Source organism: Tympanuchus pallidicinctus, unplaced genomic scaffold (genome assembly GCF_026119805.1).
Source record: "Tympanuchus pallidicinctus isolate F22 unplaced genomic scaffold, pur_lepc_1.0 scaffold1, whole genome shotgun sequence".
Lineage (NCBI taxonomy): Eukaryota > Metazoa > Chordata > Aves > Galliformes > Phasianidae > Tympanuchus > Tympanuchus pallidicinctus.
The window spans coordinates 82999894-83236645 of NW_026294618.1; the positions used below are offsets into that span (position 1 = coordinate 82999894).

At 40.1% G+C, this 236752-nt stretch overlaps 4 protein-coding genes and 2 long non-coding RNA genes across 13 annotated transcripts; 3 read left to right on the forward strand and 3 right to left on the reverse strand.

Moving 5' to 3' along the window:
• Positions 1 to 8872: 8872 nt before the first annotated feature.
• CRIPT (CXXC repeat containing interactor of PDZ3 domain) lies at positions 8873 to 13680 on the reverse strand. Its single transcript, XM_052685502.1, has 5 exons — positions 13564 to 13680; positions 13405 to 13470; positions 12615 to 12669; positions 11749 to 11852; positions 8873 to 9973 (listed from the first exon to the last, which is right to left on the reverse strand). The coding sequence occupies exons 1-5, from the start codon at positions 13577 to 13579 to the stop codon at positions 9909 to 9911; spliced, it is 306 nt and encodes a 101-aa protein (XP_052541462.1). The 5' UTR covers positions 13580 to 13680; the 3' UTR covers positions 8873 to 9908.
• An 80-nt stretch (positions 13681 to 13760) lies between these two features.
• Positions 13761 to 32232, forward strand: PIGF (phosphatidylinositol glycan anchor biosynthesis class F). The gene is made up of 5 exons (XM_052685464.1): positions 13761 to 14019; positions 15664 to 15755; positions 16573 to 16689; positions 20956 to 21064; positions 31826 to 32232. Exons 1-5 carry the CDS (start codon positions 13792 to 13794, stop codon positions 31937 to 31939), a joined length of 660 nt encoding a protein of 219 aa, XP_052541424.1. The 5' UTR covers positions 13761 to 13791; the 3' UTR covers positions 31940 to 32232.
• RHOQ (ras homolog family member Q) lies at positions 31977 to 47898 on the reverse strand. 2 transcript variants are annotated; one of them, XM_052685488.1, is made up of 5 exons: positions 47685 to 47898; positions 47495 to 47553; positions 33970 to 34134; positions 33273 to 33368; positions 31977 to 32559 (listed from the first exon to the last, which is right to left on the reverse strand). In XM_052685488.1, exons 1-5 carry the CDS (start codon positions 47824 to 47826, stop codon positions 32527 to 32529), a joined length of 495 nt encoding a protein of 164 aa, XP_052541448.1. In that variant the 5' UTR covers positions 47827 to 47898; the 3' UTR covers positions 31977 to 32526. The 2 variants fall into 2 exon arrangements, with proteins under 2 accessions (XP_052541448.1, XP_052541440.1); XM_052685480.1 differs by having other exon boundaries at positions 31977 to 32563; positions 47685 to 47891.
• A 45401-nt stretch (positions 47899 to 93299) lies between these two features.
• Positions 93300 to 135016, forward strand: LOC128081837 (uncharacterized). Of its 2 annotated transcripts, none has more exons than XR_008207423.1 (5): positions 93300 to 93416; positions 95210 to 95443; positions 95970 to 96269; positions 97608 to 101171; positions 132986 to 135016. It is a non-coding gene; the product is annotated as an uncharacterized LOC128081837 (long non-coding RNA). The 2 variants fall into 2 exon arrangements; XR_008207424.1 differs by having other exon boundaries at positions 95973 to 96269.
• EPAS1 (endothelial PAS domain protein 1) lies at positions 133551 to 211914 on the reverse strand. Of its 5 annotated transcripts, none has more exons than XM_052685425.1 (16): positions 211596 to 211914; positions 168324 to 168514; positions 158093 to 158244; positions 157567 to 157651; positions 156960 to 157078; positions 156626 to 156828; positions 147725 to 147831; positions 142193 to 142340; positions 141240 to 141448; positions 140727 to 140926; positions 139658 to 139789; positions 138014 to 138498; positions 137503 to 137626; positions 137295 to 137412; positions 136608 to 136787; positions 133551 to 135893 (listed from the first exon to the last, which is right to left on the reverse strand). In XM_052685425.1, exons 1-16 carry the CDS (start codon positions 211619 to 211621, stop codon positions 135742 to 135744), a joined length of 2631 nt encoding a protein of 876 aa, XP_052541385.1. In that variant the 5' UTR covers positions 211622 to 211914; the 3' UTR covers positions 133551 to 135741. The 5 variants fall into 5 exon arrangements, with proteins under 5 accessions (XP_052541385.1, XP_052541367.1, XP_052541358.1 ...); XM_052685407.1 differs by lacking the exon at positions 211596 to 211914 and adding an exon at positions 208533 to 208627 and having other exon boundaries at positions 139658 to 139768; XM_052685398.1 differs by lacking the exon at positions 211596 to 211914 and adding an exon at positions 208533 to 208627.
• LOC128081842 (uncharacterized) lies at positions 139427 to 167189 on the forward strand. Of its 2 annotated transcripts, XR_008207426.1 has the most exons (3): positions 139427 to 139456; positions 146241 to 146374; positions 159271 to 167189. It is a non-coding gene; the product is annotated as an uncharacterized LOC128081842 (long non-coding RNA). The 2 variants fall into 2 exon arrangements; XR_008207425.1 differs by lacking the exon at positions 139427 to 139456 and having other exon boundaries at positions 145460 to 146374.
• Positions 211915 to 236752: the final 24838 nt, after the last annotated feature.

Below are 236752 nucleotides of genomic sequence, written 5' to 3' on the forward strand. Positions count from 1 at the left end.
AGGTATCCTTGCAGCGACTAATTTCAGCTAATTGTTTGAGTAAAATGAAAGTCAGTAATGCCACACGTAATGCATACAGCAAAATCAGTGAGCAATTGTAGATAATCTGCTGTTGCATACAGAACAGTCACTCCTCTACATAAAGGTAGTATCTCTATCCAAAGTCAGACAAACTTAATCCAAGTTTTATACTCACTGGATTAATCTTGAAATCCTCCTACAACTGAGACTCCCATTACATTCGTTTGTTTTTTTTTTTTCCCTGAGCTGCATACTTTGTGCTGCTTACCCAAACCTTTCCCTTTTTATAGCTCCAACACTTACTCCACGTTAATCTATAGCAGCTTGTATCATTTGCCATGTGCAAAAACACAACTGCCTGCTTTCTGCTTTAACAAAAATCCTGCTGTGTAGGATGTAGATCCTCAATGTAGACCTATATGAACCGTGTCTCAAAGATGACTTATTTAATCATCTGAACCTTTAATTATGATTTAGTTTCAACACATGAAAATTCCTGATTTGAACAATTACTTTTATCTTCTCCTCTATTTCCACATTTTTGTTATTTCACCCAAAAAGTTTTCTTCACATTCATTAGTAATGTAGCGTTCATTTGCAGCAGATCGTAGTCTCTACATTGTCTTCTTTTTGCTAATCAGTAAGACAACTTTTTGATTTAGACAAGCCCTCATTCAACAAAACTGGTATTTCTTGGTGTGTATTTATTTTGTATTCCTGACTAGTGTTATGCTACATTTAGCTGCACACTGGAATTCAACGATAGCACTAAACATGCAGAATTTAAAAGTAATATTTTATTACTTATTAAAATGAGATTAAATTCCTAGCTAAAGAAATAAAGAGCTGATACTACAGTAGTGTTGTTCCTTTGAGAAATGAAAATCTGGCAGGTAGCTCTGCTGTGTCTCCTAAGCTGCAGAAGAGCTCAGCTGCCAAGTGCATAAATGAAGGTCTTCCTCTATCCCAAGTTCTGTGAATGCCTTCTCCTAACCAAAGCAGGCAAGAGTCTTTTACGGACAACAGGAACAGTGCAAATAATCTGCAATTTGCTTACACCCCTAACAAAAACAATCACTGTGATGTCAAAATATAGACACATTTTTGTCGAAAATTAGAGCTTACATAATAGGACGTTGTTATACTTTATGTAGTTATCTGCAGTTGTTTCATAACATAGTTTTTCATACCATGGAAATGTTGTCATTTCTAATCCTATTGTCCCATCACACTGTTTGAAAGAACACTTGCCATCATCTACAGGCTGAGACTGGCAGGAGGGTGTTCAATGTGAAAGGCGCTTAATTGACGAGTTGGCACCTCAGCCTGAACTGAAATAGCCTCATAAGCATGCTGCAAATATTTTCCTATTGCCCAGACTTCTCAGCAGGGAGGGACTTGGCAGAGAGCTAAGGCCTGTGTGAAGGGTAGATTCTGTGATCTATGTAGTTAAGAGCTAACACCAAGCACACTTATTTTACTGGCAGCTGCTGATGGCCCTGCTGGTCACTTGCTACTTTTGCCAGATTAGTTTTGTAAGCAAAGCAAGCAATACCTACATCTGAAAGCAAAACGAAACAAACAGAAAATCAAATCACAGCTCTGCATAGTATAGAGACAAAAATAAAAATAAATTTGTCAGTGATCCTTTTGTATTTCTGCTGTGCTCTGAACTGCAACTCATAGATATTAGAGACTGCTTTATAATTGCTGCTTTTTTTTTTAGAGACTGCTTTATAGGAGCATACCTGCAGTGCAGCAGAACCATCTCAGCATTGCTTCACAAGTAGTGGCAGTACTAATGGGGTTTACAAGATCCTGATTTTCTTCCTAAGAGCAGCTTACCAAGCAGTGCTCTTACAATTACTGAGGCTCTGAAATATACTGGTTTTCCCCCAGGTTGTAAAATCACTATACATACTTCCCAATATCTAATCACAGTGCTTGGTGTTAATATCATGAATAGCTGCACAGACCTGCTGTTTTGCCCTTGTTTCCTTCTGAGAGAGTTCAGGTGACATTCTGAGTCAGCCCTTAAAGCTGATTCTGCTAATGACACTGATACAATGACCTTGGTGAAATCATTTGCAGCTGGCTCTGCAAGAAACTTTGGTGCTCCAGTACTTCCTTGTTAGGTTAAATTGTGTGCAATGGTACTTGAGGTGGGCACTGCAGTTCTCCTGCACAAAAGCCTGTGTGTTGTTGGGTGCTGAGGGATGGAGATCTTCAAAAGCAACAAGCTGTCTGAGAAGCTACCTCAGCAGGATAAAGGTCTTCCCCGTTAAGGGTTGCTAAGTATCTAATTCTTAAGTTAAAAAAGGGGAACTTGTCTTCAGTCAGGCTTTCCCTATGAATTCCATTCTAGAGATAAAAAAATCTACAGATAAGACAAAAACTATTCTTATAGAAAACACAGTGCATGATTTAGGAGTTTCTTGATTAACTGGCACTTAACTACTGATTATGGAAAATAGCAGTTCATTTCAGAGCTGTACTCACAAAAATGCTACTCCAGTGAACTCTGGTTGAAACATAAAAAGATTTTAGAATATTTCCTGAGCAGCCTAATTTGGGTAGCCCGGGCCTGAACAGGAGGTTGGACCAGAAAACCTCCAGAGGTCCCTTCCAACCTCAGTCATTCTGTGATTTTGTGATAGTAAACCAAGGCTGAACATTTAAGAAAGCATTTTGTAGACACATATGCATGGCATTGCTTGGAGCTGATGAACAGCAAGGTGAGCACCAGCGCCATTTTTGCACGAAGATCCAAAATCCAAGGAAGAGTTCCTCACCCTGATCAAGTATTAAATGGAGACAGCTTCTGAATTGTATTTACTGTCAGTATTCTCAAACAATTGCCAGGAAGTGATTGCTATATGTGGTACAGTCAAGTTATGCTTGGAGAATACGTATGAGAGCAACAGCTATTTCACAGCTTTGCTGTCCCTTCTTGTTGACACCTTGCAGTCTTCTAGAACTCTCGCTGACAGATGCAAGTATTTAATTCATAGCTACACAACAAAGAACAGACAAGGTGTTTTCTCACTCTCTGTGCACAGTGCCTTCCTGGAGTATGAATGACCCATTCATTCCCACCTAAGAAATCAGACAAACCAACTTATCTCAAGCAACAACTAACAAAGACTGCATAAGATAAACTTAAATACCTCTCCAAAGGTACTCCAGCATTTAGATGGGATTTTCACTCAAATAACTACATTTGATCTTCTGGACAGCCACAAGACTCAGGACTGATGTAGTGTGTTTTCACTCCATCCTTCCTCCTTTCTGTCTGGCACAACTGGAGAGCAGGATGAAATTCCTAAGTGGTATGGTGAAATACATGCCACACTGCTACCACAAATAGCCCTTTGGTAGTCTGGTGAGCTGCCCTTTGGAAGCCATACAGCACTGGAAAAAGAGTAAGACAATTACTTCCCCATTTCCAAAAGTCACTAGCAGAAATACATACAGTCATAGAATATCCTGAGCTGGAAAAGACCTGGATGGTCACACGTGCCTCAGGAGTGGTCTGGTTAGCTGTGTCAGCTGCTGTGACCAGTGAGGCCAAGGGGACACAGCTTTCTGCTGGGTGGGTGCTGTGACCAAACTGCTGGAAGTGACAAGTGACAGTGCCCTACTTGTGTGTCTTCCCAGGTGATCCATGATGCCAACTGCTGTGCCACACTTGACTACTGCAGCACACCCTGCTTGTTCCACCTATTTGCAGCATTCCCAGTCACTACAGGTCCCTAGGGATGCTTTGTACTTTCAGATATAGCTGTGTGCTCCTCAATGCAGTACAATCCTACTGACTCATTTTTTTTGATAAAATGTCCTACAACAACCTGGATATGCCTTAAACTTTGGTAGAATTGTAAGAATATATCATAACTTGTAAATGTCCAAATGACAGTAAGTTAAATTGACTTTGTTTTATATATGTTTAATAAATATTACATTCCCTGCCTAAATTTAACCAGCACTGAAAATTGAACAGTTATAAAAAAAAAAATATCTTTAAACAAATTAAAGAATTGTATAGCTCAAAGTATTAAGTTAATTAAATAATTAAGTTTAAAAAATAATTAAGTTAATTATTTACTGGTGGTAAAACTTGCATGCACACAAGTGAATATATACATACAGCCTTACGGAAAACTGAACACGCAGGAAAAAAAACTATACAAAAACTATGCTTTATTTGATTTCTGAATTAATCAACTCCTGTATCAAACTCTTATCATATTCTGCCCTGGACACTTGGTAGATTATATAATCATAATACAACAAAGACACAGGCACAAGTTACCTCCTGCTGTAAGGGAAAATTAATGCTTAACAAGTGCTCAAGGAGAGAAGTGTGCATTTGTGCATCACACTCTTACTGTTGCTAGTATTACAATTCCCTCCCTCAATTAAGCATTGACTTTTCATTACCAGTACAAAGGCAGGAATAAAGCAAGAGCACATGGCACTTGATGGTAGAGTAGTTGTTATAAAATTTCATTTCACAGCTCGTACACAACAGTTAAGCTTGAGTAAGCTATAGATTCATCTCCAAACAAGTCTTGTGATTTTGTCATATACAAGTTTATATGGAAAAGGATCTGAAACTTTTATTAAATTGTTTAAATATATCAGCCTTTCAAAACCTTTTCCCTGGCACCCAGCTGCTGTATTTCTGGAAATGAACAAACCAAACAAGAACAAAAAAACAAGAATTGTTGGCTAGATGCCAGATCCCTAGCAGCCATGAAAGCCTTTTATCACACACAGCCCAGTGACACTGATGTATTTGTGAACAGGAGTACACACATCAGTAAGTGTTTGTGACAATCTGGGATGTATAGAAACAAAATTCTCACTTTTACATCAGCAAAAGCAGTAACAGAAAACTAAGGATTGATTTTCTGTAATAAAATGTGTGCCTAATAACCACATTATAGTTACATGTGAATAGACCCATTAACCAATAGAAAATTGCAACTATGAGTTCTACGTTTGCGTATGAACTGAAACAGTTAAGCAATAGCTATATTTAATCGTAACTACAAAGAGGCAGAAAAAAAATGTCTACATTTCTTTTCCCAATACCACCTGGCAGACAGGCATATAGTAAGTGCATTTGCTGGAAGCACTTTTGTTTTGCTCTGAAAAACAGCCTTAATGAATTGCTAACATTGCCAAGTTCAGTCTGCGTCTTTCAGTGCAAAGAGAGAGGCTAAGGAAGGAAGAAGCAGTTTCTTGAGCTTTTCTACTATTTGAAATCTAGTCTGGAAATGCCTGCTTTAATTGGGCAGATTGACTGTCACTTCTGTGATACCTGAAAACTCAACTTGCTATTTACTCAATTTCAGAAATGTCTCGATGAACCATGTCAGAAAATAATCTTCATCAGCAATATCCACACGGAGAAGACTGCCCTCAGCTTTTCCCTTCAGTTTTTTTTTTTACAGGATTTCAAACAAATTCATCAAGGCCCCTCCACCACATCCGCTCTTGTTGCCCTGACGTGGGTGAAATGAGCCCTCCTTATCCACAGAGAATTTAAGTCTTCTGCTGATGTTAGACAGAGTTGATGAACATGTGTATGCCTCATGCAAATTTTGTTAAGTGAACTGCAGCTTCCATCCATAAAAGTTAATGAAAAAATCAGGTTCTGATGAAGTTCAGATGATAACTTCTATAAAAGCAGAAGTCTGGGAAGAAGAAAATTACTTTAAAGCCAACTGCTTTTCACAATGAGGCACATTTATAATCCTCACTAACATAAACATTTGGCTCTTATTTGCAAGGGCTGCCCTCATGCCTAATCAGATTGTCCATCCAGTTCTACCATTGGGGATGGCAAAAATAGTTTTGCTTAGTACCAAACCTCAGCTGCAGTGTGGCAACGGTGTTCATTCTCTAATGATATTCCAGGTCAGTTTTCCTGTTATCAGTATACAGTTTTGCACCTTGCAACCTAAATCTTACCAGTGACCTGGTAAGACAGTGGAAGCAAGAGACACAACCATGATCCCATGCTGAACAACTGCTCACTGAGAAGATAGTTTAGTAACATCTATTGAGCAACCAGTGGGCACAAAGGCACTGGAAACAAAATTTCTTCATGTAAACAATTAACAAATCTCTTTCAATTAACCAAATGCTGCTTGCATATAGCAGTGGCACTAAAAAGCTGTACTGAAAGACATTCAGAAGCATTATCACTTCTTAGTTTCAGTAGCACTATCTGAACAATTAGAGGTACAGAAGTTCTCACTGTACATTTCATGTCCATCATGAAAGCCTTTTTTACTTCCTGACCCTAAGAAATCTTACACTGGCTTTCTTGTCATCTACAGACAGTTTACTGTCCTCTGATGTAGAGTTTTCTCCTTCTCTTGGCTTGCTGTCTTTCAGTGAATAATGAATTTCTCAGACTGTGGTCTGTTGTTTCCATGGCTGGGAAATGTACAGCTCTGTTAGCAAAATATAGTAATGCAGTTCATTGTGTTACTTCATGCAGCTGCTAAATTCAAGCTATTGTTCATTATTTTTTTTGCACGTAACTCTTGTGTTTACAATTACAATTTACTCTTGTGACAATACAAAAGAAGCCCTAAAATACTCTGGATAGAGCAGTGCCCAGCCAGTACAGAACCAGGTAAAAATGAAAATAGTCTTTATGCCTTGGAACCATATTTCCAAATGACTAACCTGGGTGGTGTTTTCTCTAGCCAATGCAGCAGTAAGAATTGGGTAAATCAATCAGAGGAACAAATGGGAAGGATGGGACGAATGCAAGGGCGCAAAAAAAACCTCGTCAGTGGTTTCTGCTCAATTTGTATCCGTTTGGCTGCTGCATGCACAGAAGCATTCTTACAGCTATTCCCTTCATTCCTCTCAGATATCTGCATCCAAATGTTGTTTGTACTCAGTAAGTAATAGCTCTAGCCAACAAACATGCTGAAGGAGCAAGGACAGTAGAAATTCAGCCCTACTGAGGAAAATTCTAATCCAACTCAATTTGGCAGCACAAATCTCTTACATAACTTGTGAACTAGAGGACAGTCTGATCATCTGGGAACATTGATTTGTTCTTCTCAAGACATTAAACAAAAGTGGCAACTTTCCATAACAGATTTTCCTTTGCTTTTCAAGGCATAATGTTGCAAGAAAGGCATCACTGCTAATGAGACATTTCTAATATAATAAAAAAAATGCTTTTATATGACAAATCAATTATACTGGAGTGGTATACAAATTTAAACCATAATGCAGAGAGGCAGAACAGTGCCTGAGACACAAACTTATAGTAGTAGGTCTCCAAAGCAATGATTTCTGAAGGAAAAGGGCATTTCTGATAGCTGACTGCTTACATGAGAACGTCTTACACAGGCCTCACTGAACTTCTCATGAGAGTAAAGAAGTCTGAAAGACCCCAAGCATGTGCAAACCACCAACAGAACAGGCACCATCTGTAACCACTTTAAAAAGTAAAAAAAAAAAAATAATCAAACCAACAAACAACTCTCTCCTTTTTCCACCTGAGATACACAGCAATAGGGCATAAAAGCTCCATTCATAAACCAATTGTCAACAAAGAGTCATATTATTTACATGTTGCAAAATGAAGTACACATTTACTGAATACCAGTATTTACAGCGTGAAATAACCCTGAACTGATACAATGCATTCAAGAATTACAGTCATATTTTTGAAATAAAGATGCTGGAAAACATTAGGAAGGCAAGAAAAACTTACATACAGAATGGGAAAACTAATCTTATAAAACAAATACACAAAGAATGAAGAGTTTGCAGAATGTCAGAGGATCCTTCACTTGAAATCATCTCTAATAAGTCTGATCAAAAAGCTGAAGGTGAAGGCTAAGTTGATGAAAATTGTCTAACTCAATGAAGGGAGAAGAAAAAAAAAAGTAATATGTACACACACACACACACACACACTTATCTTCTAAAAAAACCACAGGAACTCCTACCTGTGACTTACAGAGTATCTTAAAAATCCCCAAACCATTTTACCTGTGATTTTTAGATTTCCTTCTCTAAATGTGGGAGTTTTTGCAATTGTTTTAAAATACCACACCTACCACAAGAAGTGACTTGCCTAGATGTCCAGTTACATCCCCCCAGTTAATCCCTTCACATGATTAGAATTACTTGGTTTACAACCTTCACTTGTAATAGTCTTCATACCTTTAATGCAGTACTGCCAGTGCAGTAAGTCATACCAATTGCACAGAAAATACAGCTGTAGAGGATAAAAAAAAGGCAGTAAACAAGTACTTTCAAGTGAGACCCTTCAGCACAACTGCCTTACGTAAATCCAGCAGGCAGTAACCAAATTTGATCACCTCACCACAAATTATTGTTTCCAGCATGACAGGAAATATATTCTGTAGAACATACACTCAGCACTAACCATGATCTCATCTGAGCCTCTTGATGGTTGCCAGGATCTATGCATTATAGAATTGTTGTTACATAGGACAACAATCCATACATAATGTTAACTACTTGGTTTTCACCTCATAATTTGTTTGTCAAATGGTTGAAATGTTTTTACAATTGTACTGAGAAGCACTTGCTGCAAAGCATGAGGTCCATTATAGACATTTTTTCACAAGGAATGTGCCACAGTGATGTATACTGACATCAGAATTGGTGTTATTGTACAGGAGCTATTCCATGCACTTTCTGTTCAGTTTTTCACATTAACACAGAGAAAGAACAGTGACTGCTTAATCTCTAGTACACATGCAGTTGTAGTAGATAAGAGAACAAAAGGAAATTTAAACTAGAAAAATCCATTCACAAGGAAATTCCTATTGATATTTCCCTCCCTTATGGTTGAAAATAAGTTGCAAAACTGTAAGAATTTGCTAAGAATAGATGGCAAGAGGAATAAACAAAAAGGTCTAGTTAAAATCCTATCATGAATTCAAGTTATTATTCTTTGTAGGAGAAATTACTTTCTTACACAGAATTCACAAAAAGATGAAAGAAATGCAGCCTCACACGTTCACAGGTGCTTGCCTCAGTCTTATCTCCAAACAGTGCTAAAGGGAAGGCAGTCTGTTTTGATCTTTCAATCTGACATTTATATAAACAATCATACATCACAGAATTGAAGAGCCAGTTTCAAAACAAGCGTTTAGAAACCACACCAACTTAGGAAATAAGGAGACTGAGACCTGGCATGAGAAATTGATGCTCATTATTTTATTGCCTTGGGCCACCAGATGCTGTATGCAGAATCTGCTTGGGATTTGACAAGGGAATAGCTAATCAATGTTACTCTGCCAGTTCTTACTTTTGCAGCAATACACTGCATTTCAGTAGTTTAACAGCTTTCGATTCAACAGACACTACCGTTGGGTCAGAACAATGGAATTAAGCTCTGAAAAGCAGCACTTCAAAGTGCAGGACATAATAGTTAGGGATGAGCAAAAATATAAATACCTGTAAGCACAGAACTAATTAATGATGGTATTTTAAAGATGTGATATAAGCTCATATTTTATGCATCCATTAAGTATTACCAGCACACAAGCAGAAGATTCAAGACAGGACAACAGAACAGTAAGTGCTCACCTCAAGGATCTGATATGATAGTAACACAGTTTCAACCTATCACTATGAGCTGTATCAGCTGCTGCAAACCATTACCCCTTAAATATTAACGTTAGTGCCACAACAACAACAATCAAATACTGTGTTCATTTCTACAGAAACAACCAGGCTGTCTTCTCCCCTAAACTCATCCCAAGTAAGTGTATTATCTTCCAGGAAGTAATATTCATCAACAATATTGGACAAAGGTAAATGTACAAAGATGCAGAAGTCAGAAGTTCATGAAAAACTGATCAATGTAATCAGACAGAAGTTTGCTTGTAGTTCTTCGTATCCAACACCTTCTTGCCACACATTGAGCAGATGCCTACAAACACACAAAGGTGTGTAAATTATTAAACAGCCATTATCTTTTCTAGCTAGTATGTTTTTGTAAGGATAATCTTCAAGAAACTGTTGAAGATTTCAAATTGACAATCTACCCATGCACCTTCTCACCAGATACTGCACGTTCAGAAGTAGTAAATACGATTTTTAACACTAATTAATATTTGCAGTATACATGTAATACTTCTGCTTAAAAAATAAACTCTGGGAGCATTATGATTCACAACAGCACCTGAAGCCTCTAATTTGCTGAACTACTGAAGGACAGCCAGGAAAGGATCCCATGGGTAAAAATAGCATGTTACCAAACTTTGTAAAGAAAGTAGCTAGGCTAAGGAAATACAGGCACCAAGAAACTGGTTGCTAAATGAAAGATTAACTGACAATTGAGAAAGCTGATAAGAATACACTTTCAAAGAATTAAGCTAATTACAGAGTGCAAGAGAGAATTATAATGGACACCAAGAATAGCTGAGAGTTGAAGTAGAGACAACTAATGACCCAGAGGACTTTGACCTAAACACAAAGAGAGGTTAGAAGACTGGAGCAGCAAAAAGTACACAAGTTCGGCAGGGAAAGAAGGGACAGTTTCCTCAGTGTTTCCCCCTTTTTCTAAAACAGAAAGGTGCCAAATATTCTGCCCAGTAGGACGCATCTTGCTTTGAGAGATCAGCAGACCAAAATAAATGAATAAATAAATAAAATTAACTGACAGCTATTTCTGTTGCATCTCTACAAATCATGACTTTACATATAGGCTTCATTTGAGTGGACACACATCTAAGAGTCCACTAGAAAAGAGAACAGTGGGGAACATGCTTTGTTATTTACTTCAGAGTTCAAAATCCATCCCATACAGCATTCACTTCACATCTAAAGTGAGGAGCAACAAGCTTTTTAGATGGTATCTAGATTTCAGAGACATGCAACAGTTGAAGCATCAAGACTGCAGCTGCTTCTAGAAATATGCTGCAATCTGAGCATCTTTGATGTTCAGAATCTAATGTATTTGAAGTTTAACTTCTGCTGTTTTTGAGGTTTCTACCTGGAAGGATGCACAAGCAGACAAAGATAAAATCCTGATGCCCACCCAAAATGACAATAAATTTAAGAAATAACAAGGTTCTATCATATGGAATTCAGACAGCCATCTGGTGAGCATATAGCAACTAGAAAAGGCAGCCCTCCTTTAGCAGACTGCTAAACCTCTCAGTGACACAGTGCACAGTTGTAGAACAACTAACATTATTTCATAAACAAAACTCATATTACTGGTTAGCTTTGACTCTACATCTAACAATTTGTCCACCCCACGTCTGTGTGCTAAGTGAATTCTTCAATATTAATAAAGTAACTCAGTTCATGTTGCTCTATTTTCCCCCCCCCAAATGGATTACAAGTTTGAGCCCTTTTGCTTACCCTCTCAAACTCACAAGACTGATAAAGTTTTATATTCTCCAGTAGAGATTTCATAAGGGTTCTGAGTCACTTATTACAATGTTTGACCACCCTTATAGTGAAAATTGATTTATTTATATGGAATTTAGGACTTCTACACTCTTCTCCATCACTGTGCACTGTGATGGAATCAGAGAGTCATGACTCTCTGACTCCATCTTTTCTACACCTTCATATTAGCAGTTGAAGACTGAACTCATCACAGCATTCTCTTTGCAATACAGAACAAACTCAAGAGTTCTACTTGTCTCTAACTTCAAATCAAAGTGGGGTAATATGGTACTCAGTGAAACTCACCTTTTTTATAGGCACATCCTTGACAGTAGTGAGATCCAGGCTGATGGACAGAACTCTTACAAATTCGACATATTGCAAATTTGTTCTTTCCATAAGGATCAAACCTGGAAAAAAGGAGAAGTACTTTATTTATGCACACTAAAATAAAGTACTTCCTTCACCTCATACTAAAAACGTTATGTGAGAGGACACAGACAGAAACTCCAGCAAAAACTGTAACCAAGAAAAGGGACATGAAGAGGTCTACTCTAACAGTCTACAGAATTCCTATAGAAAAACTCCTGCTTTCTCCATTATGAGAGATTTCTTGCATTACAGAGATAAAATTAATAAAAGCTAAACCAAAACCATATATTTTTTATTAAGATACAAGCCTATTTTGAACTCAAAATACATTCCAGCAGTGGCTTGCTCCTGGCATAGGATAACAGAATATGCTTTAGACATAAAAGAGATGCTCAAGAGATTGAACAGGCAATCTTAGCATGGAAGATCACAGAATCATTTGAGTTGGAAGGGACCTTTAAATGTCACATACTCTAACTCTCCTGCAAACAGGGACAGGTGGCCTGAAAAGCTCCTCTCCTAACACAAACACCAATTCCTACCAATTTTAGGGATGACTGCAGCAATACAGCTACCCAGGCTCTGTAATTTCACAGAAAGCCTCCATGAAATACATACAGACACACTTTCACCAAGGAATAACATGTTGTAACTCTCTCCAGAAAAAAAAAAAAAAAAGATTAAGGTGTATTTTGGACAAGTTTTGAGGAGTTACCCTGCTTTGGGAGAAGTGAGATCTCACTTACAGAAAATTGCCTTTTTTTAAAAAAAAAAAGGTGAAATCAGGGTCAAATACTAACCTTGCTTTCTTTGAGGTCAATGCCTTGTTTTCGTTCAGCTTTCGGCCACCGCTTTCTATAAAAAGAATACAAGCACAAGGCAATACATACATTAAATAATAAATACATTTCTACAGTTTGAAGCACACTGGAAAGAGCTCAACTTCCAGCTGCCGCACGTGTGCACGTGTGCTCAGAGTAACGAGAAGCGCACAGCACAAAGAATGGGTAGGCACTGTGTATCATTCTTCAATACGAGGGAAAAGATCGTCACAGAAACACAGAATCATAGAATGGCTTAGGTTGGAAGTGGCCCCAAGGACCGTCAAGTTCCAACTCCCTGCCTCAGGCTGGGCCACCAACCTCTAGATCTGGTACTAAACCAGGCTGCCCAGGGCCCCATCCAACCTGGTGTTGGGAAGGGGCATTCACAGCCTCTCTGGGCAGCCTGTTCCAGCACCTTACTACTGTAAGTAGTAGTAAGTTCTGTGAAGAACTTCCCCCTGACATCCAATCTAAATCTTCCCTCCTTGAGCTTAAAACCATTCCCCCTTGTCCTATCACCATCTACTCAAGTAAAAAGTTGAGTCCTCCTCCCTCCCCCCGTTTATGATTCCCTTTTAAACACTGGAAGGCTGCAGTGAGATGGACAAGTTCAACTCCAGAAAGCTCAAGGCAAACAAACCTTCATTGCGCTCAAAGGAAACTAGAGCAGCGAAGAGCCAACCCAGTAACTACCGCGGAGGCCGGGGCTGCGACAGCCCGCGCACCTCGGTTAGACCCGCGGTGAACACCGTGCGGCCGACGCTACCTGTGGTGTTTCTCGCCCCATCCTTCCACGTATCAGGAGTGATCACCGTGCCCAGCTTCCTCTCACCTGCGGAAAGGATAGCAACCATTAGAATTGCGCTGCCCGCCGCCCTCAGCCCCCGCCCGACGCCGGGAACCCCTCCGATCCCACCACACTCACACTTCTCGCACACCATGGCGGCTCAACATAACAACCGCCTCTTCCGGGCCCGCCCCGGAGCTGACGCCATCCTGTTGCCGGGCGGCCGGCGTCCCGTGTAAGGGCCGGGTTGTGAGAGCTCGGGGGTCGTTATTCTGCCACGAAAAAAAGCCCTTGTGGCCCCCTGAGCGCTCTGAGCGCCTTGCTGGCGCCGCTCGCCCCGCTGCAGGTGGGCGGCGGCGCGGCGCGATGAGGGAGGCAGAGCTGAGGAGGCTGCTGGCCGCCAACCTGCTCTGCGCCGTCTCCATCGTCCTGACGGCACTCGTGCCTGCCTTGTTTCTGGACGGGTTCTCGGTTTTGGGCACGCACCTCACGTGGCTGTGTGTTTGTTCTGTTTGTGTTAGCGTCCTTAACGTAACCTTGTGTTTAATCCTAAAGCCAAATCCGTCTTCTAAGAGAAGCTCGCTGTCTAACAAGGTAAGATTTGGTGGGTTTTGTTTTCCTTAGATTCCTACCGAGTGATGTGGAGAGGATGCAAAGTCTGTCACCGAAATGATGGGGTGGGAAAGAATTTACAACTTTTGGTGGTGAATTCTTGTTTTCCATGAGTGAGCACGTGCTGAAGCTGTTGCACAGTTTAATTCTGTCTGGACCTGCCAGCAGCCCGCTGGGATGAGCCATCCCTGCCACTTGTTGCCCACGGGCTGTGGTTTGTAGCCAGGAGACAACACTGGCCACCAGCAGTTTTCCTGCTGGCAGGATTCGGGGAGCACCAGAATGGGCACAAAAGTCACTTCGCATTCTAGGCCTGACCTTCAGTATTGCTAAGAGATGCTTCAGTCTTGCGTAGTTTCTCACATGTAGGATTTGAAATGGAAAAGAGGGAGCAGCTCATTACTACTTAAAGTTGATGAGGCAGTGACAGCTGCCCAGAGAAGCTGTGATGCCCCGTCCCTGGAGGTGTCAAGGCCAGGTTGCATGGGGCCGTAGACAGCCTGAGCCAGTGGGGAGCAGCCCTGCCTGTGGCAGGGGTTTGGGACAGGGTGGGCTTTGAGGCCCCTTCCAACCTAAGCTATTCTGTGATTCTCTGAAAGTTGGTAAAGTTTCAAAAAGTGAAGTTGAAAGGTGTCAAAATGATTGCATTTCCTTGAATGACTAAATGTGCACACAGAAGAATCTGGGAGATTTTTTTGTAGTTACAGTTTGGGACAGGACCATTAAGGCATGGATCCCAATATAACAGGTTAGAAGAGAGCACATTTGGCATAAAACACAGCTGGATCAGGAGTGGTAGAATACAATGTGAAGTCAGTTAAGCAGTCATCCAAGAAAGTGGTATCTTTGAATGTAGAACTGTTAACTGCTGACAGAGGGGATGTCAAATACATGAAATCATCATGGAAAACAAGTTTTTTAACCATCTTCTATTTGAAAATGAAGTAGGCTTATGTGTTCTAGGTGAGGTTTCATCCCAGCCTAGTATAAATAATAAATATCAAAGAAGCGGACAAGTGAGATATGGATTTCCATTTGTGACCTGATCAGAACAGGCCTAGCCACATGTGTTTATCCAGTGTCCGTCCTTCTGTATGATATAGTGAGTACCCAGAAGCTGTCCTTTAATTTCCTAGACAGTTACACGTAGATCTACAGGTAGCCACAGACACTTTTCAAAAGGATTTAGTATATACGATGCCAAGTTGCAAAACAGAGTGGCTTTAATTCCTTATGGTTTTAAATACCTCTTTTGATTCTGAACGTCTTTTTTTCATACTGTGTACTTTCTTACTTTGAAATGTTTTAAACTTTCATTAAAAGGCAGCTTTCACAGAATGTGAAACCATCTCTGGTTATACTGTCATTTCCAGTTATTTACTTTATGATTGTTTTATTATAATAAGATGGATGAAGAAACGTTGGATGCAGTGAGTGTGGTCTTTTTTAATTAATTGTTTAAAGGATACCTGTTTGAATACATACTGTGCTGTAGGTAGCTAAAATTGAATATCAAAAGAAAGAGTAGTGTGTGATGCTGTTGATTAGATACTATAAGCTAAGTATGTTATTTATATTCTCTTTACTTTTGAAACTTTATTCTGATATTTTATTGCTCTTTTTTAGATATCCAGATTTCTAAAATGCTGTATATACTTTTTCATGTCTTGCATACTATTTCATGCGATTATTGTTCTTTATGGAGCACCTCTCATAGAGTAAGTCAGAAGACCCTATTTTTCTCTAAACGCTTTAAGGGGGAGTTCTCCTAGCACATATTGGTATAAATCCTTACATATTATTTGGTACATTACAAGTTAAAAAAATAAGCTCCTGGCTGGAGGAAGCAGGGTGGCTGTCTTTATAGAAGTTGGCTCTTAAACTTTTATGTGTTTGAAGATCTGTTCTACGAGACAGTTGAAAACAACTTGTTTTACTTTAATATTTGTTCTGTGTAGGGGTACAACTATTTTCCATGTTTCAAGTTTGATTGGGTACAAACACTTGCTAAGTTTTGTTTAATTATTTTTCTCCTAAGATTATAAAATACACATCTTGCATATCTTTCATCCTTTTATATAAGTAAATTTTTAGGCATAATTAAATAAGGAAAATAGGAGAACCAGAAAGCAATCTGATTTCTGAGAGAGTTGACAAGTTACAGACTAACAATGGTGTTTGGTTTGATGGCTGCTTCCACAATGTCAAACTAGAAAAATGAGCTGAATAACGAAGTAAATATCCAAGCATTCAAAACTGACGTTCTGTATGAGATAAAACTGTATTTAAAATGATACAGATATCAGGGGCTAATAAACTACATTTCAGTCTTTGCTGAGGCAACAGATGACAGCGATTTTCTTCTACCTTTCTGAACTGTTCTAGAGTAATAAGAAAAAGCTTTATGCTTATACGGGAGGCTTAAGAAAGCACGTGTGCTTTCACAAGTTGATTGAGAATTTTTTTTTCCTAAATCTTGAAACTCTTAGAAAATTAGTATTTATAACATGATCTTGTTATATTGCTTCTTTGTAGGTCAGTGACTGAGACATTTTTGTTTGCAGTTCTCTTGTCTACCTTTACTACTTTACAATGTTTATGTTTGCTGGGACCAAATGTACAAGCTTGGATACGAGTATTTAGTAGAAATGGGTAAGTTCTGTTCTATTCTAATTTTCAACCAGGATAAAAATTGACTGAATTGATGTGAATATCATAGAGTTATTTTTATTATTTTACTTTGGGGAAGGAAACTCTCTGAATTGTTGTGTCACTTTTGTAATTACAAGCCTTTGAGAGCTTTTCTGACAAAAATAGTGTTATTTATTTTGAAGACACGGGTTCAGAAAACTGGCCTTTTACTTCTGGTATCCAGAGACCAAGCCTTACTTTGTATGTGCTTAGAGGAGGTAAAAGTTTCAAATGAGTATTTTACTGGTCTGAAAGCATCCTGCAGTCCAGTATAATGATTATAATAAAGAGGAGACTTGTGAGTGAGCTGTAGCGGAAAAATCTCATGCTTGATCCAATGTTAGCTCTATAAAAACAATTGTTAGAGTAGGAGTAGCAGCTAAAATCAGTATTATTTTAACAGTATCTTTAACTTGGATGTAATTGTGAAAATAATATATGATCTCCTGTCATCTTAATTATGTAATCTTTGCCCTTGTTCTTTTTCAAATTTAAAGAAAGCTTTCCTCAGTGTCAGGTTTCTTTTTTTTTTTTTTTTTTCCAAGAGCACATTTAAATGAATGTAATTTTTTTTTCCTAGTAAAAGCCATTACATTAGCATGGGTAATATGTTCTCCAGAAGTATTCTATCTCTTTTGCCTTTCTTCACATGCTAAATAACAGGACTGTTGAAAGACTGGACTCTGAAACATAAAGAAGCTCCACATACACTTGAAGTTTAGTAAGATGTTAGCGTTCATTCCCTTATAACAGCTCATAAGGGTAACTTCTCATCTCAGAAGAAAACAAAAAGTTCTATCCTCCTGCTGACTGAAGGGAGTTACATTTAGTTACTCTGCATAGAGATGATCTGAAATAAGAAATTGAAAACTGTTTATAGTAGTTTGTATATTGGCTTTTGTTTGTATGAGTTCTCAGCTTACGGAGAAATATCTAAATCCTTGTGCACGTTGGTTATGCTTGCTTTTTATTTTCAGTGGAACGAGTGAATAGGGTAATAAAAATGATACCTCACAAGCATTTAATGAAATCATAGTGTTATTTAGCCAAAACAAATCATTGCTGATTCACTTGTTAGTCTGTGGAAGTTTTGCAACTGGAGAGAATAGGTGAAATCAAGTAAGAAACATTTGATAACTGCTAGCCTTTATGCCAGGTTAGATTTTAAATGCATGTCTTTCTCTTTCCTAGCCCAGTTCTTCCTGTTATTTCAGCATAATTATTGCATAGGAAACAGGATTGTCTTGCTATGATGTTTTTGTACATACTTGTTAGTAGGGAGCCATATGACTTTATCTGATTAGATGTGCATTTAGTAATGATGTTTGGTTATGCAACCCTTTCAATGGAAATAGATTATGGAGAAATATTGTAGCAAGTTTTTTATGGGTCACAGTAAGGTGCCCTTTTGAAAACAAGTCTGTGTTTTTTCATTTAACTTCATGAATGAGTTGCAAGTAACTTAGATGTTAACTGAGTGTAGGAATGATTTATTCAAAGGTTATATCCTGGCTTAACCACATGGAATGAGGTGGGACTGGTTGAAAAGGGCATTTAGGTAAGATCAGCATGGCTGTGTGCCTTGAAGGAAATGTTTAGAGAATTGAATTGCAGTGGCACAACAAGCTGGAAAGTCTGAGTAGGAGTGTAGCGTAGAATGAAAGAGGAATTGTTTAAAAAGTATGTGTACAACTTAGACTGAAGTAATCATTGACATTTATGTTTGTTGCTCTTGTTTGCAGTATTTGTAAGATTGAGATCAGCTGTGCCTTTGTCTTTGCAGAAATGTAGGAGGGGGCATCTATAAAAAGAAAGTTTATCTTAATAAATCAAATGTAAACAAGTAATAGATTTGAATATTAATTAGCCAACAGTTGTTCTAGATAGCTGTAAAATCTTTATGCTATGCTAAGGTGGTGGTCATCCAGTGTGAAAACACTGTTAGACCTAATATTTTCTTGGAGGCCTATTCATAAGATTACATCCAAGTAACTCATGCTATGTAATCTATTGCATTGTAATAGCTATGGTACAGTTGAGTCATTCAGCATAAATATCTTGGAGGTAATCTTGCCAAGTGCTTATTTTTTTCTGCAGAGGTACTTAGCTTTCTCCATCTGCAATTGCAGCACTTCTAGCAAAGCAGTCACCTTGAGTAAAATCACTTTCAGTTAGAATTCAAAAAAGATCAGTCTTTAAGTCTGCTTGCCTGTAAGGGTCAGATTCTGTGTGGCATTGCATGGTACTGTGTGATCTGTGGTTTGTTTGTTACATAAGGGTTGGGAGATATTGGTGGGTCAGGGACACGTTGGAATGCAGAAAACAGTTACATGCAACACAATTGTAGCTCAGATAGCTTAAAAATATGAAGTGTGTGGAAATTTTCCAAGTAGACTTCTGAGCAATTAAATAAAGCAGGTGAAGTATAGAAGTGCTTTGTCCAGTTTTCATTTCTCCCATTTAATCATGTCAGCATACTGCATACTCACAGGTTTGGAAATGTCCTTTGTGAAGGTGGGGCAGCAAAGGTGTGTGCTGCTTTGCATTTCAGTCCTGCTCTGGTGCAGAGTTCTTCATCTTGTCTATCTAGGATCTATCTCAATACATTATTTTATGTTAACTAACCTCTTAATTCAAATATTATTTAAAACAGTTCTCGACTTGTATTATAAGGTTTGAAATGATCTGAAGTTTTAAAATGTTATTATGCCACTAATCATCATTTGCCATCTTCAATATCACTAGTTTTGCCTGTAGAATATTTCAGTTATAGTTTTCTCAGTTTAAAAATAAAGAAATAAGACAGTTTTCATATGAATACATACAGGTGTATATAAAGCTTGTATATGTTGCTGCTCATACTAATGAAGGACTTGTGTGGTGTGTTAATGACCACCTACAAAAATCCTGATAGCTGACACTCCATGCAGAGCAGTGAACGATCAATGCATTGGTACTGCAGTATGCTGTTGGAGAACAAGTCATGCCAGGTTTGAGAGGTTTATGTCCATGCTTTGTCTGTGTGGATGAATTAGAAGTTCAAATTGTTGCCAAACTACCGAGAACTGCTCTTTACTTGGGCACTGTGCCTTGCTCATTCTGTTATTTTGCTTTTGGACTCAATCTAGCATCCCCATATGGCACAGCAGTATGTGCTTACGTTTACCAGATAGGATGCCTTGTGTGATACAAACGTACCTCAGTCAGTCCTTAGTATATTCTGCTGCCTCTTTCACTGCTTTAGGGCTGTAGCAAATGGTTTCCTCTCCACACTGGCTCACAGCTCAGTTACTCAGCTTCTGGAAATAATTTACAACTTTTGGTGTACAGACTAGTTTTTTGTTTTGTTTTCACATTACAAGAGGATAGAATTGTGTGCTCAAATCTGGTGTTCTAAGTTACAGCAATGGGATTAGCATAGAATAAATAGTGTTGTTTTATGCCCAAAATGTCAGCATTACATTATAAATATTACAATCAGTAGGACTTCTATTATGCAAGCAGTAGGAACTGTTTGTTCTACACTTCCTACACATGGTTCCCTCAAAATTGAATGCAGCAGTGAGTTACATGTTTTAGATTCTGAGTACTTCAGACTCTTCAAAACAAGGGTTAAAGGTTTCAAGCTTTCACGTCATACAATCTAAACATCACTTGCGAAGCTTGGGGTTTGCAGTTCATCCAGACTTTTAGCTGTAAAAATGCCCATCCTTTTTCCTTCTAGCTAAAGCTAAATTTGTGTTTATAATCTGAGATGAAGCAAATTTAAGGTTCAGGTCTTGTACCTTACTGATTTGGAGTCACAACCCTCTGTATGATGCCCTGCAGTGTTATGAAATGCACAAAGAACTCAAATCCATGGCTTGAGGAAAGCAAAATAATCACTCAGTAAACTACTGATGGACAGTAAGCACTTACCTAATAAGCAGGAACCCAAATTTTACAAAACTTTTGAAGTCACTGCTTCAAAAGGTAGGAGGCTATAAACTGAGAACCAAAGTCACTAAGATCCGTTGTCATACACTGTATGCTTTGATGGGCTGTGCAAAAAGAATTTGCCAGCATGCAAGAAATTCTTCTTGACTCCTGTGCAGTTGAATTTAAATGCATTGTGGCTTAAGAGGTGTAACATGCAGTCTGTATTTACTTTGCAGTGTTTAGTTTCATGTCATTTTAAACTGGTAACATTTGCTCCTGCTGAAATCCTGTAACACACTGTTTTTACAGAGCTATGTCCATCTGGGAAAACAGCCTACAGATTACTACAACGTGCAGTATACTAGGAGGTTGGTTTGGAGCATTTCCTATTCCTCTTGATTGGGATCGGCCCTGGCAGGTTAGTGTCTGCATCTTTACTATAATTTAAAAAAAATTGTTTTCCAGATATACAAGCTACTCAAAATTGCTCTGAATCTAAACAGATATATTAGATTTACTTGTAATTTGTTTCTACAGGGTAGTGCCAAACATTTAAAATACCATTGGGAGCACCTTTGCTTACAGTATAAGCATGTAAAATGCATGTAAAACCTCCCTTTTTAAGATTCTTTGTTGTAGTTTTGTGAGCATGTGCTGCATGCAGATTTTAATCACAAAGTAGAGCTGCAAGAATTTTGATATGAATGACCTAAACAAGGAGCAAGAGAAATGTGAAGTGATAAAGATTCCTCCGGGTTTGTCTACCTTCAGTCTGGTATCTTTTCTTTCTTATAAGCAGAGAAGAAACGATGCTCTCTCCCAGTGTCTTCGTTCTGTACAAGCACTTAGCGGAATGCATTTAAAATAGATTTGAATTGACTTGTGGAAATGGTGTGGCCAAAGAACTGTACTATAGTCTTGACTTCCAATTTCAAAGGGAGGCAAGGATTATCTTTGTATTCGCACAGTAAAAAAGTGCTGGCACTTCAGATTTTGTCTATAGATGAATTCAGATGAGTGTGTTATTTTCTTTGTATTTTGTTTGTCATGGAGAAATGGTTATATAACAGTGAAAAACTGCATTTGCTATAAAATGATGATACTGGTATCAATTTGCTCTAAAGATCCTCAGTAGGTATCTTCTTTCCTCCAGTTACCAAACTCAAAAACTCTCAGCTGCACAGTATCTATCAGGCCTGTTTGTAAGCAGACAGTTTCAAAGGTTTATTTCAGAAATCATGTGACAGACAACATGCTTTTCTTTCTGATACTGTGGAGACATTGTGGCTTAGAGCTGCCATAGAAATTTGTCCTCCTGAAGTAGCTAGCAGCCTTATGCCATCAGCCTTCCTTTACACCAAGGTAATGAGATATTAAAATTTCTATTTCAAAAATAGTAGTAGAGGAATAGGGTAATACCTTGCATACAAAATTGAGTTTTCCTCTCTAAAATGGCTTGGATTTACTTTTTTGCAAGATACCTATGTGAGACTGGTGGTAAATATGTGTCAGCAACTAGTTAATTGTTGGCTGACCTTCCCTGATACTGCCTAAAACAGACAAGCAATTCTTCTCTTGCTTAGCTATGTTTAAATGGCACGTTGCATCTGGCACACCATTTTACTTTACTCTCACACTTGCACCCAAGATTTGTCATAGTGCCTTCATTCACTGGCATTTGTGCACTGAATCAATCTATGTAAGTTTTTATCAAAACTTGCATTTATGTAAGCATATAATGGCATGTTGTCTGTTTCCCTGCTCTGTTGACATTTGTCAGAAAGAAGCTCTGAATGCCCTCTGTCTTTTCTTCCTTTGGTGTAATTCACAGAAGTTACTCTAAGAGTTGCATTTCCTAATACGCAACTTGATTTCGGGTGAAAATTGCGTGCATGAGTGTAGCAGTTGGACAGATCCACATGATGGGAGGATCAGCATGATAGGAAGGTGCTGTAAGGGAAGATTGCTTACCTGTATGAGAAGATTGCAGGTTCACAGGAGAAAGCTCCACCAAGAAGGGATCTCCAGGAAGAGATCCTTCCCCAGTGGCAGTCAGCCCTTAAATGAAGCCTAAGAGGGTGCAGGCTCCACCCCTTCCAGAAACACAGATGAATTGTCTTCACCTGTGCTCCTAGGTGAAGCACAGGTCTTCAAGAAGCTCCGTCCTTTCCCCAGCTGCTCAGTCAGTGGTTCAGGCTGTAACTCAACAGTTCTCTTACAGTGAGTTATCATTCTGACCAATGCTTTTGGAAATTTAGAACTGGAGTTAAACCCACATGCATGAGTTTTGGGTGATACTTGGTAGCCTAATCATAATATTGAGTGCCATCCAATGCATCAGAAACTCACATAGGACTGATGGCAGAGGACCTAGAGGAAACACGTCACCTTTCAGAGCAGTAGCTGGAGAGGAGAGAGCATAGTTAGAATGGCACTGGACACCTCATGTTTAGACAATCCATTACCATCCACACGTGTGACTACTCATCTCTTTTATGCTGGTGCAGATACATTGCATGCATGTATACATGCACAAAATCTCAGAAAACACTAAACTGCATGTATAAAAACTTTCTTTTATGCACCAGTGATATAAGAAAAACTTAATAAAAGTCAATAGGCTCTGATTAAGACTGATAACTTCAAGTCCATTTCATTTTTGATCTGTCCTTCCCACTGTCTCCCCACTCTAAGAGACACAAGTTTGCTAACAGTCAGCTTTTTCTGTTTGAAAAGTCTTCAAAGTCATACAAGCTGAACATAACAGACTTACTGAAGTTAAGATCTGGAATCTGTAAATCTAAAAATATATTATCTGATTCCTCAGAGCAGCAAAGAATTGGCGGAAGCTTCAAATATCATAACTTGTCACCAGCTGTTTCTGGGGGCATGAATGCTCCCCGCTCCTCCACCTTTTACCTTGTAGAATTTAAAATAATGGGGTGGGGGAAGAAATCTTAATTTCCATTTTGAGTCTGAACTGCTTGATCATTAGTTGAATCATCATCTGAGTAATTCAAGAGGTCAGATGAATAGAGAAGTTTGCTTATCAGTTCTGCAGGCTGCCATTTCAACAGTCTTTGAAAACTGTAATTTTAGGTGGTTTTGTTTTGTTTTGTTTTTTAAGGATCTGCTTTGTACGAAAAAATGAAATAAGTTATTTTTAAAAGCCTTTATATTTTATAGTTGTATTGCAGTGAAGCATGAAAATGGTAACAAGTCTTGAAGGTAGGAGTGGAACTTCTTTAAGGTAGCTTTTTAGAGGTCCTGTTCACAACTCTGAGAAGTTTGCAATTATCTATTTATTTATTTTAATCGTTTTGGTTTTATTGTTTGTTTGTTTTGTTTTTCCTGAACATGATCTCTTAAGTGTTGCTAACTAAAGAGGACAATAAAAGTTTAAGTATCCTAGGCAGGTATTCTCAAAGGCTGCCCAGGAATCACATCTTTCCAGTTCAGCCAAGCTGGCTGATACATATTTATGAACCAGCTTCTCTAGAAACACTGTATTTCATACAAGAGTTTACACGACTTTTTTGTCTTTCTGTCTCCACTTAGTATGGATTCAACATCACAGGTATTGACTTGCATGTAGCAGCTGTGTCTTGCTGTATTCAGAGCCAAGAGACATTTCTGTCATTCTTCAGAAATTATGTGTACTAGAAAGTCTCTTTTTGGAACAATGTTCCTTTTGGTACCTGATGGCAGGTAATTATGGAAGCTCATAGTAGATCCTCCCACAGTAGCAATGAAAGAGGAAAGGTGCTGTAAGTGTTACCTTTAGCTTAAGGCAGAGAATGGTGAATAGGCATGATGAAATATTATGTAGTTGTAAATCTACTTGCTTTATGAAGAAAATATTTTGTGCAGGTAGGCTTCCTGATCATAAAAATATCTGTACATAACATAGTTACTGAACAAGGTTCACGGGAGGAAAAAGAAAAGACCGAGCTGGGAATGTTCTGGGTAGAATTTAATCCAGCTGGCATGCTTACAGGAACACCTACAGATTAAGTCCTTGACAAGGTGTGGAAAAAATCATGTAGATATTAACATAGGCTCAAAAGTACTTACAGCCCAGTCAAAACTCTCCTGGTGAGGCCTCACCTGGAGTACTCTATCTGGATGTGGCATCCTCAGTGAGATGATATGAAACTGTTGGAGTGTGATCCAAGGGGTGGGACACCCTCCCTACCAGGACAGACTGAGAGAGCTGGGGCTGTTCAGCCTGGAGAAGAGAATGCTCTGGGGAGACCTGATGGGGACTTTTCAGTATCTAAAGGGGAGCTTTGTGAAGAAAGGGGACAGGATTGTTCAGTAGATTCTGTTGTGACAGGACAAGGGAAAATGGTTTAAAACTAAAAGAGGGCAAATTTAGACTGGACATAAGGAAGTTGTTTTTTTACAACTTAAGGCTGGTGAGGCACTGGAACAGGCTGCCCAGTGAGGTGGTGGAAGTTCCATCGTTGGAGACATAGAAGAACTGGAGTAGTTTATAGTACCATTACCTATTTCTTGCCTTATTAGAAAATCAGATTTCAGTATGTCTGGTATATCTTTCACTGGAATTCATTTTCACTTCAAAAAGATTAAAATTTCAGTGGAGCAAACTTCATAAAAAAATTAATTAAATTTAATCATCAGGAGTTGCAATCCATGTCCTAATGGCTAACACCAAAATGCTGCTTCATACTTTGTTACCCATAAATCAACTAAAAACATACTGGTTCTTTATGCATACCTCTTGTGGCACATAAGAAAAATAAGATAAATACAGATATCTCAGAAAATCTTCACTTTATTTTCCACTTTCATACTGTGAAAAATATTGCATACAGGGGATATTCAGATTAGTGGCCCTACATTTAAATATAATTATGTAAAATGTGTCTTTTGGCATATAACTGACAACTTTTATTCTAAGTAAATGAAACTCAGCAGGAATGGAATACTATACTGGAAATAAAATGACCATTGTCTGAATAATGTTTCAGAATGGAAATCAAAAATATGTAAAGCATTTCTGTTAGAAGTATGTAACATATTGCTGAAAGTCATTTGCTATCCTGATTCAGTGTTCTTCATTATTCTGTTGATATTCATAAAGTAACTTTTTAACATAGAGTTTGGCCATGCCTGTTGTCTCTCTGCTACTTTTCAGTAAACTTGTATCTGTGCAAAACAGTTGATCAGGGTAACCTACCAGGTGGTTCTTTCTGGTTATAAAAGAATTGAGAATACTGCAGAATTAATCCAATCTCAGACAAAACTGAAGATACAAGGACAGCTGTACAGGAAAGCAAGTCCCTACATTTACAATTCTGTATCAAAAAAGAAATATACTTTTCACAACATAAAAAAGACAGGTAAAACTCCTGGAGAAAAAAACGTCATATTGGTAGAATGAGTATTTTTCAGTGTCTTGAGCCTGCTGTCAAATTCCTAAGAAATTCTACAAATAATTTGTGGGGTTTAATTGTGACCACTTGACTATTCTAGATGATGATCAGAAGTTTTCAAGAGTTATGCATCCATAGCTAGTTGCCTCTGATGCACGGTTGTGTAAGGATTGAGGTTAGTTAGAATAGTTTCAGCAAAGAAAAAGGAAATAACTCCTGCTGCAGTTGCTTAGTTGTGGTTTTCTTTCCAGATTGACTCTTTCAGGTTGATGCTGCAATTACGTGTGATTAGGATCCGAGCTTTGTGTGTCATCTGAGAAGTGGCACCTCAAAGCACAACGCTGCTGAAACTGAGTGGGATAGTTTAGGTGGTACTAGACACAGAGTGACACATCCTTTCTTTGCACAGTCTGAGGTAACTGAGTTGCAGAACAAGATGGTATAATTAATGATGAAAACCTGATCAGTATACTCTGTATGCTGTAGAACTAGTTTTCCAGACATCCTATACATCACTCACAAACTTTATTTAGCAAAGAGTAAAGTTCCTGGCTTTCTTGCATATTTTGACACCAGATTTTTAAAACATCTTAAGCTCACTGTTTTCATGCCTACCCATTTTTCTCATAGCATAATTTTGATCTGTAGTTATTGATGATAAAATGTGACTTTGAAACCGTATCTTGTCTACAGTGTTTTTGTATCATATGTGAAAATGACATTGAAATATGAGTTCCTACTTCATACTGAATGTCTGTAACATAACATGTAGTGCTGATATAACTTGAGTTGCCTAACTGCCATGTAGTTTAGCCAGTATGGCTGAAGGTTGGCCTAGATACCTTTTGGATAGTTGCAACCTGAAAAAGAGTTGGTGGAGAATCATGAGCACAATTTTTGGTGGTTACTTAAGTAAGCTGAACCAGAACCATAAACTTTCATGCTACACTGTTATTCTTAAGTAAGCTGAGAGAATATCATTCTAGTATTTGCTTTAGCTTCTATTAACTACAGCAGATATTTTGATGTAAAAGAAGTTGCTTCAGAAGAGTAGCAGTGATAATATCCACTGGGATGGGGGAAGTGTTTGATTTTGGGTGTTTTTTTTAATTTGTTTTAAAGAGAGGTAGAAGCCCGTTCCACTTCAGTGGGGTTATCATTGTTTATTTAAAGGTATGTTTTCTTAGTGTAAACCTTAATGGTGAAATCAGAGGCAGCCATGCTTGCTAAGTCTTTAGAACACAAATCCACAAAACCAACTTCTGGTTACAAATGCCAGCCTGGAAAAGTCTTCACACTTTCCTCTCCACAGCACGTGCTTGTCAACATACACATTCTGTACAATGTGGTAAGACACTTTTACTTAACATTCACACAACCAAAATGGGTTAAAAATATGTTTTGAAAATTTTAAGACAGTGCAGACTAAACAATCTGTAATTTAAGGCATGTTAGAAACAGAGGGAAAATCATTGTGCTCATTTATTCAGTTCTTAAGTGAAATAAAAATCTTACATAGCTTTCTAATTGACAGCCAGAAACAGATCTTTGGAAATAATAACAATACAAAAAAATCCTAGTGTAGGCATATGAAAAAAGCACTTATCTGCAGGATGGGACCAGTCTGTTTATTTTTTAAATGAAAAATGCAGTAGATTACCCCACTCTGTACCAGCAGTCACCTGCTTACTTTGTGATACCCTTAAAACCTTTATTAGGGTTTTACTGCTCTGCATTGTAAGAATCTGGCTTTATGTTATTATCAGTGTTAAGATGCTTCCTATTGCATGGGATGCATGTTGTGGACTCACAGTAGAGAAGAAAACTGTCATGCAGCCAGAAATCTGCTTTAACTAGCTATGTGCATAGTATAGCAGAGCAAGGATCACCTTGCTGTGATCCTGCAACATGCTCCTCTTCCCATGCAATATGTTAAATATTCTCAAGTCGGCTCACAGGTGTTCTATAGAGCACTTAGGAAACTAGCTCATTTATTTCCTGAAAGGTTGGCAACTCCTCATTCTTAGAATAAGTTCTTAAATATACTAGAAACCTTGCAGTTCTGCAGTATCTATTTAGCTAGCCTAAAGAAATTCCTGTTAAGTCCTATCAGCACTGTCAAATGAAAAAAAACAAGGCTAGAAGAAAATTGAAATAGCAGAAGTCAGGATTGCTTTCTGTTAACTACTGGCTTCTGCTCTATCCCTTAAAATTCAATTTCTGTGCTTGTTAAGCATGCAGGTGGGATTTGTTGTTGCCAAGCCGCTGTTCAGATTCTCAGCAATCACATACGCACTGTTAGAACTGGCCTGGTTCCACATGCATTCGGTACATAAACTGACTGTTTTTGTAGTGGGCTGTGAGGATGGTAGCTGATGCTTCCCAGTTGCTGGGATACACAAGGTATTTCACAACAGTTCCCTGAAGAATGTTCTGTCCTGCCTCCTACATTCCCCATATTAATCTCTGCAGATCAATTTCCTCTCTTCTCCCTCAAAAAAACTGCAGTTAGGTAATGTTGCCTAATATCTTATTTTCCTGCTGCTGACCCACCTACTCCACCCTAAGCATGATGTCAGTGATGGAGTAGGTTATGTCAGCTTCCTCATAGCAGAAAGGAACACAGAGTAGGAGAAACTGAGCTGAGCAGTTTTCAGAAAGTGAAAAGAATATATTACGAGTTGGGTACAAGTGAGATGGAGGGAATCTCTTACAATTGGTAGGTGTCTATCAGCTACTTAGATTTTTATCACTTGGAACTGAGTCAGGAATACCAAACCAAGTTTAAGAGAAAATATGCAAGACAAGGCAAAAGTAGACTGATCAAAGAAGTCAATTTCACTTAAAAAGGTTCAGCAGAAAGCGACTGAACCTCAGAAAAACAAGGCCAGCACCTGATGAAAAAGAAAGCAGTTCACTTTTTTTGGTGGACGCGATGCAGTACATTTGCTACAGACTGTAAAGCATACAAACGGGCTGTTATTTCAGTGCAGCTGATGAGCTTAAGAACCACATATTAATATTTCTCTGATTTCTTTAAATACATCAAGTGGCATTGGTCATGAATAAAAGGTGCAGAGCTTGTACCATTACTTGTTTATTGTTTTGCCCTGCCTTGAGAGGTGACATCCAGACAGCTACTCTCTTATGTCCAGGCTTGTAGCTCCTGTGCTTAGGGAGTTTTCAGAAGGCCAAAATGCCTTTACAACTGTTTGGGCCATTTCTCCAGCATAAAACACATGAGCCTTTAACAGTAATAAGGCACCTGGTAACATTCTTTTTTTCTACAGTACCCTTCTTTTCTATGCCACTAGAAGGATGATGTTTCTTTTTCGATCCTATTCACAGTCAGTGAGATGAAGTGTTGTACGGTTTCTCCCTTTTACCCCTTACCTTTGATATCTGCCATGGTGAGGGATGGATTTCAGAGGTCAGGTGTTAAGTAAGACAGCCTGAAGGCCTGTGAGGTAACACTGATTTTTTAAGAAATCAAAGCAAAAACTGAACGTTTTGGAGGGCAAACAGAGGCATCATCAATATTAAGTTACATAATTCAGGAAAACTATTGAGAAACTGTGCTCCAAGTTGTGATTCAATCAGGAAAAAGAAGCTACAGCATCAACAGAGATAATTTTAATCATTTCAACAATTGCTCACTATACATACGATACCAAAAAATACAGAGCGAATGGGTCATCAGAGATATTGACCTTACTGGCTAAGGGAACATGAAAAATCAGTCTGACATCTACTCATACTTCTGAAAAGCAATTTGGCTACAATAGATTCACCTAATGTAGGTAAAATTTAATGAAGGATCATTGATCACTCACAGAGAATTTGATGCAAAAGAAGACCACTGAGTTATGAAGCTTCTGTTGTTAGTTTTGTTAGAATGGTATTTCACTTCACCAGTGGATAAGAAAGTTTGACTGCTGTTTCCATTGAACGTTTCTGAGTAACTGGGGTCTCAGGGACTTTTTTGCTTTTGTCCTTTAGACACTTAAAATAGCCTGCAAAGTGTTAGAAATAACTTGATTACATTTCTTTTAAAAGTTGAAAAGATCTACCTGAAGCATAAGTTTAGCCAAGGCCACAAAGTCGTGAGTTTTAAATATACATAATATCCTACTGTGCCAAAGCATCTCAAGGCTTTTTATAGAAGATCTACAATGCCACTGTTAGCTGAATTGAAACAAGCAAGTCTTTGGTTTGAGAGGCAACAGCCAAAACATTCTAGCATTGAAACCAAATAGCAGAGATAGAATGTTTGGAAATGGAAGAATGAAACAAGGTCAATAAAGAGTACCTAAGGCACCTTGTTTATAGTCATCTTTGCTACACTCCTTAAGACCTCCAAATAATATATAAAACTGCAAATGCTAAGGAATGTGAAGATGAAACAGCGGAGGACAAAAATAAGTTACTCTTATTCCTAGTTAAAATTCCCATGATTGAAGGACATGAATAAATCTATTTCTTCCTGTGATACTGGAGTAAAGAAAATAATCAGATCTAGGAAAATGAGAAACCAGTACCATTAAGAGCAAGTTCATTTGATTCTCATGAATTGCCTGTCAAAATGAAGTAGAAAAAAAGGCTGGACACTGAGATGTGGATATTTTCTTTAATGTCTAGTGCATTTCTCAGTCTCAAGTACTATAGAAGGGGAATATTCCCCTTAATTTAAAAAACAAAGAATAGGACAGTGCAGTCTGTACTAGATTAAGGATTGTACAGCAGGATGTGCAAAATTGTCCCTGCAATACACAATGGAGAATTTTGAAGAGAGGTGGGAATTCAGTTTACTCTACAATATTTTCAATTACCAACTTAGTTGGGACCTTCATCAAATGCAACACGCAGTTGACATTAAAATATGCTACATCTGAGTACAGAATGTTTACAGTTTTGTTTTGGCCCATCCTCCCTGAAAATCAATTTGACAGTGGTGGTGGGAAGGATTCCATTACTTCTTTGCCTCAATACTAGATGCTTTGTGTGAGTCAGCTGTATTGAGTCAGTTCCCTGTTTTTATGTTAGGAAATAGAGCCTATAATGAAAGCTCTCTTGCAGTCTTCAACATACTGGCTTATTATATTTTTCCTGAACTGGGTGCAAGATGTTCAGTCAGTTTCCAGACTTAAGTTTGCTTCCTTCTTCTAGCCAGAGGGGAATTCATCCCTCTGCCTACTTTTCAAGCCTAAAAAAAAAACAACAACCCTCTATTCATCTCAGTTTCTGGCCTTATTGTATTATTAGGTTATTTAGACACACCTCTGAAAGTTTCAGAATACCATGAAAGATTGGAAGGAAAAATGGAAAAAGGCAGACTTAGAATAGAATAGTTTCAGTTGGAAGGGACCTACAAAGATCTTCAAGTCTAACTGTCACAAAAAATAAAATCTGTAGGTTTCAAGGTGTGTTCAGCAGGACGCTAAGTTAGCTGAACACTTTGGGGGATATAAATGCTAGTAAGTTTTTCACGTAGTTTTGGGAACATCAAACTAAGATCTGCAACAGCCAGAAGCCTGGTTACATTTTAATACATATTAATATAAAAAATAACAAAACTTTACCACGGCATTTAGTGTTCATGAAGATGCACGTATGATTGTTATACTTGTGGCATTTTTAGGAAAGCACATCAAGCTTTAGAGTAGAATAAGACTCCACTGTCTTTCAGTACCTAGATTACACTGAGAATTTGTGCTCACAAAGTACAAAAAACACAAACAATTTTTCTCATTGTCTGCTTTTCCCTTGCATTCTCCCCTCAGGTATGGCCCATTTCATGTTCCCTCGGAGCTACCTTTGGCTATATGGCTGGTCTGATTATTGCACCTCTGTGGATACACTGGAACCGCAAGCAGCTTACATACAAAAGCAGATAACTGGCGCAAAGAGAGACAAGGTATTTCTTTGTGCAGATTCCATACAGACTGTGCAAAAGTTTCTTTTTTGTTGTTGTTTTTTTTGTTTTTTTTTTTCCCCTCTAGATATATCTGTATATGTGTAGTCAAAACAGACGACTATCCAAATTCATTTAGAGTATTACAGGCCAAGCACCTCCACTCAATAGCATCATACAGATGCTGTTTCAACATGGTGCAGCTTTTTGCTTCCTCTAGACTATGTAACCCTGAGAGATTGTACCTTCCAGTCTGAATAAAATATTTGTAACAGATGTGGTGGCTTCCTATTACAAAGTTCATTGATTTTGATTGTATTCCTCTGGATTTCACTGGTTGTAGAAGGCAGAATCATTATTTTAGCTTTCAAACAAGTTTGCTGTGTACTTAACGCATTGTACTTAAATTCAGTAGAATTTCACAGTAAGCCTGGCCATTGTCAAATGTATCTCACGTGATCAAACAGCAGTTTATGCATCTCGAACCTATTCTCTTCTTCACCGTGTGTTTCTTTGGAGTTAGAATGGCTATAATAGCTTCATCAAAAACAGTCTTCAGTCCTTTCTGTGTTAAAGCTGAACACTCCACATAGCAGTAGGCTCCTATCTGTCAAGAAAATAAGTTAATTCAATAGCAACATATTGCAGCTGTTCAGAACTGTGCACCTCAGCGATTTGTTTCTATAGTGAAAACCACAAAGTTTGTCTGCGATCTTGAAAATTTTTCTGAATGTGCTTCCCCCTGTAGAAGAACAGAAGATTTGTATTCTGGCCAAAGATAGGGCATTTCTTTAATTTGGTTTGTCTTCTAAAGGAAGCATATTAAATACACTCTTTGGACAGGCAGTGAGGTCCTCCAGGCATTTTCAGTAACTAAACAGCAAAAAATAACATAACCAATTTATGTTTCAAAAGGAAGTCACAATAGAAATGGTCACAGTATCCACACAGGGTGTTAAAATGGTAATACAGCATTCAGAAATAATTTCCTACACATGGTTCCAGCACCTTGCTTCAGCATGGGGATTTGACAAGATGACATCCAGGGTTCCTTTCTAACCTCAACCATTCTGTGATTTCAACTATCTCTGATTAATGCTTACATAATTTTTACCGAGTTTCTATTCAGAAAGTTAGAACAATTACTAATAAGGAAGTACTATTCCATAGGTCTGCTCCTTAGCTGCCAGTTATGAGGTTTCCTATATCAACTGGTAAAAGAAATGGGCAAAGCTGTAGAGGAAGAAAAAGCCAATTGAAAATTGATGTTTGTTGCTTCTTTGGTATGTCATTTCATTTAGGAGTTTCTAGTTTACCTCTTTTGCTAATTTCTGTCCTTGTTCCACAGATAAAGGCTTCTCTTTCATATCATTCAATCTTGCCAGAGTTTTGGGGTCATCACGAAGATCAATCTAGCAAGAAAGATTGCAGACATGTTGGAATAGCTTTTTTCTAAACAAAAGTCAACTGGTTGTTATATAAATAACCTCTTTTTAAAGCATTAAAAAAATGGAATCATGTCACTGTTCAGATCTTCAATCCTAACTGATCCAAAAGCCCTGGAAATTTAAGCTGTGAACTGCATTCAGTCCAGAAGTTCAAAACATTTACTGCCTAACTCAGCTCTTCAATTAAAATACTAGAATGTATATCTAGCAGTGGCAGCCCAACAAACTCAAACATAATAGCGACAGATGGATCACTTCACAGCTGGAGTCCAATCCACTGGCTACAAGATGCAGGAGGAAATTTTGTCTCACTTCTCCGCTTGTTCCTTAGCTTCCGTAAGTAATAGATATGACTGATAGTTGCAGACCAATGCATTTATTTCAACAAAGCAGAAGTTGCTTATTAGAGAACAACACAAGATTTAAAGTTTCCTGCCAATTGTTGGGGTAGTTCTGCAAATCCAGAAGGAGGTGCTGCTCAGATCCTGCTGGACTTGAACTCTGAGCCCCAAGAAAGGGCATAAACAGTCAAGTGATTTATATAAACTAAAACAGAAACAGATACCTGTGTTCCTACTAGTAAAAAAGGAACATTAGGTGCATATTCCTTCAACTCCGGTACCCATTCTTCCTTCACGTTTTGAAATGAAGCAGGGTTTACCACTGAGAAGCAGATAAGGAAGACATCGGTCATAGGATAAGATAAAGGTCTCAGACGATCATAGTCTTCCTGAGAAAGAAAAATTCTGTTATCTTCAATGCTAAGTTGTTGCTTGTATTTCATTAATTTCATATTCAGGAACTATATTTGTATTTCAGGAAGTACGCTGAGACAAACTTTCTCAATGTTTACAACTGTTCCTGGTTAGTTAGTATGGAACAAAACCTCGATATAAGAGTAATTATATATGAATATAAACAGAAATACAATCTCTATGTTAGTACTGACAGAAACTTACCTCTGTAATAGAATATACTGAAGAGTATCTTTATAAAATGTTTCGATTTAAAGGAAAAAAAATTCTGTTCCAAACGTGCTTTCAGATCAAAAGTTAATATTTGTTTGACCAAAGAGCACAAGACGTGACTGCTATAAAGTCATCTAGGCTATACAAAGCTAGGCTAGATTGAGGCTATTTAATACACTTAACTTAAATGTTCCCTTTAGATCATATGTAGAAGTGATGTTCTTTTGGCCAAAGAAATCTTACTGTCCTGTTGCTAATGATCAGGACAGGGTAAGAATCAGTAGGGAGCTCCTTTGTCCGTACTCTGCTTTCTGTAAACAAGCTCAGCAAATAGCAGCAAGAAACAGAAATTAAAGATTAAGAACCCTCTCAAAGAAACATCAGTGTCCTTTTGGGGACATGTCGGAAAAGATTACTGTTTGGGTCATTTAGAGCCATAGCATTTAAAGTCACCAGTCCTATTGCCAATGCACACAGGAACAGAGGTACTTAAAGCATTATCCCTACTGTAAAACAGACATAATCCCTCTAGCAAGAGGAAGAAAGAAGATTTTGCCACATATTTTAATTAAAACCATGAGGGAAGATGCCCCAGCTTATTTCTGCCAGGATTCTTTTGGTCTGTAGCAGGAACCAGTGTCCTACTATTCCTGCCTTACATAGTTTTTTTGTTTTTTAGCATAGATAACTAAGACTGATCCCAATCATTGCCAAGACAAGTGAAAAATGACTGTTTTGTACCTTCTCCTCCACAATAAACACCAGTGCGTGGTTAATCTGTAGGCTGTAGCAGCCTCCCTCTTCCGCACATAAGCTCCCCATCTTAATTAAATCTCACAGATATTGGAATAATTTGTTCATTAAATATAAACAGAAATGTAATTCAACTCCATGGTTGAAACAGACCAGAAAATTCAATTTTCGTTTCCTTGGCAGCTGTCACATTACCAGATTACTGACCTATAGTTGCACCCTCAAAAAAGTGCTTCACTGATTAACTGTTAAGTTTTTAAGATTGCATCACTAGAATTTCAGAAATCGCGTGAGAATTTCCTCAGAACAGTTTCTGCTAGACCTCTCCTCATCTGAAAGTCAACAGCTGTGGGAAGAAGACTGCTATCTTCATCATGAAACGGAGAAAAGATGTGGCAGCAAGCAAGCACTGGAGGAGATTTTGCACTAGTGAGGGGGCAACCATTGGCCAGGCTCTTCTGCGCTCATGTGCCATTTTGGTTACACAGACTTTAATGCCAGCCCTATTTACTCTACAGTTTTGTCAATAAGCCAGAGTAAGCTGAGCTGCAAACATGCGCACACTATTTCACAACCTATAGCTGAAACCACTGTGAAACATTTGACAGGCCATTTGAAGGTCTGCTCTTTCTCTGCTACCATCAGGGTCCTATCTTGTTGCACAAGAAAGACGTAGTAAGCAAGTCTTCTCAGCCACTGTGGCTATTCATCATAGAAGGCAGAAATAACTTTTTTAAAACAAACAAGCAAACAAAAAAATCACAACAGCAACATGATTTTGGTGTTGTTGTTTTTAAGTGTACGCTTTATGCTTCCCTTCTATTACTGAATGTAGTTAGAGCCTGCTCAGAGATACCACACTGTTCTTTAGGGTGGAGATCAAAATCCTAAAAGAAGGTTCCTAACTGCAAATTAAACTGGTCCCTGGAGTTCAGAAATCTGCATGCAAGAACACTCGTGTGGATCCATCAGTGACTCTCCAAATCAGCTCTACTAAATCGTAAAATTACAAAAATAAATCTACTTTATAGTCATAATTTCTACCACTGAAGAACTGCCTTTACTAAACTCTTCAGTTTTATGAAAGTCTCACACCTGAGTTACAATAATTAAGAGTACTACGTGCATTAAATATTGGAATGGAGAGAACTGTCACCAGAAATTACTGCGAGTCCACTGACACTAAAATACGTACGAGTTAATTCATTTCAAATTACAGACAGACCTTTTATTCATGGCAAATACTCATTTGCTCATCCTAAAGACAAGTTATATTTGTCTGATTTACTTCCAAACTATTTAGTTTTTCTATTTTAAATCCCATGGGATACAAATCTTTGTATGTTCAGCCACATTTTGGTACAGCATCTTTCTTCCTCAGCATCTATCAGCAGTCATCCAGGAGCGAGCGATTTCACTGCTCTTTAAGGAGTGTGCAGTGCTGATCTTCCCTCTGCCTTCATCTTTTTATATGCCTTTTGATTTATACCCTGCTCCATCTGGGCAAGCTGTGGGTCCATCCCATTTAAGATGTTAAACTAGTACAGAGTCATTAGGTACCACAGCCAAAGATGTACGTGGTATTCACTATAGAGATTTCACTGCATTGATGCTGATGTAAATTGACAGAAAATTTGGCTATACCCACCAATCCTATTGCTTGAAGCAAGGTCAGTGCTACCAGGCTGTTCTTTAAATCTCACCTGTGCTATGAAAATGATGTTCATATTGATACTAATAATGGCCCACCACCACTTATTTTAGTAAGACACATAGTTAAACTGGTCCTGGGTCCTCCTCAGAGAGAGCCTGGCTTAAACACTATGAGCACTGTGTAAGCTGCCTGTGTATAAAGGCTCCTTCTGCTCCCCAACAACCCCCTCTGAAATAATAAAAAAACAAATCTGAAAACTTTCTCTGATGTATCAGGTCTAAATAACTGCTTGCACTCAGTTAAAGAACCTGAAATACCATACGAATTTAGACTATTATTCAGAATATCAGAGAAGCCTGGAAAAAAATCTGATTGCTTCAATTATAGTTTATTTCCTGAATCTAGTGTAAGGGAAATAAATGTGCTTTATTCTAAAATTAAATGCAATGGCAAAATCTAATTATACAAGTCAGTCAACATAAATTCCAACTTGAGTGCATGTACACACCATGCTGTACAGCAATTAAACTTCCAGACTAAATGGGGGAGGCAGTTTTTTGTATGTTTAGGCATTGCAATATTTAAAGAATTTAAGTGGAATATTTATGAATATAAATAAGATGGATAAGAAAGCCACTAAGAATTGGAATATACAGTGAAGTCTTAATTCCAAGACATACAGTCTAGTCCAGTCCATAGTACATAGACTAGTACAGTCTAGTGAAGTCCACTCTGGACTTCAAAGTTTTTCACTGTTTCCCGAAAGAGATACATATAAATAAGAAAAAACATGCTGAAAATGTAGGAACTGTAATAAATTGAATGTGTGTTGGCTAAATTAACATGGTACGGTGCTGTGGTATTATATGGACACCATCTGGAAGATACTACACTGCAACGGGAGCATTCATCTTTTACCTAGCATCTCTGCAGCAAGCAAGGACAGCTGCCAATAAAGAAGAGACAAAGGAAAGAAGATGAGATGGAGGAACCAGTGATTCATCTTGGCTTCTCAACTACAAACTGGGAAGGACTGTTTTTTGGTTTTTGTTTTGCTTTTGGGGGGAGTTGTTTTTAAGAAGGGAGAAAGGAAATTCATACTTACAAATTTTCATTTCCCTCTAGTTTTGGTATTTTACAGGCAAATCCAGCATTATCTATGTCCTTAAAATCTTTCCTTTAGGTCTCTTTTTCCATCTGCTACAGTACCTAACAATATCCCTCTCTCAGGTTCTCTGCTGCCTTGGCTGGCATACCGAATCACTGATTTTCACTGTATTTTGGATGACTAGGCGGATGTGTTTTAATCTACAATCCAAAACTTGGCTACTCCTTTTCCTCACCTTTAGATACTTAAAAACAGAGGTCTCAAAGAACTCCTTGCATGAAGAATGGTCTTGATATTCTGCAACAGCATATTGTTCTTCATTTCAGGGTTTTTGTCAGACTAAAAAAACCCTGTGTTGTATTTCAAGTTGCCTAATTCCATGGATATCAGCTGGAAGACATAGTTAAAAACACACAAACTGCATTCCTAACTTTGCTGCTGACATAATTTGTTGCCCTGAGCAAGTTATTATCCTCTCTCTGCTTGCATCTTCCCATCTGTTAGGGTGCCCCATAGGGGTTTGCTAGCTTAATAATGCATTAGTCTTTGCAAAGCTTTCCAAAAGCTTTTGGTGCACACAGCTTACAGTGCGATGGGTTATTTAAAAAACAAAAAACCACAAAAAACAAAAACAAAACAGCTAAGACAAACCGCATACTCAATTTCTAGACAACCTTCTTGACTCACAGAAGCATAATTTCCATTTATTTATAAGAAAATTGAAGTCAGAGGAGTGGACATAGCTGAGATCCCACAGTATTCTTTGTAGCTTCCCTGTTTTATGGTAACAATGGCCAAGTAAGAGCAGTGGGGACAGAGGTCCTTACCCTCCTCAGCACAATGTGAGGCCACTGGCTTCCCTCTCCTCCGGCATGGAATTAGGTTCTCTCTGTTCAACTTGGAGACATGAAGGATAATTAGAGGAGCCTACTTTGCAGCAAGTACCTCCCCACACCTTGACCAAAATGTCTAGAGAAATTCACACCTCTAAGATCTGCCGTACTGAAGAAGACACAAACCTAGATCTGTTTGTTTTCCTTGCAGATATCTCCATGCTTACAGACAAAAAGATTAGCTATTTTATATTCTGAGGAGATAGGATCTGGATAGAGGGGAACAAAACATGGCTCACACCACGCTGGAATTAAAACTGGAACTTGACAACTCTAGGTTTGTGCTCTCTGCATTGGCAACCATCTGTTGCTTTCACAGCTTACAACAGCAATCATAAGAGGAGGTTCTCACTCCCAACCATCTGTTTTTAGACAAGAAGCCAAAAATAGATCTCAGGCGGAGTTGCTAGAGGAATCCAGCTTTCATGTAGTGCAGGGTAATGACAACTGCTGCTCACAGTGAGCCACACACAGATCATTGGAGGTGGAAAGTCAACCCCAGCTGTACGTCCAAGTTGTAACCTATTATGTAGTAGGACAGATGAAAGTTTGCTTTCCGAAAAAAATCACCATACTTCAAGTTCACCATTTTTGGGGCGAATTTAATTGCTATCCTTCAGCACTGCATCATTCATAGTTTTCCTCCCTGAAATTCCCAATTCAGAAGGCCCCCTGCAATATTTTGAAAAATGTAACAAGAACCATGATAACTCCTGCAACAAGTACACACCTCAGAGACTCCTTGTTACAGCAGTGGGCAAGTCCTGCTGTCTCCCCCCAGACTATTCTGAGTTAAAAGTCCATCTGCAGTTTTGCCATACGCGCCAGGCAGAGCCTCAGCAAACAACAGCCTCCCCAGAAGCACACCAGGAAGCAGATTTGTGCTGAGGGGCTGAATCACGCTGTGGTTTCTGATTCTGCTAGAAGCCTGGGTGGGGGAGGAGAGAGTGAAGCGTGCTGTACTGCCCCATACAAAGCACTTCTCTGGCTTAAAAACTGAGCTGTTTTCAGTGTGGGCTGCATGTACTCTGTAACACTGTGCAGGGGCGCAGGGCGAAGTGTCCCCGGCACAGTGCCCACGATGCAGCATCACCGCAAAGCAAACTGCCTGCCCAGCTCTGCAATCAAAGCCTGTCACGTGCATCGCTGTGTTCGATTTCTCTGGTGCCTACATCTGTAGCCCCTGGCTTCTGATCATGCACAACAAAGTCAGCTGATGTTCCCTGGCTACAGGGAAAAAGTACATGACGGCCCCTCTATCTCTTTGCTGGATGCTGGGGTTCCAAGTGAGTGCTGATGAAAAAGCTGGAGTTGTCCTGCTGTGGCTTCTAACACAGGTTTCCCAGAGAATGCAGAAAGTGGCTGATTTGAGTCCAGCATCTACTTTTTATTTATAGAAAAGGCTGCAAGAATACAGGCTAAGTGCTCTCCCATTGTATTCTAAAAATGAAGTAAGCTAATCTAAATCCATCTCTGAATTCCTGTGAGGAGGACTGTTCAAAAGAGGTATGAATTATACATTGAAAAAGACTAGGGTTTGTGAATCGTGATTTTTCTTCTGACAGAACTTCCCTTCTGGCATATCTGAGAACTGAGCTGCTGCTTACATGTCTGAAAAGCTTTTCCGCATATAAAGCAATAAGCAGCTAAAAGATGAAGCCTATTAAGATGGGTTTTAGAGCATAAAGACAAGAAGGACAGAATATGCCCTTTGTTATACATAAAATTGCTTTTAAGTGATCAAAATTGATCCCAGTCTTAAAATGAGATTAAATACTGTCCAAATCCTACATCTTGGCATGAGGTGATGCTCACTATTTCCCTAGACAGTCTCAACAGAGCACTTCCCTCCATTACCACAGTAACTTCAACTTCCCAATTTCTCTTAGGTTTTCTAAAAGAAGTCATCCCCAGATTTTGTCTCTAAGACGTATTATTTAGCATCTTTCGCGATGGAACATGGATTCCACTGACTGCATGCACATTTTTACTTGAACACACCTTTACCAGTTGGTCACCCCTTATGGATCTCCAAGAAAGCAGTGCAGTGACTGCCTGGGAAGCCCTTTCACTCATTATCCATGAGAAATCACCAGGCTGTGGTGAGCTGCTGTGCTGGTTTCCTCCTCACTTTCCATGACCTTACAAACAGATTTTCAGATTTTCACTTTTTCCGCAAAAGGAAGTCATCCCATTTTGGTGATTGCAGCCATGAACAATTCACCGCAATTGACTCCAACACTGCATCCCAACTGCAAATCAGACCAACCAGGGCAATAAAGCAGGGAGCCCTACAGATGATCTTTCAGCATTCAAGGCTACAACTAATTTAGAGTGCAAGCTGCTTGAGGCACATTCAGTCTGTTTTATTCACCTAATGCAATCAGTTCACCTGAGATGCTGTCACATGTTCCTTTGCTCTGAAGAATCATTCTGCAACCTGCATCTCGATACACACACCAGCAAGTGCCAACCATTGCAAAGAATTACTGAGCACATGCCACCAAATGGATGCAGCAGTGATTAAAAAAGATGAGGATGGCAGCACCTAATGCTTGGAGGTTAAAATAAGAACTGAAGCTCTGTCCCAAAGCATCCATTTCTGTAATACTGTTTTGTATAATTCATAGTAAAACTGCAGGATTTGGAATCAGTGTGTTTTATATTATCTCTTAAAGCCCAGGCTCCCATAGACTGCTGATTACATAAATGAAAAATCTCATCCTTCTCACTTTTAAATGAAAGGTAAATTTCTACTCATCCATAAATGCAGAGAAAACTTGAACTCACAAAACCCAAAGGCTTCAAGAAAAACCACTTCCAAAGGGCAAAGGAAGTCTCAAGCCATTTTCATTTCCTAAGTTTTTAGGTGCTCCGTACCACCAGCACGTGAGGATAGGATTGGCTGACTCAGCATTTTGAATGCAACTATTTTTTTATGTCCCTTTAGTCTACGTGTTCTCAATAAAGGAATTGGAACAAAGCACACTGAAATCAGCAGTGACTGCCTGCTGACACAAAGCTGTGGCTCAGACCCTAACTTATACTATATGTGCCTTTGCACCGAGGATTCTGACCAGACAAAGGAGGCCTTTGCTATGGAAGCTGTTCTCTTGTCTAAACTACACTTAAAATTGTTTGAAGGCGTAGTTTAGAGGCTGACTCAGGAGTCAGACTGCAAGAGAAAAACAGGGCGTTTCTGAGATTCTTCATGTTTGCCAAAATACGAAAAACTCTGCAAATAAAACGTTTCACTCAGGAAATGTGACTGCAGAACTTCCAAAAAATTCCCATGGTCTTGTACAGCAAAGCTTGTTGTCAGAAAGCCCCGCTAGCTCAGGCTGCTTGCCCAGCTGTCCCCTTCCATCACTCCTGCTGCCTGCAGGACAGTTGCAGATTATATGACAATTTGCTGAGCACAAGTGCACACCGTCTTAAAGTGAAGTCAGGAAGCAAGAGGATAGGCCATAATATTATGCTGGAACAGTGATAATTATTGCACTCAGGGTTTCTTTTGTAGATGGTGGTGTTTGGATAGCATGGAAACATGCCACTGTACCTCAAAGAAAGCGAGCAAGATTCAGAGAGAACCTCCTCACAAACTAAAGCGTATCTATGTCTCCTAACCCAGAAAAAGAGATGTTTTTATTTGACAACACAATCCGTGTTTAGCAATAGTTTCTCTTTGCCGGTAGACTCCATAAAAACATGCCTTTAACATACCATAAACTGATGTTTTGGAGAACCTCTCATGCTTGGTTTGCTTTGGGTTCCTTACTTTGGCCTGCTGTTAACTCACTGTTCATATGACCATGACATTACTGGTCTTCATTCTCAAAGACAACCTTTAATTTAATTTTAAGTTAACTCAGCCCCAATTTTCAGAAATGCAGCAGGCCTTTGGACATTCTGAAAATTAAACATTGGGTTTGCCACAGTGGATGCTTTTGGAAACTCTGAGCAACATTCCTCGTCCTGTGACTCTTCGCCTGCTGATACCAGTACTTCCCTGCCTTTCTAGGGAAGACTTGAGGCTTGCAAAGCGTGACTCACAGTTAACAATGAGGTATTTGGATGTAAAGTTTGCACTGGAATTATTATTGTTGGAAGACCATTTGGCCATTCTAAAGGTAACGGGCTATTACCTTTCAAAGGAAAGTCTGTCACTGCTGAAGTATCTGCTGCTGACCTCCCATCACAGCAACATATCAGCCCACACATACTACCTCCTTAAAATCTTAAACTTCAGAGAAAGGATCTGGGCATATTTCTATTTTAAATTACACACATCCAGTTGTTGCTGCAGAGCCATTAAACCTGTGTGGCTCTCTGCATCCTCACGCACAGCAGCTTCAGCTGAGCTATTCATAGGGCTGCAGCCACCCGGGCTGCAGTGAGCTCACAGCCTGCCGGCAGCAGCTGCAGCCTGCCTGCGACAGCGCAAAGCGAGCGAGGGAAAATGCACGTGGGAGGAGGGAGGTGCAGGGACAGAATGGGGATGGCTCACTTTTAATTTTTAGATTTGCCAACATCATGTCGGAGTTTTCAGCATTTGTAACTCAGCAATGAAGGCTCACAGGGTTTGCTTTGTGGAAGCGTGCTTGTGTGCTCCGGGTTTGCATTTGGCACTCTGGCTTTGTGGAATGCGCAGATCAGAAGGAATAATGCAGTCTAAGGAAGGAAATTCCTATTCCACAACAGACTACCCCAACAGTTAGCAGCTGCCTCTCCTCTCAGGATGCTGAAGCAGTACCTGTGAAACTGCGGCTACCTTCCAGAGCCAAGGCAAACAGTTGGCCAGGATTACACAGATGACTGCTATTTCTTGTTTTATTTATAGCAGCCATTGCAAATTGTGTGTCCATCCACTTTAAAAGCCCTGCCTCCATCCCTCTCTTTCCCACAGGCTCATTCACAGTTAGAATTATTTGTTTTTACATCTGGCCTTCAGGGAAGCACTGATCTTACTAGTATTTAAGTTTGCTTTATACACTCCAGCTTGATCAATTCTAACATAAAATTGCTTTTGACTTCAGTTTTAACTCAGTTACAACACAAAAAAATATATATCACTGTGTCTGAATTAAGGTGGCTGCAGCTGCAACAAGAGCAGCCATCAGAATACACAAGTTGAAAGAAGCCAGGCAGAGGCTGTTCTCATACTGTGCTTTGCATTTTTGCAGCTTCTGTTTTGGTCACAGCTGAGAAGCCACTGAGAATTTCACTCTGGCCTGCTCCTGCAACCTTCCTGCCCGCCCTCTTGTTCCTGACAGCCCTTCACAGCAAAGCACACGAGAAGAGCAACGCTTCCACGTGTTCATGCTCAGGACATGCTGGATGAGACAGACCACACCATGAATGGAAACCCCACATCAACGGAGAAGGAAAGGAGAATTAACCCTGGCTGCCATGTTAAGTAGCAGCCTTCAGTGCGGAGCACAATCTCCAAAAGGTAAATGCTGCATATCCTCCCACTTCTTCTCATCATTTGAGATGCAGCAAAGGGGCACACAGCCCACCTTTCTGTTAATACTCCCAGAAATTTTTCTGAAAGTTTCAATATTGTGAGAGTTAGCAGTATTATGAAAGACCAAAACGATCATCACTGTTCTTAGTTCCAAAGCACTCTGCCAGGGTGAAGTCAGCAGGCTCCTGCTGGAGCCCCAGTTTCCTTCCCAGGCTTGTTTTGCCACATACCCCTGCTCCATAAAGAACGTTACTGACACGCAGTTGCTCTCACAGCAAGAGAAACAGACGTAAAGCCAAAGGCACCCAAGCATCACCATCAGGTGCACTTCATGTTCATAAGCTTTGTCATGTTTCTGCTCCCAGCTCTGGGTTATGCAAGTAGGCTCCACCATTCATCTGAGGGACAACAAGGAAGAGTAAGGGGACAAAGAAACTCAAAGTGGAGGGCTGTGCAGAGCAGTGAGGCCCAAAGGAGCTGCAGCTCCACCTCCGAAAGGAATTGCCTGTGGAATGCACTCCCCAGGGTGGCATGGCCACACCGGGACCAGGAGTCAGCCTCTACAGCTGCAAAACCCAGTGGGCTCCAGGAACATCCCCTCCTAGCTGCTGTACTGGCTGTTTTCTGCTGAACTGGGGTATTTTCAGATGAAGTCTGCCTGGACATGCACATGGTGGGGAAAGTTTGTCTGTATATAGACTGTAACTTGTGAACTGTGTCATTTTTCCCTGCTATATATAACCTGGAAAAAAATAGGACCTTAATAGATTTATTCTCAACCTACTTTAAACTCAAAAAGATGCAAGGCATTATGTGATTGGTGCAGTTACTGTGCGCGATTCTCCCTACATTGTGAAGCAGCTCACTAGAAAAGCAAGCTAGATGTCATGAACTCAGCTCACAGCCCCCCACCAAACAGAAGTCTGTCACACATTGCTAAATACATAACCATACAAGCTAACAACACCCACAGATTGGTAAGTCAGTACTTCAGGCTGATGGGCCTGCTGCACACTGGCAGCTTTTGGCTCCTTGCTCTGCCATGGGCTTCCTGTGGGAATATGGAGCAGGTCACAGCCCAAACTTCTGCACTCTCACTCCTCTTCCCACAGAAAATGAGATCTGGACTCTGCCCAGGGCTGGGGCTGTATGCACTCAGAAGGCTGCAAGTAGCTCAGATGCCACTATAATCACATGCTGCCAAGCTTTGATAAAATGATACTATCAGGCTACTGTTTTGCAGTAAAACTATTTGGGGGTGACAGGATTAGAAATAACAACACTGATGTTTGCTGGCACAGAAATCCCAACTTCAAGCTGCAATGAATCTGAGCTGAACAGAAATCTGTACAATCAGCAGGCATGTACCAGACGCAGCATGCTGCTTCCTCAACACAGAGAAGAAACTACCAACTCCTGTCTTTTCTGCTCTTAAACACATACAATTGTTAAACTTCACAGAAAGCTTTCTTTTACCCCATGGCTCTCTCAGAATGGCTCATCAGCAAACTCCGATGAAGGAATAAAAAGAACAAAATTGTCAGGCTGGAGGCTCTACATGGGTTCCTGTAAGAACCTCCACAGTTGTTCTGGGTGCTGGAATGGGGCTTCCATGGGCAGCCCCAGATGTTCACTGCTCCACTGTCCCCTCCAATAACCTGAACTAGGGTGAGGAAAATGGTAAAGACTTTATGATTGCTGCAGGTCTGAGTTTCGCCAAGAGCATATCGCTTTGTGACAGCAGTCTCCCTGAAACAATCTATAAGTCTAGACTTACAGTACCTTTGCTTGCTGTTTGCTGCAAATTGGCCAGCTTACTACTAGTGTTAGAGGAAGCCAAAGGTTTCTCCGTGCAGCTACCCAGATGGACACCACAAAGCCACTTGAGGTAAGATTGCACAGAGCTTACAACACACGCTCTCGTAATTAGCAACAAGCCAGCATGGGCTGTTTGAGACAGCATCCACGAATAAGCTCTGCATACATACACGAGTGCAAGGTGCTTTTTTTTTTTTTTTTTGTATTTTCCAGTGCTCATTATAGAAACTGGATGCATGTTAGCAGATGCTTTATTTGCCTCAGCACACTTGAACAGTATTTTAAAGCCAGCTGGGTTGTGAAGCATTTACTACTAAAAAGCAAAGCTATGGTGGAAATAGCAAGTGAACTCATTTTGCATCACTGGGACCAGTTTGTGTTTGTATCAGTGAGTTCTCAACGATGAAGTCAGTCTGTTGGTAGAAAACTCACCCTCCAGCTACTGGCTTTCTGGAAGCAAAGCTGTTCCCTGGAATTCTCCCTGAATGGATTGTGTTGCTGCTTTCAGGCCTTAAACACTCAAGAATAGCTGAGTACTGCTTCCCTTACAGCTACATGCACACTTAGAGAGGCACACTAATTGGAACAATTGTTCAGATAAGAGCAGGAATTACTGAGTTACAAAGTATGGCTTCACTGTGTGCCAGTGCAGAGAGATTATCTTCCTCGTTGTTCCTTACCACAGGGAAGCACGTCTGAGGTCATGTGAGACCCAAACACAAGCTCATGCTGCAAGAAGTTTTAGTATAGGGAATATACAACTTTGCAAAAGACCACACAGCATTTCTGTAGAGGCTCCACACTTTTTTAGCACCTCCTGCCCACAAAGCCAGGCCCTTTACATGCTGTTTTGGTTCAGATATGCCACCCCCAAAGTATTTTAACTCATAAGACTGTGCTCAGCCGGCAGCTGCTGGCTGCAAGTTGTGATAACTGAGCAGAGATGTCGATAATGGAGCCCTGTGCTGCTCGCTACAATAGAGATCTCTCTGAATATCCAACATTAAAACTGCCTCAGTCACATGCTGACATAGCGTCTTCCACTGTGGGCTGTAATAACCTTCTCAAGAGAATCACTTGGACTGTCTAGTATAGCTTAAAAAAAAAAGAAGAAGAAGAAGAAGAAGAAGAAGAAAGGAAAGAAAAAAAGGCAGCAAAGCCAAAAACCTAAAGCTGAACAACAACTCCATGAGCCCCAAGTGCAGACAAGGGTCCTGCAGCAGCCCACCACCGGCCGTGCCGCGCCTCCCCGCTGCCGAGCCGGTTCCCGGCCGCCCAGCCAGCCCCGCTCGGTCTGTCCCCGCTGCGGCAGCGGGCGACGCGAGGAGCCCCGCTGAGTAATGCCGCCGGGGCGCGCAGCCGCCAGAGCAACTTCGGCGCCGGACAGCGCCGGCTGCCAGGCGGCCGGGGTCTGGGGTCGCTCACTCACCTGCCCGGCGGTGTCGTAGAGCCCCAGCAGGTACTGCTTGCCCTCCACGGTGACGCTGACTGCGAGGAGGGAGAGACAAACCGGGTGAGGCCGCGGCGGGGAGAGCCGCGGCGGGGCAAGGTCGGGCGAGGGGGGAGCGGAGCCGAGCCGAACCGAGCGGCTCCGCGCCGCCGCCCCCCGTCCCGCTCACCTGCGTAGTGGTCGAAGACGGTGGGCACGTACTCCTCGGGGAAGGCGTCGTTGGCGTAGCTCATCAGCAGGCACGTCTTGCCCACGGCGCCGTCCCCCACCACCACGCACTTCAGCATGACCGCGGCGCTGCCATGGGCCATGGCCGGAGCCCGCCCTCATGGCCCCGCGGGTGCGCCCCGCCGCGCCGGGCCCCCCGGCATCGCTCCGCCGCCGCCGCTCAACGGGCGCCCCCGCCGGCCCCCGCCGGGCGCGGCCCCCCCGCCATCCGCCGCCGCGCTGGGCCCGGCGGGAGCCGCCTTCCCCTGGCCGCGGCCGTGCAGGGGAAGTGCCCGCGGGAGGCGGGGAGGCGGCCCGCGCGTGGGCGAGGCGGCGGGCGGCCCGCGGGGCCGGGGTGCGGCCGCCCTCGCTCCTGCTCGCAGCCACCGGCGGCACCCGGCAGCGCTGCTCCGCTTAGCCAGCCGGGCCCCCCTCGCCGCCGGGAGCCGCTCCGGCAGCGCTACGGAGCGGGGGCGATCGGCAGGGTGAGGGGCGGTCGTCTGAGCGCCGTGAATTTCGGTTGTTGGGGAACCTGAACGTGTGCGCTTGGAGCGGGTTCGAGCACGCACCTGAAAGGCTGAGAAGCGGGGGCAGGTCTAACGACGGGGTGCCGCGCGGAAAGGAATGAAGTCACGCTTCCACGCGTGGTCGCGGCAAGCAGCGCCACGTCTAGCGGCACCTGGGTGTCATTCCAGCCATCGGCTTTCAGCTGTAGTGCTATGACATGCGCCTGGAGTCAAAGGGAGAACAATCGCCTTTTCTGGTTCGTGATTTTTTGGAGACTTGCAATTAAGCCCCATCTGATAAAAGGTACCACAAAGACTCTCTGTCGTGATCTGTGGCACATGTGAAAGTGAATGCAAATCTCACGGTGCACAAGGCTCATCCGAATATCTGATAGGATGTGTTTTTGGATCAGGACAAAGTCTAACAGTTTCTACTTGGCAAGTCTTTCCCTCAGTTGGTGCACTCATGTGCCTTGAGAGCCCTGAGAGGAAAAGCACAGGGTCACAGAACCACAGGGGTTGAAAGGGACCCCTGGGATCACCAAGACCAACGCCACTGCTAAGGCAGCTCCCTACAGCAGGCTACCAATGTGGGTGCCCAGGCAGCTCTTGAATACACCCAGAGAAGGAGACTCCACCACCTCTCAGCAGCCTGTTCCAGTGCTCTGTCACCCTCACAGTGAAGACCTCCCTCATGTTCTCACGGACCTTCCCATGTTTTGCGTTGTGCTCCTTTGCCTGTCACTGCACCACTGAAAAGAGCCTGGCCCCATCCACAACAATTCCCACCCTTTGGGTATATTTATAAGCATTGATAAAATCCCTTCGCAGCCTTCTCCAAGGCTGAACAGCCCCAGGGCTCTCAGCCTTTCCTCATAAAGGAGATGCTTCGGGTCTCATCATCATTGTGGCTTCCACTGAACTCTTTAGAAGTTCCCCGTCTTGAACTGGGAAGCCCAGAAATGGACACAGCACTCTGGATGTGGCCTCACCAGGGCAGAGTAGAGGGAAACAATCACCTCCCTCCATCTGCTGGCCATGCTCTTTTTAATGCACCCTGATCTCCAGATGCACTCAGCATAAACCCAACCCCTTGAGCAGACAGAAAATGGTGGTATGTCCTCAGCCTTCCAGAGCATGTCAGCTGTATATGGAAGCCACTGTCTGGAGAACCCAGCAGGCTGCCAGCACAGAGCTTGGGGCACAGGTGCAGTGGCCTCCTAGAGAGTAGCTCTGCTCAGCAGGCAGATGTATCCTGCACCCATCTCAACAAGAAACAGGCCCAGAAGAACTGCTTCATAGCAATCTGGTGCATGCTACTCAGTACCTGTTAAAGGTTCTCAAGGTACCCACAAAGGAGCTGATGGCATGCACACCCACAGTAGCCTAGGTGACACCATTTCCTTTTTACTATGCTTGCTGAGGTACAGACTCAGGAGCCAGCTGCCACTGCACAGGCAATGGGAAGTGTGCTTCCTCCCTTCTGGCACTTGCATAATTGCCAGCATTGCTTCACAAATCCCATAATCATCATTTTGCACTTGCACAATCTCAGCCAAATTAGTCTCCTCCATTCCTCCATCTCTCGCAGACAATGGGCTGCCAATCAGCTTGCACTAAATATTTAAAGCAAATGAAGACTCAGAGCTGGTAAACTAAAATGCTTGCTTGGATCTGCTCACCACATGGCTACAGGGAGTAGGAGTGGGATCTCATAGAACTTCCTTGGAGCCCCCTGGCCAACACGTTTCTAGGAAACCACCCATAATGGGCTAGGACTGCAATGCTCAGGCTGTGTCACTCACCAAGTATTCTGAGAGGAAGAAATATAGCTAGGCTACCTTTTTACATTTTACAATACTATTCTACAGTACTTACAGACTTGAAACAAACAAAGTCTTGGTGAAAGTCAGTAAAAAGGGCAATGCCATCTGAATGCCCTGTTTGCAGCATATTGTCTTTCAGACCACTCAGTTTCTCATTTTCAAACAGAGCTCCCCCTCACTGCTGTAAGCAGCAGAAGGTAAAACCAGAACAGATGTAATGCAAGCCGGTATTTCAGTCTGAATGATTCATTGTCATCATCAATGGTGAGAACACTACTTCTGCAGTTTATGAATCAGATCATTACATATTGCTTGTCTTTCCAAGATTAGGTAATGCAGAGAATGTTTGTGTATATATAGATAGAGCTAATACAGAGGAAGCAAATTACATATATCTAATGTGCCAAAAATGGATAGGGAATTCAATAGCTGCAGGTACAATTCTTTCTGAATGTCAGCATCTACTTCATTTCAGACATTTTTTTTCATCATTTACAAGAGCAGAGATACTCATTTTCCCTCAGTTTAAAATTTCCTAACTGCATTCTTGCTTCCTCCATAATGCTTTTCATAAATGCAGTGATGGTCTCCACACGAAAGGCACACGGTCTGTAAAATTAGAATAAAGCAGGGTAACACATTTTAGATCATCAGCTGTGATTATCCAGTTGTCCAAGCACACTTACCACTTACAGTACCCATGGCAGTCACTTTACTGAAATAGGACTATCACAAACTAACAAAAAAAAATGTATTCCACTTACTTCCTCCAAAAAACAAACAACCAACCAAAAAACCCCACCCAAATTAGTATGCTCCATTATAGGGAAATCTCATGCACAGGTCTCTTCAGTTATCCAATTTTATCCTATTATGCTATTACAGCTTGTGATAGCATAGTTTTATAATATCATATAACATAAAAGATGGCATCATTAAATATTTAAATCATTTCTCCCCTCTTTTTTTTTCTTATAAGTTTTTTTTCAGGAATTTTCAAATTTTCTGGTTGCCTCCTAATTATTGCCCAAACCATTCTGCTGCAATCACAGGAGGTCCCTAATAGGGAGAAAGATACTGCAAAAATCTAGTGCATAGATTGATAGAGTTGATTTCCCTTCAGTTTGGGAATCACTAGTGGTGCTTTTCTCTCACTTTCTTCCATGAAAAGGTATTTATGAGATGCTCTACTCCACAGATTTATTTGTAGCTTCCAACTGTGACATTAAAGTGACTCTGAAATGCACTGTCCATCTAGCAGAAGCAGTGAAGATAATAGGTCTCCTGTCAAGGGGAGTGCCTGCCTCTTGACTAAAATCAAGGACAACTCCACAGCAACACTAATGAATCAGTTCCTTTGAAGAAAGAGAGATAAAAGTGACTTTAAGGGGAATATTATGTCACTCTAAGTAACTTTCCTAGGCAAGAGTTTTAGACAACATGGATGCTTTGGACACAGTGTGAAAAGCAATGAGCAAGAGGTTGAGGTGCCTCTTCAGACTCTCTTTTCATCCTCTGAAAGGAAGAACTTCACTGGTTTCCAGTGACATTAGTGATACCTTTTTAAGTGCCTCCTATACCATTCCATGGTGTCACAGAGGTCACTTGTCTCTCTACACTCCTACCTCAACAGCATGTAGGGACCATGCTTCACTGAGCTCTGCAACTGTGATACTGCCAAGACTTAGGCAGAGCAGTGAGTGCTTTATCTTCCCTGACGCGTCCAACTGCGTCTCCTCTTCCTCTCATTGCATCCCTAGCACATGAGCTGGGGCAGCCACTCAGTCTCCATATTATTGCACCCAATCTCATTTCCAGGTGAGCACTCCAGGTGTTGTGTTTGCATTCAGTCAGTTGTTAGGATGGTTTTCATTGCCTTAGGTATCTCAAAATACCTGGTTTCTACTGTTTAGGGTTGAGTTCTTTTGGTACTATATTCAGGGAAGGAGCCTGAACAGAATAAATCACTATGGAGTTACTTAGAGTTGAGCTGAGTGTCTAAAGGAAGTAGTTCTCTTCCTCACACCAACTTGGTGACAATTACCTGCAGTTCACCAAACATTTTGTTGGAAATAAAATCTGTTTCACAGTGGAGATTATTGTACAGCTACAGTTACCAGCATTGCCAGGCATAGAACAGAGGATTAAGCAAGCAAGGCCTTCCTCTAAACATTTAACATCTTCTTTTCAGGTTACCTATATGACTTCATACACCACTATAGTACTAGAACATCCCTTTCATCATTGCAAAGAGATGTATACATCTGTCTCATTCTATTACTTGAGACTGTGTAGTCCAGCATGGCTCCTACATACCACGGTGTACCAAACAGGAGAGTGAATGGAGATTCTGAACTTTGGCTGCATGCTTGAGACCCAAAAAGACGTTCTTGTTCCACGAGTGGGACATGATTTACAAAGGGAATACTGACTCCTTCATAACACCACATGTTTTGAAATTAAACTAATCTCCTTAAATTCAAGTGCTGGAAGGTCAAAAATGAGCGACTTTTATACACTAGAGATAACCTTCCATTTCTATTGGCCTTACTGGAAACTGAGGGAATCACATAATGAATCCACAGGATAACATTTTCCTCTGTGTACTTTACTGTACAGTAGATTTCAGAGGGCACCAGGATTGCTGCTGCACTGTGTGTGCTGCTCACACCTGTGATTATTACAGATGTGCCTCTTGGAGGGTAAAATGCAAGCTTTAGCATCATTTTAGCTAAATTAAAACAACCTTTGGGGAGTCAGAAATGCCACAGGCTATAACCCTTCAAGCAAACTAAATTGGGCCTGGACCTATAATGTGGCTCTGGGACTGGCAGGCATAATCTGGCTGTGTCCACAACACTGGCGTCTCAGACCCTGCAGATAGAGGTCCTTTCTCAAAGCTGATTTCTGAGCATGCTGAAGAATTCCCTGGGACATTCCTGGTGTTATTCCTCCAAAAACTGCTCTCAGGAATGTTTCTGGGGGTCCCAGTGATGACAGCTGAGTCTTAGCACTCAGGAATACTTCCAGTTTCCTAGGATAGATGTCTTCACTGTGATTGCAAGGCCTCTGTGTTCTCAGTTTTTACTGGGATGCATTAATTCCAATGCAAATTCTATTTCTTGGATCTTGTCAGCATTTGTGATGGATTAATTCTGATATTTCCTTTACTACAAAAAAACACTGACCAACCAACAAATAAACCTTCCAACTGTAAACACGCAGACTTGGAAAATATCTTTTAAATTCCGTTATTACAAAGGGCTCTGTGCCTAATGTGTATCTCTGGGTTTCTCCTAGCCTCTGATGATTGAGATTTGGGTCTGAACTTCCAATAAGGTCTGAACTTCTTTCATCAGCTTCTTTGAAAAGAAAATGTACATAAAAAAATAAATATGTATATAAGCATATTTTATCCCATGCCACTTACCAGGTTCCCAGTGAAATGGCTTGTAAAGTCAGGCGTCATGTGAAAGTAAAGAACAGTGGTGGATGAGATATTGAGAAATGAGATGAATGGCAAAGAAGGGGAAAATTGAATGGAAAGGGAGGGAACATTGAGGTCCCCCTGCTCAGTCCTGCCCTGGGACTGCAGTTCTCTTCCACAACTTGTCATGTAAATTGGCACATGTAGAGTGTTAAAGGGAATTCAAAAACAGACCCAAGGACAGAAAACCAGAACTGGGGGAATCTAACATATGCAATATATAAGCTCCTTGCTTTGAAGCATGCCTGCAACTCCAGAGGATCAGAGAGAAATTTTTTAAAGCATTGATAGCTTCTAAGACGCTAATGGTTTAATAAAATTGAAGAGAAGAGCCTGCTGGAAGCTTTCTCAGGAAGGGTTATGTTTATCCTGATAGGAGATGGAGGGGAGGTAGGAGACACGCGTTATGTAGTTCTTTGGTATTTATTCAATGGTTCTTTGGTGTAATAAACAGGAAACCATAATTTCTGATCCTACTGTCAGTAATTTCACCTTCCAAATTTTTCAGTAAGTGGTAATAACACCTATTCCAGTATCACAACAGAGAGAGTAGGGGTTGACAATCACAGTGTTCATTCCCTTTATTTCATCTCAGTAGTGCCATGGTTGCACCCAATGAACTTCTGAGGTCTACAAGAAATATGCCTCTGTTAGAAACATTACTTTGCAGCAAATATTTAATATTTTATGGTTAAGATTGCTCACTTGCTTTCATAAAGTCAAGTTCAGCATAATTCAAGCCTCCGAGAAACCATGAAATGCAGAACAAATCGCCAATCTTTATAGCAGTGCCTCAATGTACCTGTAATGGAAATAATTCACCACTGCTGTGAGTGCCTTTCAGAGAACACTGTATATGACTACTACTGCACAGGCAGACCTTCTGCTTGGAAAAGTGTGCTGTATTTACAGTGACACTTCCTCTACATGCATACACTGACCCAATTTCCTAAAACCAATTCCATGGTAATTATATTTTCTCTTTCCTGCTAGGCACCCTGTGACAACAGTTGGTCACATACATATTATTAAACCCGTGTTTATTTTCTCTACTTTACTTTGTCCAAGTGCTAGTGGCTGAAACATCCCCGTGTCCCAGCGCTGACTCAGTGTATGCAGCTCATCAGTGGGAAGAGGCATATGGTTATCACGAGGTGCATATAGACATTGTTCTTCTGTTCCCATCCACAGAAGTGATGAGCAGTGTGGGACTGAGGATCCATCTGTGAGGCATGGCCTAACATATTTCCTGCTATCACAGTTTAACTAGTCTGCTACTGTTTGATACAGTAGTACTCAACTGAGTAAATATTGCCGCTTCCCGTCTGAAGAAGGAAAAGTAAAATAAAGGTTGCCTGAATGTTGACCTAAGCTCTGCATTACCTGGTTTTCAATAGTCTGAATTTTGCTGAAGGTTATATTTTGTAAGGGCTCTAGCTACTGCCAGTATGTCCTCATTGTGCATTAATTACAGATTTGCAGCAATCACTAAGAAGGGAAGATGCTTTAAGGACCAGAATTTAATTTTTTCCTTGATCCTCAAAATGTGGCTTGCATGGGTGTCTTTGCAATTTCTTGGTCCATAATTCAGGATGAGAAAGGAAAGCAGAAACTGCTGGAGTCCTGAGGCTTCTAGTGAAAACCAATGCATGAGGTATGATGGGTGTGGGGTTTTTTGGTGTGTAAGTCTGGCTGGTCGGTTTTTAACGTTTTCTTGCTATCTCTTTTATATCAGGAGAAGTTCACTGCTGTTTTATTATTTTCTTTATCACTGTTATGGGTTCCATTTCCATTGGCGGTTAGAAAACTCTGAGGTAAGGATAAGCAGGCTTCTTTAGCAGGTATACAGAAAGACAGTAGCTTGCTTTTAAAAAAGGCTAAAACTCAGTGCCAGTTTTTAACAGAGTCCCACTCCTATTTACCCCACTAGAAAAAAAATAAAGGGTAATTCTCCCAAAATGTGAGGGCTGCGCCAAAAGTAATGCCTCCTATTTTATTATGTTGCCTCACAGTATCAGAGGAGGATGTTGGTAGTATGGCAATAGAGGTTGAATATTAGGTTACACTTTGTTGCTGTGTGACAGATGGCAGCAGAGAGGCAATGTGACAGAACGGTGTCTGACATGAAGTGCATAGGGAGCAAAGGCATGGAACTAACTGAGTTCCTTCATGCAGAAAAAATGGCCCCCACTGATGTTCATCTACACTTGCTGGATGTTTATGGAGACCAAACAGTGGGTGTGAGCACAGTGAGGCAGTGGGTGGTGCGTTTCAGCAGTGGCCTCGATGACGGTGGGTCACCTCCACTGGCGCAGACTGTTATGAGTGCAGCATACAGGCTCGTATTCATTGCTGATGAAAATGCGTATCTAATGGTGGTGACTGAATTGAAAAATTATGTTCTGTAGCTGAGAATTTGCTCTATCAAATAGAGCTATTTTGTTCTTTGTACCTGTGGTAGTTTGCATGGAAATAAATATGTGGCATTACTTTTGGAGCAACCCACATACATACCACAGCTGTCACTCAGGGTGGTTGTAGCCTTCTTAACCTTCCATTTCTATCATCTGATAATCTCTCCCAGGATGTCTGAAAAATGAGGGCAATGAACGGTAATGAGGGCAAAGAAAAAAATGTCCTCAAGATCAATTCAAGCATTTCAAGTGAAATTTTTAAAAAACATTACAAGTAAATGTTGTCCATTGGAAAACCAGTATTATCATGCCAAGTTAGGAGTGACAAAATTCCTCAGCAGTTCATGTATTCATGAATATACAGGAGTGATTTGCTACCGGGTTCACTGCTCCTTCCACCCATTAAATCATCACCAGAAGGTGACAGTTGATGCTGGGCATTTAGAAGAGAGATAAAACGGATGTAGATTTAACCTTACAGTAATAGTTTGAGAAAAAAAAACAGTGGTGGCGTGAGTCAACCCAGCTGCATCAACTTCAGTGGTGTCTGAGTTTGGACAGTGAAGGAATCCAAACAAAGCAGGTATTGCCTCAGAAATAAACCTTGCATGGCCTTTGTACTATTGAGCAGTGCAAGAGAGGGATAAAAGGATTTCAGGCACCACTCCAACACCCCCCAAGGAAGCTGTCTGTGGCAACCTGTGATTAAGTGTGATTGGAACCAGGCAAAAATAGGTTTCTTTTAAAATCAGCAGATTCTTAAATGAAACCACGTGTCTTTACGAATGTTCCGATTTGTGCTCCATTCCTCTCCCAAAAATAAGTAACACAATCATTCATTTGCAATAATAACTGCCCCCCCCCCCCCAAATAAATAAATAAATAAATAAATAAATAAATAAATAAATAAAAAGCTGGGATTAATGGTTATAAGTCTTTTGAATTTCAAGCTTGATGAGTTGTTTTAGATTTGTCTGCTGGCTCCAGGCAAATCTCAGTTCCCTTACCGATTGTCCTGCTTCATGCAATCTGAAAAAAACAGTAGAAAAATCTATTTAATGTTTTCAGACCGAGGAACTGTACTGTGTGTGCTGTCCTTTAGCTGGAAAAGATACAGAAGTTGCTGCTTCCTTCTGTGTGGATCTACTGACCATGAGAAACCCAGAGAGACAGACAGGAACTTCAGGAAGTAAGAATTTGCAGAAATAACAGTCAATACAGTAAAGACATTAGAGAAGAGGAAAATAGGCCACCCAACACCTAAAATAGTAACACTGCCAAATTATGAATGACCTTAGAGAGTACTCCAAAATCATGGATAACTTAATTTCTTTCGTATCAATAGAACTGCTTATGGCATAGTTATGTGGAAGTCAGTTTTGTGAGCTTATGAGCAATGATGTTACATTAACTGAAGGACATGAAAATTATTGGTACTGTCAATAATGTGCTTCTTTTGTAGCCACAGTGAATCCGTTGTGTTTGCCACATTGCATTCTTTAGTTGGTGATCTATAGTAGCAAAAATCCCTTCGATCTCATGTACAAATATGTACTTGCCTCCCAGATAAATCCCAGGCTAGAGTATGATCCACACATACTTTCAAAAGAGGTCAGAAAAGAGTTAAGTGCAAGAGGCACTAAAGAAACCAGAAAAGGCAGTGCTAGTGCTAATGACAGCTTTTATGTAAGTGCCCTGCCACCTGTCTGACTGCCTGCAGGATGCCATCCTTTGTGCTCTGCTAGGGTATGCTTAGAACATTTTAATGGGATGTGGTCTTGTTTTTAAAGAGCCACCATTACTGAGAAAACTTTGTTCAAAAAATTGAAACTGTGCTAGAGAATATCAGTGCAAATTGAACAAAGCATTTCCAAACCTGACTCAGTCTGTATGTCCCATTTTACTTTGATTCCTTTTTTTTTTTTTCCCCCTCCTGATTGTGAAGAAAAGGTAGAAAGAGGAACTGTAAAGCTTCAATCACTAGTAGAATTCTAAGCAGATCTGAGGATGGAATCTGAGGGTTCAAATTTCAGTTTGGGGTTTGCAGCAAGGACAGCCTGAAGACAGGAAGGCTTGAAAAAAACTGGCTTAATGCACACATGAAGGTCTGAGCAGGATATTTCCTATAAGTCTTCCTTCCCCGCCCCTAGGCTAGTACCAAATTACATATATTGCTTCAGATTTTCAACATTTCCCAATCTGGATTAATTTACATTTGGAGAGAGGGTGTGAATTAAACTGTTATGAAAGGCTTAGACGCAGTGCCAGCTTGTTACTATGCTTTTTCAAACATTAAATGCTTTTTCTGTTAAGGAAGCCCTCAGAATTTCTTGCATCTGGAAATCTCTCTTGTTGCACAGCTGATTTATGAATGTAAAAGGAGATATACACAAACAAATGCATTTGTAATAATACAACAACTCCTTTTAACTTCGCTGTAGTTGGAGGCCCTATTGTCTATAGTATGTATAGTATGTATAGTATAGTATATTATGGTCTATAGTAACGTGTTCCCTTCTTCATGGAGATTTTAATCTGAATGCAAGATAGCTGCTGCAGGGATGCAGGAATCAAGAGAAAAGTTAGAAGCAACATAGAAGAACAGAGCACAGAAGGGCACACACCAAACTGTACAACCAATGCAGTGAGTACTTGCAGCTTGCAGCCTGAATTGCACTCAGAGTCCAGAGCGAGAAGATGGGCTTGACACCATTTCTTAATTCATTAGATACTGACTTCAGCTTGCATGCTTCATTTCTCATGCCACAGACAGTATACATAGCTATGAATATGAAACTCCTCCTGGTTTTCTGCTGTCATTTTCTCCTGAATTCTCTTGTGTACTAAATGCCTGCATACACACAATTCCATTTTCTGCCAAGGGGTGTGATTTAATTCCTGTGCTCTGTTTCTTGCAAACACACATTTATACTATGTGTTCTAATTAAAATAGTAAAGCATTGGATGAGGCTTTATTAGAGTCAAATTGGCTATGTAAAGGATGGTCTCATTCTTGCTGTAGTTGATATCTGTATGAGAACTGTTAGTCACTAAGGATTTTGCTAGCAAATTGTATTCAAGGCCTGTTCAACTCCTCCCTTGGTAGCATTCACAGAAACCTCTCCTTTATATATTAATTTAATCAATTAGCCCCTTCAATTTCTATAGGTTCTGTAACAATTACTCTGGTGTCCCAAATTTCTCAGCGATTAGTTTCCATCCTGAACTATTACCACCCAAAATATCCTCCAGGCACTTTAGTATGTTCACCTACTTGTGATTTATCGTCTGCCCTAACACTCAGCTCACTACCACCTGTGTAAGCATCTTCCTTCCAAGTAGAGAACATGGGAAGGAGCTTAGAGCTGAGCTCCTTTAATTTGTCTTCACTGGGGCCGCAGAAGCAGAAGGGAGTCAGAGCTTTCAGAAGAGATTGTGGTGACTTTCTTTCCTTCTTTGTTCACCATTTGAATTTAGAAGAGCCTTAGAGATTCCATATTCCCTTTTACAGGCCTTCTTCGATTCACTGGCAGTAAGTCATTGATATTGTGGTATGGTTACAGACCACAGCTCATCTCTCACATCACCAATACTAACGTCAGAGACAGTCTAAATGCTGGCAGCAAAAATTGTCATCAGTTCAACAGCTCGGTTACTTTTCTCCCTAACTCCTTGCTGAGTAAGGAGACAGTAAATGTGTGCATTAGCATATCATTCTTCAAATGTGACTGCTAGTTGTATGGTGCCTAATATATGAGATAAATGTGAACTCAAATGTAAAGAAATGATCAGGCAGCATGTATTAAATAAACAGAAAACAACTGCTTAAACACAGTGCATCCTACTGTTGTGAAGCTCATAGCCATCAGCAAAAGTTGTGTAAGAAAAAAATGCATAAACAGGCTTAATAAGATTGGAAAGATTTGCCTAGGGTGGTTCCATCCATGGCTATTAAATATGCTGGTCCAAATTCATTTTCCAGCTCAGGAAACCACTAAACTTTGCCATGAAGTTCTAGCAGAAGAAACACTCTGCAGAGCAGTGTCTGCAAAGTGGTAGAAAATAGTGATGTCCTTCTGTATCTTGACATCACCTGCAGCAGATCTGGCTGTTCTTGTCATTGTAAAATAACTGGAAAGAAAAAAATAAAAGAAAAACAGAAACTACTCTATAGTGATATTTGCCTTGGAAGCCACGTTACAGCCGAGGTGAAAATCATGCAGCCACAGATTGGAGTAAGAGTCTCAGATTGCAGTGTTCAGTCCTGCTCAGATCAGCAAGCTCTCCAGAAGCAGTGTGGTTAAATCCACCACTCCAAGCATTTCTACCAGAGAGGCTGCTCTGAAGCTTTCTACAGAGAAAGGATTTAATTAACCAAAATCTCCAAATGTGATTTTCGTGGTATAGTATAATTTTCAATATAATAAACTGCCAGAATATATGTTTTGTGATTCATGATGCTCGTTTGTGTAGACAGCTTCCAAGACAATCTCTAAGTACCAAAAAAGCTCAGGCACCAGAGGCGGAGATGCTATACTGAGCAGGTTTGAATGTCATAAATATACTGTTGTGGGTTAGTAATTGTATCACAGTTGACAGATGCTGCAGCAATCATGTGACTAGAACATGACCTCATATTTCTGCTTTCTCTTCTCCTCCCCCAGTAGTGAGGGCAGTGCTATCAGCCCTTAAATAAGCAAAAAGCCTGCACGGAAGGCTAGTCAGTGAGTTACTTAAAGGAGAAACCTGAATTTGGACACACAGATATACTTTGTATGAACTATTAAGTAACTTCTCAACAGTGGCAGTTATGCAAAACTTTTTTTTTCTTTTTTCTTTTTCCACTTGGGAAGTGCACTACATTTGCTATTAGGGTAAAAATATTGAATCACAAATCACATGGGCTTAGATCATCCCTTCCCAATGAAAAAGCTGCAGGAGGGGCCTTACAGGGAAGAAAATGCCTGAATGATCTGTTCACAGGATTACTATGCAGACAATCGGGCTGCTGCAAGCTCTGATGTCCTCCAGGGATACGTGGGAGGATACTGCAGCACGGAGGGGGCTGTCTCTGCCATGCCTCTTCCCCAGCAGCCACTCTGGATGCTCTGTCAGGGTGATTTTGCAGGAGGCATGGCAGAGCTGCTTCTTTCACCGGAGTCCCAGGAACTGGGGATTCCCAAGAAAGATGGAACAGCTTCGAATGGCACCTCATTTTCTGGGGATTTTACAGGGGTACTGAGTGTCCTCATAAGCCTGCTTGCTCTCTCCTCTCCTCTCTCCCTCTTTTCTTTTCTTTTTTCTTTTCTTTTCTTTTCTTTTCTTTTCTTTTCTTTTCTTTTCTTTTCTTTTCTTTTCTTTTCTTTTCTTTTCTTTTCTTTTCTTTTCTTTTCTTTTCTTTTCTTTTCTTTTCTTTTCTTTTCTTTTCTTTTCTTTTCTTTTCTTTTCTTTTCTTTCTTTTCTTTTCTTCCTAGATTTTGGATCATACAAGTCCCTAAAGGGTTCTGTGAGAAGAAACAAGATGATGTTTTCTTGAGAGATGAACACCACCTCAGCATGACGGGGATCCCACCTTGGAAATTTCCAAAGATGCAATCTGCCCTGTGGGGACGATTTTCTATCAAACTGTTACACAGGGATCAAAGCTGAGGCTAGGTGAGGGTTAGAGGTTCTGAATTAAAATCCCAGCTTTGCACTGACCTCCTGGCCTCTTATGCCATGCATGAAATGACAATAGCAATTACTTGCTCAGTGATCCTAACAGAAAGCGTTCTAAAAGTGCCAAGATTTTTGTATTTTTTTGACTTTTCTCACTAATATACCTTCAATTTACAACCATTCCTAGAACACAGACCAGAAATTTTTCATAACAGCCTCAGTGCTATTAAACAGATGAAAAAAAAAATTATTCCATACAGTTACTCTTACCTAATCCATCTTTCCTTTTCACTCTACTGCTTATTTCCTCTTGGGATCCAAACATGTCACAGGTATTCTAATGTAACAGTTGCTGTGGCAGTGCTTTGGATCAGGAGGATCCTAGTTAGTCTTCTTTATGTTGATAGCACATTGGGAAGGGATGGGATTTATCTCTTTAGATAAACAGGGTTTCAGTCATGTTTTGGTTTCAGATCCAGGATAGCTTTTCCTGGGGAACCTGCACTCCATGGCCATGGCGCTGCCTCCTCGCCCATGCTTTCATGAGATGCTTTCAGTCAGCATTTTCCCTCAGAAAGCCTTTCCATGGCAGAGAGAAACTCTACCGGTGTTAAAAACGAGCACACTCATCAATGCCGTAGGAAGGAAGCATCCCAGGCTTCTTCGCCCGCGATCCCCCCCTGGCGCAGCCGCCATCTCAGGTGCTGCGTCCCGGGCACGGCGCCATCTTGTGGTGCCTGCGGGCTGGTGCAGGCAGGCTGTCCGTTGCGCTGGGCAGTGCGGGGGGGGGGGCGGTTGTTGGGGACATTGCCCTTGCTGCTATGGAGAGAAGAGAAAGCACTGAGAAGGAACAAACTCTTCAGAACCCCGTGAAGCCTCTCTGGGATGTGCCTGTGTGAGAGCTGCAGCTGTGGGGACGGTTACCACCTCTATATTGGCATCACCCGAGCCCCAGCTCCTCCTCAGCACGTTGGGAAGTGCTTTCCCAGTGCAAACCACCCAGCAACACAGGACTGCCTTACACTCATTGCTGAACAGGTAAAATAGTGCAGTGTTGAATAAGCATTTGCCCTGTTTAGGATGAGCCTACATCTAACCCCATCTACGTGTAGACGACTGATAATATATTTTCCACATTTCACCAAGAATTAAAATCCTCGGTCACCTGTTTTCACTTGTAGCCCGGCTTGTGATAATGTGTTTTCTTGTGAACACTGAGCTGCAAGTGAGTAACTGTGAAAAGAATCTGTTGACCCTCTCCATCATTCCTAAAATGCTGGTGATGGTGGTGTGAGTCTGAGGGCGGTGGGGAAAACTGACTCACCCCTAGTTCTGAACTGGCCTCCCCTGCTGCTGGGCAGCACCAGCAGGCACCAGGCACAGAGCAGCTCAGGTAAGCACTGTGAGGAAAGCTTCTGAAAGCTTACATGCCTCCCAAAGCTGGAACCCAGTGACATTTATAACAATGTGGCAAGAGTCAGTTTCAGCTTTGTCATGCATCTTCCATTAGGGAGTCTCTCTTGAGATGTCTTCTCACTGAAGCCTTACAAAAAGTGTTATTTAGGCCTCAAGTATCTCATATAATTGGATGAAAAGTTTTCGGAGGTGCACTCTGTATTCACAGCGTTATGAATATGGATCGAAATATCTACACTTCAGCAGATATATAATGTATACTTTGATGCCTATAATCATTTGAAGATCTACTTGGTGTTTAGCTTGTTTTTCCTTACTTCTATTAGTGCTGATAAATTAAGTAGTTATCAAATAATTACTGTTATTTATTAGAAAGTGCTAGGGTGAAAGCATCAAACAATCTAATGCATATTCTGCTGTGTTGACTTATTTGATGAGACAAAGAAGTACAAGACCTCTATGTGAGCCCCACTTAAGCCGTGGACCTTCAGGAGTGACAAAAGCTCACTTTTACAAGTTTGCAATAAAGCCACATGCCTTGAGTATATAGGCCAATCATATTTTTATGTCTTACACACTAGACCCTCCCTGGCCAGAGTAGGAGGGGAAATTTATTACAGAAGGGCCTCAGGATATGCCCCCTTGTATGTGGTAAGCATTGCTGTAAATGAAGTTTTATTTGTGGTGTAGATTAGATGACAGTACCTCTGGCAATTTGTCTAGGGCTTTAAAATTTTCTCTTTTGACTTGCACTGGGAATTAAATTAAGCAGTTGAACTTTGCTTTTCTACTCACAATCTGTCTAATCAAAGCAGGAGTTCCTCCTGAATACCTAAATGACCAACTTGCTGGAAGGAGTCCCTGATAGATTTCTCTTTTAAATTTAGCACAGCCCAGAATAGTAACTCTTACATAATATATACACAGCAAATATGGGAGTTGCTATAATTTCAGTGATAGACTGCAGATTTTCTGCCTTGCAGAGTAACCAAAGCAGACAGTGTTGCAGTCATTCCTCATTTAAAAATCTTGAGCAAATAAGATTGTTCTTATGAAGCAAAGGATAGTGTTTCCTGTAGGTATCAGAATATTGACAACCAAGCGGACAGTAACACATCCCTTGTTGTGTGTCCATGAGTGTTATTGTGGGCTCTGTTTACTTCAAAACCTACAGGTTCACTGGTCCACCAGTTTCTGAGGAAAAAGGGCAGGAAGCAGGAATTTGCACTCTGTTGGTGACAGTACTAAAGGAAGTGTAGTGCTTAGATAAATATGATCCCTGCTTATTCACAGCTAATTATGTCTGGAGTATATACTCTTCCATGCAGTCTGTGCCTCAGGTAGGATATCCTAAATGAGAAAAGAACAGGAATTGGACCCTTCTGGCATAGTGTGTTTGACAGAGATCTGGCAAGAAGGAATGAAATAGACATTCAACCTATTTTCACCCTCTCCTGCTTTCTATTTTCCAGTTTGATACTTCTCATAACAGTGAACCCCAGAGCAACTGCAGTCTGTACTTCATATGGATTCATCTCAGCCTGATACCTGTTGTGTTTCAAGGAGTGAATCCATGAAATACTGCATTCTCTGAGTGATCTGTCTCTGTTAAGCTGACAACTCTTGGGGACCATAGCTTACCAAGCTGGATAGGATTTAGGTGCTTCAGTAGGCAGGACACCAGGATACACTGGCCTCCCAGAGTTGCTCAAGTGAGGAAGCAGCAACGACCTTCACGGTGCTTAGTCAGATGGCAGTCGTCATGAAGATTCTTGGACATAATTTCTATTTCACTGGAACCCACAGACAAAATGTCCTAGAACTGCTGGCACCTTGCATATAGAGTGCAGGCTGGATGAATATTTGGCCCCGTGTCACATGATGAGATTAATTTACACAGTGGAATTTGCTTATCTAGGAAACCTGGATAGAAACAGGAACGTGTCAACTAAGCAGTTACCTCCATACTCAGAAGCTGAGATGAATCATACTGACCTATGGTCCTTGCCATTTCCCAAATCCTTAAAAAAAGAATAAATCTACCAGAGAAAGCACTAAGGAGTTAGGCAGGTTAACCTCAATTTTGCAGTCATCTTTGTAATTTTTTATCTGATGAGAAGTATCCCCTCTGCTGATTTGATAGGGTGCCCTTTCTTAGATAGGTGTAAATGAGGATACAGACAAAGCAACGTAACCAAAAGCAGCTCATTATATAGAAGAAATGTGTCAGTTTCATTAGAATGTTGTTGATGGACTTACTCAACTTCATGTTCTCTTAAACTTTGCTTATGCTTGTGGTCCCCTCCAGAAACACAGAGTATGCACATATATGTATATCTGCACTGGTTGATCTGATTGATGTGATGCTGTATTTTTAGCTAAATCATTTAACTCTTTAATGAATATTTAGGTGTGGCATTTTACTATCCCTCAGACCTGCAGCAGTGCTCTGATCCTGCTATCTTGCCTCTGTTAGTCCATGACTGTTTTCTCTCATACAAAAAGTTGGGGACTGAACATGTGCAGAGCCTTCTTTCCTTTCTGGTTTCCTACAGACTCTGGGTGTTCTTGATCCAGAGGGCAGTGCTAAGTGAAAAGGTAGCTTGAATGCCAGGCATTGCTATTCATAGCCACGAATGCACTCTTTCTGCTCCGACAGTACGAGGAGTCATAGACCATCTAGGTCTATCAGATTCTGTGTCTGTATTCAGTCTCATGATAGCTGATCAGAATAAAATTTGCCAAAGGGGTATAAATAAATAAAATAAATAGAGGAACCTGCCATTGTGTTGTCAATAGACTGGCAGTAAACTTTATGGTGAGGTGGGGAAGAAGACTTCAAAAACTTGAACTTGAAGGCTGCAGCCTTTCTTGGGGGTCTGAAAGTCTTGTTAGATTTCAGGCTATAGCTGCACGGTTTTGACAGTGAAGAGCAGCAAGCTACTGGGTGTACTGGATTCTCTGTTGTTTGTACCCTATGTCAAGAGCAGATGCCTTCCTTGAAGTTGAACTACATTTCAAAGGAAAACTCTGGGCTTTAAATAGGAATTCCTTTGTTGTTTTATTTGGTCAGTCCCATGGAATTAGTTGTACTAGAGTATCATAACCAATACAGTTGAAACTAAACAGTTTGAGGCAATTTGCTAATAAAAATGAATAATTTTGACCTTAGTGGGGTTTAGCCTGCATTGTAGGTATAAGCAGCCACTGTGAAGCAGTGGGTGTGCAGTAGTTTGCTGTACATCTGATGGTGTGCAGGCTTCAGCAACAATTCCAGCCTTCCTGCAGTCTGGGTCGTATTTGGGAAGACTGTGGAAAGACAGTGATTTTGGATATAAAATCAGCATTGAAGTATATAATCCCAATGTAAAGGTTTAAAAATCCCAAAACTTGATTAAAAGGGTTAGGTGAGAGGAAAGATTTATTAATAGCCCTGTAGAAGGCATTTTAAATAATGCAAATACCTTTTACAAAGCACAGTACTGGAGTTTATAAAATTAAGCTTATATTGTGAATATAAAATAGTGAAATCAAGCATTAAGTATTTATCTGATCCAGTTGCCTAGAAAAAAAGAAATCAACATCCAATATTCCACATGTAAACAATCTTTGTGTTATAGTATTTTTAAGTGGTCACAGAAAATTCTGAAAGCAGATGGTGCACTGATTCTTCCAGGCTTTATTCTCTTTTCACTGCCGTATTTGACCATCTGTCTCCTTAGCATCTGCTGAAGTTCTCCCAAACTAACGAATTCTCTAATCCAGCACTGTCACTGTTTAAGTCCTTCTGATCGGTTATTACTAAGAAAAGACTTTCTCCAGTTTCATCTTTGCTTAAAAAGACAGCCTGCTGAGCACTCCTGTGAGAGTCAGGAGGTGTCCCTGAAGTTTGAAGCAAGTTGAGGTAAAGAACAGAAATTTTGGAAGTTGTGCTCTCAGAATGCAGTTTGTGAGTGTACCCACAAAAAGGAAATGGGATATTTTTGGTCAGCTATGACTCAAGACTCACTGAACCACCTTATTTCATATGGAAGTGATCTCCTCTCTGATGTCCTGAGGCTGTGCAGTACTTCAGAGGTAGTAGGACAGAAGAAGGGAGCAAAGCAAAAATTGAATTGTAAAGAATATACATTAAAATGAAAGAAAAGAATAGACACATACAAAGATGGTGCTTGAGAGATAATGTCTCCCTGAGACTGTCACAACTTCTGCAGTGAGAACTGCTTTTGTTCTAACATGTATCACAAAATACAGTTTAGCAAAAGGGCAGCTGCCATTGGACTGTTTGCTTCTTTTTCCTCTCCCTTATGCAGGATACTTCCCAAAGAACAGCGTGTGCACTAAAATTATTCTACAAAAACAATAGTTTCCCTTGCTAAATTCAAATATTCAAAAACCACAACTTTTTCAAAATTTCAAAATGATGGTTGGCTGAAAACTCATAATGATTTTCTTTTTATGCAACTACAGGCCCTAAAGGTCTTCAAATCGCCATCTGGTTTCTGGGCTTTAAGTCTTATTCTGGGGTTTCCATAATTAGGAGAGCTCAAAGCTTGAAAAGAATGTGTTACTATGTAATTGTGTTATCATGACTAGCAGCTGTCATATGCAACAGGATACCAAATAACACGGTGAAAATAAAGAAATAAATGGGACATTCATAGCCTAGTGCTGAAGAAGGATATAATGGGTATGATGCCCAATTACTCAGTTCCCACTCCTTCAGGCAGCGAGGAAATGACTGCATTCCTGGAAACAAAAATATCTGAAGTTACCTTTGGATGCACACTCTGGGGCCGCAATAACTCTTTACTGTGAGCCAGAGCATCCCCAGGGCTAATGTAGTTTGTGTTCTGCTTCTCAAGGTCCTGTGAATCACAGATTATACAGGGCTTAGTGTATACCAGCTGTGTTCCTGATCTTCCCTGTGTGCTGGAGCAGAAAGAAAGGCCAATGTGGATTTACTACACCAGTTCTTCATCGCCTGAAGGGGCTCTTGGTACAGGTGGTACTCTCAGCAAATTACTCCTCTGTTGTGTAAAGCTGCTTGATGTTGCCAGAATAGATTTCAAGATAGGAATTGCCCAAGTGAGATAAACAATGCTACTAAATGAGCTGCTTTATATATCTATATCTATCTATACTCTAATGCAAGTTTCTTTTTGAAATGGGGGTAGAGAACAAGTCTCCTGAAATGCAGAAAGTCATGCTAAAAAGTGAGGGAAAAAGTGCTGAAAGAACATATCATTTTAAATCTTGCATACAACAGCTCAAATGTTTTGGGACACATAGACATCTCACAAACACGTGAATAATATTTAGTTTAAAGTGACATTATCCTTTATTTATACTGTTTAGTGAATCCAAAACATACTGATATTTTACTGTTCTAAAGATAAACGAGCTTTGAATCCAAATATGTTATACATTAATTAACATATTTGGACACAATATAAATTATTTGATGAAGGTTTGTAGAAGAAGCCTGTGGCATTTCAAGAGGTGGAACTTCAGAGCCCTTTCTGCTAGTTTTCTTATGCTGTAGCATCTTCACCATTGTTTGCTGCTTTAGTGCAACTGCTACCTGCTCACCTCTGGGCTCCACACAATGAGTTTGCAGTTCATAAGCAAACGGAGGTGCACGTCCAAGCAGCCTACTGAGCAGTCAGGCACTGCCCCATGAGTGCAAGCACTGTAGGAGTCTGTCCAGTGCATGGACATTCCTTGAAATGTCACAGAGAGCATCAGCTGCTGAGTCCTCCTCTCATCTGAGCTCTTTACACAGTGGTAATCATGAGCTGGGTTTTCTCTCTTTGTACTCACTTGATGCTGATGCTGACCAATCTCTTCACTCTGTCCACCTCAGTGAGTAAGCAGGATTTGCTGCCCTTTGTTCTCTCAACATGGTTGTCCTGAGAAATTGCACATACATGTGCAACTTGCTAATCTAAATACCAACAACACTTGCTGTTCCTATAGTTCTATCCTACCTTGTGCCCCTCTGGTAGTTCCACAGCCAGACAATTCCTAGTCATACCACTCTTAGCATTTCTATTACAGCTCTCCACAGCAGCAAAAAACTTCTCTCAGTCAAAGTATGCTTCTTTGAATCTCCTGAACACTTATCCGTGTTTTCAAAAGCCACTTCCTGCTCTTTGTTCCTTCTCTTTTACTGGGCTTTTTCCACCACTCACCCCCAGCTCTTACAGACCACTGGGTGCAGCCATACATATCTTTTATGCCAGACCTATTTAAAAGGAAGACTGTTAATGTCTATGACTCATTTAGATTTTTTTTCCCATTCTGAGGAAGTTATGTGACCAGCTGTGGTAGCAAATTGCAGATTCTCTGTATCCTGAACATTTCCATGATGCAGCCATTTTATAACCTCATCCAGCATTCATAAATTCCAAACAAAGAGATTTTTGCATCTGTCATTTTTAGGTAATTAAGACAAGCTTTGACCCCACATGAGCTTACTGAATTATTTGATACAGACCTAAATGATTACTGCCTAAAAACATGAGGAAATTCTGTTCCAAAATGCCTAAATGGGCCTAATATATGTGCTTATCATAGAATCATAGAATATCCTGAGTTGAAAGGGACTGACAAGTATCATCAAGTCTTAACTGCCAATGTGCCTACAATATGTGAAGAAGTACAAAGTGCGTGATGCTCCATTGCTGTGCATTTGACATCATTTACAAGGGTTCCAGGTAGAGGTTTATGCAACCATCTCACTTGGTGGTTGCTGGCAGTAGTGTAAGTGATTAAGCATCAACAGTATGGAGTCTGCCCAGTTTTTTTTTTCTGTCACATATCCTTTGTTAACATGAAGAATGCCTTATAGAATGGAAAAATGATAGCAAAGAAAAAACATGTCAGTATTTGCAGTGGGAACAACTTCACATTCATTACTCAGGGGGAGGATTGAACTGTGGAGATTTGTTCATAGAAACATACATAAATAACACCAAAAATTATGAGGTGAAACTCACCTGTAGGAAAACTGCAGGTAAACAGGTGCCACTCTGCGGGAGTTCTTTCCTCTCCCATATAGTGATGGCCTCCTGTGACTCGAGGCATTAATACACCATGAGCCAAAACTATTTCTGTAGTGGGGAAAACTGACACAGGGGTACTTACTTGTACAAACCCTATTCAATTCAATGAAAGAACTGGAGCAAAGCCCCAGAAATTACTCAGCATCATAGAAAAGGTTATGGTTCAGCTCATCACTAAGCAGAGCGCTTAGTGCCATTTTTGGAAGTACAAGGAAGTTAAGGTGTTGGAGCTCTGATTTCTCTTCTAATACTTAAAGAAAGAAGCTGTCTATGTAAGGAATGGAAAAAAATCTGCATAGGAAAAGTGAAGACAACAGGGAGTATATTATGGGAGATGCATTATTTACTGTATGCTCAGATATTTACTCCCATTTATAATGGGAGAGTGATGGTTTCTAGGTAAGAAAGTTCATGTATGTCTTAGCTTTGCTTGAGGCTATAGTGTTGGGATATGGAACATTAAGGAAAGTCTGAGAACAGAAGCAGATGTCATCTTTTTCCATACTGCAGATGAGCAATGTGTCAAGAAACATTTGCATATATTAAGGGACATGGTTTAAGTGGGAAAATACCCACCAAAGTAGGTAGGTAGATGGTTGGACTGGATCATCTTGGAGGTCTGCTCCAACCTTGGTGATTCTATGGTTCCATGATTCTGTTGTTTGTTAGATTAATACTTTATTCCTGATACATTTTTTAAATCTGCCACAGAGTTTTGTCAGCCTTTTTTTTTTTTCCCCTGGGAAAAGTTTAGCAAGGAGAAGCATCTGCTTTGTCTTTGGACCGCCTCTGTTTACAGGCTTGTACTGAGGGCATGGACAAATAGATAGGCCAGTATGTGAGGGCTGATACAAAGCAGCATTTTTCATTCTTTTTGCTGGTGGCTGAATGTAAATGAAAACTTGCATTCACTGTGGTTTGAAGAGAATTTAGGGTTACTATGGTTTCTTTCTGTTCTGCCACTTATTCATATATCCTATTTTTCAGTCACACTATTCTTTCAGTCTTCCACTGCTCTGATGTCCTTGGGTGAAATATAGAGCTGTTTCAAAGCTGTTCCAATTGGTATAGCTACTTCTGATCATCTTTTATCTGCAGGGTATATAGAAAACCTGTATTACAGTGCCATATAGAACACTCCCCAAAACCTCCATCTGGGTCCTCTAGTCTTAAGAAATGGAGTAAGAAGCAGGTACCACAGCTCTTGCTTGCTGCTCTAGGAAAGATGTCTACATGGTCATCTGCACTCCAGAGCTTCAGTTTGCCACTAGTTCACCCCAATGGAGCTTGGAGCTTTGCCATCACTGAAAATAAAACCCTTGGCATGAAGCTATGACAGACACACCGCTTCTCCACACTTCAGTGTCCCCAACTCTACATGAAGCTAATAGTGCTTGCCCATATTTTTGCCTGAGTGATAGATGTGCACCTGGCATTAACGTTTGTATAGCCATTGGAGATCCCTGGATAAGCACATTAGAAACGTTACTATTTATGTACTTATTCACTTGCTTGCTTTATCAGCACGGTATCTAGATGCTGCCGGCCCACATAAGAAAGCAGGATTGGAAGGACATCCTGCTTCAGTTCAGTTCCACTGCCACTGCACATATACATATAATTTCTGTCACAAAATGACAAACCCGTAGCTAGGTAGGTAATCAGGATCGTTTCCCCTCCTAGTTCCACAAAAAGGCTATTAGAGGCTCTCACTCTCTAAGGGAAAGAAAAAAAAAAACTCAAAAATTTCAGCCCAAATATATTGGTCACCTATTTACACCTTCATTGTTTTTGTTGTGCAAACACGTCGCCTTTAGCTTGCATAGCTCTTGTTCTTTCCCAAACTAAAGCCACCCGAGGTGTTTCTGCAAAGCGATCCTATCTGCTCCCAGCCTTTTTTTTTTCTCTGTTCTTTCTCATTGCAGGTAGCCCATTCTCCTTATCTTCCTTTTAAGCCTTCTCCACAGTTGTGCAATTCGCAATTCACCTGCATGCGAGGGACCAGAAACCGCAGAGTTAAAGCAGAACCTCAGCTGCGGTCTCACGGGTGGGATACTGCCGTGGCTGCCGTAGCTCTCTGCATCACGTAGATTGGATCCGTCCTTCTCAGCCTCTTCCAGACTGACGACGCCCCAGCTGAGAGCGCAAATCGCGCTTACTCATCCCTAGGCGAGCGGTTTCGGACCCAAACCGCTGCCATTATCACCCTCAGCAGGCTTCCCTTTCCTCCTGCGCGACGCCCGGCTCCTCATGGATGCCGGCCGTACATCATACGCGTTCTCTACCGCCCCCCTCCCGCCCCCAGACCCCTCCGATAGAGAGCGACCGAAACTGGGCGGCTGCCGGCGCTCACGTAGGCAGGGGGGCGGGGCGGCGGCCCCAGGAAGCGGCGGTCAGGGCCGCACGTAGCGGGGCTCCCCGCGGCGCCGCGCTGCCCCGCCGGTCACGTCGGCAGAGCAGCCTCAGGGCGTCCGGCTGCGCCTCCGGCACTCCCGGCTGCGTGACTGAGTCGGGCCGCGGGGCCCGCCGGCTGCCCCGCCTCCTCCTGCCTGCCTGCAGCCCCCCTCTCCGCTTTCAGGGCACGTGCGGCATGCCTCGGCTTTGCCCTCGGCTTTGCCCTCGGCTTTGCCCTCGGCTTTGCCCTCGGCTTTGCCCTCGGCTTTGCCCTCGGCTTTGCCCTCGGCTTTGCCCTCGGCTTTGCCCTCGGCTCTCCCTGCGCTCGGCTCTTTCTTTCCTGTCCTCATGGCGCTGCTGCTTCTTCTAGTTCCTTCTCTCCTTTATCCTCCTTCATCCACTCCTCCTCTTACTACTCATGCTTCCACTGTACATGCCAGCAGCTGCCATCTATTTCATGTCAGTGTCCAGGAAAGTAAAACCGAAGAAGCAGCAAGCTGGTTTCCTGTCCTGAAAGGAATCCTTACTGCAAAGTGTAGAGCCTGACATTCGGGTCTGCTTCTGCTACCATCGCTCTGCAGCTACAACAAATGTGATCGCAGAGTCAGGGAGCAGGACAGGAGACAGTTTCACAAAAGCTACTGACTCAGTGAAGCGGGCTCTAATATTGAGCAACTAGATGAGTGCTCTGAGTCATGCCAGAGACGAGACAGAATCCTTCCTGCTCTCAAGATTTGAATATAAGAAAGTGCAGAATGACCCGTGTCTAACCCTCATCCTGCTTCTGTTCTTTATTGCAGCATCTAAGATTGGCCTTGAATGAATGGATATTGGCAGCAAGCTGTCTCTGAGCTCTAAACCTCTGTACAGTGATCTGTGTTTGGGAGAGAATCCTGTAACTGGCACAGTTCAGCAGAACTTCAAGATTGTGACTGTGAAGGGTCTCTGGGAAGACCTGTTTGGAGGGACTAAATTGATTTGTTCCAGTGTTGTTTTTTTTTTTCCCCCACAGTAGTGGTAGTATCAACGCGTTCTGAGTTTCACTTTCAATCAATTAATATCTCTCAGTTTTCAAGGTGGTTATAAAAATCTATGTGAGTCTGGTTGGATCCCCTCAATCATGTACCCTGCAAAGAGAAGTGTATCAGACTGTACCACTCTGTATGGTTCCTCACCATATAGAAGCTAAGGCATTTGTTAACAGGCAGATCTTACAAGAAACCCATCTTTCTATTATGGCAAAATTTATAGACTTTTTTCAATGTCTTTACTGTGTCTTCAAATGTTTGCAGTCTTAAAAGAAAGAATCTTTGCTCCTACATGCTACCCAGTGCAATCTATCTGTCCTTTATCCCGGCGTAGGTGGTATAATCAGCTGCAATTTACAGAGAAGTCACAGGATCGGAGTGAAAAAATTGATATTGGTGTCTATAATTGTAGCCAACAATGCAATTGTCATCTACAGTGAAAAACATACGCTTTTATGAAACTTTTCATGAAGTAACACTAATCACTGTTTCTGTCTTACAGTGTTTATTTATTTTTTTCCAATGTGGTAACAAGAGAAAAACCCTCATGTTCCATGAGTAGGATGGGACACCTCCCTACAAGGACAGGCTGAGAGATCTGGAGCTTTTCAGCCTGGAGACAAGAAGGCTCCAGGGAGATCTGAGAGTGGCCTTTTAGTATCTAAAATGGAGCCGCAAAAAAGAAGGGGACAGATTCTTTGGCAGGATCTTTTGTAATAGGACACAGGGAAATGGTTTCAAACCAAAAGACAAGTGATTAAAGTTCAGTATAAGGAAGATGTTTTTTAATGTAAGGATGGTGAGGCACTGACACAGGCTGCCCAGAGAGGTGATGGATGACCCATCCCTGGAGACGATCAAGGTCAGGCTGGACAGGGCTCTGAGCAACGTGATCCAGCTGTAGGGTCCCTGTTCAGTGCAAAGGAGTTGGATTAGATAACCTGTAAGGGTCCCTTCCAACTCAAATGATTCTACAATTTATGAAAAAGGATTAAGATGGAGCTAAGGCTTTAGCCCATACCAGCAGCTGGCAGTGCTTTTCTGCCATGCATGGTCTTCTCAATCATCTAGAGTTTCTTCTCATGCCTAGGAAAAAAAATAATCCCTTCAGGAACCAGGTCTCCAGAATAATTGGGAATCTACTATCTGGTCTTCTGTTGAAATCATTGTTTTTCTCTCCGTACAGCAAACAGTCATGTTGTAGGTTTATGTTTTTCCTGAAAAAAAAAAAAAAGAAAAAAAAAAAAAAAAAAAGCCCTAATTAAACTGTTTAGGGAGACCAGGGATTGTCAAGAAAACCATGCCTAACATTCTTCTTTCCTCTAGGATTTTAAGAGATCCAAGAGAGTCCAAGATGGATTGTAATATATTCATCTTTATCCTCACTTATCTGTCCCCAGGACAGACACTTCAGTAAACAACAACTGAATGAACCACAAGGTCAAAGGCAAGCTGCAAACAGAGATTGTAGAGATGTTAGAAGGCACAAAAAACTCCCAGAAGAAGGGTGACAGAGGCAGCTGAAGGTGCAAAGGGATGATAAGCTTCAGGAGTGGTTGTCTTGCTTTTGCTTTGCAGTAGCAAATTAGTTGACTGGAACTGCAGCATGGCAGAAACTTTCTTACTTCTTCCTGAAGTGAAGAATGCCAACTTAGCTGCAAAGCAAAAGCACCCAGCCAGTAACGCAGATGTAAAATCCATTTTGTCTGCATCAAACTCTAAATCAAGCATAACGCTCCTAATTCACAGTCTAACTGCTGTAGAAGTTCCTTATTAGTTCGAGCCTAGCTGATAACCCAGACTTGCACATGCAATAAAGCATAATAAAAAAGCAAGCTTGGAGAAGAGAAGGATGCAGGGTGACCTCATTGCAGCCTTTCAGTACATAAAGGTAGCCTATAAACAGGAGGGGAGTCAAGTCTTTGAAAGGGTAGATAACCACAGGACAAGGGGAAATGGTTTTAAGTTGAGGGAGAGAAGACTTAGGTTGGATACCGGGGGAAATTCTTTACAGAGAGAGTGGTGAGGTGCTGGAACAGGCTGCCCAGAGAGGTGGATGCCCCATCCCTGGAGCTGTGCAAGGCCAGGTTGGATGGGGCCCTGGGCAGCCTGGTCTAGTATTGAACATGGAGGTTGGTGGCCCTGCCTGTGGCAGGGGGGTTGGAGATTCATGATCCTTGAGGTCCCTTCCAACCCTGGCCATTCTGTGATTCTGTGACCTCCTATCTGAATTGCAGCCATGAATGTGGTAAGGACAAGCATTCAACACCAATAGTTGCTATGGTATACTGAGAACCAATAGAAGTGTGTGGGAGAGTGCCAATGAATTACCAACTAATGGTACTGCTCTGTTAGGAAACCATTCAGCTAGAATTTGATGGTATACATTACAATTTCCCTGAATATCTGAATATTCTAACACCACATTCTATCTTTCTTGTACTTAAAGCTATTTTTCTTTTCTAGCATGGATTGGAATGGCAATATTCTAGGCATTTCTAAATCAGCTGCAGAATATTTCTTTAAATTCAAGATGATAAGTAAGATACAATTTCGAACAATTTATATGTAAAATCTCTTGAGATCATTGCTGCTACTTTTTTTTATGTCTTCAGAAACTTGTTCTTAGCTCATAATCCAGCCACCCAGAAGAGACTTCACAGAATCACAGAATTGTAGGGATTGGAAGGGACCTCGAGAGATCATGGAGTCCAACCCCCCTGCTAAAGCAGGTAACCTACAACAGGTCACACAGGCAGGCATCCAGACACGTCTTGAAAATTTTCATGGAGGGAAATTCCACAGCCTCTCTGGGCAACCTGTTCCAGTGCTCCATCACCCTGACTGTAAATATGTTCTTCCAAGTGTTTGTATGGAACTTCCTATGTTCAAGTTTTAGGCGATTGCTTCTTGTCCTATCACTACGCACCACTAAGAAGAACCTTGCCTCCCATCTCCCTTTGGATATTTATAAACATTAATCAGTTCCCCCTTCAGACTTCTTTTCCCCAGGCTGAACAGACTCAGGTTACTCAGACTTTCTTCAAACTGGAGCTGTTCCAGGCCCTTTATCATCTTTGTGGCCCTCTCTGCTGCACTCCTTCCAGGAGACCCTTGTCTTTTTTGAAGTGGGGAGCCCAGACCTGGATGCAGTATCCTAAATGTCAGTGTCCTAAGTGTGGTCTCATCAGGGCAGAGTGAAGAAGGAGGATCACCTCCCTTGACCTGCTGTCCATGCTCTTTTTAATGCACCTTCTATTCAGCACGCTGCTCCAAAACTGAAATGCTGCTCTAACTATTCCAGGAACACTATCATGTTGTATATTTGGCAGCTGATAGCTGTTTTAAAATCTGACATGTGAGCTGGTATCCCTGAAGAGGTATTCTGTATCAAATGAGAGCTGAATTAAGCTAGGATTAGGTTTTTCCTTGTAACCTTTGCCACTGGTGAATTACAAGCATTTATGAAATATGTGGTATCAGAAGAATTCTTTACTGCTACATCTTTAAACTTTTTCAGAGGAGTACTTTATAGATTAGTTTTCCTATTTTCATACTGAGTAATCCAAGAAGGTATTTCATGACTTCAAAAGAATTCTTGGAACAGATCTCAAGTGGAGAACCCTGTACAGAATAAAGCTGTTGTTACCTAATGCTTAAGTAACAACTCTACTTTCTAAAGTATCTGCTAAGTCTGTGCTACTGAAAGAACAAGATACAGTGGACATTCTTGTATGGCTCCTCATCAGGTGTGTCATAATCAGACATGTCATAATAGATTTCTTAACATCACCGGCTTCATTTTGCTTTCAATTGGATAATTGTTACAAAACTGCCACATTCCTGAGACAACTAGAGCTTTTTTTTTTTTTTTTGCAGCTAGGATCCACAGCCAGCAGTCTGAATAACAGAAGACTCATTTCAGAGCTAGCTGAGTTTCCCCACAGCTGTATTGCCATCTGGCCTGTTTCTTTTACATCATGCTCCATGTCTCATTATTCTTTTCCTATGAGCTGTCCTTGTGTCTATTAACCATCAGAACTGCTTGTTTTCCCTTGCACAGGATTTGGTTCTCTAATCTCTTCTTCAGTTTCTTCTAATTTGTCTGGTAACAGGGCATCTTTGATGTGGCTAAGTGGGTATTGCCTTGCCTTAGAAAATAATAAATGTGGCCTTTGTAGTAAAGATTCCAACCTTAGCTCTGCCCTGCTCATGTTGCCCCCCAGGGAAATAAATTTGGAGCTATACACTCCAGGGATGCAGTTATAAGATATAGCAAAGTATTCTGGAAAGATGACTGGCTGTGTGTAAGCAACCCAGAGAGACTGTAGGAGTAAGTGAGCTGTGGGCCTTTCCTGCTCCCGGCAGAGGGTTTGGCAATGTCTTTGAAGTAGCACACAGTAAGCAGCTGGAAAGGGAAACACAGAAAAGGAAGGAAGATTTTTGCGTGGTGAGGCTGCCTGTTGGAGGACACTAATGAGCCAGAAAGTATCTGGGAAGAATTTTGGGCAAGGAAGGCAGAACTGCCTCCTGTAAGCAAATCTTGAAGCTGTAGATTGAGAGGTGGTAAAAAGAAGCTTCCTCCAGCTCTTTTGGGCTACGGGGAGAAGGATGTCCAGCTGAATACATTGAATGAACTTTTATTGAGACATGAAGATGCTTCAGGATTACATTTGGAACCGGTGGGTAGTGAGCACACATCTGGAACTCCCTACCCTTCCTCACTGCTTTTCAAATAGACCTACATGTACTGGTGATGACTGCAGCCAGAGAAAACACATTTTCTGTTCATGTTGCTGTTGCCTTTGCTTCTCATCATACTGGCGTTGCAACATGGTAAGCTCCATATCCAGCCTCAGGTTTTCAGACTGAGATGTTTGATTCAGCCTGAGGTTTTTCTATTTTGCCTTTGGCTGGTTGTTTGTCTCACCCTCACTGTTGGATAATTTGGTTCAAAGATTTTCATTTTCTCCCTTCATCAGCCTGTACATTTCATGATTTCCAGCTTCTGGTGACTGGAGACTTCTAGTGTTCAAGACATCTTGAACTTTACATCAAGACATCAAGGAGAATTTCCCACAGTTTCCCCCTAATGCATTTTGTAGGAAAAAGGAAAACAAAACAAAACTGCCCTTATTCATTGACTATAACCAAGAGAAACTATCATGTTTGTGTGTTTTGTTTTTTTTTCTTCCCAATCTAATTAACTGCAGCAGATTACTCGCAATAAATCTCCATGAAAACACATGGGGCTTACAAAGACTCTCTTCTGAACTATGGAGTCAAAGGGATACGGCCTTGTCAAGTTACTATACCACATCGCCATGAAGAGAGCAAGGTCTTTGACCCAGATTCTTGATATCAAGATGGAAAAGACAGAGGAAAATTCACTGTCAGTGAAACTGAGGATGAGATTAAAGTCAGATTTGTCATTGGTACAGATCTAATGAATGATGCTATACAGTGTGCAGATTTAATCAGAGGCTGCCCATTTATAGTCCTGGTATAGCAGGAATCCATCATACAAAAGCCAGCTACACTTTCTCCTTCAGAATATACAACAACTTTAGCTCCTTAAAACTATAATAATTTTTTAAACTGAGATAGGCATCTATTTTGCAATTTCTTATATTGTTTTTAACATTTTTCCAAATGTTTTAGCATCTCTAGACTGCATGGAGTGGAGCCTATCAGTGTTAACCAGTTGGTCTACCTTAATGATCATAAATTTAATTATTGATTTAAGAGTCATTCTTGCCTTTTCCTTACTCCTTGATTGAAATGTTTTTCCCTGCCATCTGCTTCAAATGCTAAACCATTAATGCGATATTGAGTTCTAAATGATAGCATGGACATCTGTCTGGGTAACTGACAAGTTTACCTTATTTTTCTCAAATAGAAAGTCAATAATACTTATAAGCAGAAAAAAAAGCTAGAGCAAGCTAGTCTGTTTTCTCTCCCACTCAGTTATTTAAAGCTTATTTCACTTTTGGGTCGTGCTGTATCCCATGGACTTCTGTCTCCCAAATTCTTCATGCCCATGACTAACCCTTTGTAGGCTTTTCTCCTTGTTTTTGGTAGAAAACAACTTTGTACTGAGATATCTAGTTATAGCTGCATTTGAAGCTTTCAAGAAAGACCTGGTAGGTACTTTCATTAGCATGTGTGTAAACCTGCGCAGTTCTTTGCCCTTTCAAAGCAATGTCAGTTGAGGTAAGTTGATGGATGTAGTCTGAAGATCTGTTTATTTAGCAAGTAACTGCAGGGAGCCCAAACAAGAGTTTTCATTAAAAGAAGAGTCAGACAGAAAAGGCAAACACCCAAGCTGTTAAATTCTGTCGTAGTTCAAAGTCTATGTTAAAACAGGAGAATAAACATGGGAAGGGACAGCATTACTCTTACCACTGAGAAGTTAGGCACAAAGAGAAACTAACTCTGGACTCATAAATAGCAGCCTCTGTTTGTCAAGCCTCTCCTTCACCCTTGTAGAAGACTCAGCAGAGCCTGCTCAGTGCAGTGCTGTGACCTGGGCCAGCAGAAGCCTGGTGGTGTTGATCTCACTGATGCCACTGTGCTGCCTCTGCCACCCACCCAGCTGCACCAGGGCTGGGTATGGCAGGCTAACAGGGCTTTTGTCAGAGAATCCCAGAATCATGGAATAATTAAGGCTGGAAAAATTTGCCTCTCCGATCTGGAAAGTTTGATGAAGTATTATCCATATATATTATTATAACTATTATTTATAATTGTAATTGTTTATAATAAATAATATATAATAATAATTATTATATTGGATATTACATGTACTGGAGCCAGGTCAGAATGCAGTTCACCTGGGAGCTGGTTTAAAGCTGCTATCACTCAGCTGTCTTTACTGTTTTCTTTCCTGCCTGCCTCCTGTTTACTGGCTTCTATAGTGGAAGAGATACAGTTTCTTCCACATCATTCTACATGCTACGAAGTAGTCTTAGTTCACCCTCCAAAATATTCATTATTACCCAGAAGGCCTAGAGAAGAAAAGACTTAAGGAATCTGAAGAATGCTCTGATGAAGTTTTCCTGGGTTTTAATAAGGATTTTCATATCATGTCACATATTGATCATAACAGATCAGGTGTTATTTGCAGGTATGTTTGTTTGCAGAACAAGTCATGGAGTTTTTTTTTGTTCTAAAGGAGATCTGATTATCATTATAATGTTACATTTTGGCAGTCTTTAAAGCACGAAGGAATAAGCTTACATTTGAAATAGTAAGATGATGAAAGAAAGCGAGGTGGAGCTGGAGACATGAGCAAAAAGCAAAGTAGAAAATGGCAATAATGTTTGGCATACAAAAGGAGAGAAAAAAGGGCTGGAGGCAAAAGAGCTGGAAAAGTGGAGATGACAGTAGTCAAGCAAAGGATTACCAACCCATCCACAAATACTTTGGTAGTCTCTCAGGTAAAACAAGTCTTTGCAAAGTTGTGGAAGAAGAAGTGATATGATTTAAACACAGCCAAGATATAAGGTAGTATAGGAGAAGGGACAAGGAAATATGGTCTACTGCTTATGCCTGGTGCTGCCATCCGTGATGAGAGGAGAAGGAGAAGGGAAAATGGGAAGAAATTTGAATGTTAGTGAGCTTGAAATAACAGATCTGCATCAAACTGAAGTGTTACAGTTAGCCATATAGCAAAAGTTTTTTAAGAAAGCCTCACAAGGCTTTCTAAGGTACTTCTTTCTTCATGCCATTTCTCTACTCCCTGTGAGCTCAACAGCTGTGTGCAAGTGTATTGAAAATATCTGATTATTTTGCCCCATCCTTAATGAGTCTTCATTTCTTAAAAGAAACTGTTCTAATCAAGGGAATATCAAAATAATGTCCCTTTAGCAGAAGGTGAAGCAAATCAGACTTTGAGAACTGAACAGAGATGAAGCAATTATTAGAATTGATCTTCACAGTAACTGGGGTGGGAAAATATCTAAGGACAGGCAAGCAATTTCCTCTTGCAATATACACAGAAGCAGATAGGAGGAACTAATCAGGGTGTTTGGAGTACTTAAAGCCTATTGTTTTCCAGACGGAAAGAAAAAGCCTACGATGTAGAAAAAGTGGACAGGTTGTTTTTGGCTACAGTTTATAAAAGCTTGGACTTGGACAGTTGCAGTTTTTGGACAAAAAACTATTGATAGTACAGAAGAATCTACCAACCTTGGTGATTCTGTGATTCTGTGAATCTCATCAGAGATGAAACTGTTGCCTTTCTATCCCAATTTGCAATAAGGAAAACAACAGTGACAAAATATATGGAATTCATTTTACAATTGCAGAAGAGTTACCAAGTGAAGTAAGATAACAAATAATCAGGCCAATTCTGAACCATGAACATTACTGGTATGAGCAAAACTGACAGGATACAGAACATATCTATTCCATAGAGCTGAGATATGCAAGGATGAAAACATCAAAACTAAGTTTTCTATCTAGTGTGCCAAGAAAAGGCATGCCACAGGAACACCTCTGGTCTTTAAAGCTAACTAGTTAGAGCCTGTTTTTGGAAGACATTTTTAGAACATTTACCTGATTTTTCTTGAACTGTGTATCCTGCAAAATGGCATCACTGAAATCTCAGCAAACATAGAGCCTGCCTTGAATGCTTTGAGGCAAGAACTGTTGAACAAAAAACTTAAGCAAGTATAAACTAGAAGCTGGCATGTTTGAAAGAAAAGCTGAAGGAACCATTATAACAGTTTACAGGAGAAAAGAGGCCAACTCTTTTGTCTACAGATGGACGTTATATGCCAAACATAATAGAATCAAATGAAATGAGAAGGAAGACATCATTTATGCTGTTGATTTATAATAAGAAGCAGGTATTAAAGAAGCCTGTGCACTGTGAGGTGTCCAGAATAGCAGAAACAACCATGTGGATTTGCTGCAACCCACTTAGTCTGCATAACATTGTTTTGCACAGGTGCTGGGTGCTCAGTGTAGATGATTGCTGTCCCAAATCAAACAAAGGGGAAGTCACCTGCTCTATGGAGAAAGAAGAATGTAGCTTTTTTGGGGTGAGGTGGGTGGAGAATGATCTAATGTAACTTAGTCATTCTCAGAAGATTTAAAAATAGATCTGATTTGCCTCTCCACCATTTGTTATCATTTTTGACTGACAATAAGTTACATAGGATACTAATGCTAAACACAGCAGCAGTATTGTTTGGATTTTTTTTTTTTTTAATAACGATCTGAATGTCAGCTCAGTTGTGGATCTCATTTAGAAGATCATGCAGCTAAAACAACAGAATGGACTCATTTGTTTTGGATTCACTGTCCAAACCACCTGACATTTTGTTCAGCTTGGACAAGTTAAGGTGAAACCTGAAAATACACAAAAATCAAGTGATTCTGAGAGATTTGTGTCAAATCTTCTTCATCTATTAAACAGTGAGTTAACTGTATTTCTTCTTAATTTTGCCTATTTGTTCTGTAAGATCTATGTATGTATGCTCTTCACCTGAACTGGTGCGAATACCCAATTAATCATTTGGGCACCTTTGTTTTTCGTAGATAATAAGAGCCAAAATTCCAACCTAGTAAGTTGTTGTTGAAAAAAATGTATTGGACAAATCTTCACATTATAATGGAGATGTCATTAGGTGCCCTGTTACATCTAGAAATCTGACCCCCTAATTTTTGGCTCAGATACATGAAGGATAAATTCTGAGAGCGATATAAGAATTACAGTGTTCAATAGAATTTACATGTTCATGGTCAGTGTTCTGGTACTTAGGAAACACCATGGGGAAAAATGGAATTTGTCTTCTTTTTCTTCAGAGGTAACTTTTCTCTGATTTCCATGATCAAGGTATTAAATTTAAGCATTTGAACTGGTTCTTATATATTAAAACAACTTACACATTAAATCCAAAATTACCCCTTGCAATGATAACACTGTTTAATCTGGGGTTTAAAATACTATTTTAATGAAAAAATTCGGTATCTTTATTAATTTTATGCCACCGTCTGGTTCATATATTCTCTGTTTGAAACTTTGCATACACTTATCCACACAAAATACAACACCGTAAACAGGACAGAAGAGAATTGCTCAAGAATCAGGACCAAATTTCAGATCTATGCTCTAGGCTCAGTAATAATATAGACATTGAATAGAACCAGTATTAAATAATATTACCATGGAAAAAACTTTTTTTTTTTCCTAAACATTCCCTCTATGACTTCAGCAGTGGTGGAATTCTCAGCATAAAAAATTTCAGCTCTGAAGGCTCTTATACTCACAGGGACTGCATTGGTTGATAGGGATGGCTGCAGGTATTCGGGGGCAAGCCAGAAAGTAAAACTATTTGTCAGAGTTACAGAAAACCAGGGGTGTGAAAGTAAGATGGCTCACCTGCAAATATGTCACTTAGAACCATGAAAAGTAAAATACTGCAGTGTCAGTGTGTTGACAGCTGGACTACTGATATAAAGGAGACAATACTTCTATTCCAGCTGGGGCCTACAGTCACATCCCAATCTGTTTTTTAAGCAAGGCCAACAGGCATAAAGTCTGTGGCTGGAGGTGGGTGATCAGATGGGTGATCAAACTTTCTTTCAGTCATAGGTAAGCAATGAAGTCCTCTGTCAAATGAATTATTCTCAGCAGTCCGATTGTCATCATTCAGTTTTTATATCTTTTTTCTTCTGAACTTTTAACCTTCCTTCTTCAGGGCAGAACTCATCACACTTTAATAACCTAACTCACCTACTTGAGCTGCCCAAGGGAGTGTATTTTGGCATTGTCTATGAATATGTTTGTGCTGTTGGTACAGTGCCCAGTCAAATTTCACATGGGCTGAAAGGATTTCTGAAGACTATGTCCTGGTAGAAAGAGATATTTGCAAAGTGCAGAAGCATTTAGCAATGGAGCCAGGTATGCTACTTCCTTATCCTGCTTACTTATGCATTCTGCCCAACCTTCTGTTTCCTGCTCTCACTGATTTGTGGGCTGACTATTCATGTGCCTCATAGATTTCCTCCTCCAACGCCTTTCATGTTTTGTTATCTTTTAAAATTTGTTTTTGTATCCCACCACATTCTTGCCAGCTATATATCATCTTCTGTGATCTTCAGGAGTCAGAGTTGTTCCAGGTCCCCCAGACTGTTTGGCAGAGAAAGCTCCCTAATCAGCTTTGGCAGATATACATACAGCATGTACTTTTCCACATGTTATCCTAATTGACTACACACAGGTAAATCCTATGGCCTAGTTGTACCGTGACCTAGTCACATTGTGAGGCTTTCCCTCTTTTTGGAAAACATCAGACTACACGGATAAAAGCTGTTAGGTCTCTGGCACTGTTCATAGCAACAAGCTTATCTGAGCTGAGGGAGAATCTATCATCCATTCTTAAGAGCTGGCAAAAGTTATTTCCTCGTTGATAAGAGCTTTCTTCTGATTATGGCTTCTTTTCCATTTCAGGTTCCTTCAGATACTGTGTAAAACATCTGAGGCTCTGCTACAAGATCTATTCCTTTCAATTTTCTTTTTTTATCTCTAACTAAAAGTGCCAGCATAGAGCCTGCTGATCATATACTTACAGCTATTGAGTCTCCTTGTTCTGATATGTATTGAAAACTCAGACTTCATCTTTACTTTCTGAAAACGTAAACATAATGCTAAACATATCGTATGTCTATGATTTGATCTGGCATTTATCACCAAACTGGCACCAATGCCAAGGGCTGTTGTTTGTGGAAAAGATTTATTCTCATTCCTAGTTGGCTGATTTGAGGGAAATATCAGGATTTGCATAAAAAGAAGCACTATCTTAGATGGCCAGGATACAATTGATAAAGACATTTTTTCCTGATACTTACCAAATACTCTCCAGATTCTGTGATCTTCACAGTAACATAAATATACTTTCTTCTTCCCCTTTCACCACCACAGCTGGTTGAAAAACGAGATTTTCAGATCTTATTTGTGAGACACTAAGTTGCTGGACACTAAGTTGCTGGATGTGTTTGACTCCTTCTAGGAGAAAAAAGCGCATACACACAGTAATAGACAGCCTTCTTTTATAGCCTTCTAGAGCATTTCTTCACTCCTACAGACTGGCTTCTCAGTTCTGTATGTGAACCTGCTGCACCCACAAATCTCATACCTCTCCTCTGTTCAGTCACACATCAGCAGCCCACATGCTCCCACATCCTGACCCAGAAGTGCAGCTCCCAACAGAGTTCCTGCAGGAAGCACTGCAACAAAAGCACCCAGCCAACATGGTGCTGCTGGCACACACAGAGCAATGAGCTTTTTTTAAACTAGTGGATTGAAGGTAACTCCCTTCATAGAGAAGTGGTGCCTGAAACTCAGCTATGATGCTTCCCCACACAAGGAACTGAAACTGCTATTGTCACCTGCAAGTTGCTGTGAGCCTGTGTTCACAAGAGATAATGGCTTGTCTGGCACCAGCTCCAGAACCATTCTCACTATGAAGAAGCTTTGCTAGTTTCTGACAGAATTTCCCTGGCTACAACTTGTACCCATAGCCTCTTGACCTTTTCTTACATGCCTCTCAGAAGAGGAACTGTGGAGTTCAAGCTGAATACAGTGCTCCAGATGTGATCTCACAAGTGCTGAGTAGAGGTAATAAGCAATTCCTTCGACCCGCTGGAAATGCTTTTGTTAATGCAGTCAGAATGCCACTGACTCTCATCCCCACAGACACATTGCTGACTCCTGTTCATCTTGATTACAAACACCAAATATCCTGTTCACCTAGTGAGTTGGAGGCCATGTGGCCCAGTGCTGCAGTAGATGCTTTCTGCTCTCTTACCAAGACCAGTTTTTTGTGGGTTTCCATTTCCTTTTCATGCTTTAGATAAGATGATTCACCTTTAGTCTCTGTAGGAGGAGAGGGGGAGGGAACCCCACCTAATTCTCTTGTTAAATTATGTGTAGGAGAAATTTTATCAACTTTCTTCATCTAGTGAATGAAGCTATATTGCTGAATATTGAGAATGTATTATCATAGAATCACAGAAACATTAAGGTTGGAAAACACCTCTAAGAAAATCTAGTTCAATTGTCAGACTATCATCACAATGCCTACTCTCCCATGCCCATCACTGCCACATAAACACTTTTCTGTGGCAATGCAGACAATATAAAAATAATTTGTCATATAGTTTACACACATACAGCCCCATTACCCTTCTGAATGTAGAATGCTTTTTTGCGGAGACCTCAGTAATGGAGAAAAGTCTCAATTAATTTGTTTCTGTCCCATTACACATCCACTCCAGACTGTATAGTTGCCATTTGATTGAAGACAAAAAAAAAAAAACAAAACAAACCAACCTATGAGATAATTTAGTGTTGTCTGTGCCCCATCTCCCAGTTTTATGTATTTTTGAAACTGGATCAGTGACAGGCACTTCCCTGGAGTTTTTTGTCTGTGCAGCTCAATCTCTTCATGCTGTTACATCTCTGACTGTTCAAGCCCATTCACCATTCCCGGATTTCCTCCAGAATGGTTTGCCATGCCTTATGTCAGAGTGATACATTTTCTTTGCTGTTATTATGTTGCCTTGGTAGTTTGGGATCAAGAAGGACAACTTCAGCAAGCCACTTTGTGATGATACAACACTCCATTTATTTATTCAGTAAATCTGCTTTTCCTTGTACAGGGAAAATTTAAAATTTCAGGGTGAAGGAAGCTTGACTGCATGCGATGATCAGCATCATTCTTGAGTTCTACTATCTGGGCTGCACCTTTCTCTCATCTCCTTGCCTCTACTGTATGATGTTGCTACTTAAAGAGATGGATGATTGCTTGGAGGAGCGGCAGCCAGGCTGAAGACTGGGATCAAGTACTTTTCAGCTAGAGACCTCCCCCCAATGAAGAATAGAGGCAGCTGTTAGGTGCCTCGGAGAAGTTTTGAAACGGAAACTCTGGAAGATGCTTCTTGAAGAAAGCGTGTGCATAAACAGTTTCCTTAGAGATTTTAGCTGACAGACAATCTGTAGGTATTTGCCTGCAGGGAAAAAGAGGCTTATAGTCAGGATGATAATGGTAAATTGTGCTGGTGGAAAAATCTCAGCAGGCTTTACATTAAGGACTAATTATGAAGATCTTGAGCCATCTCGGAGGCTGGCTGGATGTTTCCATGTTGATCAGTAAGTGTTTCAGTAAGCATAAGTTCCCAAAACACTTATGTTCTCTAGGACGTGTCTAACTTGCTAGGAGAACGTGAAGGGAGCTGAGAAATGTGGCATTAGGATCATCATGCTTGCCAAGAGGATGCGTGCCTTGGGATAGAGCTACATTGCCTTTTCACCCATGCAGTGTGCACAAATGCAGATTGAAGACAGAGACTGCCTTTGATATCAAGAGTGTCTATATTCAGTTAATATTTCTTTACTCTTTCGCTTCTCTCTGAGTCACCTATTGTTCTTTGTTCCTCCCTCAGTCCATGAGGGAGTTCAGTCTTAGTAATACTAATCAGTTTTGTTTTTCATGAGTAATTGCTCCCTTTCTTTATTCAGTTCATGTATTTCATTTTCTTCCTCTTGTGTATCTTTGTCCTATAAGGATTTCCATGCCTTCTTTTTGCCTTGCTTTTCTAATACAAGAATCATCTCCCAGACTGCTCTTTATACGCATCCTCTAAATTATCAATTTTCACTGGACTAAGAATCATTGTTCAGCTTCCAATGCTCTCACTGTAATTCTATTTCCTTTTTGAGAAAAAAAGTCATGTAATGTAAATAAATAACATGCACTATTTACAGAAGAAGAGCTGTGCCAGGTACCATTTGGTCTTTTAACTGAATCATCTGACTTAGGCTTATATTCTAATTATGGGGGGAGAGACTCTTCAGCATGTTTACATCAATACAGACATATCATGGGTGAACAACCTCAGTGAGGTTCTTCTAAAAAATAAAAAAATAAAAAAACACAAACAACAAAACACTGTTCTAAAAAGTTTTTTTAAATAGTAAGTTTTTTAAAAAAAAAACACACAAAAAAATCTATTGTCTTCTAGACTTGATAACTTTATCTAATCATTTACTTATTTTTCTCTTTGAAGTAATAATTATTTTGAAGGAGGATTGCTGATAACTGAGAATCATATTTCAAATTGCTAATATCAAGAGTGTTCAGACCATATGGAATGAGATAGAGCAGACTAAGTAACTAGGCTGACATTTAGTCTGAGTGGTATTAGTTTGGAGCCACTTCTACGTACAGCTGTAACTGTGAGCCACTTCCTAGGGTAGGAGGAGAACAAGAGCAGCTATCCAAATCACGGCAAATCACACTCTATGATGGTATCTCACAGGTTTGATTGCTACCTGCATGTCTGGTACCTGCCGAATTTCAAACCACTGGAGAAGGCTTGCCAAGCAACTACATTTCCATCTCTTCCCTTCCTCAGTGCATAACCCAAGTTTTCTGAGCAGAAATACTGTACACTAATTTTAGTGAGTGATCTCGTCTGAACATCGATATCCCGAATATTCAAAAACCTGAGATTTGCCAACTATTGAAAGTGCTTCTATCCTTGCAATCAAGGCACTAAACTAATTATAAAGATCTTGAGGGAAGTGCACAAGGAAAAGAAAATATATTAAATCAGTCCGTGGGAAGGAAGTACCCTAATACTGATACAGAAACAAGACCTGAATTTATTAGGAAAACTATAGAAAAAGAATGAGTGAGTTTGGCAGAAAAACAAGACCACTTTCTCTCAGTGCATCGTATGTTCTTCTCTTTGTCACACATTTTATACAGCCCATGTGTTCTGTGCTTGTCTTCAGGGAATTCAAACATATATATATTGTGCAGTCATAAAAATTCGCTAGAAAGAACAATGAAGTTAGCTAGGATAATTGAAAAAACATTCATTGAAATTGATAAAAAAATACATAAAGGAAGCAGTTTAACTTTTGAAATGCTTGGGAACACCATTATCTTTTCAACAAGTGGTACATATATTTTTATTTCATTAAACACAAAGTCTTCTCTTGTGTTTTATCACACCAAAAGACAAACTTGATCATTTGTCTGTAATTTCTAAATCTTTGGCCACTGATATATTTGCCAGTACACTCAGATTAACTGCCTAGTGCCTGCACGAGGCATCCAGTGTGATCACAATGAGAGAATGACAGTCCTTGTGTTAACTGTTGTGTCTGCTCATGGCTTTCCTATGCATTCCTGGTACAAATGCCTTTGCACATGTAGTGTTATAACTACATTTGTTCTCAAAAGACATTATATATAGGAGAATTGTTCTTGTCTGTTTTAGAGAAGTTTTGTTTTGTTTACTGCTACTCTATTCAGAAGGAGGATGTATGAGTAAAGAAGGATGGTAGAGCAGATAAGGTATAATTCCAAAAATAATTCTAAAACTCAGGCATATGCCAGTTGCCTTAGCCAACCATTTAATTCCCCATATAGCAAGAGGGGCTACTTCCCATGCTATTAATTCATAAGTGAATTAATTCAGCACCACATATGCCCTGCAAAACAGTTACCCATTAATTTCCCAGAGTAATTAAAGAAGAATACATGACTACTTTAACACCCTGAGAGCTGCAGTCTAAAAAAAAATGTTTTGTTAGCCCTTTCTCACTTTCCCAAACAACTCATTTTTCCAAGAGCAGAACTGTGATCCAATGCATTGGAACATCATCTAACCTGAGCAGAGTGAAACCTCTGGTGTGTGTTTGCATTCAGCTCCATTTTTTAAAAAAAGCTATTATGTAGTTAATTGTAGCTAATGTAGTTAGCTAGCAATGTCTGAGTACCAAAAAATAAAAACACATGGAGGGAGGAAAATTCTCTAACAATTCAGCATGACTCATATCAAAGAGATTTAGACATAGAGCCAAGAAAAGAGACCAGATTCCTTTTGTGCTACTCTAAATGGTAAAATCAGAGTCTTATAAATTTTTTTTTCCCCCCCAATGTCTACTAACTAGGATCTTTTATGGTCCACTTGCTATTTCCATCTAACCATGCTTTTTATACGTCTTGGAACCACATAGAGCTCTGGTAATACATAGATACATTACTGTAAACACTGGGTTAGTAACAATTGAGAACTATCTTAAAACCTACTGTTTTTATTTTCCAGTTTTTGCTTCCCAGGTAACGTAGTAAATAAAAGCATTTCCCTGCTATTAGAAATTTAGATAGTATTTCTCTGTATTTACTAACACTTGCTATTTCTCTGGGACACACATTGTCAGAATGATAAAGCATGATATTTGTAAAAAGCTACAATTTCATTCACTCAATTTGAATGTTCCAAATCCATTTCCTTTACAATAAAGGTGCTTTCAGTTGTTCCCAATGAAAATTGAACGGTACTGTCATCCATTTATTTTATAAAGTCCTCCACCAGCATAGCTGTCAGCATAGCTGGGAACTGTGATCTGTCACTAGATTTACATTAATCTTCTCAGTTTTTCTTTTCCTTAGGAGAAAAGTATCTTACACTACCAATATTGTCAGATCTCACTACTGATAGAGCCTGAACTCAATTGTCAGAGCTGCAAAGCCTAATGCTCTTCCTCTTGCACAGAATTTTCAGTAATGATTGTATCCAGGGAGGTCCTGTTTGCATTTACATGCTGTACTTTGTGCACTTCTTACCAAATCACAAAATATTCAGGCTCTCCAAGTGTTGCCTTCAGGATCTGGAATAATTTTTCTGAAAACTACTGTCCAGATAAAGATCTGTTAAGTTTCTTAGGCTTTGGGTTAAAGTTCAAGGTCAGGGATGCTTTTGTACATTCCTACCTGGATTTTTCATCCTCACAGTGATATTTCACATTACTCAGCATTCACAGGAAAGTTATCTGATTTTTCTTTCAAATGGAGTATTTAGACTTCCTTTTTCATCTCCAAGATGTGTTTCATAGGCTGTTGCAGTCAGAGCTAGATTATTACTCATAGATCTGCACTATTGCCTCTCCTATGTGCATCCACGATCTGTAGCTTCTCTGAACTCTGTTTCTTTCATGACTAGAATTACACCTGCATCGACAAAGTTTAGAAGAGACAATTACTAGAGGAAAACAAAAAATAAAAACAGAACCTCCAACAAATCCTGTTCAGGCCACTTTGGGAATTGCTAGTGTGTGGGAATTGATGTTAGTGGCTCTTCTACTTTCCCCAGCTTTCTCAAGTTCAAATCCAGAAAAATCGGTTTCATGTGATGAAAGCCTGGCTGCTGGCAATTAGAGGTCTTCCACTCCATCCCCACTTGCCAAATCCCCCCGCATCAGCTGACGTTCTTTTATATATTTCCAAACTGCGTCTCAGGAGATGCTTCTGCTTTGCTGCTTGGCACATTTTGTGTTGTCCCTCTTAGTAATCATCATTGATCCACATCTTCCATCTTCTTTTCATGTTTTCACTGCTGATTTTGACTTCTCTGTTCTCTCTTCCACTCTCTTCCATTCGCTTCATAAATGTATTTTAGCTTAGATAAAGTCAGTGCACAACTTTTCTAGATCACTTTAAATATTGGATCTGATTTGCTGGTAGGATACTCTATATTCCTCCAATTTTTTTGCTCTGGATGATACCAGATACTGCATCTCATCCATTTATCTTCATGTTACCATTACCTCTCATCTTCAAATGTCAGTATCTCAGACTAGTGAATTCTAAATAAGTCTCTACACTGTTTCCAGTTCATTATTACACAATTATGACATTTATCCATTCCTGTTTTTCAGGACAGCTGTTATCCATCTAAACAGCACGATCTAAAGTGCTTTGAAGGCTGATCTTTGTAAAGTTTTTTGCTGTCTTTCATAATTCGAGCAGAAATATTTTTCATGGTATCACAGCTCCAGTTAATTTCCATACCTGAATATTCAGTCACCCTCTCGGTATTTATTTAACCCAGCCTGAAGTTCATAACATGTATGTTGCTTATGCCCAGACCTTTAAAATTACAGGGGAACAGTTGCTAGATGCTTTGTACCTTTAAGGATCTGGGACCCAAATAATCTTTGGTAAATTTCTTATCTAGTTTTTAACACAGTTCTACAAATTCCTAGTGAGTAACTCTTCCCTGAAATAGATGAAAGTGACAAGTGGGAAAAAGACTCCCTTTTGTAACAACAGCACATAAACCCAGATTACATCAGCCATAGGACCTGCTTAGCCTTGGGATGTAGAAACTTGTATTATATAAAGGGGAACTACCTCATCATTCAAGGAATTTTACATTTTCCTTAGACCCAAAAGAGAGCTGTATTTTGTTCCCAGTTTCAGCACCCTCCTCATCAGCAAGAACCAGAATTCAGTTGTTCCTCTCCATACTCCCAGCTGCAGTGAGACTCCATATCCTCATTCTGTAAGCTCATGTTCAGAGGAAACAGGTGCTGTAAGTGCATAACCTTGCAGAGTGGTGCTGATGAGCTGATTAAAATAATGTGTGCGTTCTCTGCCTAACAAAGAGACACCTGTGTTTGGTTGTATTTTTTTTCCTTGCTTTATTTGTTGTTGAGTTTTAAAACAGTCTGAAATTTAAAAAGAGTGAATAATAAAATTATTTGGCAAGCTGTACTTGTTGTTTTTTTTTTTATTAATTTATTATTATTTTATTTCTATATATGGGTTAGTGATTTTTTGTTTCAGTTTCTACCTGTCTGCTGTGATTCAGCTTTATTGGTACTTTCCAAGGAATTTCATCTTTAATGGTACTCTCCAAGGAATTTTTGCTGATATTTCAACAAAACTGAATTTTTTTCTTTTTTTCTAGCATACTATTTGTTCCTTCTAAAATATGTAGACAACAGCTGGTGCTACCCAGAAAAAATACTTGAAGACACCCATTAAGGACAAGAATGGCTATTCTAGAGTTGTCTCTTAATTCCTTAAAGAGTAATCCATCCTGTCTGCGTGGACTATAGCAGACTCTCTCATTGACATCCACTTTCTTTCCATGTTCCTTAATCCTTACCCACAGCCTCTCAACCATGTCACAGCCAGCTGCAAGCTCCACGCAGCTCAGCCCCAACCTCATGCATGGCTGCTCTTGCAACCAGGTTTTGCTTCCTGCAGTGATGTTGTAGCTGTGGGATTGAGACAAGGCTTTTAGTTCCTCTTGTATGTTCATCTTGCTGCATACATTGGTGCAGAAACATTTCAAATATTCCATGTTGTACCCAGCACCTCATGGAGCAGACTGAGGATCTCACCAGCACACAGCCCCTTGAATTTTGCAGTGCCATCCAGCCTGTTCCAATAAACCTGCTTCCCAGAAGGAACTAGTCAGAACGGGCATAGAAACATTCTGGGAGTCCACAAATTCTGGCAGAAAGCTTCACTGTGACACAGAGATGTATTTATAATGAAGAAAACATAGTGACATAGAATGGACTGTGACAAAGAAGGAGTTATGCCCAGTCCCCTTTAAGAGTCTGGATGCTGCCTTGACATTAGAACAAGGATTGTGACAGTGTGTGAGCTTGCCAACAGAACCCCTGAGTTTGTTATGGCAACAGGGCTGTCATGAAGTTAGCCAAGAACAGGATCTCCTGCAATCGTAGTGTCCTTTAAACTGGGACAGCTAGATTCAAGTTTTCTATACAGAAATCCTGTGAAGAGAAGGTAGTTGTCTTGTGTTAACCTGTTGCTTGTCTTTGGAAATCAATTTCCCATGATACTCAGCTCATCTACTTTCTTCCACTTTGGCTCCTCTTCCTCAAATTCAGTAACAAATTAATTGCCTTACTTGGCTTAGTCTTTTATCAAATATGAAATTTATGCTTTGTATCCATTTTATAAAGTGCAGCAAATACCATGAGACTGGAAACAAGAAGCTGAATTCTTAGTTTGCATGCTAGTCTGCCTAGCTCCAGTTAATTAAAAGGACAGTATTGTCTTCCAGCTAACAACTTGCTGTAACCCTACAAGTTGTGATTTTGCCTATGCAGAAAACTGTAAGAATCCCTCTACATTAGGGTAGATTTCTCAGCCACGTTTCATTTTGAAGAAAATGAATCATCTATGAAGAAAGGTTGAGTGAACTGGGTCTGTTTAGTCTTAAGAAAAGAAGACTGAGAGGGGACCTGATCCAGGTCTACAAATATCTAAGGTGTGGGGGACAGAGTGGCGAGGCCAGACTGTTTTCAGCAGTGTGTGGAGACAGGACAAGGGGAAACGGCTGGAAACTGCAGCATAGGAAGTTCTGCACAAATGTGTGCAAGAACTTCTTTACAGTGAGGGTGACAGAGCACTGGAACAGGCTGCCCAGGGAGGTGGTGGAGTCTCCTTCTCTGGAGATGTTCAAGACCTGCCTGGACACCTACTTATGCGACCTGCTGTAGGGAACCTGCTTTGGCAGGGGGGTTGGACTCAATGATGTCTGGAGGTCCCTTCCTACCCCTATGATTCTGTGATTCTATGATTTTCCATAAGTTGAGTAGTACTTTGAAGGGAATTACTGACAAATGTTAAAAAGACTAGTGAGATTCCCAGAAGATGTATTTGCATCACTACATACAGTGATTTTTCATGCACTTCTAGACAAAAAAAAAATCAAGTTAGGCTTCTTGACACTTTTATATATCATCCCTAAACATATGCCCTAAGTGTATGTTCCTAAATTCAACTCGGAGTCACTTTGTTAGATACATGTGATCTGCTTCATACGTATTCCCATTCTGTTCCAGAACATCCCTGGAGACACTCTGATGTCAGTAGAAGTCTCTCACATTCAGAAAGGATCTCTGTTTGCTGAAGACCAGCAAATGTGAGGTGATTTGAAAGAACTCAGCGATCTAGAGGAATTGAGACATTCATTCCAAACAGCTATGGACAAACTAGTGAAAGATATTGAACTTACATTACAGGAAACCCAGAATAATGTTAACAAGAGGCACAAGAAGCAGCAACAAGTGAAGATGGTATGTGGAAAATAGAGTTCTTCCAGATGTAAAAGTACAACAAATCGTGGAGGGTGTAGATCAGCCTGCAAAGGAGTGTGTGGATCATGAGAAATTTGAGTTTCTTCTGAGAGAAAAAGAACTCCAGTAACTCAGATTTTTGTGCATTATATCAAATTCACAAGTTGTGAGATCTTTCTACTTGGTTAAAAAGGTTGTAGTGTTTGATTTAGGCCAGAAAGACCCTAATTAAATATTTTTTGAAAATTCTGTAAATGTTCAAATCAGAAAATTTTGACGGGGGGATTTTTCATGTTTTGTCAGACAACATTTGTAAGATGTAACAGTGTAAGATTTCTTTTCAAAATCTAATGATTAAATTTAGAAATGATGGAAATTAGAGAAATGATGGTTATTAGAGAACTAGTGAATCATTACATGAATAATCGCTTGAACAAATACTCAGATAGACTTAGATGAATCTAAGATGAATCCTTTTGCATTTCTATCAGCTTGAAAATGAATTTAACAACTCTCCAATTTCTAGCAGGGTGCCATGAGAGACATACCAACATCATATTTCATCTCAGACAATACAACTGAGAACATGGATGCTAGGAGTCATATGGCACACTTGGATGTGATGGGAAGAGCAAGTACTTTGCAGTCTGAAGTATCCACCAGTGTGGAAGAACAGAAAGAGCTTTGCTACATGCAGGTCACTGCTGCTGACATTGAACTTCAGAGGACGTGGTGCAATTTTATGCTGGCTGAACAGAAATATGAACATGAGGATAGTGACAAACAAAGGCTTCATGAAGAGAGAATGGCCCGGATTCATCAACAGGTAGAGAAAAGAGCAGTGAGTAGGAAAAAGAGAGGGTTGAACCCAGTACAGATCGAAACATTCAATTCCTGTGTGAAGTACTTTGTAAAATTTTATTCTTTTGTGTATTGAGTAGTGCTGTGACTTCTTTTAAAGTTAGACTTCAGAAGATGATCCTTAAAGCTTGTACATGTACCAAGGAGATGGATTCTTCTCCCTAGAACATTCACTGCAATAAAATGTAAGAACAGATAACTCACAAATTAAGTTATGAGGTAGGGATCCACAAACATGTTTTTTTCTTACTCTTTCCCCTTGAATGACAGAGGACTTGATCTGAATGCCATACTAATCAGTGCAGAAGTTTCCTGCCTCTACAGTAGGAGCAATTTCCTGAGTTACATTTGGCTGATTCAGATAGGAAATGCATGAGTAAATGCATGGATGAAATAATCTATCAAAACAATACAACTAATCAGTTTTGCAAGACTGCTTTTTATAGAAGTAGCTGAGGTTATCATATGTTCAATATTTAGCGTGTTGTCAACAGCAGCCCAGTTCCAAAGAGGCCACTCGGCAGTTTAGCCAACAGGACAACTAGAAAACCTGGTTTTTAGAACTTTCCCTGATCAGCCTCCAATTGTCATTGGATTGAGTTAGGGAATAAACAGAGTATCTGAATTTAAATCACACATATTTTAGAGGTACTTGTATATTTGACTTCACTTGCATGTTCTGTGCTTTAAATCAGGACAAAATAAAAGGATGTTTTATGCAGCATTCATAGCACTGTGTTGTACATATCTCAGATCATGTGCAAGAATGGCATTCTGGTAAGCTCCATAGAATCCTTGAAGTTTTCAAGTGTCAATTCAGAAAAAAACACTTGGTTAGATTACATGCATCTGACTAAACATCTCAGGTATCGGATTCTTTTTAGTAAAGGCCTGAAATTTTGCCCATGAGCCTGCGTAAATGTTTGGAAATGACCATGCAGCAAAGAAGCACTGGCTATAGTTATTCCACAAATATAGAGATGGATGCAAAAAGTCTTACCATGAGTGTGCACTTACCTCTCATGAATTACTCTATGTACTTGCACACTCTTTCTGTAAGTGAGGTCACTTAACATTTATTTCAGAGAGAAAACTTAGTCTGTGTTATGGATATAGGAGGGAATGGGACTTCTGTTATTTAACAAAATAACTGATTTGGTCTCAGTTCACATGCTGCCTAACCTCACAATTATTCCTTATGAACTAAATATGCCAGTGGATGAGGTGTGCTCAGGGAAGCACGTGGATTGGGTGTGAGTGGAACACAGTCATGTAACATGATGTCTATCTTCTCTTTTCACAGTTTAGACAAGGACTCCAAGACCGGCTCCTGCCTCCAAACCAAAGTGTTTTGTTTTTCTTATACTGCTTCACCTTTATATTTATTATTTACTTAGTAAAAGACCTGGTCTTTTACTTTTTCCAAAACCATCACCAGTTCTCTTTTGCTATTGTGCTCTTTCTCATTCTCAAAGGGATTTTCCAGGATTAAAAATCTAGGACAAATGTGCTCTTAAAAGAGATAGAATATTGTTCATTTCTCTGCCCCTGATCTTACTGTTTTTTGTTATCCACACCAACAAATAGTTACACAAAACTAACTGACTTCCTGAAGAAAACTGGAAATGGATGACATGATTTGACATCGCATTGTCTTTACAAATAAAATAAGAAGTCTCCTTTGGACATGTTTTATTTTTTTTCCTCTCCTCCTTGGATTAACAGAGTGGCTTGGGTTTATCCGTCTACCTGTATATGTATTTTTGTGCAGAAGTTTCAGAGCTAATTCATTAGTTGTGGAAAAGTACTCAGGATAACTGAATATTGCTATAAGTTCATTGCTATCTCTGCTTCTGGGATAGACACATTCACCTCTGTGCCGTGGCACTCTCTATACTTACACACAGCTTCAATCAGCAATAAACCAGCAAGTACTGGCAAACACATACCTTATTTGTAACTCAGGTGTCATGATTTCTGAAGTCTCCACAGTGATAAGAAAAGGTATCAAATATAGCCCCAATAAAAAGGCATTCTGTCTAGTGAGATGATTTTTCAGTGCTACTTCAATTGTACAATTGTAAATTGATATTTCTAACAAAAAGTAGTCACCTACCATATGGTATGTCAGGTTCAAGTAACTACAGTGTCATGATCTTCCACTGATGTTAGAACATAATTCATCCACAAATCCTCATACACATGCCTGACTGTTTCATTGAAATAGTTTTTGTCTCAGTCTCCCTTCTCTTTGCACTGTGCTGTAAACAGGACAATAACCTGAAGGGTACTCGATAATCAGGTAGGTTACAAAAAATAAACCAAACACTCAGGTCAGGGTTTAAAATGATGAAAGGGCTGTAGGCTTCCTTACTGAGGTCTCTATCTGTGATGAGTTTGACATCAGTCAATGTTGTATTTCTTGGGTGTTGCTGTCGCAATGTTTTCACAAAGCCACTGCTGCATATTATATGACTTATACTGCCTTAGGCTGTCTGCATCAAGGCAGTAGAGAAAAGCATATTTCACATCCACATTTAGTGACTGAGTATTTTCCTGACAGTGCAGGAAAAGCGTAGAGCACAGGGTCTTCTTGCACTTCCACAGCTTCTATATTTCTTAAGCTGTGAAGGGTTACAAGGAATGTCCAATTGACATTTAGGCAAAAATCCAGAGAAGTCTGCGATGAGCACAGTCACATGTGCTATGACACAATCTCCCTAAAAGGAAATTTGACCAAGTAAAGTGAGGTTGCTTGCTATAGGTATCACCAGCATACACAGATTTAGACAACTAGAGCAATCAAAAATAAATGAATGAAGGCTTTAGTAAGCTACAGTTCCTCTACTTCTAGTAGAAGTGGTCCCTTCATCTGCTTTAGGATTTCGGTGGAAGTCAGCAATTAGACTTTATATTCCAAATGACCTGGGAGTGAGAACAGTAAATAAGCTGCTTTTTCTGTATTTTTCAGTGAGGAAAATTTGTATTTTCCTCACTGAAATCTTAAGAACGTCACCCTGATGGCTGAGAGAAACCCATCCTTTGCTTACTGCTGGATCTGAAAATGCTTCCTGTAGATAATCTTTAATATAAATATGGTTTGCAATGAGACAAGTTACTTGGAATATCTCTTTTCATTGTTGGAGACTTTTGGGTTCTAACAGACAGGAGAGATGATATCAGACTGCATTTGGAATTAACTCAAAAGACAATCAGAAGTTGTCACAAATGTGAATCCATTGGAAGATCCGGAACATAGAGTCTGTGTAGAAGTAGTATTTTTAATACTTGCTTGATGCTAGGTTTTGGAGATGCTGACTTATTTCATGGGGGGCAGAAAGAATAGCCTTTTGCATTTTATTTACTGCACATGTGAGATAATACTGAGCAGCCTTGAGAGACAGCTGCCAAACCACGTGTGTAAACTCCAAACACACACATAGCCTAAGATCATAAAATTAAGGAAAAAAATAGGTAGACCTCTTTCTGATACGTCATCCTTGTGAGCACCCATTCTATACTTTTAAACATATTCCCTTATGGATGAGAGACAGACAGAGATTGCCACTGAAAAAAATTATATCGGCTGAGCTTCTGGGAGGTGCCTGGCTATGCCCCTGCCCATGTTTTACAACAGTAGGCACTCATCACAAAGTGTATGGTTTTATGTGAAACCACAGGAAACTTGGTGGTTTCAGCTATTTTAAGCCTAGAAGTAGGCAGAATTTTACAGCTGATGTGGTTTCAAGAACACCACAGTAGGCAAAGAAAGCTTTTTTAACCTTAAGGGTCGTAGAAAAATACTAGTCTATGGTTTCGGAGGTCCCCGTGAAGAGCTCCAAATTAATGAATAAAAGGTTAAAAATAATGGCGTGATATTATACATATTTACGTGCTTGGCATCTAACAGGTGTTTTATAGATACCTGAGCTGGGTGTTGCTAACTCAACAAAACAAAACATTTGCTGATTCTCATATTAATCAAGACTACACTTCACAGCATTTAATTTTCTTATTCTCCTCTAATGAAGTTGGCTGAATCAAATGAAAATGCAAACCTAGAAGAGAAGGCATCACCCTGCTGGATAAGCAAATCCAATTCATATTTAGCAAACTCATTTGGGGGCTTTCTAGCCAGTTTTTTTTAAAGATCACAGCTGAGGTGTTTTAGAAGGCTGCAAGGTCAGCTGTGCTGCAAAAATTTTGCATGGTCTCTCTCAGTTAATTTGTGCTTTCAGACCTCAGATTTATGTTTTAAGCTTAAACAAAGCTCTTACATACACATAAGCTTAATAAACGTGGTTCAAACTTTTTCATTCATTGCAACAGAAAGCAAAGAAGAGAGGAAAAGGAGACTTGGAGTGCAGCAGAGAAGATCATGCCTGCAAACAATCCACCGCTTTGAATGCCAACGAGGCAAAGTTCAGCAGGTCAGATAACCCTCAGCAGAAAGAAGGGAAACACAGCGGTAAGACTACACGCTTTCATTGCCTCCGCTGAGCAAAATTAAAACCACATTACACCGAACGTTACCGGCGACACTGAGCAGAGGAACTGTGAGAGCCCTGCATTTGCTCACGTTGCCTCAGCAGGCAGGGAGGAAGGGGTTTACGGAGCAGCTCCCCAGCGGGCATTCGAACTCTGGCTGGTCTGGGACAGCCCTAGAACAGGGATGGCAACACCAGGACAGGCACGGCGCTGGGAAAGACGCCAGGAGCCTCGCCCGAGCCCGGCCCCTCCGGGGTGCGTTAAGGCTGCTCTTAGGGGCAGGATGCGAGCAATGGGAGTGCTGGGCGAGGAGGAGTTACCCGCCGTCCCCAACAACGCGGGACAAAGAAACCTTGGAGATCCTCAGTAGAACATAAGGGTGAGAGGTCTGATGCTCTTTGTAACGAGGGGAGGGGTGCTGTAGGTGGTTTGGCGTGCTCTTAATTTTACTTGTTTCTAGCTACGGAATTCTGGAAGATGTGTTGCTCAGGTAAGAGACCTGTAATTTTGGAAGAGCGATTTGCAAATCGGTTATGAAGGGAGTGAGACGTGACAGCAGAAAAATGAATTATTTTCAGTGAGCTGCGGTGGTGGGCGGACAGCACCTGTGTGCTCCCTGCCCAGGCACTCAGCGTCAGCAAAGGGCTCCTGCACACCTGATTTCAATGAGCGGGGGATTGTCTGTGGCAGGGCTGGGTGCCTTTCTGCTGGTGGTGTTATGAGTTGCTGTTGCTCTGGACTGGGCACTACTGCTTTGAATCTTCTGAGATAAGTTTAAAGGTTACCACTACTCTTGCTAGCAGTGATGAGCAGCCTGCTTCCAGGTATGTTGCACGTGCTTCTTTTCGGTGGTATTTTTTTATGTTGTTTTCTTTTGAGAGGCGGGATGGAGAGGCTTTAGGACTTCTGATGCCATTTGCAGTTAAACTTTTGTCTAGCACAGATAAAGCTTCTGCCTGTTGCCTTCAGCTTATAAACTGCTCTGTAGATTGTGTGGTGTGAGATGGGCTCCCTGTTGTGTTACAGTTATGGTAATGACTCCTATATGTACAAAATTAGAGAGTAAAAAGGAGTTGATTGAGCATGCGTGTGGCTTGTTCTTACCCTTAGCAGTAGTAGGTAAGCGCTGATTGTGAGTGCTTGCAACTGAGATGTAGTTAATCACACCCAGGTGTGGGTTTGGGCTCTTTAAAGGAGCCTCATCCCTAAAATCCCAGACCATTTAAATATCTTTATTTGTATTTTCCAGGACCTATTTGGTCTAAGCTACTGTAATGTTCTTGAATTTCCCTTTTGTCTGTGCTGTAGTTGTTCAAGGGCTTGTTTTGTTTTGTGCTGTATGTTTAAATTTTAACTTATCTCCAGGGATGCAGTGTTTGTAGAAGTGTTGCATTCTTGGCTTCTCTTTAAAAAACTAACAAAACAAACAAACAAAACACCCAGTGATTGCAATACTACAGTGAGGCTAACAAGCTTCACGCTTTGTGAATTCCTTCTCATTTGCAGCTCAGAAACTTGTAGTTGCTTAGAACTTTATGGATTGCCCTCCTTTTAAACAAATTGAAATGCACAATTTGGGTAGGCCTTACTGAAATGATTATTTGGTTTCTTAAAAACTGATTTATTGAGACTTGTAGCTCCTTGTTGTGAAGAAAACTGAGAAACCGCACTGGTGCATTCTTCCAGGGACCTGACCAGGAAGACAGACCAGGCTGTAGCAAAGAGGATAATTTTCACTGAGAGCGGAGAAAACCATTTTTTAACCTCAGTGGTAGATGGGTTAGCTGTCCTGGCTTGCTTATTTGGATGTTACTACTACAGTAGCTGTTGTGATACTATGGGTGTCAAGTCTCATTACAGACACAAAAAATCTCAGATATTCACCCTGAGTAGCAACTTTAATTTGAGTTGAGTGTCCCCATTTTTTTCTGTTTGCCAGCAGTAGAAGCTGGAAGGGTGGTTTTTTTTTATTATTTGAATGGGCTTTCCTTTCTGAGTACTTCAGCAAGTAAAATGTGAAGGTAGGCCCCTTGTTTGCTCTCTTTTACAGCCTTAAAATCTTAGTTAAGAATTTCTCATTCTGGCTAAGAAATCTTTACCTTTGTATTATTACTGTTGTGTTCCAAAAGCTTCAGTGCTGCTTTTATTCTCAGTCTTAAACCTAACTTCACATTGCAGAAATATCTGAAAATCCTGAAGCCCGTGTGGGTTAGTGTTATCTCTCCCAAGCATTCACATGAAGTTGCCTTTGATGCTGATGAGCAGAGATGAGGTGCATCTCTGAGATGCTGAGGGTCATTCTGGTTGAAGGAACAGAACTCTTTCAGTTCCAGTGGTCGGAGTAAACATGTGTTCTGCTACCTGAAATGCAACAGCAGCTATGACTTGTGGGGGCAAAGTGTGGTTGTGGGCAGCTGGACAGAAAAGTGCTATCAAGACAATTGTGTATAAATCAGGATGCTGTTAAGTGGTGTAAAGTAGATTCACACTCACAGTAATTCTGTCATTCTTCATTTCTTCAGCTGTTCCTCCAGTGCTCCTAAAGGTCTGACTGGGCCTCTGCCCAGATGACTGCTGTTATGTTTTACCACTGCCCTTGTTCCCCAGAGCTCTGGGTGCTATTTTGTGCACTTTTACTTAGCATTGGTCTAAGTAGAGATAAATATTTCATAGGAGTTATTTCCAACCAGACTGCCTTATGGATGCTGAGGGTAACCATATGAAATATGAGGTTTCTCCAGGACCTTGTAACTACCATCAATCAGCTGGAGCATAGGCTGCTGGTATCGCTATTGAAATGATGACTTAAAAGTATGAAGGGGCTGGAAGCAATGGGATTCAGTGCAAAGCTTTGCTTCTTTCTGGAAGCCTCTGCTCACTGGTGAGAAGGGAAGTATCAAACTGTATTTCAGGTTGGCTTTTCCAGATGGTCTGAAGAAAGGCAATGAAGACTCTGTTCTGCTATGGTTTCGTGTCTCCCATTTATTTAAGTAGTAAAGCCTTTACTCAAAAGTGAAAACAGGCAGCAGGGCTTGGATAGAAAAGCTGTTTGATAGCGACTTTAAAATAATCTGGCAGGATTTTTGTCTTTACAGGGAAATGCTGTATCAATTGCATTTTTCTTCCTGCACTGGTATTTGGTCTTGCAATTGCTCAGATTCTGCCTCTCACCAATCTTCCTGCTGGTGAACTCAGAAGCAAGGGGAAGTGCTGTTGACTAGAATTAATTATTTACTTAAGATAGGGTACGTGCCTAAATATACACTTTCTCTTTAACTGAAATCCTTATGCAGAATGCTGTCCCTTTCTGTAAACGAGAAATATTTCCCTCCCCTTTCAAGCTTGCAAGAGGCAAGTAATGTTGACCTCGACTCGGTTTTTGTTTTTTTGTTTGTTTGTTGGATGACGTTACTTAAAAGCCACCCTCCTTAGGTACATACGGTGAGATGAGGCAGGACACAGGTGTAACAACAAATCCCTCTGTGAATCATTACCAGTCAAAGACTGCCCTCTCTTGGAGCCTACCGACTGCTGCACTGTGCTTAGATGTCTTTCTCATTCAGTTTTTCTTTCAAACATTTGTACTTTGTAGTGGATCTTTGCTTATACATCGTTTCTAAAGCAGTGGTTATCTTTTTAGAAGAAACACTAGAAAGTTTCAAAATAGTTTTAAGCTTCTACTGCCGTTTTCACCCAAAGGCAGGCTTTTGTCTTCTGGGTGACATTTTCTTCCACTCTCTCTTTTGGATAAAAGGAAAGCTGATGGAGAGTTAGAGAAGAGACAAAATCTTTCAGGAAATGTACTTTAACTTAGCAAAAGCAATTGCAAGAAGGCAAAAGACCAGATTGGAATGATTTCTTCTCCTCTTCAGGAGTCTTAACATTCAACAACCTTAATACCATGAGAAATCTTGCTGTTTTGGTATGTAGCATCCTATATCTCCTAACTGATCACATACGATTTAAGATTGTATCTACTTCAAAGTTTCAAGTAGTATCTTAATTATCTGACAGGAACAAGAAGACATTTGGACAAAAAGTTATCTTTGGCTAAATTGATGCTCTGATGTTTGTTAAGATTTGACTGCGTTGATGAGTTACATTGGTAGACCTGTTATCCAGCCTAACTCTGGACAGAAAGTGTTAATTCAACTGTCAAGGATTTTGTTTTGTGTTTTGCTACCATTAACAAAACATGAAGCCCTGGTGGTGAAAATTCAGTATGGCTGATTTACAAAACATTATCCTGCTGTTAAGTCTGTTTTGATATATTCCAGTGATTAGCTTATTGGTTTGTTGTTCTTTCTTCTTTTTAGGAGAAAACTCATCTGAATATTTCTGTGGGGTTAAGTGCTTCTCTGTTTTAACTCTTATTGGAATGTTCCCAGGGAGCCTTTTTTTTTTTTTTTTTTTTTTTTTTTTTGTTTTTTTTTTTGTTTTCTCTCACCTCCCCTCCATCCCTTAATTCTGTAACTTATCCTGAGATCAGAGGAGTGATTCTTGCATCTGTGTTTGTGGGCAAGCCAAATATACCTTTGGCGGTAGGAGTAAACCAACGCATGGAAGATACAAAGGCAATGCAGAATAGTGTTGTAAACATCTCAATAAGATCAGAAGGACATAACTTCTATTCAGAGACATCTTCATAGAGTGAGCCTACTTACCTTCAAACTGAGAACTGTGGGGGATTAGATTACTTTTTGTCTTGTGTAGGGTCATGTTATTTGTTGCTTCTTAATGAACTATTGGAAACTAGGGATCAGCTCTGCTTGATTGTGCTTTGGTGTCTGAGATGAAGAAGGATTTTAAATCCATGCCTTTGAGTGTCACCTATTTCTGACAGTGTTCTTCAGCTTGCTTTCTGTGGTTAGTTCTGCTACAGTAATTCCAATGGAGAAAATGCTGCTTCTTGCTCCCATCCAGGAGAACAAGGATACTAACTGATTAATTCTTGTTGGCTTACCAATTCTGTGGTGCCTTTCAAAGATTCAACCAAAAAAGGGTATTCTGAACTTCTGTCTTCAACAAGACTAGCTTTGAAAGAATGAAACAAGTTATCTTGCGTTGTTGCTGTGGAGTGAACAACCCTCCCTCCCCCAGATCTCTTAATAAATACTACAAATGTTTGAGGAAGTTTTCCTGTGGTGGTAGGAGCATATTCAGGAACCCGTAGTGGGTAGAAAAATGATTATGGCCTCAATCCTTAATTCAGAGGCATTGAGTTTGTAGACACTCCAATAGCAAGAAGTTTATGAGTGTCCTTTACTAAGACACTTCAAGCTAACCTGAAATAAATATCTTAAGATTGGTTGTTACAATTCTGGTGCTAAAAAAGCATCAGGAGGGTCTGATATAAGAAAGTGTATTTGCAATGACTATGACCAAACTGGCTGCCTGGTTGCTACCAGGAAGATGTGTAACACTTTCCTCCTCTGCTCGCCCCGAGGCATGGTCTTTAAGGTGGCTTGTCTTCTCAGAAATAAAACTGGAATTTTATCTGAGATATTTTTCCCTTTGTCAAGTTTGGTTGAAAGTGGCTAAGAGATTAAAAACTAATTGCAACAGCAGAAGTGAATGGACTACAGTGTAAAAGTACACCTTTTTTGAGAGTTTTGCTAGTACAACAAACTAGCAGCTTTCAGGGTCCTTCTTATAAAAGATCATTTTTCCTCTGCGGGAAGTTAGCTGAGATTGAGTTCATCAGACTCTGATGTTCAGGCAAATGCAGAACAAAGACTGGAAATTTACAAGAAAGTTGAAGCACTCTTTTATGCTCAGCCTCTCAAGCTGTTCCCCAAAAGGTGGCGGTATCTGCTAGCAGGAGTGTCTTGTTCTGGCAGACGGATGCTTTTCCTTAAGGTTCATTCAGTTTTGTGTTCTGTCCTGGCTGGCTGCTTTTTTCCTCCCCTCCTCCTCCATAACCTTTATCTTTCAAATGAGACCAGCAGCCTGTATATTTGACAAATATTTGTCTAGCACAGTAAATGAACACAGACTTAAAAATGACCTTTGAGTCAAACCAGAGCAGATTCCCACACAAAAAGGAATTAGTTTTAGTTACTTTTTGTCTAAGCTGTGTAAACAGAAATTATTAGAATGCATGCTATGAATGCTTTATCTCTACATCTGTGGCTGGATGTCTACAGATTTTTAAAATGTCATCACAGCTACAACTGTTCCCTAAAGACTCTGCTGAATGTTTGGACCCTCACTCTCTACTTACAAGCAAGCTTTCCAACTTTTTCAATGTTTTCTGTTGGGGTTGGATTTAAAGAACTTGAGACCGTCCCAGTATCATAACCCTGACTCTGTGGAGCTGACACTCTTTTCTTATCAGGGTTCTTCTGTTGGAGCTATATTTTATTTCACTGCCCGGACTTGACTGTTCCGCAAGGTTATTCCTAAGCTACTGCTTGGTCTGACTGCAGCTCTGAACCTGTTGATTCTCCCATAAGATTTGGCCAGTGGTCATCATGGAATGAGGGGAGTACAGCTTATACCCTGATATTTCCATCTCCCTTCCCCCATCACATCCTTACACACATGATTTCCTCATCTAGTTCTGTAGTCTTCTCCCTGGAGAGCTCACAATGAATCTAAGGAAAGGAGTGGAAAATGCCTGCAGAAGCGGCTAAATCTGTCCTTCCATCTGGGGACAAGAAACCCAAGTTTATCTCTTGGGACACGCTCAAAGACATACTGGCTGTTACTTAAAAACAAATGAAAAACAAGCTTCCCAGAGTGGATTTTTGCATTTAGGAACCTGTTAACTATGTGAGACCATTTGTGAGGGAGGGGTAAATTAATATGGATACTCTAGAAATAAATTCACTGTGCCTGAACTGTTTCTATAGCCCAAGAACTCTAAACTAGCTTTGTCTTTACAGCAGGACAATTTCCATTTCAGTCTGGCTAGAATAAAAGGATTGTCATGTGAGTAATAATTCAAAATAGCATTGTATTTTAAAAAAACTCATTTAATAAGGCAGAAGTATTTATATCAGTGATTCTGCTTCAGGACTGTATTTTTATTTTCTTTCAAATATTCATTGGCTAACAAACCTGACTTGCCTTCAATCAAAAACTAGATGATTTATAGGGATAAATTTCTTAATTTCTTTTTATTTTAAAAGAATGCTAGACCTGGCAGAACTGATGACTACAAAATCCAGTTCTCTCCTCACTACTAGTTTTCTTGAAGAGCCATTTGTTCCACTGTTACAATTGCACTGAGGCTTCAAATAACTGAAAAAATAGTCAAGAGCCAACAACAAAGGAAGCAGCTAAGAGTTGCTCTGTATCAGAGAAGGTAGATTAGAACTGGAGGAAATTAAGAGCAGAGTAGTGGTGATTCTCAAAGATGCTGAAAATCTTCTGTCTAACAGCAGATAGGCCTTGGACTTCTTGGGAAAGATGCCACTGAAAAAGGATGGATGAAAGTATTTTAATGCCACAGGCAGGGAGAAGATGAACTTGTTTAGCTTCATCTTCACTTCATATAATAAGCAGCAGCAAACATTTTAGGGAATTTGAGGTTTAAGCAAGGATGCTGATTTATAACATTATCTGGGACATTGAGAAGAGCTTAGAGGTGCTGGAACTTCACAAGGGTTCGAGTCGTGCATTTCAGGATTCTCAGAGCTGTAAGTTGTGCTGTCCCTGGAAGAGTAATCTTAGGAAGGGTTGTTGTACATGCTTGTGCTAGCCTTAGCACTTGGTGTCAGAAGCAGGCTGCCTGAGCTACCAAGACTAATGAGGCAGAGAGAATCCCATTCACTATGGATGCTGTGAATGTGCTGTGATAACTGAAACGCTGAAATAACTGATCTTTTTTTTCACATGATAAAAACTAGTTTGAAAGTCAAACTGCTGTTTTTTTTTTTCTTTTTAAATGTAATCATGACTTCTAAGTAACTTTCCTCTATCTAAAACAAATATTTTAAATGAGTAATAGGAAATAAGATGATCCGAGCTATTTCACAATCACAGTGTAGAATTTGCTTTGTTTTTTTTTTCCTTGCCCCTTGTCTTGCCTTGGCATGGATAATTCCTCACCAGGGGCCAGGTTCTGGAAGATGAATGTCCCACAGAAATTTTCCTGGAGGCATTTGGTATGTGAGTGGAGAAGAAAAAAATTTCTATTACAGAATGTTGCTGTTTGATTACTTGTCTATTGTTGCTCAGCTGATCACCTTCAGAAGTGTTTGTTTTGCTTATGCCTTGATTAAACCAAAAAAAGGAAATAAAGAAAGCAGATGAGTCCTGCCCCCTGCTGCCTTCACCCAACAATACAGAACAATAATAAAACCAGATATGCTGGTTCTTCCCTTATGACAAGGAGTGCAAGATCTGTGTTGCCCATGCTCATGCTGCAGAGAGCTATTTGAATGCAGACAAACTGTCACTGAAATCTGTCACAACAGTATTTCCATTATGCTTTTAAAACTTTTCCTCATAGAATTCTTTTTTGTTAGCTGGCATTTGGGACTGGGACGGAGTGAAGCATGGGAGGAGTACATTGTTTGGTGCTATCTAAGCTTTCTAGGATGGTGGTGTTGACCATAATCTTTGTCAGATTTTGGTTTGATTTATTTGACAATTTCTCTTCTTAAAACCAAGAACAACAAAACAAACAGAACTGGCCCAACTGTAATTTGAGGCATTAATAGGGTTATGTAAGCATAACAGTTTTTTTTCCCTTTCTTATATTTCTATAATCTCTTAGGGAATAAATTTCCTAATAAGATAAGGAATGAATGTTAAATGCACAATGCTTTTAAAATAGGCCTGGAGTTCTAGTTTCTTGGATCTCTGTTGGGATGTTTGGATCAAAGCTTATTTCTTTAATGACAAATAAATTACATTAAATGCAATTATATGCCTTTCATGAAGAATCAAAGACAGAGCTTGTCAGCCATGCAAATATTTTGGTACATGCATTACAGATTTCTTCTGGGCTTAGCAACTTCTAATTTAATTTAAGAAATGAGTGGGGGAGAATATTTATAATCACTATTTCAGAGGAAAAGAGTAGGAGCCTGTTTGCTGACTTCAGTGGGCTTTAGATCAGAAGCAAAATTATCGCTGTTATCTCTAATGCCCTTCAAATGATTGTGATAAACTTCCTTTTCTTCTCTTCAGTATCCACGTGCAAAATCTTGTAATCTCTGCTAATTCTGAGGCAACAGTTTCCCTGACTTTATTAGAGGCTTTCCAGAACTGTGCTAATGAAACAATGAGACATGACAGGTTGGGTGTTATGGTTTAATCATTATTTGCCTTGGAGGTTAATGGCACTTGGCTGACAGCCTTGTACTAATAGCCAGCATGTGCAGCTAACTGCCCAGGTGTAACATCATTAATTTACTTTGGTTTTCTCCAGGCTGCATGTACATAATTGAAACATGCAGTCCTTCATTCTTCAGCCCTCGTGTAGCCTGATTTTATTTATTTATTCTTGTTGGAGGATCACAAGATATAGCCAAGTGGAAGTAGTGCATCTTAAAGTAGTGACTCACTTTGATGAGTTTCTGTGTAGTGTGTGGGGAGATGCAGAGAGGACAGGAACAGGGATGGGGTGACGGAAGCCTTCTCCCTTTCCTGGAGACAGCCAGCCCAAGGCACTGTGAGTCCACAGATGTTATGCTTTATGTTACCTGTTGTTACTGCCAAGAGAGATAATGTGAGCACTGAATAACACACATATAATAATCTCAAACCTGGAAGAGAAACAATAATTTTGTTGAGCTTGGGTGTACTAGTTCTAGAAGAGGAAGAAACCCAGAGGCTTAAGAGCAAACTGCCTTTAGAAGTTCTTCAGGCTTTGATTCAACCCCTTCAATAAATTCTTCTGAGGTAGACATAAGAAAACTGAAACCAAGCCATCTACTTTGTATTATGTTAACACCACCAGATATGCAGTACATGTAAGAGAGCAGCAAGTACATATACTGCTGGGTGTAACGCAGATGCTGACCTTGAATGAGACTCCATTGCCTACAGTTCTGATCTGGGAGTAACTTACCAAAACAAACTGCTGCCCTGCATCTCATAGGAAAAGAGCCCAGAAGAGCTTATTTGGATCTGGATTCTGGATTCCTGATGATTTTTACTTGTAGATAAATAGACTTTGGATCTCTTTGTTAATTTTGGCGGCTGCAAGTATAATCAGTCTAAATATGTAGAGAATGATTCCTTCTGCTTATCTAAGACACACTTCAGGATGAAGTAACTACAAGGGGATATGATAATGTCATTTGGTTTGATGTTTGTCTAATAGAGTGATTTCTTGTACTATGTTTTTTGTTGATGTTGAATGACTTCTAAGAAAAACTTTTTTTTTTTTTTAAACTAAATTCTGTGGTATTATTGTTCAGTGATTAGAAATAGCTACATACATGGAAGAAGAAACTATGAATTTCATGAGGAAAAGAAAATCCCTTAAATGCTATCCAGAAAAGTATAGACAACTAATTGGGAGCAAAGACTATTGAAATACAGTTATTACTATGTAATACCTCTTGGCCTAACTCTTTCTGCTGGAACCACTGTTCCTGAAAAGAGTACAGATGCAGCTCCTGTGAGCTGGCTGCTGATTTGTTCTCTGTTGACGTGTGAAGCAGTGCTGCTGCATGAGCTTGCTGTCTGTGCCCTAACCACAGGGGAGGCCAGGTGGGCCGGGATGGAGAGGGGCTCAGGAAGCCAGAGCTCTATTTCTGGCTTTGTCAAGGACCTGGAGCATGACCTAGGGAAAGGCACTCTGCCTCTCTTTGCCTGCATTTCCTTTCCTGTTTACATAGGCTGCACACTCCTCAGGCAGAGTCTTCACTGTTTAGTGTCTAGTTCTCCTCAGCTCTTAAGGGTTGTGGCTCCTGGCTCTGATGGTGAATAACTGAAGGGATAGGGAGGTTTGTCGTGATTCCTGGTGAGGCAATTGCTCATGAACAGCAAATACATCTGCTCTTTCCTTTGGAAAATAGATGATTCTCTTTGTTTGTGACTGAAGTTACTTTGTCCCCAGTTAAATAGTCTTGATCTAAGTTTCAGAGGCTCTTTAATATAGTAGCCACTGCACTTCCTTGTTTTGAAAGGTAAGAATGTATTTAAGAAGACAGGAGTGCTGAAACAGTGACTTGTGTATGGAGCTTTCTTTTGGAAATATAGTATGTTATAGAACACACCTGTGGTATGGAGTAGTGCCAACAATTTCTATGCAAGTAGTAATAATTCAGAAAAATACACCTTGCTTGGGGAAAATACACTGTAATAGTTGCAATGGCCTGAGATAAGTGAAGCTACTGCATCTGCATGTGCCTGGGTCCAACCGGCAGCAGGGCATTCTACATATACCTAGCAAGCACACACTTGAAGCACACGTGCATCCCACATACATGTATCACACATTGCACAGATCCCAGAGGCACACAGAGCACTCTAGAAACACAGTACCATGGGCTGCATCCTGAGGCTGCAGCCCCAGTCCAACATCTGGTACTCACTGCCTCACTGCTGCATGCGTGTATACACATACACAGAGCTGACCACAGGACTCCCTTGGTTCCTGTATTCTTGATCCTCAAGGCATCTCTGGCTCCCAGAGCAGTTAGTTACTAGCTAGTCCAGCTTGCTCTCTGCTGGACCTTGCACACCCTCTGCACACACTGCAGATGTTGGCATTGTGGACATATATTCCTCCCAACCATGATCTTACTTCTGTTGCTGGCACTCAGATTCCCATGCAGGCACGTGAATCAAAAACAGAGATCCTTACCCCTGAAAAGTTATTAAATTCTTTCATAAGGTGGCACAGACAGTGCTGATCAGGTGCTGGATGTGGTCGGACAAGTGTACCAAGCAGATAACTGTTTGCATGGTATACATAGCCCTTTGCCCCTCTATTTTTATCATATTTATTTACTTCCAAGTTACATAAATCCATCTTTTTCCACCTCTGATGCCTTCCTTCATCATCTCATAATGTCTTGTGTGATCCTGAAATGCTCTTCCCCCACTTTTCATTCTGTCCTCAACCTCTGACCAAGTAACCCTTCTCCATTCAAATGATGATGTACTCCTGGCTCATCAGATATTGTTCGTGGTTTTAGCACCTGCCCATTGGATCTCAGCACTGGGAGGGTCATGGGCAGGGAGTCTTTTCTTTAGAGTCCTTGTTTTGTGTTTCTGCCTGCACTTGTGACTCTGTGCTTAACCAGGCTGGAAGAGATCAGTTCTGATGGGCCTGGGAGGAGCTAGGGCAAGGTGTCATTTGTCTCCCCCTTCCTTTATTAGTTCTGTGCTCATCTCTGCATGTGCAGACAAGCTTCTCTCATGCAACCTAACACACCTGAGGCTTTCATTTTAACTTCATAAATCGCTAGGGAAAATGTGAGTAAGCAGGAAAACCCAAATTTGTAGCTGGTTAATCCCAGGCCACCCAATATGCGTAACATCTGAGAAATGCATGTATTGTTCTTGTCAAAATGGTGTAGTGAAACCTAAGGCAAAACAATATAGCTACCTTTCCATATTAGCAATTCAATTCTCACTCTATTTTTTTTTGTTTAAATATCATTCTTTGAACTGTAAGTACAAAACTATAATTAGTAGGCAGAGCAGATACACCAACTTCAAAAACAGAAATCAAGAAATATTGCCCAAGGCAACACAACCACATCTTGGTTGTCACTAGTGTGTTACAGAGCCAGTAATCATATACGGAAGTGGATGACTTCATGGGAAGATGAGATAGACATTTATGAAGGTTAACACAATTTCAGCACAGAAATTGAAGAGCTTTATCTGCTGCTGATGTTGGTAGCTAACTACCAGTTTTGTTTTTGTGGTTTATCCTGCCAGTTATGTCAGACAAGGCAAACTCTAACAGATTCCTCTTCAACTCCTATATCGTCTATTTATCAAACTGTCTGCAAGCCACCAGCTTTCTTGTCAATCTGGGCAAGCATCAGCCCTGGAAACAAATGCTTTCTCCACCCTCACTGTTTGCAGAAATGGATTCTTATCCAAATAATCGAGCAAGCTGATAGAAATGCAGTTGGTGATTTTTGGTGCTGGGTGATGGTTTCGTGTTTGGTGCAGAACTTCCCTTTGAGCAGGCTGGGTGCAGGGCTGAGTCTGGCTAGAGCTCATGCGAGAGCTCTGTGGAAATACGTATGGATTAGTCTTCTGTAAACTAGAATCTGATAGTCCAATTCCATCTCAGATCTTGTCCATGCTGAACAGTTGTATTGCCCTAACTATTCCAGAGACTTTTTTTTTTTGTGTAACCCACAAGTACAGTTGAACTTGTACTGCCAGTGCTGTGGTATTGCATATTAGAATATCTTTGCTGTTGACTGCTGCATGTGAACCACAGACTATACTGGTACAAGGCACTTAAAGCTCCCTGTCTTGTACAAATGGCCAGAAACAAAAGAGCCTTCTCATTGTCATACTGGCTGCCTGCAAGCTGGGAAGATGTTTTTTGATCACACTTTGCACGTATGCGTGCGTGTGTGTGAGACAGTACACACAGAGATCTACTGAAGTCAATAGACCTTTACATAACTGACAACAGAAGGAGTCTTTTAAGTGAAAACTGAGTCAGATGCAGTTGTCTCTGTGCACTGTGTTCCAGAAGTCCCAAAAGCTCTGCATCCCTTCATGCAGCCTCCCAGCAGCAGCTGCACTACCAGGGTGACCTGGGACGTTCATCTTGGCCTCTTCAAGAGGCCTTTTACCATGCTGGTGCCCTGGAAAAGGAAGGACCAGAAATGAAGATCGGGTCAAGCATATTATTTGAAGTAATGTTAAGGTCATGAAAGCTGGAATTGAAACATAATCTGGAAAAAGAAAGCAACATTAATGGTAGTGCTTTATGAGGCACAAAGGAAAGGAGAAATAGGGTAAACCACTCTGTTATTGCTTAAAAAAAAAAAAAATTCCTTTTATCCCACATTGAGATTATTTTCCAGCAAGAGTGCAACACAACAGTTGTAGTGCACTGACAGCTGCTCCAGCAGTGTGCTGTCTTCTCCCCAGGTCAGGAACAAATTGCGTTGTTCTAAATGCTGTCAGACTAATACTGCAGGGTTTACCTGTGGAGATATCTGTGATAGTGTTGCTGAAGAAAGAACACTTGAAAGCAAAGATAAAATGGAGATGAAGATATTTTTTTCCACAGATGACCTGATTATCTCCCTCTGTATTTACTATTCTGTATTTTGATCAGGTAGTTTCTCATTTCTTCTCCCTTCCTCTGATAAATAATTCGCAGATTCTATTGAGGTTTTCTGAACTGAAAACTGATGCCTGGCACTTTTTTTTTTTCTTTTTTTTTCTCTTTTTTTTTTTTTTTTTCCCATGAGAACCTCTCACTTTGTGGTTGCTTGAGGAAGTTGACTTTAGCGATTTAAAAAGTAGTCGTGGCTTATTTAGAAAGACACTGGCCGTTAACACAAAAATACATGCCTAAATATGCTAACAGGTGCAAGAGATGTCTAATCACATGATGGCTACAGGAAGTCTATTAGCCATAGTGTAGGGTTAAAGACAGGTCATTCTGATAATTACATCCAGAAAGTAAATTTTTTGCTGTATCTTTTTTTTTTTTTTTCTTTTTCTTCCTGAGTTTTTCCTCCATTTACAACTGGAAGCTGAAATTTTCTATGTTCTAGATTCAGTATGAAAGGTTGTGACACTGACTAAAATCAGCAACAGTCATAGCTGTAGCTGAAACAGAAATAGAGGTGTGAGGTTAAGCAGATATCAGCATTCTTTGTGAACTTCTGTGCTCTTTCAGTTTTCAGGTCACAGCCTCCAACTTCTTTCTGCATGCTACCTAGTGTCTATTAAAGAAAAAAATGTGTAGAAAAGACAAGGCTACTGTCCCACTGCCTAGGTTGTCTTTACCTCTCGACTTCTCAAGGAAAGTAATATTGTTGTTTTTAAAATTATTATTAAAAATAGAGAGATAAACAATGCAACAACAGCAAATGTTTGCTTTTACAGAGCAAATCTATTGGCTTTCTGTATTTCAGATTTCTGTAGGCAGTAGATGCATGGTGATTTTTTTCTTAGATGTGATCCAATGCATTTCAAAGGTTTCAAGTGCATTCAAAGGATCCAATGCATTCAAAAGGTTTCAAAGGAAATTTCAAATTTCCTTGTTATTAAGATGCTTACTGTTCAAAGATTTAGTGTGCAGAACAACATACTTATTTATTTCTGGTTGTAACTTCTAGTTTATATAAACTATCTTATGGCTGGTGTCGTGTTTCTACCGTACCTAATTTTGAATAATCAAAATATATTCATGAAGCATGTACCAATAACTGAGCACAGTACCATTTCTTTTTGAAATGTTTCCTAAGGGTCAAATCCCTTCTACATTAGGAAGTACTGTGTACAGCAAAGCCAGTGTTTCTCAGAATTTAAATCCTCTGCATTTTTGTCTGTGTAGCGGGTCCAGTCTTTCGGTAAGAAGTGAGATGTATCTCTCTCTATCTCTCTTGCCATTGGAAGATGAATGATTCATCTGGTTAGAATATTTTTGCTCATCTTGTCTTATCCCCCGCAGGACAAGACCACGCAGAGAGCAAAAGTGGTTTCATGCCCCTTCTTGCCCATGACTAAACTGACCTGCATCGTAGCCATGGACATCAGTGTGTAAAATTCTCTCAGTGGTTCAGATGTTTGTGCTGCTAGTCAGCTTGTATCCAGTCTGTGTCTTTGAAATTGTAGTGCAGATAGAGGTTGCTATTTTTTCTCTCTAGGGTTGCAATTCCTCTTCTCCTTTCAGTATTATGGTAGAAAGGTGTTAGTGAAGTAAAACCAGTTGGGAAATATGAATACTAAAATTCAGTGTGAAATCCTGTAGATGATGATGCTTCTGTATGATGCTTTCGTGTGATGTGTACCACTTGCAAGATGGAAATATCTGAACAGCAGTTTGTAGCATTCTGGAGATGCTCAAAAAAGCTCTTGTGAATTTTGCATTACAATCCGTTTGTCTTGGTGTAAAAACCCCAGCACAGTGGCACTGCAGTAGATGCTTAACTTCTGCTCGTACTGTTATTTATATTTTTTGCTTTAAACTGTTGTATAAGAATTTTAAAATCACAAGTGTCTAACTTTAGTGCTGGCAAAAAGTGATGATCCAGTGATGAAGTGATTGAATTCAATTTCATTCTGCAACAGAATTCTTTTTAGTCTCTGATGTTACTTTATACTTCGGCTTTAGAGAACGTAGTCCTTGGCTGGCAAATTATCTTGAATGATAAAGAAACAGGCATAGTGGAGCAGTCTGTTATTCTTCCCATCTGACTTGCTGCTCACTAGCATTCCAGGAACTTACGTACATGTAGGATAACCCATTATTGCAATGCTGTCTCAACTATTAGGTTTTTTAATTATTTTTTTTTTTTAAGTTAGCAATCATTTTTACTTTTTATTCTTACCCTTTACTCTTTATTTTACTGTCATTCTCCCTCCATAATGTTGTTTAAACATTGAATTGTATAAATTTGGTCTGCCTACCCCTTATTTTTAATGTTGCAGCATGTTTAAGCACTTTTTTTAATCTGATATTTTCCACCTAAATATAGGTGTTATTCCATAAATAACATAAATATGCTAAAAGAATCTTCTGAATAATCTCTGGAGGCTATAGTAACACATTTGCTTTTCTGGAGTCTCCATACCCTGTGTGCTGTTTCTGCTTAAAGTTGCTAAACCCCCATCCAGATTTTCCACTCCTGTGCAATAAAAAAATCTACATATAACCTGCAGGAGAAACCATAGAGAAGGGGACACAGGGGTGACTTGATAATACGACTACAACTTCAGTCTCTTCTTTCATCTCTCATCACAAATCTACTACCACATTGAATTGCATAAGTATTCCGGAAGTTGTGGACTCAGTGTTTCAGTAAAGGCAAAAAGAAATATTGTTTTAAGCCAGACTTCTATCAGTGGCAGATTTTTGTAGGTAGTGATTTTTGTTACTGGAAAACCAAGGTGGAAACAGTTATCAGAATTGTCATGTCCTGAGCTGGAAATAGGGCAGATCCAGGCAAATGTGATGTGGAAAAAAACCTGGCATTTGCATTGCAAAAGGACTTCTCTGCTGCTGAGCGCAGTATTGAAAAAAGCCACAACAGATGCAGCAACGTGAAATCTTTTTCCCAGAGAAGAGGAAGCTGCCTTCTATGGTTTGTGACAATGCTTGGAGGTTGTAAAAAATATCATTTGTCTGCAATTCAACATTATCTTTTATTTTTATGACTGTTTAAAAATGTTTTTCTTCAGGGGGGGAATTCAGAGATGAGGTAGATATTGTTGCTTGCTTTGTTGTAACTTTATTCTGTTCCTCGTGTAAGTTAAGAAACAAACAGCCTGCTCAATAGTTGTACTGATGGCACTTTGCTACCTGAGCCCTGCACTCTGTTCTAAATGCTGTGGTTGTCTCCACTGCTTGTATTCCTGCTCAAATGTGGATTGAGTTTGGTGACTTTTATACCAGAGCATTAGCTTTAGAGGGGGGAAGCCAGACATGGTATTAAACTTTGCCAAAAAGAAGCGTTCTGCTTTGCTACAGAAATAGGTACATAGGAAGGTATTTGAATGTTGAGACCCTTTTCAGGAACAATTTTGTGAGTATAGGTAGCTGGGCCCTTACATCCTCAAGATACAGAGTTCTTGTTGACATCTTGATGGAAGTTTTGAAGTTGGCCGTAACAGAAGATCTGATCTGTGGCAATTACTCTGCAGCTATCTCAAGGCTGTTGTATCAAAAGGCCTGTTGATATAAAGAAATTGAAGAGATTGTGCTTCAGCTGCAGAGGCCTTTCATTTCTAAGTATGTGTCCATCCTCTGCGGATTCAAGGGAAGTTTGTGCAGAGATGTTCTTGCTGAGCTAATTGATCTGTGCTGAATTCTCTTGGAATCACTTGTACAGCCTGTTGGTGTCTTTGATCATCTCACCCTTCATGTACCAGGTCTCTGCCAAATGCCACACTTCTGGAATTCATATGTAGTTTTCCAGTAAGCATAATAGAAATCTAGCACTTGGCTTTTATTACAGGTCTAGAATATACCCTAGTGATATAGCAGAACCCCAGAGTCCTTTTTACTTGCCATATTCTCTCTTACACTCTCTCCTCCTATAGTATGCCTCAGTCTGCCAATCCTGCCCTGCTCACCTGGTAACTTCTACAAAAGATAATTGGAGCACTGGGCAATGTTTTCTGATATATCGCTTCTGTACCTCTGCTATTGCTCCTGGTTTACGTCGTCCCAACAGTGGGATATCTTTTCTTGAGAAAAGGCAGTCCTTGGAGGACAAAAAAGGGACAAGTGCAGCTGTGGTTCTGTCTTCTGCTTTCTAAATAAAGAGTGTTTGAAGATTTGTACACAACTCTGTCTGCAATGACTGCAGCATTCAGGAGGTAGAAAGGAGACTGAAAGCCAGTACACATTTCATGCTCTTGCGTACCTGAATGCAGTGCTGGAAGCTTGACCTACCCTGAGCTTTGATCCTACCACTCTTACTAATAGAGGCATGGTGCTGATGTGGAAAAGTCAATATGAACAGTGAAAGACTGCCAGTGCATTTGGCCTCCTGGAAGAGGGAAGGTATTTTGTTACAGGGTGCAGCACAATACAATTTGGTTAAGCAATGTATGTGAGATAAGAGGCTTGAGGTAGGTGACCTCAAAGGTGTGTGGGATAACCGGTAAGCCTGAATGTGGACATCTGCATAGGAATGAGTCAAGTTCACCTGGTTCACTGAAAGTGAATCAGGATTGAGACATGACTACTAAAAGCAAGAGATATATCATAAGATGCCAAGGTACAAAAAATATTTGAACATTGCCATGGCATGATTGACAAAAGAAAATATTTTGTGCTCTACTGAATCCATGCTATTCCACAATTACAGGCAGAACTGAAAACCATAGGGTTAAGAGATCATTATCTTGTGTCCTTGATCCAGTTGAGCTGCAATTTTTTGTCATTGTCTGATAAACCATTTAACTTCTGGAGACTCTTGTTTTCCAGTTTCATCTCTTGTCTAAAATACTGAGCATCCATGATACGGATTATACATTTGGAAGTAATCAGAAAAAAACTAAATAGATAAACTGGAGGATGTCCTAAGAGATACAACTCTGTGAAAAACTACCTGGAAAGAAGTTGCAGGAATTCTTTTTTAGACTGGTATCTAGGTGTAATTCTCACATCTTCTTCTGTTTGTTTTTTGTGTTTGGAGTAGTTTGGGTAGTATGCTTAGTATCTATGTCCCATAGATATGGACAATAAAAATAGCTTGAAGTGTTTTTCTTATTTTGTCCTGATGGCTGTATTTAGTAGCACAGCCGGTCTTCAGATTTCTTGCTTTTAAGCTCATGGTGAATACAGAAGAATGTTTGTACAGGTTATAATGAAGAATAACACATTTTAAGCTCTAAATACTCAAGCACAGTTCTCTATTGTGTACGACTGTTTTCACTGTGCTCCCAGAGGAATCGAGGCAAAAAGTTGAGTTGTTATTATTATTATTATTATTATTATTATTACTATTATTTTAATCCTCCTGATCTACCTGAGAACTTCATATCAGTCTGAGGGACAAGTTTAACTTGTATTACAAGCTTAACTCTACATTGCTATCTTTTATAATTAAACTTGGATAATTCTTTGTTCAATTTCTATTTTGTTTCCCATCATAACCCTGCTAAATGTGATTACTACCAAAGTCTACACAATGTTTTGGCACCGTTTATGCGAGTAAAAAGATACTGCATATGCAATCTTCTAGCATCAGTTAAGCTAAGGGAAAATCCCTGGACTAGTTCAAGTGGTTTATATAAGTGAAATATCTTGCAGTGTGTGAGAAGACACAGAAGCAAAAAATATCACTCTCGCAGATGCTCTCCACTTATTTCTAGCAAGCCATGGTTACAATTCATGAATTCAAGCCTCGAAGCTTTGAAGAGAACCAAAAAAGCTGGAAATTGAATACTTCACTCTTTCAAGAACACCAAAACGAACAAAAAATAAGATCATATTTGATAGGACAGAGTTAATTTTAAAATTGGGCCAGTAGTTCTCACCTCTGCATTAGAAATAACCTATTTTCCACAGCACACATGGAAGGGAGTTGATTGGGGGAGATTGGACCAACAGAACTTTTAAAATTTAAATTTGAATGCAGTAACAAGACTACATAGCCTAATGAACAAAAGCATAAATGCTTTATGGAGACAAATGGCCTGTGATTTCCATATGAAACAATTGTATATTTGGCTGTGTTCAGTAACTGTTGGTTGAGACTGGGTTACACGATTACTTCTGACAAAGAAAAACTCAAGGTCAGGAAAGATGTGAAAATCTTGGATGGAAGCCTGCTTACCGGGCAGCAAACTGTGAAAAAAGAGCTTGCTTATGTGTCAGTAAACTATATAACACAGGGTTGTTGCCCATCCAGCAGTTCCTTAGCAGTACTAGGAGTAGACTTGCCCGCTTTCTTTTGAGGTTCTTTCTCTGCTATAAACTTATTTCTAGTTGTGGGGGTGATTTACACTATATCAAATATTACATAGATTCTGTTTTCAGAAGGAATACCAGCCCTAGTATGATATTGAAAAACAGGAATCAATCCTGTGTAGGATGCACAAAATTTGAGGTGTCGGGTTTGGATGTTGTCTGGCATGCGAAGAATGAGAGTGTAAAATCTAATAGACAAAATTAGCAATGCATTAGCTAGTACAATGACTTCTTTCCTCTGTCTTTATTGTGCATGTTTTTACAGGTCTTTGTATGTACCACCACAGTCACACGTAGCTCCTTTCTCTGGGCAGCTCAGCAGTGGCTCTGAGTTGCCTTCTGTAATATTCTGCTTCTCACTGCCAACAGAGTGAGCCAACAGAGAGTCTGGCTCTCAAAAACTGTGGTTCTGTCTTTGTGAGAGCTATGCCCAAAGTGCACATGAGGTCATATCTTTGGAAGACAGCTCTAACCAGCTGGCCCTAGAAGGAAGGGAATTTTCTGGTCTCTAGTTTCCCCAGGATTTGATGTCCATTGCATAGATAAAAAGAGTATACAGAACAAAAAATGGCTCTTTCTAGATGCTCAGGCAGTTGGATATTAAAGTGATAACTATCCTCCTGGTAACAGGTTAAGCCAGACGTCAGGAGCAGCAGCTGCTGTAGCTGTTTCATAGTATGATGGAGTGGTTTTTGGCATCCTTCTGGGGAAAAATGGCATGACAGTGGGGGAAAGTCGCATTAACTATCAGGTGCAATAATATACCATGATAAGAGAAACATAAGTAGGTAGTGAAGAATGGGGAAATTTGAAAATGGTGGTAGTTCTGCAGAGGATAGAAAAATACTTCCTATGCATCTTTAGTCATTGATTTGTGTTTATCAAGAAGAGCCATTAGGAGTGGCAGCTGAACATATTTCAAACAGTCTAGCTCTGGATTGTGGGAATGTGATCTAGAGGCTTTTCTTCCATCACAAGTATGAAAAAATCAAGTGTATGGATTTCTTTACAAGCAACTTTTGTGAGGAAAAGAAACAAATGTTACAGTGCAAGGTCACAGATTCCTAACCACTGGGGCAGTGGAGGGGAAATGCATGATGATCTTGGGTCTAAGATTTCTTGTGCCCTCATGTACTTGTCATTCTTCTGACTGTCCTTTGTAAGCAGCACAAAAAGCATCTCAGCAATTGTGGAAGTAGTCACGAGGAGTGCTACTCACTATCATAGTGAAGATTCTATAAGTTTCCCATAGATGGAAGGTATCATGCAGAGAAAATTTTTGGAAAAGCTTTGATCTTGATTTCTCTCTAATGGATTCAGAAGCAAGTTTTTAACGTGCCTTTATGGACAAGAAAATGTGATCAGTTCTTGGTTTATACCATGCTTGAAGATGTCCTGAACTGAATGGTTTTGCATGAATAAGTAAGACTAGACAGACCATAATGTCTCCATTTTTTATTTGAAAGGTAATTAAGTCTCCAGACAAGAAATCATTTTGTGTCTTGTCATTCCTGAGAAGGGTAAACATTTAATTCTCTCAGTGAAATGTGTATTTTTTGCATCTATCAGGAAACTGAGCAGCATAGAGAAGAATGATTTGTATTTATGATATTTCAAATGATAAAAACTTCAAATTGGATAAAGTTTGCATGAATTGTGGTGTATCTGTAACTAAACGTGATATAACTCAACTTTATTTAAAATTCAGTCCTGAGATTTAGGATTCATTTACGTAACTAAATAGTCAGCATGGGGATATGTAATCATGCCCAGTTTCCATGACGAGAAACTTTAAATTGCAGCACCCACCCAGAGCCTCTCATTTTTAAGATCTCACTTGCACTGAAGTATTACATTTTCACTCAAAATACCTTCAGATGAGATCTGAAGCCTCAGCTTTTGGTATCGAAGTACAGGTTTGTATATTAACTAGCCTACATAATCTTCATTACTCCACTTTTCTTATGTAAATGCTTGTGGGAAAATACACACACACCCAAGAAAAGACCATTAAAAACTTAATTTTCAGTGCTAAGCTGTTTCAGAGAGATGGTAGTGTTCATTTGCACATGGTTGATTGTTTTTTAGAAGGCTAATGCTTTGGGATTGAGAACACTTCTTCAGGTCTGAAATTCTGCCTGAAATATAAGTGTTGGAAACAGCCTCCCACCGTTTAACTGGTTTCTGTTGAATTCAGAAGTTCTCTGTGCTGAGATTGGACTGTGCTATCTGGAGACATGAAGTGAGGAGTGAATAAGATGGGAGTGGTGAAGGATGAGAATTAACAATAATGTGCCCTCTCTTACTGGTGTTCTGTGGACTATCATTTGTTCTGTAAACGGTTTTGTTTGTCCAAGCAATGAGTTTGTTAGTTTTGAAATGGAATTGAGGTACATTACTTACTTTTGTTTGTCTTTGCTCACTTCGTGCAGCTGAAGTTCCTTCAGAAGGATGGTGGTTACTTGAGAATATTTAAACTACAGGGATAGCAGCTGGGCTATTTCCAGTGAATATGGTGAAGGAACATTTGCAAGAGTTCTAAATAAAATTTGCATTTTTAAATTCATAAAGGCAGCTCTGTTAGTTTACTGTGAGCAGGTTCCACTAACTGCCCTGGATCTTGCTGCATCTCATTTGAGTTGTGTAAGTGTATGTGTTACATGATGCTTGTGCACTCACTCTTGCTGCTGTTTAGTATCAGAATTCAGGAGTTTAGCTATTAGTGATTGCTTAGTGACATAAATGCTGAAGACAGAGTGTGTCTCCATCAAATAGGGCACACTATTCTCTTGGAAACATGGGAGAAAAGAGTTGTTATGGTACCGTGATACTTTTGTCTCTAGTGAGGATGTGCTCCAGCTAGCAGGCATGTTGATTTCTTTTGTATAAAATACTGCTTTTGTTGATATGAGCAAGGCAGGATGAGCAGGAAGAGATGACCGCAAAGTAGCTAGAGGTTTCACATGAAAGCATGTTGTTAAGCCAAAAAGAAGTACACAGCAGTGGTGTTAGAGCATTACTGGTCAACAGTGAATGTCTAGAGGTAGAGGCTGATTTAAACACCTGCTCAACTTTGTCATTCTGTGTATAAAATTCCTCTAACATGCTTCGCATTGTTTATATCTGTAGAGCCACAAATGGCATCAAGATCCCTTGAAAACCAACAGAGGCAGAAAAATACTGCTCTAGAGATCTTCAAATCACCAGTGAGACCAATGGGGATAGGAGAAAGGGGTCTTGTCCCCTTTCTGTGTCAGTGGCCACTTCCACACCCATAGTTCCTGCCCGTATGGCTGTATAGCCACCTTCCTTCATGTGTTCAGTGCTTGGGAATGTGCTGCTCACCATGCAACATACACTCTCACTTATGAATTGTAGCACCAAGACTGATGTTCAGGACCTGTCTAAGCACCCTTAGGAGGTCTGCAGATCTCTGCTCCTAAAATAAAGGAAGAGCTGCTGTTTGGGTGCTGTCTGGTGTGGTCTCCATTTCCCAGTCTTCCTGTTGAAACTGTTGTGCTGGCTCTTCCCCTGGAGCCCTTTGATGTGGAAATGGGTTGATGATACTGCACCCAGCAGACTCTTGCTGCCATAGAGTGCAAAGACAAGAACCTGAGGTTCCTTGGCACGTGTGCTGTCCAAGTAGTGTAGTGTGGCAGCAGAGGGTCTGTGTTGTATTTCTCTGCTCTCTCCACATTGTTTTTTGGCTCTCCCTGCTGTGCCAGTTTGTGCCAGTCCCCAGCGCCCAGCTGGGTTGCACAGCTGGGGTGGCACGAGCAGGAGGTGAAGGCAGCCCTGTACCAGCTGTAGCCATGCTCTGCAGGGCCTCTGCACGCCACTTCCACATTTGCCAGTGAAAAGATGTATCTGTGGATTCACCAGTCATGTGTGGTTTGCTCTGATAGCTCTGTGAAAAAGCCATGGGGCTCCTGAGTCCCTCAATTGCCCCACAGAAACATGAGTGTCACAGAGTTTTTGTGAGGTGCTCATCCCTTCACCCTGGTGTGGGGCTACAGAAGCAGCATAAGAGGAAGCGTTCTGTAGGTCAGGCTGCTTCTCCAGAGGGACCCAAACCAGACTACACCCAAAATAAGAGAGAAATCAGGAAGTGTAGTAATAAGGAAAAGGCTGCACTCTCTCACCTTTAGAAACGCAGGCAGTCCTGTTCTGAGACTCCTCCCGAATCTCTGGCATCTCTAGACCGTGTTTCATCTTCTACCTTTGAACTCACTTGAGTTCACCTGCTCTTCACCCATATGCTGTAGTTTATGATCTTCCTGCAGCAGTCCCTCCAGCAATCTGCCCTACCTACCTCTTGTTCGTCAGGAGATAGTTTGACTTGGGGCAGTATTTGTTAAATGAGATGCAGTCTTCAATTAACATCTTACATAAGCACTGCTCAAAGAAAATGGATCCCACCTATTGTGCAGCAGGTATAATGGAGCTTCTTACACAGCACGGCTTGGGATTAACCCAGTTCTTTAATTAACTCTCTCTTTCTATGCCAAAGCCAAGCTACTTGGGCAGTTTTATTCTTTTCCCATGTCTGGGAGGCAGTGCAGCGTTTGAAGACTTCAGGAAAGCTGCATGTTCATTTTAACGTCAGCTGTCTCTTACAGCTGACTGTGAGGGATAGCTGTCTGTCATTAGACAGTCACCCTGCTTAAACTTACTAATCAGTTTGGGTGGCTTCAGCATTTTTTGCCAAAAGTGTCTGTTTTGGAAGATGCCTTTTGCTTTATTTATCAGATTACTTGGTTTTTCTTCAGCTCTTGAGTAGAGGGATTCTGCCACTCTGGAAAGAAGCTCCTCTTTAACAAACTAGTGTATGCCTGTTGAAATACTTATGAAAGGATCCAACTTTTTGTTTGTTCTGTATTTATTCCTAATTAAATATTAGAGGATCACTTGAGATAGTTGAAAGCTGAAATGCTTTTTCTCTATGCAATTCTTCAGATACTCCCAGCTCCCAACAACTTGCCTTCCACGGTCCTGCTGAAGGCTGGCTCAGGTTTGTGAGGGAGAGCAAAGCAAAAAGACTTTCAAAGGTCTGTTTTCTGTGAGTGGATGCAGGCACTGGCCAAAAGCCACCTGCATATGCCACACTGATGTTTTTGAGACCAATCTTGTGACCCAGTGTGTGCTCTGGGTGAAGCTTAACCAGGCTGATGGACTGATGTAGAGAAAACGTTGGCCACAACAAACCTGTACCTCATCTCCATGAACTGATCGGGCTGAAGGTTTAGGCATGTGGTACCTCTAAAGCTCGTACAGCCTTGCCGACTCTTCTCTTAGTAACTTACGGTGATGTATGAAGCTTCTGTTGCAGCGTAGGATGTATTAAAAAAGCATTTCTCATGTTTGACTTATGGCTTTAGGAGGAAATGTTTTACCTGGATTCTCTCTTTAGAGAAAAGTATGCTTTGAATGGGAGCCATCCTTTTCCTGGATTTCAGCCATGGCACCACTTGAGAGATGGTGCTGCGGGCAGAAAGTTAACCTCCCCTCCCCCCTATCTCTGTGCCCTTGTAGGAGTGCATCTAAGCATAATTCAGCAACTCTGAACCACGTTTGAACCTCATATATGCACACCAAGCAGCTCCAGTGATACCGCAGTAATTTGGACAGTACAGATGGAGTTCTCTGTGCCCAAAATTCTGCAGTATTCTTGTATCAAATTTTTTAATTTGTATCAATTTGTACCAAAATTCATCAGTATTCTCAACAGATGTTCTTAGCTACTATTTAAGGTGTTCAGTGGACCAGAATCAAAACTTTGATTGCAATATACTGTGTATATTGCATGCAGTCATATACTGACTACTACTGAGCTTTCCAAAGCAAAGGTGGGGTGGAGATTTGTATGTGATACTTAAATAAAGAAAGAAAGAAAGAAATCTCAAGAATAAGCAAATTCAAGTCAAGAATATTTTGTAATTACGATTTCATGTTCAACAGAATTGTGTGGCAGTTGACAGTGCTGCCTTTTGTGGCACAGGCTCATAATGGTTTCTATTCCTTTGTAAGTCTCTTTGTAGTCCTATCAAGTCGTGACAAAAAACCCTGAGAAGCGCTGGCATATTTGTATTACAGCTTGTGACAGCTCTGTAATGAATCCCAGAGTGGGAATTTCCATCTCTACTTCTAACTTGTCTCCTCTAGCAGATTATCCATATACGTGTGGCTCACACTTCAGATGGGTTAATGAACCAGGAAGGCTCCAGACTGTGTTCAGGTCCTAGAAACATGGTACACGGGCACGGGAGGAATCAACTCCTTTGTGTGGGAGATGGGTCAGCATGGCACAAACTCCCCACTGCCTGCAGACAGGCCTTTGCTCGCTGGACAAACTTATACCACTGATTTGGAACATATGGGACTTATTTATTGCCCTATTAAAGCAGTTAGTAAGATTGTGTTCCCATTTAAACATGTTTGCAGGGTGGAAGACGCTTCGACTCTTACATCAATGTGTAACCCTATCTCCTGTAAGTTGCAGGAGATGTTGTAATAGAATGGCTTTCTTCCTTTGGAGTTTAGTAGAAAAATTCTATGATGCCATTATTATTATTATTATTATTATTATTTATATTGCTTGATAACGGGAATTCAATAAGCAGAGACAGACCGTTATAAATGTGATTTCAGAGCCTGTTCAGCTTGAAACAAAGGGATTTCCTCACATTCAACCTCATTACTCTGATTAGTGGGCTTGTAAAGTGGAGCATGAAAATGAAACATGACATAGACATGAAGTGATTGTACTAAAATCCACGCAGACTGCTTCTTGGAAATGAAAGTATGACATCCATCTTCTCTGAACTGTTTACAAAGTTAAGTTTTCTAAGTAGTTCATTTTTAAAGTCTGTAAAGTAAGTTACTGTAGCTGTTAAGGGGAGACACCAAAAACAAAAAAATCCAAATAAATGAGCAGGGTGGGTTTTATTTTTTGTTTGTTTTTCTTTAATGACACTGAAAAAATAAGTAGAAGTGATAAATTTTCAGTAGAAATAAATGTTGAGCAGGAACATGTTTTGACTGGGTGGAAATAGATGAAAGTCTACTTGTTTTCATGGCAAAAATGGAGAGAACAGTCTGCATTATTTAAAAAAAGACCTCTTTGTATGCTGCTTACTTCTGCCTCTGAACGTACTCTGTCCTTTTGCCTTAGCTGTTACAAAGATACCTGTTTAGTTGGGTCTTCAGAGGTCATACAAGACGATGATTTCAGTGTTATAATGCTTGTTTGATACTGTGCAGTGCAGGAGCAACACAATCTCTCATATTTTAGCTTTAACAGTAGAGTTACATCATATTGTCTTAAAGATTTGTCTTCAAATACTGAGTTTTCTTTACGGAGCTTAATCCTGCAAGACCATACCTCTTTGATTTAGAAGCTGATTCAGTGCCACAGACATCTTATGTTGTCAAACTGCATTGTGTGCTGTGCAGAATGCAAATCTTTTTGTTCTGCAGCACACTTTTTTAGAGGAAAAAATAAAGAACAAAGATTTGAATGCAGGTTTTGGTGCTGCTGCACTGTTTCTAGAGATGACTCACACTGATACAATTAAGATCCCAGAACTCCGTATGCAATTGCACCATCTCCATTTCCAATAAGAGCATCTGGAAGAGGATATCTAAATGCTGTTGGATATTGTGAAAAAGCAAGCTGGTGATACTCAGGAGAATTCAGCATCCTGGTGTTTAGGAAATGAAGGGCAAGGCTGTGGGTTGCAGTAAAGCAGGTCAGTGTCTGACTGCTGTGAAATTAGCTAATGTGAGAGAGTGCTGCCTTTCCATATGAGGGCTGGCTGGTGGGACTTTATAATGCTGCTGTAGGTCCTTGCAAGCTGCTGCCATTGTGGCTTGGCTCACCAGGAGAAGCAGGGTAGGATGCAATCCAAAGCACACTGGGTGCACAGTGCGTGCACAATACAGTTTAAAAGTGAAGTTTGGCATCTAGTGTGAAAGTGGAAAGTATGATTTTTTTTTATTTTATTTTATTTTTTTTTTTGAGAGAGAGCTTTTGGGGAAAGTTTCCCATTCAGCAGCTTTTGCCACACACAGTATTTCTCTGTAGTGCACATCTACTAGGTAAGCTCCATGAACCTTAGGAGGAACGCATTTCCAGGCTCATTTGTGCTCTTATTCCCACTACAAAGGGGAATCATCTATACTGAACTTGAGGAGATGGGTTTTGTACAGGTGACCTGTGCTGGGTACAGCTTGTGGAAGAGCACAACCCTGGAATGATGGAGGACAGCAGGGCTCCCACCAGCCTCTGAGGCATCTGCTTTTGGGGCACCCCTCAGCCATCAGACTGTTACGTGGGCTGAGTAAGCACGTGAGATTTATTTCCTCGGCTTTAGTGAGGACAGTTTTGCCTTTAGGACTCAAACATTGAGAGATTTCCCTGGAAAGGAGACATAATGTGGGGAGAAGGGAGGAGGAAGGTGTAGGATCACATCTTTCTCCATGTTCTTGGAAATATCCTTGGGAATGGCTCAGCAGCAGGCAGACAGAAGCACTTCTTGTGCTCTGAGGTGGCTCACTTGGGACCCACACAACCCATACCCGCCAGGGAAAGCATTCTCCTGGCAGGTTTTGAAGAGAACCTGCTGTAAGAATGATTTGAGACACGCATTTTGGGTCAGCACAGCAGGCTGCTGCTGAACCTCTTCTGGTGCTTGAAACACTGAGCATGGACACTTTTCACTCTGTTTATTATTTCCAGTATATGTTAGTGGAATTAATGCACTGAGCAGAAGAAATCCCGGATGAATAAAACTCTCTTTAGCAGCATGTGTGTTCATGTTTCTGATACAAAACCCCAGTACAAACAAACTGCTCAGTGGGGCCTACGTTCCAAAGGGAACAATAAGAGCTCTGTTGAGTCCCATCTTTCAAAGGAACTTGAGTTCCAGGTATTCATTGGTTCTTGGTTCCTCTGCTGGTTACCCAGATGAGTATTTTAGTGACTTTGTTTTTCTAAAGATGCTTTCTTCTTGGTTTTGCATGGGGGGAGGGAGAGCTTGTACGGGCTGAGGCTGGGAAAGTCACTCTAAAAATGAAAGCACAAGTGTTTGTTCAGTATATTAAGATTTAATTGATGGTTGCAGAAGCCACATTTTTGTCTGCTTTTCAAAATGTTTGGGTGGCTTTGTGCAGACTTGAGGTATGGGTCACTGTGGATCTGGGGAAGGCAGTGTTGTGTTAGATAAGAGCAAAACAAGTGTCTAATTGTTCCAAGAGTTCAAAGCATTGGCTATCATTGAACAGACTCTTTTCTGCAGAGGGGAGTTTTTGGACAGGGAGAGGGAGGTTGCCTGAAAATTAAAATATTTGGTGTTGCTGTTTCCTTCATCTTTGAGATGCCTGCAGTGATCAGACCCACCCTGAAAGTTCTGATACCAAAATATTACTGAAGTTTAAAGAAATGGAAGCTGTGAACAGCAAGCTATGCTAAAGGTGAAAACAGGCTGATAAATACAAGCATTTATGTAGTTGAGCAAAGCACAGGAAAGCTCATCTTTATGACCCCTGTAGGGTGTCTTCCAACATAAATGATTCTATGATTAACTATGATTATTTTAATTGCAGTTGCAGTTAAAATAATGGAGAGCAACCTGTTTTTCTAGCACACCTCTGCTGTTTCGCTTTCTGTTAACTCCATGGAGTTTTGGGGATTGTAGTTAAGCTTCAGTACAGTCCATGTTTGCTAGGGGATAGACACAATTAGTATTGTGTGCCCTGCCAGGAAGAAAGCCAGTAGCTGGCCTGTGACTTACCTAAAATGAGTGGCAGCGACACCCATTTTATGCTTCATTTGATCCTGAGTACTAATGTGGAGCTGTTGTGTGGAGGAGGGGTGAATTAAAAAAGCATGTATTTCTATTGATCTTAAGGCTTGTTGCAGGATGCAACTTTTGTGGTTTGCCACTTAGAAGTCATGCAAATTCTGCTTCAAAATAGAGTCAGGGAACTGTGGGCTTTGGTCTGGGTTTTTGTCAGCTGTGATTGTTTAGGATTTGTGCTTTCTCCTTCCGCTTTAGATTTGGCCTCTAGGCACATCTTGGGAGAAAGAAAACAAGGCTTTCAAGCTGATGGGTTTCTTTTTTTTAGATTTTTTAAAATTTATTTTTACTGAGACTTTAAGTGAAATTCAATTGTATAAATATGCTCATAACTGGGAAAATGCATCCCCGTCAATGTCTTTTAGAAAGAATTATTCAGGAAAGCTACTGAATTGACATTGTGATCATTTGTTTTACTGTCACTGTCTGGCTGCTCTATGAGTCAGTTTAAGTTTAGCTGTGGGAATTTCAGCCTTCTATTTTTCTGACTTATGGGTTATACAGCACAGAGGGATCCTTGTGAGTCACCTTCCTCCAGTACAGCCTGCAGTTCTCCAACTTCAGTCTGCCTGGACAAAATCAGGAAGGAGTGCGTAACGATTGCCTAGGTCTGAAAATATAAGGGGATACATTGGGATTCAGAAATTGCACATCAAGCAAGGATGTTAGTGTCCATCAAGGTTGTAATAGGCTCTCAAGGTGCTCTAGTGCATGTGTGTGTAACTCTCTGAGGCTTGATTTTTGACCTAAAACCCAAATCGCTTGTTTAGGGAAATGCAAACCCAGGTTTTCTTTCTGCTGGTTGTAGCTCCATGGTGCTTAATAGAACCAAAAGAAAAAACACACCACATCTCATGACTAAGAAATTGTTCAGGCCTCATAAACAGAGTTCAGGCACTTGGGGAAATAGTTCAATATTGCTCTCAATTTCAAAAGTTGTGGAAAAAACTTTGTGCTTCTGATGTTTATTGTCAGGATTTTGCTTGAAGCAAAGCATCGAGGTGAAGGTGAAAGAGGTGTGAAGGTGATGATGAAGAAGTAGGTCATGCTTCAAAACTGAGTAGCAGATGTTTTTTTTTCTCATTTTATTTATTTGAAGCCATTTTTAATGCGGACACTCCAAAAATGGGGTACATACAAATTGCTACATCTTCCAGTGGTGCTTTTGCTGCTTCTGTTGACAGGCAAACGACACTGAATACAGTCTGGGAAAGGCACGGGTGATGGCGCTGGGCAAATGTGTGGCCTCAGAAGAGTGGAGCTGTGGCAGTGGCAGATGGCTTTGTCCTAGCAAAACACTGTTAAGGATTTTCTTTTTCCTAGAATTTTTTTTTGGTCTCTTGGGAAGTCTATAATGGGAGAGCTGGGGTGAGGAAGAAAACAATGCTGTTTACTTAAATGTAGGTGAAAATTTCTACTTCTCTGCAGATGGGGGGGAAAAAAAAATCTGGCATGTATGTGAGTAGCTTTATAAAGCTCCCTGAGGAAAAGTAATAGTCACCACCTTGAACAAGAGCTGCTGTGTGATGGGCTGAGTGTTGTCAGCCAGTGCTCTGTGCACCACTGCAAGAGAATGCAATGAACTACCTCGTGCCCAGGGATCTCAGTACTGCTTAGGGACTGGTGTCCTGACTGAAAGGGTAGTTGGAACTTGCTCTGAATTTTCTGGGCATTTTTTTCAATTCTATTAGAATCACAAGAGACATGAGGATGTTGAGGACTTGCTATAGAATTCTGTTGATACCATTTGCTTGTCTGAAAATGACTGTTTTAATGTCTGTTTTCTTACAGTGTGATTAGTGTTACTGCACTGTCAGAAATAGCAATTCCTACATAGAAAAGCATGGAAGTGTTGAGCAGCAGCACTGCAAAACAGGACTAGCCGAAGCAGCAGCTTAGATCTGCTGGGGCCAGCCGTGCTCAGGGCCTCAGGACCGCCAGCACAGGATGATGCCACTGCTACAGAAACTGAAGTGGGATCCTGCAGCAATTCAGCTTCAAAAGTCACAGGCCACCTCTCTAGGCAAGTACTTGTCATTAAATTATTATCAGTATTTTGTATAGCAGCATCTGTTACACAAATTCGAAATCGAAGCAGAAGTCCATATAACAAGCAGGAAAAGTGTGGTCTGCAAGTTATTAATGTCCCATATGAGGAAAGCTGGAAGGTAAACTTAAAGTGGAAGAATGAAGTTACTCATAAATGAGAGCTGGAAGTAAGCTGACAAAGGCCTGTACTGTCCACCTTTTTTAAAGATCAATGCAAACCTTTATTTTCTATAAATAATTTAATAAATACTTTTGTTTTACAATGATACAATAAATGACAAATTCATAGCAAATGAGTCACAAAGAATTTAGAATCAGTATACTTTAATAAGGTATCAGTGTCAAAATACATTTCCTTATCAAATTAAAGTTCCCATATAGTTATAATATTGTCAATAAGAATTCAGCAATATAGATTATGAAATAATTATGATAAAAAGTATGATTAATATTAAGATGGAATATTTTTCCAGAGTGTTTTAGTAAACTGTTAGGCTATATAACATTTTTAATGCTGAAAATACACAAATAAGAAACAGAAAAGAAGCAGTATTCAAGTGTCTTTAGTCTTTGATGCCTTTAAGTCCTTGCCACTGAAAAATGTCAAATCTGGCTTGCCAACTTTCATTCATTACATGTTGACTCTTACACTATCCTTTTCCCATAGGAATAAATTCACTTTATGAGTAGCTTATTTTTGGTAAAAAGAAAAAAAGAGCACAAAACAAAACAACTCTTGAAAGATCTGCCTGCAATAAGGACTACTGGAATTTTTATTTGACACTATATACCACTACTAACATAAGATCTTCCACTTTCAAAAGAGTGCACAGTATGTATGGTTAAGACTCACTTAACACAGCAATTTCTGAAGTGCTCTATGAACCCAAGGCTCCCTCTCTGCAAGTGTCAGTGCATGTAGAAAGCAAAATCATAAAACAGGCTTCAGTGGAACTGAATATCTAAAACCAATTATCTTTGTTCTGAGTTTCTGGGCCAGATTTTATACCTTCTGTACATTGCCACTGTTCCATTTTTTTTCTGTGAAGCCACAACGATTTATACCAGTGGAGGAAACCAGATGGATTTCAATAAATATCTCAATACGTAGCTATTTCAAAGGCAGAACTGCCCACCTACTTCTATTAGTTTTAATATTTTTGCTGCTTAAATACACTCCAATTTTCAAACATCAACATTTGAAAGCATTCATAGCCTTATTTCTAAAAATGTGCATGACAGTACATCATAGTTGAAAAAGAGTCCTGAAAACATCTGGCTGAGTTCAGTAACATCTCAGCTCTTGATTAAAATATAAGGTAAGTTAAAATGAGAAAAACCTGTCAGTAATTCATCTCACTACACGATTCTTAATTCTTTTTGTCCACTTACAATTAAGTTAGCATAATATGCCAGAAAATACTACTTCTAGTTTCAATATTGAAATTATCTTGCCAGCCAGCCATACACCATGATAAAAGCTAGTAGTATTCAGAGGTGTTAGTTCTGGCCAATGGTCAGATTCCTGAAGTGTCAGAAACGTTCCAAGAAATACTACGGGTTCTTAACTTTGTTGCGTTCTAGATATAGCAAAAGTACCAAGAGCTGATTAACAACTGACCCAAAGAGAAACAATAATAATAATAAAAAAAACAAAACACAAAATCTGTTTTGTGTAAAAAAAAATGAAGGGTACGACGAAAGAAAAGAAAAAAAACAAAACAAAACAAAACCAAAAATACAACAAGCAAGAAACCCCAATACAAACAAAAACACAGGTCTGAATCCTCCACTGGGATAAATCTGTAGGACTCGTGTGTCTCTAGCACTAAGCCAGGTTAAGTCAGCTGAGGCTGTGACTTGATTCAGAGGGAAAAAAAGCTTACAATGTGCAACCTTCACAGATACCCACAAACACTATAGTTCACCATTCACATTTCTTTCACCAAGGTGTATAAAACTGAAGGGGAGGGGAGGAAGGCTGGGATTTCTCTTTAGTATGCTTTTCCAGAAGTTATTAAAAGTTACAAAGCAATAAATGCTGGAAAACAGAAAGACTCAAAGGATTTCAATTTGGCAAATGAACAAAAAACTGTGGTTGGAGATCAAATTTGTTTCATTTGTCTTTGGCAATAAAAATAAATCTTTGCAGTACTGCAGCCAAAGTATCACGCAACGAAGCACAGCTTTTTCCTAGCATGAAAATTGAAGGAAATTTGAAAGTATAAATTACTGGTAACAAGATAAAGGAAGGGTAATCAATCTCTCTAAACAACACTTTAATTGGAATAGAGAAAATACAGTAGATGTATTTCTTTAATGTGAATAATAAAAGTGAGTAACTTCAAAAGGCCACTATTTGGTAACATGGACAGATTCAATATCTATGTAAAATCCTGTAAAAGTGTATTGGTATTAGAAATCGCCTACTTGCAAAAATATATTTAAAAACTGAAGCTGTTTTGAACAGTATAGGCCAAGGAATACTGCAGGACTGCTCAGGTTGCCTGGTCCAGGGCTCTGAGCAGTTCACTGCCCTGCAGAAGCGTGGAACTGCCCAAAACAGGGACGTTTACCTCACAGTCATATCTTGTCAACTCAGGCAGCAAATAAGGTTCAAAGGAAGACCCCAGCAGACGACTCGTCACACCTGAAACAGTAAAAGTCAGTCAGGATGCTGAGATCAGAGAGAGAGACTGATAGTGAGAGAATGTTTCTCTCCTCTCTTCCCTCTTCTGTTTATACCAGTTACTGCTTTGTATTGTACTTATGCCTGTACACCTCAAACTACCAACAGTTCACATTTTCAGAGCAAATGCAATCATCTCTGCCTTTAGGGGTTACAAGCACAATGTTTTCCACTTCCCCACTAAATTCAGATTGAGGAAAATGACACTGGTGCAAATGAAGAAAGCTATAGTAACATAGTTCATAAATTGACAGCCTTGCTGTCTCCATTTGTCTCCTTTCACTGCAGATACTAATTTTTAGAAGGCAGCCTTTGGTCTGTAACCTAGAAACCTCAGCTATCACTGCTGCACTGAAGCTGCTTAATACAGTTTAATCAATTTGATCACAAGACAAGAACGTGTAAGATGATGACTAGACCACTAAGGTAACAAAGGTACTAGTTCAATTGAAATGAAGGGGGAAAAACTGTTTTTCCTCATATATCACAAATGTAAATATTTAACGTGAAACTTTTAACAACCAAATTAATTTTTCATTTTGTAGAACACTATGCAATTGACTCTCGGTTTCACATTCTCTAACTTTTTTGTTAAAAGTTTTATTCTCATGGAATCAGTCGTGGAACTAAATGCCAACGTTTTTCAGCCTCTGTATTGGACTCTGTATCTCTTACCTGACACTTTATGAGCTGACTGCACAGTATAGTCCTGATAATGGGGACTGTAAAACTGAGGAGAAAATGCTCCTGCTTTCAGATTTTCACCAGTACTGCCACAGGTGGGCTGTTGCTGCTGCTGCTGCTGCAGTTGATTCATTGGTTGGCTCAGACCTCTCGAGTTGCAGACAAACTCATCTAATTCATACAGGAGAAAACAAAAAAAAAAAATTAAATCAAGCCATTGTAATTGTTATAGTAGCTAATACTAATTTGAAGCAAATTGTTCCTTGGTGTGACAGTGACACAGTGTAGGCATATCTGAAGTCTAGAAACAGTATCATCTGGAAGTAGTATTGTACTAAAGATATGTGAAGAATGAAAAACAGTGTTTTAGAGAGAAAGCATCAGTTCTAGCTCTGAAATGTCTGCACATTAGATCAGCACTAGGTAAACCTACCTCTATTAAACTGCTCCCTGTTTACCTCCCAAGTAAAGGTATGGACAATGTAAGAATAAACAATCTACTTGGCATCTATAAAACATACTATAAATTGTTCAACAGTAAGCTATACAACTCGATCTTGAATTTTACATTCTTTGTATTCTTTTTTCCACAGAGCTTATTTGACATGTCCTTACAAAATAGTTTTTCTTTCTATTCAAACTAGCTTAACATTGCAAAATCAATTTCTTTTCCCTTACCCGTAAGAACACTTGTGCTGAGAGACTTCTTTTCTGTAAGCAAGGAACAGTTTTCCCCTTTGAGAAATTTCATTCTCTTCCACATTAACTGAGATGGGTTAATGACAGATAGATCTCCCTACAGTTTGGAGAAAAGCAAAATGAATGATTATGCTGGTGATCTTGGTACATACAAAAATTTGAAGGGGATGCATTTTCTTATGATTACCCCACTCAGCTGTTGCAGTGCTTGCTCTTCATAATCCAATTGTCGCTTCAGTTTCAAACTATTAGACAAAGCAATTCTTGCTGGGTTTATATCTATGCTTCTTTGCCCCAAACCATCCAGCGCCCTGTTGAAAAAAGATTTCTGGGTGAGCAAGAAGGCAAATCTAAACTATCTTTTTCATTTATACAGATTCTTCTTTCATTTATTTCATCTATTTAAGATGCCTCTGACACATGACACTGTATGTTGAATGTCTTTGTTTCCTTTTATCAGTCATCCCACAGACTTTGGGAACTTTGGGGATCAAAGGCTAGCATGAACAGCCTCTAAAATCTCCACTCAGGCATAAAAATAATATGGAAAAGAGTCATGAGATTTTTAATCTTAGGATTTTGAAAGCTACGTCTGTCTCCTTGCTAAGCACAAACACGAGTTGTATGTATTCAAGAAATCTACCCCTTTCTGCCCAAATATTTCCTAAGTGTAATACATGGAAAACATAAATTCTTACCTTTTTTTATATATGTGCACGTTGGGAGAATGTATTGGGGGTCCAGAGGGGGAATTTGATAGGGTTCCTGAGTATTTATCCATGAGTCTCCATTTAGCAGGAACATATTCTAACGGCGGATCAGGTGGCCACTGGGTGTTCGGTCTACCCCCCATCGAAGACAGTGGAGTGCTGGCTTGGTTGTGGTATGGTGGCAACGATGACCTACTCATATTGTTGAAGAACACAGATGATAGGGACCCAGAACCAGGGTTAATGTTTTTATTTGATAGCTGTGGGAAATATTTCTCTGGGAGGAACTGATTCTGTGAAGCAGAAGCAAGAGGTTGGAAAATGGTACTCATGCTACTTAGACTCTGCTGGGTATTTTGTGCACTGTCAGAGAGAGGATGTTCTTCTTGGCAGATAGGGCTTAGCTGGAAATCTTCTCCATCCATAGGAATGTAAGGAGCTAAGGTTTCAAGGTCCAGTTCATTGAAGTCAGTCTGCACAAAAATGAAAGAAGTTAATGAGAAACCTAGAAGTTAATAACAGTTGTGGCACTGTGATGCGAAATACCAGTTGGGAGATATGAAGTTTAAAAAAAAAACACACAACACTGTATGACAAATTTATGTAAATGAAAGTGGCTAGCTGCTCCATATTAAAAACAAACAAACAAACCATTATTACTAAGAATTGCACATATGTGTACTCATTCCGGTTCAGACAGAGTTAATCTCACTCACAGTAGCTCACACAGTGTTATATTTTGGACTTGTGGTCAGTGCTTTAGCTATTGCTTAGTAGTGCTTACAAAGAGTTAAGGCTTTCTCTGTTCTGCACCTTGTCCCACCAGTGGAGTAGGCCAGTGGTGGATAAGAAGCTGGGAGGGAGCACAGCTAGAACAGCTGACCCCAGATGACCAAAAGGATATCCTATACCGCATGACATTATGCTAAGCAATAAGAGCTGGGAGAAAGAAGAAGAAGCTGGGAGGCATTCAGAGTTACAGTGTTTGTTTTCCCAAGAAACTGCTACATGTGATGGAGTGCTGTTTTCCTGGAAATGGCTGAACATCTGCCTGCCAATGAGCAGTAGTGAATGAATTCCTTATTTTGCTTTGCTTGCACGTGTAGCTTTTGCTTTTGCAAACTAAGCTGTCTTTATCTCAACCCAATTTCACCCTTCCAGTTGTCTTGCTCATCCTAATGGAGGGAGTGAGCAAGTGGCTGCATGGGTTTAGCTGTCTTGTGGGGTTAATTGACAACATTTTTCATTTTGAGGTTTTACAGGAGTTAATTTATTTATATTTTGTTCAAGAAATGATGTTTAGTCACTAATCATCAGGCCAGATCAAAAAAAAACAGGTGCTGCTTATATTCCTTATCCAGTCTACAGAAACTTCCAATTTCTGAAGCTCTGCTTCTCTCTTTTCATCACTGCCACAGTGACACCTCCAAGGTAATTGCTTCATATTGTAAGGGATAGAAGTGGACGCCTCAGCTTTTCAAAGCATATGCTTGTGTTAGTGCAGTGCATCCAAGTTTTGGTGTACGTGTTATGTATGCAGATGTATGCAGACTGTATCTGCATGCATCTCTACTACTGTCTGCTAACAGAGGGCCAATTTTCATGGTTTTGGGAGAGATATTAGATTCTTACCTGGGAGTTGCACCGACTTTTTGACTCTGTGTCCATGGCAAAGAGTTTTTCAATCACCTCAATCTTAAGATCTTCATCCACAGAAGTGTAGTAATCTTCTGGACTGTTTGGCTGCGCAGAAATAACAATTGGCTATAAGAAGCCAAAACAACTACAGCTTAGCATACTCAACTACATTTCTACCAACATCAGATTAACGGTCACTATAAACTTAGAGAGTCACAGTGATTTAACAAAGGCACCCAATACAACAACTTAGTTGTCCTGTTAGTTTAAATGTGTTTTTTTTTTTTGGCACATCATACTAATAACATGAGACATGCACTATTCAATTATTTTGTCAAGAAATTATAACTTTACACTACCTCAATAATTTTATTAAAAGCAGACATAAAATAATTTTGAGTTAGACAGGACTGCTAAAAGCCCTGCAATGAACAGAGACACCTACAGCAAGATTGAGTTGTTCGAAGACTGGTCCAGCCTGACCTTGAAGGTCTCCAAAATCCAGTTGAGTCCTAGCCTAGTAGTCATCTAGCAAAGTTCTAATAAGAGTGGCTCTTGCTCTCGAGGGCAGTACCCTGGAAAACTCATTCATTCTTTTGGCAGTAAACTCTGTGAAGCCACTCTCAAAAGCCAGAGTTGGGTAAACTTTCTTGATAGAGACTATTGTTTCGTAAACAAACAGAAAGAGGATTGGCCTGAGGGGAATTTTGCTAATGACCAGACCACTTAACATTGGAGTTTCATTTAAGGCTAATTCCATGTAAGATGATAGCAAGTTCATCTACTAGCTGGTTTATAGACCAGTTGTTTCATAATTACTTAGTGAGACAGAGGAAAACAAAGAATGCAATATAAAGGCAAGATATAGTTTCCATCTGACATTTTTGCTATCAGTGCTTTCCTACACAAACAGCATAGGATAAAAATACACAGTACAGTAGGGATATAGATATGCCGGTCTTGTTACAAGCATTGAGACAGGACTGCTAACATGAAAATATCATCTCCTGATGGGACTTGCATAGAGAACATCACTTTTGCATTTTTTAAAAGCTTTTCTTACCGTGGAACAGCTACTGTTGCTGCTTACACTTGGAGTACTGCTGCCAGGTGCAATCTGAGGCATTGTAAAGGACGGTATTGTCAGCGTTTCACCTTGAGCAGCATGGCTTTTCACTTCTACTGGCCACGGTTTGTTTGGTGTCAAAACAGCACTGGAATAGGCAGGGGTTTCTTCAAACTTCTGTATCCCTGGATGGAGTTCTAGCAGTGTTAATAGCACAACATTAATGGATGCTTTTAGCTTGTGCCTGTTATGATATAATTACGGCTATTCACTAACAGTAAACACTAATCCAAGTTGCCATAACAGTAAGTAAGTTCACAAAGACTTTATCTTGTTCAGTCTGATTCTCCCCTCTTTCACAGAAATTTTCCACTAGTGCGAGCACATGAGCTTCTATCACTGTTACTCTTGATTTATACATACAGCAGACAGACCTGGTCTATTAAGTTTCTAAACATAGGCTCATATGTGGCTCTTTGTTGTACAGAAAATATTTACACAAATACTAACCAAAATCCAGGGAAATAATGGCATCTCCAGGTGTTGGAGCCAGCTGTGCAAGTTCCTCTGGTTCTTCTTTTAGCTTAGTAAACAATAAATCACTCTTGTCCCTCCCTGAGATCCCGTTCTCAAAGGCACTGCTCATCGTCAACAGGTGAGGCTTGAAGAGCGATTCCGTTTGGTCCATAGAGAAGACAATATCATTCTTCTCAATTTCGCTAGAAAGAAGAAGAAAGAGTTTAAGTACTTAGCACCCTAAAGGAAAAAGATGTGGTAAAGTCAGGTATTATAACTCTCTAAAGGTTGCTCTAAGAGTATTTTTGGTTTCTCACAGCTGAATGCCAGGCTCTTGACAGACAAGGCACAGTTCCAGTGTTGCTGAGCACCACAATCTCAGATGACGCAGAGAATGTGGTCAGGACTTCTGTGAGAATACTCAGGGCTTTGTTGCTCTGGTTTTTAAAGGGATGTACTCAGAGCTACAATGACCCAGACTATCACTCAAATCAGTACTTTATTTAGGCCCTGCCTAGGACCAAAAATACATGAGCTTTTCAAGACAGAGATTAATCTGTGCTTCTGTTTTTTGAAAAGAAAATGGCTTTTCCTAGGAACACAAGATACACTTACTACTGAGTTTTCTCTCTCTGTCTCAGTACTAGAAAAATAAAATGCATTTAGTAGTTGCATTGCACAACAAAATCTTTAGTGCAGGCCTTATGTTCTGCTTCACTAGCAAAGCAGAAGAAAAAGGCTGTGGTGTAATTCAACAGCTTGTATGGGAACAGGCATGCCACATTCTTCATCAATGTCTAACATCAGTAAACAAGATTGAACAAACATGACTAAACTGATTTCAGCATAGCAGCACTGGATAAACAGACCCTTCAAAAATATTTCTCATCCTTCATTTTTTCCAGCACAAGGATTCAGAAATGTTTTTTCTGTTCAGCACAACTTACCTCAGCACATAGTTGACACAGATGATACACTGAGGCTGTAGGTTGCGCGTGTTGTAAATGACGGTCCCTTGAGTTTCCAGCCACACGTATCCACCATGCTTGGCAAGCATACGGTACTGGCCAGTCACCACTTGACCTTTTGTACACACTAAGAAATGGGAGCAGAGAGATAAAAATAAGGTAGCAGCACAAGTAAGAGTGCATAATATGTAACACTTGTTTAAATACAACTGCTCCCAAGTTTTCATTATGCAGAACTGCATTAAAACATTTGTAAACAGTGATCGTAGAATGGCCAGGTTGAAAGGGATCATAAAGATCATTTAGAACCAGTCCCCCCCTGTCATCAGCAGGGTGGCCAATGATGCTCAACTTCTAGAAGAAATCAGCTATTTTCAATATAAATGAGTCTGCTAAGCTGAGCTCTCCTCTCAAGACACTTGGCATTTGAGACCTTTAGATTGTCTGAGTATTTAGATCAATGCATGGTTGTTTTTTTGTTTTGGGTTTTTTTTTTTTTTTTTTTATTTAATGTAAGATTCTAATTGCCCTAAAAAGTAAAGTCTGCTGACTGCATATTTCTTGAAAGTTTCTGTTCCAGTAGAATTGCTCGCAATTTTGGTTCCCAAATTGATTTAGGAAATTATTCAATAGTCTCCCTAATTTAGGTGGTGGACAAAACCAAGGGTCAGACGATTTAAAAGCAATACCCACAATAAAGTAATTCTCATGGTTTAATTCCGTACCTATCTCTTTTTCACGCCTAGTCAGGAGCCGAAGGCACCAACAACACAAATGAAGTGAAAGTATCCTTAGCACAATATTGGTTTCAAATGGTTGAAGAAGTAACATCACTTTTAAAAAGGTATCAACATTGAGAAAGAAAAAACATCTTATTTATCTAGTTTTGGTTCTCTGTAATAGCTTGGAATTAACAAAAGAGAAGGAACTGAGACTCACGTGAAAAATCAAATAATGTTAACTCCAAATGTTTTATTTGAACTGGCCTGTGTTTCTCAAGCAATATACTGACGACAGCACAATTCAGGTTTAAAGTTTTATGTAGGTGTTCAAAAGGTGAAGGTTCCCAAGGTGTTTTGAAATATTAGAAAAGAATGGAATTTCAATGTGGAGCTCCGGACATCTAAAATGTAGTTTTATGATGTCTGCCTCATATACACTTTTCTTACAAGCAAGGCATATTGTCATGCAATTTACAACTGTTCATTTGAAAAAAATAGGTACTCTTAGTGATCAATAGCAGTAAAATTAGGGCTGGAGTACACAAGCAGTACAAACAAGAATGCATTTATTTGTATGCAGACATAATTACACTGAGTACCTAAGTGGGAACTGGCGAACTCAACACTTTGGCAGTTTTTCCTTTTAAACAGTTTTATGTGTGAAGACAGTATGTCATCAAAGTAATGCCCTAAAAATAAAGCATTTTACTCAATAAGACTGGAACTTATTTCTGCATTCTTTGCACAGAATAATTCCTTGTGAATGTGGCCACTCAACAGTGACTATTTATTGTCGCTCTCTCCTACATAGCCACAATACAAACCCACAATCCAACCCTGTGAAACACAACTGCATTGTAGATAATTGTCACTGTGTTTATCTTTCTATCTCTGAAGTTTGTTTGTTTGTTTTCTTCCTAGGAATATTTAATCATCCTTCATTTAATTTATTTAGACAAAGTAGAACATTACCTTTATTGATTAAATACTTCTGGCAGAACAAAATCAAAAGGCTTTCATTTCAAAGTGTTTTAGTGACTGAACTGTTCTGCTCTGCTTGTGAAACACAATTACACAGCTTCCTAATCATCAACTCATCAATAAGAGTCACGGCGTAGGCGCCTGCTACATTACAAAGAAGCTTTTTACTGCTTTAATCTTTTTTATTATTATTATTCAAAGCATGCCATGTTCTGATATAATAAGGTACAGCAGAATCACTCCTTGGGGTAATGTCATAAATTACTAATACACTTGTAACTGCTGACTTTGTTATCAACACTGCATTCAAGATTCTGGATTCAGAGTGAACTGTCTTTTTTTTTTCTTTCAAAATACACATTTTTAAATAGATATATACAAGCATGCCTGGATTTTTACAGAATCAGTAACATGTCAACGAAATACATTCATATTCTACACCTTACTGTTGGGAATAGAAAGGTGCATTCTACTCTAGGTGTATCCTAGGTGCATTACCAAGAAACATGTCCCAGACAGTGACATTCAGTTTTCCACTGAAGTCAACAGTGAAATTCTCATTGGTTTTAATGGCAACAAGACCAAAGCCTAAATGGAAGTAATTACAGACTATTAATCACTAAATTGGAAAATATAACTCTACAGTCAATCATTTGTACAGGCGTATGCAATAAAACAGATTTACATCTTGTTTGCATAATGTGTGAAAAACAAGGTATGCTAAATACTGCCACTTTCTAATCTACTGATGATGACTTAAGACTTTCACATTGTATATGCAACTATTCTTAAGAACACAAGCAGTACTGTGCCTTGCTTGAGCACAAGGCTGTTAATGAAGAACTTTGGCAATGAAAAAAAACAAACCTGCAGTACAGTAGAACTGCAATGAGCATGATTTATGACTAAATTTAAAGGAAGAAAAGGGAAGAGTCCTGCTTTATTTATTAGACCCATTTGAGGTTTCTCTCTTTCTTCCTCTTTAATGGACTTGTGCAAGGCCTTTGACATGGTCCTGCATCACATCCTTACCTCAGAATCAGAGAGATAAGGATTTGAAGGCAGGACTATTTGATGGATAAAGACTTGGTTGGATGGTCACAGCCAGACAGTTGCTGTCAATTTCCTATTATTCCTATTTCCACCTATCTCTATTTCCAGGTGGAAGCTGGTCACTAGTGGTGCCCCCCAGGGGTCTGTCTTGGGACTGGTGCTTTTCAACATCTTTATCAGTGACAGACAGTGGGATTGAGTGCACCCTCAGCAAGTTTGCTGATGACACCAAGGGGAGTTGTGGTTACATAACAAAAGGGAGGGACGCCATCCAGAGGGACCTGGACAGGCTCAAAAAGTGAGCACATGAGGATTTAATGAGGTTTAACTAGGCCCCTGCCCACAGCAAGGGATCAGAACTAGATTATCTTTAAGGTCCACTCCAATCTAAGCCATTCTATGACTTAAGCTTCACTTTCCTTCTATTTTCTATACATCTCTACAATACTAAGTGACAGAATTGATCACTATACTGTTGCATATTTCTCATTTAAAAAATATTGTTTGTTACATACAAGGGTGCTGATCATGAATGCTGTGTTTAGTTCTGTATTCTGATTTACATCTCTTTATACAAGCTAAGAAGTGGATATTTTCATGCATGAATGAATATGGCCAGGAAGAAGCAGTTAAGTCCTGTACAAGCTACATGCTTGCTTGGTAATCTTTTGCATTAGACAACATCTCAGTAATAATGGGATTTTCCTAAACCTAGGGATTTTCTAATTTGTCTTTGTGGTCATCCTCTGAATTGCTAAAACGTCTGACTGACAATTCTGTTGAGGGTAACAGTATATATGGTGTTAATCATAGCATGGAGTGTTGACCAGTAGAGATGATCCATGCTGACCTTGTATAGCACCATATGCACTAGGATGAGTCTGATTCTGAATATTTTCTATCTGTGTAATGCACTGTATTTTCAGCACTTTTGCTAGTATACCTCACCCCCTCTCTCACTTTTGACTTCATTCAGCATCTTGACCAACCCTCATGTCCAACAGCACAAGTCTGTAGAACATCATACTTTCAGTAGACACAAAGGGCTGTCAAGCATCAACTTGAGCCCTTTGTGAGATGATTCCAATTGCTACATCAAGGAGAAGCCACCATCAATACTTGGCCAAGAGTACTAGTAAAAGCAATCCAGAAATCCTTACACAAACAGGTCTTGATTCAATGGTCCTATCTAATTAATTAGACAGGGATAAACAACATGGGCTCTTTTCAGCCACCAAAAAATTTGCCAACTCTCATTTTATTCCCTCTAGTATTCTCATTCTTAGATGAGAACTCAACAACTCAACAGATGTAACTCAACAACTCAAAACCAACCGTAAAGCATAGTCACCTATTTCCTCACAGGATTACTTCTAGCCCATCATGGGCTACCCACATCCTATCTGTAAGTATCACTCTTTCTCACTGTTAAAAGCATGAACACATTTTCAAAGAAACAATTTTAACAAATATGTTCCCAGAGAATCTGTAAGTATGGTGTGATTATTATTATTTTTTTCTTCAGCAGCTCTGGAAACCCGATGATTCACACTAACACTGTTATGCAGCACCCAATTTTAATCACTGCCAAACATTCTTTCAAATAACGTTCAACTCAGAGCTGTCCTGAATCCTTGCCATTGCAGCTAACAATACACTGTATTCCCTTTTTCTCCTTAAAGTCAGACAGCTACACTTCACTGACACTTTTCTCCAAGATGTACAGAATACTTTCTTCTAAGTGCATTTGCTGGGTAATTCCCTACAGACATGATGTAAATCATAGTCCTTCCTGAGCCACAGAGAGATTGATCATAATAACTACAAGGCGGTTTATGTTTTTGTTTATAACTTGTGTTCTCCAGCCTAGCAGCTCTGCCTTGTTTTTATTAAAACAGCAGCAACAGAAATTTTAGTGGTTGTTTGCTGAGTACTCTCCCATGCACCATTAGTTCACTGGTTGTAAAGCCAGACATAGGAAGCATAATTTGCATGTTAGGGCACTATGCTGTCTCTAGCCACTGTGCCACCTTTAAGGACAGAGACTGCAGGTTTGAGTCAAGCAATTTTAAGATATCATAAGATATCTGCCAAATAGAAGGAACAGATCTTGGCTCTGATCTCCGTTACCAAAACGACTCAGGTATTTCACGTCAAAAACAGCTAAGGCTGGCAGTTTAGCCATAAGAGTAACAAGAAGAATGTGTTTCTGGCAGTATATATAGTCTGTATAATGAATACTCCATTTAGAAAGTCTCTTTGCAAATCTTTGAGTGACGAGAGAGTTTTTTTGTAGAAGAACATTTAGAAATATGCTGTACTAAGCTCTTCCTTCTACCCTTTACAGCCGCCCTTGTTGCTGAGCCAGACAGTAGACCAACAGTACACCAGAATGATAAACCAGTAAATGCACTTCTCACCAAGCTAATACTGTCTAACTCAGCTTTTCAATTTTTCAACTGATCTTTGTATTACTCTTGAAAGAAAGATCCTCTTTTAGCTATGATCCAAATTTAGTTTTGAGTATGGCAAAAATCAAACCATGTAGAAAGAGCAGCAGCAGTTTTCAGCAAGACAAACATGGTAACACAAACTTTCTTACAAAGAAAGAATCTATTCTTTTTTCTAAGAATACATGCGCATAAATTCCCATCCTCACACACAGGGTGCACTTATATTTTCAACTACTTACTGAGGTATCTGCTAGTTGTGGCTTATTATTTGCAAACTGAAGAAAACTAAGAGAGTGACTTACAGTTCTGATGACTTTTGGTCATGTTCTCTGAGTCCAAGGCATGGTAGAACTCATATGCTGAACGGCCCAGCAACTCCTCTGGGTGGTATCCAATCAATTCTGTTATTCTAGGTTAAGAAAAGCCAAACATTTAAAATTCACATCTGACAGTACATCACAGCACTCACTTCTAGTCCTTAAAAAAAAAAAAGGATTAAAACTACTGTGTGAGAAATCCTGAACTTCCCTACACTTTAGAAACTACAGAGGATTTCCAATCATGTTCTTAAATATTTCCATGTTAAGAATAGATTGGCTTTTAATACTACTACTCTATTCCTAGAAATACCTAGGATGGTCATCATTGCACATGTTGCAAATTTTCCCAGACTCATTGTACAGTATCTCCTATAGAAGCTCAGAACAAGGAAATTGTTGCTGACCAAGTTCTCAACCTGTTCCCTACCCACAGAAACTCCCACTACCATCATTCAAAAATAAGTGCACGCAAGGCAAAGGAATAGTGGCTGGCACCACCAGGTTTGAAAGTATATAAATTGTAAAAGCTTACGTACATGAAAGTGCTAATTCACTGCTTTTGGTATTACATTTAATAAAAAAGCAAGGTGAGTAATTAAGGACAGTTAAAAGAAAAAAAATCAGCTCTTTTACTTAGTGTTTCTCAACTGTATGAGAACTTCACCATGTGGATTAGGTTACTTGGGTGACTAATCCACAAGCTAAGTAGGATTTTACACAAAGAAAGCTATGATCTGAAAAAAAAAAAAAAAAGGACTTTTTTCAGAGCTTTTCTGAGTACTCAGGCAAGGCACGGTTTGTCACCAGTTCCTGAGTAAATGAAAATAGGTCAGCACACTGTGCAGATGAATCTCTCTAATGAGGGGGTGGAGGAGAAGGGTTCTTTATTCCTAAGTTAAATTTGAATTAAAACCGTCACACACACACATTTACAGAAAATAGTTAGTAAAATAATAATAATTTAAAAAATCCTCTATATGCATTCAAAAGTTACAGATATCACCCATCTCCCGGGAAAACACGGAAGCATTACTGTTTTTCAAGTCAGCAACAATGGTCTTGGATGCCTCTTCCTAGCTTTGAAACTGCAAAAATCACCCAGTGCTACACGGAGAAGTATCAAAACAACTGCAAATCAACTGCTTGGCTGTCATAAACCTTAAAAAGCCAGGAAGTTTGGAAAGAGGGTCACATCTTACAGCATGTACCTGCCATGAACAGCACTGCCCAAGTTTTATGCCTCATAACTAAGCTCCCCCAGAAGGATTTATCTGACACCACATTTGATTAGTAGCATTACTGCACTGCTACTTCCAAGATGCACATCTCCACTTTAATGCACTGCTTGGAAGGACAGTTGTGGCCCAGCCCTCCAGATAGAAGCATGTCTTTACAAGACAGACATGTAAATACTGTAACACAAACAGAACAAGAGCACGGCAGTCATCTAGATCCCCCTCGAGCAAGGAAGATGAATCAGATGCAGCTATTTTGTGTACAGTTCGAAAGCCAAGGTGTTGAGTCAGCTTTTCCCTCACCTCCACAGAAGCTCATACCCCCAGGACACCTTGGTTGGTCACGCTGAAAACTGCTCTCCATCCTCATCTCCATGGAATGAACCTGAGCTCATAAAGGTTCAGCTAAGCAGACAGTTGCTGATTTTTCTGCATTCCCCCAGATAACCTGGTCTTCTGTTTGTGTTTATAGCTTTGTTTATGCTTACCATTAGACCAACAAAAGGGGAATTCTTGAATCACTCTTCACTGGCAAGTTGCTGATCATTTAAATTGTGACACAGTCTACTCTTAACTTTTCTTTGAAACCACAAATGCCTTTTCATTTTAATAAAAGCAAGAGTCCTCATAATGAGTGGGTCAGAAGAGCTAAAATGTCAGGAGAAAACACTGAATACAGAAGGAGCCCTAATTAAATTAAGGCTCAAAGTACATTTTTTGCTCGCAGTCGTGCGGACCTACTGGAGCAAGCAGCCAGAGGCTTTTTCCAGACCAGTGTAAATACACAGTCTTTAAAAACTGAAACTATAGCCTTTGGTTACACAATGGCAGAGCACCATAGAGCTAGCAGGTTAGTTTGGAGCTCAGCACAAGGGGAAGGTTTCTAAAATTCAGGAAGTTTATAATTTAATCTTAATCCACTCATTTGAAGCTCAAAAGCAAGTAGGAATTGCATGCAAAGAAGGAAAAGGAAATAAAAGTAATGAAATAAAAGCAGCAGCATGCACCCAGAAGCACTAATGCAAATCCAAAACCAGCTGTAGAGGATGTCAACAATGGGACTGAGATACCAAGCAAAACATATGCATTACAGCAAGCTAAGGGACTCATAACTCCTCTCATAGATGAATTGCAATCTCTATGCCAACACTGTCTACTTCAATCCTGTAATTCCCCTCTCAAGTTACTCCTTACTAACAAGCTCTTAACAAGTATGTGTTCCTCTCTACAAAATTACCCTTCTCCTTATTCCATGGCATAGGAAGACTTGTGGTATGATCCATCTGTGATAATGCCAAGTTTGATTAGATCAAATTTTGTCTTGGATTCAAGTTAGCAAATGGCATGTAGGTTTTTATTTCAACCAACAAAAAAGTATACAAAAAGATACAAATCTGACAGGACTGACCAAAGCCACACCAAGCAACAGTGAAACACCAGTCATAAACAATTGTTTTTAAGAAGTTACTTTTAAGCACAAATCGTCTAACCAGCCTCACTGCCCTTGCTAACTGATCTATTATTCTGGTATTGGCTTCATTACATTTCTCTTCAAACACTCCTGGGAGTAAAATGTTTTTTTTCTGGAACTATCTATGTCTTTCACTCAGCCCCAAACACTAAAGAGCTGGCTGGCAACATTTCCTAGATACACTTTCAAATACCACTATTTTATAACAACTATTTTCCGTCCAAGAATTGCTAACAGCATTGCTTTCTGGAGCGAGAGCTGACAGGTCGCATGCTCCTTTCTTCCTCCTCTGGTGCTGCTAACTCCAGTAAGCTTTGATGCTCACAGATGTTGGGGCCAACATCTTCCCCTGTGTCCATCACACGGTCCTGTGCCTACCCAAGGCATTTGCGGAAGACTGGCAGAGCGGCACCGAAGTTGAAACACAGCAAGAGCTGTAACAGCCTCTGCACTGACACTGCTAGGGCACTGCATTGAGTTTGGCCAAAATCTGCATGCTTTCCACAGCAGTCTCTCAGCAATACAGAACGTCAAATGTACATGCAGAGAAGGAAGTGCAAAGCAAAAAGCATACCACAGAGCTATGAGGAGTACCAAAGTAAAAAAAAGTCTCAGAAATTTATATGGATTTTTTTTTTTTCCTGTGGTACAAATGGGTCATTTACAAAACCTGAGTCCAGAGAACAAAACCTCTACTTTAACTTAGGCACTAGATGGAAAACTGTTTTTTGGACAAGTTGTGGAATGACAAAACTGGAAAACAAACTGTACGGCGATTTTGGATGGCTTTCCTACCATGTTAGGCTTTGTGTTTTCTTTGTTTCTGTACAAGCTGAATTGGAGGCATTAGAAGAATACCAATTTTTGTTGAAGAGGACAGGTGGGCTGAAAGGCTGTTTGTGCTCCTGCTAAGCAGCCCTTTATGGAGCACAGCTTTGGGGTAATCCTAATTTTGCCAAAGCAGCACTCCAGTTTTCTGAGCTAAACTTGTCCCCAAAATGCAGCAAGGTCCAAATCTCAAAGAACACATTAAGAGATGGGCAGCAGCCCTCCAATGCGTGTCTGCCCCAACTACCACTATTTAAGTGCTCTTTTTCACTTTTTCAGTTCATACAGCCATCTCTTCAGATGAAAGTGGAGACTTCTGTGTTAAGTAAAACGATGAATTTGAATCCTATACCTGGACAGGTACAACTTTGGCCTTCCTATTCATTTTGAGACATAGAAAAGCATAAGCGGAGCTCACTGTCCACGGCCACATCTTGTAAGAGATGAGCTATTTCAGGTGTTTTATTTATCTATTTTTTTTAATTGGGTTTTGGTGTTTTTCTGTCTCTTTGCAGGAGTACAAAGCTTTTTATTGTATAACATTACTTGAGTTAAAATAGTATAGTGAGAGCTAACAGGACCAAGAAGCCAGGCTCTTTGTGCAACCCTACTGTAATGTTTACTGCTCAGAGAAAATAGCTGGGTGTGTATTCGTCAGCCCTTGTGTGGACTCTGTGTATGTGAGGGTGTGGATCCCTTAACAAAGCCTTTCTGTATTCAAACTGTTACCAAGTTATTGAAGTTAAATTGGTCTTGCTGGCAACTAACAAACAAACAAACAAAGTTATACTTAAAGTTGAATGACCTACAGCCCAGAGAGAATGAGAATGAGCCCAAACAGTCACTGCCTCTAGGGTAAAGATGGGCAAGCACTGTGGTGTGGCACTCCTGCTGAGAACCAGCCTTCCCTCCAGTGAGGTGGCTCCAGATGGTGCTGTCACAGAAGGCAGTGAGACATAGGGAATTTTTCATAGCATCTCCCACTCTAACCCATGCCAACCAAATGCACAAAGCTGAGATCCCCACCCACTCTCCTCAGAGGCAGAGCTGTCCTGATGGGGTGTATCTGCCCTGCTAAGGAAAAAATCAATAAGGTTACACTGAGAACGGCAAGAGTACTCTGTCTCTCCTCCACCCTTGGTCTATCTAAAACAAAGTTTATTTATTAACAAATGCTCTTATTCCTGCTCTATGCAATAATTCAGAGGAAAAAAAAAAAAAAAAGAGTCAGTTTTGCCAAATGCAAACCTCTGGTTTCAGCTATCACTCTGCTCCTCTCCCTGCTGCATTAACCCTGAGGGGGGATGGAGAAGGGACAGGACATCCTTTCACATGCTTATTTGCTTTCTCACACAATTTGAAAATATTCTCCAAATATAGGTCAAATGGAAAAGCAACTTAAAACCTCTTGTCAGGAGCTGTGCTTGCATATTTCCGTTTTACACAGTCCTAACTGGAAGTACAAAACAATCCAGCGTCCTCTCAACTGCGTTATGCTCATATTAGAAGAAACAGATTGGGACCAACACTATTGGAATTGCATCTTCCTGCACAATCACATTTAGAATCACTGCGCATCCTCCATCGCCCACTTTTATTCTTCAATTCTTCCATTACAAAATCCCAATCAAGAAAAAGCAAAAAGAGTGTAACTAATTGGGTTTCTTGTAACCAGGAACACACAATTCCCCAAAGCAGAAATGCCTTTACAGTAATGCGCAACATATGCTTTCCAGTGTATCGGTGCCAGGGAACGGGTTTGTGACAGCCTCCAGAATGGCTAACCTGCATGCGCAGTCCTCTCTCATTGTGCAAGACAGATTTTCTCCCTTGTGCTTCTCTCACACATGCCACTCACTGTCATCTGGGGCAAAGAGCACTTCCCCCTCCACTCCATAGCACCCCACAGAGGTCTTGGGGGTGAAGGTAGAAAGTCAGCATCACCTACAAGACCACATCACCCACTGTGCTTTCAAAGCCCCGGTTCCCTCAAAGATACAGCGTATTTGTTTCTTTTGTACCTGTGGGTACCTGAAGTACTTTGGGAGTTTCCCATCAAACACAAATAGAGTTTTGGTCTTTGTTTTGTGGATTTTTCCACCGCAGAAACACGCTGCAGTTATTTCTGTCTACCCGTTGTCCCAGTGGCCCTGCACAGGAAGATATGCTGAGCATCATCACTGCCACTAAAGTAACAGAACTTCTTTCACCCAAAGACTTGCCCCTTTGTGACTAAAACACCCTCTCAGGAGATTGCCCCTGACACGAAGCCTCATGCAGCTGAACTAAGTCCTCACTTGGATTATTGAATTGTGTCACTGATCAGCATTTCCGTATTACAGCTAAAATAATCCTTCCTGAAAACCACTTAGCCAAGATAAGCGGAGCAAGGGAATGTTTTTAAATCACCCTCCAGGAACGGCTGAAGCAGGCATTTAGAAAAACAAGAATTTGAGTTGTGGAACAATGTTTAGTATTTTATGTCTCAAAATCCCTGTCTTTGTGTGTTCACCACCTTGCTAAAATTGTTTTAAGAATACAAATCCTTCCCACGTAGCCACAGGCAAGTAACAGACCCACATATATACACATTTTATATTTGGAAGGCAAAACATAAAGGCTACTATCTCAGACATTTCAGATGAGGAAAGGCCAGTCTTACTCACTTCATGGCTTTACCCATGTCATGTCTTCCCTGTCCCTGCACCCTCCTGAGGAAAACCCTAAATGATCAAGGGGCTTTATACTAGCCATCTAATTTTTGTTACTCACTGTTGAAAGGTAATCAGTGTATTCTTTTGTCACATAAAAAGACAATGGGCTTTCCTAAGGAGATGACTGATGCCACCTTCATTTTCTGCAATAGATACATTTCAGTTGCATGTAGCCATCTTTTGTATGTATTTGAGCTTCACACTGAAAGTGGATGCTTGCATCACGAGTAAGGCTGAGTATAATGGCCATTCATTACAATATGCCCCTGAAATCTTAGAATTTTTGAACTAGATGCTTCAAAAATAAAAACACTTTGGAAGAAGTCCAGAGGGTAGACCTCTTCACACCAGATGAACTGCAAAGAGGGTCCTCAGACTGTGTGAGGAGGCACGCTGCTCCCAGGATATCAGCCCTGAGCTCAGAACACACAATGATCTCTCATGGTGAAATGATCCATGACAGCCTTGTCACGCTGCTGCAGAAAGGCTGAGTGCACTGAGCAGGGTTTAGGCATCCGACTGCCTCATGCTGCCTTTCCTTTCTCGCTCCTCGGCCTGGATTTACATTCCTGGCATAAGCTACTCCTTTAATGCCATTCGTCTAGCAGCACCAAATTTGATAAGAACAGCTGAGTGTTTTACATTTTTATGTGTCTGCTGAGGTGTCACCCGCTGGAGAGAGACCAACATCCCCGTGGGAGGGAAGAGAGCCAGGACTGACTGGGAAGAACCTGAAATGTGTGAGAGGTTTATTTCCTTCTCTGGCCTGGCTGGCTTTTCATGGCTTATCATAATTTCAGTAAAACATGAATGAAGCCTCCCAACTAAATTATTTAGCAACAGAGATGCAGTTTGGTTGTTTCATTTTAACGAGAAATCTCTGAAATTCCTTACAAGTTATGTAATTCAGAGGATGCTGTTGCATTTCACTGCTACATGAAAGGTTTTCCCTGTACATCATCTCCTCGTAAATCACAGTGAGCACATAACGTTTCACTCTTTTTAAAACAATCATATATAGAATCATAGAATCACAAGGTTGGAAACGACCTATAAGATCATCTAGTCCAACCATCTCCTCGTCACCATTACCATCACAAGCACTAAACCATATCACGCAGCACGTCGTCCAGACGCCTCTTGAACACTGCCAGGGACTGTGACTCCCCCACCTCCCTGGCCATGCAATATATCTTCCGTAGAAAAGTATCAGTCCTGCAAATTTGCACTTACAATTGCTCAAGCATCAATTCTGGTAGAGACATGAGAATGATGCAATATAGCAAAACCTTCTGGTAGACTCTTGAAATCAACCACTGAGTAAGTTTGTGGCACCAGTACATTGTTTTTGTTTTTTATGATGAATCACTATTGTCTTGTTTGACTTTTCCACCTAATAGCAAAATCCTACTGATATCTCAATACTCTCATCTTTAAAGTACTGAACAATAAAAGAATGTATTTTATTGCAGTTATACCATAGCACATTTCTAATTACAACAGACTTGCTGCTAAATTCCCAGAGAGGTCAGAATAAGGTCAGTCATGAGTTTCACACTTGTAACCTTGCTCTCATCCATAGCTGCTAAACCAGCTGGTTTATAAGGCTGATGCATCATACTACTTAAAATAATAATCTTGGTTAGAACAACTTTTAAAAAGCCTTCAAAAGATCAAGCAAATAAGGACTCAATCCTGTGAGTTTTTACTAAGATTTAAGCACGTATATAAACCCACTGACAACCCTACAGATCTCAGTGGCTGCAAACATCTCTGAATGAGAGCAACGTCACATAAAACCATCAGAAAATTTCAAATTAAATTCAGGGATCACTGACTCCACCTCTCGGCTCCACACATCAGCACCCAACACCCAAGCCCTGTGTCTGACAGTGCTGTACTACTACTGTTCCTTGAGCTCCAACAGCTCAAGACTGTGCCCACTGCCATGGGCAGCCTGTTTCATGCCCACTGCCCTCTAGGCAGGGAGAAAAGACAGATGGTATGAAACACCATGGAGATCCTAGTGAAAACAGGCAGAGAGACTATGGGGACTTCCATTCTTTCAAGAGCCTGAAGAGCGCAGGGCACTGCACCCTAGCTGTCTCTGGATCTTCTCCACTTCACCTCTAAAACGTGCACATAGATAAACAGTAAAGAATAATCGCTCTTCTTTGAGCACCAACTCCTTTCAGAGCTCTGGGTGCCTTAGCAGTTCTTAGTTATTCTAGAGCATAAACAACTTTTCCAACTAACTGATAACAGCAACTTAGGCCAAAACAACTATTAGACAGTCCTTGACTAAGGTCCATAAGGCATGTCCCTAGAGGTATTCTCTAAAAACATAACAGAGACTCTCTGTACTCTTCAATTTAAGACTCAAGAAACTAATGTTTATGGCTCTAAGTTGTCTTGCCTTCTGCCAGTAAAGTTGAATTTCTCACTTGGAAGTGGAAGAAATGCAGCAGGAGTACTGTTTTGTCTAAATTGAGATTTGAGTAACAGATTGTACTTTCTTTTAGTCCTTGCTTATCAGGTCTACACAGGAAGGCAGCTTGACTGCTAACTGACTGCTGACTGCTTGTTTTGGATAAAATTGAAATGTCCATGAAAAGGAGAAATCAGTTGAGTTTACCTGTCATCACAGTAGGTGAATTTCATGTCCATGCTATGGCGACTCATGAAGGTCTTGCTGTCCAGAGGGATATCAATATTTGAAGGATGCTGAATAGGCTCACACATTATTATAAGGCAGGTGAGAAGAGGCTCTTTATACCCACACAAAGTATGAGGAGGACAAGTGTTGTACACCTTAACTTGTCCAGTGCAGTGCAAAACCTGAAATAACAATTTGTGAATGAAAAACAGTCTCATAACATATGTTCCCTACAATCCAGAATGTCTTCTTAAAAATAAAACAAATAAACAAAAAAACCCAACTAAGTCAACACTTATGGCTAAAATGGTACCTTCCATGTGGCAGATTTGAGGTTAACTGTTCTGCCTCTGTTGGTAACAGTGCATTTCATCCTCATGAAGAAGTCACGTTCAGTTGACATCTCCTTGTTTTTCTTTCCGAAGCCTGGACCTACAAAAGGAAAGTGGCAAATGAGTTTTCTCAGTTTTGTTTCCTGATTTCTCCTGTTTATAAGCACAAAAGATGCAATAAAAATAATAGACTAATTCTCAGGTAACATAACTGCAGAGACCATCAAAGATGCATGGACCACTGAAAAGCAGTTCGTAGATCATAAACTTTAAGTGAGACTTAAATGGGACTTTTTGCATTAAAACTTATGTTTTAGCTTGCAGCACATAAATCTTCGTGAAGAGTTGTAAGAGAAAACATTCCACCTGTTTTAATTTGATGAAAGGAAAACACTAAACAAACAGCTCTGAGGTCTATCATACATAAGCAGTATTTAGCAAAACAAAAAACAAATCTGCAAAGAATTGAATAACAGTTGATGATTGCTCTAGGAACAAAAATTCTCTTTACTATGACTAACAGATCTCTACTATCGGCCAATTACTTCATTTGGTTATTTAAAAGCAAACTCTTTATTTCAGTATTACCATTTTTCAGACTCAGATTCTCTCTTATTTCTTCATGATCACATGGATGAGTGAAGTCAAAAATGCTGTGTCCAGTTAATTCCACCTATTTAGAAATAAAAATGATCCTTATTTAAATAAGAGCAACACGTACAGAAAATAATGTGAATCAAACAGATCAGGGACAATTTTAGGGGGGACTTGTCTTTTCTTACTGAGAATTTCAGTTGCTCATTTATATGCTTTTAAATATCATTTGTTTAGAAGAAAATGTTGCTACAATTAAATACACTAACAGCAGCTTTGGGTTCGTTTCCAGTATCCAAAGACACCATAACTTTGATAGAAATGGAGAGATAGAAATGGAGAGCACAGAAACAGTGCTGCCTGGTGTACAGGGCATCTGCCTGACAAATAAGACAGTCTATTTCTATTTTATTTTTTATTTTTTTCCAGAAATGCAGACTTGTTTTTCTGCATTTAGGCATATGCCTAGTTTCTAGGAATTGTATTACAATGACAGGAAAGTGCGAGGGAACAAAGTTACCTGGGTGAGACCCATGTATTTGTTGACATTCTCTGACAAAAAGATCATGTCTCCATCCTGTGTCACCACGGCAATAAATCCCTCCAAAGCTTTCAGGTACAAGTTGTCCATCTGCTGGTCTGCCTCTAGTTCATTCTCATTGTCGGCACATACTGAGAAAAAAAGAAAAAAAACATCTAAAATCTTCGGCCAGCCTTTTTCAGCACAATCACATCCAATAACAAGGCAACAAAATATTTTTCTGCTCTTCGAATTTCATTTCCATAAATCCCTTCTGGAGGAGCCTATTATTTTTTCTCCTTTTTTGAGAAGAACATGATCTCCCCATGGAAAGGCAAGAGCTTCTTTGCTAAACGTTTTGACAAACAGATTCTCTATTGACCTTGTTTGCTTTTCTGCTGGACGTGTTCTTATTGCATAACACTGCCAATACTCAGGCACAAAGTGCAGATTCTGGACATACATTCTTTTGGCTACACGTTACCTTCACATCTAATAGGTGCCAAGTGCAGGGCAGATCTTAGAGAAGGCAACTGAATGGTCTTAACAAGAAACATTTACAACAGGTCAGGTTCTCTAAGGAGTTCAAATACTCTTCCTATGAAGCACGCCTATATACCTCTGCACTCAGAATGGAAATGTCTGTTAATACTACCTCTAGAAGAAAAAGTAGAAAAATTCCCTTGCAGTCCTTTTGGGGACATCTCATCTAACAATTCCCAAAATTCCTGTAAAAAACCCAGATCCATCCCATCAATACCTGCTTTTACACCTGCAGGAGTCAGAACTCCATTCACCTCTGAAACACATTACCCGCCTATGTTCCCTCCTGACCAACAAAGGGAAAAGCTTCAGATCCCACACATTTGCCTATGAAGTGTTTACAAATTCAGCACATCTTAACATTTTCGGGGAAGAGTGCTACTGCTGTGCTGAAATCTAAGGCCTTGCTGGAAAAATGAGGACATCCTTGCTTTGTTTTATGTTTTTATTTTTGATAGTCACCTTTCTGGGTTTTGGTTTTTTACTTTTTTTTTTGACTTGTAGAGATGACTGATGGCACTGCTATGCCTTCAGTGTGTGTGCTCCACCTCCTGAGATGGGATACAATGGGTAGCCAGTCGCAGGAGAAGAGGGCAGACACACTGCTCTTCCTAACGCCTCCTCTGCTTTCACAGGTTTAAGTCCGTCATCCAGCTGGCCATACAGTACTCCCACCTTCTCAACTCCCACACCAGTTCAGCCTCATAAACAAGAAGCCTGCAGATAGCTTGTACATGATTGGTACAGAAAAGGTTCCTTGCAGGGAGGGCTCAGGCTGAGCCCACCAGGACTGTGCTGGCCAGAGGCTCCAATCCTACTACATCAGCCTGCTTTGTGAGAATAGGGAGACTCAAACAAGTTGCTTAGAGTAGTTGTTTCGCTTTGTTGGTTAAATGTTCCAATTTCAGCACAGAGATTTTTGTTGTTAGCAAACTCGAGAAAAATATTTCGTTTATGTGTTTTTCTTCCCCTCTCTAAAACCATACATTCATATTCTCTTCTTGTGAAAAGGTTAGTTTCAGGAGAAATTTATAAGCAGAACTGGGGTGTTGCTTTGCAAAGTACATTATTGGAAAATACTTTTTTTTGGTTGTTGCTTTGTTTTTCTTCCCCAGTAGGGAAAAATCTAAGCCAAACTAACATGGTTCTTACTTTTAAGTATGACACAGCTATGATTAAGGGAGGAATCTGATCTATTCACCTCCTGCAACTGCACCTCTAATACCTAAGTCTAGACCAGAACAAGCACAGAATGATGGGCACTTGCAGCGTGCAGACTCTGGTTGGAGTAGATGAGTGATGACAAAACTGACATCAGCTTCTGCACCTCTCTGGCAGCTGCTCATCACCTATCCTGCAAAGCACTGGAAGGAGCTGGCCCAGCCCCGGAGCCATCAGGAGCACTTTGTGTCCTAAACATTGCTTCTCAGCATGGCTGTTTGGTTAGATGGGAAGAGGAGAAACCCGGGATGGGCAGCACAGGCTGGCATTGCATTGCTTCGTGTCCCTGCACTGTGCATTGAACTACATGCACAGGGACCAATTCCTCCTCAGTACAAAGCAACTGGCTTCAGGAAATTACATCAGGGCCAGCGTTTAAAATACAGAAAATACACAATAATATATTTGAATAGTATGCACTTTGACCATAATGACATTTAGGTGGGGGGAAAAAAAATGGTAAGTGACCATCTGCTCCCAAGCTTGTTTCTGCTGTGTAAAGAATGTCAAGGGTCTTTTTTAACTTTTCCGGATGCAAACAAATGGTTTATTCAGCAAGGATCATGGCTACAGCCCAAGACAATCAGCCAAGTGGGTTCGGAGAAAAAATGACTTTTCAGTTCCAACCCCAGACCCTCCTTTCCATTTTTTTTTCCAGCTCATTAAGTTTGCATTAACAAAACATCACCATTCAAAGGCAGGAAGGCTATTCAAAGCATTTGTATTCTTAAATGCCTCCAACAGTGAAAGACAAACACTTTACTTGTATTATCAGGTGATTAAGTTTGCTTTTCCATGTATATAAATTATATTACTTGTACAAACATATAAAGAGGACATCGGATCATTCACATCAGGGCTGCAGGTTCAAAACCTTAAGGTCTTAGTCCAGCAAAGCACTTAAAGACACAGACAGCCTTAAAGCTTAAAGTGGTTACAGGGATTTGTTGGATCAGAGTTTAACTGTATTATTAAAACTACCTTCGTCCAGCTGGAGGCATCTGTGATGAAGGCTAGGAGGAGGGAGTGGAATGGTGTGTGCTGCTGTGCCTCCTGGTGTTTGCCAGCCCCGTGGGCATCCCTAGCCGCCTCTCCAGAGGCATGGGGAGAGGCCCCTGAGCTGGTCATGTTTTCCTCTGCTCAGGTACCTTGTGGTGGCCCCAGTAGGCACAAACAGTGCTAAGCCCCTGAGCAGCACAAACTGAAATCGCAGGTCTGCAGCGAAGAGGGAGGCCGGCACCGCTGCTGTGCCCCTGCTAGGCCCTGCATTGGGGGCTTAGCAGTATAATTACATTAATACAATTAATCCATAAGAATCCCTCCTTTGGCTACACTTACAATGTTACAGCTTGTTCCCTTTCTCCTGTGAAAATCACTAGCTATTAATACACAGAGGATATACGCACATTAGGAGATTGATACACTGGGCACAATTAAGTTATTCCTACCTGCAAAAACCTGGTTTTCTTTAGAACAAATCTATTTAACAGCAGAAGAACAAATAAAGCCACAGTTGCTTTGAGCTGGTCTCAGAAACCCTAGTTATCTTTCACTTTGCTTTGAATTTTCTTCATGAGTTTATGGTAGTGCCAGGCTGGAGCGTTAGCATAAGGAATTTCAGCTCCAGATGGAAAAATGAGGCCAGATGAAAGCAGGTCGTCTGCTCGAGGAGGAAGAGGCAAACAGCCTGAAATTTCCAGTAGGTCTGAGGCCACTTTTCAGGGCAGTGGCAGCCCATGCAGACTTGCTAGCCTTTTCCAACTCTTAAAGAAAGTTAACTGTGGATCCAACTTACCCTGATTTTTAGGAAGAATTTTTACTGTCGTCATTACTGTTTAAAAGAGCTGCTACATTAATTCTGCAATAAGGATGAACTTATTTTTTGCCTGCGATTATTTTTATTTCCTCGCTAATAACCAGATTATCTCAGTTCAGGTAGCAGGACAATGGGACAGTATTCTAGTCTATACCTATAAACTAATTCAGCAGAATGAGGCACTGTAATATAACTGTTCATATTATAGTTCCATTTATGGACCTCAGCCAAGATTATTCTCATACACCACTAGGAAAGCCTATAAGAGAGGGAGAATCCCTGTCTTGCTGAAACACGTAGATCTTGAAATAAGTCAGAGAGCCACAGAGCAGTGAAGTGGCATCCCTGGGGCTTCTACATCACACACAGGAGCACAGCAATAGCGTCCTAAGACCCCATGCAATGCATTCACATTGCCTCAAGGCAGTATTTCTCAGTCTGCATCAATTTTTGATATGGCATTTTTGTTGTCTATTTCTCCGTCTGTATCAAATTTTGAAAAGCATTTTTAATCAGCTCTATTTTGAAAAAAATTCGCACCAACTTTAGTAGAACATATTCATCAACAAGAAACTTTGAACTGTAATGGCAAATGCTTATTGCAGTGTTTATGATAACCTTTAATGCTAAAAATAGCTCCTGTAAACAAGCTTTGATTAATTCCCACTGTCAGGATGTGCTCTGTTCCCAAGTTTAAGAACACTTTTTCCGTAGATGCTTGCTCATTTCCTTCAGTCCAACCTCTTGGAATGAATCTGAAGGCTCGAACTCTAGGCTCTCCTTACTGCTCAGGTACAAACAGACCCCTAGCAAACAGCCTCCTCTCTTTCAACAGCTTTGTTCTGACCAAGAGGTACATTTTTGGGGGGGGGGCCTTCTACAAGGGATCACATCACCAACTCCACAGACTTGTCAAGGTTTGTCTCTTATCCTGAATCCAGCAAGTACCAGAAAGCTGCTCAGATGCTGTGCATAGTAGACACGAGGCTGCAAGTCCTCTAGAGGATTGTAAAAGCTGCTTGGTGCCCGTCATCCGAAGTTAGGGAATATGTAAGAGCAAATTTAACCTGCATCAGAGAGGGCAATTTTGGGACAGACCTGTCTCTTCCCAGTTTATTTTTTTGCATTAGAGGAAAGCAACAGATTTCCCACTCCCCCCCCCCCCCCCCCCCCTTGACAGAAGGTACATCCTGTGCAAGGGGTTATTTTCAATACCACCAATAAATGCTTTCTTTTTTCACAAAAAAGCTATTCTTAAACCTGAATCTTCCTGAAGGCTCCTATCTCTAGGAGCACAAGGAATTTTGCTAAAGAAAACACTTATGTTAATGCTGCAATTTTACTGCAGTTTGTACCTAGCCAAATCCCTCAGATTCTACTCTGAGAAGGTGCTTTGAGTCATGCTGCAATTGATGATGAGTAGAGGAACGCAGCATCACATCAGACCAGGCTTTCTGAGCACACCTTCTCCCCAAAAGGGATGTCACTTCAGGCAGCTGAGGGCACTCGGTACCCATCTCCACTCACTCCTACCAGCACAGCTGGCACAGAGCTAGTTTCCAATTTAATGAAAGCGAACAAGTGGGCAAGCTATTTTTAAAGCACTGTTTTATGCCACAATGGTCGGAGATTAGATGCTGCTTGTCCAGACATTCAAAAACAATGTCCACATCAGTTCTCCTCGCAGTTTGTGCTCTCCCTTAAAAACACAGAGAAAAGCTATTTTTTCCCTTCTGCTTCCCACTGGTTTTCCTGCTCTGTTGTCTCCCTCCCTTGAAACAACTTCACACTGGCTTCCTTGTGGCCTCCCTTCTCCCAAACAACTTCCCGTCTGCTTCCCTGTTCCCTCCCCATTTCTTCTGCTGTCTGCTTGCACAGAAGCGACTCCCACCCAGCTTCCTTTGCTGGATTCTCTGCAGAAAAGACACCTGGGTGACTGTACAATTAACATGAGATTGTAGCAAGCTGATAAAGCTGTGCTTTCCTGATTAGCCTAACTAAAAAGTCAGCAGTCATGGCACATTGATGCCAAGGTGTCCTGGTTGCAGTAACTTCTATCACATGTGCGGTCCAAATAAGCACTTAAAATTATTGGCACCCCATATAGGCTTCCTAAAGTGAATTCTCTTTCTAATATTCACACTACAACACACTGAATAAGCCTTAGAAACTACCACAATACTAAGGGAGACAGATTTATTATTGTGTGGAAAAAGACAATTATTTTTCTTTTGCCATCCATTCATACCCGAAAAGCACAAGCTGTACTAGGGAATAGTAAGATACAAATACTGGTATTGGTCTTTCTGACCACGCTGAAAGACATAAGCTCCTGAATCCAAAAGCTCCAATATAGATGACCACCAAACAGCCAATTTTTAGCAGCAACTTTATGCGATCAAAGCCTTTACTTGAACAAAGATCTATTCTAAATTTATCCCAATGACACTAATGCAGCGACGGCAAAATGTATTATGCCAACAGAATTAGAAGACAGCTTGAAAAATATTTAAGAGGTCATAATTAAATGATATTTCTACTAACATTCCAATTATACCGCATACTGTTGTGTGCACAACATGGAAACAGTATTATAAAGCCATTGTTTCAGTTTGCTTCCTGTGATACTAATCTCAATCAGGCCGTCAGACTAACAGCCTGCATTTCTAAATGTTAAAGGCTTCCTCTCCAACATTCCCACACAGAATTGCCTACTGTGAAAATCAAAGGGAAACGCGTTACTAAGTAAAGAAGCAACTTTTATAAAGCAAAGCCTGGTATTTTTTACCCTTTTGAACTCTGAGATATACAACCAGCTATTTCCTATTATGATAGGATGCAAGGGCCCGGCGGAGGCCCCGCCATGGCTGCAGGAGAAGCGCACCCACAGCCCAGACGCTGGGCCTTCCAGCAGCACGTAGCGCCGAGCTCAATGCATGCTCAGACTCCAGGCTCTGCCTTTCACCTGATGGAAGAACGTAGGCACAGATCTCCCAAGGTCTCAGCTTTCTGCCAGCTAAATAATCATTATGCAGGCACAGCTAGCCAAAAAGTCGAGTTACACAAGCGAAAAGCTCTGTTCCAAGTCAGAGAATGGTACAACAGGGCATCAAGCGTTCAGTGCCAAGGGACGGAGGCTGGCACACTGCCTGAAGCCATCCATCTGAAGCATGAGGATACCCCATCTCTGGAAATGTCAAGGCCAGGTTGGATGGGACTCAGAGCAGCCTCAGCTGGTGGGAGGCAGCCCTGCCCATGGCAGGGGGCTGGAATCACTTGGGTTTTAAGTTCCTTTCAACTCAAGTCATACCATGATTCTGTGTGCTTGCAGAAAGATGAGGATGCAGTCCCACGAAAGCTCTCGCTTGCCCTGTTCCCAGTAAAATTGCCATTTTACTGGCAACAAACAACATTATTAAATATAACGTCTTCCACCAGGAGCTTTTGATATAATTAATAATAAATAACAAAAATACTAATCAAGTAGTATGTTTTTCTCTACTAACTTCTGAAGTATTCACCAAGCGGTATCCCAGGCTTATTTTAGTGACATTGTGTGTGCGTGTATATGTGTGTATATATATATATATATAAGTACAGTAAATGTTATTTCAATGTCCTAATTAATGACAGAACACAAACTCCCACTTAACTCCAGTTTACACTAAGAGTCTAGCCCAAATAATCAGTACTGTTCCATGAAGACAACATAAAGCAAAGAGGTCTGCAGGCTGGGGTAGGTGTTTGTCTCTCATGCATGCTCCAGTTCTCTGCCACCCCATAGAGTTCCCAGTTAATCTGTCAGAGATGACAGAAGAAGCTCTGTGCTACCCAGCACTGGAGTTAGGCTCCTTAAATGCAATGCAGAGTTAATTAACTCTGAATTAACAGTCTGCTAGATGCGACTGTCAAATGGGGGCAGTTTTGGTTGGGTCTTGGAAAGAGGAAAACCAACAGGGATCTCATAAGCCACTTCCACTTCACTCCATGCTCTTGGCAAAATCTCTTCATATGGGAGTAAAAAAATAATCATTTTGAATTAAATTAGACATCCTAATAGAGAAAATTTGTGTCTTTATGAAGACTGACATTGCTCAGCTGACCACAAAGACTTTGATTCCGCTCTCACAGGAACAGGTCAGAAAAGCAACACCTTTCCAACATTAGCTGCATTAAGTAAGTACTGTACAACAGGCCTGAATGGCAGAAGCTTTTCAAAAACTCTCACCTGCCAAAAGTTTGCTTAGAAATACCTATATTCAATTTTCCTGCTTTCCCTGCTCCTGAGGGGAAGAAACGGTACTCAAACTGACATAAATTTGCTTTGGTTAGAATAGCACTCTACCTATGTGAATTTCAGGAATCTCAGCAAGTGTACACTGCACAATAATAATTTTAAAAAATATATTTCAAAATCATTATTCTGATAAAGAAAGTTCTCTCTCTGATTACCACTGAATTCCAAAGCCTGATAGGTGTTCTCTTTCCAATATTCGAGCTAAACAGTTTCAGCTTTCTTGTTTAGCTTGATTTAAGCATTAGCCAAACCTGGAAGAATATAAGTAGCAGATGAGCAATATATTACAAGTACTCAGTTGTTTTCTAGCTTGAATTCTTTCATTTCCATGTATTCCCCATGTCAGAAAATAATATCCAACTCTGCTAAAAAAATCAGTCCCTTCAGACTAACTTAAGCTCAATCCCTCAAAAGGGAAACATTTAAAGATTTTGAAACTCTGATCCACACCTCCATGGACAAATCTGCATGAGGTGACTTAATCCAAACCAGTATTTTAACTGGGGAAGCAGATCAGACTAAAGGCTAAGAAAACAACTAACATAGAAGAGATTTGGAACATCGTTAAAACAGTCTGTCACAACTGTAACATTTCATTTCCAGATTCCTGTCTAACTGCTTGGTCACGGTGATACCTAAAGAAAATGTGTATCGACTACACAAATCACACTGGCTTTCAAGCAGTGTCACAGAAGACACACCAAAGTATGCAAATATATGAATAATATATCAATATATTGAGTCGTCATCAGTATCAAATAATACAATCTTAACCCTTAACACTTAAGAAGTGCTGAACCAAATATTTTGTCTGTAGAACTTTGTCAGTAAATGGAAGTGTATTTGAAAAGTTCACTTTAAATTCAATGGTTTTCAGGTCAGCAAATATTTTCTTCTCACAATGACAGCATCAAACTATTTTCTTTGAACATCCACAGACACAAGCATTATTTATATTATCTGTTACAATCCTGCAGAAATTTGCTTTTCCTATGCTGTACAGTCACTAGTTCATCTAATGTAAATATTTGTAAAGCTGAAGCTGGTTGTAGTTTTTTGTTTTGTTTTTGCTTTTTTTGTTTTGTTTTTTAATGAGAAAGCCACTAAAAAATTGGCTTGCTGTACAGCATTTTAAAGAACGTTTACCTATTTAATGCACTTCAAGCATTAATTACATGGAGATATCAAAGATTATTTCCAAATGCTGTTTAGCAAATAAACTTTCCTTTTCACAGAAGTAAACACTAAAATCCAATTCTATAAGTTAAGGTAAAAAGCCCATAGTTCATAAAATAGTCGTAATAGAGTCCAAAATAGCTACAAATAAATGGGGCATACAGACATAGAACTGAATCTGTTGTATCCTTCAGACTAAGAACAACAAACTAACAACATACTTTTCCAGGGGATGAGATACTTCCTAATGGCATTTATTAAAGCAGTTGTTATGGTATGACTCAATTTTTCTAAAGAGAGGGAGGGCAATTGTGACCTTATTGGGAGTTTTGCCATAAATGAAGTAGAAGACAAAATTTTGGCTTTGCTTTTTCACAAATAGTTCAACATTTCTTTTAACATATTCTTGACACAAAAGTCAGTACAAAAATTTCCCCAGACACAACAGTTATTCTCACTGATTCTACATGCTATTCAAGCAACAAATTTCTATCAATGTGATTATGCAAATATAGGTGCAAAATAAGAATATTGTTTGTTTTATCAGTTTTAACAGGCTAAAAATGTAATGCTAGTTTAACGTTTCAGATTAGTCCAAAATAAGCAATACTGATTAAATAGAATCCATTCATATCAATGATTTAAAAGTTGTTTACTTTAGCTCTCTCACTCTGCCATATATAGACAACCTACCGTTCATTACCAGTGTGTAGAACAATCAGGCCTTTAGAACAAAGTATTGGACCTTTGGAACTTCCCAGCTGCCTTCTGAATGCAGTGGAATACACGTTTGCCATGCTATTAGATGTGCTTGTTTCAGCATGGAAGCTTAAGGTATATGTCTGAGTTCTGATTAAATTCCTAAAAGCTCAAAACATTGTAACTAACTTTTATAGACCACATTCAACTGTTCTTAGAGTTCAGATCTTACAGATGCAAAAATGCATCAGCTGTTAGTTGGATAATGGAAACCTTATATGACTACTGTCACTCAGATTTTCTATCTCAGTTCAAATATAGACGGTACTTTCTGGGGAAACAAAACAAAACAAAAACTGTAAATCTCACAATATTCTCACAATACAAGCAACTGTGTCCTGTTCTCCTTTTAGAACCTTGCATGGATCATGCACATTCTTACTAACTAGCATCAACAACTTCTTTTAGCCAGACATTACCTGAAGACAGAAGCTTGTGAGTGCGTAAGAAACTGATTGCCAGGCGCATTATGGATGCCTTGTCCAGGTGGGAACTGACATTGTGGGGCAGGGGCAGTTCATGAGCCAGTTCGTAGAATACTTCTGTCTCTTTGCTTCTCCTGCATCTTGCTGCATCTCTCGATTTCTCCTTTCTCCGCTCAGAACTGCTCCTACCAGGTAGAGAAGAGAAAGGAAAAAAGCATTTTTTGAAATGCAATTCACAACTTCAGCGAGGCATTTATACGAGTTAGCCTTGTCATCAATGAATCCATTCTGCCAACTGGTTTAAACTTCACTGACCGAATATTAATATTCATTTGCTCATTTAAAGTGGGAGTTAGGAGGGGGACTGCTGCAACTGGAAAATCAGCCTTCAGACCCTTTGAGTCCTTGCTGAATGTAACAGGTTCAAGATCTGTTTTAGCCAAGATTAAATATGAAATAGCAAACTATTATTCCTGAGATTCAGTACATGTTAAAAATTGTGTGATATCTAAATTTGTTTTGTTCAATCTACAATAGTTCACTAGAAAAACACTTCAGAATGAGTTGGCAATTCATTCTAAAGCTGGAGAAATTGCAGAGCACATGTGTTTGTGTCACGGATAAAATGAATTGCAATTGTCATTCCCTGCATTAAAATAAAGGTAATAACAGGGTATCCAACTGTGTATGTACAGCTGTCTCAGTTCTTAACGCTACTCCGAAAAACCAACTTTCCTTGACCACGAAGAATATAAAATGGAAAAGAAAATACTGCTGCATGCAAGAAATTTTGCCTTAGTAAAAGCTATTTTAAGGAAAACAATATCTCTCCATTGTCCATGAGAACAGACACCTTGAGTGAAACAACAAGACGAATAAAGACAACCTCCCTTAAACACCACAGAGAACAGAAGAGCAGGAAATAACAAAGGGGAAGACATTTTATGAAGCAAGTATACAAAACTAAGCCACCAAGGGACACAAAGCTAAATTTAACGTGAGAAACACAAAGGCTACATTTATTATGGATTTGGGATACAATCGTTTAAAAGAAAACTTCACTGCCTTGTGTTTCAGAAAATACAATTCTTTTATTTCAGAGCATGAAGAACTCAATGTTATTGGAAAAAAAAACCAACTCAAAAACTACCAATTATTTCAACCTAATGAAGCTCTGCTGATATTACAAGTTTCTTTCACTTGCACGGGTTGAGGTTTCACACCATAATTAGATATATTACACCATAATAGATATATTTTTCTGTCAGAGTTCCACAGTGGAGTATCAGTGCAAATTGCACAGCTCAGATGAGCACAAGTTGTGGAAAAGATCGACCACACCATTTGTGCTGATACACATTCAATCTCTAGAACTCGCCAGTGGTGGGTCTCTTCTTGCCAAGCATTACGAATATTTCAACTTGCCATTTCCAAGATTAGTGTAAAGTAATGAGTCTTTAAAGCTTAAAAAACTCCCCATCAGGGCAGGACATATCACTAACTATACTCTTTCACATTAAGAAGTTGAGGAAATAAATGATGTGACAAATACTAACCACATTGCTTAATCCTATAAGCTGTTCAAATCATGGCTGGTATGGAATAAAACTGCACCAAATAGAGTTTTAATATACAGTAATGCATTTCAGAGAAGGTGATCATTTCTAGAAGATCCTGAGTGACTGCAAAGTTTCTAGCATGGAAACCACAGGTGGCTTAGAAAATTATAAGTAAAATAGCCAGGGTATGCATTAAGTGCTAAGAGCAAAGTTACAGTAAGGTGTGTGTTGGGGTCCACCCAAGGCCGAGTGTTCAACATCATCTTTCAAAGCAGAAAACTGCTCAGAGCACATCAGTAGCACTCCTATGGTTCAAAACACCTGATGCTGGGCATAAGCGTGGGGATCAGATAGTTGGGATGGCAGGTGTTCATTACTGGGTGTGCTAACAGAGAACAGGGCCTCATAAATGCTTATGGTATCTTCTTAAGATCCATGTTCAGCCTTTGGCAAACCTCTTTCACAATTCTTTTGCCTGAGGTGAATATTTTCTGACATGGTATCTGTTACAGGAGATATGTACAAGATGAGACCAACACACTTTTAGTTAGGTAACAGCAGAATTCAGCTGAATAACAACTTCAGTGCATTACAGGAGCGAGCACCAACCCGTCCAAGTCTGAATCTAAAGTATCAGATATTCACAAGGTAACACTAGCTCCTTATTTTTCTCTTTGCCAAGTAAGAGTCAGATTATACACACATTAAAAAAGTCCCTTTACACACAGGTGTCCTTGAAAGTATAACAAAAAAATGCCCTATGTCACCTTGGAATGGGAAAACCAGGTGAATTACTCAATCTGATGCTTCTTTTACAGGTAACTTGCTCTCTTGAGAAAAATGCATCTGTGCAGATTCCTCTCTGGGAAAAAAATTCTTCTCAGTTTCTAATTCAGCCACTGAGAAAAAAGGTTAGAAACAAAGGAAAACCAATCCAAACATAAACTATGCAGCAATATTCATGAGAATTTCCAACTGCAGCTTGGAAAATCTAACATGAACCATGAACACTTAAGCTCTACTCTAAATCTAAACACCGTGATTTTCATATTAGAACCAACATGGGCAAAAGATGGCTCAATTCTGTCTCATGTAAATACCAGATTTTGAGAACTAAAGCCAAAGCCATGTCGCAATTCATGCAGGGAAAAAAAATGGGTTGTATAAGAGAGGGTAGAGTCTTTCAGGACGCCACTCCAGCCACAAAGAAAAATATTTAGTTTTGCTAACATCTGTAAATATACTTACCAATTGTGGCTAATAAGACAAGCTTGTTTCATAATCACAGGTTGCCCAAGATTTCTAACAAGTAATGCTATGAGCTGAGAATGATTTTTTTTCTGTGCTGCAGATACCTTCCCTTAGCACTGCTTCCAACAGTAAGTAGTTCCCTGCTTCTCTGCAATGAGACATAGCTCAACGCACACCACCCCAGTGTCCTCTTGACTTGGAAAATGAGAGGAAGAGTTGGCCTGTTTGACTGCTTTCTAAAGAGTTCTTGCTCACACATAATCATTTTGAATAAACAAACAATTTGCTTGTTAAGCATTTCCCTGTGTGGTTTCCTGCACCTCAATTTTCCTCCTCTTCTACCCTAGCTCAGCATACCCTCAAGTTGGGTGGTTGTTGTCGTCAGGTAAGTACAATTACACGGAGGCACAAAACAACCCCTGGCCTCATGCCTCACATCATTTCCCCCAAGCAGAGTCTTTACCTGCTTAAAAGACTGCCATCTAGTACTCATTCATCTTGGTCGCACAAAAGCCTCCAGAACATTCAGCCAAGTGATACAGCTCTGCGGAATGCACTATGTTCATGGTTTTCCTTTGCAGGTAGCAGGCCATCTCACCTCCCTGCAGCTGTCCTCCATTTTATTCACTGGGAGAGCTTTTCTCTCTGAGTAAGGTTTGGCTACCCGCAGCCAGAAAGTGAAAATATAACTCCTCAACAACTTTGTCTGAAGGCCAGGCAGAAAGGTTTACATGGAATCCTGCTCACACATCATTAGAGCAATAAAGGCATAGGCTGCAGCTAATTTATGAATCATTCCCTCCCAGCATATAAACCGCCCACTTATGTGGCAAAAACGAGCAAGTGTGTGCGTCACTGTTCGGAGAAAGTGGAGCAAGCAAAGGGAGAAACCTTCCTCATCCAAACCCATGCCAGATTTTTAAAAATGCAGGGGGTAATGGGAGGAAAAAGCCACTTCAGATCAACCCGTCCATGCACACTTACAAGGGTGGGAGGTCCTGCAGGGAAGCTTCCATAATGCTTTGTACTTTTGGGAGTCCCAGGACCTGCCAGGACCTGGCCCTGCTCCACCAATACACACATACACTCACTCAGTAATCACTGCACGATCACAAACTGTTCCCCTCAAAAAAAACAAGAAAGGAATGGGAAAGCTCAAGTCTCCACTGGAAACAAGGTGATAGAGCTCAGGAGCAGGCCTGGGGTTTCTGGTTAGACTCAGTCCACTTGCTCCCAGCAGCTTCAGTTTGCCTTTTGAAAACAGAAGTCATGGGCTGCTGCCTGCAGCACTAGCAGTGCTTGGCAGTTTCAGGTGGAGCTCTCAGCGTGTCACAAGTTGAAGCTCTCCATGTTTTCTTCCACCAAGCCAGACAACGAACCAGCCCAAAGTCTACACTCATACCGGCTGCAAATGCTGCCTCACCAGTCAGAAGAACTCAACTGGGAGCAGGAGTGCCTGGTGCAGACGACAGAGGTCAGATTCCCATCCCCTCGCTCACCCCAGCATCCTTGCAACACAGCTGCACTGAAATCAATGGGAATGCCGGCAGATGAAGGTCTTGCTTGAGGTTCAGATCATAATCTGACTTCCAGCAGGCTCTCCAGCTGCCGTGCTGGAAACTTCAGGCTTAGAAAAAGCTGAACCCTCATATAACCGCCCCTGCCCAAACAACTTTGTAAAACTGTCACGTCATCCTGGGGACCTGTCACCCTTGGCAGCTCCAAACCTCTGCAGGTGGGAGCAATCCCAGTCTTCAGTTACCCATGGAAGCCCTTGGAACTTACTCAGCTGACGATGGTGCTGGGTGGTCAGCCTCAGCCATGCTCCTGATGTCTAGGAGGGTGGCAACCTCCTTGCAGCTTGCGGAGTGGATTGCACTGTGTCCCAGGCTGAGATAGCAACTTCCAGCTCAGTGTTTCACTGCTCTCAAGTCCACATGGATCAATACTTTGCTCATGTAAGACTAGGCAGCACAGTAACTGCGCTGAATTACCTTTCTACCTTGTAGGTGCCAGAACACAGGAGATTTTAGTGAAATCACAGCCTGCTCCTCGCATAAGAACACCTTATTTGCAGTCTGGTAGTCTTCACTCATACCTGCACACTGTGTGACACAGACATAAAACCTTTTGAAATACATAGCTCAGACTGACTTCCTTCAGTTTCCTTCCCTATTTTGGTGACCCTTGGACTTTGCTTCAGACTGCCTTCCATGCAAACTAGTAAAACAGCAAGCATATTACTTTATATCCACTGGCTGGTTATTAAATGTTTCTAGTTCCAGCACTTTAAAGGTCAAGAATCCAGAGTTAATTAAGCTGTCATATGAAATTTCTGAAGTAAACTCTCATTTCAAATGGCTTAGAGTTAAGCCTCAAATGCTAACTTATAGAGCAAGAAAAATACATTCTAGGGATGAAAAGATAAGAAAATATTTTACAGTACACACAAAGCAATTAAAAAACGGGTGGATGTTTAGCATAAAAAAATTCCAATTTGTAAAAATATTTTAATGGGCAGTACTATCCTAGATAACAACAAAGATTTATTTCAAACCAGCAAATCCACTTTTTGCAGCGTGTTTACATTTTGCTTTACCTTTTGCTTAGCAAATCCCTAGATGATTTAAGCCACCACCATATCTAAAAAGGAGTTTTGCTCCATAGCTATCTCGGAACCATACCATCTGACAGCTCAGAGATGTGCCTGCGTGTGCACCGAGCAGCCAGCGGTCATGCTTATTTAGCCTTGAAATTCCTTTAAAAATAATTCACTCAGCTTTGTAACCATTCTATCCAACAAGCAGTTTAATCTGGATGGCACCATGTGCTTTTTGAAAGTCCCCTCCATTAGAGCAATAAAAGTGACCATCAGTAAATAAAGATACTACAAACTCACTCACCAGGAAACCAGGCCCAAATATGCAAGCTGTCAATGAAATCCAAACACAGTGCCATACAGATCCCTCCTTATACGTGAACACGTTCCAGTGAAAATAATTGTTTCTAAAATCTGAAAAAGCACCAGATGAGCAAGTTTGGCACACCAGTGGGAAGGGGAAGAACAGAGTTATGCCTCAACTGAGGAAAAAAAAGAAAAGGTTTGAAAATGTGTAGTGTTCATGGCTGTAAAGTGCTAAAGTGGCACTGTTGCACATTGGAAAATGGCACCCAGTACTCAGGCAAAATGAATATGAACTCCACCAAAACAAGGATTTGTTAATAGAGGAAATGAGAGTTCGAAGGTAACAAGGAAAGTTACTAACAGAGAAGGCTATTACAAAAATAAGGAAATGAAATACCTTCCACCCTTCCTTTAAATCTGCTTTGACTTACCACTGATTCCTTGGTTTGACTGGGGGGATTTTTCATATTTTCTGCACATACCCACTAAACAATAAATTGCTGCTGCTGGTTTAATAAACATAGGCACCTACTGCTATATCAACATGTGATGAGATTCTTTCCTCCAAGTTTAAAAGCTGAGTCTAGATTTTATGAGTCAGAAAATACAAAAGACTTAGATCAGAAAAAGGCTCACATTAAGAACAATGTTAGCACGATAAAAGCATGTTTAGCACGATAACTGTGGGACTTGGCTAGTCTGAGTAGTGTAGCAAGAGATGAAGCTTAAGAGAACACTGGACTTCTAGTATTTTTAAGCTGAAAATACTGATGATTCACTAAGTCTACATCACTCTACTGTCGCTATGGTTTACAATAACATAGATGTGAAAATGCTTTCTTGAATAGGAAATACATCAGATCTTTAGATGGGTACAAGAAAGACAGAGCCAAGCTCTTTTCAGTGATATCCAGTGACAGGACAAGAGACAATAGGCACAAACTGGAAAATGAAATTCTATCTAAACACCAGAATGGACTCCTTTACCATGTGAGTGCCAGAGCACTGGCTCAGGCTGCTCAGAGGGTTTGTGGAGCCTCTATGGTAAGAGATCTCCAGAAACTGCCTGGGCAGCCTGCTCTGGAGAGTCCCACTGGAGCTGGGGTTGGACCAGATGCATCTACAGAACCCTGCAAACCTCAACCGTGCTGTGATTCTGTGAAGTCCCATATGAACTTTAAAACTACATACAACACCAACTTTCTTAATGTCTGAAGCTCTGATGGTATCAGCAGTCCATAATCCTAAACTGTAATTACACATTCCTAGATGTGCAATTTCTTTTTTAAATGAAACTTCCTGGGATTTATTTTTTTAAAAAATTACCCTAGGATAAACAGCATTACATTCATACATTTTAGAAACATTTATACCATTTACATTCAATACAGTTGTTAAGATAAACTCTTTGCACCTCTGTGTTTTAGTACCAACATGAATACGTTATCACAGCAGCTAAAGAAAAGTACTTCTGAAGTTTGATGTTGAGAACCTTACTGAGGCTGCTGGATCCTTCATACTTTTTTAAAGCTTTTAGGTTTGCAATATGTCATCAGAGTCTGATAAACGTAATCATAGTAAGCAAAACAATGTCCACAGGATTTACGTCCTACCGTTTTCTCTCATTTTATGAGTACCTTGAACTGGAGAGATAAGTATTAGGATTTCATCAACCATTAATCTGACCAGGGATTATTTTACAATGTTGAGAGCACAGCCCATTCGTCATTCACCACACCAGCATGAACCTGGCACCTCAAAGGATGTGCCAAACGTGGATACTCTCAGGTTAGAATCAGCCACCGGGAACCTCGTAAGGCCTATGACACGTAGAAAAGATGTCAGGCTGCTGCTTGATCAGCAGGTAGAACAGATGCAGGCATTGCCTTTTTGACTTTTCAACACATTTCTTGCATTAAGGCTAGAAGAGTGCAGTATGATGGAGAAGTAGTACTTATAGCTCCAAGTCTCTGCACTCAGGAAGGAAAGTGGCAGGACAGCTCTGGACCATCCTGTAATGCTGCAGAGCACACTCAAGCAGATGAGAGAATCATTTCCGCAGTCTTCTCAAATACTAAGGAAATTGCAAAGGAAACAAAATTCCCAGCACATGGCCAAACTACAACCAGAGGAGCACAAAGATTTCTAAACTTAATATTCCCTCCTGAGACTGGTTTTGCATCTCTCTGCTCTGTTAAGATATGGGATCATGGATTCCTTCCCTGTGGCAAGCAACTCTTTGATACCAGCCAAGACATAGCAAGCTTCAGAGATAACTTGTAGACTAAAAGGAAAAACAGAACCACTGAACAACACAACAGAAAGGACTGTTTCTACATTGGCTGAAATTGAACATGCTTGCAAACAGCAATTTTTGTAGCAAAAAATATACAACTCTGCTTTACTTCACTGTTTCTGCTCTCACATTCAAGAGTACCTGCAGCACAGTTAGAGCTGGAATTGCAAACCCGACCATGGGGATAAGGTTATGACAATGCATAACCTGAGATTTCTATCAGTGATTTGTGTTCTGAGAGATTACAGATTCTTATCTTGTGGAATTACTTGTAGTAATCAGTCAATTTTGACAGCTAATCTAAAGGTCCATAAGTATTGTTGCTCAGAAGCTCAGCAGGTATTGCTGAGATCTGTTTTCAGATAACCCAACTATTTACCTACTTTAAAAAAACACATACCAAAGGATGTGCTTTATCTCCTCGCCAGTGGGTTAAAGCTAAAGGTGAACGAAGTGCAACTCACAGACTATAAAGTTAAATCCCAAACCAGCTCCATTTTTCAGCTGGGACAGCGACCGCATCCCAGTCCATACCCAACCACAATGAGAATTATTTATCAAGATGGTGCAACTGTGGTTAAACAGGGACAAATTTTCAATCAAGCTTTATTTCAAGTCTAAGGGGACAACTGTTGCCACCACATGATGATAATATCACTAGCAAACATACCTACCCTGGTGGCACTTCAGCCGCAAACACCCTCAACTATAAACAGCTGAAACAGTCACACTGAAACTTGTTGACAAACACTGAATTTTACAGTCCAATATGTTATGATGTGGGCAATACATGCTGAAATTTACAGAGCCTGTGGTCAAAATCTCTGTCATTTCAGCAGGCTCAGCCTTATATCCCCAGCCATTTTATCTCGTCGCACTGGCACATATGCTGACAGGTTTGCAGAAGGGGCCTTTGTGGATAGGAACAATGAGAGAGGCGCGCACAGAACAGGAAAATGGGTGGTGACCACCAAGGACTGGAAAAAAAGCTTCTTTCAAAGGAAGGTCTTTGAAAACATTCATTACACCCCACCCAGCTATTTTCACTACAATATTTCAGTACATAAAACAACACAGGGAAAATAAACAGACCACTCTTAAAAATGATGTAGGATCTCCAGTCCCTGAAAAAAGACTGCTGAGCCACAGTGCTGCAGAAATCTTCACCAAGCACAGTTGTGTAAGAGGTTTGCAAGCATCTAATGTAACCTTGCTCTAGCAACAGTCTGGTGTACATCCAGTTTCTCTAAACAAGCAGAGTAAATTAGGCAATTTTACTTTCAGAGTAAAGCCATCAACATTTCAAATGGTACGGATTGGTAAATAAATGACAGCAAGTACTCATAGGGATCATAAAATGAATACATTGCAACAACTTTAAAAAAGTGTTACAGAAGTGAATGGTTTTCCACAATGCATTCCAGTTGTGCTTTTTGTTTTCTTGTTTGCCAATTTCACCAGTTAAAGTTAGAACTAATAAAATGTTTAGGATAGAACAGCTGAGAGACAGAAAAGGTGCAATGAAACTGATCTGTAATGAAATGGGGCTCCTAAATCAGCACATATTCAAGGGTAGAGCCCAGGCTTTCACCAAGGCTTGTCTCCACCAGAGTTGGTGAGGTTACAAGTAGAACACAGATAGAGCAAGCAAACACCCCCTCCCAGCCTTGGGAATGCAAAATGTCCCTCCTTGTAAGGTTTTGGGCTGCTCTGTGTTAATGCCTTCCATAGTGATCTGAACTCTAAATTCAGGCAGCAGAGCACCTTTAAAGAAAATTCAGCCAGCCTGATGATCACATTGCTTTGCTTCAAGCATTCAGTCTTTGCACTGCACACTCAAAAGACAATGCATAAAAGTTCAAAACAAAATGGTTTTTCTCTTTTTAAAGAATGTCCAAAGAAATCATCTAAATTACTTTGCAACACTGTCTGATAAGAAGCCACGTCTTTCCAAAGTGTCAAATCCTTTAAACACTCCTGCTAATAAAGCTAAGAAAACAGCTCTTGTAATAAAATCTTTATGAAATGATGTTGACTCTTCTTTACTTTTTGAGCCTTGATCATTTTAATATGTGCTCAGTTATGATGCAATTTAATGGTCTCTCCATCTCCTGACTTGTGGTCACTTGAAGTCATGAACAATAAGATGGATGTCCAGAGACCCAGAAGGACAGATTAAACAGCCACTTCTCTAGCAAGAAGGGAACAATAATTCTTAAGAACAACAATACAGACATTCCTTAATTTTGATTATTCCATGTCACACAATTTCCTCAACTTCCTGAAACAACTGTCCAGTGTAAATCCTAAGAACCAGGCTGCATTTTTTGCACTGTGGAATGCAAGTTTTGTCTGCACACGTGTCCTGGGACACAGATCATTCTCAGTTCCAGCCTTTCTTTCAGATGGCTGTTATTTTACAGAGTACCACTTCAACTGTCCATCTCCTCATAATTAAGCCATCAGGTAAACTGAGATGCAAGTGATAACTTCACATAGTGTGATTCTAATCTCTTAGTATTGAGGTCTGTTACTCATTTAAACTGATAAAACAGAAAATCAGCAGCTCGATGTACATCAGAGGAATTGGTGCCCTGACTACCCACTCTTGTACACACACCTGATTACCACCCATCAGTAACTGCCTGAGCCAGGCTCTTCCGAACAACTGTGGTGGGAAGAATAAAGAAACCATTGATCACAAAGTATCACAAGTCACTTCATCACTTATCTGTCACTTATCTGAAAACAATCCTCATGATTTCATAGTAAAGCCTTCTCCTTGACTGCCTGCGTCACTGCGATGAGTACTCTCATGGCTGACCTGCCTCTCATGATCTGGCAGAAACAAGAGAGACATTGAAACTGTGGTGCTTGAGGAGGAAACAGTTGTGGCCTCTCCACACTCAACTACAGAATTTCAAGTATTCTAAAAATTAAGGCTTGGTTTGGTCAGGAAATGGCCGCCAGCACATCTGATCCATAGCCCTAAATAATTAATTGCTCACTACACAAAAACTTGCAAAGGGAACTGATAGCAATAAGGGCTGTCTGCATTTTCTATTACAAACCAAGAATAACCGGACACAATCATTCTTTTTCAGCATTCCTTGCTTTATCTGTGTTGTTTTTTTTTTTTCCTACTGCTGCCTACCGACTCTTTAAATTCCTGTGTACCTAGAGAATCAGAGAATGGCTGCTCTAGACAAGTATAGAAGGTGATGATGAATAGGAGGCAGCAAAACTGGAAAGCATATAATTTCTCTCTGTTTTCTTCTTTTTACTTCAAAATTATGAAGTAACAAAATCAATATTTTGCCACTATTCCCGATGGAGCTTTTCTCTTTCTTGAAGATAACCAAAGAAGGCACACGTTGCATATACTGTGATTGTGATTCCCATCTCCATCACCATCCCATCTCCCCAGAAGGACAGGAGGTGGGACTCTAAAAACAGCAAAAAGTTACAGTAATGACAACAGTATACAGTAAAAAAATAAATAAATTAGTTAGGTGACAAACTAAGATCTTCTCTTTAACTCAGTACATTTTACTGTCATCATCTTACTATTAAAATCCCTTTTATTCCCTAGAAGACACGCTAAACGAACAGCCATATCTCAGACATACATCAGAATTTCACATTTCAGTTGTGCTAGCCTCAGCAGAACAATAAACACAGAAAGAATAACCACCCTCCTTTCTAAGGCAAAACAGCACAACTCCATGGGCTTAGCAAATGCTCCACTTTGATCAGGGTGTGGTACCTCCATATTTCATTGTTCTCATTCTAACTGTATTGCAGACAAATTTCTCACCAGACAGTCCAAGATTCACATGCTGAAATGCATGCAAATGTACCAGTACATGCATCAGGGGTCAAAAGCATTATATAAAACTGATGGTACTTCCTTCCCAAGGTGAGGGCAAAGATGTGCTCATCCTTTTTGAGCTGAGTCTCATCAACTCCCAGAGCAATTTTAGAAACATACCTTGTGCCTCCTTAAGAGCAGTTCTTGAAAAACACCACTTTTTTTCTTGTCCTTTTCTAAATTAAATTACTTCATCAACCTGAATGGGTATTCCAAAATTGTCTGGTTTTAGGAGAAGTAGATAGAAAAAAAAAAAAAAAAAAAAAGGAGGGAAAAAAAATAAACTGCACTCACTGCCCAAAATAATGATTTTGTCATTAGAAAAGACAGCTGGGATGGTATGCAGGCAAAAGATGAGTTAACAGTTGTACCACCAGCCTAGTCCAAATGCTAATACAAAAGAATGGTGAGATAGGCACAGAGCAAGCAGGATGTACCTGCATTGTTCATGCTGAATCCAAAAGGCAAAACTACTAGCATTAAATATCCTTTTGAGTTGTATTTGCACGCCAATGTGGTTAGCTACATTTGTACAAAACACGCTGCCAGGGCAAAGAGTAGTTATATAAGGATTTATATTCCTCCAAAGGAAAAATAATAATAGAAAGTCCCTCCATACACAACACAGAACATGAATAAATACTTAAATCTTTTACTGGAACAGTCAGTGTGAAGTGCATTTAAGATTAAGAAAGCTTAATAATGCAACGTGTATGGCAAAAAACATCAGTAATTACTTTTAAAGAGCAGGGCACAGCACAGTGTTTACCTATATTGTAGAAGCATGGTTTAAAATTTGACTTAACAGTGCTTTTAGTCAATTGTGAATAGTCAATAGTGTTATTTATGAAATAAACGTCAAAAAAATACATCTTATGTAGGTCATTTACTCCCATTTTTCTCGATCTTATTCACCATTGTACAGATCAACTACCATTTATCAACTCTTCCCTTCTATTCTTATTGTTATTTCCTCAAACATGCAATAGACTTCCACCAATTTCTGGGGATTTTCCCATTAGTCATTCAAAGAAAAAACTTGAAAACATAAAAAAAAATAAATAAAAAAATCCTAAGGACTGTTACAGAATATACATGACTATATAATATAGTCATTAACACAGCAAATTTACATTGGTGAACATTCAATGGTAGAGAGATCTTCTACCTCAGAATTAAATAGGTGATCTTTATGAACGACATTATATAAAGTTTTATTATCTACCATTAAATGTTTATGACAGCTCAGAATATGCTGTTTAGCTTTCACTAAGTTGGAAAAAGCCTTTCTGAAAGCCCAGCAAGAAAACTTGCCCACAGTGTGACAAGAAACAGGAAAGCCCATTGACCTATTTTCAACAAAACTTCAAATCAGAGTAGAAGTAGAATGTCAGCCTGCGCCTCTGTAGATTGAGATTTTATACATTATGATTATAGCATGTTTTATCAAAATCCTGAATGAAGACATGTTTCTCTGAAGCTCTGACTTACTAAGAGCTTGGAAGAATGAGGAATGACCGTGTCAAACCTCATCAGTCCAGAAAGTATGAATAACAACAACCTGTCTAACCTGTAGATTACAGGTTAAAGGATTCACTTGAATTAAAACAATTTGAATCTGAGAATTTCTTTAAAAGAACAACCTGGACAATTTATATAACTTTCAGGGATGGAGATTCAACCCATTCTAATATTTAGCAGGTTGTTCTACTGGTCAGTCACCTTCACCGTCAAAATATTTGCACAGGTTTTATTTTTCCTCCATAAGAATTAACTTGCTGTCTATTTTTATAGGTCTGAAGTTATTCTGGGCATATAGGTGTGCCAAGTGGATACCACTTGACTTTCAGCCTCTGTTTTATATTCTCAGAAAAATCTTCTAACCAGCAGGTCTTGCGTCACCAAAATATTCTGTGCAGAAACATCATGCAAATTCAAAACAAGCATTTACAAATCAGAAAACCTCAGGCCGAGCAGAAAAGAATGCAGAATTACAAACTGGAGTCTGGCCAGAGGGGAAAAGAAAGACAGAAATAAGCAAGATAAGCTGCAGTATTTGGAGAGGAGGAAAAAAAAACAACACAGTTCCCAGAAAATAGAGTGTTTGCACCAACTCTGATGACTGCAATTTCTCCTTCTCCATTACAAATGGAGAAGTTACAGCAAATTGGTATTTAGGTGCTTTTGGAATTACACCATGCACCATCATACATGATGGCAGGAATATTTCTACAGAAATGTGAGTGGCAAGAGCTCCTGTAAAGCCTGCTCCATAAAGAGCTGAATTGCTGTGGAGTGTGCCCTCTGGCTTAGGGTAGACTTGGAACAATTCTGGACAGTCAATCTCCATACATGCCTTTCTCACGTATTTTGGGAGCTACAGCTACTTAAATAATCACCTTGAAGTATTAAACTCCTCACTTCCTCATTTTAGCATTAAAACAAACAAACAAATAAACAAAAAAACAAAACAAAACCAGCAACTAAACTGGGAAAATCATCCTCAGCATAGGAAGGGAGCTGTCCCAAGCCTGTAAACCACTAGACTCCAATTCCGGGTCCAATCCAATACTGACAATCATCCCACAAACCCAAACACACCAGGGAGCAGCAAAAACAAAACAAAACAAAAAAACACACACGAAACTTGATCCAAGCAATGGTCCTCGTGGTTCTGTGAAGATGAAGTCCCAACAGGGACACAGCAGAATCTTGGATGAAGGACAAATGTGATGCTACAAAATCAAAGTTTCTCCCTTATGTGATCCCCCACAGGGCGAACTGAGGCTGTCTTTGGGACTGATTCTCAACTTACTACATTAACTGAAAACAGAGTTATCCTGATGTCTCTCTGCAAAATGAGTTTTACTTTCTGTTTTCTTGTCTTGTGTCAGTGACAATAAAATGAAAATACTTTGCTATCAGATTTGTCTACAACATGCAACTCTTCTTGTATCAAATCTGAAGACGACAGCCACTGTTTGGCAAGGGAAGGACTATCCAAGTTTCTGCATAAGTTCTGTTACTTGGTAGCCAAGGAGATGCAGACCAAGATTTATTTTTATTTATTTATTTATTTATTTATTTATTTAGTAAAGTAGGTAGAAACAACAAACTGGGGAACTTCAAACAAAACAGGGGGTTTGCATGGAAAAAGTCTACAAGTCTGTTACTTAAAAACAACAATGAAAACGTCATGGAATTTCATAGGCCAAGAAATAATGAATGTCTTGCTAGCTTATAATATAGTATTTCCACTGTCTCAAAAATATGCATAGGAAAACTGTAATAAAAATATTAATAAGTATTAGAAACTGATAAAATTTGAAGTAAAGCAAGAAGGATCATTAACAGAGATTCATTAAATGATGTTCTCTACCACAAAGAGGTCTGAGCATGGAGAGAACTGGAAACCAGATTTTTATCAAACCATCTCTGGAGGAAGTAGATAACACAATTCAGAAAATGGGAGAAAGATTTGGGAGTGCAGTCAGCAGACTCTAGGAGAGGAAGGGGAAAGGAGACAACCCAAAAAAAATCCCATGGGCGCAGAAAGACTTCAAGAGCACGGAAAGTATTTTAAAAGTGCAGACGGAGAATTAGATAAAAGGCAAAATGGAACAACTTTTCACCCCAAGTGTCTTGCTTCACACAGGGTGAAAGGTGCAAGTGTGGCTGAAATACAGGAATATCTGGACTCTGTTAAGTCCCTGTTATGCAACCAGAGATCATCCCAATTAACTAAGCTTTGAGAACGGTCAGAAGGACAAAGATAAATTCTGTTGAACTCTATGAATAATATTTATGATGAAAAGGCTCCAGCCTGACCAGTAGCTTTGTCAGCCCTGTCTACTAAGAGCTAGACCAGAAATGACCTAAAAGATCCACTTGTCATCCCCACAAGGATACTGTAAAGAAGAAATGTTAACGCGCAAAAACTTTTAGAAAGGATAAAAGTATCTCCTTTTACTTTGTAGTACCTTCAAAGAAGCATACAAGACTACATTTGCGCAGATACAGCTTTACATTGAGATCTATTTTCTATCTGTGCAAGTATTTCCAGCCCTCTTAGGCTGCTGAAAGAACTCGATCCTTCCTCACCCATGCAAACCATTCTGGATGGCTCAGTACGCCTCATGATTGCACTTGTACATCCAATATCACCCTCAGCCCTTCTCAGAAAGGTCTACACTCCCTAAGCAGGACATCTCTCCCTTCCAGCAACAATTTAATTTACTGAAAGCCTTTGGCAACGTCTTTCACACCTCCAGCCTGAGCAAACTGCTGCCAGTCCGCAAAGCTACGGTCCCACGTGTTTCACCTCTGGTCTGACTGCTTACCTAAGCTCCCTAAAATAGCAAATTTTCAAGCATGCTTCCACTTCTGACTATTGCATAACTCAGCAGACCTAGAGGCACTGAGCACATGCAGCCTCCTCCCTGTAGACAAACTGAACGTGCAAGAGTTCCCACGTATTTTACACAGACTTTTCAGCACAGTGTCTTTCTAAAGCTTTCAATGTTTAATACTACTGTTTTCAAAGGTTTTGTGGTTTACTCCCTATTTGGATTTGCCTCCAGGCAATAGGGGATTATTTTTTTCTTCACTGAGATAGTTTTGTCCAACATCCATTCATAGCTACAATATAACAAATCCATATGTAGATAAGACAGCAAAGCTTCTCCTCTCCTATTTCCTCTTGTGTACTAGAGCTCACCCTCTGGCCTTTGTTTCTGCATGAGCACCAGCTTTACAACTCCATTTGTTAACCAACAGACAAACACTTGTGCCAATGCATAAGACTGCTCTGCTACCCAGCTATGGTGATACAGCTTTGATGCTAGCTCACAGTTTTACTTCACCGAAGCTGTGTTTGACTTGCCATGAAAGGAGTCAGCTTGGTGCATCACATCCCTCCTGCTTGCCTATTAATAGCCAGCTGTGAGTAACAGCAGCACTGCTGCTGGCAAGCAGACCTTTGCCATCACAGTTCCAGGTTATTTTCTTAATTTGTTTTATATCAATAAACTAAGATTTAGATTTTCTTCCATCTTGGTGTTATTATTATTTTACTACATTTATACCTAACTATTGTGCCACAAAAAATCTCTTAAGGCCCCCCCCGAAATACTTTGATGATGAACTTTTTGTTCATCTATTTGAATAGTACTGCAAAATAAGAACATAATTATCTGAATCGATATATTAACGTTTTAACTTTTTTTTTCCCTAAACAGTTGCTAAACACAGAAGGAATACACAAAAAATACTGAATAATACAGAAAGAATCCTCAAAGTATTATGACATCGTAAACTTATAACGACAGTGTTGAGCTGCAATAAATAGTGAAGCACTCTAGAACAACAGAGACACATATCACTTGAAAGGTTTTGTTGGCTAAAAATACTCTTAAGAATTTCTGAAATGTGATACTTTCTCCTACGTTAATTCTTGCACAATAAAATAAAGCAGTAGCTTTGTACTTCACACAAACCTGCACCTTTCTGAGATTGTCTGACCAGGGCTGTGTGCTCCAGCTGATATTCTGCACAGACATACTGCTGAATAGTTTCCTTAACACCCACAGTGCCCTAGCTTTGTTTTTTGGGGCAGGGAGAGTAAGTACGTCTGCTTTCCCAGGCTGCCTGGTCCAGTGAGGCCCTGCCTTCCCCAGGATTACAGGCATAGCCATGAAACAGCAAAATAGCAACTGGTAGCAATAGCTGGAGAAAGAGCACCGGAGAAAGGGCAGGTTTTTTCTGAAGGATGGTTAGAAGCTGGCCAGTCAGGAATGTGGCAGTGTTATTGCCCTTGACATTTTCGAACTGGCAAGCAGTATACAGCGGTAGTCAGGCTGCAAACATAGAATGCTTTTAGGTACTACAGTTAGAGTTGAGCAGTTGCTCCAGTGTGGCCATTCACAACCAAACATCTTTAAATAAATACTTTTGCAAACTATGTATGTACAGTCAGTACGTTCTGCTATAACAAGAAATCAACCCTCTTTAAAGTATTCTTTGGGTAATATCCACTTTTTACCCTGGAAACTGGCTTTCCATCTTAAAAATATTATGAATTCCAGTCATTTTTAAAAAATGATGACTCAATTTCAGTAGAGATAAAGCTAGCTTAAAAATAAATGTATAAGATTTAAAAAGGTTTGCGCACATTTCTATATACAGATAATGGAACCACAACACACACACAAACACATGAGGATCATCAGACTATGTATCTGCATTCTCATTTTTGAGTTTCTGTGAGCAACTGAGGTATGGTTTCAAACTTAATTTTTATGGCTTAATGATAGAAATAGCTAAACAAAACAAATAAACAACAAAAACAGACAAAAGGCAGCTATAGGCCTCACTCACCTAAATACCCCCCCAAGAATGAATTAAGGCTTCCACAATAAACATCATATGATTCATGGTAAGTTTACAACAGCTACCAGCACAGCAAGGAGTTAAATCATTTTCTCATTTTTCATCATTAGCATTCTTAAAGTTAGGATGGATAGAATTATACTCAAAGCATTAACTACATGGTTTGACTTAGCAATATTATATATGTATATATATATATATATCCAAGCATGAGTGCCTTTCTGAGAGGTAACTAATATATACATATTATATTATCTGATATATAATACCATATATAATAATGTATAATAGTATATAACAATAAATAATATATAATAATAAATAATGATAATTATATATATATATATATAAGTTACCTCTCGGAAAGATACGCATGTTTGGATTTAGCGTACCTGTAATTTTAATTTTAAAGGCCCTTCCCAGCATGGGGGGAAGGGGAGAAGACAACAAAAAACAGGACAGAAGTATGTTAGAAGCACTAGAAAACATTATCCATTTAAACTGCTAATGGCAAGCTCTGCTGTTATATTTTTATCATTGCTTTTCTGCAAATTACTTTTATCAGTGATAATTTAGCTTTTATTTCATTATCTAGCACAGCAGAAAAAAGGAAAACAGATTTGTTTTACAGCAGCTCCAGCACTTGCTATGTCCATTAACATTGACAGATGAAGGTACATTAAAGCTCTTAGACCACATTTTCAGCATGCATGATAATGAAACTTCTCTATCTAACCAATGTTTGTTTCTAAAGGAGTACAGAGTGTGTGCTAATGCTTTTATTTTCTCTACACAGCAAATAAAAGTTTTCATATTTTAGAGAAAATTACATAACAGAAAAATCTGAGAACATGCTATGTTCTATAGCCTCCAAAAAACATCTCAGTGCAAACAGGGAGAATCAATGTTTTAAACAAGGAAATTATTGTATTTCAGCCAGCTGAACAGTGAAATAGCACTTTCCTTCCTTTCAGTTTTCTTAAGACCACAAAATCACAGAGAAATTGTGTTTGATTAAAATATTATATATCCATAAAGAACCCTTAAAGGATATTTGTTCAAGTGTTGTTCTTCATCTTTTACTTAGGCATATTTTAAGCTATTCTACTTACTTCTATAGAGGTAAACAGAGTGCTTTACAACTTTCTTCTAAAATAATAAATTTATTTATAGAAGCTAATATAACTACATGGCCGTTCTGGGCAAATGCTGGCCTTTCCATTTAAATGATAGTATAATGGCTTTGATTACAAACAATTTTACAGGAAAAAAACCCCAAAATATTATTGACTAAAAATGCAACTAACAGTCATTAGTAATAGCCATTCTCTTAAGCTGTAAAGCCACGCCTGCTCTTGCACAAAACATCTTTCCACAATAAACCCAACAGAAAGCCTCACTAAGCAAAACAGAATTTCACGAAGTCTGCTAACCTGCAGCCAGATGTTTAGACTTTTTCTGAAGACCACCTGGGCTAACATTACAAAAAAGAAATAATTCCTTGAGTTCCTTAATTCTAGATATTTTGGATAGTTTTAACTTGTAGACCATGTGAAAAGGTTCTCAAAAGCAATAAATGGCATTAGTGTTTGCTCACTTTGAAATTGCCACCACAAACCAAACATAAACACTTATTAACATATAATGCAAAATTAAAAGCTAGTGACAAAGTATTTCAAAGAGAAGAATATTCTGTGTTGTAAAAGCAAAATGAAAGAGTTCTGCTACCATAATTTTGTTAATGATTTGTGTAACAAATTACCCGCTGTTACTTGAAATGCCATTTCATTTTCTATTAAAAGTCTTACTTTTTCTTAGGAAAAAGAAATATATATATTTAAGTCCGAGATAAATTCAGTTCAGCTCTTACGTCCCCTCAGCAATCATTACATGACCAATTACAAACAAATTTTACTGCCAGAGCAGGTCACTGATGAAAATAGATTAATATTAAAGAGCATGGAAATTTGGAAGAGCATGAAAATACTTCTTGGACTCGCACCAAGGCAATTTCAAAGCACAAACATGAATATAATTTAATCATTTCCTTACAAGTAGGCTTGGGGACAGGGCTCCCAAAGCAATGATAAAAATGAAGTCACAAAGAATATATTTTAAGAGGACCTTTACTGAGCTGGGGAAGAGGAAGAACATGTTAAATATTTTTAACCAGCTTTCCATAGATGGGTCTAAATCCAGCTCTTACGATTCTTCTCTGTCATAATCCACTACAGAGGTCAAAGGCTGAAGCTTTCCCAGAGGTTCACTGTGCATAACAAACACTAAGAGTTCCCCAAATTTGGTTTATACGTAATGGCCCAAGTGCTGTGGCCATTTACAAACATACAGTCCAATTAGTATTGAACAGGTCATAAGCAAGGGTAGAGAAAGGCACAAAATCTTCCATATTTTCCAACTGATTTTGTTTTTCATGCCTGCTTGAAAGTTGGTGCTTCTTTAAAACATGCTATGAATGGATGATAAAACTCCTTTACTGCTAATACACAAGCATTTTGTCATAAGTAGCAGAGATTTTTTTCTAAGGTATTAATACTATTAGTGAGCTGTTTTCACACATTACAAATATCCTTTTTTTGTTGTTGTTTTGATTAGAGGCTCAACAAATGATTTGAGATTGTCAGCTTTCCAAGCTGGACTGGAGGAGTAAGTTCAATACCCTGTGGTTAACCTGGAGAAATCCTGGAGACATTCGGTCTGTGGGAGCTTGGCTGCTCTGCCAAAGATGAAGTCTTTGCTTCTTATGCCAGGCATCTGACCTACGTGCCATTCCAGGTCTATAATTTATCTTAAAACCAACAGCAGGGACACTATTAGGGCAGGGAGTCCTGAATGAGTGCGTTAAACTGTCTAGGAAATTGTTGTTCCAACTGCAGTGAGGACTCCTGCTTCTAAAACTACAATCGAACCATAAATTTTTCCTTGAACTCTTTGAAACACTTCAAAAAATATAGGAGCCAACACAGTGGATAATATTCCAAAAGAAGCCACCAAAACGATCAAAACTGGAAAGAGAAACTACTGAGTTTCATAAGGCATGGTTAACATCAGCGAACTCTGTTTAAGGGGATTTTTTTTTCTGCTCCAAGCTGTTCCTACAGCACTAGGGAAGAACAAAAGGACCTTAATGATGCCTTTTCACAGACTGCACAACCTGATCAGCACCACCGACCCACCACCCATTAGGGCACATGGGCTCCAGGAGCAGGTGCTGCAGAAGCCATAGACAAAACACTTGAAGGTTAGTATCTTCACAATATCATGTGAATGAGAATTTAGCTTTCATTGTTCTTGTGAATCTGGCAGGTACCTGTAAACCAATCCTCTTCACACTCACTTGATCTTTGACATTATTGTGCCCTACAAATATACAGAACTTGTTTGGCACACGATGATGTTCCAAAAACAAGAAGAGCATTGTAATTATGGTTTTGTGTTGTATATAAGTACCGGTGACCACAAAATATATTTAAGGCTATTTGCTGTATATGCAATTCTATCCAGCATGTAAACATCTCTCTCTTAAACAAAACTCCACATTAGCTATGGTGATGCCCCACAGCACTCATCACCACGTCCTCTCCTCATCTCATCACTCCCTGCCTACAGTAACACTTTCATATCTGTGTACCATCTTACAAGTCTCCATCACAGATTTTACATTTTTCAATTTCAACAAATGCATAGAAGAGACTCAGCATAAGCATATGCTAAACGCCTTCTCTTCCTTATTAAAGTCACCCTACAGGAAGCAAATGCAAATTGCTGCCTTCCATATATAAGGCATGGTCTCAAAGATCTTGTTATTAAGTCACTGATCTTCAGCTTTCATTCTTCCTATGTTTTCAGTACTCAAATTCTGCTTGAAATAACTATAACTAAATGAAATAACTATAATAAAATAATAATAAATAAATGAAATAACTATCACTAAATTTCAGCTATTTCCCCATGCTGAAATTTATTATCAAGTAATTCACTTCATCGATTTAACAGTAAAAAACAACCAAGAACACCAATTTTTAAACAACAAGAAAAGGGCTTAATGATTATTGCAAAAGTTAACAAAAGGATTCCTATAATCCTTGTAAAAATCTGTTTGCTCATGACTCTTATTCAAGAGTCCTACATGCTGTTTTTTCTGTCTTCCAAGGCTATAGCTTTGCACCCTAATGATGCTCAGGTTTTATCAGGAGATTATGCCAGCCATGGCTAGTATCTTATCTAAGTAATCCCCCTGTGCTTGACCAAGGCTAAAACTATGCTAAGGGTATGAAAAATGTGCTTTGCTGAGGAATAAAATACGTATCATTTGGAGAAGAGGGGCAGCAACTTCTAAGGAATAATTAGTAGAAAATGTTTATTTTCCTGAAAAACAAAGCAAAGCAGAAAAAACAAAAATTTTTATTTTGTAAGAGCCCTTATTAACCATCAGACTGAAATTTGATTTATACACGTATTAACAATGATATACAATCTTGAGGATTTCTGCTCAAGAATCATGTATGGTCAATGAAATCAGCAGGACAGATTTTTGCTGAGAATTTGGATAGAGCAAAAGTGAAGCTGGTTGCCTGTTTAAGGTAATTTGTGTGCCTATTTCACCAGCTCATTTCAGTCATTGAACTCCAACAAGGACAGATAAAACAGTGAGGGTTCCTCAAAACATTCTCCCAGCCTCCATGTATTACCCACAGTTCTTTACTGGACCACCATCCTCAAGAAGTTTGCTCCAGTGGCTACAGTTGCTTTTGATTGCCAACATATACTTGAGACTCAGTAAAAAAGGACACACTGTGGTAGGCCAGCACAACACTCAGAGCTTAAACTGCTCATCTCCTTTCCTCACTGCTTATGGTCTGGTCAGTCCAGTCCTGCTGTATAGCAGGCAACGTAGTGCAGCCTTATCAGGAAAACTTTACGCTGTGGAATTGGGATCCACAGAAAGGGCAGAGCCACCTTGTCCCTTCAGGCACCATTGGGACAGCACACACTACCTCACCCCAAAAGATAGCCTCAATGAGCCTCACATCAGGAAAAGCAAAGTATACTTCTCTTCCTCCGCGCAGCTCACATTGCACTGAGCCTCTCTTTGCCTTTATTTCAGCAACATTCCTCATTAAAGGAAATAGAAATTTCCTTATTAAAGAAAACAGAAATTTCCTTATTTTTGCAGTTAAGAGAAACTTAAGCATGTAAAATTCATGAGACATCACTGTTCTTTCCAACACTTTTTTGCTGACTTTTCAAAAATTGCACATTTTGTATTTGTATTTTTGTAATTTGATTCCAGATCTCCTGCAGGATACTCTAATGCTTTTAAAATGCAGACAAGAACCAATTAAACAAGCAACAGTAATATTTGCCATTTGCTTCTGCTTGATTAGGCAGATCTGACAGCCAGAGAGCTTTTCAGATCTCTATTTTGTATAGTACAACTAAGACTAAACTTCCTCACCATAACATTCACTGGTTTTCACTGCTAATTTTACAGTTCCTTTATCTCACTTTTTCAAACCACAAGCTTTTAAAGTCTTCTTAGACACAAGTGCACTATTTCGTGCCTTTAAGATCTATCCTCCAATAAGTAGAGAGCATGACTATCTCAGACCATAGGAGAAGATGCTCCAAAACTCTAGAGGCCTTCAATATTCAAGGAGATCAGATTTTATGGGAATACAAGGAAATTATTATTACACACCTACGTCATTACCTCATTTGCAAAGATCCCTAATGACAGCATATACTCTGTAAGACTGTATGAGACATGGCATACTTTGCACTGGCATCACAGATTTGGCTTTCTTTGGGGACAGACCACAGTCTAGAGCGAAGTTTCATAAAGAAATTTAAAATGATAATAAGTACATTTTAAATAAATACGTATATATCACTTGCTCTTTATCTACTGCAATACACATAAGGAATATCTAAATAGTCATAAGCACTTCACATTCCTCTCTGTACAATATATACAAAGAAATTTACAGATATTTTTGTCAGCTGTAGGACACAATTCACAAAGACATGCCCCAATACTCTTTGGCAGCACAAGCTTAACCCCATTTTTCTAATGCTTCCAGTTAGCCTGTATGCAGTTTCTTCCTTAGATAAGAAGGTCACTCTTGCTCCTGCAGAAGTTCAGCCTGAGGAACAGGGAGCAAAATCTTATGCGTCACAAACTGACAGGCCTTTAGGATGAAAACATCCAGTGTTAGGCAAGCTGCTCCCCTCTAACTTTATCTGTAAGCGCAGGCATTTTGAAAGCGCCTATCTGCCCTGACATGTCCTTCAAAGGAGAGCAGTATCTTATTGCTCCAAAAGCCAATGACGGAGGCCTCTGCCTCTTCGAGATAGCTATCGTTCCCTTCCTACAGCAAAGCCATGTGGATTGGTGATCAAGGCCCTCGGAACCAGACTGCACAGCGTCCCAGATGTGGGCATGTATGCAGACATGCAAGTGACACAGGCAGTTTGCCAGCTCTGAATGCAGATTGCTGCACACAGCTACATGCTTGTTTACTTGACTGTGATCCATATTTAGACATGCATACAAGTGCACAACCCTAAGTGTTCATGCAAATAAAACTCCTGCTGAATGTGGTGGGCATTTGCCCTCCCAAAAGCTCCACAGAGATCACTTGCAACTGTTTAAATCATCAGAGAAAAATAAAGGCAAAGAAATATAGAAAATAAGAGGGAGAGCCTCTCAGACACTCCTACTAAATTTTGACCAAAGAGCATTTATAGTGATTTTTACTGAAATCCTTTAAAATGGTTCAGATGGTTTACACAGTAGAGACAAAACCTCTGAAGAAGAAACAGACTGCCAGGTACTAAAACTTATCCTCACCAGCTCCTCTATAGAGGGGAAATCTCTTTTTATGACTGTGGCCTGCGTTCTGCATTTGGCTAAGTTACATTCAGCCCAGCATCTTTTATAATTCTTAGGCTTCTTCCTTAATCTTAAAACCAACTCAGTATTGGTCTACTTCTACAATACAATTTCTATTTGTATGGGCAGGACCCCCAAACAGTCAGTGAGAGCCCACCTTCGTAGTGGCATATAAAGAGGCTTCTTGAACATTTGCAAGAAAAATGCTCACATAAATCTGGTTTATAAGACATCCAAGTGTCAAAATGTGGTATATTTATATAACCCTCCCAGAAATAGTCTTTCAGAAACTTATAAAATAGTCTACTGGATATCAGTAGTATTGCCATTATATTACTCTGGGAATCTTCCAACTGCCATATCAGTTAGATTACAATAAAGTCACTGAAGTTCTGATGTAAAGAGTACAAAGTAATAAACCACTCATAACTAATTAGAAAATGACCTCATAACATGGGTTAACTGATAAAAGTATATTTTAAAATAAAATTAACTAAATTAATAAACAGTGTTGCAAGAAGTAATATGCAGGCAGCACGAACTTTTCTATGTCAAACTTTTCTATGCTAAAGAGCAGGATTAACAGCCTGAAAGCTACACTTGGAAGGAGACTGCTGAAGATGTTGTGTTAGATGACCACCTTTTTGAAAATGGATTACTGACACAGCTCATTAAAAAAAAAATAAGACTATTACCAATACAAATGCAGAAACATCATACAAATTGCTTTGAAATCTGCATCCAAAATGTATATAGGAATAATCCAGGCTGATAAGCAGTAAATATTAAAATTTGCATTACTTTATTAACAGCAGAAACAACATATGCATAAGCATTAAAAAAAAAAAAATGGCAGAATGAGAAAAGCCCTTTCTTAAATTTTGCCATCTTCGCCTTAAAATTAACACTCAATACCCAGAGCACTGTCACAAAGCAAATGCAAGGACTCCTAACTGAGTTTGGACTAACAACAATGAGAATTTCATCGTGCTCTGAGAACGTGCTCGTTCACTGATACGCTGTCATCGTCTCCCCCTTCTTAATTAACACCTATATTTGCTACAAAAACCAGTCACAGCGGCACCTATTTCAAAGGTGCGGCCAATCTGAAGTATTGCTGGTGCTCCTCTCATCCCAGGGTCGAGGCAGGCAGCTTCACTGCACCCTGACGTGGCACATCACCCCACAGCCTTAGCTCCCGCAGCCACACATCTCCACCAGTGTCACAGCTCCTAAGGCACAGGCCACTCACCCGCACGTTTACAGGGCCGGCCTTTTAAAAGTCAACTGTCTGACGGGGCAGTGACCAGATCGAGTCACAGTTATACAAGAAGCAAGGAAATATTATGCAAGACCACAGGAAGTCAGAGGAGACAGTATTCTGGGCAGGCCTGGCAAGGAGTCTGTGTGAACTCCAGCTAACAAGCAGAGCTCGGTCATTGGCGCCAAATTCAGCAGAGAACATTCCCAGTCCTGCGAAGGATAACACTCCCCATGTTTTTGCCAGTGGGCTGCCGTCCAGGACGCCATGTACCTGATGAGATGCAGATAAACCCAGGTCTTATTTTTCGCCAAGTCTTCATTTATTTTTAAAATTTGGAGTGTATTTTTGTCCGACATTTGTTAGAAGTAGCAAATGGTTTGTTTTCATGGCTTTGCTAATAGACCACTTGCTCTTGTGGTCCCTATAATTTCACGTACAATAAGCAACCTACAAAGAAAATGAGTGGCCAGTTTCATTTTTTCCATGCATTTTGTCTACCTCCACCTGAACACACCCTGTGAATAGGATGTGTGAGGATCCTGGATTCCTCTTCCCTTGGCATTTTGGAATGATCGCAACAAGTGGACTTGATGTAAATAAAATGACACCCACCTCTCATACAATGACACTGCTTCAATCTGTTTCCATGCAGAAAACAATTGTGGTGTTTTTTCATTTGTTTCTTGTTTGTTTGTTGAAGTTTTGAGAACTACCTCATCCAGGTTTTACTTGACAAAGATGTCAATTCAAGTGCAGTGAACTTTGTCTCCAAAACGGTTGGAAAAATTAGCCTCAATCTGGCAAATATTCATCATCTAGCAATACATGAGTCTGGAGCAATTTAATGATTCATTCTCGGACCTACCTTCAAAACATCAATGGTTTGATGTGGAAATCCGTTTTGAGATTTACATGCATACTTCCAAATAAGCAGTGCAGCATGCAAAATATTACACAAAACAAAACAATTACCAATTGTGATGAGTGTAGACAAAGCATTCTCAAGAGAATCTGTTTTATGTTTGTAATCAACCTCCTAAAAAACAATAGGGCTCTCCTTCCAGCAAATACATAGTACAAACAAAACACAAACAGTACACTGCTGCCTTGATGGGGGAAAAGATTCTAAGAAGTAGAATAGATCTTTAGCAGATACGAACTGCCATCAGCAATGAACTGATTTGAAAAGTTTTCCTCATTACCATCCCTTATGAGAATGACAAACATACGTAATTCTTAACAAGAGATTCCCATCTTCCTCATGCTTCAGGCTTGAAAAGGTTTCCATATCCTAGCACTTTTGCAAAAATAATTAAATGAGCAACATAGCAACACAGGAAAGTGAAAATGTTACCGGTGACAATGCTTCATTGTTACTTTAGTATAACAATGTCCAAAATGAATCATGAACCTGACAGCAAATACCAAATGCATACACAGTTGGACCTCTCCAACCAAAACAGATCTTTCTATAGCCAGACCCAAAGCTGTCACTGCTCATAAGTTTTGATTCAAACTTATACTGAAGGTTTTTTATCTGGCCAAGGTAAAATATTCTCTACTCTCGTGTTAATACTAAAACATTCTCACGTTTGTCCAAAACCAGTGAGGCTTAAGCACACTGAAATGCTCAGAAATGCTGAGGGAAAGTACCTTATAGCATCTATTTCAAGAATGTATTTCATGAATTTTGAAATGCCACTGGAGCTAAATCATTCTGCAAAGGCAACAAGTTGTTCCATGAACTAAGGAGTGAGCATAATCTTGCCTCTCACAGTTCTGCAAACTCCTGAGATACTCTGGTATCTGTACCATAGTTTGCTGCAAGCAAGAAGTCAGCTGGAGTTACTGCCACTGGGAATGGAGGAGAAAGAAAGACCTGGGCAATTGCAGGATGGTGAACTACAGTCTCACCTCAATGCCTGGGATAACCATAGAGCAGATCCTCCTGGAAGATATGTACAGTGAGACAAGGAGGTAATGCAAGACAGTCAGCACAGCTTCATCATGGGCAGATTGTGCCTGACCAATCTGGGGGCTTTCTATGAAGGAGTGACAGCACCGGTAGGCCAATGAAATGTAACTGATGTCATCCACCTGAACTTCTGCAAGGCTTCTGACACGGTCCCACACCACATCCTCATCTCAAAATTAGAAATACATGGATTTGAAGGTTGGTCTATTCAGTCTATTTGGAACAGGTAGCCTGGAGAAGCTAGGGATGCTAGGCCAGGTTGGGCAGCCTGATGTAGCAGGTTGCAACTCTGCCCAAGGCAGAGGGTTTGTTACTGATTGTCTTTAAGGTCCATTCCAACTCAAGCCATCCTATGATTCTAATCACTATCTGATTTCTATTCCAGTTTAATTCTACATTGAAATTTCTTTTGATGACTGCATTTCTAAGTAATTTAAAGGTAACAGCACCAATCCAAAAATCATACTCTGAACTTTATGTATCCAATTCACGTTCATCAACAGCAAACCAAAATATACCTAATACTGCAAGAAACAAAGCATTTACTGCCTTTGGAGTAGAAGGGAAGATGTTTCAGCTCTCAACAGGCAGTGTAGAACCCAAGGCAATGGCATGGAACTGTGTCAGGGGAGAGTTAGTTTGGAGATTAGGAAAAAGTTCATCATTAGAGAGTGTCCGAGCACTGGTCACAGCCCCAAGCTTCTGGAGCTTAAGAAGCATTTGGACAGTGCTCCCAGACATAGACTTTGAATTCTGTGTGTACTGTGTAAAGCCTGGAGTTGGACTTGGTGATCTTTGTGGGTTCCTTCAAGTACGGGACATTCCAGGATATCTCTAGCTGCGTATCTCTTTATTTTCCCTGTAGCATGGTAGCTTCATATTCCAGAGATTCCCTGTAAGCCCTCTAACAATTGGTGGTATGTGAGCAAACCAAATACTTTCAACACAATGTATTAAAATAGATTTGCACATTAAATGTTTCCTTCTATAACTTTGAAAATCAGAAGCTACTTCCCACACAAATAACTACATAAGAACTGCTTGTTAGTTCATTTTTATACCTGCTTGAGTGTTTAACCACGTTATTTACTTAATCCACCACTTCACTGAGGTAAAAGCCAAGTAAAGTGATCATGAAGAGGGATAAAGGTTCACAGGTTTACATAGTTTATCTTATTTTCTTCAAACATAGTTTCACAAAGTAGTATGCAGAAATCTCAGACAAGAACCGAACTCTGTTTTGCAAGAAGTTCTACGTACATAGGTTGCTCCAAAAGTAACACCTTCTGTTTATTTCCATGGAAACTAAAACAGATACAAAGAGTACTATAATTTGATACAGCAAATTCTCAACTAAAAAACACTGTTTTTCAGCACACTCACCACCATTAGCTGTGCATTTTTTGGTAGTGATGAACAAGAGACTGCATGCCATGCTGGTAAAAACCTGCGCAGCCATCCAGAACATCGCTTGTCTTTCATGTTGCTGTCACCACTACACTAACCACTGCCTGACTTCCACAGTCACTGCTTGGTTTCCATAAATGTCCAGCAAGCGTCAATGAATGTCAGTGCATAGTTTTTTCCTTGCGGAGTAATTCAGTGACACACCTTTGCTTAGTATGCACTCCCATGTCAAATGCCATTTTGTCAGATCGCCTCTCTGCTGCCATCTGTCACACGGCAATAAAACATAATGAAATATTGGTGGGAAGGTTGAATCTCTACTGCCATACCATCAATATCCACCTCTGATGTCATGAGCCAACATTATAAAACTGAAGGCACTACTTTCAGAACAGCCCTCATAGACAATCAGACTTCCAGGAGCTGGTGTTGTTTTGGTATAAAAACACAGTACTCAATCTGCTATGTAAGGTACAGATGCAAACTAAGAAACACAAAGAAAGGAGCACACATCCCAGTACAGAAATGACTCTGCAGGTTCATTCCATGGTTCTAACTTATTCATAAAGCAAAGCAACATGAAATTATTTTATGCTTGCACTGTATTCATTACACTGACTCCCTCCGAAGGAAAGCTTTATGATAACTTCATGTTGGCATGATTTGCTCAAAAGTTTTCAACAAGTCAGGCTCCAGGCACTCTTCAGCTTTGTCTTTAGCTGGAGTTCTGTTCCACATCAGCCATCGTTACTCCTAAAACCTGTACTGCCACCTGCAATGCAGACTTTGCTCCCTGCAGCATTCTGCTCATTGTATTTCCCAGATTTGAAGAGAAGCCACTACTCACACAATCAGCACCATCTGTCATCCTTAAAAAAATAAATAAATAAAGCCCAGAAAGTAAAACTACCAGTCGCTGCAGTTCATGACTTCATTTTTGAAAAGCTGGCATTGTGTTATGCTCTGTTTATGGTGTTTAGTTTTGTGGGGAGGGGGTGGAAGTTTTTCTAAGCTTTGGCAGGCAAAGAGACAGGAGTGGCGCTGCACAGATAACGCGGCTTCTTGCTTTATCTTTTTTGAGGCCTGCTTATACACTATGCACTGCTGCCAATAAAAGCCTGTACAAAATGTTATGCTTTTCTCACTCTCTTCCTCAGCCTCAAGAAAGAGCCTGCTCCCTCCTCCAGGCCTGCTTGCCATGCATAGGCAGGAGAACACTATCCTTAGTGAAGACCATGTACCCACAGAAGGTGCTTGCTCGTGCTTACCTGTCTACAAGCACTCTAGGCTGACTCTGTAATTCAGCACTACTCTCCTCCACTGCAGCTCTCAGGTCAGAGAAATGGAGACCAAACAGTTGCTGTTTGAAATGCTGCCAAGCCCCCCAGTCTGTGAGGAGCTCTGGTTTCTGTGAAACGATTGGATCTTTCTTTTTGTCCTTGTCATACTGTTGGGTTGCTCACCTACCCACATTGAGATGAAAGCTGAAGGAATCTAGACGGATATCACCTTCTAGACATGTTCAGGGCTGTACAACTCCATCTCCCACCAGCACCCCATCTCCTGACCTGCACTCTGATCTCATAAGACAGGAAGGAGGGCTCACACAGAAGGTGACATAAATGAGGGCTTAGGTCACATGGCAGCATGTGGGTGTAAGCTGTATATTGAGGGATAACATGAAGAGGCGCAGTAAAGAAAGCAAATTGCCAGGAAAGTGAGAGATAACCTAGCTCCTTCCATTTGACAACCTCCTGTTTGAGAGTTTTCAAATCAGGTTTATCAGACAAGCTTCTTGCTAAACACAGCTACGGTACTGCATGGGGCCTGGAAATAGAAAGCTCTCACTTCAGTAAGTTCACAGTCTAAATAAATAAGGGAGGAAGGAAGGATATAATACCACACCAGTTTTCCAGACTGGGGAACAAGAACTGATGACAGAAATCAGCCACCCTGGCTGAGTTACACTACCAATCCTCTGGCCACTCCGGTTGGGCAGCGGGGCCTTCAGAGAGCATGGTGGAGTAAGACAAGAGCAAAAGCTGCAGAGGTGACATTCACTCTCTCAGCAACCTCATGCAACAATCAGTTCTGAGTGTGGAGAAGCAGATCTAGAGATAGAAATAAAAATAAACAAAAACATTTTATTCAGCTTAGCTGTGCATTATGTTGTGCATTGGCCCAGGTTCCCCGTTCCACAGAGGCTTTGTTCAGGCCAGTTGAGTGGTTAACAAACAAAAGCAGGGTTGAGGGGGTTGTTTCTTCTTAAGAGCAAAATAATGGGCATTTCGAAACACGAGCATTAAGTTTCCCTCAAGTTACCTGCACTTGCTTCTATTCCACTTTCAGGTCAGCACATGCCTAAGTGAATAGGATAGTCCCTCTTATGAATCAGTGGGAAGGCAAACACGGCTTTGCTGTTATGTAAAAGCCAGTAGCAGTGTTAGACAATTTAAAAAAAGGATATTCTCACAAAAATGTCCCTCTGATTAGTAATGGCAGTAACACATCCTTCAAATCATGTTCAGGAAGAAAAGAAAAGTAGAACTGAAGTTATTAACTGTAACTGATAACCTTACACCTTCAGCAAATAAACAGCCCACCCTCAGCTGGATCAAACAACCAGAACACTGTTCCATCGGTCAAACAAATGTTCCTCCAAAACATTCATGCACAAGTGCAGTAGTTAGCTGCTGAAAAGGAGGAGTTGACACATTTTCCTTAAAAACATAAGTAACGCACTTTGTTAAGACCAGACACAGTCTTCTTGAACAGATAGGGTAGGAAAGCAAAGGAGGAACTGGCTTCCCTCTCTGCAACTGAAATTCTCTTATCTTGCTGGCAAAAGTTGGCTAACTCCATCACTCCATATTCCCCAAAGGACAAGAAAGGACAATGGCAAAAGAGTAATGCCAGTCAGCATGAGGAGACAGTAGAAGTAGTAAATTCCAAACCTAGGGTCCCTTGTGAGATTTCCTTCATGACAGAGATTCTCTTTAAGAAGGGATGGGAAAAATCATGGCCAGCTAGAACCAGCAGTGCTCCCTTCTTGGATGGCTCCCAATACAGCCATTCAATGGGAGAATTTCTTCTCCCATTTCTTCATTTGTATATATAATCGTGGTCCACTTGCCGTTTAAAAAAACAAACATCTTCGTTCTCAGCAAAATTCATACCGGCTTCAAAGTCAATGCTCTCCGTAATTATGCAAGCCTGATAATACTATCATTGACATCACCCAACAAGTATCTTATTTTATCACAGAGGTGTATGAAAAACTAAGCAAGATCAACAGCGCATAGTATCAGAAGACATTCCAGTATTTGCAAGAAGTTTTAGATACAAAGTCCACAACAGTTCGGTACGTTCATAGTAACATTCCACATTTAAATATGTAAAAATTCAGACAGGATTTTTTTCCTAGTGTTTGCTAACACCACACAGACCTTTGAAGTATTGTGACAACAAGTAGCCAGTAGCACCAAGAATTTACTCACAGAGAGGGTAACACAATGGTGAATAGACAGAGCTAAAGAACCAACAACAGCTGCTACAATGTCCGAAAAACAATGGCTGAATGGGTCTGCTTTGTAGTTTATCATACAAATGCAAGCGCGAAGACAACAGCAATACCAAGAGTTTAAGTATGGCATTAAAGACTTTAGATATGCTAATGATCGAAAAAACTACAAGGAATGTTCTTTAAGTACATTACCACCACCTTTAAAAAAAAGTCCTTCATAACCACGCGACTTCGTGCTCTGCTCAGCTCATTATCTAACCAGTATTTGCATCTTACAAACGCGTTTTAAAGGAAAAACACTATACAGTAAATTTTGAACTTTGAGATGACCTGCATCAAATTTTTCAGTTCCTAATGGATTTTTTTTTTTCCCAAGTACTAAGGTTCTGAGAAGTGAATAAGGCCTCTGGAACTACAAATTACCAACGAACTTTCCATTTGAAGAAAATAAGATTTCATGCAACAAATTTAGGTCATTGCACTGGGTTCTTAAAAGGCAGCAATTCAGCAAATCACCTTCTGTATATACGATAGTACACGTTAAGGGACTTGGAATCTGACTGCCCACATGTGCAAGAGCAGAGGTGGATGTCACCTACTAGGATCAGTGCATTTCAAGATACTATTGCATCTGTTACTGAAAGCAACAGCTTTCGTGGGAAAGACAAACATTTCTATCTCTCACCATACGTAGGCAGGTTTTCAAGAGCATGACTCTAAAACTGTCAGTCCTTTGAGAACAACCAAGTTAGAAATTCAGCAACGTGGGTTATTTTTTTTGTTTTGTTTTTGTTTTGGTTTGTTTTTGTTTTTTCCCATCTCTTCCATACTTTGACTTTACCATTTGTAACATCATGAACTGCTGATGTAGGCTGGAGTGTGGGGGTGCACCTTCACTGCTGTGCTTTCCATCATAGTACCGTTTTTAAAAAGCTGTTCCCATAACAAAAGCTAGAGAAGATATTTGTCATCTACAAGTCACTCTTCCTGCTTAAACCAAAGACAGCTGAATATTTTCATTGGACCCAGTAACTTGTTTGAGCAATTGCCAGTTTTGATGGACTGGGCCTGTTCTGAGTTCAAAGCACCTCAACTGACAAAGGCTCCATCAGTAGCCTAAAAGGGACATTTTAGTATTTTGGTATAGCAGACAGGCTTAAAAAGAGTTTTCCTGAAAGGAAGACAGGAACTCGATTCAGGTCAAGCCACCAAAACAAATTAATGCATGTCTACCATGGCTTTAAGTAGAAAGAAAAAAATAAATATTAAAAACATAGAAATCAAGTCAAATACCAGAAAAACATCTTTTATTATAAAGAAGTTGAACAATGTCTAAGTCTCATTCAGACTAAATTTAAATAGTCCAGTTTTAGATGACCAACATAGTGCAAGACAGGAATTCAGACACCTCATTAAAGTGAAGTGAAAGGTAAAATGTTTCAGCATTTTACAAATGTTTTAACAATTTCTCAATCCCATCTCTTAATTTTAGTGTAATATGAGCTCTCACTTCCTCCTTGGATAGTTAATTTCCAAGAAAATATTTTACAGCAAGCTTGAGTCTTAAAAAAGTGCCCAGCTCCATCAAGTATACCTACAGCTTTTCTAGTTTTGAGTAACCCATTTTTAGAAACTTGCATATTATATTTTTGCCTTTGTTTACCTAACTCTGACTAACACATGTTGATATACTATAATACAAGTAACAAACATTTACAGTAGATTAAGTTCATGTTTCAGCTGTTTCAAATATTTTCTAAATGATCCTGGTAATCTTATTGCACATATACCTCCAGACTGCTTGTTATCAAGTGCTGAACGTTACACCCAAATGATTCATCCAACAGAGAGCTGCTCAGTTCTAAAATAGAAAAATAATAATGAAAAAAAAAACCCGACACACACACCTCCCCATTCTGTGACTATTTTTAGTCTCTCATTAAATAATATGATTTCCCAAAGCAAACAAATAAACAAAAGGAAAAAGGAGAGAGAGAGAGGTCAGCCTGCACATACCCTAATTCTAAAATATTATAAAATTTTGGAAAATACTTGACCACATGGATTGATTCACATCCAGATGGAAAGGGATGCTGCACTGCTTCTTGAGGTTTCTATCTTGTTGGAGCTGCAGAGAAGGGGAAGAAAGCAACGAAAGCAACAGGGAGAAAGCAATTTTTTTAGAAGAAAAAATAAAAAATATTCTGAGGCAGACAGCAGAAGGTACTCTGGCACATAACACTGTTGGCTTTCCTGTAGAAGGAGCAGTAGGTAACCCACTTTAGCAGTTCAGTAGTAGACAAGATAAATGAGATACTAATGCGGTTCATCCTGCACCCCAGGATGGATGCAAAACCAAAGCTGGGTGTGTGACAGCCATGCCAGTACCGCCCCCCAAGTTCCAACCCCCCCCCAAACCAGGAGGACCCTTGCCAAGATCAAAAGACTTCCTAGATGGGTCATGGGCATGCTGAGTGGCAGGTCAAGAACATCTAACTCACAGTGTGTGATGGCCAACAGAGCAGCCTCCTTCAGCAAGGAAAAGCTAGAGTTACACTAACAAAAAAGTGCAGCAGAAATTATTCTCTGAATCCAAAGTAATTTAAGGGAGGTTTCACACCAGCCCAGACCAATAAGAAATGGCATCTTCTTCCCATCATGTATTTGAAGTTGTCCTTTATCTTGCAGATCTGAAGTGCAGAAGTCATCACTCTTAAAATTTACCTTTGTTCCACCACAACTGTAAAATAAGCACTACTTTCATAGAGAAACAGCGGGTGACCTAATCTCCATTACTGCTAGCTAAAAAAATAAAAAATAAAAAAATCTGAAAGACACATTACTTGCTGTGAGTTATCGTAAGATCTTGGTGGGGCACTAACCCTTAAGCTTACTGACAATATAGTATGAAAACAAACAAACAAACAAACATTCCAGCTATATGCCTCATAAACCGTTACAGCTGGGTTGTGTCTACTTTGCAGCCTTCGTGTATTCTGGCCAGGTTTGAAATTTGTGTGGGTCACCGCTGAGATGGAGGGGCAAGCCTCAAGATTTATGGGGAGAGGCATGGACAAGATACATTTATAGACGTGCATATACTTTTCCTGCAGCTTGTTTGAAACACCAGTAAACTGTTGGGATCATTATGAAACAGTCAGTTTGGTTCTACAGAGGTATGATAAGTACTTGACATTTAAAATAGACGCTAATAAATGTTTATTTGCTTGAAAGCAGATCACTACACAGCATATACAGAGCAGGATGAAGAAATTAGAGGGGCACGTTTCAACATATTTCTTTTAGGAATGAAAGAGAAAAATGCTAATGATTTCTACTATCCTGTTTTGGTCCCACTTGGAAGCAGAAACAAAATAAGAAAGTCTTTTTCCCTTCTGCACAGACGTACAGAGCTTATTCATAAAGCTGCAAAAATAAGCCGGTATTAATCGCACACCCACAAGCTAACATAAAGCATTCGTAAGTTTTCTGAATTTTTCAGACAATCTTTTTGGAGGCAACGCCCTAAACATTCTAATCAAAGAAAACTGCTGATTCCACATATTCATGCACAGAAGAGGGGTCAAGACCAGGGCACCTCTTTGACTGAAGATCAGACATAAAAATTCAACTAAAGCAAATTTGCTTCTTGCCTGGCAAAACATTTGGTAAGTTTCTATAGAATAGAATATTGAATATTTGCTATGTCATGTAATGCAATGGACAGAGGAGCATAATGGATACTTTATCCTACTCAAAAGTCCTTGTAATAACAGTTAAGTAAACTAAATTATAAGTCTAACTGTTCTAAGACCTAAATGCGTGCATTTAATCAAAATACATTATGGTACGTTTAGTTTCAGCTACATTTTCTAGAGCTAAATGAAGTCACAAAGAAAAGAACCAAAATCACAATTAGATTTGAGCTCGAGAAGTAAAAAGCATAATTAAATGAGAGTTACTTTGGAACATTACTTATTTATCAGCCAATTGGTTTACTCTGCTTCATTAAACTACTTTCCAAAGGCACAATAAAACGCAGTTTCCTATTTTGCCTACTTCTGAAAGAGTCTCCATGAAAAGCAGCCCTGTAAATCCAAGAAGGAAGTTATTTTCTTCTATATATGCAGTCAAGATTTAACACTGAGCAGATAACTATTATATTGCCGTTCAAGCAAATGGAGCACAAGACTGACAAATGAGAATTAAAAGTACCAGCTGCACAATAACCATACTTCTGTCTAATTTAAGAGAAAGATTCTGTCTACAGCAGGGAAGGTACTACGAGTAAAATTATTTATAACTGATAAGATGTATATACATGGAACTATGCATATTGGTGTAATTGACAGAAGAGCATAACTGGATTTCACAATTAGCCTTAGAGAAATAAAACCATTCCATACATTCAAATTATTTTCAAATTGAACCTCTTCTATCACTGTTCCTTTGCCTACTTTAATGCTTTTTCCAATTGAAACTAAAGTGCACGTTTCTGTATCATTGTTCAAGTGGTGTAACAGACTTAATAAACCTCAATACAGTACTCTTCACACATTAAGTTATGTTTGTACAACACGGAAAGTTTAACCAATGCTTTTGGAAAAGGCATACTGAAATTAGACACAATGTCAGAATGTCTTTCATGTCCCTGAACCAATACATGGAGGTCAAGGGATCAAAACCCACCCCACCATAAGAGCTGAGCAAGTCAGAGACAGCTTCATGGGACTGAATGTGTTCCAGTCTGTGGGTCCAGAAGGAACTGGATGCTGTGGCTGTCAAGCCACTCTCCATCATATCTGAAAAGTCACAGCTGAGAGGCAAAATCGACAGTGACTGAAATAAGAGAGGAGGAGGTGATCTGAGGGAGCCAGCACGGCTTCACCAAGGGCAGATCATGCCTGACCAGTCTGGTGGCCTTCTATAATGGAGTAACAGCATTGGTGGACAAAGGAAGGGCAACTGATATAACCTACCTGGACTATGACATGGTCCAGCACCACATCCTCATCTCTAACTTAGAAATATATGGATTTGAAGTTAATCCACTCTATGATTCTATGTTTATTGTTTATATTAAAGACTCTTCTTTGCAAACCAGTTTTGCTTTTTTTTTCCTCTAGATAACAAGAATTCCATGTTCTGTTGCCAACACTGGCTGTCAAGACTCCTTCCATGATAGCAAACAGTTCTTAGAATGCAGAATCATCAACAAAAATATTCACAAAACTCTTGCAGATGTGACAGTCAACTTCAACATAACGTGATTTTACACTCGCCTGCAAGTAGATCAAGTTTTGTATAGCCGTTAAGTAATTTAAACTTTCTATCCCCACAACACCAAACAACATTATGTATAACATACCTTACATATGACCCAGAAACAAAAATACTGAAGAGTTCTATGAGTTTTACATCATACTCCATAGAAAGGCAGAGAGTTCAATTTTTATTACTCTTGATGAAACTCTTAAACCAACAGGATGATCTTCAAATTTCTATTAGCAAATTACACCAATATGAAATATATTTCCCGTGGTCCAAATAGGGAAAACAACCAACAACAGGAGGTGAAGCATAGACTGCTAACTTATTCTCAAGATACATGCTACACACGGAAAACCATCCCAATGCATCAGTGCAAAGTACAAATCCTGAGGAGTCCAGACATCTTTGGGAGGGCTGCATATACCAGGAAGCATTCACACTGCACACCATGCTCACAGTGAATGCCATTCAGTCCTCATTAAGCTCAAACATTTCAACTCTGTGGATGGAAGCTCCAGGAGCTGGGCAGCTGAAGCTGAGCTTTTCAAGAAGACCAGGAAGCCAAATCAGACTTCAGCACAACCTGTTACATGCCATTGCAGACAGAAGCAGATGTACACACCTATAGCCTAGCTTTCCTCATTCAGCCCTTGGGCTGCCCTATGGTAGAAAAAACATCTGTAGAAATACCACAGAAATCAGGACAAAAATCAGATGTCACACTCAAGACTTCTCAAAGCAGTGGCAATGTCGTTGCCAATAAGGCTTTATTACTTTTCAATATAAATCTCTTCTCAGGAATTTATAATTGCCATAGCAAGCCTACAACAATAGCCTCCAGCTCAGGTATGTCTTTTACTCACCACTTAATCTCCTTCCAAAGGGAACTTAAAATTGATTTGTTTTGAATTAGAACAAGAAAGGGAAATTGCTGGATCCCTCCAGCTGGTAACTGGGTTATAGACAGAGAATACACCAGCTGCAAACAGTTCCAGTTTCCAAAGGTATGCCACAGTGCAGAACACTACAGAACACTACAATGTACAGAAGTGATTTGGAGCAGAAAGCAGAGTCTGTTGGTCCCAGTACAACACAACAGCATAAGTCCAGTCACTCCACAGTTGAACTGGCCACAGTCATTCAAGATGAACTGTGCAAGTTGAAGTGCCTGCCCTTTTGGTGCTGAGGCATAAATCTAGACGTCACGTTGTTAACATCCAACAAACAGATGGCTCATCGGGAAGTTAGGAGATTACATCTCCTTTTGATAACTTCAGTAAGAGAGGTTGTGGGGCAGATGTTAGCACAGAAGCAATCAAGAGTAAATTAAATGCAAGGGCTGTGCATGGGCAAATGCTTAGTAATCACAAAATGTGACGTTGGGTTTCTTTCTTTATACAGTTGAGTCACCTCTGCAATAGTCTGCTAAGAAATGTGCTCAAAGCTCCATCTTGAAGTAAATACAGTGAGGTTTACAAGAATATAAGGAAGAATCCATACTGGCAAGTAAATGATCTAATCCATCGTCATCACAACATAACAGATAAACAACACGCAATATATCTGACAATCCCGACCTACCTTAAAACTGAAAGCATACTGGGTGCTATAAAATGAGACAGTACATTTCCTGAAAGCTGCAGTTTAACACCTTGGCCCATCCAAACTTTCGCATTTCCTGGCATCCAAATTCATCCACTAAAAGCAAGCAGCTACCTGAGCTCTGGAGCATGGGGTGTCAGGACCATTTCCTCATCCTTGGGAGGAACAGCCAAGAGTGATTTCAGCTTGGAAGAATCACTCTCTTGAAGTAAATATGAGTAGAAACTGAGGCACAAGTTGTCTGTCAAAGGGCCTCAAGAGCTAATAAAGCCAAATGTGAAAGAGGAATTGAAAGCAACCACTTATTTAGCTGATGATGGGAGAATTCTCATTTGTCACTCACTAGACACAAAGAAGTTAAACAGATTTACACAATATTACATCTTTTGGGTTACAGTACAGACTCCTTTTGAGCTTCAGGTCCAAAACACAAATTTGTTATTACGTGAGAATCCTTGTTACAGAATCTCCATAAGATGCAAAACTGGTTTATTTCTCATACTCCTAGAAAAATAGAGACAATACAGTTGCAAAGTCCAAACCAAATTATCTATTCTATTCAGTGGTACCAGATCAGTCCTGAGACTGGTCTCAAACTCTTCTCAAACATACACTACTATCTGTCCACAACAGTCCATTTGACAAACCATCCAATCCTAACAAAATGATAACGTCCCTCAAATTAAATTTACGGGAACACATGTTGAGTGAATAATTTAAAATTATACCAAGATATTTTTAAAAACTGTCTCAATTAAATTGAGACTTATTTACTAATTGTCATTGTACTGCAAAATAATTCATAAATACAGGATTATTTTTATTTCCCCTTTTCCCTCCCCACCTTTGATTGTTTAATCAAATTGATTCTTACACTTCATCAATTTCCTATATTTGGTATTTAAAACAGCTTAGATAATGAATTCTTTGTGAAGTTAAAAATAATAATCGTGTTAATCTCAACTAGTTTTAAAGGTAAGCAATGACCACAGTATTGTTAAATGCACGACAGCACTCATTCCAGGGAAAGCAACTGCTCTTTCTCATTGACAGACAAAGCTCCAAATGAGAACCTGAGGATGCTCTTCAACTTAAATGGCCCATTAAAAGAATCAAAGATTATCTTCCACAGAGCATCTGTTTAACAGTAAGAGAACTGCTCTTCTAAACGTATGTGCCAGAGTTGCCTGCAAATCCGGTAAACCAGATTACCACCACCACCTTTTTTTCCCTGAAATCGATTTATAAGCGCCATTAGCCAGTCAGGTTAGAGTTCCCAGCTGTATATCTGGATAGAAATTGAGCGAAAAGCACAACTGTTGAACTCAAGGCAATAAATCTATTCGGCCATTGCAAAAATGAAGAAAAATATGTTTTTTGCTTCAATATGCTAGAGAGTGTGACTTTTCCTACAGGCTGAGGTATATATTTGGACAGACAGAGACACAGGCACGGTATCTTAAATCACTCATGTGATACGCTCACAGTTCTTTCACAAGCACCAATTTACACAACAATCCCACGAGCCAGATAACAACAGTTAGCCTACTTCGGAGAGAGACAGAAAGCTGTCATTGGAATGTCACCATATTTACGGAAAATCGGGGACAGAGCAGAGATTAGCAATCAAACACTCGGTTTCCAGCTCCGTGAAGTTTCTACGTCGTACCTTACAAGAATTTCAGCGTGCTGCTCTGCAACCTCAGGCAGCACTCACCCCCTGACTATGTTTGAATGCTAAACCCTAAAAGATTAAGAGTTTCTCACGAAAAGAAGCAATGCAATGAAGGCAGGGAGCTTGCGTATTGAGAATACTCTACTGCTTCATTCTTCTAACTTTTATAAACTTCTATAGCATGCTTTTTAAAAGCACACCTTACAGTACTGCAATTGTTTGCTCTCTCTGATCAGTGGGGACACACAATGCACCCACGTTTTAGGCTCTGCACAGAAATCTGAAGCCAAGAAGAAGTAACAACGAAGATAATTTGCTAACTGTAAACCATTCCAGTTCGAGAAATGGAGACGGGCTACGTGGGAAACGCATGGGATGTACGACGGTCGCTCCCCTATTCCACGATCACAAAGTGACTCAATAAAAAAGCAGCCTTTCTACAAACCCAAACCAGAGTTTAGTGCATCATCAGCTGGAAGGCACACATGACAAATAACGAGATAAAATTCTTACTCGACAAATCACATCTTTTATGAACACAATTTACAGTCAGAACAGAAGCGCAACCTGAGCCAATAATAGAAGCAGCCTTGTGACTGCCTGTTGTAGAAAACAGGCTGAATAAACACCCTGTCTGAGGTTTCGTGGACCTTTATTCACTCACTTAGTGCTCACTATTGTAAACTGGCGATCGCGAGCGCTTTATTTTGATGTTCAGCCTCGAGAATCAGCAGGGAAAACGTTCTGAAGCGAGTACAGAAGCGTACTAAGTTGCTGTTACTTCTCCATAGAATAGTTCACTGGAGCAAAAGGGAGACGGCCGGCCTGCCCCGGCCCCCGGCCCGCACTGAGTACTGCCCGCCGGCTTCGCTGCTCGCACCGCCGACCCTCTAGAAAACGCGTGGCACACGAGGAACTCCGCGGACGCACCAGGTTCTTTCTGATTAAGCGCCCAGCACGAGGTGGCCGCGGGGTCGTTCTGAATGAAATTTATTAGGCTAGTACTATTTGCATATATTCGCATGGCGTGCCAACCACCTCTAGGCAAAAAGGTACGTTTAGCTACAAAGATGCTTCGGTCCACTCGCACCTTGAGAGGCCGCAACCGACGGCAAGCCAACGCGCCTCTGCAACCGCGCTCCCAGGTGCACCTGCCCGGGAACTCCCGCAGCACGACCACGGGCACAGCGCCTTCGCTGCGGGCGGCGGCCGGGCCGGGTCCCTTCCTACTGCTCCCATCTAGACCGCCCGCGGGTGTCCAAACACCGCCGAGCCGCGGCCCCCCCCTCCCGCCCGGTCCTCGCGGAGTTCAGCCGCGGCCCCGAGAGGGACGGAGCGGCCCGAGCACCTCGCCCGCCGCTCCTCACCTCTTCTTCTCCTTGTCAGCTGTCATCGCGGCGGCTGTCGGCTCCTGCGCCGCCTCTCGGGCCGGGACGGGCTCAGCACCTGCACGCGGGACGCGGGGCTCCGCGGGCGGGCGGCCGGGGTCGGCGTGGCCGGCTGTGCCGGGTCGCCCCCGAGGCGGGCGTACAGTCTCAGGACACTGCCGAGGATTGTACGGCCCGCCCGGGGGAGGCAGCGGCGGCGACGCGGCGGGCGGGAGCGGCTCGGCGGCAGGCTGCGCGGCTCGGCACCGCCCGCAGAAAGTTCTCACTTTAAACCTTGGGCCGCCGCCGGTCGCGGAGGCAGGGCCGGCCCCCTCCGCCCCGGCCCGGCCCCGTCGTCGCCGCCGCGCCCGCCAATGGGGGCCGCCACCGCCGCGCCCGGCCTCCCCGCCCCCGGCCCCGGCCCCGGCACCCGCCCGACCGCGGGGCAGCCGAGCACCCGGCCCCGGAATGCGTTGCGTACCTTCCCCCCTCTCCCCCCCCCCCCCCTTTTTTTTTCTTTCTTTCTTCTTTTTACAACTTATTTTATTTCTTTCCCATAATAAGACGGCTTTAGCCCGCTACGTCCCTGCGTGTCTCCCGGGGGGGTTGAAGTGCGGCCGCATGTGCCCCGCCTCGGCGGGGACGGCTCCGACCTCTGCGTGGGAAAAGTGTGCGTGTTTAGAAAGCATTAAAATAATAATAATGAAAGAAAAGAAAACGAGCAAACAACGCGCACGGCTGGCACCTGTATGAACGGAGCTGCTGACTCGGGCAGTGCGCATTACAGCTGTCCCGGCATGCAAGAGCAGCGGCCGGTAGGAAGGCTGCCCTGGGACCGGGCTGCCTGTCCCCGGCTTGTTTGGCACTGTTGTTTTCTATCGCGCTGCCTTCCTGTTATTTAAGCTTTAAAACTCCGCTGCTGAGACACAACGAGCTGCAGGCTGTAGCGAGCAGTGCTACAGATTAGCTCATCACAAGCACCTGCTACACCATGCTGTGGGGTCAGTACAAAAACCTGAAAGGGTTCACTTACTTATTTTACACCAAAGTAAATAATCTTGCTGATTAAGGAGTGAAGACTTTTCTTATATTATCTTCCATCACCATACAGAGCACAGTCTTATCCTCATGTTTTCTAATGAGTGCCTTACATTTTTCCATCTCAATCCCAAATATACACCTTTGCATGAAGCTATGCCAGGTTTCTCATACTTCTCAAAAATGGCAGACTGCAGGCAAAGTGAGCCCAACTAGATGGTCATACAAATGGGAGCAACTTCCTATGCCATATCTTAGGCTGTTTTGTTTACAATGGGTCAGAGGTTTGTTCTCTTTTTTACCATATGGATATTTAAAGAAATGTATTTGGGTTTGAATTTGCATATTCTGCTCTTGGCTCTGAATAGGGCTACACATGCTTACACAGCAACAGCCTAATTACGTGGTAACAGGTTTGGTTTTTGTTTTTGTTTTCTTGTTATACAACAGAGCCTAAACAAAAGAAACCCACAAGTATTTAAAACCTAAATAAACTTAGTTAAACAGAATTTGTGTACCCAGGACTAAATGTAGCCTTCTGGGAATAAAAGAATGCAACAGGATCAAAGAGCCAGGTCACTCATTTCCTAGATTAAATAGACCTCTTGGTCCTGCATTGATCTCTGCTGATGTCAATGCTCCTCACTGCATCGTAGAGCACTTCACTTGGATACACAACTTGCCTTCAAAAATCAGACAAGACAAGCATTTCAATTGGCTAACTCCAAACCACTCAGTAAATTTCAAGTATTTCAGGTGTATCCCATTGACCCAGCTCTTGTTGGCTCTGTCTGCGTGGATATCGCACAGCTGAGCAGCAGCCTTAGCCTCTGGCTCTCTTACTAACAAGGCCTGAAAGTTCCCCCTTGCAGCATCACATCCAAGTGGCACTCCAAATCCCAGCCTGCCCTCCTCTGTGGAGACACTAGTGGCTACAAGGCAGAGCAGAGCCCAGCACAACTAGAACCTATCTGTTGCATCACTAAAACAAAGCAAGCAGGCCTGAGAGATTCTCACATCTCCATCACAACTTCAGTTCCTAAAAGCTGTCTATACTGTTATTTCTGGCAATCGAGCTCTCCATCTTGACCACAGGAAAAACAAATGTCCTGCCCTCTGGAGCCTGCACTGTGAATTTCCTCCTTTTCCCATGACTACTCAGAGAGGGAGATTTTTAATAGCAATGTCACTCTTTTTAATGCATTCTGAGAAATCAGGCACCTACAGAGAGGAAGAAATCTTCCTTGCTGGAGAACAGTAGAATCATTTTGTTCTAACTGCACCTCATTACTGTTTTAATCTCCTTTACTGTCAGCCAATATTTATTAACAATGTCTTCCACCATAAGGTAGACTTTCCCTGTTCTTAGACTCTTACAAGTATCAAGAAAAGCCACACTGTGAATGCATTTACTCTAGAGATGCAATATGAAATCTACAGGAGATGACAACTGCCAAGAAAGCCAAAAGAAACCTCAGACAGTTCTGGTTCAAGACAGTAAACACAGCTTGCCTTCTCAATTAATGCCATCCCCTTATGGGTTCTGTTTCGTATTCCTATATTATTCCTTACATTTTATATGCCGTACTTGCCACATTTTAGAGCTAACTTACAAAAGGTAGACATTATTTGGAAGGAAGCTCATGGAAGGAGAAAAAGTATTCAGGAAATTTCATGAGCTGAGCTTAATAGGGGTTAGCTTCTGTTCAACCCACCCCGTCAAGTTCTGCAGCAGAATCAACATAGCATCAACGTAACAGCAATTCATCTAGCTATGCTTCCTCGCCCTTCACAATCAGAGAAAATATAAGTAGTTTTGTTGTCCTCTCTGTTTTGGAAATTACATGAGGTGACCCACATTGTTCCCATGTGAATGCCTTAGAGATGCTATAGGAACAGTAAGTTCTTGATTTCCTAAGAGTAATCTTCAGATGACAGGCACTGAAAACAACCTGTTATCATCTGCCAGCATAGCAGTGGTTTGTTTCCAAAGGGCTCCTCAAGTCAACAGGGAATTAGCTTATGTCAACCTCTCTTAGACTAGACTCCAGGAAGAATACTAATGGAAGCCTCACAAAAAATAAAACCATGGTCAAATTTCATGATTCACTGTCAGGTCAGACTGCATTGAGACTTTAGAAAATCTGCATACAGTAGGAAGTGGGCCACTGGAGCTCAGCTCATCCCAAGGCAGGATGCTTCGTCACTTGGACAAGAAGCAAGCAGGCTCCTGTGTATTGCCCTTCATTCTGAAACACACCACTGATTTAAGACCACTTATGCTATATCATATATTCACCGGTTATACATACACATGCAATCAATCAGCCAAATTAGCACATGTGCTGATTTGAATGTGCATAGTCATCAGCTGTGAAGGAAGAGCTCTGTGTTGTATGTGTGCCTGTATATACCGAAAGGTTATTGGTAAAACATACAGACAAGATTGTTCAGCAGTTAATGCTCCAGGGATACATGACTACGCCATCCCTTATAAGAAGGTGTTACGATAAAAATTAAAAGCAGCTTGAGAGGAGGAAGAGTTTCATATTCATTAACAATCCCTGGTAATTTTCTTTTTTATTTATTGTTTTTTTCTTCCCTTTGGCTCCTCAATACCACCAAAAAGCAGAATAACAAGATAATTATTTATTATCACAGGCATCAACTTTTTATGAGAAAGGGAAGGGGAGAGAGTCCTGTTATTGCAACACAGCTGATCCCTTGAGGAAAAGGGATGGGATTCTTCACTTCTTCATACCAGAATAAGCTATGGCCTCAAAACGTTTGTTATGTATGTTAGCAAATGAGAGAGAGAAACATCTAACTTTTGAAGAGGAAAAAGTGGTAACTGTAAACCGGATAAAAGACAAAAGTACATAGGAGAAAGTGGGGACTACTCCAATGGAGACATGATAAAAATGCCTGAAGTGTAAAAAAACAAAAACAAAAACAAAACCCCACAAAAAACAAACAAACAAACAAACAAAAAAAATAACCAAGCCCCAATAACAACAAAAAAGTATTTCTTGTGTAACCAGTCACTTGTGCTCACTTACACTGTCCTTCATAATGAGCAACCCACAGCTGCATTTCAGCATAACTACACTTCCCGCACAATCAGTAGCTGTGCCCTTTCTGCACTGTGGCACCAACCAATTCTCAGGCTAGGAAATGGGAGCACAACTTGCACACATGGAGTTTGCGGGATTTCTTTGCCTTTTTTTTTTTTAAATAGTTCTGTATGGAGGAAAGATAAATAAATAAAACAACCAACAGTTTATAACAGCTCTCATTCCTGTTATCCTACGCGGAAAACAACACACAGTCTACAGGCAGTACTGGAACAGCTGGTTTGAAGTGTTTTGAGGGAATACAGAAAGACATGTCTTAGGACTTCCAAATACTGAGTGCACACCTTTGAGCAAGGCTTGCTGATAAGCTCAGGTATTTTGAGGCACTGATTACTTACACACACATTCCAGACGTTTCAGCCATCACAATCCCATAAAAAAAGACACAATGGCCAAAACATAGGGAATGAACCTGGAAGTTTTAAAAGGCTTAAATTAGCTCATCTTTCAGCTTTTTTCAAACTTATGTACTGAGGATGCCTGTGGCCTATTCCAAGCAAAGGTCAAGAAGCAAAGAAAGTGATATGTTGCAATAGGCTCAGTTGAAGAAAACTGATGATGAATAAGTGCTCAGAAATAATTCTGTCATGATACTAGGAACTACCCTTTTGAAATTTTGGGAAAGCTCAACCAAGAAACCAATCCAGCTTATTAAATGAAGGTGGCTTTTGTTTCGGGTTTTCCCCTGACATTCAATAGCTCATTACTTGAAAATGCTGTGAAAATAGTGTGTTTCACAGTAACATTTTTCATTTGTGTTTCACAGTTACAATAAAGAGTAAAGGCTAAATACATTTGCTAAGCAGAATCCTGATTCATCAATTTGAGTGCAAACACCACCAAGAACACCAAGGCAGTCAGGACAGCCACACCAAAGTTTAAACACAGTGAGCTTGATCTAGGAGCACAGCGTGTTGCTGAATCTTTATATGCATATATATCTATCTATATAATCTGAATCTATCTATCTATCTATGTGTATATATAATGCAATAGTAGACTAACTTAATGAGAAAGAAGTACAGAAGCAGACTTGGCCTTCATTTGCAGGAATTCTTTCCCAGTGTTTGTGCAAGATAGGCCCCATTTAGGTGTTGCATTTACTGAGCTCTCAACAAGTCCCCCAGTAGCTGCCAGTGCCCACACCAGGCTGCAGAGGCCCACAGCATCCTCTGCAACAGTAGCACTCCAAAGGAAGCATGGCTGCGAGACCAGAGACTTGTCTTCTTCAAAGCCAACAAAAACAATAGCAACGTTCAGAAGGGAAGGGAAAACATTCCTCTCCCTGGATCTTAAAAGCCAAACTTTGCAGCAATGTTTTTTAATGCTCATTAGCTCCTAAGCTCATGAAACAGCTGTCTGCACACAGGAGGAGGAGCAACATAAACATGAGGCTCTCCTCCCACAGAGCACTGTGTGCTGGATGAATGTCCAGAGAGACGGGAAGCTGTGACGGAAGATTTTTGCAACACTGAAACCAATACCATTGCCTAGTAGTTAACATTCAGTCACTCAACAAACATTTATTTAGGGCCGGTGCAACATGCTCACTGCAGAGCTTTGGGTTTTAAAACCAGCCAGACTACGTTTCTTTTATATATCTATGTGTTTTATTGTAGGAACATAAATACCATTGGAAATGCTGCTCCTAAATCTTTTCATCTCTGGCAGTTACTTCTACAAGTTTGAGTACTATTTTAATTCCTCAAAGACTCTAAATAAAGATCTCAAAAACTGTTTCTTTTGAAATAGTAATTCTTAAATTACTGACGTTCAACAAAAGCACTGAACCTGTTAACCCCGTAGATACTTGTTACCTAAAGAATTTGACAAATTACAGTAAAACTGGAAGAATAAAAAAAAAATTCTCCACATACTGCAATACAAAAATGGTAAATCCCTGACCAAAAAGTTCCTATACTGGGAACTGAAAATGGTCAGAAAAAAATATATATAAAAGATCTGTTTCTCATTGCATCATTTGAAAATATTACTAGATATCCTAGACTTCTTGACCTTTCTCTCATTGCTCTAAAAAAGGTGTTTTTTTTTTTTTGTTTTTTTTTTTTTTTTAAATTCATGGGGATATTGAAATCCAAGCCTGAAGTTACTCTGGGCAATTCCCAAATGCATTCTGAATAATTTAAGTCTCAACCAATTCCAGAAAGCAAAAGATATTCACAGAAGATAACCTCAACTAAGTCTCCCTTTAGCTCCCTCCAAGTCAATGAAGAAATATTACATCCATGAAAGAGTGCTTTAGAGCAAGAGACTGACTGGGGTCTCACTGACACATGCAACACAGCCTGCACCTACCTCTGCAACAACCAAATTGCTCCTGAGATATCTCCTCAAACTTCCTGTGACTACTGTACCCTGATTACTTAAAGTGCTAGTAGCATTCATCTTCTTCTCCTTCACCCTTACATCTTCTATTTTGGGGAACCACTGCAGGACTCATTTGGCACTAACACCTCAAGTAAGTCTACTGGAAATATGAATAGAATCATAGAATCACTCAGGTTGGAAAAGTCCTTAAAGATCATTGAGTCCAACCACGACCTAACCATACTACCCTAACTAACAAGCCTCCGCTAAATCATGTCCCTGAGCACCACATCCAAACGGTTTTTAAACACATCCAGGAATAGTGACACAACTGCCTCCCTGGGCAGCCCATTCCAATGCTTAACAACCCTTTCTGTAAAGAAGCGTTTCCTGATATCCAACCTAAACTTACCCTGGAGCAACTTGAGGCCGTTTCCCCTCATCCTGTCACCAGTAAGAAGAGACCAACCCCACTGTTGCTGTAAGCACCTTTCAGATGTCGGAAGAGAGCAATAAAGTCTCCCCTCAGCCTCCTTTTCCCCAGACTAAATGGCCCCAGTTCATTCAGTCTCTCTTCATAGGGCATATTCTCCAAGTCCTTCACCAGCCTCATTGCTTTTCTTTGGACCTGCTCCAGCACCTCAATGTCCTTTCTGTACTGAGGTGCCCAAAACTGAACACAGCACTTGAGGTGAGGCCTCACTAACACTGAATACAACAGCAGGATGACTTCCCTAGTCCTGCTCACCACACCATTCCTGATACAAGCCAGGATGCCATTGGCCTTCTTGACCACCTGGTCACATTTCTGGCTCATATTCACCTGACTGTCCACCAGTATACCAAGGATTCTTTCCATCAGGTAACTTTCCAGCCACTCATTCCGAAGCCTGTAGGGTTGATTGGGGTTGTTGTGACCAAAATGCAGTACCCAACACTTGGCCCTATTGAAACTCATAGTTTGCCTTGGCCTGTCAATCCAGTCTATCCAGGTCCCTCTGTAGCACCCTTCTCCCCTCAGGCAGAACAGCACTCCCTCCCAACTTGGTGTCATCTGCAAACTTACTGTGGGTGCACTCAATCCCCTTATCAAGATCCTTAATAAAAATGTTAAATAAAAGTGGCCCTAGTATCAAGCCCTGGGGGACACCGCTTGTGACCAGCAGCCAACTGGATTTAACTCCATCGACCACAGCTCTTTGGGCCTGGCCATCCAGCCAGTGTTTCACCCATATGCCGGTCCACACCAGGGCAGCGAGCTTCTCTGCAAGAATGTTGTGGGGGACAGTGTCAAAGGCCTTACTGAAGTCCAGGTAGACCTCGACAGCCTTACCCTCATCCACTAAACAGGTCACCTTGTCATAGAATGAAAATAGACTCTAAGTACTGACAACATGAGATACTGTCCCCAAAACCCACTCTGATTTCTGTATTTTCCTTCCGTTTCCATATGCTACACTCTTTGCATGAAGCACCACTAATGACCTTGACTGCACATACTGCTCTTCATTAACGTTAGATCACAACATACAACTTATGATAAAGTTTAATCTGGCAGGTATCTGAGCACCACAGTTATTTGCCGTACCTGCCATCCCACTAGGATAGGGGAGAGAGTAGAAAAAAACCTAACAAACTAGAACTCCTGGGATGAGATAAAACTAATATAGTGAAAAGTATAACAGTTATGACTGTGTTATATACATTCATATACACAAGTTATGCACAAGCAGTTGTCCAGCACACCACAACCAAAGTCCAGCTGGCCCCCTCAGAGAGAGAAAGAGAGTGAGATGAAATCCCATCTCCTTCAAAACTCCTTCTGCATGATGCCATATAGTATGGAATATCCCTCAGCCAGCTTAAGTCAATTGTCCTAATTCTGTTCCCTCCTAGCAACTTGGGCCCTTCAATGAGAATGGCCTTGTCTCTCTACCACACTGCTTAGCAGCAGCTAGAAACTTCATTGCATTATCAACAATGTTTTTCTCCTGTAACCAAAATCATGTATCAGATGCTCCGAAGAAAACACTTCTATCCCAAGTTGAAACTAAACCACCCTAACACTTAACTCTTGAATTTCAGTTGTTGTAAGAGTGATAATTAGAAGAGTCATTCCAGCTTAGTTTCATTAACAATGAACTCAAAACAATTTAGTCTAACATGGTATTTGGTCTGGACACATGCATTCAAATGAAATTCAAATAAAATTAATAATTCCAATTTTGCATACACAAGCAGCAGCACGAACAAGAAGAAACACTTATATTTCTACAAAACCAAAACTAGGGATAACACAGGTATCATTTAGGTCATCACTGATTTCAAGTCACTTTTCATTTACATTGATACAGACAACTGCAATTAGATCTCAAGTATCTGAAAACCCTCAGTAAAATAGATTCCATACATGATTTTTCTTCTGTCTGCACCAGTGACAAAGGAATTGGACCAAAGACTTGCATCATCCTTCAGCCACCTTCAAATTAAGTTTACAAAAAATGCTCCAAGCTCTCCATTCTCCAACAAGTTTTTTCAGTGCTCTACATCTACCTTTGCATTTGATCAAGCCATGGAAGTTGTTGAGTTATGGATTTGATATGTCCCATTCATAACACAAGTGCAGCAGCAAAAAGAAGGAGAACTGTTTTCCAACAGGGAGACTGTGAACCCAGCTAAAACCTCCAACTACATTTTTCAAATAGCGGACAGAGCATGTTAGGCCAGTATGGCCCAAAATCTTGGCCAGCCTGACAGGCTCAACAGGTTTGCTCCCTGGATTGTGTCACCAACCTTGAGACAAGTATAGCAGAACCACAGACATGCCTTGCATCAGAAGGGAACAATAAGCAACAGGTAAATACTGCACTCAAGTTTTCAGAGACACACAGGTGGAAACTTTGCTTGAAGAGTCCTATAGAACATCAACACAAATTATGGCTCTGAAAACAGCCTGTCTCCTCCCCCCTCCAACATTAAAGGCATCTGCCTCAGCCAGTTTAAGACATTTTCCACTGCCAGTCATTTTCATTAGGCTAAATGATTACAGCTGGATTTTCCTAAGTCACAAGCTTTCAATAAAAGCAGCAGGATTTTTAAATTATACCACCAATTGGTATCACAACAATTCAGCTCAAAACCACTTCTGATACAGAATTGTAGAATCATGTTTCCATGTGCCGATTTAGTTATCCAGGCACTTTACACTTTACTAGAAGTCCTTCAAGCTGCATCACACAGTGCACCCGAACCTTAGAAAAGCTTTTGAAAGCCTGCACAAACTGTATTGTCAAAAAAAACACCAAACAACCTTTCATATTTTGTAGCAGCATCCAAAGGTAAGGTAACAACAGGGAAATCAGCATCTTAAATAAGCCCTGATTTGTTCCGAGCACAGGAAAGAACTTAAAAACTGAAGTCCTTCATTGACTAGAAGCTCATATGACTTGGCTTAACACAGGGTGCTGGCATATATCCAAAGTTACAGGCAGACAAATGACTCCAGCAGTTCTCTGAGAAGCTGAATTATGCCAATGTTAACATGGCTTTTGCTTTGTAACTAATGTGAATTAGGTTTTTTTAAAACGTATTTTATTTAAACTTCATTTTATATGTTCTGTAGCTTTGTCTCCTAAATTATTCTGAAAGACAATTATGAACAGAAGCTTTTTGATGTGATCTGTAATTTTTGCACTCTGAATACATGTAACAGAGAAGTTTACATTCAACTCACTAGCTAATTCACCTAAAAGTTACTGCATATACTCTAGAAAGTGATTTTCCCCAGGAAACACCTGATATCCCTTACCGTGCAACCTAAAGCAATGAAAAACAGAAAGACGACTCAAATGTGTCTTCTGAAGTTAATTTTCAATTCTTTCCTAGTAAAAATTGGGATACAAAAGAGAATTAATCTCCTGAGAGATAAAAATGCAGTATAAGTCAAAACTTAAATTTCCTCAATAGATAACAAACATAGATTATGAAGGATCCTGATAAAAGAGCTGAGACCAGAAGTTGTGTAAGCATGAAATATCTGATTTTATGAGCACATATCACAACGAAACCAGGCCTATTCCTAAAATCAGAGATTAGTGCTCATATGCCCTATTTATATGGGGTAACTTTCATTTTGTAGCAAAGAGTTTTGGTCTTGAAACAGCATGGATGGTTAGTTCCTATTAGTTTCAAACAGAAAGCAGTCCATGAAATGCCATTTTAGCAACATGGAAACTTCAGCCACAAAGTAAGGGTTCAAGCAGGTAGTGGACTCAAGAATACAACAGCAAGGCGAAAAGAAACAAGAGGGAAAAAAAGGAAGAAAAATAATAAAAAAGAAAATGGGATCTTCAGCAGCTTAAAGTTGCACCCAAGCTGGAAGGAAGCAAAGCACTCTTTAGAGACGGCCACAGGACTATCCCTTCAGCCAGTCCCATGGCTTTGTTCGCCTGTCAGGGCTAGTTTTTATGTCTCGCAGGAGTAATGATGAGACGCCTGCTCTCTACTGCCCTTTAAATCCTCACTCCCTGTTCCCTCCTTCCCTCCCTCTTAAAAAAAAAAAATGCAAGTTCCATTCCAGACTCCTCTGCGAGTTCTCTCTGCCCCCACTGCCCTTTATGATTTTCTCAAACTGATAGTTTCCTTTTACTCAAAAAGCTCCAATTAAAAGACTCACTGAATACAGTTGTCATAAATCCATAGATATAAGCCAATAAAAAGGCATATCCAGGGAAATTTCCTAGTGTATTTTAAATTCTTAGTGAGAAAACATAGTAACTCTCGGTAACACTTCTCATGTTTAACTTCCCAGTTACAAACCTACACTAAGTGTGAAATGGCTTGTCTTTTACAACTTCTATCGTCACGTGTTTCTAAATAAAAATAAGATTTTTTCAAATTAATTCACTTTTCCTGGAGAGGTGCTCACGATCTGTTGCCTAGTCAGCTCTTGTGCTCCTGCTTGACTCTTGAGGAAATTATGTTCTTTCTTGATCCATTACAAGCACAGTTGTCTGCTCTTTTGGTTGTTTAGAGATGGATCTCCTGCAATTTCTATACCAGACTAACTGCATAGTATTATAAAAGCATCCCCCATGTCAAATACAGAGCAAATGTAGAAAATCTTGTTGATACAAACTGCAATTCTTGTGCTCAGTCCTTAAAACAATCAGAGCTGGAGTAAGTTAGACATTATGAAACCTTTCCAGAAAGAGTTCCTATGCACGGTCACATTTTGAGACCTACCAGTCAAGCAGTTTTAACCTACTCAGTGTCTGCAACTCAATTAGATCACTCTAACTAATAACTGAAATAATGTATGACAAATCAGATGTTTTATAGGAAGAAAAAGACTTTACTACAATACTAATGCTTTTGTTAGCAAAACTTCCAGGAAGATTTTGTTTATGGGGTGTACGTCACACTGCAGTACTATTGCATAGCACTAACTTCTGCTAATTCTTTATCAGTTTGCATACTGTTTATTTTTCCACAGAATGCAACCATAATGTACGTACTAAAAGTGATGCTGCAGTGTTTCTGGCCAAATCTCTTCATCTTTTCCATGGTTTCAAAAAGCTATTTGAGAAAGGTGAGGGGGAAGAAATCAGCATCTCAGAGACCCATTCAGCTCTCAGAGCAAGTCATCTGAGCCTGCTAATGTGCAGGTCAAGAAACTTCTGTTTTGTATCCTCCTTTGTTACAAAGGAGGAACACAGGCCATATGAGGAGAGGCTGAAGGAGCTGGGAATGTTCAGCCTGGAGAAGAGGAGGCTCAGGGGAGACCTCATTGCTCTCTATAACTTCCTGAAGGGAGGCTGTAGTGAGCTGGGGGTCAGCCTCTTCTCTCGTGTCATTAGTGATAGGACCAGGGGGAATGGCTTCAAGCTACGGCAGGGGAGATTCAGGCTGGACATGAGGAAGTATTACTTTTCAGAAAGGGTGGTCAGGCACTGGAACGGACTGCCCAGGGAGGTGGTGGAGTCACCGACACTGGGGGTGTTCAAGGAAAGACTGGATGTTGTGTTGAGGGACATGGTTTAGTAGGAGCTATTGGGAATAGGTGAACGGTTGGACTGGATGATCTTTTAGGTCTTTTCCAACCTTGGTGATTCTATGATTCTATAAGTGATACTGAAACACTTTGGATTTCTTCCTGTCATTTTTATGTCCCCAGATTTCTCTTAAGCAGAGAACAAAAATATGAAAGCCCAGTCTTTTCAATATCATTGCTTATTCTTACATTTTCTTTACATTTAAGTGAACAGTATTTTTTTTTTTTTTTAAGTCATATTTTTAGATCCTCTTCCTCACTGGTGCTATCATTTTCATTTTCTCTTCTTGAAAGTACTCTGTCATCAGCTTACTGATATGCATTAGTCATTAGCTTTTTCAGCACAGGCAACCTTCTTACTGCAGCTCAAAAAGTATTAACTTTCTGAGCACATCGCAACACTTTCCTAGGGAAATCTCACCAGAACTATGAAAAAAATAGAGTGAAGACTCCAAATGACAAATCAGCCACCTGATCTGATGCCAAGGAAGTTGAAACATTTAACAGCATCTTTGCGTCAGCCAGAAGCCAGCTTGAGTAGGTTGCTTATATAGCAAACTAGTCACAAGGATTACGTAACTAGTAGAACAGGGAAAGAATTAGTAAAGGAGTACTTAAGTTAAAAAGCTTTCACCTCGTCTTCATCATACAGTGCTTACAGATTTGGCTAATGTAAGCTTGGAATCTCCACGAATTATCTTTTGAAGCTAACGGAGTGCTTGCTGTACAAGAAAACTGGAAAAAAAACAAACTTGGTGGCTGCTTCTAAAAAGGGAGTGTTAAAAAAAAAAAAAAAAAAAAAAAAAGAAGTGAGAAGGAAAAAGGAGTGAGAAGGAAACTACATGGAGATTGCTAGGCTTCACTTAAATATTTCCAGAATATAGAAAATAATTGAACAAATCTGCTGGAGAAGGAAACAGTAACAACAGTTCTTTTGGATCCATCAGCAACAGATCTTGCTCATCCTAATGAAGAACTCAATTGCAGATAGGAAGTCATGGCCATTCTGTTTCTCAGATCTGGACATAGCCAGAGAAAGAACAGCAGACAATAAGAATTCAATAAGATTGATCAAATGTTAGAAGGTTTTTTTTTTTGTTTTGTTTTTGTTTTAATTGCTAACCAATAACATGCTTCAAATGTAGAAAGGCTTCTGCAAAAAAGAAAAAAGATAATGTCTGCTAATCACCAGCTGTGGTGAGAAGGACAGAACTGAGACTTAAGTTATACAAGTTCAAGCATCAGTGAAAACTAATTAATAATAGGAAGAGAAGAAATAAAATGAGCTGTGACTAGACATTGACACATTAACTTAGACAAGCACTTCTCAGAAAAGATGTGTAAGTAGCTGCTGGGAACAGAAGTACAGCTGAAAGATCATCTCTTCAGGTGCCTTTGGTCCTACATTTCCTGTGGTTGGCATTAGAAAGCCCACATTCAGCAGTGCAAAATTGACAAAAAAAAAAAAAAAAGCATATAGGGCACTGGCTCACAAGATGGACAATTGGAAGAGAGTGAAAATGTGATCAAAGCAATCCCACCATTTCTTCTCCACTAATTTTATAATAGAAGAGGAATTAAGATTTAATAGAAAATATATTAAAGTTACATCATGTCTTTCCTCCTCCCTGATGCTGAGTATTCATTTTCTGCATCTGAAAACCTATCGTTTAGTATTTACCCATTGCTCAGAGCTTGCAGCATGAAACAGCCATATACCATTTTCCCATAGTAACTTGTCACTGTTTTTATTGTGCAACGCAAGCCAGGCACCAGCTTTGACAAATCCTTAAACACCAGTGATCTGTTGCACACAGCAGACAGAGTGGAACTATATCCCAATTCTTTTGAAGAAAGGAAGTAAATATATTGAAGGAATCCCCTTAACATAGTACTCTAGTTAGTAATAGTGGAGAATCTCTTGAGAAGTCTATGGTATCAACAAACATCCTAAAACCACGTGAATGTTATTGAGCTCATTTTTACTACATGAAATTCACAACCACGGTAAGACTTGGGAGTGGAGGTCTCTGAAGAGCTCAGTTGCTGCTGCAACAGTAGAAGAGCATGTACTTTTTCACACATTTCTAAACAAGTTTAAAAACGTATTTAGCAACTTCTACCTCCTATTAGGGGAGAGCTAGGTGGCAGACACAGAGGCCAACACATGGCCAGAAGTATCTGTCAGGTTTCTGTACCACATAATGACTGTACTGAGTCATCTGCCCATGTGTATTTCAGAAAGGGCATGCACACAAGCCTCAGTAGAAGATACACACGGACCCAACTTTCCTGAAGTAATTTACTGCCTCACAAGAAGTCCAACAAAAGTATACAGGTGATAGCTTTTGGTTTTTCTCAGATGGTACAACACAGTACTTACAAAAACAAAGAGATAAGCACTTAGCATCATCACTGTGCAGAACTACCTTTGAGCAGAAGTTTGTGGCATAGAGATAAGCTATCCTATGCAGTTAAACTAAAAGTTATGACACCCAAATGTTAATTGAATTGAAATTGTCTGGCGAGTTTTGACAGAGGTGTCAGATGCCTCCTTCACTGCCTACTCTTCTTTAAGAAAGAACAGTGAAAAACTGGTTTTGAAGGGAAGACACAAGTGTCATTGAACTACCATACACCCGAGTACAAATGAAAAGCACTATAGTGACCTTCTGTCCTGGTGAGAGGATATCAGCCTCTGAGACTTTGCAGCTGGTTTCAGAGTGTGTTAGCCACAAACCTCCTCATGATGAACTTCTAGCTGTGACTAATTCCGTTACAAGCTGCTGCCATGGGCAGCAGCCAAGATGATACATCTCTATATTATTATGATGTGCCATCTTTTGGTTATCAGTCAGGTTTCCTATTGTTCCCTTTAAAATAAGAACAAAATATATTTATTTGAGAGTTTTATATTATTGTCTCTGCAATAAACCTCTCTATTTGCAAGCATAAATATTTGAATTCAGTGATGTGAAAAAAATCCATAAAATTTTACAGGAAGAGCAGCATTAAATCTGTGATGTAAATAGCTGTAGCCCCAGACTCCACCTGGTACTTGATGCACAACAAGCTGAGCCAGCGGAGGGAGGAAGTTGCTACAGCTGGGCTGAGAGAGTCCAAAGGAAGAAAAGATAGTTGTACTCCATTTAAATGTAGACTGCTTGCCAAGTTCTCCAACTGCACTGCATGAGGAAGTATTCTTTAATCAGTTAAAAAAAAATTATGTGTATGTGTGTGGTTGATCGAAATAGGGCGACTCCTCTGTCAACTGTTGTTTTCCTAGAAGGATTGGTCAGCTCTTTAGTTTTCTAAATGTTCTCTCAATTGTAAGAAAAATTCTAAGAAGGAGTTTAATGGAGCTGTCTCACGGAAGGTTATCTCTTGTTTACAGTACATTTTGATACTGCCATTTAAGGACTAAAACAGAAACAAACAGGCATCTAAATATATGTTAGTCATGGTTTGCAGAAAGTGATGAATTATTAACCATTTCCTGTTGTCTTTTACACTGTTTTTCCTTGTAATTCTTGGATAGGAGGAGAAGTGAAAGAAATGCAAGAAAAAAATACAAATTAACACAATGTGTTTAAATAGCAATATCCATACTTGCATATAGACACTATCTGATATTCAGAAACAACAGGGCAAATCTTCAGGGGGATTCCATTGTTACTCTGCCTGACAATATGTCCTTTAGCCCATACAACAGATCCTAAGGTTCTCAGCCTCTACAACAAGTTCTTACAATCACTATCATTCTTTTTAAAATAAATACATAAATCATTTTGAAGCTAGAAAATCAGAAGAAGTAATTGAAGCTGAATCTCTATCACAAAAGTCATTTGATATTTTCGCTATATTTAGGATCATTTTCAAGTTTATTTCCTTGCACAGTCACCCAGCTAACAGGGTAATAACAAGGAATTGCAGGCTTTAACCAATTCTCAAATAAAAATGTCAGATTTTTGCTAACTGCAGTGGAAATTAAATTAAATATCACACAAATTCCAGAGGTAGGCAGCAGTTCCAGTTTGCATACTTGATCAGCAGATAAGCTTTTGTCCTGTAAATTCCTGATTTTATAATGAATACTATAAATTCAGAGACGCCTAAAAAATCAATTGCTTCCCATAACAATACAATAAACCAAACTTTTGCACACAGCATGTATTAACATGAAGGCAGAAACTGGCTTTGGTGGCCAGCAAATGTGGTTACAGCATAAGAAACTGTATTCTTAATTTATTTGCACAGGTCGCATTTAGTTACTTCCTGACAGAGGAAGACAGGATACATGCTGATGCTCAGACATTGTAGATCAGATGCCTCTGATCTGCAGAGCATCATGATAAATGAACTCAGTCAATTTACACTAGCTTACAGTTTCCTGTCCTGGAAACATCATATATAAATTCTCATAGCTCAGTAAATAAGACTGCAGTGTATAAATGTATTGTCCTCTCAACCTGAAAAAATATTATGTTCTTTATCTGTTTACAGTATTGTGATATATAACCAAGAAAGCCATGGAAATCCTACAACTATGCTTCAGTCCAATCATTTTGTTGTTGTCATGTTTTACATAAGAAAAGCACATTAAGATGTATAAGGGAAGCACAAGGAATCAGTGAGTCTGTCTGCCCTGGATAAACTAATGTATCTTCTTGTCACAGACGTCTTCAGCATTGTTAGTATTGAGATACACCAAGTGTAGGGATATTTCAACCAAAACTAGTGTACAGGATATCTAGGTTGATTATTTCTCTGGACAGGGTTTTGTTTACAGGAGTCCCACAACTGCTCACAGCATTACATTTTGTGTATGTGATCTCTGCACATAGATCTTTTTTGAGACACACAGGAGGAAGGGATACCACCCAGAGGGATCTTGACAGACTTGAGAGGTGGGCTTGTGCCAACCTCATGAAGTTCAGTAAGGCCAAGTGCAAGGTCCTGTATCCAGGTCAGGGCAGTCCCAAGCACAAATAAAGGCTGGGGCAGAAACTGGTTTGAAAGGAGCTCTGAGGGAAAGGATTTAAGGCTGTTGGTTGACAAAAAAAAACAAAAACAAAAACCCACAAAACTCAACATGAGCCAGAGATATGCACTTGCAGCCCAGAAAGCCAGCCATGTCCTGTGCTGCGTCAAAAGCAGTGTGACCAGCAAGTCAAAGGGAGGCGATTGTCCCTCTCCATGCTGCACTGGTGAGGCCCCTATCAGCAGTACAGCTCTGAGGCCCCCAGCACCAGAAGGACAGGGACCTGTTGGAGCAGGTCCAGAGGAGGGCCACATGTCAAACAATCAAATACTGTACTCTTTCAAAATTTGGAAGTAGATAATGTCATCCAACAAAACACAGTCCTACTTTTAATGTCTTTGTCCTGACTCCTTTGTCCAACAGACTGAGGTTTTAGCCACTTTATTTTCAGATCTCAGTGCTTGCAGATTACTGATTAGTCTTTTAATCCATAATCTTTAACACAACACACTGATCAAGAGAAAAGTCATTTAGGTACTCAGAAGATCAAAACAGCTAAGAAACATGCTAAAAGAACTTGGGAAAAAGAGCATTAACTAAACCATTTATGACATTTAGTTATTTATCAACAGTTCAAGAGAGTGACTACTAGGCAACAGAACATGAATGCTCATCCAAGACTTTCAGAAGAATAGGTTTGATAGCTCTGATGAGGAACAACTGATACGCTTATGGCTAGATAAGAGTATATGGCTGTTAATGATTTCCTGTATGCCATCACACATAATTGTTTCTTTTATGCAAGGGTTTATCTCACTACTAAAAAAAGAATGCCTATTTCCTCCTTGCCAGTATATATCATAGTACATAGCAGAAACAAGAAAACTGGAACAAGCTAGCAAGAGAGTATTCTTAGGTGTGCTTTTAAAACAGAAGAAGTGCCATCATGCTACATGCGTTACAGCAGGCCTCACATCTTCATCCAGTGTGGTGGCTTTGCCATTGCCCCAGGGGCACACACGTTCTACCACCAGAGCCCCATTGGCACCAGTTGCTGTTGGGCCAGTCAAGGAGGAGGGCTGTCTCAGACTGAGATACCAGCAACAATTAAACCCTTCGCATTCCTGTGATACACTCTGCATTTACTTTTGGCCAGATCATTAGCCAAAGACATGAGGGGATAATACTTTCTTTATCCCTTTATGAGCAGAGCAAGCAAGGAACAATGTTAGGGGCACATAGGGTAAAGAACATTATATTTTGTGCAGACCTGTTCTTCACTGTTCATGAGGAGATTCTGGATTATCTGCAATCAGGAAGAAACGTATGTGTCTGCATCAACATTTATAACTGTGCTAGTTAACTCCGTTTTGGTGGCAACCATCCCGAAAGTTATGACAGCAACAAACCATACAGATACAACATCTTGAATTTAGAAAAGCTGACCCCTTCAGCTGTTTCTAACAAAGTGTGTGTCTAGTTTTCACAGAATCTGCAACTCCATAGTAACTCGTGGCTGAACACGAATATACACTTCAGTACTTGTACTTGACTGGAACCTTCATTTCTAAACCATTTGTGTAAACCTCCTGGACATTCCCCAAGCAAAAAGAAGTTGTAGGAAATCACCTACTTAGTCTCCTACTAACAAAAAACCCAGTCATTTCCCATTCTCTTAACCCTCCTTTTTAAAAGAAACATCTCAAAAACAGTTATACAACGTTCATAAGCTGGAATACTTTCAGTGAAAGAAAAGAGAATTTGTTTTATAGAGCAAACTAGATGAAACAGTATGTGATGCTCTGCTTCATACCTAGGCTAGAGACCTAGATTAGAGATGAGGGTGTGGTAGGCATTTGCGGTATTTTAACTATGTAAGTAACAGTACTGGGTTTTTTAGCCCCTGGATTCTTTATCTGGTAACACATGGATGTGCTATTGTGCTCTGAATGTTTCGTGATAGTTTCACCTCCAACCAGAAAAACAATCAAAAATCATCCAGTATGACAGTCTTTACTCAGGACTGGCAGTCTGAATTCAAAGTTCCCCTTGCCTGGATGAGTGAGGTTTAATTGCTTGGAGGTGGAGAATGAAGATACCTACTTTTAACAAGAGCATTTCAGATTTTAGAGGGGTACACCGTGAGCACTTTGAAGATAAACATGGCAAATAATCAGTAGGATGAACCAACTAGTACATGATTATTTTCAAAGGAAACTAAATAAAAACAATAAACACTTCACTAAAAGGTAAGAAGCTAAGAGCTAAGGTTCCAACAGCAGTTAGCTGTTTCAAAAACATTTCATAAAAAGTATGTCACACAGAGCCCATCATGGAATTCCCCAAAGACTTTGAGCTTTGGATTTGGAGTAGGTGGATTAAGCATCAACCATCAAGCCATGAACTTTCCCAGACTGTAATTACAGTCTTTTAACAGCAACCCTTCTTCCTCCTATCTCCCCTCCTCCTCTTCTCCTAGTTTGGCACCAGTATCTGGCTGTAGCCACTTCAAGAATGGATCATTTCTCTCCTTCTCCCAAACCAAGACATCCAAAGCACAACCTGGTGATAGGAATACAGTTCCAAGGGAGCTTGACTAAGTGGGTTGCAGTCATGAAGCAGCAGATTCCTATATTTCATCATTTGCTAAATATGTGCCATACAAATCAAATGGAAATGCCACTGCAGCAACATCGCCTTCTAGCTGTTTATTTTTCATGGGCTGACTCCGCAGTTCCCAAATAGTCTTAGCCTTGCACCATCCTAGACTGAATTTTGCATATAATACATTTGCAATAATATTAAATGAGAGTTGCAGAGGATAGAATTAGAGTTTTTATGTACTTTAAGGCACTGCATTAAAACACATTCAACAGTAATTATTTAACAGCAATTGTTATAAAACAAAGGGTTTTTTTTTTCCTTCTTAAAATTTATCCCCTGGTGTTAATTATATTCTTGCAATTACACCAGCAATTCTTGAGAAGTTCTTGAAAAGCATCTTGATTACTGTGGGGACCTTGTTTTTTTTTTTTTTTTTTTTTTTTTTTTTTTTTTTTTTTTTATATACTTCAGTACTGATTCTCTCAGTTGTTGGCAGTTACTGGTAATTTTGAAAAAAAGGAAGTTAAATGCCTAAAAATTTTGAGTTAGACAACACTGAGAACCCTCTACTCTCCTGCACCTGCACATGAGTTTTTTGTAGCACATTCTAGTAGTTCAGCAGAGGCCTGACCAACAGGTGGGCAGCACTTTCTATTTCAGCAGGAGAGTGACTGGGGGGCAAGGACTGCAGTTGTCATACACTAGGAGCCCATCTTTCCTGGCCCTCCATCCCTTTCCCAGGAGTCATCCAAAACACCAAGGAATAGTCCTGTATCTCCATGACACCAAATGAGCCAAACTGCTCATCACGGGTGAAACCTATTCCACATTTCCCATACCCATTCCCATCTTACATTATGTCACACCTGATGCTCATTAGATTATTCTTATCTGTCACTTCAATTTATTAATCCAGGAAGTAATCAACCCACAAAAATAAGATAGATAATTCAATCTAAATATCATCAAAAGCAGCTGTTCCCCTTTGGAATGGCCAACTGATGTATCTGCCTTTTTCTCCTTCATGGAGTGAAAGCCTTGTCTGTCCTCTTGCATACCTGAGTAATGCTACACCATGACCCAGGGCAGAAAGTTCTGGATCAAGTCAAAACAAACAACTGGCTAGTGATTCCAGCTGTACTACAAGAGAAATGCCAACAGATCCTAATAAATGATTCCACACAACTGCATCTCCCTCCTCAACACAAGAAAAAACACACAGGCTTCACTAAAGTGCAATGCTGAAAAAAATAAAATAGAATTTTTTTTAAAAAATCACAATTTCCATTGATTTTCTTAAGATCTTGGCTTTTGGGCTCCCTGGGATACCTCAGGAAGTGTGGGTTTCCTCATCCAAACCAGCCAATCTTGTAAATTGGTACTGCAGAAACCAGCAGTGGGTGTGGTTAGCTCACAAAACCACTGGAGAAACAAACTGAGGAGGCTCTCTAGCAATGCCACCAGTCTTTGTGCACAAGAGCAGCCACAGACGCTGTACTGAATTCTTTCATCTCAGAAGGAAAAACAATACCAGTCCTGATCTCAAACTAAATTGCCTTGAATCAGCTGCACACCAGCCCTACAGCAACTGCTGCTTTTCTACCAGTCACTTGGGCATACTGGTCTGTGGGGCCATAAGTTGGCACTCTGTCTGGTGCCTCTTCCAAACGGGTCAGAGAAGCAGGGCTGAGAAGCCCTTGGCCTTGCCAGGCAGCATCTACTTGAGCATGTTTAGAGTCACTGGAACAGTACAGAAAAAAAGTTGTGTATGTGCAGCACTGTCCTGTCAGATGCACTGATGTAGAAAAGGTATTTTTCTTCAGACAAACCCTAGCACTGTAACCCTCTTACCTCTTACTATAAACTGACAAAAAAAGAAATCTTAATATGGGATTTCTGCAACTTTGTGAGATACAATAAACATTTTGTGAGTTTCCAAGTGTGGCAGGTATAGATGGGCTGTTTCTAAGACTACAAAAGATTTGGGGAAGCTTGCAGCATCCTTACTGATATCACCTGACATAGTGCACTGAGATAAGCAGTAATGCAGTTCATTGTGTCTTCCACAATCATCTGCAAGTTTGTTGGCTTCTCTGCTTTGCTGTGGTTATCTTTGTTGCTTAGGATTACATTCTGCCCTGGTCTTAGAGCATTTGCTGCCTTGATCAGTCTCAATTTTCACAAAAATCAAACACCTGTATGTGCTTCTACAAAGAAGAAAAGTGACTGAATGCACTGAGTATAGTAGGCACAAAACTGAGGTACTCTATCACAGCAAGTGTAAAACTTTTTTCAAACCATAATAAACATTCACTTTTAGCATCCTTGCTCACTGCCACACTCACACTTTAAAAACGGTTGCAACATAACTAGTATTAGAGAGTATTCAACTAAATTGCTGAACTGGAGATCAGAGAGCTGTTGGACAATAGCTTTGTAATTACTCCAGCACAGGAATACTAAGACTTCATGAAGTCCAATTTGAGCAGAAAGAAACAAATCAAGTATCAACACCTATAACCTCATGTGGGACACTGCAAACCTTGTTGCAGTGTAAGCTGATGAAACAAAACCTCCAATGGGCATTAAGAGTTTGCTAATACAAATGGTTTGATCAAGGGCAAAGATAAAAGTGTATGAACATATGAACAAGAAGGGATGCTTCAGGACTTCATCTGCTTCTCTAACACACACACACACACACACAAAATCTTTTTTGTTACTGTTACTGAATGCTCTCTTTGGGATCAATGGCAACCTCATGATTAGCTTCCCAAGAAAAGAATGAAATTTACAAAGACCTCATCTCATCCAGAAATTTTAAATTATACTGAAAGCAAACTTGGATAGCATCTTAGTTATAATCTACAGATGACACAGTGAACAGAAGAGAATAGAAAACATTAGAAATAAATACAAACATAAATGGAATAAAAACAGGGAAAACAACAGACATAGACAGGATTTGAAAACAAAGTAATTTGATGGATATTAGATAAAACACAGTACATGAAGTACTCACCTGGGCCTGCTTCATCCCTTCTGCAAAGCTGAATCCTTTAAATTAAATTCCAGTGTGAACCAATTCATGCAATGAGAACAGCAGCATAACATGTGGCCAACACAGCAACCAGTTACATTTTTAGAGACTTGAATCAGAAAGACCAGAAAGTATTTCTTCGTAAGCCCAGAGACAACAGGATCTTCGTCTTCAGAAAGATGTAAACAATTGCAAGGAATTTTGGAGGACTTCAAAACAATTACGTGGTTGGAGGAACTGACTAAGGTTCCTTCAAAAGAGCTAAACATATCTTGTGTGGCTGAGCAGTCTCCAGCAGCAATGGGAGACAGACCTGAGAATTTTTGAAGGAGTCTTTTCCCAAAACCAAACTGAAATTAATTAATAAATAATATTAGTTAATGAAATAATGAACGCAAAGAAAACTAGTAACATGGGTTAAAACAAAACAATAGAAAGTAAAAGCTGGTAAAGAAAAGTATTCCCAAGAGGAAATGGTTCTACAGTGAAGTAGGAAAGCAGTCACCCTAGTCCGGATTGTCAGGTACTGCAAATTTGAGAGTTGTTATTTACTGAAATCATAAAAAGATCAGATTTGCAGTATATTTATTAAACAGATAACAGAAAATATGAAGAATGAAACCAGAGGTTGTGAAGACATACTTCTTGGTGCCAAATTCAAAGCCAAAATATGCCCCTCTCCACGTTCCTGAATTTAGCAGCGTTTCAATTATTTCAAACATCTAGCAGAACGCTTCACTAAAAAAATGGACCACTTGACCTGTTTTACACAGAAAGCTCACCTTGAAAGGAAAGAAACAGCTACGGCCAATAAGGGAAAACCATTTTACATGCACTGGTGGGTGTGTTTCATGCAGTCTGTTTAAAGTACTGTAGAAGCCCTTGGAACACAACTACAGCCAGCACATTTCAATCTCACTGTCAGAACCTGAGGACTTCCAAGTTCACAGAAAAAGAAAGAAAAAAAAAAAAAAAAACCACAACCAACAAACTATTTGGGGGAAAGAGAGCATGTAATCCTGCTGTTTTTACCCCCATATCTGTAGTATTGACTGATGCATGAGCTGCAAAAGCTCGTTTTTAATTATTTTGGTATTTAATTACATCAGTGCACACAGTTACATTACCAGATTGGTGTCTCACAGGGGAGTCATCTACTGGCTGGAGCAAAAGTCTCCAGTGATCTAATAAGTGTTTTCCAACTCCTAGACCTACTATGTCTTGCTGAAAATTGGCAATGTTTCCTGCATCTCATTCCAGCTCAAAATAAGCCCTAATTGTGGTCTCACCTAAAATTTGGCATCTCGTAGCTTTATGGCACACAGGTACACAAATACAGCACCATTTATTTTCTGTGTATTATTATCCCTCCATTTATGTTGGTGAGAACCATTTTGCATCAACTCTTCCTCCAGTTCCTTTCCCTTCCCCACAGACACTTATCTGCACATAAACTACATTTTCTTGTCTATTTTCCCTCTTAGCTCTATTTCCCTCCCCTTTGGGAACAATAACTGAGACAGAGAAACTTTCCAGTTACATTTGTTTTTCCCCTCAGAAATTAAAATGATACACATTGGTAGAGGGAAAGGACAGCACAGTAGCAATTATGCTTATGTTGAGTACAACATTTAGGCTGCATGTTTTGGTTGCCTTCTGAAGGTCCTTTTATTTTAGCCCCAGGCCTACTTGGCTCCAGTAGGTCACTTGTTTCCAACAGTAATAAAAATAAAAATAAAGAAACTGCCCTGAAAGGAGCACTCTGGTGTTGATTTTTTTTTTCCAAGGATGTTGTTTTCTAGTCTGTCTCAGTTTCCGGTTCCCATGAACCAGCACGCTGCTGTTATGTTTGGATTCGCTGCGCCATAGGAAAATATTAAAATACTTGCTTTCTTTTAAAAAAAAGCAAGGCAGACTTTAATAGAAGCCACCTTGGTTTCCATGTCTTTTTTTTTTTTTTTTTTTTTTTTTTTTTTTTTA

Coding starts and splice junctions, on each gene's coding strand:
- CRIPT (XM_052685502.1), bottom strand. Junction 12,670..13,404: donor TGGGGCGAGAAACACCACAG/GTAGCGTCGGCC, acceptor TTCTTTTTATAG/AAAGCGGTGGCCGAAAGCTG. Junction 9,974..11,748: donor AGGATGTGCCTATAAAAAAG/GTGAGTTTCACT, acceptor GTGTGTTTGTAG/GCATCTGCTCAATGTGTGGC.
- PIGF (XM_052685464.1), top strand. CDS start 13,792: ATGAGGGAGGCAGAGCTGAGGAGGCTGCTGGCCGCCAACCTGCTCTGC. Junction 15,756..16,572: donor TATGGAGCACCTCTCATAGA/GTAAGTCAGAAG, acceptor GCTTCTTTGTAG/GTCAGTGACTGAGACATTTT. Junction 16,690..20,955: donor CGAGTATTTAGTAGAAATGG/GTAAGTTCTGTT, acceptor CTGTTTTTACAG/AGCTATGTCCATCTGGGAAA.
- RHOQ (XM_052685480.1), bottom strand. CDS start 47,826: ATGGCCCATGGCAGCGCCGCGGTCATGCTGAAGTGCGTGGTGGTGGGG. Junction 34,135..47,494: donor TCTACGACACCGCCGGGCAG/GTGAGTGAGCGA, acceptor TTTCTTTCTCAG/GAAGACTATGATCGTCTGAG. Junction 33,369..33,969: donor TTTTACTAGTAGGAACACAG/GTATCTGTTTCT, acceptor CTTTCTTGCTAG/ATTGATCTTCGTGATGACCC.
- EPAS1 (XM_052685398.1), bottom strand. CDS start 208,612: ATGGGCCAAGGTGTTAAACTGCAGCTTTCAGGAAATGTACTGTCTCAT. Junction 142,341..147,724: donor GACCAAAAGTCATCAGAACT/GTAAGTCACTCT, acceptor CCCATTTCTTAG/TGTGTACAAAAGGTCAAGTG. Junction 139,790..140,726: donor GCAACAGTAGCTGTTCCACG/GTAAGAAAAGCT, acceptor GGCTTCTTATAG/CCAATTGTTATTTCTGCGCA.